Raw genomic sequence first — 288,358 nt, forward strand, 5'->3', positions numbered from 1 at the left:
AAACAGAACAGAGGGAGCATGTAAATGAACGTTTGTAGTGAAGTTTGAACTTTGTTTTCTAAATCTGAGTATGTGCTCGATGGTATTATGGTTGCAGAATTTGCAAATGTTTCCCCCGAGAATTGTGTAAGTGTGTCTCAGTCCAGGTGTCTGTAATGTGATTAGAAACTCTGGATGCACACTGAGATTTCTAAATGTGTTGCAAAATGTTTTCTCGGAATCTTGTTGCGTAATCATATTTTGACGTGTGTAGAAAAAGAAAAATCTCCCAATCCGTATTTCCAAGTATGTAGAGATTTTTCGGTGCGTAGAATGAATAAATATAAAGTACTGAGGCACAGTGCACACTAAGTGGGGTGGGGTCACAAATATGCGTAAACATTTGCAGCTCAACAAATGCATTTTGTCAGTGTATATTTTCAAATTTGTTCACACATTAGATTTTTTTCATGGACGTACATTTCTGCACCGACATATTCTGAAAATTTCCAAATTATTTCACAAAGATTATTAAGGACACAGTGGTTGAGACACAGTTTCACAGCTCTTCAGATACATTTGCAAATATCGCTAGAGTAATACTTCCTCATATAAGCTATTTATTTAAAAACAATTTTTACTGTCAATAAGACAGAGCAAATAAGTAAAAATGTGAATAAATAAATGCGAAGCCTAAAAAGTTCACTTTAATTGCTTATCTCTGTTACAAAATGTCATGCATAGCAGCTGTTTTATTAGCTTGGCCTGTGCACCCAGTACAGTATAGACCATATGAAATTTATAGTGATCAAAGTAAAACCCATATGACATAAGAGAGTCATGAATCTTAATTACAAAAAAGGAAAAAGAAAAAGGAAAGGTAATTCATGTCCTGGGCTAAATGTTGTATACAAGGTTGCCAGAGGTTGCCAAAGTCAAATATCTTGTAAAGTTCAGGTCAGTTTATTTCCTGGTCATGCTACACCAACACTTTTACCATGATTACTTAGATTTTGTCCATCTAAACTTTGTCTAAGCACCAAGTATTCACCAATGTCCCTCATCAAACTGTCATACTGTAGCTTTACTTACACAGGTAACACCCTGATTGTAATAACATGTAATAACATTTGTCTTGATGCATGCTCAATTATACAGGTAAGAAATACCAAAAGGTTGATTCTGTTCATCTGGACGTAGCGTTTTCAATGGGAGAAACGTTTCGTAACTCATCCAATGACTACTTCAGTCTCACCTGACCTTAACCTTATAAACAGTACATTTTCATAATAACTGAAGCCAACCCACTGAATGAACAATGGGCTGTGATGTCAGTTCTTTGATATTTAATATGAAATTGCTACTATCACTGATCAAAGACCACTGATCAATGATCAATACACCTACAGGCCAGTGGACACCCTTTCAATGATGAGGATGTACACATTCTAGACAGGGAGGAACGCTGCTTTGAGGGCGGAGTCGAGGAGGCCATTTACGTGAAAAGGGACAGACTATCTCTGAATCGAGGAGGGGGCCTAAGGGTACATCTTTTGCCATCTAACAGTGCTGTGATTGCAGTCATTCCCCAGCTCTCTGTGAATGGTACTCATGGCCATTAATCAACAGTCATGACAATTTGCATATTAATGATCAAGGAACTGACCTCACAGCCCATTGCTCATTCAGCTGTGCTAGTTTCAGTTATTGTGCAAATGTACTGTTTATAAGATTGGGGAAACCTGCAGTCAGCTGAGACTGAAGAAGTCACTCAGATGAGTGACGAAATGTTTCTCCCACTGAAAACGCTATGTCCAGATGAACAGAATCAGACCTTTGGGATGGAATAACATTACATCAAAAATCATGGCCCTAACATTATCAGATTTTGTTGTCATAAAGAAAAGCAAGAGAAATGTTAGTGCAATGTTGAGAGGAATTAGCTTCTATGTTTTGTATGTGTACCTGGTGCCAGGTATTGCAATTTTAAAAAGGAATATTAATAGATTAAAGGACAGCTTGTAATAATTCTGATGGCTACTCACAAATAGCTGAGTCCATGGCTGGTTTGTGTGTCCGTATTGTCATGTGCCACAATAACAAAAATCACGCTTGTGATTGCAAAATACCACAGGCACTTAGTCTTTAATAAATAGTAAACATTAACTTCTGTTTCATATATACATGTATTGTACAAGAAGACTTGTAGATGCAGTTGCCGCACATTAAATGCACAAACAAAACCTTTTATACAAAAAAAATAAAGATAACAAACTGGCCTTCAAAGTTTTTCTTTGGATAGAGATACCATAAAAAGCCTTGCATACTTTCCTTTTAAATTTTTGTAGTTTTCCTATAGAAATAAATGCATGAGGGACATCGCTTTTAGCAGCCGTGACAAACAAAGCACCCTTGAATGTAAAAATGTTTTAATAAAAATGTGTATTTTTTCTTTTTCTCTGGTTATTTTTTTGTACTGCTTACCTTAATGACATATTATAATTTACTATTTAAGCACCAAGTATTTGGCAATGTCCCTCATCAAACTGTCATACTGTAGCTTTACTTCCTGAGAGATAAGTAACTGCTCTGGAAATGACAACAGAATCCAACCAGTGTAAACTTTTGCAATTTAGTTTGCAGTTAAGTGAAATAGAAGCTAAATGTCTGCTTTGCGTATTGGCCACTCAACTGAAATGTATTCATATTTGTACTGTGCAAACTGCAGTCCTGGGCTGTAATCTGAAATGGGATGAAAATTTGGATTCTAGGTGGTAGATTTTGTTGCCGTGCGAGTGTCAGTACCACTGTCATTTTTTAAAATCTACATTATCACTGAATTCTTAAGCAAAACAAAGGGTGGTTTAGGGAAATAAAAGCCGAGCTTTGTAAAGTGCTGTAATCCTGGATGTACATTTTTTTTAATTCCTTCTGCTTCTCTTTATTGTGTGTGCACAGGCAAGGTGATTTGCAGCAATCGGTACCCTAAAGGGCTTTACTCAAAGCAACTGTGCAAACATTTGACTGATATGACAGCTTTTTTTTTTCTTTCTTTTTTTGGTGGAACTACCCATTAGAAAGCATTGCGGCAGATAAGCGGTGTTTTCAGACAAAGTGTTCATCTCTATAAGAGAAATGATAAGGCTTGGTTTATTGTACTGCGTGGCCTCTCTTCATCCTCAAGAGAAAGTTTCGCTTCTCCTCTAGGAGCTCCTGAATGCGTTTGTTCCTGGTTCTTTCTCTAAGGTTGATCCGATGCTTTGGGATCAAGTTGTTCTGAGAGATGTCGCTCTCCGAGTTGATGACCCTGCTGTAAAAAACATCGATCGAGTTGTCTTCACTGTTTTTCTCAGCACTTCGTGGAGGTCTTAGAGTGGAGATGGTGGTGGTGAGGGTTGTTGGGTTTGCATTTGTGGTGGGAGGTGAGGCAGTACCTGTGTTTGAAGATGTTGTGTCAACAGGTATATTCGCAGGGATGTACTCCGCCTGATCCAGCCAGGATGAAGAGCTTAGCTCTGTCATGTCATCTCCATTTATGATTGGGAATGCCATGGTGAGGCTGTCCTCTATCACCATGGTGTTACTGACCACGCCCACATTTCTGTAGGACACGGTGATGTCATCACCACTGGGATTGCTACCATTGTCTTCTGAAGAGGGAGGGAGAGTAGTTGTGTAATAACGTGTTTTCTTCTTTGGATAAGTCTTTACCACCTTAAATCTACTCTTATCAACTTTGGCTTTTAAGTTTACGCCACTTTTGCTATAGGACACTGTAATGGCATCACTACTGGGATTGTTATCACTGGGGACTGAAACATCGACGCTTTTAGTCACTGGCACAGTGATGTAAGGCATGGCTTCATTGGGCGTTGTGATATCCTCGACAAAACTGTTTTCAGTTGGTATTACGAGATCATCAAAAGTACTTAGTGTTGTTGTTCCAGCATTTGCACTGTCATCATACCACGATTGAGTTTGATCTGTAGCTTCCATGCTATTACTGACATATGGGGCATTGATTCTTGATTTAGGGAAAAGGGAGATCATTGCTGTACCAGTAATGCTTGAAGAAATAGTAGAAGAAAGATCCTCTATTGGGTGCTGCCCACTTGAATAGGGAGGGAAAGTAGTTATGTAATAATGTGTTTTCTTTTTTGGATAAGTCTTTACCACCTTAAATCTACTCTTGTTAACCTTGGGCTTTGTTAATACGTTTGTGCCGCTTTTAGTGTAAGACACTGTGATGTCACCACCATCGCGATTGTTGCTACTGGTAACTGAAACGTCAACGCTTTTAGTCACTGGGACATCTATGTAAGGCACGGCTTCCCTGGGCATTGTGACATCCTCGACCAAACTATTTTCAGTGGGTATTACGAGATCATCGAAAGTACTGAGTGTTGTTGGTCCAGTATTTGTGCTGTCATGGTACCAACATGGAGTTTCATTTGTAACTTCTACGTTATTAATGTTGTATGGCACATTGATTTTTGACTCAGGGAAAAGGAAGCTTATCGTTGTACAGGTAATGCTGGAAGAAATAGTAGAAAAAAAGTCCTCTGTTGGTGGTTGCTTGGTTGAAGGAGGAGTAGTTGTGTAATGATGTTTTTTCTTTTTTGGAAAAGTCTTTACCACCTTAAATATATTCTGATTAACTTTTGCCTGTGAGTTTAAGCCACTTTTGGGTGCTGGTTTTGGGTTCTTTGGTGGCTTGTGCTTTGTAACTTTTATCTTTGGTTCAGTTTTCTTTTGAGTATTGGAATTTGGTGGAGCATCTTTTTTAGGGGAAGGTTTAATTTTTTCCCCTGGAGTCTTTTTGGGGGGTTTATTTGCTGAAGTTGCCTTTTTGGGAGCAGTGCTTGATGAAGTAGTCTTTTTCACTGGAGTAGTGTTTGGTGGAGTAGTCTTTTTTGGAGACGTGATAGCAGGAATAATCTTTTTGAGGGTAGCGTTTGATGGAGTAGTCTTTTTGGGAGCATTGTTTGATGGGATAATCTTTTTGGGAGAAGATTTTGATGGAGTAGTCTTTTTTGGAGAAGTGGTCAATGGAGTATTCTTTTTAAGAGTAGTTTTTACTGGAGTAGTCTTTTTGGGAACATTCTTTGATGGAGTAGTCTTTTTCGGAGTAGTGCTCGATGGAGTAGTCTTTTTTGGAGTAGTGCTCGATGGAGTAGTCTTTTTCGGAGTAGTGCTCGATGGAGTAGTCTTTTTCGGAGAAGTGTTTCCTGAGGTAACCTTTTTTGGAGTACTGTATGACTTCTTCTTGGGATTGAGCTTTGGTATAGAGGGTTTTCCTGGAATGCTTTTCGGGGTCGTATTCTTTTTTGGATTCTGCTTTGTTGGACTCATCTTTTTCAAGGTTTTCTTTGGCGGAATAGTCTTCTTAGGCTTGGAGTTCTGTAGGATGTCTGTCTTTTTACTGTTTTCTGCTGGCTGGGTCATTGGCAGAGTGGTTGTTGTTGTGTCCGTTTTCAAACCAAATGTTACTGGTGTATTTGTAGATGTGTGCACCAGATTTTCAGTGCTGTTGTTTATGTCTGGAGGAGGCAAAGGTAGAGGATATGTAGTAACACTGCGAATGGTTGTGGACTCCCTGGTGATTGCTATGGAAGAAGTTGTAGGGTAAACAGGGGCCCTGGTGGTAGCCGGTGAATGAATGGTAATCATTTGTGCGGTACTCAGTGGGGTGGCATGAGGAGCTGTAGGGGAAGATGTAGGAGGATGAGCAGTAGACGGTGAACTAATGGTAGAAACTGATGTGATGACAGCTTTGGAGGGTTGTAAGGTGGTGAAGACAGAGCTTGGGATGCTTGTGGTTGGAGGAGATGTAACTGTGATGGATGTGGCTCTGGGGGTGGAGCTGGGGACAGGCACTATGTTAGGGACATTGCTGCAGGATTTGCAGCATATGCGCTGGTAGTCCGGTAGAGAGCAGTAGCGTTTCAGCACCTCCATGCGACAGAAGACAGACCGGTCTCCATGACAACGGCCTGTAAACAAAAAAACAGAAAGCTGAACAGAGAGGTAGAAGCTACGATAATATGTGTGTGTGAGATTGCTCTATGCTAAAGAACGTGAACAAAACTATATTGTTACAAATTGGCATTACTCTCAAGTTACGCAGACATAAATCCATGCACATGTGAGTGAAAGTACATGTTGGTTTCACGCTGTTAGAAGTACAGTAGTAAAGCCAGACCACTAGCAGAGGATGCAGGAAGGAGAAAAAAGGAGAAAAATCCACACATCAAGAGCATTGATGAGATTCATCCAGAGCAACTGAAATGGGAAAATAAGGGTCGCCAGTCTTGTGTTGCACCTATAAGAGATCAGGATTTTTCATCTAATTCTGCTTCTGCTCATGTGTTTCTTCATTTTTTTCAGACGTGCAACATTTTCAGTTCAATATTAAGTCTACCACTTGACTTGTACCCTTTTTGTACCATGCCAGTCAAAAATAACTACTTTCTTATTGCAGTATATACCAATCTGACAAAAAAAATCTAACCAGTGAACATTCCCATTAGGAGAAAGATCACACTTTTTAAAACGATTTTTATTGATACAACTTTGCTTTTGAGAATGACAGGAACTGAAACAATGAGATGTACGCCCCGCCCTCCCCTCTCAATATATAGATATATTTTTTTTCTTAAGAAAAATAATTCAACTGTATCGAAAGTTACAAGTTCACAGTCACTTTGGTAAAACACTTGATTACTTGGAAATCAACCAGTCAATCTGTTTATCGATTGAAGAAGAAAAAGAAAACAAAAGAAAACAAACAAAGATGAAATACATAAATGATATTTGCTGCTTAAATAAAACACATAATTTTCATGTTGATGTAAAAACTGGAATGGCACATTAAGTGTCATATGAAACATTTACAAAACATTAATAAAATTTCCCTGATAAATCAAAGTGCATATAGACGCAGTGCACGTAGTCCATCTGAATGTTTCTTCAACGTTAGCCAAACGTTAGCCAGCCCCACGCAGCAGGCCAGTGAAGCCACGAAACAGTTACCCATAGTATAGAATATTATAGAAGAAGATAACAGTCATGAACATTATTAAATACAGTCAACACCAATGTTATATACAGTATCGCACTGCTAGGTCTGGCTTGGTCTCATACAGTCCAACTCCAGCAGAAGGAAACCTTGGATAGCTCGCTACATAGTCACAACAGAAATATGTGTTCACAATACAATGACAAGTCTGAAGTGTTTTTTTCTTTCTTTTTTCTTTTTCTTTTTTCTAGATGCCACATGTGTCAATACCCTAGGCCCTTGGAAACCCTTCCCAGTAGTCGGACATTGGTCCAACATCATCTTGGTAGGTTTGATGGTTGGCGGGTGTGAGTTTGTTACGTTGGTTTGAAGCTGCCTCTATTCCGAGTGAAACTTTGAATGAGTAAAGCCATCTCTTTCACAGATAAATGCCATTACATTCAATCCAAGATAAGGCATTGTTCATGTTTTCAATGTTCACCAAAATAAAATGAGATCATCGGACGCTCTAAAATCAAAGTTTATGAGGTATTTCTGTATCTGATCGCAATGTGTAAAAGCCCAAATGATGAAGCACCCTCTCTCTCTCACACTCACACACACACACACACACACACACACACACACACACACACACACACACACACACACACACGCAACGATTAAGGACGCTCATTCATCTAACGCATACATCCTCCCAAACACACATGCACAAAGACGCGCACCCACACACACACCAGTGCACTCACGCACGGATTGATACAAACACACAGGTGATGGAGGCAAATGTGCATGACAAAACGTGATCCTGGCCGTAAAGAAAACGAGAAGCAACAGTAAACCACTGATCCATCTGAGAAAATGGAGAGGCAAATAACTGACCAAGTCCTGCATAATATAGGTCTAACCCTTTCCCCCAAAACACTTTACCTTTATTAAATATTCATCTGTATTCATGTAAAATCAATAAAAAAATACACATAACAGTCAAGGATCTAAGCGATCAATAGCAGTCCAAAGATTTTAGGCAAATAAGCTACAGCTTATTCATGGTAAAACATTATTAATATTATTGTTACTCATATAGATTTATATTTATAGTTATATATAAATACAAATATATTTATAGATGTATTTGTTTAAAGTCTGCAAGCACAAATAAGCTGCATTTATTGAACTTTTGTATAACAGTCAAAGAGAGGATGGCTGATGATGAGGTGAAATGGGAAGCAACCTCAATTGGTCAAACTACCCTGTTTTTTTTTTCTTTCTTCTTTTTTCTTTTCTTTTCTTTTTCTTTTTTTTTGTGTCGTCACCTCAGAAGACCCTCCCACAAAAATCAAAAGGTTTACTGACTTCACTTCCTGCTTCTGTGCTGAGTTCCTGTCAATCTGAGAATGGAACGTGGGATGAGACACCACTCTCATCCCCAAATGGAACCAATATGTCAGATGAGCACTTTAGCAAAGATGTCCTCAGATCACATTCACAGTAAAGCTTTCATATTATATATATATGTATATATATATATTTTTTCTATATAGATATTTATACCTTTTCTGTTTATTTTGACACCTGTTTCTCCCCCACATTGACAATGCGCTACAAAAAGAAAAAAGCGCAGCTGCATGATAGCACGCAGCTAGCTCGCGCAAATCACGGCCGCCGAATGCAGAGGGGGGGGGGGTCCCCTCGCACGTGAACGGCTCTTCGACACATCTCAGGAGATGCCAATGAAAACTTGTTCGCCTTGCCACTACGAAATCCTTTTCACATCAAATTTTTTGTTCATCTTTTGAGTTTTCGACTGGCCAGCGGTTACAACACAATGCTCCACAAAGGAGACAGAGAGAGAGAGAGTTAGAGAGAGAGAGAGAGCAAGAGAGAACCAACTAGCACACGCAGGAGCCAGAGACCTCCCCCAGTCAGAGCCGTCTCAGACACAGAGAGAGAGAGACAACATCCCCCCCACCCAAAAGAGAAGCGAAAGCTTTTGCCGCTCGCTCACGGGCGTGGCACAGGCACAAGGCTTGGGGCAGGGGGCGGGTCAGGGGGCCAGCCGGGGCCGGCCCTGCAGGGACAGGAGGACAGAAATGGGCAGGGCCCAGCAGAGGACAGACATGCAGCTGCAGCTGCTGCTGTGGAGGCCAGGCTGGGAACTATAGAGGGAGGTTTTACGTGAGGAGATCTTCGGGAAGTTGGGGTTGGGGCGTGACAGCCACTGGATCAAAATGTTGCCGTTCTTGTTGAGGTCTGGTGGGCCCTCTGCAGAGAAACATGGAGAGAGGCATGGAAACATTAAGAACGACTATAAGGGAACATGAGCAATATGTAACAATTTTTCATCCTTATCCTTTTAATTCTTTTAGCATCCATCACACCTAGCTTCTACACTGATGCCAGGGGCTAAATCTAGTTTAGTTTTATCTGTTTATTAAATATATTACGCCTCCAGAATGTGTCTCTGACATTTCAGCTGAAGCTACGACTAAAATCGGTTCAGTTTGAACTGACATATTTACATGCAATGACAGTGACCTTGTGACAATTTATTACATGGTCGCGACACATAATGTGTTGAAATTAAATGTGTATTATCATGCCAACAATACCAGCTGAAGGCCAATTTCAAGCTTTACCAAATTACCTGTTGGTGACATGAGCAGAATCTCCATACTCAGATTACATGGCGCTTGTGTAATGGTGGCTCAAAGCAAGGCAAGAACAGGACTCTCACACTGTGGACTATTGCCCCTGTTATGCTGCCACTTTGTTAGATATTTATGACTTTCTATTTATTTATTTATTACTTTTATAATCTTGATTTGGTTAGTCAAGCAGTTTTACTTCATCTTTAGTTACATATTTAGGCAAGTAGCTGGTTAGGAGGAGAATGCTGTCACAGAAATAACTGCATGTAAAACTTAAAAAAAGAAACATGGTGTTGTGGTAACCATAGGCACTATACAAAAGATGGACACAGCCCCTCACTGATTTGTGGAATACCCTTAGTGTTACCATCTTGGTTTTTTAAAAACTGAATGTAATCTATTTCCAATTCTGCATGTTCTACATGGAGAGAAACAAAATATATCTATAGCACCACTTCATTATGTACATCTTTTCAACTGCTCATTAATGCAAGTATCAGTTCAATGCATTTATGCGTGTACACATGGTCAAAACCAGTGAGCAGTAGTTCTCTGAGAGAAAATGCTTTGTTGATGCCTTTTGACTGCTTTAAAGTGATAGTAAGGTAACAGTAACTCCAATGAACACTTGTTACAACCAAGGTATGCAATGAATACCTCTCAATGCATAACACATTAAATCTAGCAAAAGGGCTACAGCAGCAGAAGACCACACTGGGTGCTTCCACAAGTCACACAGTCTCACCAAAACTGGACAACAGAAGACTGAAAAAACATCAAACATGGCTGGTTTGTTGAGTTTCAATTTTTGTTGAAGGATTCAGATGGTAGGGTCAAATGTTAGTGTAAACAACATGAAAGCATGGATCCATCCGTCTTATATCACTTTTCAGGTGTGGCGACACCACAGCCAGTTTGAGTATTATTACTGACCATGACCATCCCTTTATGACAGCAGTGTACCCATTCTCTGATGGCTGCTTCCAGCAAAATACCGTGCCATATTACAAAGCTAAAATAATCTCAAACTGGTTTCTTGGATATATTAATGAGTACACTGTGCTCAATAGTTCTCCACAGTTACCAGATATCAATCGAATACAGCACCTGTGGGATGTGGCGGAATGAGGAGATCACATCATGGAACTGTGTGATGCTGCCATGTCATTATGGCCCAAAATCCCTGAGAAATGTTTCCAGCAACTTGCTGAATCTGTGCCATGAAGAACTAAGACAGCTCTGAAAGCAAAAAGGGGCTCAAACCAAGTTCTAGCAAGGTGTACCTAATGAAGTGAGTACCCTGGACATTTTAAACCTATAAAAAATACTCACAGGGTGGGCTCGCACAACACTTACTGGAACACGGTGTCAGGCGACAAACTCTTATGGTGTCTGGCTTACTGTCGAGACACAGGCCGATGGTGTTGTCCCTGGTGTGACACAAAGCCTGTCTCTGCTGGGTCCCATTACCACATGTCACTGAGCACTAGGGATACAAAAAATAAACACACAATGCAAAAAAATCATCACAAACTACTTACAAAATGTGAATAAAGTGCAAGCATCTTGAAGGCTCTAGTTTAGCCCACATACCTGTGACCACGGTCCAACTCTCCACTGGGTGGGGCAGGGAAATCGGTTGCAGGATCTGCGCGACTCTGGTCGGTTGTCGTTGCAGTGTTTGTTGTGGATAGCACGTGTTGTGTTGTCATCCGAAAGCTGGACGCAGCTCACCGATCGGACTTGCATGCCCGTCTTTCCACATGGCTTGCTGCAGTTCTGCCACTCGCCCGTCACCCAGCTGGAGAATATATGACAGCAAAGAGAGGAAAGAGCATCGAGGGACATCAAAACATATCGACCACAAAGGAGAACAAAGGGCGACCTGAATGCAGAAAAAGTTGCTTTAATCCGAGTGTGGATTCCTACTGTAAGTCACATTTTCACAGATGTTGTGCTTCTCATGTGAATACATACATGGGAGGAGGGCAGGCCTTCTGGTTGCAGTCCCTCATGTCACCTCTCGGTTTCATGTTGGACTTGTTACAGAACCTTTTATGAACCATCTTGCTGTCGACTTTTCTTCTGCAGCCGTATCGCAGGTACTGCTTTCCTAAAAAAGGGTGGAAAATCGGACATCATATAAGTCAAAGAAACAACGGTTTCACTGTGAGAATTTTCTTTGTTCTACTGTACCTCCACCACAAGGCCTGGAGCAGTAAGACCATTTCTTTGGGGCCCATTCATAAGCGCTGTCCTCCACTAGCATGTTGTTCTGAATTCCAGAGTCAGAGTCTGTTCTCATCAAGTACTTGTACGACAAATTCACATCCTCATCCCCGTGTAATTTCATCTAAAATCCGACAGATCATCATAAAATTAATGAAGGAATCAAGATAATGCATAATTTCAACCACAAAATGTGATATTATGAGATTATTATGAAATTTAGGTAACTATAGATTCAATTTTAAAGTCATGTTGTTGCACACCATGATCAGAACTCCATGTCTGAGAGGCCCGGTTGACTGAAGGGTCTCCTTGTCATTGTCATTCTCATATTCCCACTCCACCCCCTTCTCTATGACCGAGTAGGATTCTGGCTTCTCCATGTCCCCGTTTATGAAGAACTGTCCTGATGCCACATTTTTCACCACTGCAGATGGGAGAAAAATTGACAACACTGCAACGAGCAAATCTACATTCCAGTATCTGGCACGGAAGAAAAAAGAAGCTCGAATTTAAAATACCTAGAGTGTGCGAGGTGGCTTTCAGCTCTTGGATCAGTAAGTGCCTCGTTCCTCGGGGGATTTCGAGAACTTTAAAGAACCCTGAAATAAAACAGACATCTGGTTTGTGCCAAAAAGTCAATTTTACTGTTTCATACCAAAGAACTGCACCAAAGCCAGTAAAGCTCCCTTTCTAATTTCAATTAAATACCCTTGCGCACTACTGAAAATCCCTTCAGTCGTGATTATTTTCATCCAGGGAAAACATCTGATTCTGAGAATTTCGCTGTTATAACATGTAACTCTCCCAACACCAAGGGTTAGATAATACTGTCATAAATATTAGGTTATGAAGTGATTGTTGACGTAACTTCTTGGCAATGCTCAAATGGAAACATGTGAGCTTGGATTTTTACTGAGGTTTGCGGCAATTTTAAAACCTTGCTCTAGAGGGCGATGTTTAACCAAAAGATAAAATAAAAACAGAGAGTCCAGTCAAATGTTTATACTATGCTTACCAGAATGACAGCTGGCTGCTAGACTGGTAGGACTGAGTCAAGTCTCCTCTATGAAACAAATTAAGGGTTATTCAGTGTGTTAGTGGGTTACCTTGTTTCTTGGCGTTACGTGAGATGGTGTCTTTGAAGATTTTGCAGCTGGAGTTGTCACCTCCACACACTCCACAGTTGTCCTCCTGCTCCGAGGAGCCGACCACTCCGTCGCATCCCACTTTCTGTTAATAAAGAAACTTAGAATTTGACACATGCTGATCTCAGCACGTGTGCGGCTGTCTTTCCACGCGCATGCCCCTCACCTTACACTCCGCACCCACGCAGACACTGTGTGGGTCCTTGTATGAGCACCGCGTACCATCCAGGACCACTGTCTCCGTGAAGACTGCGGTTCTGGTCTCCTTGGACTGACAATGCAGGTAGCAGCGTTTGCTAGCTGGAAAGCGGACAAAAATGAACATAGAGAATGAAAACCACTATCCAAGTGATTGTCACAGAGTCACCCCTGTGGTCTGACTAGAAGATTTCATGTTTACAACCGACATGCGATTATTTTTATGCTCTGAATAAGCTCTCTGTGAGTCAGCACGACACTTTGTCTCATTGTGTCTGTCTGAGTGAGTCATACTACAACTGCACGAGCCCCCAGAGATGAAGCCTGGCAGATAGTCCGAGTGCGAACGAACACTCCTACTTCATCACATTTATTACAGATGGCTACAATCCAGAGACCTTGTCTTTTGGACCGTTGACACTAATAAACAGGTGGGAGACACGCAACAAAACTGCTCAGTTCGATCACGTGGAGAAAACACAATCTTGTCAGGTTGGACTGAGAATGCACAAACAATGTACAAAATCCCTCCTCAGTGTTCTAAGTCTTTTGCTGCTCTGTGGCAGTTGACACATGCACACACCTTACAGTGGAGAAGAAGAACTACAGAGGCTAAACAACAAAATATATAACCTCTATTTTCTGGTTCTTATCTGAGGAATCACCAGTCTAAGCAGACATGCCTAGACCTAGGTCTCCCCAGCTACCTCCTTCACTTCTTCTGGGGGGACACTGAGCCAGCTGAGAGACATAATATGTCCAACATGTGGGGCCTGCTCCCAATTAGATATACCCACAACACTGCACCTAGGAGGCATCCCAGTCAGATGCTTGAACTACTTCAACTGCTTCCTTTGAATGTGGATGAGCAGTGGTGGCTTTACACTGAATCCCTATTTATGCACTGTGAAATGCACTACACACAGGTACACACACACACACACACACACAGGTCTTTATCACCAGCTTCCACATTTATTTATAGTTTTCCCAGGTTATGATATGAACACAGTCTGACAGCTGTCGGTCCCAGCTGATTTCCCTCGTACTCCGCTCCTCTCTGTCTCACTATAAAAAGGGAAGGAAACCATTATCAGTCCAAATCGCCATCAGCTGTTCTCACCGGCATCTCCAGCACCACCCCGTTGAGCCCACTGCACCACTCCTCCCCTGCAGCCGCGCCCGGGACCACACCTCCGCCACATGCACCAAACTCTTTACCCCATCTCTAAGAGTGAGCCCAGTCGCCCTTCACAGGAAGCACATTTCCACTGCTTGTATCCACAATCTCCCTCTTTTGTTCACTTCTAGCAGGTCATGGCCATAGATCAGGGATAGGCAACTCCAGGCCTCGAGTGCCGGTGTCCCTGCAGGTTTTAGATCTCACCCTGGGTCAACACACCTGAATCACATGATTAGTTCATTATCAGGCCTCTGGAGAACTTCAAGACATGTTGAGAAGGTAATTTATCCATTTAAATCAGCTGTGATGGATCAAGGACACATCTAAAACCTGCAGGGACACCGGCCCTCGTGGACTGGGATTGGGGACCCCTGATGTAGACTGATGTAATGGCCCACACCTCTTAATCCTTGAAATCAGGCGTTTGCCATTTCAGCAGTATAAAATGAAGCCCATAACTATGCAGTCTACCTTCACAAACATTTGAGAAAGAATCAGTTGTTGTAATGAACTAAATGGTATTGAGGATGGTACTGTAATAGGATGCCACCGTTGCAACAATTTAGTTCTTGAAATTTCTTCCTAACTTCAGACATACTGTTCAACTATGTACAATAATACATGCAAAAGCAAAAACACTCCGAATTATATATAGTGTTATATTTTAGATCATTTCAAAAGATATTTTGGATTCAGGTATTTTTTTCAGTTTGACATTGCAAGGATTAGAGTTAAGGTTAGCACATATGATGACTTAAACCTCAGAGGGTTAACACAAGAGATAAATATAGGTGAGGTTCTATGCATATAGACTGATAAACTATAGAAGAGAAACTAGAAGTTCACATTCAGAGCAGACACTGTACTTTGTCAGAGTCACAGTACACACACTTCTGGAGATGTCAAGCTATGAATTGAATTCAGTTAAACCTCAGTTTTTTTTCCCTCTCATAGAAGCATGTGTACATTAACACGCATGCAAACACGAGCGCACACATCGAAAAGTAATTTGAGATGGTAAAAGCTTTGCTGAAAAATTTGCCATTTGGAAATAATAAAAATGAAGAAAAACAATTTAGCAAAGCCTTCTTAGCTGATTTTGAGTAGCGTGACCTCTGTGTAGATAAAGAGACAGCTCAGCACTTTTCTCGAGGGCTGCCCTTTAGTTGGACGATAATTTAATATGTATCAGGAAGGCAGTGACATCTCAACTCAGAGGCAAGGGTGGAGCTTCACACTCACACAGTGTAGTGTCAAAGGTTTGGAATATTAATTGGATAAATTTAGGTTTGGGTTCTTTGTGAATATGAGAGTTTGTCCACATGTGCCAAATGTATGGATGCAGAAAAAGTTGGAGGAGGAGTTTAAATGACATCAGCAAAAGGGTGGAGAAAAAGAAGACACTGAGTTCATAGAAAAATGGTTTTAAAGTTGTGGCTTTTTACTTTTTTTTTGTGGGAGGGCGTAGCCATACTTCAAAGCTGCACCCACTGCCAGATGTCACTGATGATAGAAAAACACAACCTATATATATATATATAAACGCTCCACAACCCAACCACATTCAAGACTGTGCTTCCTTCTGTTGTTGGCTTTCATTTATATTTATGACTTCCACAGTATATCATCACTTAAGGTTTGTCTGGTTCATATCTCCACCCCAATACATTGTTTGCACGTGCATACTCACGGTCTGGGTGTTCATAAGGCAGCCAGTGGTGCTTGTTGGTGTAGATTTCAGACGGAAGGGCCCAAGCGTGGCACTGCTCTTCTCTTGGATCGCTGTAAATATCCTCACACTCGTTGGTGTTGCACATCTGGAATTGGGAATCCTCCCCCACGCATTTCCGGCCTCCGTTGTGCGGTCTGGGGGAGTGGCAGGTCAGAGAGGACGGGAATATTTTGCTCTAGATTATGTTTTACCTCTGAAACCTTAATCATTCACATTTTTTAATCATTTTTATAAGTGGCTCCTCTATCAGGAGTGACACAATACCTAAAAGTGATATTTGTTTTTATACATGCAGTGGTAAAGAGTTTCCTACCTTGGATTATTACAGCTGCGTGTGCGAAACTGTACTCCTCCACCACAGGTGCGCGAACACTGGCCAAACTCGCTCCATGCACCCCAGTTTCCATCTTGCCTCATGAGGTCGGGGGTCAGCCAGATGCAGTGACCTCTATAGCAATGCTGCAACAGTCCAAGCGCATAAGTTACCAATTGGAAATGTTGTACAATAAAACACATTTTCTTTGGCTTCCAGTAGCATTGCACTACACTTTATTGTACTAAAGCAGTGTATAAATACCTTCCCTTCCCCACACATGGTTCCATCAATGGGCGGCCCTTTCTTAGTCTTGCAGAAGAATGGATTGTCTGGGTGGCTACACCACAGCTGCTTGCATGGTTCAAATGTGCGATACTGTGGGACACAGAGAGAAACCCATTCTCATAGCTGAAAGCTCCAACTTCCAACACACGCTACTAGGATGAGATTAAACACTGAATAACGGAAGCACAAGTAGAGATGGGAGGAGAGATATCACAACAACAATAGCCACAACAATAGTATTATATCCAACACTAACAACACCAAACCTGTGCTGAGTCACTGCACTGTACATTATGCTCCACTGAGAGATACACAGCCATTCATGCAAACTAAACCAATGGATGTGTGTTTGCGTGAGAGAGACAAGACTCTCATAATGAGACAGCCTAGAGTTAAGAATGTCACCGCGGAGGGCAGAGGGCAAAAGGTTTCAAAAGCCATAGAGTGAGGTCTCAGTGACCTCTAAAAATGCCCCTGGACACAGATCAAGTCCAAATTCTCCTTCTTGTCTGATATGAGCCACAGATGAGGATATCAACCAACCAAACCGAAGTGAAGTCCAGTGTCTGAGGGGCGGTGCCCTCCTCCCTCCAAAGGCTTTTCTACCCACCATGACCCCAGTGGACCTTTACAGGTCTTAGTGTGAGTCACAGTCAGTGGGTAGACTGCGGTAGGTAATCAGCAGTAAGATCAGACTGGAGGATCCTAAAAGCTGAGGAGAAAACATGGAAAAACAGCCTCTGTTCTGGCTAGGCCCTTTCCCCTTGGATGGGAAAGGCATCTTTCCAACCTTTTCCGCTCGTTTAAGTCGCGAGAGTGCCAATATAATGAGGCTCTTCCTGCCAGGGCTGCAGTGATTTAACACAGATTTTGCAGAAGAGGACTCGGGATATGGTACTGTTCAACTGCTGGATTGCACCACAGCCAACCAATGAACCAGTAGCTTCACAGTTGTTTTGAAAGATTTTAGCGCCACTTTGAAGCATTTTAGAATCCTGCAGACTAACATCCAACGTTAACATCCAAACTATGACAATGGGTAGGACAGATAAACAAAGTACAGTAAAAAGAAAAAAAAATTGAAAATAAGGAGCAACATTACAAACAGTTACAACTTCAAATAGAAAAAGAAAGTCTGAGAAAATAAAAGACGAGGCCACATGTCTTCCAGGAGATGGGGTAACCTTACCTGCGTTCCTGCCTGCCCCGCCTTTTGTAGCTGAGGGGAATGAGTTTGACAAGAGAATAGAGGGTAATCTAGCAAGGTGTGCAAAGCCCCTGAACAAGCTGTCAGTCAATTAAGCAACAGCCTCCCAACAGCGTGCCACAGTGGCTTCACAGTCATAGAGCGGGTGAGGGTGACTGAGGTAAAAAGGCCTGGCAAGATGCTGCAGCTGGGTGAAGCTTTTCGTGTTTACAAAGAGCTGCTTGTGAGAGTTTCATGTAAAGGCACTGTGGTATCAAGGCATATGTAGTGTTATTATAAACAAATAAATAGTTGATTGCTATTTAACATTAACAACAGAAAAGAAGTATCTATCAAAACCAATTACCTGCTTTTAAGTAAGATGTCAATCCCACCAGAGGCCGGGAGAGGAAACAGAGGACATCAGAAGAACGTGAATAGCTGTGTATGAGTGACTCTCATTTCATTACAGTGTGGCCCTTGGTTAGTAAGGAAAACCTTCAGAGCTTAAGGGGTCACATAAAAAGTACATATGCCACAGTGAAATTCAGCAAACTGAACTGAATTAACTGATACAAGCAATTCAAAGCGAGCGAGAGGATAAAGCAATGCAAAGTTTGCAGAGGATGCCATTGTTGTGTTAGCGGAGTTTTCAGGTGTCCGTAAGCTAGCGACTGTATGCTAGTAAAGAGACTGTTTAGGACTACGCTGGTCTCTTACCGCGGTGCACGTCGTGTAGCCCACGCCAAAGTCAAAGCGGCACTGCTCGTTCATGGAGTAATGCAAACCAGGAAGTTGAGGCAGCGATGGCCAGTTGTGGTCAAAAGGGTCATCACGAAGACAGTCATAGGAACTGAAAGAAGAGTTTAAAAACGTGTTCATCTTTATTTTCTTTTTTCTTTTCTATGTACACTCTCGTCTGGCATTCTTTAGCTGTAAAACGAAGACTGGGACTAATATCATATTCTAGTATTAATAAATTAACAATTAAATGGTGTTATCACAATTTGGCAGACTTTAGTTTTCTCCCATTCTAATGACTTGAGCATGTACATCTGCTCACTGGATCACTTTCGCTCCACCAACCGGTTGCAGCAGATGGCACCCCTCCCTGAGGCTGGTTCTGCTGGAGGTTTCTTCCTGTTAAAAATGAGTTTTTCCTTCCCACTGTTGCCAAGCGCTTGCTCAAAGGGGGCCATTTGATTGTTTTGTCAATCAAAACGATCAAATGACGCTACAGCCATGGGGGTTTTCTCTCCACGATTGTAGTTTCTTTACAATATAAAGCACCTTGAGGTGACTGTTGTAGTGATTTGTTGCTATATAAATAAAATTGAATCGATAAAGTGGAATAAAACAGCAACTCTTCAATTTCAGTTTAATTTTGGGGAAGTAGAAAAATCTGGTGAGCAAAGACTGGTGTTGGCATGGCCCAACAATGTCTGCGGGTTTAAATGTGCTGTTGGGTGGCACGATGGCATGCGCCACATCGTATTCAAGCGATGTCTGAGGTGCTCTGTGCGTGACAGCTTCTTCCAATCCTCACCCGATGTGCTGCCTTCTCACTTGAACACTGGATTTTTCTACTAAAAGCTACTGTTTGATTTCTGAGGTGTGGCCAGAGTTCCAGCTCTCATCACCAGCAATGATCCCAAACATTAGAAGTGGATCAGTTTCACGCAGATGTTTCCTCTCTGTGTAATTTGAGGTCTACGATGAAAATCACAGAGCGCACATGCAAGTAATCAAAAAGGGACACTGAGGGAGTGAACTGGAAGAAGCAGCCACAGTGGAAGCAGTGAAGCTTTGCCCGAGAGAGAGGCATATAAAGGGAGATCAGTGATGAAACATTAGCAGAAACAAACAGTTTAATTGGTTCAGTGTGATTTTAGCACGACTTGTAGATTTCCATGCTGTCAAAGCACCTAAAAAGTGATGCAAAGAAGTAATCAAGTGCCTTTAGAAGTTTAGGATATCGCTAGTCTTTATATGTGTGAACATCATGGACGACATAATTTTATAGGATATTTGTACTTTGTAAAGTACAGAGTGTATCAAAAAGAATCATCTCATTCCAAAAGGCTATATCATTTAAAGCAGGGGTGGAGGAACTTCAGGCTTCAAGGGACGGTGTCCTACAGGTTTCAGATGTGTCCTTGATCCAACACAGCTGATTTAAATGGCTTGAAGTTCTCCAGAGGCCTGGTAATGAACCAATCATTTGATTCAGGTGTGTTGACCCAGGGTAGTATCTAAAACCCGCAGGACACTGGCCCTAGAGGCCTGGAGTTCCCCATCCTGACTTAAAGAAATGGAATTTTAAAACACATGAATGAATGCAAAGTTTTACATATAAAAAACTTACAATGTTTACAAGTGTTTAATATGCCCCCCTCCACACCCATAAGACAGTCAAACCTGTCCCATACATTTGTGAGCATGCAGCCGCTGATGTTGTTAGGCTACCTATCAGCAGGAAAGGAGGAAACTCACAAATCTGCTCTTTCTAGCAGTACATGTTTCCGTTGTTAACACTGAATGTTTGCAGAGTTAGAGCGCTTTGAAATCGGCTGATTCGGTTTGATACGCCCTGTATATTTTTTATTCAAACCTAATCTTAAAGACAGCACAGACTGGCAATATCCATGCATCAGCTGGATCCAAATCATACCGATGCCAGCACTGACCTTTAAAAGCCCATAAATCAAATACTTCTGTACGTGGGGTTGCATGTGTATGTGTCTGTGTCTCACTGAAGGTATCGTCCCAGCTCCTGCATGCTACATTTGGACCACTGAAAGCGGTGGAAAGCAGCTTGCACCAGAGGAGCCATGATGCTGCCCAAGTGCACCTCGTCTCCGCAGCGGTTTCCCTGGCCATCATGCTCCATCCCCAGCCTACACAAGAGCGAGAGAAAGAAAAAAAATGAGACATCAAGAGAGAAGTAAAGGGAAAAAAGATGAACCAGTGGAGACAGATTGGGAACGTGTGGGAGTTAAAGAACATGAAACAAAGGCGGGAGGCAGTGTTAATTCACTCAACAGATATTTACTGAAGTGGACCAGCGATCTAAAGCTGTAATGCATCAATCCAGTTCTTCAAGTGACTGCTTTGTTTTCTTTTGTTGTGCCAAGTTAGCAGGCTCGAACCATCATCACGGCAACGCACTTACACATGTCCGGTCTCGTGTGCCACCACAAAGGCGGAGGAGAAACCGTCCTCGTGGTTCAGGGTGCAGCTCCTAACCGGGTGGCACATGCCTGTCACCGGAGCATAACCTTAGCGACAAGGAAGAGAGAGAAAAACTTGAAAGATTTATAGACACACTAAAAGATTTATAGACGCTCAAACAATGATAGAGACAAAGCGTTACAATTTTGGACAGTCAAAAGACAATCTGTGACACCGCTCAGTCAGTCAAAAGTAGTGTTTAACCTCACACTAATCTATTACATTACATGAATTTTCACAAGAATTTTACTTATCAAGCTCATAATCACACTGGAACATTTCTGGTCAGTCACCAAAGTCATACTGAAATACACTGATTGGTGAGATGAAACCAAAGACACACTTACCTCTCACCCCAATGTCTGACTGCTATATAAAGATATATATGATGCATGATCCACACACCCAGAAAGAAAACTGTGTCACCCACATAAGAACAAATGTGTTTGGATTTGTGTATCTGATCCTAACCCTAAACCGTCCCCTCCCACCTCTGCGTATGCTAATCTCTTGCTCCCTGTGAGCTTTTCTGTCCTGAAATGCCTTTAATTGTGACTCTGTGGCTGGCCCTTCTCTGTTTATTGATTTTCTGCTGCTTAAGGATGAGCCCAAGGGCAGCTGAAGGGCTTCTGGATAGCTAGGCCACTGCCTTTAGAGGCCTCTCCCCTGGGCCTGACTGTTAGCCTGTACTCTGCTGCACAGAAAAACCACCAACCACCAAAGCCACAGCAGCACTACGCAGCTATATGAGAGAAAGGCAGAAAGAGGAGAGATTTCTCTGAATGATGGATTTTATTTTGTCAGGGGAGCAAATGCATTTGATTTGGATACATGTACCATTATGCTAAACACATTATGAAAGCTGATTGTGTACATGTCTTTAAGTACCCTGCATTCCCGTGGGGCCAAATTCCTGCCGTGTGAGGAAGATGGCGTGGTCGTGATACTCGGCATCCCCTGTGTCTTGCTTCTGTTGCAGAAAGGCCCAGCGACACACGTTCTCCAGACTCTGGGATGGGTTTCCAAGTTCAATCAGGCTCATGGACTGGAAAGACATTCACACGCAAAGGTAAAATAAGAAGAGGGATCAAAAAAATCATACAAGAAACATCGTTTCTTGTTCTAGTTCTGAAACATTATCCTCCTCAGCCCTGTAGAGGGCAGTGTCACAATGTTATATATTGTCAGCATATCTTGTAAATTGCTGATGTGTACAACAAAAATACACACACACACACACACATACACTCAGGGGGAAGGACAGTACTTACAAAATAATAAATGAACTCTGAATTGATAATTTCAGTCATGAACATGAACTAGAACAAAAGCAGCCTGCTAACGAGCTATGCACTAGTAGTCAAAAACATGCCCAATTACAAAATATTTACTTACAGTTACTTGCATAATGCCAACACCCACACAAACATCCAGATGCTTGCAGTTGCTTCCACTCACCTTCACCTCACACGCTCTTTCTCATTAGGATCTCTGCTTATCTACACCCCGCCCCCTTCGAAGCTTTCCATCTCTGCCTTTGCCTCTTTTCTACATTCGCTCTCTGTTTTCACGCATGCACAATGCACAGCTGAGAGAGCGCGCGCGGTGTGAGTGAGTTGCACTGAAGACATATGGCCTGCCTCTGTACACATGATGAAGTGTGAAGCCTGCACGCTGCGTAAACGCCCCGTTAGACAACGCACGGTACACCTATGTGGTTCCTCATGTTCATCAGTTGCTCGTGAGTGTGTTTTGGGGGTATTTTTAATGATCTTTCAAAATGTGTTTGCAATGGTGTGTCGTGTGTAAATGTTGTGTTGGAGTGTGTGAAGTGTGGGAGTGTGAGTGTGCCCGCATTCAGGGTCACACAGCCAATCTGCAGGCTGTCTGGGTGCAGCTCTGTTGCCACGGTAATTGGGAATGATGGACAGCCGGAGCTTTGGCTGAAGCTGCATAGGGGCTGGCCCAGAATGACCAATGTAGTGCAGTGTGTGTGTGTGTGTTTGCACGCGTGTGTGGCGCTCGTGCGTGTGCGAGTGTGTGTTTCCAGAGTTCTACTGGGACTGTGGACATGTAGAGAGAAGAGAGGAAGAGATAAGGCTACAGCAGCGTAAGTATATCACAGAGCACCTATCCAGCAATAAAATCACTTGTATCATCTGTTGTGGTAATCCCTGCCCTACTCCATTTCTGCCATGTCTTGCTTTATCGCTCTTTTTCCTCTCTTCCACTTTTCTCTCTTCCTCTTTTCAGCACAGATGTGCAGATAGTGTTACAGTCAAGAAGAAAAGGATGCCCCCACCCCACCCCGCCACCCATTGTCCAGTCTCTCTCTCTTTATGAATGAGGGAGGGCTATCATTGATTGTTTATCTTTGCCTGGACTTCCCATGATTCTGTGCTGCAACCCACTGGGAAGGAGGCTGATTGCATAACGGGAAGAGCTTCTGTATGTGCTTTGGTGCTGAACTGTGAAGGCGTGCAACTTGAAAACACTCCCTTGGGATGCTGAATGCTTTTAGTTCCTCTTTTGCTCAGTCCACTGGAATAACAGGCTCTGGGCATCAGCGTGTGCTGATGAGTATGTGGGTGTGTCTGTGTGTTTGTTTATGACACTGTATGTATGACTTTGCCATGCTTTCTATAGGTACTTAAAGCGACTGTAGCAAAATAGAGAGACGAGGCGTTCACTTTCCAGGAACTGCATCCCAGTTGGTATTTCAGCAGAACTCGTGTAGTTTCAGGTCTTACCTTGCCGTAGCCCAGCATGATAATCCGCACCAGAACCACATTGATTTTTGCTCCTAAAGAACTGTCATGGTAGATGTCATTCACCTGGAATCATACACCGAAACACAAGGGAAAAAACAGCGTCAGTAGAAGAAATCAACCCTTTATAGAACACTTTAATATAACCTAAACAAACTCTGAGGTGTAACAAAGAACTTGGTTGATTGTAAAATAATTTGTCTGCGGTTGAAAATTTTAACAATTTTTCAAAGTTTCAAACAAGTTAACATTTTCATCAAAATGCTTATTTGCTGTCTTGGTAAGAATTGTCAGGGTGTCACTGAACAGTCACAACAGTTTTAAAGGTGTTGATGCTTTGGGATACACTCACTCGGTTCAGTGAATGCATCCCTACGGCTGTGCTGGATTCCCAACTGTGAGCTTATATTTGTATGAGTTTGGTACTAACACAGAAGGTCAAGTGGGATGTCCACCAATTAGAAGGTCGGTAGTTCAATTCTTTAATGTGCATGTCGAGTTATCCTGGGGCAACAGTATCCAAAGTATCCTTGGACACAGTACCCCAAGTGTCCCCGAGGACATCCATCAGATTGTCACAATGTGAATGGGTGAATGAGGCTTGTAATAAGAAAAATACTTCGAATTACTGCATTTGCAAAATATAAAACATCTTCATTCAGTGAGCGTCTCCTCACAGGTGATTCCCTTCTTTTCAAAACAGTAATGCATATTTATGTACACATGACCTGAAGCCCAATACTTGTCTTTATAAAACAAAGCTATATGTGAAAACACAAATCAGACATTAAACAGTGGATAACTTCCTAACTCCTTTGTGCAACATCCATACTGTATGTTGCACATCTGAGAATAGCACAGGTGGTGAAATAACAGCAAATGAGATGGCATCATGTGCCCTGCCTTGTGCTCGCTCTATACGGCTTCCTCTCCTATCCCAGGGTATTTCCAGTAATGCGAATGTAGACTAAATGTGGACTGCGAGCTTCTACTGTGTGTTACATGTGAAAAAAAGAACAACTTCAGAGAATTTTCCAACCTGATTCTTCCACCGTTTTCTGGAGGCTGTGTGTAAAAACAGCTATGCATACCTGCAATCCACGATTGGTCCATTCAGAACATGCATGCTTTAATCGAGGATTGCACTAGTCTAACTAATAAAGGATGTAAGAGTGAGCAATAATCGTATTTCGGATAAAAATTATTTCCTGTTACACTTTCAATACACTTCAGGCTGCTTGCGAACGGCTAAGATGCGCAGCTGCACTGGCCACCTGGCTGTCGGTTGGCTCCCCAAAGGCAGAAAACTTTATTCTATAGCGACATCTCGAAATATGGCATCTTCACAGGAAGCGTCCCTCAAGGTGCTCTCTCCCAGCTACAGCCATGTTCACTGGAACTCATGTGAAGCTGTTTTGGATGCTATTATTAGTAATGATCTGTCCCACTGCTGCTTTTTTACCCTTCATCTGTAAAAGGCTGATGGGGTATTGTTGATACATTGCCGGGCAGACGGGCAGCACTTACACCTACGTTTGTGAACGTGATAACTCGAGAACGGGATGACGTAGGGAGCTTTAAATCGATATTATAGATGCATCTACTAAAAATCTCGGACAAGTTCCAATCTCAGTGACCTTGACTTGAAGGTAAAGTTGTGCATGGGATAACTTGGGCACGTGGCAATGTAGGATTCTCAAATTAGTCTGTCTACCAGGAGGTAGGTAGCACTTTTTACACTGCAGTGTTTATGTCAAACCAAGAAACTGATAAAAGTTAAGTTTTCTTTTGGTCCATTTTACCATAAGGCAGACTGTTGTACTATTATGCTGCCTACAGATTGAGGTTTAGCACTATTTTGCTGAAATAAGCAAGATGCTGAAATCTACACTTTACACTCTACACTTTAATCACATCTTGACTGTTTTACTTTAAAGTCTGCTGTGGTGGTGTACAGAAGCAAAATTACATATAAATGCCATGTTTCACACAGCAGTGAAGCCCTCATCATCCTTAATTTGCAAGACTCTCCCTCTCTGGGATGGGAAGACTCTCTGCCTCTCTATCTCTCTTTTAACCCATCAAGTTGCTAAATAGTTGTGAGATGTTCCACCAGGTATTTTGCTGCCCATGCCCCAATTTTTCTAAACATGCTGCAGACATCAGTTCTGCGTTATTTACATTTTACTTACATTTGGAAAGTGGTTTGTGCCTCCAAAGAGCATATAGTGGCTTGCAAAAGTATTCGGCCCCCCTGAACTTTTCCACATTTTGTCACATTACAGCCACAAACATGAATCAATTTTATTGGAATTCCACGTGAAAGACCAACACAAAGTGGTGTACACGTGAGAAGTGGAACGAAAAACATCCATGATTCCAATTGCAGCAAAAGGTGGTTCTACAAAGTATTGACTCAGGGGGCTGAATAATTACGCACACCCCACTTTGCAGTTATTTATTTGTAAAAAATGTTTGAAATCATGTATGGTTTTTGTTCCGCTTCTCACGTGTACACCACTTTGTGTTGGTCTTTCACGTGGAATTCCAATAAAATGATTCATGTTTGTGGCTGTAATGTGACAAAATGTGGAAAAGTTCAAGGGGACCAAATACTTTTGCAAGCCACTGTATTTTTACCTTCTGCTTTATAACAGGGTTTTGATCTAGATGACCTGTAGATATTTTGGAAAAGTAGAAGTAAGTGAAAGAGAATTAACGCCTAAAATCTGTTGTTTTTAACCGCTACACATGCTTATGTTCTTATGCAGTCTTAATTAATTTATGAAGTCTCCTATGACCTACAAGTCATAAGCTACAAGTGACAATTATGTGACAGCACAGTGTTATAGTGGTCCTCAATGATGGCACACAACAAGAGGGGTTTTAGTTTAAACCTACTCTGGGGTTTGTACAGTCTCCCTCTTTCTCTGTGGTTTCTTTCCAGACTCTCCAGCTTTCACCCACAAAGACATGCATGTTAGGCTATGGTGTGAATGTGACCATGAATGGGTCTATGTCTTTTTATGTTGGGCCTACAATAGACCTACGACTCTGGGTGTATCCCGCCTCTTGCCCTGTGACAGATGGGATAGGCTCCAGCTCGCACTCGGATGGATGGGTAATTATAGATTACAAAGCTGATATAAAAAGTGCTTCATTAGAAAGTTGTAAAAAGGATATATTTATTAACTAAAGAGTGAAACAAACAAAATAAATAAATAACTAATAAAGATATGACTTTTTATAACAGGAGCTCAACAAAAAGATAGAGGAGAGTGAGTCGAAATTTAGAAGGGATGGGTAAAGCATGTAGAGGCTGGTTAGGGAACTCAGTATCCCATGACCATGGATGGACGACAGATGAGAAAGATGCAAAGGATGGGAAGAGCCATAATACAAGAAAACAAGGTAATCTGTGGCAAAGTAGATGCAGAAAGCTCTCTTCTGTCTCTCTCTCTCACACACACACATACACAAAGCCACCGAGAGGGAGGTAAATTGGCACTGGAGTTGAGACCTGCTGTCCTCAGTGGCTGTGCGTGGTGCCTAATGAGGCAAAGGGATGTAAAAACAGACAGCCATAATGAGATGGCTGATGGACATGCTGTGGAGAAGGAGAAACACACACAAATGCACGCACGCACGCACGCACGCACACACACACACACACACACACACACACGGAAAGAGAGAGAGACTAGGAACAAAACTGTAGACACATCCAGCGAGCGAAAGCTATGTGAAAGAGTTAAGGAATGCTATGAATAGAGACAGTGAGGCAGACGGAAAGAAGACCAGAAGCTGAGCGTAGAGGGGAGAAGCAGCAAAGGTTTAAGGGAAGAAAAGAGGAAAAGCTTGGAAAGCATTTTTACGTAGAGTTGTGTGAGAAGATTTTTTTATCTTTTTAAGGGAAAAAAAGAAGGAGAATCCATGAGTGAGCTAATGCTTTTCCTTTTTTTTTTTTTTTTTTTTTTTACATATGGAGAGTAAAGTTGGAAATTCCAGCATCTTGTTCGGAAAAATCCAGCGGCCTCATTCTTGAAGTCTGACTAGCAACTTGTTATCCACAAACTGTCTGGAATTTATTTACTTCATCACGTCAAAGCACAAGCATGTCTGCTACCTAAAGCAGTAAGAGCTTTACAACATGTTCTGAAACCTCAAAATAAAGTCATGTTTGGCTTTCACTGTTGCATTTATGTCATCTGGGACATCTGTTAGCTGCCAGCAGTCTGAAGTAACTTTCTAATGGAGGGAAATGTTATTATGGTAACATCAGCAGCTTTCAGTGCAAGAAGTATTTTGCATGAAGAAAATCACATGTTGAAAGCATCGGTGGTAAGTGAAAATAATGCAGGCTGTAATTAATCTGAGAAACTGACTGCAAATTTTTGTTTGACCTTTAAGTGGGAATGGAGACAGAGCATTGCTTATAGACAAGAAGGTAATACTTGGTGATTTGATCATAGGGGACTGAGCACTACTAAAAGTGCTGGATGTGTATTTTGTGAATTCACCTACCAGCAAAAATTGGCTTTCACTAGTAAAGTAGCAAGACCACCAACAGAGTGTAGCCCAGCTAGAAAAATAGTAAAAACTAATGTTTGATGTTCTAATAATCCAAATAAACATTTTTGGTTAACTGAGAGATACATGAATTAGATGACCTGTGTTGTTTTTCTATGAGTCCCTACTGCTGCCCCACTGCAGTCACCACTGTGTTCATGTTATAGCATCAAAAATACATAAGTAACTAAGGTTTATATAGAGAGAGAGCTTTTCAAGAACAAAAGTCACAAATTGCTTTTCAATACTGAACAAGATACAACAATTAAAAGGGTATAAAATGATAGAACTAAATAAAGGCTAGTCTGCACAAGTGGATCTTAAGTTTCTTTTTAAAGATATCAAAAGTGTCCACAGATCTTAGGTCAGCTTGATGGCCGGAATCTTACAGTCGCCTTTTGTTTTAAACCTAGATCTAGGTACAGCCAACAAGGACTGATCAGAAAACCTCAGAGATCTAGACGTTACGTATTGATGTATTACCTTATCTATATATCGAAGCACCTGACTGTGGAAGGATGTGAAATTGATCACCAAAAGTTTAAATTGAACCCTAAACTTTATGGCAGTAAGGAATACAGAATGAGTATTATATGGAACTTTTAGGGGACCTGGTGATAAGCCTCATAGCAGCATTAGGGTTCAGTTGTAAGCAATCCAGGGATGATTTGCTCAAGAAAAGATACAATGAATAATAATAATAAAGTCTTGACGAAATAAATGCATGTATAACTATCTATCTCTATTTCACATTAAATTACAATATATTTAAAATGGGCATTGCTCTGCAGATCATTGAAAACAAGCAAGCATAGGTGAGCCAACATGCTTTTCAAAGCTGAACATCATTCTTAGATATCTGCGCCATTTGTGTGAGTCGAGCACATGTGTTGAGGCTAAAAGTGATTGTGCTGTAGGGATGGGTATCGAAATCCGGTTCTTTTTTCCCACTGTTTCAATTCCTTAGAATTGTTTGGCATTTTTGATTCCCTGGCTGGCTCAGATGATGGCAGTTCTCGCTGCAGTCTACCGGTAGCGTCTCCTTTCAGGCCAAGTTTGTGGTAAAAGGCTTGCACCCATTTGCCACAGCAGATGCCCCCAATTTTCAGTAAGTGAATGTGTTTAATTGTAGGCAGGGACATTACTGGATATTCTTGTGTAATTGCTACAGAATAATTTATGTTATACTTTGTTATTGCTACAGAAGAATATTTATTTTATTATTTTACATTTACAATTTTTTTTCTTGTTCAAAGAGAAGATATAAAACAAAGTTCTAAGCTAATTAGTGTTCTCCTTTTTTAAAAATAAGAATCGATAAGAGAATCGATAAAGAATCGAATCGTTAAACAGAATCAAAAATGGAATCGGAATCGTGAGAATCTTATCAATACCCATCCCTATTGTTCTGTATTGTTTGTTGTCCAGAACGTGCTCAGTGGTGAGTGAGACAGTATATTTTTAGGAGTTGTGTAACAGAAAAATCAGCTAGCCATTAAGCTAACAGCCACAATATAAAATGCCATAGACTTATGCTAGCATCACTAGCATGTCGTGTGTGTGGGAAACATGGCTAGCAAGCAGCAGTTCTTGTACTTTGAAACTATGTGAGTCAATTCTGTTACTGTTAAAAGTTACTTTGGTTATGTAAGATTATCTTGATGCATTTCCAAGCATTTCCATATGCATTTCCAGAATTATTCCCTTCAGTTTCCGGCTTTAAAATAAAGTGATACATCTCAGGATGTTTATCGTGATATAATTACATTTATCCTTCAGCTAAACCAGTCGCCATGATTTACTCTGTGTTAGACTTAGTACCCAGCCAAGGAAATAGTGGAACCAGAGTGACAATATGGGAAAATACTGAATTACGACTAAAGGTAAGTAACAGAAGGAACAGAACATGCTTCAATATGAAAAACAGCACAGCAACTTGAGCTAAATCTCTCACCATTATAAGGTGATGCGTTGTTTAATTCAAAACAAGGCATCGTATGCTGTAAATGTGTTCTACCAGACAAATGTAATGATGGTATAAGGTCTAATTTAAGTACAAAATAGCATCCGATTTCAATAATACTAACGCGTAAGTAAATTCTCTCTCTATTTATTGCTGGATTCTGAATAGATGGAAAGAATGCAATGTGGGACACAGTGGGAAGACGAGGAAAAGTTCTCTTCGGGCGACCTTGAGTACGGTTACACTACACAGGTTTGTTGTTGTCTCTGCTTAACCCAGTCTCAGATGGTGTGTGAGTGTGTGTGTGTGTGTGTTTGTGTGAGAGAGAGGGTGACACAGAGAGACTAAATGTGTGCCACTGCAGTTTTCATCTTTCCTCCTTTCTGTTTTCCTGTGTGTGTTTACTTACTGGTAATTCTGCTCATTTGAGAATATATGTGTCAGTCCCTTGTTATCTTTGCAGGTTGAAGCATATGCCTGGGGGTGACATATGTACTCTGCAGGTTGTGCGCTGTGTTTGTTTAAGATGGACATAAACACTTTGGTCACTTTTCCCTGGGCCTGATCTCCAGCCTGTTTCCTTGACAACTGTTATGCCAATTAGGGGAAGTTGACTTCCAGGCGACCCTGATGCTCTAATGAGACATGCATGCACACATGCACAGGGGCAGTGTAGTGTCCTTTCGGTGCCAACTTTGGCTTTATGTGTCTTCTTACACACTTATCTCACAGATGGTAAAGGCTGGAGGACAGATATGGCACAGCAGACCGTAATCCAAAACACTCCCACATATTTGCCGAGATACGCTTATCCACTCACACGCACGGTCCCTGTGCCGCTCGCTGTCTTCTGACATTCTGAAAGGGCCACACTAGGTGTCATTCCTTATAACCAAGCCTATACATGCAAATCCAAGACAGCTTGTGTATTAACTACTACAGGCTCAGAGGTCAACAATGCACAAAGTCATCACTATCACATATTTACTGCAGCGAGAGATGACACTAAAATGAAAGGAGCACAAGAATAAGTGTGAAGGCATGACCAAACTTAATCATCAAAAATTACAGCAGTACATATTTCAAATTCAAATTAATTGTGTTGATTTGTTTGTTTGTGCTCATCATAATTGGGAATATAGGCCAGTTTTATTTATGTGTACAAACAACTCATGTAAAACAAAACCAAAACTTAACCCTAACCCTAACTTGCATGTTTGTTCAACTGCTGTCACCTCATTCACAGGTTCACACCTGCATTTAGTGTTACAATGACAGACTACGAATGCCTTCATAAGGACTTTAATACATTTAAGCCAGTATTTTTGCAGTGCTTCGTACTCGAATTTCATGTGTTTAAAGAAGCTCATCTTGGAAAATGGATTTCATTTATTAGGCGGTACGATTTTACAGAGATACATTTTGGAAATATGCCTTAAAAACATTCTCAGCTGCTGATGAGACAGAACTGAGTCATCAAATAAAATTTGGCTGAAGTGCTACATAAATTAGGCTTTAGACAGCTTCGCTACATCTTTTTTCATCGACACACATGGGAATATTTAAAAACTGAAACCCAGGATTTGAGTTCTCAGTCTCACAATGCTCCTTACACATTTGTGACACTTCTCGCTAACAAGGTGTCTATTATTACCTGGACTACATCTCCTTTCCCAGCTCTTCCTGCCACCTATTAATATGAGTTTTCACTGCCTCTAGGAGCTTTGGTAAAGACAAAAGTGAAAGATCTGCACCACTTTCCAGACAGCTCTTATAGACAGGATCTTTATCATAGTGGAGGCATAAAACTGTAGACGAAACGCGCATCAGCATCAGCGTGCCTCATCAAAATTATATATGCACATGCATGTTTGCACACACACACATACGCACCTCCATTAGCAGACTATTTTGGAGAGTGTAATTAAGACTTTGTAGCACCTCTGCAAAGGTCTCCCTTAATGGGTGAGCGGAAAAGGCATATAGACAAATCACCGTTGGCAACAAAGTGTATCACCACTGCCGCAAGAAGATTACCGTACCAGTGCCACAGCACAACACATTCATTGTGATATTAAGTAATTGCTTAATATTGCAATAAGCTCATTGATTCACCGCTCTGACTGTCATTATTTATGATTAGCGGATGTACTACCTTGAAGACTTGAAGTGCTGCATGGTTGATGATATGCACTGTCGAACAAAGCACTGGAGTGAAAGCTACACCACAGTCTGTGCTAGAGAAGCTAGCCATGTGTACTCTAAGGAGCTTGGAAAGAAAAGCGTCTGGACTTCTTTCCAAGCTCCTTAGACTACGATGACCTGGATGACTGAGAACCTTCACAGACATGTGTACCCTCATACTGTAGTTCTGCAGTCAGTATTGGGAATGTTTAACGTCCAATGCCCTATTTAAGTCTTGTCTGTGCATCGTCCTCACTGTTACAATTGTTACCCTCAGTGTCCTTATCTGAGCCCTCTACCCCATCTGCCTACTTTTACACTCACTTGTTCCCTGGACCTATTCTGGAACTGAATATTCCTCACTACACTACTTTGTTTGTCCCACAAAAAGCAATGTATGGGTGGGTTGATACAAAAAATGGTCCTCAGCTATAGTTTTGATACAAATACAAACAAATAACAGACTCTTGATACTTTTACTAAATAACAAAGGCAAAGCAGTTCCCAGCTTTCAACATTTGGCCATAACCCATCCATTCAACTATTTATTCATCCATTCTCGTAATTTTTTTAATGTATAGAGGATGAAAAGGGTGCAAGACTATCACAGCTAACACAGAGAGACTAGACTCCACATGTAAGACCAATTTAGAATTACCAGTTAACCCTCAGGCATGTCTGTGGACACCTAGAACCTTCCTTGTGTTAACCCTCTCAAGGCAGGCGTTGCAGATTTGCAACAGTTAAAAGCTAACAACCTGATTACCCCACATACATATTTTATGCAGTATAGTCTAATGTCCATCATACATGTATTCATTCACGCATACATGCATGCAAAAGTCTATATGAACGTTTGAAGGCTTTAATGAGCATATCGCTTCAGAATCTCATATTTTTATACCATCCAAAATGAACAAAAAAAGTCAGTATCAGCCGTACTGGCAACAAATGTGAAGCATTATATTGCATTCGAGCATCTAGCAGGTTTTAGATATCTGCGAGTGATTGATACAGTAATAAGAAGAAATCATTTCCAAAGTGTAAGCCAGCAGCTGCAAGTTCTTACAGAGTTGTATTGCATCTGTAAAACCATCCAAATGTCCTGGTAAAACATATACTTGTGTTACACTTTTAAAAGTAATGTGTGTGTTTTTCTAGGCGGCAATGATTGGGTGAATTTCATAGATGTTTCAAAATTTTAGTTGCTTAACCTTTACCTAACTGAGGAATGTGTAAGATTTAGGAGGATCTCTCAGTAGAAATTGATATTGCAGTATAGTAGTCTATACATAATTTTGTTTTAATTAGTGTCCTGTATAACCACTATAAGTTAATGTTTATTCTTTTAGCTTTAAATGATACATTTAAACAGACAAACCAAGCACTGGGTCAAAGAAGATCTCAGAAAGGTTTGGGGGAGTAAGGGGTATTTGCTAAGTTGCTGCCAGATGCCACAGAATCCCACAAATTGGTCTTTGAGATCATGCTCACACTAGGCGTGGTTGCCTTCCACTGTGCTTGTGTGTGACTGTCCTCTTGCTGACCAGCACTCAAATTAGTATTCTAGGCTTGATGTGCTTGAGTTTTTCAGTTTTGATCGGTTTTAACCCGTACTCTTGTGAAAGGAGCAACTCAACTGCTCTCCCCCTCTTGCTCACAAAACTGGATATCTGCGTTGAGGTTTCTCATGTGATGAGGGTAAAACATGTATTCCCTGACTGGTTGACAGTGGTTTTTGGACATTGTTGGCTGTGGTTGATTGAAACTGGTTGCAAAGAACGTGCTGCTCCTATTGACTGCTTTGGTTGCTAACAGACTGCTGCAGTTCCCTGTAGGTCTTTCTGTTTGTCTGCAAATACTTGCTAGCCCACAAATATAACTACTAGCCATTGGTTGCAAATGAAAATGGAGAAGGTTTGCCTGACATATAGCCAAAATCCCAACTTTTATTTTGAAGGCAAGCCTTCCATTTCTGGTTTGCGTTGCACTTTTCAGGGTTTCTTTATAAGTCAGAGAGCAGCTGCACCAATGTTTGTCCACCACTTCCATTTAAACTGCAAATGCAGCAATATACTAGCAACTAGTTGGGGAATACCACCTGGTAACAGGTCGTTCCCACTGGATCACTAACTGGTCTGTAGGCCTGCGTGACTGGGACTTTACCAAGCATTTTGCCAGTGACCATCAACCTCCAGCAATCACAACCAGTCATAGAATACTCATTTTTCTCTCTCAACTGGTGGTTTTCAGATGGTTGCAGACCAATCTCTAGGCCTATGTGACTGAGGCTTTAGCCACATGACCCTACACTGTTGCCATCGCCATCAAACCTTCAAAATGGCAGACAAGTTAACAGCACATGGTTAGGTCACATGTTTGCAAAACCTCAACTGAAGAAAAGCACTCTTGCATAGCATTCTCGATTATTTAATACCGAGATGTCGAGAAAGCACTCAGGTTTCATGCTTGGGCACAGTGTTGCCAGCATTTTAGATTGTGCATCTGTAAGAATGAGAGGGTCTGCTTGACTCGAATTGACGACCGTTTTGTTGTTAAGACACCTGTTCTTATGACCAGGGCATTGTCTCCTGAAACGTGCAGTGTATCTTCACACTAAAAACTAACAATTCAGATTTTATGAACTTGAAGTCCATCGCCTAAAATTTAAATGAGTTCCTACGAAAAAAGAAAGAAAAAATTAAGAGAAAATAAAGAAAGAAAACGCTGTTATTTTAAACAATAGCCTCTTGCACTAAAACACAAGCGAGCTGCTTATCGTTTAAAGGTGGCTGTACAACAGATGTTGTGAATAAATGTCTTTTGTTGGGTGAACTGAATGTTTTAAAGCGAACACGTGTTTAAGGAAAGTAGAGGTTTGCATAGTTTCAAAGCAGCTCTTAGTTTCAGCCTCTGTTTTAGCTCGAATATAAAGACAATATGGAGCTAATATTAATTTATGAAAACTCTCATCAAGTTGTTTTTACTAACTGCTCAGTATTAAGCACTACACTAATGCAATAACTCCCAATCCTACTTATAATTACCATTAGTTAGCATTTCTGGCAAGAAGTATCCTCTACATATCTCTGCTTATCATAAATTTACCTCCAGTATGTCTTCCAATAAACCCGTGCTTTCACTCCTATCATACTGAGATTTTTTTCCCCCACACCATTGAGGATTTTTTGCCATAAACTACCCAAGTCAGGGAGGAGTAAACCAAGGAGCAACACTGCTGGGAACCTGGGAGAGTGCGAGGAAGGAAAAATAGAGAAAGCAAGAAAGAGAGAGGGAGAATCAGACAGAGCACACCCATCCTGAAGTGAGCAAAGCAAACTTTCAAGAAGAAAGTCACCCAGATGCCACGCGTGGGAGGCAAAACCTTATTTATTTATTTCTGTTTATCTGGCTGTCAGTAATTTATTCTGAATGCGCTGTTTAAAATACTCCTTCTCCCTCTGTTTCTCTCTCTCTACCCCACAGATGAGAGGGGGGCTGTGACAGGGCTGCGCATTCCCTTCTCCTATATTGTCTAACAAATATCTAAAAGGGGAGGCAGAGAGCACAGCGGCACTTGTTCTTTCTCAAGCGCTGAACTTAGACAAAGAGGTGTGGAAGGATTTGTTGCACCTGCATAACAGTCGGAGATTGGTTCCTTGCGCGGTGGGTCGCGGTAAAACAAAAAGCAAACAGGAGCGCACACAGAAAACAGATGCGCACGCACGCACATCTACGAATGCATGCAAACGGCACGCTCAACGCAGGTTTCATTTGCAAAGATTAAAGTCTGCAGTGTGTTCAGTGTCGGACCAACACACAAAAACATGTGCACACAAACACACACACACACGTAACAACACCTGGGTGTGTAAATGCTAAGTGTTGTTGTGGCCTGAAGCATGCTACCTGCTGTTTTTGCATCTCTCTTTCTCCTTTTCTCTCTCTCTCTATTTCTTTTTCTCTCTTATGCACACACACACTCACAATGAGTGATGACATGACACAAAGCCTGATGAAACGATATGTAGGAGCTCCTTCAGCAGAGAGGGCTCACCTTACACACACACACTCATGCACAAATGAAATCTCATCATATTCAGATAGAGAAGACAGGATTACCCGCGGCTGATTGCTGGATGAGAACATGTAGGAAGGGAATTGAATCCCATTCAGTCGGTGGGTGTGTGCTACCCGTTTTCTTTGACCTCTGTGTGACTTACTTTCTATTCAGCTCAAATGAAACAATTTCCCCATTTGATGATTTCATTTTGGGGCATCTGGAAATCTCTGTATGACCTGTGTACATTAATGTGACGCTTGAAATATGTCCGATTTCAGTCCTTTAATTAACCCCAGATGATGTTCGTTTATGTGGGAAATGCCTAATTCAATCATGCATCATTTTACCTGACATATATTCATTCACTCCTCTGTCTGTCTGCTTTTGTTAGTGTGCTTACCCCTTTGTTAGCTATCGACTTACAATGTTCATAAGTGTGAGAAGGTACTTTTGAACATGCTCCTTCCCGTGAAACTGGACCACTGAGTCGTCTACGCCCAGCAGCACCTCGATGTTGTAGGCTCTGTCAGAGGTCTGTCTGCGCATTCGCCCTGCTCGCGTGTGGTTGATGCTCTGCTCCACACCACGGTACAGAGACTCCAGATCCATCAGGCCACCAAGATCTGCGCCTAGAAACAGAAGGCACATCAATACGGTGTTGTGAAAAACTAACATACATCATGGTTTGCTTTTTGGCTGATTTTGCTTACAGCCTTTTAAAGAAGCCTCTACTCCAGTCCTACAATAGCACTTTCAGTGTTTCAACATAAACAGCAATATTAGAGTTTGTACAATTCTAGTGAGCTTGAAAGTCAGTATTTGCAAAGACCACTTTATTCTTCAACATAGTCCGAACTCGCTTAGAAACGCTGTCTTGAAGATTTTTAAGTAGTATTAAAGTCTTCAACCTTCAGGCTCTGTGGAGGCCAATACATGACTGATAGTGGTCCATTGTGTGCTTTTCTATCCAGCTATGCTTTTACTGTGTTGGCAGTGTATTTGGGATTATTGTCATGCTGAAAAATGATGCAGTTGCCAATCACATCCTTTTTTGTATTTTATAATTCCATCAATTTTGACAAGATGTTCCCTTCCCAAGACTGTGAACATTTCTGATGAGTCTTCAGTGAACAGCAGCTGGATAAGGTGAAGAGCCAGATGGATCTCTCAGGTCTTGTGCAATGTCTTTGCTAAAAAATTTTTAGACACTTTTCATCTGCTGTAGATAGATTTTTATGCCTGCCACCTCTTCTTCACTTCGCCCAGTTTCCTTAAAATTTTGAATGGCACACTGCACACCATCCTGAGTTGAGTCAGGTTAACTTGTTTGCTTTTTTTTGCTCCAAAAATCCAATTTTATGCCCGTTAAACTGTCATGTCCAGCATTTTTTTAGGTTAAACTAAGAAACTGAATTAAATTCTTTTGCAGCAGGCTGCTTGTCACAAAGGGTCCAAAAATACAATTTAAAACAGGTTCTTGGCTAAGATGTCAGTTATGTGTAGACACTGATTCATCCCTTGAGTTAGTTGCGTTTTTTGTGCTATGTGTTATGCGACTAGAAAACAAACAAAGAAAAAAAAATCCCCTGAAAACGTCTTGATTCACGCTCAATCATCCAGATAAGGACATCCCATGAAGTCGATTCTGTTTATCTGGATGTCACATTTTCAGCGGGAGAAACGTTTCATGACTCATCCAAGTGACTTCTTCAGTCTTAGCTGACTGCAGGTTTCCCCAACATAAAAATGGTCAAGTACAAGGACTGGACTGAAAATGAGTGAAAAAGCAGCATTTGTCCTTCTTAAAGCCTGGAGAATTATTGGTCAAGACCACTTTTAAAAAATACAAGAAAGTCTGGCTCCTTGGAAGCAAAATATAAAGAAATGAGGGGGTGGTTCAAGACTTTTGCACAGTACTGTATGTACACTCCTTAAAATCTGCTCAGCTCAGCTGGTGTGTGCCTGCTTCTGCCTGCTACACTTTTGTAAACACAATATGCTTACTGTCTGTGTGCTGTTCGTGTTCACATCCATATGCACGTGTACTTATCTGTGCACTCGCATGTTGATGTCTGTATGTCTGTCTCTCATTTCCTTTCCAAGACACCAGTTGATAGACTCGAGCATGTGCGTCCCTTGTAGCTGGTGGTAACGGTGCAGCTATCCTTCACAGATCCTTTCCTAATCAACCAAATATTTCTACTCCCATCTGAATAAAAGGAACAGATGGTGCTTGCTAAACACATGGATTAAGACAGCTCCCTTACACAAGGGGTTGCCCACCCTGCACTCTTCTTGGCTTGCTATATGCTCGAAAAAAAATGCAAATCGCACCAGAAACTGAATTTAAGGTTATGCTGTCAAAGAAGATGCAACATAAAGCAGCCCTGATTTGTTCAGATCGCTAATTACATCCAGGTATGTCGGGCTAAGCGCTGTGTTTTGAGTCTTTTTGGATAAACTCCAATCCTGCCTCAAAAAAAAAAGAAGAAGAAGAAAGCTTTTATTAAGTTTGAAATGTCAGATCTGATCATCTTTCTTCCTCCATTTTAAGTGAGGCAGACTCAGTGAGGCTACAGAAGATAAACTGTCCTGTCTCCAGAGCCAAGGCCATCCTTCCCTAACGCGCTGTCCTTCTTCACACAACCCAACCCCGGTCTCCTTTTCTCTTTCATCCTCCTCGTATATGCGAGCATCGCGCGGCCTTGCTCGTAAGGAAGCCATGGAAGGCCAAGCCGTGCAGTCTGGAACATGTGGTCTCAGTGGATTCAACAAAGCGCTATTCTCACTGACTCCAGCCAAGGCCTCCCACAGCCAAGGATGACACATAGCACAACTCAAAGAGTGGCGTGTGTGCGTAAGAGAGAGTGTTTACAGGTGTTTGTTTGTGTGTGTGTGTGTGTGTGTGTGTGTGTGTGTGTGTGTGTGTGTGTGTGTGTGTGTGTGTGTGTGTGTGTGTGTGTGTGTGTGTGTGTGTGTGTGTGTGTGAGCGCTCTGTGGACAAACATTTCCAATTGGGCAATAAATCATTGTGCCAACAGGCACTTTAATTTAGTTGAAACTGGGCTGCATGGTTGAGAAACTGTAATAGCTGTACAGTTTGTGACTGTAGACACAGGCATAGACATCTTTATTCATATTCAGAACATGCATTTGTTACCATCAGTTAAAAAGGGGGGAAATGCAGATGTCTCCATAATGTTACCAATAGGGGCAGGTCTTATTTTTCCTTACAAACAAAATATAATGTGAATTTTGCACTCATATAGTTACTTTGAGACAAGTGTAAGCACCCCTGCCATACATGGTAAAGCTCTGGTTCTGTGTGCACGCCAGCAGCTTGATGAAACCAGAAGGGGAAAAGATGAAGACATTTTTCTTGTGTCAAAGCTAATTTCTAAACCACCAGGTTACATTTTTCCGTTTACTTGGAGAAGCGTACTTTGCTAACTTCTCCTTCTTTGGACAGCTAACTTCAGCAGTCGCCATCTGCCTCCATCTCCAGCATCCTCCTCTGTCACGCCATCCCTCTCTATGCCCTCCTTAACTACATCAATGAATCTCCTTTGTGGTCTTTTCTCTCCTGCCTGGCAGCTCCATATTCAGCATCCTTTGTCCAGTATACCCACTATTCCTCCTCTGCAAATGTCCAAACCATCTCATCCTCGCCTCTCTAAGTTTGTCTCCAAACCCCTCAACCTGAGCTGTCCCTCTTATATTCTCATTTCTAATCTTGTCCATTCTGCTCAATCAGGAAGCTTACTAACCAGTCTTAAGATAGCTTTCTGTCAGCTTCAGTAGCATACTTGAAACGTTTGCTGCATGAGTCCCAAAATATGTACCCAAAAACATACAAGTGGCATGTTTTGAATTTTCATTTTCGAGCAGAAATTAACAGAAGTCTTCATGATGCGAGCATAAGCTATTAAAGCTTAGGGATTGTCTAAATTAATCAAAATGCCTACATGATTAGATGCCATGTGCACACTTAGAGTAAAAAACAAACAAACAAAAACAAAACAAATAAACCGAAAAAACACCCACAAAAGAAAACAGAAAAGAAAAGCCTGCTTGTGTGCATCAGGAACGATAACATTAAACTGGAAAAGATCTACAGCGGTGCAGAACGCCTGAGAGCCTGCCTGCTTCATATTCCAATTATTGTCACCTGGTGCCTAATTTTGTTTTTTTTGTGTTTGTGTTGTCTTGTACATCACAATGCAGAAATAATGCTGATGCAGAAATAGCAAAAACGTGTGCATAAAAATCCCCCCGACTTGCAGGAAATGAAGTATTTGATGCTAAAAACATCCTGTGGGAGGACCCCTAGATTGCATTCAGCTTCATTGGGAGGTGCTGCATACGAATCTCCATTCAACATGTGCCACAAGGGGTGCAGCTGGACTGCCGCTGCTTGGACACATATGGTGCTGAGTAGAGGGGGGAAAAAAGAAAAAGGAAGCAAAACAAGACGGAGATAAAGGGAAGACGAGGCGAGAGAAAGAGAGATCTGCCACCTTGTCTCCCAATCAGCAAGGGGCATTCTGATTTCCCACTCCCTCTTATGCAACGTTTCCAAGACAACGGGCTCATGGGTAAAACAATAACCACGTGGTTAACATTGGCTCCTGAGTTGCTAACAGAATTAATCTGAAAGTCTGACTATTATCCCATATCTGCCCACATTCCAGTGAGTGACAGAATACAAGCAGAGAAACAGGAGGTGGGGGGCAAAGACAGGCAGCATTATCCGGAAAGAATTAAAAGATTTTTTTTTTGTCTTTCTACACATACTTTTGTTCTGTTTCATAGCACATTTCACACAGACACTGAGCATTTCTTCTCCTTGTTAGCAGTGGAAGCTGAACTTAAGGCGGTGTACTTTTCACAACAACCCTTGGCTCTTCCTCGTTATAGCTGCCTTTAACGAGGCTGATGTCACAACCACACCATCTGCTTCTAAAGACAGGTCCAGATATTTTTACCTTTTGCTTATGTAATGTTAAGGGAAAAAAGTACAGGAACAAAAAAAAAAGTATTGTGTTCTCACTTTTAGTTCTGTGTCGCCACAAAATTGCAGTACCTTGAAAACAGTGAGTACAACAGTGCAGGGACATTGCATAACACCGGACCACAACTGTACGGAGAGTGGATGAGAGAAATAACTCAAAGTGACAAAAGCAGAGTGGCGAACAATAAATGACTAAACCAAACAAGGTTGACTTTTTAAACCTGTTGTTTCATCCCACTTCTGTCCTTGCTTACTCTTGCTGCAACACTATGTTTCTCTCTCTTGCTTCAGCTGTTTAGGAGCAAGATTTTCAGAGAAAAGCGCGGAGGAATAAACTGCAGGAGAGATCAAGGGAGGTGGTAAGAGAGGTGAGATGTAGAGCTGAGGGGGTGTGATGGATGGATGAGAGGGAGAGCAAGAGAGAGATGAGACCAGAAGGACCTTGGCTGTTGTGAGTTCCGCTTCAAGTTCCTGCAGTGATGGAGAAATTCGCTCTCTTCAAGAGCAACAACCTGTCTTGAGTCTGTCTGTGTGACTGCAGGCGAAGCGTCGGGGTGCACTGCTGTGTTTCTCACAGCTTACAGCAGGCATTAGCCTCTGAAGCCAAACGGTTAACACTATCAACCTGTGTATAGGGATCTGATCGTAACAATGCTTTTACTGTCCTTTACACAGTGTCAGGCTGAACCCTAACTATCCTCCTCCTCCTACACGCACACAAACACACACACACTCCTTCATTTGTTTTCTACCTGCGGCTCTCCTCTTTCTGATGTGCCTACCCATTATTAGTGCTCATTTACATTCTCACACTACCGTCAGTGTTCCTGTACGCCATACCTCCATGCCCCCAACTGTCACATGCACACCTCTCAACCTAAACACAAGCTTCCCCACACACACACACACACACACACACACACACACACACACACACACACACACGCACCCACACAGAGCTCTTGCTCTCCCAGTGTTTTTATTCAGGTGGGGTATAGACCGTGGCCTTATTAGGAGACAAAGGTTCTTTGTCTTTCAACCTTTGCAAAATGTCAAGAATGTCTAGGTGCCCACTGCCCGGGGCTGGGGTGGGGAGTGGAGGGGGGGGGGGGGGGAGTGTTGGTGAGGGGAGGTGAGAGATCCAGTCCAGCGGTGACTACAAGCCACAACAAGAGAGGGCGTGAATGGTGATGATAATTCAGGTCAAGCCACATTTTACTACAGAGCAGCGGCCTTTGGTTTAAAAGCAGCTGGGTGTGACGCATCACTCTGATGGAACTGACCTATAATGGTCACTCTGGCCAGGTTAGAGATAGATGTGGATGACAGAGGGAGAGAAAGAGTGCATTTGGATTATATTGCATGTTATGGACCAGACAAAGAGCGATTCAGAAGACCCTTATGAAAAGGATATCGAGGGAACAGTTTACCCTGCCCGGGATAGGGTTACCGGGGCCCCGCCCTGGAGCCAGGCCCGGGGAGGGTGCCCGAGGGCGAGCGTCTGGTGGCCGGGCCTTAGTCCATGGGGCCCGGTCGGACACAGCCCGAAGAGGAGACATGGGCCCATCCTCCCGCAGGCCCACCACCCGCAGGAGGCGCCATAGGGGTCGGGTGCATTGTGTGCCAGGTGGCGGCCAGGAGCGGAGGCCCTGGCGGACTGACCCCCGGCTGCCAAGACTGGCAATAGGGACATGGAATGTCACCTCTCTGGTGGGGAAGGAGCCTGAGTTAGTGCGTGAGGTTGAGAGGTACCGGCTAGATATAGTCGGGCTCACCTCTACGCATGGCTTGGGCTCTGGAACCAGTCTCCTGGAGAGGGGCTGGACTCTGTCTCAGTCTGGAGTTGCCCCTGGTGAGAGGCGGCTGGCTGGAGTGGGTATTCTAATATCCCCTCGGCTTGCTGCCGGTACGTTGGGATTTTTCCCGGTGGACGAGAGGGTTTGTTCCCTGTGCCTTAGGGTCGGGGAACGGGTCCTGACTGTCATCTGCGCTTATGCGCCGAGTGGCAGTTCAGAGTACCCAGCCTTCTTAGAGTCCCTGGGGGGGGGAGTGGGGGGTGCTGGAAGGTGCTCCACCTTGAGACTCTGTTGTCCTGCTGGGAGACTTCAATGTTCAATGCTCATGTGGGTAACGACAGCGAGACCTGGAGGGGGGTGATTGGGAGGAACGGCCTCCCTGATCTGAACCCGAGCGGTGCTTTGTTATTGGACTTCTGTGCTAATCACAGTTTGGCCATAACGAACACCCTGTTCGAACATAAGAGTGTCCATAAGTGCACGTGGCACCAGGACGCTCTAGGCCGTAGGTCGATGATCGATTTTGTAATCGTATCACCAGACCTGCGACCATATGTTCTGGACACTCGGGTAAAGAGAGGGGCTGAGCTGTCAACTGATCACCACCTGGTGGTGAGTTGGATAAGGTGGCGGGGGAGGACGCTGGACAGACCTGGTGCACCTAAATGCGTAGTGAGGGTGTGCTGGGAACGTCTAGCACAGGCCCCAGTCCGCGAGATCTTCAACGCACACCTCCGGCAGAGCTTCAACAGCATTCCGAGAGAGACTGGGGACATTGAGTCCGAATGGACCATGTTCAGCGTCTCCATTGCCGAAGGTGCTGCATTGAGCTGCGGCCGCAAGGTGGTTGGTGCCTGCCGTGGTGGTAATCCCCGAACCAAATGGTGGACACCAGAGGTGAAGGGAGCCACCAGGCTGAAGAAGGAGTCCTATCGGGCTTGGTTAGCCTGTGGGACTCCGGAGGCAGCCGACAGGTATCGACAGGCCAAGTGGAATGCGGCTCGGGCAGTGGCTGAAGCAAAAACTCGGGTGTGGGAGGAGTTCGGAGAGGCCATGGAAAAAGACTTTCGGACTGCCTCGAAGAGATTCTGGCAAACCGTCAGGCGTCTCAGGAGGGGAAAGCGGTGCTCTACCTGCACTGTGTATAGTGCTGGCGGAGCGCTGCTGACGTCGACTGAGAAAATTGTCAGGCGGTGGAAGGAATACTTCGAGGACCTCCTTAATCCCACTGACACGTCTTCCGAGGAGGAAGCAGAGTCTGGGGATGAGGGGAATGACCCGCCAATTTCCGGGGGCGAGGTCACTGAGGCAGTTAAACAACTCCTTGGTGGCAGAGCCCCTGGTGTTGATGAGGTCCGCCCCCGAGTTCCTGAAGGCTCTGGACGTTGTAGGGCTGTCCTGGTTGACATGCCTCTGCAATGTTGTGTGGAGATCAGGGGCAGTACCTGTGGACTGGCAGACTGGGGTGGTGGTCCCCATCTTTAAGAAGGGGGACCGGAGGGTGTGTTCCAACTACAGGGGGATCACAGTCCTCAGCCTCCTTGGGAAAGTCTATGCCAGGGTGCTGGAAAGGAGAGTTCGTCCGCTCTTCGAACCTCGGATACAGGAGGAACAATGCGGTTTTCGTCCTGGTCGCGGAACACTGGACCAGCTCTTTATCCTCTCGAGGATACTTGAGGGTGCATGGGAGTTTGCCCAACCAGTCTACATGTGTTTTGTGGACTTGGAGAAGGCATTCGACCGTGTCCCTCGGGGTGTCCTGTGGGAGGTGTTGCGGGAGTATGGGGTGTCTGGCCCATTGCTACGGGCCATTCGATCCCTATACAACCATTGCAAGAGCTTGGTTCGCATTGCCGGCAATAAGTCGGACTCGTTCCCGGTGGGTGATGGGCTCCGCCAGGGCTGCCCTTTGTCTCCGGTTCTGTTCATAATTTTTATGGACAGGATTTCTAGGCGCAGCCAAGTGGCGGAGGGCTTTCGCTTTGGTGGCCTCAGAATCTCATCTCTGATTTTTTGCGGATGATGTGGTTCTGTTGGCTTCATCGGGTGAGGGTCTCCAGCTCGCACTGGAACGGTTCGCAGCCGAGTGTGAAGCAGCGGGAATGAGGATCAGCACCTCCAAATCTGAGGCCATGGTTCTCAGCCGGAAAAGGGTGGAGTGCCCACTCCGGGTCGGGGATGAGTTCCTGCCCCAAGTGGAGGAGTTCAAGTATCTCGGGGTCTTGTTCGAGAGTGATGGGAGAAGGGAGCCGGAGATCGACAGACGGATTGGGGCTGCAGCTGCAGTAATGCAGACGCTGCACCGGTCCGTCGTGGTGAAGAGGGAGCTGAGTGTAAAAGCAAAGCTCTCAATTTACCGGTCGATCTACGTCCCTACCCTCACCTACCCACGAGCTGTGGGTAGTGACCGAAAGAACGAGATCGCGGATACAAGCGGCAGAAATGAGCTTCCTCCGAAGGGTGGCTGGCCTCTCCGTTAGAGATAGGGTGAGAAGTTCGGCCATCCGGGAGGGGCTCAGAGTAGAGCAGCTGCTGCTCCACATCGAAAGGAGCCAGCTGAGGTGGTTCGGGCATCTGACAAGGATGCCCCCTGGGCGCCTCCTGGGTGAGGTGTTCCAGGCATGTCCCACCGGGAGGAGGCCCCGGGGCAGACCCAGGACAGGCTGGAGAGATTATATCTCTCGGCTGGCCTGGGAACGCCTTGGTATTCCCCCGGATAAGCTGGAGGAGGTGGCTGGGGAGAGGGAGGTCTGGGCCTCTTTGCTTAGGCTGCTGCCCCCGCGACCCGGCCTCGGATAAAGCGGATGAAGATGGATGGATGGGTTATGGATGTATTAGAGCTACGGCATGGTGGCTTTCTGAAACCAACACTTTTTCAGACCTGAGCTTGAGCACATTCCTCTGCCTCTTCATTCTATCTGAAGTTCCCAGGTGGAACACCTGGAGTGCCTCCAACCCTGACTTATAATCTAAGATGGTGCCAGTGCATCTAAACATTAATAAATAAACATTAATAAATAGTTCCTAACTTTTTCTCCCCCCATTGGCCAATTTACACATGCTCTTTAAATGACAGTAACTTTGTTATTTTTTGTGCTAGAGACAAAATTCAAAAGGTTTCAGAAAGAAGAAAAGGTCATCTTTACTGGGGATATTATTATCAATGTGTCATGGTAACAGAAAGCATTCGCAAGGTACTGCTGTCTGAACACAGGCAGAAAAATCAGGGCTAAGGCCAAAAAGTAAAATGGGAAGCAGCACCTTCAGATTTCAGGAACCAGCTCCCAGTTAGGAGGTGGGAGGCATACACCCTCTCTACTTTTAACCAGACGTGTTAACCTTAACCCTGTGTGATTCAGAGCATTTTTGAGTTTGTATGTATTATTTTACATTGCTTAGCAGTATCATTATCATATCATAAAATATCTCAAAAGCTTCTGTGCCATATACAGTAAGATGGGTCCACAGCATAGAGAACATAAGCTTGGTTATTTTGTTAGCTTTGATCTCTTTTTGTGGCGTAGGACTGCATCTAACTGTCAATAAAATCCACACATCTACACTGGTAAGATTATGTATTTGTGACTTGCTAAATAGGCCGTACGCAGAGCACCGACCAGGCTCTATCCATGAGCATGCTGCTGACTTTACTACTGGAACACATGCAAATTGGGAATCATGTCACTCCCAGCTCTTAACGCATCATCTGGGTCTCTTCTTTTTCATTTGGTTTGGCAAACAATCTTTAATCACAAAAACGTGAAACAGCATCAATACGTTTAAGGAGAGAGTGCTCGGTGTTTAAACAGCTATCACGTGTGTCCACTGAGAACAGCCACAAGCTTCCCAGTTCTTCTAAATTTCCCTCTAAGTCGAGTCTTACAGTCTTACTTTAAAGTCTTTCATGACTTTAAAGAAAAGCCTTAGAAAATAAGGTTGGTGTTAAGTGTCTATGGCTGCTAAATTACAAAAGATTATGCGACTTAAATCCACTCCCATTTTTTTCTTTATTAGGTATGGGGAGTCCTGGAGGATAGAAGCCATAGCTTTTAGGGAAACTGATTGTTTTATTGTTTCGCGGAGAACTCTTGATAATTTTGCTGCTTTGTTTCAGTTCTTAGAGTGAAAAAGTGCTCATATTAAACACGGAAGCGAGCATTATACCAACAACATGTGGCTCTGTCTACGCAAACAATTTGTCCCTCAGGAGTGGTTCAAATCTTTATGTGTGCTTTAGTTATTTTTCAAACACAGTGCTTATTTACGAGTAGCAAACAGCAGGAGGGGAGATGCTAAACTCATTAGTCCTTACCTGAGTTCAAGGCTGCTTGTCCAGAGGGAGGCACAGACATCCACACACACGTCAACTAATTTGCTTACAGACACGTCTTGGTTGCATAGCTCAGGGCACAAATATTTTGTCTCCTCAGTGACAGCTTTATGCGTTGTCAAGGTGATGAATCGCTCGGACAGTGGACTGTTAATACTGCTGCTAGCATCTGGGCAGGTAGCAACATGTCATGCTGTCCCAAACAATGTCCCTATACTGAATGCTCATTATACCTAAGCTGCCATATGACAGCTGCAAATGCTAGAGAGAGAGGATCACATAGTGAACCACAGTCCCCCGTAATTACACCGCTGTTAATTATTTAGGTTGGCAATCAGCAATCTAATTTTACATGGACAGTTCCCTGAAGATCATAATAATTATTCATACATCAAGTACTGAACTTGGCCTAGTAATTAATAACTGCTTTAGGTTAGGGCTGTTTATTTTCAACCGGGAATTTCGATCATGCTGATTAGATGTTTTGAGTGGTTGAGCCTTGGCTGTGATTCCCACATCCAAACACCCATAACATTCAGTTTGTTGAATTTCATTTATCCGTGTTCCACGAAGTGGACTAAAGGGTCTTTTTTTATTTAATTTTTTTTTATTATCATTGCACGAAGAAGCTTTTATTATTAGCAGGTGAGTGGGTTACCTATACTCGCTGCTGCTGTGTGGATTTCTGGTGGTTCAGGAGACAAAGCAACCTTTAGCTCTGCCTTCTTACATAACCGTCTGTCTGTCAGAAGCACACAGGGCCGCTGGCTGCCTGGGAGGTGCTGCGGTGCACGCCGATCCCCCCCGTGTCCTCCTGTACCGTGGTTTCATTAGTGGAGCTGAGCCTTTCCTTCATAAACTCTATAATGTATGCAGCACCTACACATTCATAAATCAGAGCATCCAAATGAAATAAGCCTCGCTGAGGTTTGAACCTGACATAATTCATAGTCAGAACGGTTCGATCGCAAATGTGCCAAAAACTTCAATGGCAGCATTTCAAGCCGTGAGGACGTCCATAATTGCGGGAAAGACGAGCAGTCCGCGTGAACATTGCAAACAGATCTCAAAACAAATTAATGCAATCACTGTCATCCACTGAAGAAATATTGCTGGCAAAGATAAATCATGTCCCCCAAACTCTTTCTCTTCGCTCTGTGGTTGGATGCATGGAGCTCAATGTAAACGGGAGAGCTTTAGTGTTCAATAAGAGAGTAAAGCCAAGCTTATATAGGGCTTACCGGTCTCTTTCGGTCTGAAACTGACCTGTTTGAGTGCCTGTCTGCCTGTCCTTCTCTGCGTCTGCCTACATCAGTCTCAGGACATTTATAAAGGTCTGTTATGAAATCACAAAAAAAAAAGGGAGGAAAACAACCACAACCACCACAGGCCGGCAATGATACACAACGGCGCCAGTATGTAGATGACAGCATTTGCAGACCAGTTGTTTAGCTTCATCTCTTATTACTGTTTTATCACGCGTCACTGCCTGAAAAGGTGTACAGCTATAGATCTGTCTTACTGGGAATCATGGTGCACAGCAAGAAGACAAAGAGAGAGAGAGACTGACAGTAAAGTGCAAGGTCCATCTAACAGAGTAACAATAAATCTCAGCATCCCTTCAAGCCAGCAGGAGGGTGTCTCCCGCTGGATGGTTGCCTATCTCACTATCTGCTAATCCCCATCATATATCCTCTTTATCAACCCTATAATTACCAAATGGAACTGCTAAATTATTTCAATGTGTTTAAATGCAACGAGTGGTAACAGCAGCTTATAGAACAAAAGGTTTAATGCAATTTAAAATGGCATGAATTGAAGTGAAACAACTTTTGAAAAAATGTACTTTTCCTGGTTATAATATTTGGTCACTTGTGGGTAGTTTAACAAGCTGTAAACAGAGAGTGACATTTTAACACCTTAAAATATGTAAATGTAGGGAACAGTGGCCCCATTTCCACATCGCAGCACAGGCATTAATTTGAAGAATCCGATATAAACACCAGCGAGTCGCTAACTTTGCCCTTCTGCTGTTTGGGCAGCTAGTGTAAAGCAGCTTTATCAAAGCTTTTGGGGTTTTTTTGTGTTTTTTTATTTTGCAGCTAAAAACTGCTGCCTGCTGTGGCTGAAAACAATGTGGTGGAAAGTGACGAAGGAGAACAAAACAGTGAAATTGTGGGCTTAAAAACAAAACAGTGAGTTAGGAACTGACAGCATCTGCAGAGTTGGGTCATAATTATCATTGAGAGCAAGTGTATATAAACAAAGTTACCCAAGGCTAAGTTTAAGCTCTGCGTTTGCAGTGATGCTGTGGCTTTCACTTGTGCTGTTGATTTTCCTTTACTGTCCTTTCACCTCTGCCTACTTTTAAATTGCATTCATCAAGGCTTTCAGTGGGTTGTTTGCTGCCTCCCTCATCCACGCAGTGTCTTGCCTTGTCCTGTCCTCAAAGAACAGCCAACACCAGCCACCTGAGACACAGCACCACTTACGAAAGGACAGCCAGGCAAAATCTGTCAGCCTGAGCACTGAAGGGATGGATGGAGTGGGGGAGGTCTTGGAGAGGGGGAGTGGAGACAAGGAGGAGGAAAAATTACTGAAATAAAGGCAAGAGAGACAAGAAGAAAAAGTAATATGATATCAGTGAACTGGGCTACCAGTAGTAGGAGTAGATACTAAATTCTCAAGATGAGAAATCAAACATGAAAGCTTGGCTTGCAGTTGTAACGTGCCTCCAAAGTCTGGAAACATTCTCTCAGTATTGCATCTGTAATGCTATCTCAACTCACTAGCCACTTCGTTAGGTACAGCTGTTCAATTGTTTGTCAATACAAATCACTAATCAGCAAACCACATAGCAACAACTCAGTCTATTTAGGTATTTACACACAGTCAAGATGACCTGCAGAAAACAGCATCTCCACACACACACACACACACACACACACACACACACACACACACACACACACACACACACACACACACACACACACACACAAGAAAAAGCAAAAATTAAAAAGAGTCAAATGTATGCATCTAACCTTACTCCACAACAAGATTACTTCTGATTGGATCACTTCCAAACTTAATTAGTTCTGATTGGATCTTGTCTCTCCAGAATATTTTCATCTCGCTTTTATTTGCTGACGAAAGTGTCAGTACATTTCATCATAGTTTTTGACATCATGCATTAGTTTTTACTTAGTGATGTTTTTGGTAGAAAAAGAAGGTCATTAACGAAAAATATGATGAAAACTACAGGTCACCTCCTGACACAAGTAAGGTGTTTCTAATAAAGTGTCCAGTAGGGGTGGGGGGAAAAATCGATACTGTGTAGTATCGTGATATTTTGTTTGCTAATAATGTATCGATACAGGGACAGCAGAAATCGATATTTTGTTACAAACAATTTTTTCTCTGAAGTCAACATGCTGTGGAGTCAGAGCATGTTGACTTCACAGCATGTTGATCCTTTTTCTGAGCAAGAATCCTGACATTCCTTCACTGTCCAAATGTGTTTAACTTTTTTTTTTTGGCAGCAATAAACATGACAGTTTACTTATTTTAATTTAAGACATGTTTAATTTTAATTAAGTTTAAAACTTTTTTATTTAATGTAAAATTATATTTTTTTAAATTTACTTTCAAATTCTTCAGTTGCTGAATGGGCTGCATAGTTTTCATAAATTGCATAGTTCAGAATAGCTATAATTGTACCAGATGGTTGCATTCAGTTAAGTTGGACTAGACTGTAATACAAACCGTTCAAGTTTGTCAACAATAAAACTGACTGAAATGAGAGAAAGACTGAGTGTGAGACTTTGATATTAGATGAAATGAATATTGATAAAGTTTACCTTTATGTGTAGAATTTAAATATCGCAAAATATTTTAAAAAATCGCAATAATATCGTATCGTGCGTTAAGTATTGTGATAATATCGTATTGCGAGTTGTATGGTGATTCCCACCTCTAGTGTCCAGTGAGTGTAGGCACTGGACGATATTACTGTATTGTCATTTTAAACTTCAGTTAGATATTCAGGCTTCATTCATGCTTTAAGAGGCAAAAGCAGAGGGCAGCATGACTGGTACACATATTCCCCAGAGCCACAGATTAAGAGGAAGAAAAAAAGTTTTTGTAGACTTTATTTTTTTCACATTTTCTTTAAATAGACAGATATATTTAAGAGACTTTACATCATTTGCTTTTTTTCAGCAGTTCTATGTTAGAATGCAGTATTTTCATTTAGTTAATTAGCACCATTTAGCACCTTTGGCAGCTTGTAAAGTCAGCTGGTTTGTAAAGGTTTTCTAAAACAGGCTGCTGTAAAGCAAACACAGTACCGTCTGTACACTGCAAATGCAGAGCTCACGACATGCTACGACACAAATGGACAAAGCATGCATGGCAAAGCATCAAACAAGATGCATGTAATGTGCGACGTATTTGTCCCCTTAATCTAAAGTTAATACGTCTCTGAGATTATCTCCGCATCTCTATAGCCTCATGTCCTTTTTGGTTTTTATCCGATTTATTGTCAGTTTTTATTTCTAGCGTCCTGTTTACACCTGGATGAACTGACGAGGTGATCACGGGTTGGAGCGGCGAACACCCGCAGGGAAAGTACGTGGAAACAGTAAACAAATACTAATGCAGCAGCTCACATGTGTGATTGGCCTCCATAAAAACCAAATGAGCAGACGGGTTACAGGTGTCATTAGGCCTGCTGACTGACGACCACCCCCGAGTGTTTCCTCTAGCTTTCTCTTCCTCTTTGCATTCTTTCTCTCTCCTGTTTCCTTAATTCCCTCATTTATTCATTAAATGTACCTTTGGAAGTGCTTCGAAAGGTTAGCTGTAGAGCGCGAATGGGTGAGAGAAAGGGAAAGTCTATCTAAAGGCGTGAGACAATATGTATGCAAATGTTCTCTCCGAGCAGCTCGCCAGCAGAGCGAGCGCATGCCTGCCACGGGGCAGCTGAATGAGAATTTATCATCCAATATATCCTCATCATAAATGATAAAAAAAACACATTTGCCAGGCTGTAAGATGGCTATAGACCATCTCTACGCCAGCTCCCTAAACAGAGTAGTAAATCAGCACAAATTACATTGTAATGTTTTGAAGAATTAAGGCATGAAGCCCTTGAATGCACCAAAGACTTGGACATAAGGAGGTGAACACACAAAAATAATAATTTAAAAAAAAAAACAGAAAGAAAAAAAAAGTCTTTTGGCATTTAAAAAAAACACACTAAGAAATATTACTGCCTAGTGGGCCTACAAACACACAGACGGAGTTCTTTTCAATTGCACAAGACTCGAGCCAGACGGGGGAGAATTAATAAGGCTCTACAGAGTATCGGTGTTACTAAATTGGCGGTGTTTCATAACAAAGTCTTTCAGAGCAGATATCAATTAGAAACAATTAAAAGAACCATTCATCATTTTAACAAAGCGGGCTCCATACAGGGAGCAGCGCTACAAGAGAAGCTGATCAAACATAATAAAGAATCCTGTTTCAACAGAGCTCCATAACGGAGATTTATGTTGATAGAACTGATGTGTTTTTTTTATTTATTTATTTTTATTTTTTTGCAAAGATCCCACCTCCGACTGGCTCCACTGGACAGAACTGTGCTTGTCTATCAAACAAACACATGGCTACTGAAGCAGATTCTGTGCAGAAATATTGACAACACACACGCACGCAAAAACAAATTTAAAATTCAAGCGGGGAAGGAACTTCCCAGTAAAACACACAAACATGTCCATCCTTAGGGCATGCCAGTGCAGCCCGCGTGTGGGTATGAAGCTTTTTACCAGTCTATCTGTGTGCGCTCGGTTGATTGACAAACAGTTTCCTTCTTTCCTGGAAAACCCTCACAAAGGCTTCCCATATCAATATCCAGATTATCTTTGCTTTGTTGGAAACCAAAGTAGATATGATCTTAATGCAAAGATGCACTGGGGGAAAGCAGGCCATACACAGTGGCACACAGTGCGACGACAACCCTCCGAGCCTCCAGGCTCACTAATCAGTGCAGTGTCTTCCGTGCAAATGTAACTCTATACCCAAGCAGGGAGGATAGAGGAGCTACCAGCATGGCCTCCTCTGCCTCTCTGTCCTAATGAAGCTCCAGGTAATCAAATCACTGCACACACAGGCTGATGGCCAATAAACGAACATTTGGGTGCTCCTAATGGGAGCATGACAACGTTTTTACATTTTCAAATGACTTCTTTCTTTTTTCTGAGTCTACTTATCTACTTATGACCATGATATTGCACATTAGCAAATTTGTTTAATATGCCCAATGTGTCATTTATCTCTGCATGCCCGTTAAAGCACTAAAATATTGCAATAAGCCTCGTCTGCTGGGGGGTTCCCATGATGCACTGTTTCTTCTTCACGCACCTCTTTTCACTCACTATATGTTTAATCATTAGTTACTATCTCTCTCTTTCACAGTGTGTCTTTAGCCCTGTCTCTGTCCCCTTAACCCCAACCTGTCATGACAGATAAGCCTAAGCCTTGTTATGCTGCAGATTTCTTAATTAATTGAGTTGTTCTGACTGGTTTCCAACTGGGTGGCCAGTATGCCATAACCCTAGATGCCCCTTTTCACTGTCTAAGTGATATGGACAGCTGCATGGCACAAACTGTTCTCCAGTTAAATACATGAATACAATGAAATCCAAAATCTTATAATGAAACCATCCAAACTTGGACCCCTTACATGCAAACAAGAAGCAAGCTGCCAGAAACTTTGGGGTGTTTTTCAACTCATCCCTAACCTTTTAACAATCACAAAAGTTAACAGTAAAAGGAGCAAAAATGAAACCAATATTTGCAGCCAGGCTTTTGTTTCCTTCAGCTAGAATACTGCAACTCTCTTCTTTCTGGTCACTCTCTCCTCTCCAGCTGGTTCAAAATGCAGCAGCTCAGCTTCTTACTGGTATTAGCAGACGGCATCATATTACCCCGATCCTGGCTCATCTCATTTGGCTCTCTGTACGCTTTAGAATTGATCTTTAAACTTTACTCGTCACTTTTAAAGCATGTTGCGGTCTGGCTCCAAGCAACATGGCAGATACGATGGCTCCACATGAGCCTTAGATCCTCAAATGCCTCCCTCCAAAATCAAGGCTCAAGTCTTGAGGTGACCATCGGGGCCTCTTGGAATTGGAAGAATCTGCCTGAGGAGGTAAAGCTCACAACATCTATCACGTCTTTCAAATCACTTGTAAAAGCACATTTTTATGAACTTTCTTTAGAGCAATGCCAGTTCTCTCTTTTTTCTCCTTCTTAATTGTTTGTGCCTCTCTTTTTTTAATTGTCTCATGTATTTTTATGCACTGTTTTCTTGCGTTTTAACTTCTCTTTAACTTTATTCAGTTTTATTTATGGCCATAAGCTCTGGCTCGTTATCTCATTATCAAGTGAAAAAATGTAAAGTCAAACTAAAGCTCAGTGAATCTTTTCAAATTGTCAAACACTAGTCAAACTGCTAAAATTAATGGCATTGGTTGCTGGGAAATATCCATCATTCTGCTCTTGTTCTTTCCTGCTGTGACAAGTCTAGGTTTAAATGTTAAAAAAAAAGTGGGGAAGAAAAGAATGAAAAAAAATGTGCTTTGGATACCATAGAATAGAACAACAAAGAAAATCTGTGTGCAGGTAAATATAGCTCTAAACCCACATGATATTTTAAATCATGGGTGTCAAACATAAGGCCCAGGTGCCAGAATCGGCCCAGTGCACACTTCAATGCAGCCCACTGGATTTGGAAAATGTAGAGTAGGGCATAAATATTAGAGAGTTTTGCAGCTTTTCCTACTGATAAAAGCCTTCCCCGTGGCCATTCATACTACACCAAAGTAATTACTATATTTTTCAGACTATAAGACCGAAAAATACGGCCTTATAATCCAAATCCTTTAATTTTCTTAAAAATCGATAGTGCACCGTATAATCCTTGTGTATTAATTCTGGTTGTGCTTACTGACCTCGAACTGATTTTATGTGCTACATGGCGCTCAAAAATCTGTCAAAATGTTTTAGTATGACTTTGGTAAGCTACAAAGTTACATCGCTTGATGGATTGTTGGAGCAGTACGGCTACTGTAGTCAGGAGCCTCGCGGAGGAAAGTAGTGACATGGACAATGACAAGAGGGATCCGGGCATGCTTGATGCCGAAATCGCCCTACCGTTAAACTCAGACACTGAACATGAAGAATTTGATGGATTTGTGGAAAAGGAATGAACTGAAAAAGTGAGTGTATTGTTCTGTTTTTTTGTGTTACAACTGAACAGTGTTGAGAATTATTGTGAATGAGTTGAATAAAGTTTGACTTATCTGACTGTTTTGCTTCGCTTAATGCGCCTTATAATCCAGTGCCTTATAATCTGAAAATTATGGTAAGTATTAGACAGTAAAATCCATTTTTTTTCACCATCTAATATAGAAATGTGTCTTTTTTTTATGGGTGCAAAATTTAAAAAAAAAGAAAAGTGCCTTTTCTGTGAATTAACAAAAATCTGCTTTTTAATGAATATATTACAAGACAGCCTAGGCAATAATCTACTTTAATTTTTTTAATGCAATTTTTCACATTTATATCTTATAATTTAAAGAGTCGTGCCGACAGATCTTTCTTTAATACAGCAACATTTCTATGTCACGTAATGCTGATATGTTATGACGATGTAAATATTTTTTTAAAAATGTAAACAGTTAAACTTCTTTACTTTGATAGAATGGGGAGTTTCACTGGTCCGGCCTATTTAAGATGAAATTGGGATATATGTGGCTGACAGTGTAAAATGAGTTTGACATCCCTCTTTTAAATGATCAAGGATACATCAATTAAGCCTGTTTGTAGTGGCTGAAGTGGATGTGTATCTCAGTTGTCAAGCAGCACTCTGTCATGCGCATTTACATAGCTCGCTCTCGTGCCTCCAAACACACTCTCTCAATTTGGGGATCTATTTAAGCTGGGAAATTTCCTCTCTCCTTCTGACATGTCAGTACTGCAGACCTGAATCCTTATTTCAAACTCTCTGACACTCGAGCATTCACCTGTAGGCTCCAGGAGGATGTTTTCTCATCACTCTAGTGATGGTGCCTATAGATGCCAAACTCTAACTAGATTGTGATCCTATAATAAATGAGAGCTGTGTGACTGAAAGTATAAGGTAATGTGGCAGATTGCTATTATGATGATGATTTGAAATGTTTTTGCAGACAAATGACTGCGTTTGATTAACAGGCTGTGAAGAATCACTAGAACCACATCAGCAGCTGGGATGATACCGTGCATGAGGTTTGCATAAAGTTTTGTCAAACTCCTTCTGACGAACAGATTGTGTGATAGCCAAGTGTAAATTTTAAAACATACTCTCGATTCTGTAAATATTTTGTGTGGTTAGGTTTCCAGAATGATGTTTCCTCAGGGCTGGGCAGTTGATTGAATTTTATTTTCAATAAAATATAAGCTATCCAAGCTAAAACACTTAGTGTGCCACAGCCCATTTCACAATGATCATCTAGCTTTGCTGTTGTTATAAATCCAGCACAGCCCTTCAGGGCACTGTGCTTTCGCCTGTCCCTAAATGGCCCGACTCTCTCCCTGCCTGGCCCTCGCCTGGTAAGATTAGCTCAAGCCAAGAGAGCAAAAAGAGAGCATTTGATCAGGAATTTTAACTTTAATTTTCACATTTATTAATTTGAGGAAAGTCACATCTGAATCACACACGCACCATATCATAAAGAATTCAAGATTAACTAATTACCTTTCAATCAGCGCGTTAACAGTGATTAAATCAGAAAAAAGCTCAGCGTTATCCGAGCACACGTGCTGGCAGGTGTACAGAAGCTGCTCAGCTGCTGTGTGTTCTCCAGCTTGATTAAATAATGAGAGATTATAATACGCACGCACACAAAAACAACGTTCCCTGTCCTCCCAATCTAGGAACTGGCAGTAAGACCTGTCTCATTCTCCTCGCTCAGCAGAGCAAGTAATATCAACTAATCCTAGACACAGAAAGACACTGTGGGGCTGAGAGCAGGACAGAGAATACATGATAAAGCTAATGTCATTATTTAGTTTTTGTACTGAAGCCCTTTCTTCAGCCATTCAAACTTTTAGCCTCAGACCCCAGGATTCTGCAAGCCTGTGGGTTTAAGGAAATGTGTGATTTTTCTGTATGTGTGTGAGTGCTTTGTTACCAGTGCATACCCAGTGTGACACCATGCAAAGAGTCGCAATCCCCAACAGTGTTCATTTAGAAGAGTTCACATTGGCAGCACAGACACACACACGTGCGCGCGCACACACACGCACAGAGGAAGCTCCCAGGCCTATCCTATCCACTGTGATGTAATGAGATATCTGCTGTTTCCCATTTGAGCCTCTTTATCCTCCACAGAACAGAAACAACTGATGGAGATGGGATGGGGATGGGAGAGGATAGAAACTAAAGTGAACGAAGCAAAATCAGATTCCTCTGCTTCTCTCTTTTCTCTCTCTCTCTGTTTAAGGCAGTAATATGTCTCCATCTATGTCTATAGTATTGTAATGGGTGGGTCTCACTACCCTGCCTGAGGAAATTGCTTTATAGTCCCTCTGCCCTCCTCTATATGTGGACACACACATGCACAAACAGACCCCACACACTCTCATGGCAGTAGCCCCAGTGACACTGCTTAAATATTAATGACCTGATTCTCTCTCATTAATAATAGCTGCAGTGCTGATTACTCTGTGAATACCACTGAGTGTGTGTGTGTGTGTGTATACACATGGAAGTATGCCTACTCACAGTGCGTGAGCCAAGTATTTGTTCTGCCTGTCACTGGCATATTATACTGTGAATGACTCCAAAATGATCACTGACATTGCATTACTGAGGTAAATTAAATATTATTAAATTACATAACACCGGGGATGTTAAAGGTTAATGTACGATGATAAATCCATTGTAATTTATGTCAGCGTTGGTGTTTGTGTTTTGCAAAGGACAAAAGAGCAGAAGTGTGGCCGGAGGATGCAGGGATGATATGAAGAGACGTGCACAGACACAAGGGAAAGAATTTAACGTGGTGAAACAACGTGCACACACACGCACACACAAATAAATACAATTGCAAATGCAAAGACATACAGAAACACTCACACAGACTAGCATTCGCTCAGTTAAGCCATGCATGAGTCGTGTGCGATGCAGCTGGCTTAAGCTAGCTTAGTACCAGACACAACACACACACACACACACACACACACACACACACACACACACACACACACACACACACACACACACACACACACACACACACACTAAGGCAAAGGGAAAGCAAGAGTAGACATCAGAATCCAGTGGGTTGTAATGGAGAGCTGTCCTATCCTCTGCTAAGAATAGCAAGGGCTAGCCATGAAAAGGAAGAGAAAGTAAGGCTGCAGATAAAAAGGGGAGTGTGACACCAGGAGCTGTGTGTCCTTTAGGAATGATGAGTCAGGGGAATTACAGTGGCACACATGTCAAATAAAAAGAAACCCAAAAATGACATATTCACTAACAAATGATTTTTTGCTTGTGATATGCTGGCTTAAGATAAAATACAACTACAGGCATCGCTTTTGCAAGAAAAGGGCAGCGTACTAATGCCTCAGCAGCATGAGGTGCGCGCACACACTCTCTCACACACATTGCGTGTGTTCGTACTTGAGAGTCTCAAACACCTGAAAAATTCACATTTCTCATTTCCCTGATGAATTACACTGAGCTGTATTTAGACAGGAGGAAAGAAAGTGCTAAACAACAAGAAGAAGGAAGGTACTGTGTGTTTGTTAGGGTTGTAACACAGTCACAGGTCAGCTGAATGTGGGTCTAGATTTAAAGGATCCACATGCAGTGTTGTCTCAACAATCCATGTAACAATTGTTCACCCCCTGCCGGTGACTGATGCCTTCAGGGGTCGGTGCATTGGTGGTTCTTGGTGTCCGGGGCTGGGCGCTCAGGTATTTACCAGCTCACTCCCGTTGGCTACTTGGCAGGGCCTGGCGCCTGTTGCTCGGTCAGCCCTCTTCTGGGGCGCGGGGGGCCCTCGGGCCTCCGGGCCTGCGGCTCTGTTCACTCTGGCACAGCTGGCTTCTGGCAGAGCCGGCGGGCACGCCGGTGCAGCCCCCTCTAGCTTCTGCTCGGTGGCTACTGGGTGACCCCTCGTCTGGGGATCCTCAGCCCTTCCCATGAGGGTGGCACGGATGCCCCTCCGGTGGTCCTCCTTGGGCTCTCGCACTCTGGGGCCTCTGGATGTCTGGGGCCTGGATCTCCTCCATGCCTGCTTCATGCCCTGGGGACAGGGCTATGGCTCTCTACATCCTCTTGCAGACCATTACATGTGGAAACCATTTGAATACAAGCGCGCTGATCCACACAGGTGTGCACACGGGTGTTCACTGCTCGTAGACTTAAATTACACCTTTCTTGGCTGCTACTTCAAAGCACATTGTGCGCTGTCTGTCCTGCGTGCTGCACAACAACATTGAATATTTAGTATTTACTGCTGTTTACACTTAGCTAGATTAATGCGATGGTGTTGTGTTTAGTATGTTGCTTTGTTTTGTTTTTTTTTTTGCTTGTTTTCTATTCTTTCTCTCTCAACAGGTGATCCAGGAGATTTTTTTCCCTTTCTCACTGTCCCTCTCCCCTTCTGTTTTTCTTTTCCTTCCTCTTTCTTTCTCCCTTTCCTATCCCTCACTCATGTCTGTCCCGTCTGTAACAACTGAAAATAAAATAAAATAAATAATAAAAACAAAAGTCGATCAAATGGACCAATACGGCATTGTCATGATGATCCATTTGGCAAAATAAATCCATTGGGTATCCTTGTTGGTCTTCAGACAACAATTCTGACGGCTAAAGAACCAAATGGGACAGGCAAAAAAAAACCCCAACCCCCCCCCCCCCCCCCCCCCCCCCAAAAAAAAAACCCCCAAAAACCCCCCCCAAAAAACAAAAAACCCCAAATTGTTTTAGTATCCTGCTCCTCTTCTTCTTCTTTTTTCTCCTCTCCTCCCACTTGACTGACATCTTCCTCACTACCCAGTGCAACCCTAACCCCCCCCCCCCCCCCAGGCACAAGTCAGACTTTAACACCCAACCTGCTGCCCACCCACCCCAGGACATTCTGGCCCTGGCTGTCGTTGCCTGCACTGTCTGTCTCTAGCTGATGGAAATCATCTTATTAGAGCTGTGCTAATGTCTGCTCTGGATTCCTGGGACACTCCGGCTGCCCCTATTTTAATTGGCTGCCTCTATTAATATTTCATTCGTTTAAATACAGCACGCCACCTTTCACTCTGCTGCCCGTGACCCCGCTGGTGGCTCCTCGCTATGTCAGACTGGGAATATTGATAGGGGAAAATTGTTTTAACAGTGACACACCGCATTATTGCTTTGGATATTTTGTGAGCTGCATAGTTTAAGTTTGCTTTGTGAACGCCTGAGTGAAATTAATTTGTTGTGGAACTGATTTGGAACTGGAATCGATCAGTTATGGCAAAAAGACACAGTAATTGAAAGCGGATGAGAAATGTTTGTGTAGCTTTCTACTTGATATGTCACAGAACTTCATACACTCGTTAAGTCTTGATTCCCTTGTTAGGGTTTGTAAGAGAGTCGACGTGTCATTTGGAGTCAGCTAATGAAACTACAGAGCAAAGAAATGCTATAAAGAAGGTATCAAAGTTCTTCCAGCTGCTGTTTTCTATCATCCATAATGTCACTATTAAAAAGCACTAAGAGGAGCTGTGGAAATCAAGGCAAAACCTGGAAGACCAAGAAAAGTTTAAAATAAAACTGTGGTTCTGGCAGAATGAAATGTTAAACCCCAGCACGACTGCAAAAGATCTGCAGGACCAGATGAAACTGAAATTTTGTTTTTTTTGGTGAAAAATGTGGAACTGATCTAAACTGTACTTCAAAATGTATTTATAGGGACATGTTAGACACACAGGCTTTGAGACTGGTCTGCAACCACGTGGCAACAACTGCTCACCAGGAAAAAAGTGTATCCTGTGACTGGTGGTGAGTGGTTGCTGGCAGTCGCTGTGAAACTGACTGGTAAAGTCACAGTCACACAGGCCTAGAGATCAGTGAGTGACCCCCCCCCTCCATTAGGGAGCGATCGCGAGGAAAAAGTGTGTTTTCTGCAACTGTTGCCGGTAGTTTGCATTAGAATGTGGACTTATCTGCAAACACTCGCAAACTATTCACCAAGTGTGAAAAACTGTTCACCTTCAAAGTAAAAGCTGCACATTTTGAAATGTGTTGGTTGCAGCAATAAGGCACAGCTTTTATTTTGAAGCTGAACATTTTCTGTGTCCGGTTTGTGTCACACTTTTCAAGTTTCAATGTAAAATAGAGGTGACCATGTCAATAATAAGGAGGTTTTCAGTGCAGTACCATATACTTGTGTGTATGATTTCACCTGGTAACAGCCACCAGCCGTCAGCAGCCGCTCACAAACTCGTTGGGGAATGTACATCTTTTTCATAGCAACTGTTTGTTTCCAGGGGCTCAGCGACCGGTCTCTAAACACTTCATTGGTGTGACTGAGGTTTTATTTATTTTCCAGTTTTCAGTTTCAGAAGCTACTCAATAAGTATGGTGAGAAGGAGTAACTGACATTTTAATTTTATGTGTGCTACAGAACGCAATCTTGCTTAATTTTATTTTTTGCAGAATAAGCCCAACAAATATCTAAGTGAGACGCATGCTCACTCTGTACTTGCTGAAAAAATGCAGGTGAGCACATTGCTCACTCAGGAATGCACAGATACACACACATACGTGCAAACACAAATGCACAAAGAGCCTGGGGCTACCACCAGGACAGAAGTGCAGCTGGAAGAAGGAAAGGAGGAAACACAACAAGTGGAATAAGTTAGGATTTGTGACATGAAAAGTGAAGAGAAAGAAGAGAAGAGGTAAAACAAATGAATGTAACTGTTGTTTTAGTTCACAATCCTTCATCGACTCGTTACATTTAACAATTATTTTCTCACCTTCTGTTGTTTTTCCGGTATTGTGGTTGATATTTTTTGACAACAGCAACTCTGGGCTTCCCTGGCGCTGAATCAGGAATCCTCCACACACCTTCTATAAGGATTAAGTACTCTATCTGTAGAGTGCCAGAGAGTCTGATGTGCATTCCCTGTGTAATTTTGCGGTTTATAGTTAAGCAGGTATTTTCTGCTCGAGGTGAAATTCAGTCAGCAGGGTCTTTACTGTAAATTGAGGTGGTTGCATTATTCACCATATATTTGTTGGTTTGTTTGTTTATAGAAAGAGTTCTAATACATTTATTATATAAAGCCATTCATGGCCCAGAAAATGTCTCATAAATTGATGTCACCTGAGTCAGGTTCAAAAAAACAGTCACCCTGTGGTGATAGTTAAGAAAGGAACAGACCTATGTAGAGATGCACCATACTGACTCCTTTGGCCCCAAATATTACAGTTTTCAGCTGATTCAGTCTGTGCCAGTTAAAAAAAACACCACACTTCAACAGTGCAATGCAAACTTAACGTCATATCCTGTTATTATCAGTGCAAAAAGTTTGAAAAACTGCTACTAATAACTTGGTTAAAGATTCTGCTGTAATGATTTTGCTTTATTCCAGTGCCATGATGATAAATGATAGTGTTTTTAGTATGAGTATTTAGTATTATTAGTATTAGTATCTAGTATTCTTCTCAAAGAGAAACTTGAGAAATCAATACTTAAATCACATAAATCCCACGATCCCATGTTCATTCATTATTTTAGTGTAACATCAGTGTTTTAATTTTATTTGATGCTATTGTAATGTTAGGTGTGTAATATTAGTTCAAGGCTATACTTCGCAGGCTCTAAGCAATTAGCAGCTAATTTAATTGCATTCAATTAAAAGCAAAACACTTTAGACACACTGGACCGGGTAAGCAAAAACAGCTGTAATGAATTTCAACTCTTCAACAAAGTAATAAACCAAGTAAAGTTATCAATACCAAACTACTGTCTGCTGTTCTTAGTCCATAAAAGTTCAGTATTTGGAAAAAGCTGAGGATTTCCCACATTACTTGGAGCCTATAAGAGCTAGCATTCAAACTTGCCATTGCATTAGATTTTATTTGACAGTCCTAAAAGTGAAAATGCAAGCACAGGTAGGATTATAATGTGACAGCCATGGCAGCAAGGAGTCAGTCCGCACATGTGTGTATGTGAATAATGGCAGCTCCTGCGGCCTTCAACACCCATCTGTCATACGTCAACTAAGCTCTGCACTGCTGCCATCTCAATCAGCTGACATAATGTTTCACACACACACTTTCTCTGTCTCTCCCTTTTACACGCATTATTTTGACAGCGTGCCACCGTGAGTGTGAGTGGCGAGAGAAACACACACTGTGTCCCCACAGCGTTCCCTGATTAACGAGATGGTTTGTTCTCTTCCTCAGACATCGGCCAATCAGGCACGATGACACAAATCTCTCCCCACTGGTGATACTGAAGGCCACCGGCCACTATTTATTGGCAATCTCAGCCCTAACTGCCCAGACAGAGAGAGCAACACGCTTGCACAGGCAGACACCACCAACGTGTCTGTCTGTGTGTGTTTTTCATGTGCTCCAAGTCAAATTTGCTACAGGAAATATGATGGCAGGCATATAATAAATATAAGTATTACAACGATGAAATAACAGCTTGAAAAACCCCCCACAAAAAAATACAAATACACAGCAACATACATGGAGGAATCTCCTCATTTTTGTTTGTGTTGGTGTTTGAATAGAGTGCAGGTATTAAAGCTGCAAATCACCACATCAAGGCTGTGATTAAAGCAGATTAGGCCTTATAATGGTGTTTAATTAGTCCCAAAACTCATGCACATCAAAATCAGGGGCATGCACATGATATGAGCACACACACCAGTATTTGTAAGCATTTGTGTTTTATGTAGATGTGATGTTGCAAGAATGCATGAGGCCAGCATAAGGACAAATGGACCTTCTACACTATGCATCTGCAATTCATTAAAAAAAAAACAATGGTTTATTTGAACTTAACAGTTTCCACAGTGATGGTTAGAGGCTGGCTAACATATTGGCTAATATTAGCTATTTGCTGTTAGCCACTGCACTATGAAACGGCTAACACATTAACCTAAAACGCAAAGGATCATTGGTTTGAGACCATGGAAAGATACAAATCCCTCAAAGGATGCATCAGGAAACATCCGCGGTGTGGTGACTCCTCTCCCTCACTGCCCAACCGGTCATGGCAGATGGCTGCCCCTCCCTGAGCTTGGTTCTGCCGGAGGTTTCATCCTGTTAAAAGGGAGTTTTTCCTTCCCACTGTCACAAAGTACTTGCTCATAAGTTGTAAAAGTTTTCTTCAGAATACTTATGCTTACAGTATAACTCACCTTGAGATGACTATGGTTGTGATCTGTCCCTATAATGAATAAACATGAATTGAAATTAAATAACTGTGCAACTGAAAGACACTATATGCTGACCAAATATTATCAACATCTATAAAGACCAATAAAGGATAAGTGAAAATGTAACAAATTAAGAAGAGATGAGAGAAAACAATGTTTGCAAGTGTTATGAGTTTTTACATTATACAGTTTGTCCACCAGAGGACAAACTTCGCTGTTTTAAAACCACATTCCACAATAAAGTTAAATTCGATTCAATTCAATTTTATTGATATAGCACCAAATCACAACAACAGTTGCTTCAAAGCGCTTTATACTCTAAGGTAAACCCTACAATAATACATACAGAGAAAAAAACCCCAACAATCATATGACCCCCTATGAGCAAGCACTTTGGCGACAGTGGGAAGGAAAAACTCCCTTTTAACAGGAAGAAACCTCCAGCAGAACCGAGCTCAGTGAGGGGCGGCCATCTGCTGCGACCTTGGGGTGAGAGAAGGAAAACAGGATAAAGACATGCTGTGGAAGAGAGAGACAGAGATTAATAACAAGTGTGATCCAGCAGAGAGGTCTATTAACACATAGTGAGTGAGAAAGATGACTGAAAAGGAAATACTCAATGCATCATGGGAATCCCCCAGCAGTCTACACTAGTGATGGGAATTCTGGCTCTTTTTAGAGAACCGGCTCTTTCGGCTCAACTCACTAAAAAGAGCCGGCTCTTTCAGCTCCCAACCGGCTCTTCAGGTTGTTTTGTTGCTTTAATTAATTTATTATCAACAACAATATACAAAAAGGAATTACTAATGTAAAAAAACATGGTTTTTAGTATATGTTTACATATAAATATATATGGTGGCCCCTAGAGACAAAGCACGTACAAACTCCAAAACACATTGCTAGCGTTAACTGAACTTCCAAAACAGAGCTACCTAGATCACTTAAATTATATAATTGAAAGCATGTGTGTATTGTTTGTGTATTTATACACAAGCACTCACATATATTCAAATAATTAAAAAAAATTTTCATTTACCTGTTACTACCACACACCAAATCCGGTCGTTGGTACTTCCTGGCTTGTGTAGCCACTAGGTAACAAAAGCTCAACACTGCCCATAGCATCCTGAAGCACTTCCGTTGTGTTTTGGAGTTTGTACTTGTTTTGGAGGTTTCACATGCTTTGGAATTTGTATGTGCTTCAGAATTTGTATGTGTTTTGGAATTTGCATTTATGTTGGAGTTTTTACGTACTTCTGAGTTTGTACGTGTTTTAGAGTTTGCACGTGCTGCTTCTAGGGGCCACTGTAAATATACTTTTATTTATTCACTCCACATAAAATGTAATAAATAAATCATATAATACAAAAACCAACTATTTCCATTTCAACTTTTAACTATTTCAATTTTCAGCTTTTTCCTTTTAAACAAATTTAAAGTGAAACAACACAAAACACTGCAAACCACAACACAATTAAATATAAATTAAAATATGAAAACAAAAAGAACATGCATATTCTCTGTCATATGGGCCTGCATGAATAAACTTTCTGAATCCTTTATCATCTGCAACTGAAAATAGTTGTGGATGATTACTATACCTTTCTAATGTGATGTTCTTGTCCCTGGCTCTATTTTCTCTCCCTTTCCCTCCGCTCTGTTCCTACCTACCGCCCCTCCCCCCTCTGCTCAGCGCAAGCACAAGGCTCGCGTGCGGAGTGAAGCGGAAAAAAAGTGCGAAAGAGAGGGTGAGAGAAAGAGAGAGAGAAAAAAACGCTTCCAATAAGGAGTTGGTTCGCGTCGTTCACAAAGATTCGGCTCTAAGAGCCATTTCGTTCGCAACCGACACTTCACTAGTCGACACCTATTGCAGCATAACTAAGGGAGGATTCAGGGTCACCTGGTCCAGCCCTAACTATATGCTTTAGCGAAAAGGAAAGTTTTAAGCCTAATCTTAAAAGTAGAGATAGTGCCTGTCTCTTGAATCCAAACTGGAAGCTGGTTGATGTAACATCACTGAAAAGTCTTTTAATGACAGGCGAACAGCTAGCTAGCTAGCTAACAACAAAGTAAGAGTAAATACATGCAATTGAAGTAAAATTAACCAAACAAATAAATAAAAAGTAAAAATCAGCTTGATGCAAGATGATTTCATGAATTATTAGATGAAATATTGCCTTTTTGTTAACCTCTGGGCTTAATTGGAAGGATTATTGAAAGGAAGGATTGGTGCTGTAGAACTTCAGCTAAACATTAGTAATTGCCTTGTTTATCTGTTTTCACAGTAAAAATAACCCATGTAGAGAGGTTGTGACAGTGTCACAGCTTTTGCCAAAGACATATTCCTGTTTTGTTTGCTGAAATCTGAAAACAGCTCCTCATGGCAGTCTTTTTCTTTTTTTTCTTTTCCTGAAAGCACTTGACAGCTTTGTTTGTGAAACATTTAATTGTGTTCCCATCAGTTATTTTAAGAAGATGTTGATTGTTTACAGCCTTTCTTTGTTTAATGGCCCCTAACATCATATCTCAGTGACTAAATTACAGATAATCCTGCCATGAACTACAGCTTTAGAACCCAGGCAATGTAGCATCTTTGCATCTCTCCTTCACTTCACTTATCTACTCATGATCCTGTTTCTATTTTAAAACCTTTGCAATCTAGTTCAAGTCAAAAAACAATAAACAGCATACGTAAGACATGTACACTGTAAGACAGATCCTAAATATACATAAGTGATAAACTACCAGAGGACTTATTAGAGAGGAAGTCTGCAAGCCACTGCACTCTTGTGATATTGACACCATATCACATGCATAGCGACACAGTGGGAAGAAATGTGGAAGAAAAGCGAGAAGTGAACTTGGCCCAAATTCTGAACTGTCGTGCATGTGAGTCATGCTGAATATTGCATAGTCAGAACTGCTGTGATGGCAAACATGGCTCAAAGTTATTTCGGCATGCAAGCTAGAGGACAATTATTATAAGGGAAGAGGGAGAAGCGGGGAAGGAGTGAGAACATTAATGAATAGATAAACTGCAAGATTTAAATCTGTAAGAGTTAAATCCGATTTTAAAAATCTTTATTTTGCTTGAAAATGTTAATAGCCATCAGATGCATTTATTTTAACTCTGAGTGGCATGCTGACTGTATAACACTAAGACTTAAGTAAATATTAATTAGGTAAATAGTTATGTTTTTAAAAAAACGCACTCCAATTATATACTCGGCCCCTGAAAGTCACATTCACCTGGCCATTTGCTACCCCAGCTCCATCTCCCCAAAAAACTAAAATCCTGAAGCCTCCCAACCCCAAAAACAAATTCAAATCCATACACTGTTTTCTATTGTCCAGGATGGACACTGCCTTTTGCTCTATGTCACCTGGGATAGACTGTCCTGCAACCCTGAATATAATACAGTAAGAGGTCAGAAAAATGGATGGATGGATGGATTTAAGCTTTTTGGATTTAGATCAGAAACCCAAACAAAATAATTCATTTGATTTTATTCATTATTTGTCTTTCAAATACAATTTTTCTTTCAATATAGTGTTGTATCCCTTTTGGGGGTCTTTAGAGGTGTGACGGCGCATAAGCTGGAAGGCTAAGAAACAGAAGACAGCAAAAGAGAGAGACAGATGGTTGAAAGTCAGGAAGAACATGCTGAGAAACAGAGGTCAAAAGGAGAATGCATGGGTACAGAAAAGTTAGCTGTGCTGAATGAGCAGAATAAGCACAGAAAATACATAGAAGCCTAAATAGTGCCAAAAAACTGGGGTTTATCAGACTGTCTGGGAATACTTTCAGAAATCTCCCAGAGTTCTGAGCAATGGTGAAGTCTGGAGAAAGTGAGGGATCACAGGGGGATTGTGGGTAATATGCCAAGGAAGCGAACTAACTTTTCTCTGGTGTCAGCACATCTTCTGTGGAGACTGATCTATCTCCCTCTCATTGCTACAGGATGACACATGGCAGGAGAGGTAGAGTCTACACATAAGCTGCTTTTTGACAACACACACCCATACGCACAAGCAAAGAGCGCCACACTCATGACATGCCAGCTCGCTCTGTAATTCTCTCAGTGTGATTGTGACCACAGCTGCAGAGGAGTATTACATAAAAGCAAAGACCTTCAGTAGTTCAACTGACTGCACAAACCACTGCTTTATTTATGGCCATTAAACACTCCGCAGTTGGAACAAACTGAAATGTTTTAACACATCAAACTGACCCTGATATGATTTTTAAAGGTTTTACTTATTGGTTATCATCATTGCTCCTACACAGAAAAGTCTGGATTGTCTGCACAATGAAGTACGTTTGATTTAATGTAATGCCCAATGACAAATGATCTCATTAGTTTTCTTCACCACAACAAGGAGACATTTATCTTGAACATATCTAAAAACGGAAAACAATATGCAGATTCAGTGTTATGTATTTCATGTCCAACTACATAAGTTTCTTATGACCTCTCCTTTTTGAATTGCCTGAAAAACATTTTTTCTTCTCTTCCTGACATATAATTTTTCATTTATATGTTTAAAGTAACAAGTCTTGCAGACTTCAAATTAAAGTGGACATCGCAAAATCAATTATTTTGCTTTTCAACAAAATATTATGCCCCATAAAACACGAGAAAACTTTCCAAAGAAAGTAAAAGCATGGCTGAATGTGCTTTTTTAAAAACTTTTTTTTCAGCTCACAATGACATCAGAAGAGCATCATACTACCACCTCCAGCTAGAACAGAACCTTTGCCAAAGCCTAAGACCTCACGAACACATTTTGCATGATATGGGACTGAGACCATTCAAGTAAAAGTTGCACCTTTTAAAATGAGTTACTTTTCAACAATAAGGCATTTCAGAAAGCATGAGTTTCCCGTAAAAGTAAATGTTTTCCATTTCTGGTTTGCACTGGACTTTTTCACGTGTATTACCACCCAATGTCTTCCATGCAAACTATAGGCAGCTGCAGCAATCAAAAACAATTTTTGGATGTGGCACCCTGTTTGCAACCAATTTCACCTTGCGACAACTAGAAACCTCCAGGAACCCTTTTCCGGGGTCGCTGTCCAATCTGTGGGCCTAATCTTAGATGATATTTGGTAACCATGATGCTAGCTAGAAAGGTACAGCCTCGTTCTGGAATGGGTGTGGCAAGCAGCAACTCATTTGCATTTAAAGCAACAGACGCTAGAGCGGACTTAAAAGCTAGGGATGTACAGATATCCTGGAAGTATTTGTATTATGAGCTGAGATTTCAATGATTCTCGGGAAATGTGAGTCTAAAATGAACCTGTTGTAAAATAACTGTGAAAAAGCCAGTCTTCATTGCAGAATACGTAATGCTGGTGTTTGAACACACGAACCACTAATGAAGGTAGCGCATTATTTATATTTTTGCAGTATTATGAAAAAAGTGTTTATAGCAACATTTTGCCAATGTAAACAGAACATTTTATACTGCTGCATCTTCTCATTAACAGACTAATTAACAAAGATATGTGTTCGCTTGTCTGTGTCTAATCTGCAGTTTTTGTCACTTCCTGTTTCCCACGCTGTCAAACCGAGTGCTCTTCTCATTATTCTGATAATCATCTTGCCAGACTAATGTAAGTCAATCAGTATCTTTAAAATGCAGCTCAGTTCTGTCATTCACGCACCTTATCCCAGACGCTCAGAAAGCCTCATCCAAGTTATCATCGTCCATTTGCTCCAATATCAGCGTCAAAACTCTGGAGGTCAGTGATCTCTCGTTATTGAAATAAAGTAGTCACAGGAAATGCAGTGTCCTAGTAAGTGAGCAGTCAGAAACTCTTTCTCAAAAAGTTATTTCTTAAAGACAACAATGTTAATAAGAGGAAAAACTGTAAAACTCAATCTTAAATTCATAATTTAAAACAGAAATTATGTTTTATCCGAATAGCAGATTAGTTCATTATCAATTTTTAACTTTTTAATTTCACATTTCTACTTAATTGTGACCAGTTGCATTATAGATAAATAACAATGCATTACTTGGCCTTTCATCCACCCTCATAGTGACTAAATTGTGATGCTGCAGTCCTATTACAAAAAGGGTTTGCAGAGCCTGAGTTGCAGAGTTTGTCTCCTACAGTACCACTACTGTATTACTGTAATTGCTCCACACAAGCACATATGATTAAAAGTCAGGGATCAGCGGTATATCAACCACAAAATGACCCATCTGGATTTGACGGTCACTCCGGGTCAGTGGGTGCAGTAAACGGAATAACAAAACGGGTATTTTCATCTCCTTCTAAGCTCTAATCGGGCCTTGTTTTCTCCTCCTTCTCTTCATCCTCTCATCTCTACGCACTCGCCGCTTTTGTTCGAGCTAAATCTGAACACATCAGACTAATGCTACAAGACGTATCAGCCGGCTCGGTGGAAGAAAAGACACAGGAAGAAAGGGATGATTGATGATTCCCCTTCCCCTCCCTCATCTTTCTTCATGACATTGAAAAAAAAAAAAGGCACTGATTACAAAAAAAAAAAAAGGAGACTTAAATACTATGTTAACCATCAGCGAGTTTTCCCAGAGTCATAACTGCATGCGTCTATCTTCGATACTTGCATTATAGCCTTTGTGGAATGAACAGGCACAGAGCTGCGCTTTATTCAATTAAAGTCCCTAGGGGGCGCAGCGGCAAATGAACTGCAGCCTAACAAACTCCCACCACTACACATCACCCTGCTAATCAGGCAAAGGCAACAAAGCACACACTCTCTGACATTTTCAATCTCGCTGCATTGATATCTGAGCTTTACTGCTATCGTGCAAACAGAAACACACAAACTCAAAAAAATAAAATGCTTAATTTACACAAGCCACAAACAGAAACAAAATATGTGGTTTGACTTTATTACCAGTAAATTAAGAAACTTAGTTGAAGGCAACTATATCAATAACACTAACCTTTCAGCGTTATCATATATCACCATGTGAGTTGGCTGTAATACCAGGTGAAGTACGCGCGCACACACACACACACACACACACACACACACACACACACACACACACACACACACACACACACACACACACACACACACACAGAATAAAGTCTAAAGAACTGTGTATTTTAAATATCACATGCTGCATATCTAAAAAAAAAAAAACTAAACAAAAGAACAAACCCCTTCTCTACACACTCACTAATAATTTTGCTTTTGAGGAACATGTTTACTCGTGCTTGTAAGCGCTACACACAGGATGGGGAATCTGCTGTAATAGCGCTGAATGCATCTCTGTCTCCACAGGGATGAAAGCCTCATTCACATGAGAGGCTCCATTAACCTCCGAATCAGCTGCTTTGGTATTACATCCTCTTCACACAAACATTCCTGCATTAACCTACACGGTTTTTCAATGAATGGTTTCTCATCCTGTGCGCCATTATATTGCAATTTGAAGTCCCCGTACACCCACACAGGCACTTTAAGTTATTTTGGCTGATTATAGTTAATCTCACACTTATGCTGGGTTGAACTGCAATGGAAGTCAGTAATAAACTTGGAGTAGTTATCCAGGTTATTTGGTTCCAAGCTGCCTTGCCATAACAGATTCAAGTGAATAGAAATTATCCTGGGAGGAACCATAATCAGGAAAAATAACTTTTTATTTATTTTATTTATTTATTTGTACCGGAGCCATGTAGAAGGTTTAACCCTTGGAAACAATGTCAAAATTCTGCCAAGGCGCAGAATTTTTAGGAATGGCAGCGGATCTGGCGCTTCTCTGAGGTGTGCCAGATTTAACACAGCGTGTGTGTGACTGTGTGTGTATGTGCATGTTTGCAGCACTGTGACAGTAGTGGGAGGAAGGAAGTCACACACCATCTCATCTTCCTTGAGCGTCTGTCCCTTAGGTTGGCTGGTTATATAACTGATGTCAAGACAGAACGCTGGCCACCTCTAGGGAGGTATGTGGCACGAAATTGTAGTTACACAGTACCTGCTGCCTTGTGCCAGCCCTGTGATGAAGCCTGCACAGGTAGAAATAATGTATCTTATTGTATTAGCCTTGCACACTTTCAGTCCAATTTATTACTTTCGTCAATTAGATCAATATTATACCAAATTTAAATCTGAAGCAATAAACCTATCTTTGTTTTTATTTATTTTGTCTTTAAGTATATTTTATACCTGACTAAGGCTTAACAGCTGTATGATGTACTTTCAATGCCTGAATAAGTTGTAAACATGCTATATAAATACACCAGATGTGGGTATGCGTCCTCAGTAAGGCTTTGCTCTGTCCTTCACACAGTTTCCCACCACAGTGGGAGAGTTTCTGTACAGGATGTGTTTTTAATATTCAGCGCTGTCTGACTTCCAGCCCTCCTCGTCTGCTCTGTGCTCTTGACGCAATTTCTGTATTTTTAGCATAATAGAGAGGAGATCCCTTTCTTGGACACTCGTTGGATACTTCGGAAACAGGATGGCGCACGTCTTCTAGAATCACAGCTAGAATGTCTATCTCTCTATCTATCTAAATCTAAGCTAAACATCTAAGCTGTGATCTTTTCAATATTGCACTTCATTTACAATTTAACTGACGGTGCTGAAAAAAACAAAAACCCAAAGAGAACCCTTTTGAAGAAAATCCAGTTAAAAGGCCGCACATTTAACTGTGCCGTCGAATTTCACCATCAAGGGCAAGGCTCTGAATATTTGAACACCACACCAGAGGCAGTGCAGAGGCTCAGAAAGGTGCTAATCTTGTCAGAGCACTATGATCACCATGATTATAGTGACACTCTCTCAATCACTAGGCCTGTAATAACGCTCTACCCCTTCATCCCTGTAAGGCTTCCCTTCTCTTCCACCTCACTCACTCTCTCTTTGTCTTGCAGGCAGACAGGCACCCACGCACAGACACATGCGCACACATGCACACAAACACACAAACACACAGACAGACTGTGTGTGCATGGGTCAGTGCGGCACCGGTGGCTGCAGACTGGAACAGAGGTCGGCCGCACCCTGCTATTATCCCCAGAGACCTGTTCAGTTTAAAGGCAGTGCTGTGGCGCACTGAGTGACAGCTCAATGGAAGGCCCGCTGGGAGCTTACAAGCAGGTGAGGAGTCAGACAAACCAGAGGGAGAACACACACAGAGGGACATAGTGCAGGCACACCGGCAAATACACACCTACACACCGGCAGACACATAAACATCAATGCTCCTAGTTGGCTGTGAGTTAAACAGGCAAGGGATAAAACTGTCAAATGCAGTGGGAAGCACACATACATGCAGGGACACATGACTACACAAACACACACATGCTGAGTATGGTAATAAGGCAGTCATGTTCTTCAGGGATGGAGCCAGTGGCCACAGAGAGAGAGAGAGAGGAAGCAGCTGGCTGTTAAAATACTTCCCCTCCTAGCACTGTAATTTCCTCCCAGAGGCACACCTGGCCAACACTCATTCACACATACGTACTGTATGCGCGTGTGTGCTTTGTGTATGTTTGCGCACAGTGCATGCATGCATGTGTGTTTTCGCATCTGCGTATGTGTTTCTTCTTTAGTTCTGCTTGACTGCGCGCGCCTGTGTGTGTGAGTGTGTGTTTATGCTGTCACTAATGTTCACGGCTGATTCAAAGTGGATCCCTGCTGCCCAATATAACACCCATATTATTATACAGCATTACAAGTTATTACAAACACGAGGCTCATGTTACAGAGGCAGCTATTGGCACAAAATCTGAGACTAGTATCTTTTTTGAAAAAAAAAAAAGAAAAGCCTGCAAAACTATTGTTAGAAAATTTGGGTATAAATAAAAAACTCTTAATTCAATGGTTTTCCATTTACAGCTCTCTATATTTATTTTGGACAGCTAGCTTTAGTTTTGCCCCTATTTAAAAACAGTGAGGTTTTTAAATTAATAATTTTTGCTGCCAACTTTGGGGTTTCCCTGCTTTAGATACCCAGCCTTGGAAAATGACTTTGTTTACACAGGTTACATATGGTAAAGGTTCTCCTCTAGAACCGCTTCTTCCAGAGCTAAAAACACCAGCCTTAAGACAAAGGTCAGACAGCTCAGTTTCATTCAGCTAAAGCTCAGAGAGCCATTTTATTCAAGGGTGAATGGAAAGACAGTGCTGGAATGGGATTATGTTGCTTCAGGGAACTGGGCCAGATAATGCAAATTGACAGAAGTATTAATCTGCCAGTTAAAAGTGAGATGGGCGATGTTTCGAGGGACCCGATTGTGCAAGTGCAATGTACTGTGTCTGTTAAGCTTTGATTGTAGGAAATTTGTTGTCTGTTAACATGCTGTGATTAGGCAATCAGAACAGTTGGAAATTAATCGCTATAAACAGATAGATGCATATGAATATGTAGAATCTGTAGGCAAGGGACACATGTTTGGTACTAGATGTTCTGGTTTATTTTGGTAGTTTGAGCAATTCTGGTTGTGAGCTGGTAGAGAGAGACTAAGGAAGAAAACGGTGGCTGTGGCTCAGGTGGTTGAGTGGGTCAACTATCAGTCGGTAGATCCATCCCTGATTCCTCCGTGTGCTAAAGTATCCTTGGCCAGTTGCCCCAGTTGTGACAGTGCAGGTACTTCAACTTCCTCCATCAGGTCAAAGACAACAATTAAGTTAAGCTGACTTAGGTTGATCCTAAACTGGCTGAAGGTAAGAATGTAAGCGTGAATGGTCTGACATCATTAACCATTTCTGTGTCCAAAGGTTCCTTTGGTTCCCCAAAATGAAACAAACACTGAAGCTCGAGAGTTAAGAATTCTCCAAATTCTTACAGCTCCAATAAAATGATCAGTGTGGCTGTTCTCCCAGATGTTGCAATAAAATCTAGCATTCAGGCACCCATAAAAGAGGCTTTACAAGGGTTTAGCAGAGTTAGAAATTAGCAGGAACTTAACTCATTAGTTTCCATCTAAAGGTGCTGACTTGTTCTAAAATAAATAAATACATAAAATGTACAGCTCTCCTATCACTTTGAACGCAAATAAAGACACAAAACTTAACAACAGGAATGCTTGGAGAGTTTTGAACTTGGGCTAGCTAACGTATAATAATGTGCTATCTGCTATGCTAGCTACAATGTTGCTACCTGCTATGCTAGCTACAATTCTATGCTTAGGCTAATATAAACACAATATAAGAACGATGTAAAACTAGGGTTACATTTTTCCTCAATAAAAGTTTAGGGTCATCAATGAACAGAGATAAAAAACCATCATACAGCAGGAAGAACTGAAATGGAGCAAATCTCACCAGATAACACCGGAGATCATCCCACAACATGAGATTAGTCATAAATTTCTCCATGGTTTGGATTACGCACTGTGAGAAAGTTGTGGTCTTAGCAAATTATCAACAGTGTTAAGTGTTCAAATATTTGGTGTTTCAGACACCGTCAGCCCTGTGGTTACACAATGAGTTTTTAAGGATTTAGCTTAAACACATGCTTCACAGGAACGGCTTCTGTTTTTAGGGGCTTGTTTTTATTAAATAAAATAAGACATAAATCATGACAACATGTTAAAAAGACAAAAGCCTTAATGAACTGAGTAATAGCTTGGAGCCAGAGGGTTGGTATGGACTTATACAAGCAGATGGGGAAAAGTTTAAAAATGGGACTTTGGTTGTGTGGAAGTCGTTTTTTTTTCTCTTCATGCATTTAAAGCTTGTGGTCTGAAACAAAGGGGTTAAAAATGACTCAAGCAAGAGAGAATGTGACCTTCCCAGCATTTCACGTAGCTATTTGGGATTTCCATCAAGAGGCACTCCATAATGCAAAGTGTCTGCTGGGGCCCCGGTTACACGCTGAAGATGAGTTCAGGCCATTTATGAGTTGCGTGTGCTCACATCTCTAAGTGCTTAGTCATGAGTCGCCTCTTAAAACCCTTGCACCATATGACTATCCATGTGTCACACCGGCAGACGGAGAGGTGGGGGCAACAGTGGTGGAGGGGATGCAGTTTAAGGAAATAAAAAAGGAGTAAAGTGAGAGAGTTAGGCAAAGAAAGATATACAGAGAGAGAGCGGGACCCGAGGGAGCCTCCTTCATTTTCTGGATGTGGGAGGCAGACATTAAGCTACAGTGACTAGCACTACTGGCCTCTGTCTGACCCTCTCCAACTTCCTCTTAGCTCAGGCCAAGACTGACACGTCATCGTATCGGCGCTGTGCAACGTGGCGCACACGAACAACACAACAGCACCAATCTAACAACAGCTCACATCAGCCCTGAACGTTAAAGCGGATTAGGGTACAGCACAAAACATGCGAGAACACAGAGAATATCACCGCCTGCGGGGTAAAACAAATGTAGGCTTTGTATGCATGTATAAAGCCCCGTGTAGCTGCCACAGCCCTTCGCCCGGTGTCAGCCCACCAGCTAATTGCAGGCATTTCCCCCCAAGGTTGCAGGGAGCCTTTCTGCCTTGAGAACAAAATATCAACCTTGGGAACGAAATGTCAGGGAAAACACAAGAGCTGCAATGAATTACATTTATATTATGTATATAAGTACAAAATAAAACCAAATGATACCACGCAAACAGAATGTTAGAGCAATGCATCATCTAAAGTAATAGATCCGATGTAATTAAGTAATAATGCAGGATACAGTAGCATTAATAAAGAATATTTATGTGAGATTCAGGCACATGTAAAAGAGTTTGTGAAGAGCGTTATGGGGAAAAAGCCCTCCAGTAGTCCATCTGTTTGGGCATGTCTCAGCGCCCTGGACAAACACTGCAGTAGCACTAAAACACATGCTTGCATGCATGCAGCTGGAGGAACACATGCACAGACAGTCCTGCCTCCAAAGACTAAACATTCAACTACAGCCTTATAGGCTGGCCTCTGGAATTTGTCTGGGGCATAAAGTAAGCAAAGCAAAGTCAAACTCTGTATAAGAGAGCAGACGATTAAGGAAAATTAGCTGAACAGAAGGGCACTGACCAAAAACCAGATAAAATGAGATAAAATGAAATTACTGGGGAGGAAGAAATGCCTTATTAAAAGATGGGGCTCTGCCCGCCCAGCAGTAAAAAAAAAAAAGAAGACAAATACGGCAATCCTTTGCTTTTTTATTGCCCCAGCAATTAATTGACAAATGTGTCACATTAATAATAAAGCTCGCTCTCTCCACTTTGGACATTGATTTACACCTTCCTCAGCTTATGGTGTAAGAAAGTGATCAATATCACTCCTTCTTCATCTCCCTCTCTCTTTCTTGAGCTCCACTATTACCTTGCTAAATATAACTTCCTTCCCTCTGTCTTTAGCCAGGAAATGAGTCCAGCATTCAATATCTGGCTGTGAATTACACAAGCCTGGCATAGGAGATCTTCAGAAATGATTGATCTATTATTAATTAATTTGCTAATGTCCTCGATTGATCTACAGGTGGGGAGTGATTGTCTGGGAAAGAGAATATGAGGGGGATACAAGAGGAAAGTAAAAAGAAGAAGAAGAAGAAAGAATTGATTTCTTTTTAACCTGAGGAAGGTGGAGAGAAGAAGAATCTGTGTGTAAGATCTATACTGCATTTCTTGTATAGCGCTGAGCGATATGATGCAACAACTGGAAGGTAAACCTTGTGTTTACATAATGTTGTGGTCTAGAATAGCTAGGACAAAAATGATAAAAAGGAAAAAAGAGAGAGAAACAAAGAGAGCGATCCACATCAAATGCTACTGGGAGCAGCACATGCCTGCTCGTCTGTCTGTCTGTCAGTCTGTCAGTCTGTCTGTCCGCTTAGCCTTGAAAATCCCAGCACTCAAAGCCAGACGACCACAGAACTCATGCCCACGCCACACACGCACACAGACACAAACGCGCACACACACACACAAACGGGCTCGCACAGTAGCCTGTTCTATCCTACGCTATTGATCTGCACCCCACTCTTCATTAGAAAGAAAGATTCAAAGGCAAGAAGGAGCAGTGAGACGTGTTGTGTGTGCCTATGTGTAAGGCTAAGTGTAAACGTATGATCAAGGGAGTTGTGTAAGCTGTGTGTGGTTGTATATGTATGTGATTCCATAAAGTTTTTCTTTCTTTCTTTCGTTTTTGTAAACCCATATGCATGTGTGCATGTATGTATGTGGATGTACTGCCAGGTATCAGTAACAGTGGGAGCAGATCTGTGTTACTCTAATGCAGTCTGTCCTCACTGGGTGTTCCTATGGAAACTCTCTCTCTCTCTCTCTCTGTATATTATTAGACATTCTTGAGTCAACTGCTCAGAATAGGAAGACACAGATCTCATCTATTGCAATGCACTCAGTATAAAGTCCTTCAGCTCACACCTGAACTGCGCGGCAGCTTAATTTCCTTGAAATTATTTTCACTTTTGCGATCGTGGGAGATACTGACTCTTGAACTGGTCAGTTTATTAACTTGTAGACATCAGATCAATGAGAGCAACTGGAGGGTCACGTCTACTGACTCGGGCCTGAGGCGTGCAGAGCAATAGCGGCGCTCTATTTTCTGGTAATTTTTCGATTTTTGTTTGATTAATTCTTTTAGTAATAGCACAAAACAAGAAGGCCTTGTGAAAAAAATACTCACATACCTCCAAACAAAACAAAAACAAACAAATTTAATACTAGTAGGTTTTTGTAACATGTAACAGACTAATTAGTCCAGTTCTTTTTTGCAGACTTTTTGCAGTTCCTTTGATTTAGATCTGCTAAATAACAAACAGTATTTCTCACACGACGTTAAAGAAAGAAGCTTTCCCAGCAGATTCTGACAATAATGCGTGCTTTACATTTGCTTTAGTCAGTATATGAATGACTAACTATAAACAGGTGTGTTTATTGAACCTTTTTACAATTAAAATAAAGAAATAAATAATCTGAATCAATTTGTATATTTGTTTCTATTTGTTTAGTTTATGTTAGCATATAAGGAGGTTAGGATTATGGCTTGATGATGTAGACCTTTCAAAAACTCATGTATCTAAAACCTTCAGCTCTTTTGAATAGTATTGTATCTGTGGTTGAGAGCAAACTCAGTGAGATTGGAAAAATTTCAAGCTAGATTCAAGGTCAACAACAACAGAGCACGACACGGCAGTGGAAAGAGTGAAGTTTCCACAACGATCTATGTAAATATGAGTTAACACAAGCTAGTTTACTCCAACTGCAGGTACCAAGCTGGGATCAGTGGGAAGGTTGCATCAGTAAAGGTTTTTTAAACCCAACCCCCACATGAACCATCATCTTTTTTGCATTATTTTATTGCTAAATAAGGTTGACCACTCATCAACCTTTAAAAAGAAACCTTTTTGCATCTAAATGTGTTTGAAAATTTAATATGGTTGAAGGTCATTGTCAAACAACATATTAATAGCATTCTTCTGAGTGGTCAAATGACCATGAACAAAGAGCAACACACTGCCAAGGTACACAGACTAGTATTACCAGAATAAACATGTTTATAGCATTTATGTACAGCTATGCGTAAATTATGTTTCTCATGTAATCACAGGGTTATTGTGTTGCACATTGAGCCTCCGGACAGCCAAAGCACCGCAGCTGTGCAATGTTCAACTCCACCGATTGATGGAGTTCAAACAATTTAAGACTAACTTCTTCTTTTAGTTGCTGCATTGTCTGGCAATAAATTTACATTTATATCATAATATTCAGAATATTGAGTATTTGACTATATACTCATCTTCCCTTCCTCTAATTCGTGAGCTGACACAACATGGGAAACTTTTATATTTTGCTCGCCAAAATGACATCCATACCTGTTGTTTCAGTTTATTGATTTCATCTGTAGAGTGGAAAATGGAGGCAATCGCGACGAGAAACAAAAGACTTAAGACGCAGCTGTCAATTATTAAGGGAGCCAAGGCAGTGCATAATTCTGTACAGGAACACAGAGGGTGGTACCTCACCAGTCACACATGTGTGTCTCCATATGTTACTCCTTCCTCACTGGAAAATTAGTGCAGTGACAAGATGTGTTTGAGGGTGTGTAGGTGTAATCTTTTTGACAGTGAGGCACGCTCGCACTGTGACTCACTGTCTTTGCACACAATAGTTTGATATGATTATATAACAAGGTGAGCGTTAGGGAAGAGTTTATTTAATGGGAGAACAGCTTGGGTTGTGCTTCAGCATATATTGTTGAGAACATAACCATGGCACAACTAACACTTGCACGACTTATCCAGGTTTAAAATTTAGTGTGAATGACCTGCACTTAAGTTGGAAGTCAGTGTTACTGAATAACTTCCACGTGTGGCTAGCTCCGATATAAAAAGAGAGGAGAGTGTAGAGCTGAATCGTGCCTAAAGAGCTTCAAAAGTAGAGGACAGTGCGATGAGAACTACAGACTAACCTCTGGAGTGGTAGTCGTTCGCTGCGCTGCTGATGGGCACTTTCTTAACGGCTGAAGAGCGATAGACGATGTGTGTCCTTCCTCCTCCCCCCTCCTCCTCCTCTTCTATCACTCCATCGCCCCTCTCGACTGGCTCGATAAAAAACTCCTCTCTCTCTGTCTTGATCATACCGGCCTGAAAAAGAAACATGACTCATTATATCATAGTAATACTTATCAGTCGCTAACATGACACCCAGCTTCTCCTCATCCAATATGTGCCTCCATCCCTCACCTCCCTGATAATTTAAAGAAAGAATCGAAGGAGAAGAGAAGGGGAGAGCGGTGATCCCTCCTGGGGCCCCCGCAGAGGTCCAGAGTGACACCTGGCATCTCAAATGGCCAACACAAGAGCAGGAGATGAGACTGTCCCACTCCCATCCTCCGCTAACACATCCTGTCAGGTAATTCCCCACATCCCTTGTGCACACACTCACACAACACACATCAGCCATGCTCACTGGGAATGTGCATGTGAACAGGGGTGAGGAAGAAGAGGTGGTGGCAAGTAAAGAAGAATACCCACAAAACACACACACAAAAGGGGGTTGCGTACACATACATGGGGAAAACAGGCACTGGGAAAATTGCCCGTCACTCTCTGTTATTCCATCTGTCTGTTTAAGACAACTGGTAATTACCAAGGCAACGCACTGCTGTAGAGGAAAGAGAACACACAGAGAGGATTGCGAGGCTTTTGAGAGGAAGAGAGCAAAAGAAAGAGGGTGATAAATGAAGGGAAAACATTGATACGATCAGTATGTGCCTGTCGGCTTTTCTCTCCGCTCTGACAGGAGAAGGAAAATATGACGAACAAGCTGAAGACAGGAAAGTGAGCTGATGATAGAAAAAAAACATGCGTTACAGATGAATGAGGAATAAATAGCTGCGTGTGTACTGTACTGCATAGAGATTAGCTGAAGCAGGTGGAGTCAGAAGCCTTACAATGATACCAACACCTCAAATAAAAACAGGCAGTCTATTAAGCTCTGATAATGTCTGGGGGCGTGGTCAACATGATCTCTTAAAAAGCAGACCCCAAATGCATGTCCCCCTGCAACACAGTGCCAAATTTAAATGCAAAGTATGCCAACAACTGTTACACAATAAAGGCTTATTGAGAAAAGAAGGCTTTTAATCCAATACAAGGGTTTTTAATATGAACAGTTTATATGAAGTGTATTGTAGCGAGTTCCAAGGTTTTTAGTGAAACTCCTGGACAAGCATGCTATCTCATAATAACCTATGTGTTTGTTCCATTGTAAAACTCAAGACTCAAGACACATTACAGTCCAACTGATATAGGATTTGATGATTTTATAATCTGATATATACCTGAGTGCCTAATATGGTAAATATGAAAGGTTACAAAGGTCGATCAAGATGTCATTAGATCAATGGAATGAGTACATGACTTAAATAATTAGGCTGGCTCTTCAATGAATGTGCCATGCTACCTTTAAAAAATGGTGCTAGTTTGGTTTTATATCCAATATAAGATACTGGACCTTTAGAGCAGCGGTCCCCAACCCCCGGGCCTCGGACCGGTATCGGTCCGTGAGTCGTTTGGTACCGGGCCGCGAGAGTTGAGGCTCAGGTGTGAAATGTATGGTTTTCAGGGTTTTTATCGGTTTTCAGTGTTATTTTGTTATCGTTTTTATCGTTAACTCGGTTTTCTTGGGTCTTTTCACGTGTGTTATGAATAAATCTTCTTTTTTTCGATACTGGTACTAGTTTTATTTTGTTGTATTTATCCGCGACACCTTAAAGGCCGGTCCGTGAAAATAATGTCGGGCATAAACCGGTCCGTGGCGCAAAAAAGGTTGGGGACCGCTGATGTAGAGGGACCTCGAAATCCCTCAGTCATAACCAAAAATTAAAATAAGCTTTGTCTGTTTATTTGCTTGGTGTGTTTATTTATGTATTTGGAGAAATTCAAAGCATTTCTGTTTTTGCTTGAGTTTTTCCAGGACATTAGATCATTTTCTTGTGATTTAGTGGACAAATACACACGAATGATGAATTTAGTTGATGCGATGTACAGTGTGTTTTTTGCCACTGCGCTGTATGAATACAACTGATTAGACTTCATGCTGTGTGAGAAAAAAGTTAAATAACACATGCACTACATTTGTCATTATTTCTTTTTCTTATTCAGTGCAGTCTTTAAAAAAATCCATTTTATTGGCTACATCTGTATCAGTAATGTCTCTATAGTAGAGTACAGGGAGTCTAAATGCATCAAATCTAAAGAAATATGCTTGGTGGAAAAAAGTATGCGTAGTACTTATTGACTTTTCTATCAGAAATGGAGAATATGAATTTGTATGCTCCTAGTATTCCTCAGAGAGGCTGATTTGAAAGGATATTAGCAAAAGTTGCCCCTTAGAAATTAAAAGGTGCTCTTATTCTTGCTCTCTTCGTTCCTTCCTCTGTCTGCCTCTCTCCTTCACCCTGCCAGTCTGATGCTTTAGTCCCAGAAGGATGTTGACAAGTCACTGACCTGCCTCCCCTTTTCTCTTTTTCTCTTTCTCTTTTCTCGGCTCTCTCTTCCCATCCCTCTATTTTTTCGAGCTATGGTGCAGCATTCTGATTGGATCTGATGGATCTGCGATGGTGCATGCCTTCCCACTCTAGAATACCAAGCAGATGTGAGAGGAGAGCCGTGTCAAAGAAAAAAAGATGACATGTAGGACTGGGAGACATGCTTAGATCAACCAGAGCCCGCATAGTGGGGGTGGAGGGTCAGAGAGAGGAAAATGAGTGTGATCATATAAGAACTGGAGAAAAGCTTTGAGAAAGTGATGTAAATAGACACTATAATAGAATGAACAGTGAAAAGCACCGTCTTTATCTCCTCTAAATCATGGACACCCAAGTCCAAGCCAAGGGGATTAAAGGGAGGCTTGTCCAAATGCTTTGTCCGGATGAAGCAAAAGTTCAGATACAGAGTCATCAAAGCAGAGTCATTCAAAGACACAACTGAAAATCATGTTTGCATGTAGGCAACCTGGACTCTGCTAGCTTTGCTACTCAATTAAGTCTCTCTTATGTCTACCCATATCACTCATGGGAAGGGTTGCCGCTATAAAAATGATGGTCTTACCAAAAATAAATTATTTATTCTCAATGGTCCCAACTAAACCGCCACAAGATTGGTTCAGATCTCTAGATTCATGTATGTCCAAATTCCTTTGGAAAAATAAACCCCCACGTATAAGCTTAAAAACACTACAAAAGACCAAGGATAAAGGAGGACTAGAACTGCCTAACTTTCAGCACTACTTCTTAGCCAACAGGCTTCAGTTTATCTCAGGATGGCTAAAACATACCCTCTTAGATGAACCTTGGCTAGATGTAGAACAAGCACTTGCAATAATCTAGAGATCTCAGACCTACCATTTATCAGCTCAAACATCCAACGACATGAATGCTTTAAAAGCATCAACATCAGCGCTTCTCTGACAGCATGGTGGGAGTTTCTAAAATTGACAGCGTCTTCATTAATCCCATGCAAACGTACACCTATCTGGAACAACCCTGACATACAGTGGGGCAAAAAAGTATTTAGTCAGCCACCGATTGTGCAAGTTCCCCCACTTAAAATGATGACAGAGGTCAGTAATTTGCACCAGAGGTACACTTCAACTGTGAGAGACAGAATGTGAAAAAAAAATCCATGAATCCACATGGTAGGATTTATAAAGAATTTATTCGTAATCAGGGTGGAAAATAAGTATTTGGTCAATAACAAAAATACAACTCAATACTTTGTAACATAACCTTTGTTGGCAATAACAGAGGTCAAACGTTTACTATAGGTCTTTACCAGGTTTGCACACACAGTAGCTGGTATTTTGGCCCATTCCTCCATGCAGATCTTCTCGAGAGCAGTGATGTTTTGGGGCTGTCGCCGAGCAACACGGACTTTCAACTCCCGCCACAGATTTTCTATGGGGTTGAGGTCTGGAGACTGGCTAGGCCACTCCAGGACTTTCAAATGCTTCTTACGGAGCCACTCCTTTGTTGCCCGGGCGGTGTGTTTTGGATCATTGTCATGTTGGAAGACCCAGCCTCGTTTCATCTTCAAAGTTCTCACTGATGGAAGGAGGTTTTGGCTCAAAATCTCACGATACATGGCCCCATTCATTCTGTCCTTAACACGGATCAGTCGTCCTGTCCCCTTGGCAGAAAAACAGCCCCATAGCATGATGTTTCCACCCCCATGCTTCACAGTAGGTATGGTGTTCTTGGGATGCAACTCAGTATTCTTCTTCCTCCAAACACGACGAGTTGAGTTTATACCAAAAAGTTCTACTTTGGTTTCATCTGACCACATGACATTCTCCCAATCCTCTGCTGTATCATCCATGTGCTCTCTGGCAAACTTCAGACGGGCCTGGACATGCACTGGCTTCAGCAGCAGAACACGTCTGGCACTGCGGGATTTGATTCCCTGCCGTTGTAGTATGTTACTGATGGTGACCTTTGTTACTTTGGTCCCAGCTCTCTGCAGGTCATTCACCAGGTCCCCCCGTGTGGTTCTGGGATCTTTGCTCACCGTTCTCATGATAATTTTGACCCCACGGGATGAGATCTTGCGTGGAGCCCCAGATCGAGGGAGATTATCAGTGGTCTTGTATGTCTTCCATTTTCTGATGATTGCTCCCACAGTTGATTTTTTCACACCAAGCTGCTTGCCTATTGTAGATTCACTCTTCCCAGTCTGGTGCAGGTCTACAATACTTTTCCTGGTGTCCTTCGAAAGCTCTTTGGTCTTGGCCATGGCGGAGTTTGGAGTCTGACTGTTTGAGGCTGTGGACAGGTGTCTTTTATACAGATGATGAGTTCAAACAGGTGCCATTCATACAGGTAACGAGTGGGGGACAGAAAAGCTTCTTACAGAAGACGTTACAGGTCTGTGAGAGCCAGAGATTTTCCTTGTTTGAGGTGACCAAATACTTATTTTCCACCCTGATTTGCGTATAAATTCTTTACAAATCCTACCATGTGAATTCATGGATTTTTTTTTCACATTCTGTCTCTCACAGTTGAAGTGTACCTCTGGTGCAAATTACTGACCTCTGTCATCATTTTAAGTGGGGGAACTTGCACAATCGGTGGCTGACTAAATACTTTTTTGCCCCACTGTATTACAAAACAATAATATGATAAACTTTTCAGATTGGAGTGGTAAAGGAATCAAATATTTAGAACATATACTAGAAGGAACAGAATTTATTTCATTTGACAGACTAGTTACACAATATGGGATCAACAAGAAAAGATTTTTAGAATATCAACAAATTAAATCCATAGTAAAAAAGAAATTTAAACCGGGTCAAGTTGAACTACAAACACCACCAAGTGTGGTTCAATTTCTTACTCTTAAAACCCCCAAATTACTATCCAAAATATACAGAATGCTTTCTAAAACAGATGAATCAATATCACTTCCTATTGTTAACTTAGACCTAAACTTCTGGTCTCAGATTTGCTTAAAAACCTTTCATCTAATTAGAAATCCCAGTCTTCAATTAATTCAATACAAAATATTACATAGAGTGCACTATACAGGTCATCGGATGTTCAAGATGGGCTTTACATCTTCCAACAACTGCTCACACTGCCAAACCAATTCACCGGACAATTATATCCACGCTCTTTGGTTCTGTCCACCAGTTCAGAAGTTTTGGCGCGAGATATGTGAAGACTTATCAAAGTGTCTGAAATGTAACATTCCAACTTCCCCCTTAGTGTGTTTGTTGGGCAGCTTAGATAATGTCACTTCAGAAAAGAATATCGCCCATATGGTTTTCACTGCCCTATGCATAGCCAAGAAAACAGTCCTCATGAACTGGAAAAATAAAAATAATCTTAATTCTAACCAATATAGAAATTATCTATTAGATTACATTAGTCTTGATACAGCCTCTGCCACCACATCAGATCAATTGCTCTGGACTCCTTTTATCAGCTCCATCACCTAGTGGGGGTGGGGGGTCATAGTTTGGTCCCGCCTTCACTGTTGTGATTGGTGTGGGGGTAGGGACAGGCTTAGGGCGTCGGGGGGTTCCCCGGAGGCATTTTCCTTGGGGGGCTCAACCCGGGGTAGCGGTCATGTCCGGTTAGGGGCTCTGTTGGCTCTCAGGTGACTGTTTCCTCGCAGCTGCGTGCAGCGGGACTAGGGGAGGGTCTGTGCTGACGGACGTGGGTTACTGACCTGGTAGCCTGGCTGCCCCTGGGTGGGTCCGGGATGGGCGTGGGGTTCTGGGGGCGCTCCGTCTCTGGGCTGGGGCCCGGGCCGGGCCTCGGGGGCTTGGGTCCTGGTTGGTGTGTTGCCGGGGTTGTGGGCGGGTGGGTGCATGGGGGCCCAGCCCTGGAGCAGGGTGCCGCCGGTGCATCGAGCCACCTGGGGGGCTCTTCAACTGGTGGGGAAGATTGTCACATCTTGCAGGAGCTTTCCTCTCCTCAGGGGCTCTCTCTACAGGAGGGGGAGATACAGGAGAGGTGGAGGAAGATCTCAGCCTGGGTGTTTATTGTCTTATGTAGTCTGGAAGAAGAGTGGATGGTGGGGTGGGTGCAGTTTTCTCTGTGGTGGGGTTGGGTGGACTGTCCTGGGCTCTGTGGGGCCGGGAGGCGCTGCTGCGCTGGGCCCCGGTCTGGATGGGCCTGGGCCCCCTTTCCCTGGTGGGTCGCGGAGTATGGGGGTGCCTACTGGGGTCAGCGGGGGAGCTGGCCCCAGGGAGGGGTCACTTGCCCCTCCCTTCCTTCCCTCCCCATCTCCAGCTGCCTCCCTCTTCCCGCTCCATCACAACCACCCACACATGCAGGACCTTGGAGTAGGGGTATGTCACCAGGGTGCAGAGGAGGCCACCCCCCCCCCCCCCCCCCGTCCCCTTCTGGCTGCCCCTGCCTCAATTTTATCCCACAACTTAGACATTCACATTACTCACACTCTCATTACACATACATATAGGATCTTGGGGGTGGGCACGATACACGGAATCCAAAGTACCATCAGGGTGTACACCCCACCCCTGGCGTCGTTGCCCACCTCTCAATGTTAAATACACGTAGACATTGAGGGCCAGCAGGAGGGACCATGCGCTTACCTGCTGCTCTCTGGCAGGTAGCTCCATGCCCTCCTGGGTTTTAAATGCACCTCAGAACACACATGCATCAACACTACAATGAGCGGGTGGAGGGAGGTTTGGAGTCTTCTCTCACCCCCATTCTCTGCGACCTGCTGGAGCGGGGGGGCTAGGAGGAGGAGTTGGCCGTCCGACTGCGGTCTGGAGTGTGGGGCCTCCCTGCTGCTGCGGAGTCGGGGCAGTCTGCCTCCCCCCACCGTGGGGAAAAGGGTAACACCACCTGGGTCTGGGTGCAGTTCCCCCCCCTCCAGGGGCAAGGGTACCTAGACCCGGGGCTTAGAGTACGCTTGGGGAGTGTGATCGTGTGTACAGCGTCTCTTTATGTCTGTCTCCACGTTGGTTGAGTGTGGAGTAAGTGTATATGAGAGCATGAGGGTGGGAATGGATGTTTGTATATGTGTGTGCCTGTATTTCTGTGTCTATATGTCAGGTTGGGTGTCAGGCGCCACCTCTCTGGGGACATCTTAGGCCCTCCAAGGTATGGAGGCCTATCTCCCCCTACCACCACTTCCCCTGCCAGTGGCGGACTCCCTCAGACGTCGGTGCATTGGTGGTTCTTTGTGTCCGGGGATGGGCGTCCAGGTACACACCGGCTCACTCCTTGGCGGCCGCTTATCGGGGCCTGGAGCCTGGGGCTTGCTCGGGCCACTTCGGAGGTGGGGTGCCCCCGGCCTCTCGGCCTGGGGCTCGGTCACTCAGGCACGGCTGGCTGCCGGCGGAGCTCACGGGCGTGTCACTGCAACTCCCCCTGGCTTCTGCTCCGTGGCTGCTGAGTGAGCCCTCATCTGGGACTCTCCTCAGCTCTTTCTGGGACAGTGGCGCGGCTGCCCCCCTGTTGGTCTTCCTTGGTCTCTTGTGTTCTGGGGGCCTCTGGATGTCTGGAGTTTTGATCTCCTCCATACCTGCTTCATGCCCTGGAGGACGGGGCTGTGGCCCCCCCACACCCTCTAGCAGATCATTACATGAAGGAACCTTTTAAAAAACAAAAAACAAGCGCGTCCATGCTCACAGGTGTACACACGGGTGATCACACCCACAAACTACACCCTTTTTGGCTCCTACCTCAAAGCACACTGTGTTCTGTTGATCTTATGTGCTGCACAATAATGTTTAATATTTAGTATTTACTGTCATATTCCCATATATCATTGTGTTGTTGTTTATTCTATTACTCTTGTTCTCTTCTGCTTGTTTTCTTTTTTCTTTCTCAGCAGGTGACCCAGGTGATTGATATATGTATTTTTTTTCTTTTTTTCTTCTTTTTTTTCCTTTTTCTGCTCATTCTGTTGGTTTTTGGTTTTTGCCCTTCTCCCCCGTCCCTCTTCTCAGCTGTTTCTCTTTCCCTCTTTCTTTCTCCCCTTCTTTCCCCCAGTCAAGTCTGTCCCATGTTCAGTAAGTGAAAATAAAATAAACAATTAAAAAAAATAAATAAAAATAAGTCTCTCTTATTTGAAATTTCCTTTATTGGTCTTCATGAAAAAATGAGGTGTGTTACTGTTTGTCTCCCTGTTGTGAGAAAAGCTTCAACTATAACACTTGCTATTAGAAACGGAAGCAGCGATTTTCATTTACACAGGGATCATTTTGTTTAACTCCCATGAAAGAAAACAGGAAGAGCATCAGCACATAATTCAGTTTTGTCAATTTCCATAAAACTCACAAATGCTCACAAGTGTAATTTTTAAAACTTTGTAGTCGTAACCTCTGAAGTCTAATGACTTCAAACCACGCTGCTTTGGCAGTCGTTGCTTTCACGTAAAATCTTTCCCGCTTGAATCACACCGATACGCTTAATGGTGAAAGCTGCAAAGAAACGTATCCTTGACTGACACTGCACTACTTTGACTAAGGAGAGTGATTTCTGCTAATTCGATGATCCTTGCAGTAAGTGTTGTGCAATCTGATGGCTCTGCATGACGTGTGGCATTTGGCTGATGGGTAACTTCAATAATAGTGCACAAAAATGTTGTCTCCATTTAAAGAACACTGTTTGCAAATGTCTGTATTCCTCTAAAATTATGTAACATCAGAAACACACATTAAAATGATGTCATCTGGTGATCCGTAAAATCTCAAGCTTCCTGCCAAGTGGATATTCAGCTGCTTTTATGAATTTTTTTCATTTCCTTTGTAATTGCTGTAGCTTAAAAAATCATCGCCCTATAACTAGTTTTGCCTGTTCGGGGACTGCTCTAGGCTCAGCTGCCTTGCTAGCTGCTGTTCTCTTATTACGGTAAATTCATTGTGCTCCTTTGGGTGATGAGCCTCACGTTTTATTAAGTTTGACATGTTAAAATTTAGCTTATTAGCTTCCCTCCCCTCATGAGGCACTTAACTCTAACAGAATCACTCTCTACATTTCATCATCATCTAAAAACCTTTTATAATCTGTATATTAGATCACACACATAAAGCAGCCTTGGGTTTGGGTGAAAAGGTTGGGAATGATCGTGAATTTCACAAGGAGGATTAATATCTTTTTCATCATATGAATGTAAATATATATTTATATATTCACTTTATGATAGCCGTATGTGATAGGGCTGTGTATAGCTGTAGTCCTGGTAGAGTGCCTGTTGGCTGGGGTTCTCTCAAGTGAACGAGATTAAGACTTCACTTTGGTTCTGATCAACAACCAGTGTAGAGCATTGGGACTTCTTAGGTTTCTTTGGTGGGGTATATATATTTTTTATCTGATATAAAAATGTCAAATTGCAAGAAGCAGCATTTACATCCCCTAGTGAACACAACAATGAGACGAGCCCAGGCATGTCTGAGAGCAAGAGCAGTGTGTCAGCTTTTGATGATGATTTAATACCTATAAAGGGAGCTACTCCACAAATTGAAGCGCACTATACTTCGCAAAATATGTACGAAATTTATTCTGACACAATTTTCACCACTTGAGGCAAAAAGATGCTTTCAAGTAAAAGTAGTCTACAAAGGAGGAGATATTAGCAGCTGGTGACGTGCAACCAAAATGCAAACATATGACTTTAAGTGTTGCTGGAGCACTCGTTAATTACATAGTGAGTGCTTATGCACAGTTGATAGATATAATGCGGTGTCACTAATATTATAGTGAGGGTGTGATGGGAGTGTCTGGCAAAGGCAAACCTTCACCTCCTGCAAAACTTCAGCAACATTCCAAGCGAGTCTGGATGCTTCATATTCCCCAATATAACTCGAAAAACTAGATCATGGACAACACAGGTAAAGTTGGCCACCATCCTTAAGAAGCCTTATCAAAATTGGTCAAACCTGTGGGACTCTTGAGAGAACTTACAAGTACTAATGGGCTAAGCAGAATGTGGTTTTGGTGGCTACCAAGGCAAGAACCAGTGTGATGGGATTTCAGTGTGGTTTGGAACAAGAGAAATTCTGTCAGAAAACTCAGAGGGGTGAAGCAGCTTTTAGGCAAAAATGTGTGTGGTGGGAGTGGAAGGAATATTTTGAGGATCTCCTGAATTCCAGTGGCATGCCGTACTTCCATAGAGGAAGCAGAGAACTATCTGAGTTATTCATTAGCTGTTCGGCGGCTGAGGACAGATGAGATCCACCCTGTTTGTCAAAGCTCTCGATTTTACGGCATTGTCTTGATTAGCATGTCTCTGCAATATTGTACTGTCTTATTCTGTCAATGTGTAATAGTTTAGATTGCCACATGTTAATGTGAGTTATCGTTTGCATACAGTGTTGTGAATTTAGTCTGCCATAATGGTTGATAGCTAACTGTCAAAAAAACAGGCAGGCTGCTGCCATGCTGTCCTTGCTGTTGTTTGACCTCTTTGCAAAGGTCATTGTGTGCACTGTAATTTATTTTAGATTTTTGCAAGAATCTGGATCTAGGGTCTGAGATAGATAGTAACTGATCATCCTGGAAAAATGGACCACATTGTCTTTAAAGGTGAGACATCTGAAATAAATTGCTATCATTTTGAAAAAAAAAATATAGAAACAAATAAAAAGTTAAATCCAAAAAAAGGAAAACTGCTTGTTTCTCCAGGTTCACATCTGGTTTAGAGATTAGTTATTACAGAGCCAAGTAAACGCTGTGTTCTCGGAACACAGTATTTTCTCAGGGAGAAAGTAAATTGAGAACAGGGTCCTCCAAAGGTTTCCTGCTGTTGTGACTACTTTTGCCAGGTTTGAGTAAGAGATAATCTGGATTCACGGTGGCAAACGTGTCTATTGTAGAGATTAGCACACCAGACATATAAACCTACGTAGTTCTAAACAACAAGTCCAGTAAAGAAAACCCCAATGAAAAATGGGTGCCATGTCTCCAAATGTGGGGAAGGAAAAACATGGAGACGGGGCTCTATTATTCATGTTTGGGTAAAACATGAGACAGCTAATGGAGCTGGAAGAAATAAAGATCAAATAAAAGAGGCAAAAGCCAAGAAAAAAAGAAAAATGAAACATTTTATTGAAATTGAAAAGTACCTGAAGGCATTAAATGTGTAGAAATCTGACACAGAGTCCAAGGACAGAAGGAAAATTAAGGGAAAGGGCTCAGCAGAACAGTAAAGGGGATACGAATGAAACAGTTAAATCTGACCCTTCCAGCCATTCTCTGACCACAGCCCACCACTGAAGGTTTCACATCAACAAGCCTGAGAAAGCACAACCACCTTCATGTCAGAGTTTTTTCCCGATATCCCACCAAACAGTGAGACCCTCCAATTCCGATTCATATGCATCAGTGGACAGCCCCTGCTCGACCTTTGACTCCTAACTAAGGAAAAAAAAATTCTAGTGAATATCCTACATGAGACATCAGCAGACAACATCATGACTCGGATGATGATGACAATAAGGCGTACAGGGAGGTCATTTCAGCCCCGTGTAAGGTCAGACATCATGTCATCTTGACAATCTCCTCAAAAAATGGACAAAGAGCTCTGCATAGCAGCTCTAACCATGTACCAGTCTAGCCAAGCTACAGCCTTTGTGCCAGAAGCCCTGACAGCAACCATGTACAAAGCTCCTGCTTGATGCGTGCTATCTTTAACAATTAAGCGATGGGACGATATGACCCAGACATGTGTTTCAAGTGCTATCAGAAAGGACATTGGGCTACAGACTGCCTTAGCAGGGACAACACTGAGAGACATGCAACTACTCTGACTCAGCTGATGGTTGCAGTAGACCAGGGGTGTCAAACTCAAATACACAGTGGGCCAAAGTTCAAAACTGGAACAAAGTCACGGGCTAACATTAATATTTATTGAAAAAAAAATCTTCCTCTAGATATAAGAATGAATCTTTTCTTATGGACTCAAACAAGTTTTGCTGAAAAACTGAATATGGAACAAGCAAAGCTTAATACTAAACGATATATATATATTAGCTGTATAATACCAGTAGGCCAGCTCTAATAGTAATTTGGCATGTCTTCGCGGGCCAAATGTAATTAGGCTGCGGGCCAAATTTGGCCCGCGGGCCAGAGTTTGACACCTATGCAGTAGACGGTGCTACACCTACAACACACATGGTGATAGCATACACACCCTATGCTCACGCTTCGTAACACACGCTATTCCCTACCAAACCAAAAGCTTCAAACTCCTCCACAGGTTAGTGGCACCTGTGTCTCGTCTGTTAGAGGGTGAAGAGAAGTGGTAAGAAAAAAACTTATGTGTAATGATGAATGAAGGAAATTGAAACTTCAAACATTTTTGCTGTCTTCCTGATGCCATGATATAATGTGTTGTTTGGGTATTTGAACCCCTGAAGGCCTCACTGTAATTAAACTTGAAGGGTTTGAGCCTGACCCCCACATTTTCAGGCCTGATCAGCTTTAATCAATAGAAGCTGTCAGGTGGTAACATAAGTGACCTACTTTTGGTAGATGCTGGGAAATGTACACCACACACACCAAGGTACTGTGGCTTTATTTTTAAAGCCACAGTACCTTGTATTATTTTAACACTTTATTTTTAAGGTGTTAAAATAATACAACAATAACAAAGACAAAAACATGATCAAACAAGGCAAAACATAATGAAAAAAATTAATTTAATAATGGGTCTTCCTTTTCCCCCCATTAATATAGTTAGCTAAAACCAAACTGAAAATGTAAAATCTCAATTTAGCTAATTAAAAGAAGAATAAAAAGCTTATATATATATATATATATATATATATATATATATATATATATATATATATATATATGTGTGTGTGTGTGTGTGTGTGTGTGTGTGTGTGTGTGTGTGTGTGTGTGTGTGTGTGTGTGTGTGTGTGTGTGTTTATAAGCAGCAAAAGCAAAACTGAAAAGAACAACCACTTCTAGAAAGTAATTGAAACTAAACTGAATCGTAAAATCTTGATCCTTTGCACTGAACCTCACGTGTCTCTATAGATATCGATAGTGACTTCAAGAAACAATGCCACAGAGAATTTATGACCACACACTTGTTCATGTCAAAACATAAATGTGCATTTAACAAACACATAGTTTAACATGTTTGATGTATCAAATCTGTTCCTCAAGAGACAGATAGGAAGATTTTGGCCCTCACTCTGTTTTGGTCAAATATAGTGAACTTTCACTTGGCGTGGCAGACATCGCTTTCAAGTGCTGCAGTGTTTTAAATGATGCTGTGTTGCTACCTGTTGCAGGGGAAGGGGAAAACAACTCAACCTGATATGTCAGTGTCTTGGATATCTTGTTTGGGAGGCCCCTTAGAGATGGATTGGGTCCCACCAACCGCTGTGAAAGTGGGATATTGCAAATCTTCATCTTCTGTGCTATCCCAAATTTACAGACAGATGAAGGATGGCCTAGCCACCTCAACCTGACAACCAACAAGTGCAGACAGTTTACTCCCTCTGGGTTAGGGTTACTGCAATACTACAGGAAGTTTAAAGACAGTGACTCTGAAATAGGCATCTGAGACTGTCGTCCTTGGTTTTACTTTTCAAGAAGAGAGTAGAGTCCACCCATGCTAAACTTTCAGTAAATGACCTAAGAGACAGCCAGTGACACTGAAGAATACAGTTACTTGAGATATGACCTTCTAGGAAATATATTAGAGGGTCACCCAGGCAACTGGAGCTTCAGCGTGTACATGGCTTTAGCCTTTGAGGTTATTTCGTGAGCTTATTCAAAGCTAAAGTCTTTCTTGGTTGGTTTGGGAACACTTTTAAGTCTCCCAGAAGGGCTGGAGGAGGTCCCTAAGGAAAAGGAGGTCTAGACTGCTATTGCAGTCTGGAACCTGGATCTCAGTAAGCAGGAGAGAAAGTAGATGAGGAGCCACAACCAAGATTTTTACATCTTCTTAGTATAATGATCGTAGCCTTAAGTATGTAAATATGCCTGTATATACCCAATCTCCTCCTTAACTGGTGGGCGAATCTCAAAGGAACTTTACACAAACATCGTCGTGCATACAGTGATCATGAACATGTATTATAAATCCCAGTTCTACTGATTTTCATATTTATCATCGCCCTGTGAATGCATCCATTTGCATTTGTTTGTCATGTCATGTTCAGTGTATGTCACCCATACGTAACTTCATGGTCACCAAAATTTGTATCCACACTCAAAACGATGCCAAAATTATATTTTTTTTTTTAAAAGAGTGAAACAAATGCAGCTTAAACTTAGCTTAAACAACCGCCAGTGAATTGCCATTCTAATCGACTATCAAGTATGAAAACATTAGCACATAGAATGCGCCACATATTCACTTCTGGCTCACACTCAAACAATCATTCATGTTCACAACTCAGCAAACTGTGCTGTATATAATGGGTTTTCATTACTCTCACGACAACTGAGACAGTGACACTAACCACAACCCTCCCTCTGAGACCCTGATGTCCATCTGAAGAATCCAAATGCGGATCCTAAACTGAGTCTCACTTTACATCTGGGGGATATTTGAAACCACACTGAGCTCTATTTGAAGATGTGAAGGTAGTAACTTGAGTCCAGGGTAAGTGTCATGAGGAGGACATGAGACAGAGTAGCAGAAAAGCCGTGTTGGAGTGGAGGAGTGGATGTTGTGGTGAGGATCAAAGTCACACCCGGTTGGGACCCTCCAGCTCAGTCCAGTGGCAGTCATTGTGTGTGTATGCGTATGTTTGATCTGGTGTCACTATATGTGTATGTGTGTGTTTAATCTGATTCATAACCCTGCTACTGCTGGCTTACTTCACACACAGTTGCACACATGCATCCACAGGCAGGCGGAGCAGGCACAGTCACACAAACCCAAACACACATCTTCGCACAAATATAGCTTTGATAGTGACTCACTCTCACTGTGTAACCCTCCATTCATTCACCCTTTGAGTCATGAGATAATCAGTGTCATACAATAGTAAAGCTGATTTGGAAAATTAGAGACACTTCAGAGAGACAGATTAAGAGGAGACGTCATCGCAAACATTAATACTGTTTTAATTACTCGCATCAGCAGCAAATTATAGCTTTTGGCTCAGCGAAAACAAGCTCTGAAAAAAAAAAAGATTTGTATTGTGGACTATAAATACGGCTCTGGAAATAATGTAAATTTATATAACTCAAACCCAGCCTTTAGTGACGGTAAATATAAAAGAAACTGGAAAAATGTACCGCTTGACTCTCACTGGGGAGAGATGGAGAGCAAAAGCAGCAGAAAACTTCAGATTAGGACAGATTCATTAAGTGAATTAAACTGTTTTCTTAATGTTGTCAGGAGTGAGGCATTTTCCCAATTATGTTAATCCGGGATATGGAAGCAGGATGAGGAGAATAAATCTGACACAGCAGAAAAAAACATGAATCTAAACACATTAAACGCATAAAGAGAGTCAGGCCTTGTTGTACTTAAACTTTCTGAAAGCTTTTCTACTTCAGCTCCCACACACTCATAGGATGACCGAGTGTTTGTGTGTGTGTTTGTGTGTGTGTGTGTGTGTGTGTGTGTGTGTGTGTGTGTGTGTGTGTGTGTGGTGTGAGCCAGATGCCAGTGTGATTTAAGCCAGAGAGGACTTAGTGACACTGCCTCATCCCTGTCACCCTGCTCAGCTCATTACATAGAGTGGTCTCTAAAAATGGCCACTAAAAACAGAAGAAAAAAACCTGCAAGCACTCACCTACACACTCTCTCTCTCTCTCACACACACACACACACACACACGCACGCACACACACACACACACGTCGCAGCTCTGTCCCAGTCGCCCTTATATGTCTTCTTTCTGCACCTCATTTCTAAATTGTGCATTTTTGACCTACATTTCAGATCACCCTATCTCTATGTTTCTCCCTTACACACACACACATGCACACACTAGGGGTCATTTCAGGTTTAAAATTTTCACTCAGGCCGACACAAATTAAAGATCTACAAACACAAATTGTATAAAACAAATTGAAAAAAAAGTAAAAAAAGCAAAAAACAAAGCAGTCAAAGGAAGATGAGACACGAGTATACAGGAAAAGCCCTCTGTGAGTCCCCTACAACACCACTCTGGGGCTTTACTCTTCCCCATTGATGCACATATGGAATTTTCTGTTTCTGGCCAATCAGCTCTCTTTCCTGTGTCCCCTTCCCCCCCCCTTTTTTTTTTTAACTTCTGCTATTGCATCTGCAATGATTTCAAACAGTTCTGTAAGCATTCCATTCTACTTTCCTCCATTTCTTTCCATTAAGTAAGTGGGGAAGGCCTCCGATGGGTGAGAGTGAAGACCCAGGTGCTGGAAAAGGACAAAAGCAGAGTGCAGCACGTATTATTTTAACAGACTAATAATAGCAGTAGTAAGCCAAACTTAGTTAGCCTGACAGCACGATCTGTGGAAATTTTGGTTCGGGGTCAAAGCTTTGACACAGACAGAAACACAGTTGCTGACAGTCTGGCAGTTAGACCTAGCCAGACAGACAGTTTGGAGCTGCCTCACTGTCCCGTTGTCTCTCTCCCTATTCCTGTTGTTATTCATTAGGACAGAAGCTCCCTCCCCCTGCTGTCTATCCAAACAGAGATTATGAATCAGCAGTACAGGCAAGAGGACAAGTGTAGACAGAATAAAAAGAGGAGCCAAAACAACAGAAATATGTGTTAACCAGCTGGGTAAAGGTGTTTCTTTCTGCTAAAAATGAGACAATTTAAAAGTGACAGGTGAGAATTAAGTGTGACATTGCGGATGGTCTAGAGAAAGACTTGAGGGAAATTATGGGTCAATGAATAGTCACTGAAGAACACATATAAGAGATAATTTAAAAACCTAATCACAATTAGCTCAAAACTGGAATAAATCAACTGATTCAATTATCAGAAGCAGCCATACTTGGTCTCTACTGTTGTCTGTGTGGCTCAGGTATTAGCAGAGGGCCTGTAATTCCTGAACAGAGTGTCAGGTTTGACTTGAAGAGCCAGAGGCTCCATAACATAAAGCTACTCTAATCTCACAGGAAGGTTTATTCTAATCATGAACAACTGTGTGGAGAGGAGCTGATTTACAACACTGTCCCAACAATGACAAAACAATGCTGTTAAGAAAAACTCAGAACTCCAAACAAACCCTGGGGCGCTGTAACAGAGATGGTCTCTGAGGAAATGCACGCCTATAGGGCTTCGTGTTTGTTTTCACCTTGGCAATTTTCATTATATCCAGTGTACATTAGGAGTTAAGTGAAAAACTATTAGAACAAATTCAAGAACTTTGCAGGGTGAAAATATTAAAGGTGTTGAGTTAATTTTGCAAGACACATGTGATGTGGATGCTGGAGGCTACGAACACAGACATATATAAACATATATATGACAAAATTAAATGATATGCAAATCTGTTACCTCATATTTTACTCAGAACAGAATACAGAAAACACATTGAATGTTTATGTGAGAAAATGCGCCATTTTAAAAATATATATATATTAGCTCTGAATTTAGTGGCAGCAATATTTCTCAAAAAAGTTGTAACAGACCAATAAAAAGCTGGGAAAGTATGTGATGCTAAAAAGATATTTTGCAGCTACGTTTTTTAATTGGCAACAGGTCCGTAAGATGAATAGACAGGCAGAGTTAACAGTGAAGATGGGCAGAGGTTCACTAATATAAAAAAATATGTTCCTATGAATTATGGAATTATTTGAATATCTTATGATATACAGTACACAATCATCAAAAGATTCAGAGAATCTGGAAAAATCTGGGCTGTCTGATGGAACTACATTCATAATTCCTCCAGAAATCACTTTGTTGGGGGGAATTTGGTTGTTGATAGGACATAGGTTTGAGTCCTTTATTTATAAGTGTACAACTGTATCAAAGTTAGGGATGGGTACCGATAAACGGTAGTAACCAGACCGAAAAGCAGCGCACATTTCGGTGCTTTATTTTTTTTTTCCTGAGATGTCATACACTTTGGATTCTAGCCAATCATTTTACCTTTCCAAGGATAGTAGGCGGGCCCAGGTACGTACGTTCTTTTAGAGCAGAGCTACAGATTAAAAATGCCCAAGGCGAAGCGGTCAAAAGCCTGGCTTTACTTCACAGCAAAAGATGCAAACTCAGCAGCCTGCAACAAGTGCTTTAAGCTGATACTGTGCAAAGGAGATAACGCCTCGAATCTGATGAAACCTGGCGATGCATAGCGTTTTTTTTAAAGCCGAGAAATGTACTGTATTTGATAGCTTGCTGCAAGACCGAGCACCGAGCACATCTACTGCCGGTGTAGTAAATCTCCATTAGCGAGTTAGCGTGGATCGCCCCGTGCGTGAGCTGGACAGTGCTTATCATTTTGCAGAAAAAAGAGACTGCTAAAAATAAAAACATAAGAGGTTTTTGGACAAAGTTTGTGTTCTCCATTCTTTAAGCACCGGTTCGAGCACCGTTTAAGCACCGGCACCATGTCAAAAGTACCAATTTGTCACCGGTATCAGATAAAACCTAAACGATACCCATCCCTAATCAAAGTATTGGCGACTTTCAAGCCTTTGAGTCGCCGAGCAGCTGAATAGGGGAATAATGTTGACGCGCCCGCTGTTTAAAACGTTAGTCAAAGTTCCAAGTTAAAACTGCTTTATTTGTTATCAAATCCTTAACATCCGTAGAAAAACAGTGATCAAAAACATTCCAAGCTTGAGCGGTCAGCAAAAGTCGACTACCCCCATCACCCACTCATTCACAAAATTTCCCTCGGGCCGTGAACAGGTGATATAGCAATCACTATTACCGACACCACGTGACCCAAAGCTACGCCTATCCATAACATTCCGGCTCCTAATTATTACAGTAATAATTACACATCCAACACCACAACTCACAACACACACTTCATCATATCACAAACACCCAGTGAGACAACATAACATACTCAAAAAGTCCACCAAAGTTATTTTCTCATGTCTTCTCTTCTTTTCTTCTGTCTGCACATGGTCAGTCAGTCATAGGCCAGAGGTTACCAGCACTTAGCCTAAATATAGTCAGTCTGTAATGTACATCTCATAACATTAAAGTCAATTCAAAGTTAGTTATGTCACACTGTGTCAAAATGTCATAGTCATGGGTCAGAAGCCTCCTGAAGAAGGCATATCTTTGTGATGGGTCTGCACACATGGCTGGTTGGGGTCTTAATCCAGACCTGACGCACAAGCCCCCTTTCATCTGGTGCAGCTCCGGTGACTCTCCCAATGATCCAGGAACCACGAGGTGCAGAATCATCCACTATAAGGACCACATCTCCGGGAACGAAGTTGCGTTTAATCCTTCCCCATTTCTGGCGCTCTAATTCTGTGACTGGGACTCTCTTTGCATATCCTCTAGATATAAGATCTGTCATGAAGGCAGTGTAGTCTTTGTGAAAGTCTTTATCTCTGATGAACCTTTTCTTCAAACCTAAGGCTCGTTGCTCAATTGCACGGTTGTCAGGCATTCTTATGTCTCGGTCTTTTAGTGGCAGGGCAATGCTGTAGTGCCAATCCCCCAAAGTCACCGTCTTGCTGGCCAATTCCAGGAACTTCAAGTCTTCCTTTGACAGCCCCATCTGTTCATCATTGCTGCTCTCAGGAAAATCCATCTTGAACTGCTGTTTCCATAGCTTGTCCAGTATGACAGCAGAAACTGTCTAGAGCTCTGGGCATATTCATGCCAATCAAAAGCTCAACATTGGCCTTAATTTCTGGCAAATGAACGTGCTTCAAATGTGGCCAGTCATCCAGGTCCTGTTGATTTGGGATGTTACCAGTATCTACAGGCATTTTATGCTGAGCGAAGAGGTTAGGCATATCACAGTACATGTCACTGTCCAATCCAGCAACTTCAAGTTCAGGTACAATGAAACTGTCCACCACTTTCTCCTGTCCCATGGTGCGCAGGAGAATCTTTGTCTTCCTCCCAGCAATATTCAGCTTGTCCATAAGACCCACTGTACAAAAGGATGCTGAACTCCCATGGTCCAGAAAGGCATACGTTTCCACTATTCTTTGACCTCTCTTTGATTTTACTTTAACTGGCACAATGGCAAGCTTACAGTCCTGTTCACCGGCCCCAGTAAGACCACTAGTCTGGATCGTAACAGGAATGTTATCTGCCTCATTATTAGGTTTGACTTCATTCTTCTCTTTGTGGTGGATATGGAGTATACTTGCATGTCGGAGGCCACAGATTTTACATGAAAGGCGTTTTCTGCATTCTTTGCTTATGTGCCCAGTACACAAACAGCCAAAACAAATGCGGTTCTTTTTAAGAAAAGAAATCTTCTCATCATGAGGTTTCTTATCAAGCAGAGCACATGACTCCAGTGTGTGTCCGCCTTTGCAGAAAAAACAAGCCTTCACAGTGCTGTGACGATCTTGAGCCTCTATCTGATTCTGTCTCTCGACGTCAGAGACTGTTGTGGCGAAGCTACTTCCTTTAGCTTTTAGATGTGGAGAACATTTCCCTCCATTGCTGCCCTTGGCTGCTAGATGTGTTGCTGGAACGTCACATAGATTTCCAAAGATGGGATCTGTTACAATTTTAACTTGACGCTCAAGGAAGGAAACAATGTCAATGAATGCGGCTCTGCGATGTTGCCTCTCCTGAATGTCATATGCTACTGTTCGCCATTTGTCTTTTAACTTATATGGCAGTCTTCTAATCACAGCAAGCATATTGGCAGGTGTATTTAATTCAGAGAGATCATCAATCTCTTCCATTGCATTGCAGCATCCACGTAAGAACAAACAATATGCCTGAAGAGCTTTTCCATCTTCCGATCTAATCAGTGGCCATGAGTGAACTTTGTTCAAATAGGCAGATGCAATCACATGTCCATTCCCAAAGTGCTCATACAGCAGAGTCTTTGCCTTTACATATCCAGCACTTCCAGACATATGTTGGCAGCTTTTAACAAGTTCATTGGGCTGCCCCTTGGTGTACTGTGCAAGATAATGCAGGCAGTCACCAGCATCGCCAGTCTTTGCTTCTATGACCTGTTCAAACGAGCGCATAAAGGCCTGAAAATGTAAAGGGTCACCATCAAAGGTTTGAATCTCCCTTTTGGGCAGTGAAGAAAGACCTTGCTGATGGACCAACATACAAGTTAATTCATTTTGTTTTTCCATAATGGACAACAGATTTTCATTGGCTACTGGAAGAGCAGCTTGTGGCTTAGGCAAAGGTGGAATTGATCCAAAAGCATCAGAAGGCCCCATAAAAGCTGGTGCAGGCCTTTCCCTTTTGATATTCTGTTGCACTGTTTTTACTTGAAGCTCTGCATTCCCAGTGATTGCATTTCCTTTTGTAAGCGTCTGAGGAACAAAAGTCTCTGCATCCGCATTAAGAATTTCAAGGCTGTTTCCCTTTGTTTTAAAATATGATTCCATTCCATTAGATTTCCGTGAAGCGACGCTCCGCATAGTGGATCCAGTTCTCAGCACGTTCACCTTTGCAACAGTTGCAGCTATATCTGCTTCAAGCTGAAGTTGTTCTTTCTTTCTCCTCAATTGTTCCTCTTGTTCTTCAAGAGAGTGTTTTTCTTTCAGCATATGTTGACGTGCGAGCAAGGCGGCCATTTCAGCTTCTGCCCTGAGACATGCAGATGAAGTAGATGATACTCTTGAGCTTGACCTACTGCCTTGATTTGACACACTGTCGGATGGCAACACGTCATCATTAACATCGTTCTGAGGATTAAGAGATAATTGTGGTTCTTTTCCAGTGTGCTCTCGAACCTCCACTTCTCCTCCCAGGGAAGTTTCCTGTGACTGTGCCTTGTCAGATGATGGCCTCCCTGAATGTTTATCAGTTTCAGAAAGCCATATGTTAACATCCTCCATAAACCCTTTATTGTATTTAGAGATGCTTGAGAACCATGTATTTTGTTTATCTTTCTCATCAAATGAGATTAGAGAAAGTAAAGATTCATGCAATGCACTGGCATCCTTAAACAGGTGTGTTAACTCATCAAACTGTTTTTTGACTTGTGAATGATTTTTATCATCTTTCATTAGCTCTTTAAGAGACATAATAACACTTTTCATTTTGTTTACATGCCTTTTCCGATCTGTTTGGATGGTTTCAATTTTGTTTGCAAGAGCTTTCTCAGTGAGGGAAGTTATTCTTTTATCCTTTTCAGTTTTTCCAACAACAGATGCAGCCTGTGATCCACTCATTTTAAGCATTCAACATAAGCAGCATGCCAAAATCCAAAACAAAGGCAACAGCAATTCCTTCAAACTCAGGTGAACGCCTGCAGAGCCACAGCACACACACACACCAAACCGAATAGCAAACGTAGCGGTGGGCGTGTCACAAAAACATCTTCGTATGGTCAGAATCCAAACTGCGTTCAAACAAACAATACGCAGCACAAAAACACAGTTTACATACCACCGTCGTCTTCTCCTTATCTGTCAGACTAGCCGATTTTATGGGTGTAGTGGTGGCGGTGTGTGGGCTCGCGTCGGCGTTTATTCAGCGCTGATTGCGGGACGCTCCATTGCCGTCGCGCTTTTTGCTGACAAATATTGGCGACTTTCAAGCCTTTGAGTCGCCGAGCAGCTGAATAGGGGAATAATGTTGACGCGCCCGCTGTTTAAAACGTTAGTCAAAGTTCCAAGTTAAAACTCTTTTATTTGTTATCAAATCCTTAAAATCCGTAGAAAAACAGTGATCAAAAACATTCCAAGCTTGAGCGGTCAGCAAAAGTCGACTTCCCCCATCACCCACTCATTCACAAAATTTCCCTCGGGCCGTGAACAGGTGATATAGCAATCACTATTACTGACACCACGTGACCCAAAGCTACGCCTATCCATAACACAAAGTATCTTGTTAACACTTAACTGTTAATTACACTCCCAAAAAGTTGATTCTTTTCATCTGGTCATAGCAGTTTCAGTGGGAGAAACGTTTTGTCATTCATCCAAGTGACTTCTTCAGTCTCAGCTGACTGCAGGTTTCCCCAACCTTATAAACAGAACATTTGCATAATGACTGAAACCAGCACCACTGAATGAACAATGGGCTGGGAAGTTACTTTTGGGGATTTACTTACCTGGATAATTGAGCGTGCATCAAGATGTTAATTACACTGTATTTACTGTTTATAAACCGTTTTAATGCAGTGTAAATCAGCTACAAGGGCATTTAAATGTTCATATGAGAAAAAAATGAAACTTTAAATCACTTCTTTCATAAAGAATTCAACAGATGTTTACAGTCTATTTATATACACTAACAAATTAATGCAAGGATAAAAGTAAATGCATTAACAAACCTATGGCGTGAGTTATGCATGTAACAGATTACACTTAAAGCATTGATGCTGGCAAACGAGTCGACAATGACCTCTGCAAGGTGAAAAAAGACTAAGATGTGAATAAAAAGCTGTGGAACAAGGTATTAAGTGACCTTGCTGAGATAATTTTATAAAGTGTCAATAAATCTGTCATTGTTCCAAAATTGTTTGTTTTTTTGGCATGAAAAACTGATCTGCGGAAATAATTTGAAACACAAAGTCCACAATTAATTGTGCAGTCCAGCTGATTTGTAGGGAACAGGGCTGACACACATTTTAATGGACTGAAGGTTAATCTTTACAGATCTTTAGCCTTTGTGTGCTCCCAGCCTTTCCTGTGCTCATGCCAGCAAACACTCTTAATGATACACACACACACACACACACACACACACACACACACACACACACACACACACACACACACACACACACACACACACACAAAGCTCCAGCCAAGTACCCATCAATCCTTCTCACTGCCCAAGCCCTGCCATCGATCAGTGAGTATGTGTGTGTGCGCGCGCGACTGTGTCTGCATTCTTCTTTTGGGGTGTTCACAGTTTTGTGCGTGGTCGTACAGATTGATAAATGACCCCGATTAGTGGCAACTGACCGCTCTATGATTGCAATTTAAGTGTAGCGGAACAGCTGTTCTCGGGGCAGTGTTGTCTAGAGCAGTCTGCGATTAATACAACAGCACTTTAATGAATTACAAATCAACCACAGGCCTCGGATCTGCTGGCCGGTAATACGTACACAGCTCCACCTGTGAATTTTGAGGTCTGTGGCAAAACCATGACATATTGTGTTATACAAGCATCCCAGAACCAACTAGAACCAACCAAATAAAACAGCAAGAAAATTCAGTTTTTTTCACATCTCTCCATATTCTGTCCGTATTACAGTTGTTTGTATAAGCTGTCAGCTGGGGTTGTTGGAATGTTTGTATGAAGACTTGAAGACTTCAAAGTGGCTTTTTTCCCACTCCTATCTTGTCTTTTCCAGGTAAGCGTTCTCACTATTTTTCTTTCAGTGTCACTGTTCTTTCCTGACCCATTGACCTCTCCCTGATGCCTAAAATCACCTACAAACACACACTGTGACACTTCCACACACGCACATAGACACTCCGATTAACGCCCATCCTCAACCTTATCTCTACTCTATCTCTTTATCTTCACATCTATTGGGTATACCTGTAACCTAGCAACAGAGCTGAGCAAAGACCCACCCCTACCTGCTCACTGCGCTGACTCCTAGCCCTAACAGCCAATCAAACCGTGTCAGGGCAGCAACAAGAGCCAATCAAATTTCTGCTATAACTGGGAGTTGCCCCTTGCTCTCCACCCTTTTGACCCCACATGCAGGAGTATGCATGTCCATGCAATGCATGCTTACGCATTACACAGAAGGAGAGGTCTATAAAGACCACAGAGACCACAGCATTGGGCTCTGTGTTGATTATGTGAACCAGTACTTTACTAAAGAGGAAAATAAAATGTGTGATTGCAGAATTCTTGATGAACGACTGCAAGAGTAGTCTTCCAGACTAAGACATATAAACTGCTCAGTACATGCACAGAATACACTGTGAATAAAATGTTAGGTAGACTGCTTTTCATACCGAATTTTCTCTGCAAGGTCTGCTCCTTTTCTACTCTTTTTTTTTCCGCCTCTCTTGGCTACTGACATTACAAACTAATAAAAAAATACCCTCTTTGCTGTCGTGTCTCTTTGACCACTGCTGAATACTTCTTGATTTATTTCTCTAGATGAATCAATGCGCGCTCCTGCTGTACTATTGTGGTGCAAAATCAACATCCAAAATCCAAAATCCAAAGCCATCGGTGTCGCTATGTGGCCAGAAAACATGAACACCTACTTTGGTCAAAGCACATTTTATTTTTCCACCCTAACACTGCGTTATTTCCTTCAGAACCCTTTTGTATTGACATGCCCATACTTCCTCTTTGTAGGATAGACTATAGTATTTTCTTTTTTGCAATAAAATCAATACCCAGATACAATACACCTGAAAGCTGAAACTAAAAGACACAAACTGCGGGCTTAAAAAACCTGACAAACAGCATCGACAGTGCAGGAACAAATGGTCTACAGATGTGTCCCACCCACATTATTCTACGGATCCCAAAGTACCCCTGGTATATAATCAATATTAAGTGCAAAACCTTAAAAATATGTAAGTTAAATTTTAACATTCAGAGCTTATAAAGCTTATTTATATGTACAGATCTATATTTACATTCCTTTTCCCCAGTTGCAGATAATGCTATAATGATCAATTGCTTTCTTAATGTCAATCAAGCACTCATCAACAGTAAACTTACACTCTGACTTGGTGCTCTTCTTTTGGAAGTTTTGCTTGAAATCCACCTTTATATCCGTCTTATCCTTTGGTCCTTATCTTTGAGTTTTAGCTCAGTTCTTGCTGTGTCACATCAAGCACTTTGTAAACAGTGTTTTAAATGAACATATTTAATGCATGCAGGGTTTTTTTTCCTTGGCTTATCTTTCCTTCTTTGATCTCTCTATCCGCCTGTCCTGTGTCATCGCCTCGTCGCCTCTCTCTTCTTGTATTTTTGCATTTCTGCTCCTTTCCTGGAATCTGTCACAACTAATGCGAGTGGATGGGAGGAAGGTGGCGTGCGAGGGAGAAGATCTACCTTTGAATCGTTACAGCACTCCCTTGCACTGTGTCAATGGGGAGGAAGGGGAGGGGGAATCAAAACTGAAAAATTTTAAATTTAATCAGCCTCTAGTCGGATAGATGGAAGATGGGAAAGTAGACAGGGGGAAACGAGATGCTGGTCCGAACAAATACACACAACTGCTATTGCAAATATTCCCTTTCACATGGGCCCAGACTTGATGCACATACTGGAAAGCTGATCTATTCACTCTACTCACAGACAAATGGTCTTCAACTAGCATTTCAAAAATTCCAGGTATGCCGTCCATCGTAGCTCTACCTGACCTATTGCTTGTTCGTGTGTGCCTATAGATTTGCATGTAAGTGTAGGAGGAAGGTATAAGGCAAAGCTGCCATATTGAGACCAGCTGTAGGGTTATTTATTAATGCAATTCAGTCTGTCATACCTTTTTTCCCATCCTAAATTTCCATATCTTATTTCAAGAATACCCTCATAGTTGATTATGTTGAAACAGTGAGCTACAGATGCTGTTGGTATACTTTATGTACAATCGAACAGTTTATGGCGCACCACTCATTTTAGATATTCAATGCCTATTACTGCACCTCAAGACTTATAGATAATTTCTCCCCCTGCATAAAAAAATCAGTTTTTGATTATTTAGACTGATGATTTTTCAAGTCCAACCTGGTATGAGTATGTTAGTGCTTCTTCTCCAGATGCAACTTTGGAATCTGAAAAGTGAACCTTATGTGGAAATGGCTTAAACCTGATTTTTTTTTTTTTTTTTTTTTTTACGATTATGTGTTTGCAAAAAGACATCAGTGGCTGGTTTCAAGTCTTGCTGTATACAACACAAGCTTTACTTTTGTAAATTATGGTCCCCATCAGTGTCCAGAAGAATGTTAAAGCAGGGCATTCATTAGGGTGGGGCCACCTTGTTATTGAGAAGTTGCCACTGTATGACTGGATTCACAGTCACCGTGCACCACCCGTGTTTGTGATGTGGTTTCACAAAGCTAAGACGGAGATGGTGAAAACAGCAAAAAAAATGCAAACCAGTAGGTGACATCATGGTGGCTATGCCCATCTATTTACAGTCTATGCATGTTTTTGTGTCCAGCATTCCTGTACTACAACAACTTCACGTTCAGCACATTTAAAATTTTACAGTTATGGTGGTGTCAAAACTGTTAAACTGTTTTAAATTTTACATTTTTGAAAAGGAAAAAAATTATAAAACACACTTCTCGCTAAGCAGAACTGCGTCTCAGTGATAGATGAAAAGTTACCATCAAGGTCTGGTTCTTACTTGATAAAGTGGTTGTGAACTGTCTTATTTTATTCATGCTAACGATCAGGTTTGCCTCCCTGCCAGACTGTGTTAGTACAATTTAAATTACTCATCACCAGTGATGCCGGTAACGCGTTGCTTAGTAACGCGTTACTCCGAATATGACCCCTTTTTCAGTAACGACTAATCTAACGCGTTACTATTTCCATAACAGTAGTCAGATTAAAGTTACTTGTCCAAACCACTGTGCGTTACTATTTTTTTTAAGCAAAAAGATTTGGTTTTTTCTTTTCGTCTCAGCGGATGACAAACGCATACGTGTCGTGAAACGTCACATAAGCGACAGGTCACGTTTCCCGCTCACAAGCAGCCAGCGACGTAAAAAAGTGTAAACAACAATGGAGGGAGAGAGATGTTCGTTCTTTAGCTGGAAATATGGTCACTATTTTGAGTTTCTGTCAACTAAAGATTTAAATATTAAGGTTCGTTGTACACTCTGTGTTGGCGAAAAAGTGTTATCTACCTTCAAAAACACTACGTCAAACTTAAAGAAACATTTGGAGTCGCAGCACAGCACAGTCAAACTCACAGAGAGAGTCCCACCAAGTGGTCCGAAGCAGAGAGCCGTGACTTCCGCAGAAGGTCCTACACCCCCCAAACAACAAAAGTTGGACTTTGGTGCAAAACCAGTAAGTGATGAAGAATTGAAGAAGTTGGTCGCGCAGTATATTGTAGAAGAAATGCTACCTATAAACACTGTTGACTCGCCCTCGTTTCGTGCCATAATAAAAAAGATCCCTACTTCTGTTAATGCCGAGCTGCCTCACCGAACGACTTTTACTTCTTACTTGGAGAAGGAGTTTACAGAAATGGAGAGAAATTTGAAGGCCACACTGAATGAGATTGACTTTGTTTCAACTACCGCGGATATTTGGACTGCTAACAACAGAAGCTATATGGGAGTAACGCTCCACTGGATCAGTAGAACCACATTAGAGCGTCACAAGGTTGCATTAGCATGTAGGCGAATTCGTGGTAGACACACGTATGATGTCATTGGTACAGAAATCGAAAACATCCACTCCTCTTATGGATTACTCAACAAAGTAGTTGCAACAGTTACTGATAATGGATCCAACTTTGTTAAGGCGTTTCAAGTTTATCATCCTGTCACGGAGTCCGATGATGAGACGGAGGAGGAAGAGTCCAGCCCCAAAGACGATGATGTCACTTTTTCTGATCTGTCAGAAATCCTCTCGGCTGAGAATGAAAGTGATGGTCAGCTGTCTCTTCCCCCGCACCGCAGGTGTGCTTCGCACACCATCAACATAATTTGCACACGTGATGTGGAGAAACATTTAACAACCAATGCAGAGAGCAGGGCTGTGTATAGGAGCAGCACAGCAAAATGCACAGCTCTTTGGACCAAATCGAGTAGATCTACACTTGCATCAGAAACAGTGGAAGAAATCAGCAAAAGAAAGCTCCTAATACCAACATCCACAAGGTGGAATTCCTTTTTTGATGCTGTAAAGAGAATTGCAGAAATCCCCATGGGTGAGCTGAATACTCTGTGCACAAAGCTAGGACTGAAGTGCTTCAAAGATCAAGAATACCAGTTCCTGCATGAGTACTGCATGGCCATGAAACCTCTGACTGCAGCACTGGACATTTTACAAGGCGACTGTCCATATGGAACTTTACTACCAACACTTGAAGTTCTGATGCAGAAGACCCAGGCTGTGAAAGATGACCTCTCCAGGATGACTGCAGGCCTTCCAGATGCCATTGTACAGGTACGCTCTATCTTGAAATTAGTCAGATTTTTTGCTTCATACAATTCACAAACATGGAACAGAATATTAATTATCATTGAAAAATAAGATTAAAACAATTAAAATGTTTACAAGTAACCTAAAACAAAATTAATCCATAATACTGATCTCATATTAGGCATGGTTTGCAAATAATTCAATAACATAATAAATTGTAGGCATAAAAATATCAATTATGTTTTTTAGGCTATTCAGACTCGTTTCGCCGGTGTGCTGGATGACAAAGATGCCCTTCTTGCAGCTGCCAGTTGTCCAAAATTCAAACTCCGATGGCTGAGAGATGCAGGAAGGAGGGAGCGAGTAAAACAGCTTCTGACAGCAGAGTGTTGCACCACTGCTCCTCTGGCAAAAAACCCTGCCAGTGTGCCCAGTGCTACTACATCTAGCAGCCAAGGTGAGATGGACTTTTTCACTTTTGAGGCAGAGCCAGAGGAGGAGACCTATTCTGCAGAAAAAGAAGTCATGGACTACCTGATGTCAGGCTACGACCTTCAGATTCTGCATAAATTTTCAAGCATAAAGACAATTTTTTTAAAGTATAACACTCCAACCCCATCAAGTGCTCCTGTGGAGCGACTTTTTAGTCTGGGAGGTTTGGTGCTCACGCCTAAAAGAAATCGACTTTCTGACAAAAGGTTTGAGAAGCTTCTGTTAATGAGGTACAACCACTGGTTTACTCGCTCCACTCTACTGTTTCCCCCATAACATGCGATGACAACATATACTGAAAAAACAGAGAATGGGGAATCCAATTTAAATAACTATTTACAAGTAATTGAATTAAGTTTATCAAAGTCACTTAATAAACTTATTAAAGTTTTCAAGTTGATTAACTTAAAACAATTACCTGCAAGGAAGTAAGGCAATTTAAGTTGGACCTGCAGTCTCTTTTTTTTTTTTTCATAAGATTAGTCCAAAGTTACAAAAGCGGACAATAGTGCTTACATGTGGATGGTATAAAAAGTATCTTAAGGGAAGTCAAGAAAGACTCTTTGTTTGTTTGTTTGTTTGTTTGTTTTTTTATAAAAAAGTATTTATGTTAAGTGAAGTAACAAGACTGTCTTTATTTTCATACAAACAAGTATTTCTGTCAGGAAAAAAGTTTTAAGTTCAACTTCAAATGTCAGGAGATATATTGTTGACATTACTGTTAAAATACACTTCCAATAAAGTGAGTATTGGCAAAATCGGTTGATGTTTTTATGTTGAGGCAGTGGGGAGTGTTATTGGCAGCTTCTGAAAGTAACTAATAAAGTAACTAGTAATCTAACTTAGTTACTTTAAAAATAAAGTAATCAGTAAAGTAACTAAGTTACTTTTGGAAGGAGTAATCAGTAGTCCGTAATATATTACTTTTTCAAAGTAACTGTGGCAACACTGCTCATCACATACTGCAGACTGGTCCAAAAAGCTTTCCCCCCCAGAGACACTCATCAGGAAAGAGTCTCTTGAAAATTTGATCAATTTTGTCTGGTAACATTAAAAAAACTGTAGAAGAGCTATATTATTTTTTTCGTTTTTATCCCTTTAATGTGTGTGAAGAGCCAACAAGAAATCAGACAGCTCGGCTGGAGTCTTATTCACGTATGCGCTCTACCAGCTCAACTGTGATGAATGCTAATGCTCGTCCTCACAGGCCTAAAACTGGGGAAGCAAAAAACAGAACATCCAGATACTTAAAAGTGGAAGTTTGGAAATTCTTTTGGCCATATGTGCCACAAGCAGCTTTCATTTGAATGAATAAGGCGACATCTTGTAATCCAGTATCCAGCTGTCCTTGTTAAATCCCTGAGATTTAAACATATTAAATCTGTTCCTTACATTTTATTTGTGTATTTGTTCTTGGACAGGCTAACCAAGTTGGAGCATCTCTCTTATTACAGCTCTACACACTATGACAAGCTTATAATATTATTATTACTAAGGGAAGAGAACAAAAACGGGAATTCTTAACTAAAAACTTTTCCCTGACTATCCATTGATCTAAAATGTAATCACTGAATTGCACCATACAGTGAAAGGCAGCGATGTGATTAATTTCTTAAGTCTGTGTATTATGTTTCTCAAACTGTTTTGACTTAATAATACATTTTTTGCATTTTTTTTTCCTGTAAAGTCCCTACTTCCTGTAAGCTGCCACACATCAAAGTCCACTACACCATATTTCATAAATTTCTCATCAAGTCTTCCAGGCATATGCCTCTGAGGTGTCAGTGCTACCACCAGAGGGCAACACTGTGGCGTTCTGGGTCCATAGGAACTCAGTGGGCAGCAAGGTCTGCGAGGTCTGTCTGGTGGGCAGAACAGAGAGAGCAAGACAGAGACGAGGGGAAGAGGCAGAATGTGTGTGGGAGAGAAAAAACACTAAACAGAAGGTGAGGCGAGACAACTGAGTGGGGGGCCATGAGACTGAGATGTACTCAGAAGGAGTGTGTGTGTGTTTATGTGTGTGAACATGAGGCTTATGTATGAGATCTTGCATAAGCTCAGGTGTCAGCAGGTGCGTGAAAGCACTAATACGAAGCCGTGCATTGGCATCTGTGTGCGCGGATGTGTATGCGTGTGCATTTGTGTGCCTAAAGACAATACCACTCCCTCATTACCCTGTTTCCTCCAGTCCAGCACTAATGAGGAGCCTCACCATCACTGTGGTAATCAAGGTCAAGCCTAGGCCAAAACACAGAATCAGACACACCAGGCAGACGCACACTTTGTGGAGCCAGTGAGGAAGTGATTGTGTATGCACAGCCACAATTAGCAACACATTTACAATAAATAGCCATTTTATATAGCTTTATTTCACAAACGAGAAAGGAAGGCAAAAGCAAGAGGCAAAAGGGTGGAGTTCTATAAGCCTCCCATGTGATCCCAACAGTTGCTAAGAAAGGATGTGGGTGTGATGTTATGTCCCCCCTGTCTTCGCTTCCTCCTTTTTTTTGTGAGTTGAAGACAGAGAGACAGGCAGAACATGAGGGAGAGGATGCATGATCGAACACAGGTGGAGTCAGGTAGAAAAAGTGGAAAAAGCAAAGCAGCATAAGGATGAGAAAGGGGGGGAAAGGGGGAGGAGGGAGGGAAAAGCAGGGTGATATACAGGGGTATAAGGCTTGGAGGGGGGGTTGGGGTGGAGGGAGTAATTAAATGAAAAGAGCAAGACTTAGCTCTTTAGTCTCATCCCTCAAGACCAGCCTGACACTGCTCCAGCTAGCTAATGTCATAGCAACAGGGAGAAGGAAAGTCTAATGGGTGCGGCACAGAGAAAACGAGTAAAAAGCAGGTACAGGCGAGAAAGAGGAGGTAAGGGAGGAGAAACTGAGTGATGAAGGATGTAATGTTTGGAGGAAGGTAGGAAAAAGAAGGAAAGGAAGACACCCTGGAACTAAGGAAGACACAAACACTGTACAGTCAAGGACAGAAACATTGGTCTGTTGGGAAGGATATGAAAAAGATGAAGACATGAAGAAAAAAGGAAGAAAAAACAACAGGAGTGGAGGAAGCCACAAAGAGTGAGAGGGGTGGCAAACAGCCAGAGGAATAAAAGCCATGCCGTCCCTTTTCTCGCTGTCCATATGAATTCCCCACTCACTTCTTCTGTTGTGCAGCTGTACCTGTGTTTTCCATTGTTTCTATATCTAATCTTCTCCTCTGAATAATTAACTAGACCATCAATAATTCAGCTTTAATTAGCAAAGAAACATCAGACAGATGTGAACTTCACTGCATCATAGTGCAAATAAAATACAAGCAAAACACACACGGTGGGGCTTCAGTCTAAAATAGGAGAGGCAGATATAAATTATAAGCAAGAGATGGGTTAAAACTAATACAGGTGTGAAACCTGAAATGAGAAAATGTTGTTTGAAAGTTGTCATATTTACAGGATCATGTGGTTCAGACTGCAGTACTGACTGGAATCCTATTCCAAGTTTTACTGCGCGAATATTTGAGAGAAATTAAAAGTTTTTCTTACAAAAGTTTAAAATAACAAAGTGCATTTCATACTTTGTAACAGGAAGTGCCTGTATACTGCATGGTCACTTAGACCAATTGTATTCCACATTGCCTTATCAGCAGTTATTGTTTCCTTTATGAGCACAGAACAGTTGAACTTATTAAGCTGTTCTAAACAAACAATCAAGCTGCCTGAAAAGGGAAGCGAATAATCATTTTAGTCCATTCTTGTTTTGGCTTTCCTTTAAAAGCTGCAAGGTAACCAGCCATAGCAGATCTGGAGTCTGGACCTGTGGGCCACTAAAGCAGCTGAGGCATCCCAAATGGATAGAATCACACACTATAAAAAAAAAAACTTTGTAAAAATATCAAGGGTTGCAGTTTCAATTCAACTTGGACCAATGGATGCCCACAAGTGACAGACCAGATCATAAAAATGTGCTTATCAATGCAGGGCTACTCTAAGCCAGAAAAACACAAAACGAAAATGTTAACACACACAACCTCAACCCTCCAGGAATGTGGCTTAGCAAAAAAAACAGCTGTTGGCATACTGGCCAAAATATTGGACATTTTAGATACAGAGTTAAAATTGTTCAAATCTTATCTCTTATATCACATCTAATTCACTATCTAATGCATCTAATTCTTTCCCACTGTCCTTTGGTGTCCCACAGGGCTCAGTTCTGGGTCTTCATTTCATGCCTGCTGTTAGTTTTAAAATAAATTGCAAATTACTTACTGTTGAAATGTTATTATTATTTTAAATATGAATGACTACAATAAAAGACTGCTAATAAGATATGATCCATTTGACTTTCCCTTGATGGCCTTTACATCATCTTATTTATCTCAACCAGCATCAACTCCAGTAAATCTGCCCTGGAGTGCTTGTAAGCAATGCAGAATGCAAACAACTGCTGGATCCCATGGTTCCATGCATGCCCAAGCTGGTGGTCAACTGACTAACAGCAATGTGGTAATGAGAGATCATCAAATTTTGAAGACATTCAGTTTCTTCAACCAACAATGGGCGAAATAACTGTTTTAAGGCAACCAATTGAAGTGACTGGCAATGAGAGTGAAGGGTATCACTAGCTGAATTATGAGGGAGTGTTAGATACATTACCTAGGCAACCAGATTCTTGACTGTGCAATAGCAAACAGCTGTCAACTAGAAAGAGTTCAAGACATGGGGTGATCAAGCTTTTAAGGCGGTGACGCCTGACCTGCGAAATTCTCTGCTTCCACTTTCAGGTTTGCTAGTTCCACTGACATTTAAAACAGCAAAGGACATGTTTGTTTATTTGGTGATTTGCCTACAACAAAAACCCTTTATTCATTGTTTTTTTTCTCCTAATTATGATACATTTAAATATTTGTATAAATTCGCTGTTCTTTTAATTTCATATTCTTTTCTCCTCTTGTACTTCTTTTTCTTTGTGTCATTACTACCTGTGAAAAGCACCATAAATTTTGATTGCTTACCTTAAAACATTTTTCTAATACACAAATTATATATATGTTAAAAGAAAGGTTTGTCATTCTACAGAATCTATGGTAATGGTTTGAACAGTGAGCCACACATTCAGAGACATCCCACAACAGCATCTATGTGGTACTGACAGACGACCAGCTATTGCCAAAACAACTTGTTTCCTGCCTGTATCTAACGCCTGTGTACATCTGTGAAGGATTTATGGTGTGTGTGTGTGTGTGTGTGTGTGTGTGTGTGTGTGTGTGTGTGTGTGTGTGTGTGTGTGTGTGTGTGTGTGTGTGTGTGTGTGTGTGTGTGTTGCAGCCCAAATAGAGAGTACACCAATAAGATCTGCCTCTGGATCGATCGGACTCAGACTGTGCATGAGTTGACAGGCCGGGCTTGTTGTTTTTTGATTGATCCAGACTCTGTGTTATGTGGGTGGGTGTTCTAAGTCTATGTGTGCCTACAAAATACTAAGAAAAGTATATAAAATGATCCCTCTATACCTTTATACAACTACGCAAATGATGCATCTTATTATTTACAAAAAATTGGAATGAACAAACTAGTGCTTAAGCATCAAACCCAGTGTTAAAATGTGCAACTTTAGACCAAAGATAAAGATGTAGCTATTGGCATAGCTAATTCCTCTACATCAACAACTGTGCATGTATTTTCTATAGTAACTCACTCATGGAAGTTGTACCGAGGCTTAGTAAGGACACTCTAATGTGGGGATTGTAATTTAAAGGTAGCTTTAAATTCTGCCTCGACCCCATATCATTTTTGCTATTTTTTTTTATGTTAAAAACATCAAATAATAGCTGATATCTCTATGATGGACGCCTGATATGAATAAAAAAATATAAATGTAGGCAGACTAGAGATGAGATTAAAGGGAAAAGGAGGGAAATAAAGTTGGGAAAAACAAAAGAGGTAACGGATAAAGCAGAGTGGCAGAAGCAGCAGGTTAGCACTAATGGTCAATGACATGTTAGCGCTGTGGCTGGGCTTAGCACAAGCGTGTGCACTGCTGAAATATTTACACGGCTTACAGAACCAGAGGCTCATTCACTTCAAATCAGCTGGAGCAGAGAGGGAGAGCAAGCCGGGACTCTTTCCTCCCTCTTTGCTGCACTGTAGCAGCACACGTAGTTCAAATGGATGGAGACTTTTTGTTTTACTTATTCATTTTTGCCCCTGTGTGTTGGACCTTTGCTTCAGTTTGATAACGGGCAAAAAGATGGTTTAAAGATGAGGAAGTAGAAAGACAAACTTGTTTCTTCCTGTTGGCTTCCCCACTGTTATCCTATTCTTTAGCTTGACCCTGTGTACACTGTGTGTCTTTCTTCCTTTTTTTATTTCCCTGTTAATTCTTTTGCAGTGTTCTGTGCTTTTGGACTTGGACTATTCTCTAGGACATCTTGTTCTCTACATCCCTCCCATCTCTCTTCCACACGCATATTTTTAATATCTCTCAGTCTATATTAAAAGAACTATGAGGATGACTGACAAGCTGCAATCAACTTTGATTTCAACATTTCATGCAGGCCTGCCTGCACCACAGTGTGTGTGTGTGTGTGTGTGTGTGTGTGTGTGTGTGTGTGTGTGTATGTTAATGTCCCTCTGCATGCGTATGTGATCCTACGACGGTGTGTGAAACGGAAAAATCCAAGCTCCTCGGTGTGTCTTTCGGGAGCTTGTCAGCTTCAAAGACAGGGGTCAAACCAACAGGCACCTGACACAGGCTAACTTCGCTTGCTGCTGCCATGACAACAGAAAACAAAACAAATTAAAACATACTGTATTTTCATAATGGCAGTTCTGTCTCTCTCCCTGTTCTCACTCATGTTCTCTCCCTCATGCTGTACAGATGACTGGAGAGGATTCAGGAAGAGAGAGACAAAAATCTGTCACTTGCATTCTCTCCTGTGAAATTTTCACTCTCCCTCTGTAGTAGTGTTTTTGCTTTCTGCTGTAAATGATTGAACTTATTCACCTTTTTCCTCTATGTTTTTTTTTTGTGCTTTCTGGAAGCCTGAGGTGGACATGCCTGGAAGCGAAATTCCTCCTGATCAACTCTGACAGCTCCAGTTTAATATTTCACCACTGGACGGGCACAGTTACGCATAGCCATATTGTACACATGCAGGGCATGCACAGAAGTGTTTAAATGCAAAGTCCGGTCACGCTGATGATAAAAAAGAGGCAGCGGGACTCCTCCAGGAGAACTTTCAGAGTCTTACCTAAGTGACGGCTTCTTGGCGGTACCCACAGGCTTTAACATGGTGGTTGCTGATGGCAGTGCTAATGACAAGTTATGTTTTCAGGCAAAGCTGCATGAGGTTGTCCATTATCCTTCTCCCTACTGGCCTCTTCTCTCATTCCCTCCCACTCTCCCCATCTCCCTCACTCCTGTTCTTTCTCTCACTTTTCTTTTTAATTACCTGATGTCTCCTCTTCTGGCCCAGACGCCAATAGAGATGTGAGCAGCACCGCCTGCACTGAACTGTCTGTGTACATCTGATCTCTGATCTTTCCTCTGTCTGACTGTGTATATGAGTGTGTGTGTGTTTCCCTAAGTGGGCCTATTTTGTGTGTATCTAGACACAACCTGTCTGCACTGTCTGTCTGTGAATATGATTGTTTTACAAGCTTTAATATAATGTGGACATACATCTTTTTGATGAAATGTATTGTTTTATCGCTCATTGATCTTTTGGCAGAAAGAAAATAAGCCCTATGAATGATTAACAAATATAAAAAAACAATGCATTTATTCATTTTTTAAATGTTTTAATTTAACCCTGCCTCTCGCCCTATGAGATTGGCCTTAGCCCCTCCATCACCCTGAAATGGATACGTGGAAGAGAATGGGCAGATGGTTTTAATTTACATTAAGGGTAAGAAATATGAAATAATATGAAACAATATATATATATATATATGTTCTTTTTATAATATTCAGATTCCTTGAGATGCACTAGTATGTGAGCATGATGTCAGGCTATTATCATAATTTAACTCAAAGTACCATCATGCCTAAATACTGCCACAAAGCTCCTAACATATACTTCTATGCTGAATGCACAAAGTAGGCACCCCATCACTCCACCACAGGTATGCCTTATTTGCTGACCATTGTATAGAGAGGCTATTATAATTACAAAATTAGGGTGGGAGGTCAAGGATGATGTCGAACTCTTAGAAACTCGCACAAACTCACCTATGATCCAATTGGCTTTGATGGGTTAAAGCCACTGACAGCCAAAGCGAATGACACTGAGGATTGTTTTAACGTGAAGGGACTCCTCGCATACATGTAGCACCCAAATAAATATTGTTGCAGACAAAAAAAACTGCTCAGGAGAGGGTCAAGGAGTATAAAAAAGGCCCCAAGAAGTTTAACTGTTCCTATTTAACATTGCATCCACTGGATCTGCTGAAACAAGCCCAATACATGGTGGTCCTAGACCACAATTTAAAGGACCAAAAGGATCTGCCATTATCCGAGTGTCACTCACCAAAGCTAGGACACTTGCTATTATACTGTGTCTGTGCTCCAAAGGGGACAGAACTGTGTGTGGAGGCCTACCTACTTATTAGACAGGTTATTGTTGTGGCTGATTGTCGTTTCTGAAAACGATGGTACGCGTTGTTTCCATAATCAATCTGTCTAACCTCATTATTGTTTAAGCTTTTGACCTACCAACATTTAGGAAATAGTGAAAAATGTCCTGCTCAATCTCCCAGGACCCAAGATGACATTTAAATATCTTTTTTTTTATTTTTTGTCAAGAAAGTCAACAAACTTGTTCTCATTAAACGAATGCATGCTTCAAATCACTCTTTTAAGATTTTGCACTTCAAATGCAAACAGACTGATCCGACATATTAGGCTCCCTGCTGGTGAGTAAATCTGCTTGCGCTCTCTGCACCAACAAGGGTTTACGTCACAAAAAATAGACAAAGTACAAGAGGGATTAGAATAAATAAAACAAAGTGGAAGCGACAAGGGGGAGACAAATGACAATGAGAACACAAAACATAGTTTGGAAGGTTCTGGGAAGATGATCATAAAGTGATTCAGTTAAGCTGTCGGGACAGCACTATAGAACCTACACAGGCGGGAATCAGAGGAAGTGACACTGAGGCACAAACGGATTTTGGTTATCTGTCAGTCCTTCTTCTCCACTCGGTAGATCAGAACAAGGCTTTCTGTGTGTGCCATACACTTTTCTTTTCTGAATATCCAGGTTTTTGTACACTTTTCTGTTTCCTGTGACTGATCTCTCCAGGATGTCCCTTCTCTCTCCTGAAGTCAAGCTCAGGTTTCCCATCTGCGACATGTGTGAGGACAGAGACGGCTTGTTGCACTTCAAACAAAACCGAAAGGCCCCCAGCACCCTTGGCGCTGCTGCAGAGACGACTGGATACCGAGATGGGAAGTCACCTGCCAATGGGGTCATCTGCATTCGTGTGTTTGTGTGTCTGTGTATGTGTTTGGCAAGGATATAAGAGCTTTCATTCCTCATGTCATGCTGGCACAAACAAGTCTACATGAGGAGGGCTTTACATTGTGGTTTTTGAAAGAAAGTTTTTCTTTTGGCACCAAATATTTACCCCCTGTAGGCCTGAAAGATTTTTTTCCAAGTCATTCTTCATTTAATCATTTTGTGATCATGTTTATTACAGAAAAGTGCCAAATATATGTTGTTTACAGCTTCACTAAAGCTAGAGATGTTTACAAGCAGATGTTTATAAGTGTAAGTTCTGCCAAGAGTACTTTAGTCAAAGTAGGACTGTTAATTTCATACGCAGCAATGGCTCTGCTGTGGGACATGTGAGTACACAGAAAGCTTAATGACAGGGAGAACAGCAGCAAGACCCCCTCACAGAGCAGGCAACAGTGCCAGCAGATCCTACACTGACTAAGCTGGATATAACGTGAATAGCCTGAAATGGTGCTGGCTAGGGTGGAGGTGTGTTTGCAAAGTGGCTTGCAGAGGCAGGAGCAATAGCATGCAGGCTTAAATAGCACGCTGCTTATGGAATATGACAATAGGATCCACAGAAACGTGTCATCAGCTGATATGAGCTGGCATCTAGAGCAGCTGAGATGGCTGGCTCAGCTTAACGCAGCGACCTGCCAGAATTAAAACTACGCTGAATTTCTGAACAAATCAAGGGTGTAGTCTGAAAATAGATAATAATTTAAACATGCTGCAGTCAAATAAAAGCAATTAAATACATTTTTTCTTCATCATTTCTGGATCAACAGGAGTTTTCCTCATTGCCCAATTCCTGATAAATTGGGCAATGAGTTCCATGGATAGAAAGTCCATCGTCTCAGTTTAATCCTAAAGCAAAGCTCAAGATTGTGTTCTGGTTTTATTTCTATATGAATAAAATTAGTGTCATACTGGATAACTAATACACTGAAGCATCATCTCAGCACTATATAAGATTATAAGTCCTCCACCAGCAATCCCCAAAAGGAGAAAGAAAGAAAAAGAAAACACAGACCCCTAAAACATGCCACATTGAGAGAAATTTCCACATCAGACCAAGTTTTAACAAGAAAAATAAATCCAGAGAAAAGGACGGGAGAAAATCAGATCTGGAGTTCCAAAGGGAGCATTTGAAAATTGAACTATTTAGCCCTCTGACAAAGTCAAACAGAATCCGTGTTTACAGTGTGGAGGTTAGACAAGATCCTCTGAGGTCTTAAAGCTTTGAAAGCACATCTATGAGCTCTGTTTTTTAAAACATTCTAGGTGTGTAACGGGCAGGGATAAATGGCACTATAGGGACAGCCAAACTACATTTCTCGGTAAGAGGATGGTTACCTTTAAAGTAAGCACTAAAATCAGTAAATAGCACAGAAAACTACTGCACTGGGTGAAAAGCCAAACTAAGGCTGCACATTCTAAACTGTGTATGTCTATAGGATTGCCCTTTGTTTTGTGGTCCAACCTTAAAGTCAGAACAGCTTTTTTTTTAACAGTTATGTTAGATAGTCAGAGACTTCAGTAAGGGAACGTTTTCAACCACTAAATATGAAACTCAATTCATTTAGGCATGTAGCCATAGTACAGATGACCTTCTCGAGTCCAGAACTGAGCATCAGAATATAGAAAAAAGGTGATGTGATTTGAATGTGGCATGGCTATTGGTGCCAGATAGGCAAGGATTTTCCCACAAACCAACCTGTTGGGTTTACAGAGAAAATATACAATGAGTGGTAGTTCCTTGGGCAAAAATACCTGGGCATTCTCTTCCGACCGCACGAGGAGAATGGCCAGAATGCAAGAAGACTGCACCAGGTGCCATTCCTGCCAGCTATGAACAATGAGTCCAAACAAAATTAGGCAACAATTGGCCCAAGGACACCAATATTGAACGAAAAAACCATTACCTGCTCTGATGAGTCTTTAACTCTGCTACAACATTAAGATGGTCACAATTTAGCAAAAACCACATGGAAGCAATGGATCCATCCTTCTTGGTATCAGTGGCTGCTGGCAGTGGTACAACAATCTGAGCATTGTTTAAAATGCCACAACTTATTTGAAAATTGTTGCTGACCATGTTCCCTCTTTATGACTACAGTTTACCTGCTTGCAGCATGATACCGTGTCATGTTGCAAAGCTCAGATCATCTCTCACTGGTTTCTTGAACATAACAATGAGTTCACTGTATTCAAATGGCCTCCACAGTCAACAGATCTCAATCCAATAGAGCGCCTTTGGGATGTGGTGAAACAGGAAATCCATATCTTGGATGTGCAGCCAACAAATCTGCAGGAACTGCGTAATACTATCATGTCAGTGTAGACTAAAATCTCTCAGGAATGTTTCCATCACTTTGTTGAATCTATGCCACGAACAATTGAGACAGTTCTGAAGGAAAAAGAGGGCCCAACTCAAAATCAAAGCATCCAGTGAGTACAGCGTTCAAATTAATGAGAAGATAATCACGCAAACTGGGTATCCTCTCTTACCTTAGGCTAAAACTCAAACAGCTTAATATTACAAGATGTTGTATTGAGTGGCTAGACTTGATACAGTCTGATGACTGATGGCTGCACTGATTAAAATAGAACGCTTGTGATTATCAAGAACATGAGGGAAAATGAAAGCGACAGATAGAATGAAAGACTGAGTGAGATGAGAGAATAAAATACTCCATTACTGTCAGCATATTATGCACCACACCAGAGTAATGATTATGAATGGGCCAATAAAAAACATGGCTAAAATACTTTTTTATTGCTCCTCAATAGGGATTAGAAACTTGATATTTTGAGTTAGTTTTACAACACGGAAGCTCTGATGACATAAGTTGTTCGAATAGTAACTTCTGTAAATACAGTAGGTAGATGCAAACACAAAACTGCTTTACTGAATTTTCGCTTGACCCTTTGCCTCAATGTTCCTGTGTTCGTCACGCAAAAAACCCCAAATGCACATTGAAGGTCAACTCGTCTTTATGTCACAAACCTTGTGCCACTCGGTGAATAGAAGCCATAAGAACTGTGCACAGCAGGCAAGATCCTAGAGAGAACAGAGTACAGAGATGTCTTTTGAAAAGCATAACATCATCTATCAGCTGGAATCTTGTTCAATCTGTATGGAGGAGATGCTTCAAGACGTGTCAAGGAAAGCTTAGTGGTAATGCTATTGATATTTCTGCAAGCTGTAAGGTTACAGAGAGCTGCTTTCAAATGAAACCGCCCGCTTTGAAGAGACACGACTATTTAGACACTGAGAAGGGCGGCATAAACACAAAGCTCTGCTCACAGATACACAGTGAAAACATAAGCTGTGTAGCAGTTTTCATGGTTAATTTTCAATGGTTTACAAGGGTCCACAGATCATACACCTAATGTTTCAGTGAATTATAACAACATCGGTGCACTCAGAACATAACCACTCCTCGTTGTCATGGTAACACACAGGGTCAGTAGGTCAGGAATATGTGCGGTTTTGCATTTTTGTGATTTCAGGCATTTATGTCACACACACATAACGCGCACACAGACTGCATGTCGGCATTTATCCAGCAGTCACCATGACCTCTCTCATTAGCCGGAATTAGCCTAATAATTCCTGGACAGGCGAGGGAAAGCTACTAAAACTGGGAAAACTGCCACATCCCCTCAAATTTCCTCACACTTCTTTAACCCTCACTGGGTCAGGAGAAGGCCTAGCGAGACAGACTAGGCCTCAGGGGACTGATGTGAAGAGTGGAGATGGGAGCTGCCACAGGAACCACAGGAAAAAATTCTGTGTATGGTGAAGAAGTAGAGCATAACTTGATCTTTCCACTCTCATTCCCTCTTTTCATATGCATGCACTGCACCTTATCTGCAGCACACACAAGTAGCTGAGGATTCAACTCTTTAACAAAGATGATCATGGCTTTCCTGTGTGTTAGCTGGGATCCATTAAACTGGAAAATATATATTGTGTTTATTGTATTTGTAAAGGTGGGACTGATACTTATTGTGTCTGCTTGAGCAAATGAAACATACAGTAAATCAATGACAACTTTAAAAAGTCATTTAAAGCACTGTACACTGATATGAAGGGTCAGGATATTCAATAAGAGAAACCTGAGAATGTCTAACTTTAATCTAACACCAGGATCAACATTTCTGATATGACACATTTGAAACTAGGACAAAAATTATGGTTCAAAAGCTGCTCTATGGTTCACAGTAGAGCTGTCTGTCTCTGCTCATATTCCTCTGTTACACTGGACTCACTGGATAGAAGCCTCACCAAATTATATTTCACCTCCATGGGATGAAAGTGCAGGGTTGATTCCTACCTAAGCAAAGCAAAGCCTCAGTATTTGGTGAAATCCAAAGCAAAGCAATGATAAACAGCATTTTATTTGGAAGAGATGGGTGGAAAATTATATTCTTATTCAGAGATTTGTTCTGTGCTGCTGTACTTAAATTATAGTAAATGGTAAAATGGTAAATGGCCTGCATTTGTATAGCGCTTTTCTAGTCCCTAAGGACCCCAAAGCGCTTTACACTACATTCAGTCATTCACCCATTCACACACACATTCACACACTGGCGATGGCAAGCTACATTGTAGCCACAGCTGCCCTGGGGCGCACTGACAGAGGCGAGGCTGCCGGACACTGGCGCCACCGGGCCCTCTGACCACCACCAGTAGGCAAACACGGGGTTAGTATCTTGCCCAAGGATATTTGGCATGCAGCGAGGAGGCAGCCTGGGATCGAACCACCGACCTTCTGATTAGTGGCTGATTATACAGTGTATAATCATTGACTTGGTTGAAAAGATTCTGCTTCCTGCTGTAAATGGAGTTCATAAATGGTTCAAGGCTCACTTTCATACTTTGATAATATAATATGTGTGCAGTTTGTGTTCTAGCTGAAGCTACAGTGGGGGGAATATTTATCTGATCTCCTGCTGAATTTGTAAGTTCGCACACTTACAAAGAAATGTAATTTTCCATGGTAGTTTCATTTTAATGGACAGAAACAGAATATCAACCAAAAATGAAAGTTGTGACTTGATTTGCATGCATTGAGTCATATAAGTATTTAATACCTTACAACCCATCCAGAATTATGACTCCCACTATACCCATGTGGCACACAGATTACAATCAATCAATCAATTACAGATACTTTTTTTTATCTCAACCCATTATGTATATAAAACACACCTGTCCACAGAATCAGTTCCTTCCACTTCAACCTCTCCACCACCCAGACACAACCAAAGAGCTGTCAAAGGACATCACAGTCAAGACTGTAGACCTGCACATCACTGGAATAGGCTGACAAAAGCTGACACCTATTGGTGTAATTATTTGGAAATAGAAGAAACATAAAATCCCCTTCAGTCCTGAGCGCCATGTGAGATCTTGCATTATGGGGTGGGGGGAGTGACCATGAAGTGGTGGATCACCCCAAAACTACATGTGAGGAGCTTGTTAATGATCTTTAGGCAGTTGGGACCACAGTCACCAAGAGCACCAATGGTAACACACTACGCTGTAATGAATTGAAATCTTGCTCTGGCCGCAAGGTCCCTCTGCTCAAAAAGGCACATGCACAGACCCATCTCCCAGCGAACATGTAAATGATTTAGAGAAGGCTTGGGTGAAAGTGCTGTGGCCAGATGAAACCAAAATTGAGCTCTTTGGCATCAACTCATCCCGCTGTGTTTGGAGGAAGAGAAATGCTGAGTATGACCCAAAGACACCAACCCTACATCAAACATGCAGGTGGAAACATTATGCTTTGGGGTTGTTTTTTGGCTAAGAGTAGAAGATGACTTCCGCATTGTATTGTAAAATATTGGATGAGAAGCTCCTTACCTCATCCAAAATCATTGGTAGGTCCTCAAGCATGACAGTGACACAAAACATACTACATCTCAACCCCTCCTGAGATGTGTGCAAACCCATCTTACATGCTTTCCAACAAGTGTTTCTCCACCAATTACTAAGTCATCTTACACTTATCAAAATGTGGACATTAGGACATTAGGATTTTGTTGTTATGCACATGTGAGCCGATATATAATTCAAAATAAAAATTGCACATCATTAAAAACAGAGAAAAAAGAAAAAACTTGCACTTAAAATCACTTAAAAGCCAGAAATGTTCCCATGCAAACTTACATCTGACAAACAGCACAGAAAAAACATGTTGTCTGGCAAACATTTATGCTTGTATCAATATAGATTTTATGACTCAAAACAACAAGTTTGTAGTGTAACCCAGAAAGTCTGAAGAGAAGAATGAATCATGTTCAATAGTAAACAGCAGTTAAAGAAGGTGGGTAGCAGCTGTCCTCTATGACAAATGCCTCATGTTAAGCCCTGCCTGCCAACTATATTCATTACAGTCTTGTCAAAATCACAGAGCAGTTGGTTAATTTAAATTAACCAGCAATCCAGAGACTTCATTGGCAACAGCAAATTAGGTAACTATGTTTGATACACCCCCTGAGCTTCAAGTCTTTCTTGCAGTGTTGGGATTCTGTAAGATTATTCATTTTGTATAACCTAAATGGATTTGGTAGGTTGTACTATTGTGTGTGTGTGTGTGTGTGTGTGTGTGTGTGTGTGTGTGTGTGTGTGTGTGTGTGTGTGTGTGTGTGTGTGTGTCCTGGATCCAGTCACATCTAGCAAACACATATGAGTGTAAAAATGTGCTTTTTTTTGTATATACAAGTCAGCCACAACATAAAAAGCACTGACAGGTGTGTACAAAACTAATCATCAGTTGATCATCTCACTACAATGCATGTTCTGGTGGGACACCCTTGGCTTCTAGTACCCATTTGACACATACCTCATTGTTATGAGTGGCTTTGAACCAACCCCCTCATATAGACGGCCCTTCCCAGTGGAAGGGCATCTAAAAGTGCACAAGGAATACAATAAAGAGCCTAAGCTTTTCACCCAACTCTGTCCTGGATTTTAGCACTGCTGTGTCACTCACTAATGTTGGAAGTAGGGGATGAAAGAATACACTGCTCAGGTTTCCCGAGACTGGGTGTAACACATTTATACTTCCAAGATCCCAACTTGGATCTGTGGAGACCCACCCCAAATTAACCAATGTATCCACTATCAACTTCTCACAGGACACAGGACAAATACAGAGGTCAAATGTCCATGTCCCTATACAAAGCAGAGCTGTTCCAGAGACTCAAGGGGCCTGTACAATATTGGACACGTGGTTATGTTGTGTGTGTACTGGCACCCATAGTAATTTTGGTGCATTAGCATAAAAAATTCAAGGTTGTATGACATTCTCAACAACAAAAAAAGAAGCAGCACATAGCTATGATCACCATGTTTTGCTTGGACCTGGAGAAATAATGTGCAAGCGCAGCTGTGCTTTTGCAGAAAAAAACCCAAACTATTAGCATAGTTTAGATGCCATTTCCAACAAGCCATTCTGCTAGCACGGTCTCAAGTGGCCAACTAACTACAAATTTGCACACAGGTCCACACTCACTCCTTCACCATGCTGCGTCAAAGAATATTTTCACCCGCACTAATGCAGTGCAGACACATAGCTGCACATGCATACACACCTTGCAGTCAGAATGGTGATAAATCGTTAAGAAAATGAAAAGGGGAAGGAGTAATCTGACACCTCCAGTGCTGGGCAACCAGTAATTAAAACCCTTCATTATGTCAAATATTTGATTATGAAGAACTGGGGATGTTGGGCGGGTGGGCCTAGTAATGACCGCTTTCTCTTAGGGGAGGGTGATAAGAGATGGAAGGAGTAGTGGCGGTAGTGGAGAAGGAAAATGTAAATAAAGCACGACTGTCATAATACACAGAACTTTGTAACCGGTGACTGTTCTTCACACCTCCTCCCCACTTTTCCCCGTGTCTCTGGAAAGTGTCTTTGTGTTGTTGTAGTGAGTCAAAAACGCTGGCCGCAGCACATTGCTAATGTGTTGATGAAGGCAGTCCAGGCCAAGGGAGTCTCTCTCCTGTGGAAGACAGACAGTGTGCGTGTTCGACAGACGAGTGAACATCACTGGCCTCCGCCTCAACCCTCTCTGGGAAGCTGCTAGCTTGAGCCTGCAACTGCATCCCCTCCACTCTGCTATTCCTTGTACGTTAGCCTGTGATAACATGGAAGGGAGGGATTTATGCACATTAAAAGGCAAGAACATGTAGGAGCGTGCAGGATTAGCACAAAGTAGGAAAAGCAAAAGCGACTTAATTTCATTCTTTACTTTCACACGCTGTCTTAACAGCACTGAAAAAGCAAATGGTTTCGGCTTTAGGAGCTAAAATTGTGCTAAACATTACACTAAATTACATTAAAATTCCTATTAATTTACTGTGCATCAGAGGGGTACTATTTTCAACTTGAATCTGCAGTTTGCACTACATAGTTGCAAATGCTAATTTTTTTCTCTATTGATTATCTTATTATCCACTCCTTATAGCCTAGCAATTCCAGAATTAGTGGCCACGCTGAGGATGTCCAGCTGTACTTCTCTGGAGATACAATGTACAAAACTGTTGATTAAGCACAGCTATTCAACCATAAATCACATACAAAGGGACCACAGCGTTCTCACAGGCAGGCCCACAGGGAGAGACACGAGCACACTACAGTTTATACAGCAGAAGTACTATAAAGAAACACTTAACATCTTCTCTCATGAGCTGCAAGCTTCCACAATTAATTAATAAGATGTTTATGCAATGGTGTACCTGAACTTAGATGCTCCTGTTTCATATTTCACAGCTTTCCCTCGATCTCTCCCCCTTCCCCTTTCGTGTGCGTGTGTGTGTGTGTGTGTGTGTGTGTGGCTGCTCGAATGCCAGTGCCATCATCAAAGGATATGTCAAAATGAAGGCACTGGCAGGGGCTGCTATCAGGATCTCAGACAAGCACACACATAAACATGCATACGCACACACACTGCTCCAGCTATGCTTTCATATCACGCCCTGGCAACGCCCACTGACTGCAGCATATCTCCACCGGTATCACCAAGGTTACCAGCGGTAGCCAGGGATACCATCGGAGCCGCCTGTGAAAATGTAGAATATGGGTGTGGCCAAAGTCTAGTTTGTCAACGCTCACATGTACGTGTCAATAAAAAAATAAAAAATAAAAAAACTGCCACTATGAAGGACACAATTTTATGCTCCTTGAAACCTTATAAACTGTGTGGTTTCAAAGTTGGATAGTTAACGTTTCATGTTCTTAGTCTTAAACAAAAAAAAACAGGCTGGACATAAAATAACTTACATCTAAAGTGCATCCAATATGCAAACCTTGTGTTTGCTGAGCCATCCAGAATCAATCACAGTCTCGTTTTGTTTTGTTTTTTTTCTTTTTCCTTATGCAGAGAAGAAGCTGATTCCTTTCCAAATCTCACTTAGCACTTTACCCTTAACAGTTCTCAGCTTGCCATCTTTGCCGCAATCTTAATACAGCAACATGTTATTAAGAACCCAGGTGCTGTTTGATCCGTCGGACCTCAGCTTGTTATATTCCACCTCTTTGCACACCTCTGCATCCATAATAACGCGTGCATGCTCAGATCTGACAAACATTTCGCATGCATCACTTACACTGGGGTGAATGTATTAGTCAGTGAGTTAGTTAGCTGATGTGATATCTTCAAGGACCCGCGATTAAAAATTGGTGTTTCCATGACAAAGGAGGGCCTCCGCCAGCACCCGTGCATTCATGGCACTCACACACAAATTGAGAAACAATATTCCCAGACATGCTCCGAGCTTCACTTTCTTTGCCTGGAGAGGTGTGTTTGCATGTGTGTGCGTTTGTGTCAGTGCAAGAGAGAGAGAGAGAAAATTTGTGTCCATTTATATTAAAAAAAATGGAGGGTTTTTTTAAAGGTATAATTTTAAGTATACAGTTATACGCAATTGAATATAAATCTGTGTGTACTTGTCATTTTAGTAAAAAGTGATCCTGGAGACATCAACTGGAGCTCGCACTATGACAGAGGCAAATTCTGGCAAATGTTTATATGACTGTCTGTCTCTTTTGTCAGTCTGAGGCCAAACAAAGCAACGGCATTGCAACTGTGAAGTTTAGTTTGACAAGACCAGACTTGAAAAAGACACACAATAACAGAAACAGTAGTGTGGACTCACAAAACTAACTAAAATTAAATAAACACAAGCAACATGTCCTAAGTTTTTGTCAGTTTGGTCAGATTTATTATACCAACCTGCCTGATGAGGATTTGGTGTTTCTGTTTATTGTGACTGTGATGTATAAATGATTAATTTGTTGCAAGTGAAAAATCCTGTCAGAATCTCAGAGCTCTCTCTTTATTTCCATATTTTGTGTGGTGTGAAGTAACAAAAACAGAAGACACCAGCGGCAGAGCGAGATCATTTTTGTAGGGCTGATCTGGCTCAGACCATTCTCCTAGCAGCCAAAGCCATCATAAGGAGATTTTTGGTGCAGTACTGTATATATTTCATCTTGTGACCACCAGCAACCGTTCCCCACCTGCATTTTTCACTAGCAACCAGAAGTTGCTGTAGGGGTTACTATCTAAAGATATTCAACAAGAATTAATGAGACACTGAAACTTCATTGTGTCATCTATTTGCTTAAACCAGGGGTGTCAAACACAAGGCCGGGGCGCCAGAATCAGCTCAGCAAAGACCCCAAACCGACCCACAAGATGGAAAATGTGAAGGAGAAGATTGTTTCCTACTGATAAACACTAAAAATAATTTAATTATAGATAAACAATGACAATTAAAACACAAAAAAAGGTGTTTTTTTATCTACTTTCTACTATAAAAATTTCAATTTCTTGCATTTACTGCAGCAAAGTTTCTTTATTGCGTAGAAAAAGTGAGATGTGCTGTTAAAATTGAATTTCCTTTTCTTATATTAAATAGGATAAAATGTGTTGTGAAACATCTTAAAACTGACAGAGACGGGAGGTTTGCTGGTTCAGCCCACTGCAGTATGAAGTGGCCTGTATGCATGCGGCCCTCAATGTAAAATGAGCTTGACATCCTTGATTTAAAGCATATTATGATATTTGCAGTTTGTTGGGGATAAATAACTGCAGCCATTGTATAGTTTATCTGAGTTTGTGCATTCATATCTTGACTTTAAAGACTGCATCTTCAGCTATGAACGACAATATCTGGTGGCAAAACACGTGCAAATTATGAGTGTGGACGAGCCCTGATTATGGTGGTCGTGCTGCTCAATTTATACGATTTTTGAAAGGACAACAAGTAAGAACAGTGTTTTCATATTAGCCTAAAGATTCATGAAGATCCCTCTTATGCGTAGTACTAGTAGTAACATCTCAATTTTTAATACACTGCCCTACAAAACTGGTGTTTAATTAGATAATAACTTTTCCAGTTATTATTTAGTTATTATTTCCAGGTATTGCCTTATTAAACACCGTAATGTTATCGAGTAATTAAAACTTGCCTACCAGCTAAATCTCCTCAGTAAATTTTTCTCAGTAAAAGAACAGGTAGAGTCACACCCTCCACTACATAAAGAGTGTCTATGCAAGCACACAATAGGAGCAAGGGAAAGGAGCTAAGGACATTCAGCGCGCATACATTATACTATATGTTGTATCACATATAATGTGGTGTGAAGAAGTGTTTGCCCCCTTCCTGATTTCCCATTGTTTTTTGTTTCAAATCATCAAAGAAATTTAAATATTAGACAAAGATAACAGAACTAAACACAAACTGCAGTTTCTAAATTAAAGTGTTTACTATTACAAGGGAAAAAAACTTTGACTTATCTACATAGGATTCCAAAATCTGCTCTACAGGCTCAGGGTAATATAACAGATAATCCCAAATCTATAAACAGCACACATGCACTGACACATACAGAAAGGGGGAAAAAAGGAAAAACATTTATACAGCATCTCCTCAGAGAAAACTCCAGCAAAATAAAAGATGTGGCAAGCTATCAAACTGACAATCACTGGGGAATCCCACCACTTTCAAACAAATAAATATGTGCTTGTGCACCAGTAAACCCTCCGACGTGTACTATCTCACAAAAACACACACACAATTTCACAGGCGCATTGACATACATGTGAAACACTGTTTTCCTGAGCAGCTGGGTACAGTAGACACAGTAAATTTGCCCCATTTGAGCTAAAACTGAGATTTCATCTAAAGGGGAAGCACCACGCTCCTCTATTGCCCGCAATTACTGGGGTCTGGAAGCAGAGTCAACAGCCACAGTTTTATAGAATCGCATTGTCTAGGAGGGAATCAGCCCCTTTTCACTTCTGGTTTGAGCTAAGCGCTGCTGGTCTGGGCTTCAGCAAAAGACACTTAAAGCTATCATATTCTGAAAGAGAGCAAAAAATGACTTGAGCTCCTTTTGGAAAAGGTTTTTATGCAATTTGCTGAGAGACATCCTCTGCGTTCTTTTTCATGTAATACTTTCTCAGAGATCAAACAGACACCTTAATCCTAAGAACACACACAGGCTCGTGCTTGCTACTTCACATGGTAGGGAGAAAGCCTATACGTTCAGTTTGTTTGCAATTTTCTTGTGTGTTTGTGTGGTTCATGCGGGCCATTTTTGTTCTCTGCAAGCTCCCTCGTATTGCCATTATACATCACAGCAGAGCACCAGCGAATGGTTGTGTCAAAAAGGCTGCCTTCCTCTCCGCCATATCTCATAGTTACCTCCTCTAACCAAATTACCCCCAACCCCTGCTTCACCCGCCCCCTCATCCGTTAGACACTGAGAGATGAGTTTCAGAAAACAGCTGCCTAAAAAAAGACAGCAGCCATGTCCAGTCGCATCTCAGAAGAAATGAGAATAAATGAATAAATTCCACAAAGAAAGATCCCAGCTTTTCTGCAGAAGCTCAAAACCCATTTAGAAGAAGAGTGATATTTTCCTGTTGCTTATCAATTTTACTACCATTTACTATAACATTTATAGCCAGTTTGTGAATGCTTTTACGATCACTGAAAATCCTCCTGCACACAGGGAAGCATGAAGCAGCGCCTTTGTTCAAAGTAAACAGAGAAATGCAAGCAAAGTTTCCCACTGTAACGCAGAGGAAAAGCCTGCCTGTTCATTCATGAACGCTTTAAGAATCAACAATCTGTTGAGAAAACAGGTGGAGACCACAATGCATTTTGATCTCTGCGCCATCTGATGTCAATGTGAATATCGTAATATATCACTTTAGTGAATCTTCCTTTAATTCAATCCAAAATGCTGCAAATTCTTACTGGATCAAATGCTATATGGGACATCAGAATGTGAACATCTGGGGCCAATCATACATCTGATTGATACAATACATCGGTTAAAATAAAAACAGAAAATACACTTGAATGCACTGTTTTCAAAATATTCTTGGAAATAATTCATGGAGACTGACCATTATATTTGCAGAAGCACATATTTGCCAAAAATATCAGTATCAGGATTTATTTTGGCCGATAAAACCAATTTAAAAAGTAAAGAAGAGATAAGAAACACCCTTCAATAATATAATAAATGCTGATGTTGCATAGGTTGGCCACCAGAGGGAGCTTTGCAACACCTGTTTGCACCACAGAGTAATCCACGATGATTTTGAAACTATATAGTCATTTTATCATAGTAAAGACGTGTAAATAACTACATATATCACATGTTATTGAAATCTATGTTATATATGTCTGAAAGGAAAAATAATTGGCTAATATATCGGATTTATAACTCACTAAATACCGTTATTGATACCGGCCTTAAAATTCTGGGTTTACTAAATAGTTTTTTCACCTTTATCCAAAAATGACGAATGTCATACCAGGTTTCTGTCCTAACTGTCTTTAAGTGAACAATGCAACTTTAAAGCTGACAGTGTACTATATTTCTCATGCAGAGCTTGAGAGTGACATGATAAACTGGGCTCACTGGTAACATTAGCAGGTAGAGTACTCAGTGTAAGGCAACAACAGCTTGTGGCTCAGCCGGGGCTATGACCTCTACACACTGTAGTGGGAGGGAGGGAGGAAGACGTGAAGAGGCCAAAAGAGAGATAATGATGGATGGCCAGGGGAGAAAAGAGAAACAGCAAGAAAAAGAAAAGTGCATCAGACAAAGCAGGCTTCAGTTCAAAACATCAGCCTTATCTGAACACCTTTACCTGCCTTTGTCATGCTCTAAACACCTCAGCATATCCTCACACACATGATTAGTTAGAGGTTATTTAGTTGAATTAACGCTTTTAACTGTGAGACTGCACTTTCAAAGACATGAGCACAGCTGCCAATAATTGTGCTGATATATTAAATACAGAAAAAGCAAAAGGAAAGAAAACAAACAAAAAAAAAAAGACTTACAAAGCCGCCATCAAGCTCTGAAACACTGACAACATGAAAACACACTTGTTTTGCATCCTTTTTCTGCCCCAGTGTCAAACTTCTAAAGGTCTACACAAAAATTTGGCCACTTTAATTCGTAAAGACTATTTTTTTTTTTATCTTTAACTAGACCGATACGGTGGAAAACACTTGGAAATGACACACAGTAGCTTATCTTACAAAGACATGTAGTAAATACAAAATTTACAACTATGGTGCAACATTTTCAACCCTTTAAGCAGTTTAGAAGAAGTCTTTTTGAGCTATGCCAAGACTTTGTTATACAAAAAAATGAAAAATTTACCTTAATGTTAGCACTTACAACGAGCCAGATCATATAAAAAAAAAAAATGCAGGATTTCAGTGTAATTTTGAATAGGATTCATTCCAAAGCACAGATTTTAGCTTTTTAAATCACAAAGATCAGCTCACTAGGTACTTCGAACTTTATATTAGCTCAGCAACTAAACAAGCAGCGCAAATACAGTCTACACATGCTGCATTTTTACCTGCAAATGATCCCAGTGCATCTGACAACTGACCGCGGAGCTCACTCCTACAGGAAAGCGTTCGGCTCAGTTGGCACAAAGCCAACACGCCCAAACAACAAAAGGCACAAAAAATATGAGTGGCTTTAGGAAATTACATTTGGCCAAAAATATATGACACACAGTGGAAAACTCCATGGCGATTATGATTGATTCCAAACTCTTGACCAGAAAAAAACTCAGCTGACAGAAGAACTGTACTGCAAATACAGCCGAAATATGAGGAAGCATGTTTCCCAAAATTACTGAATAAATGTAATCTCAAGCACTTTATCTGCAGCACCGCTATTTGCTCGAACAGTAAATCTAGTGTGTGCAGCCCTCTGTTTTACTATTTATTGATCAAATCTTATTCGTGGGATTTGTAACTGAATAGATGTTAATCCTTATTCATTCTTCCTCAGCGGGTACTTCACAAATACTCGTATGTATTTTTTTTTCTTTTTCTTTTTTCAGCTGGTGATAAATAAAGAGCTAGGTTGGGGGAATAAAAACACAGGGGTGAATGATGGCTTCATGCTGTCACACGCCAGCAAAAAGGACAGAGAAGAGGGTCCTATCACATCGCATCACAGTCAGCTGCAGCCACACCCGCCCTCAGAGCATAAACCCTGCTGCTGAGCAAGGACAGGAGAGGTGAGGAGGGTGGTATCCCCTTCTGTTATCCTCCTTCTTCTATTAGTCTCAACTCTCCAAAATGTCTTATTTCAGCTGTATCTCATTGCTCATCCAGCTTGCCTGTCATCCAGCCATTTCCCTCCCCTCTTCGCATGCTGCAAGTCTCCCAGATTTGGCCATGACAGGGATTTGTGGGGTGGATCCCAGTCTCAGGACAGCGCTTGCAGAGTATAGTTTGGTTGGCGGTTTGTGTGTGAGTAGGAGTGGGTGAAATGGAAAGATAGAAAGAGGATTAGAAATGAACTGTGGAGATAGAGCACAACCTGACAATAAGTCCCTTCTCCCCAGTGTGTCTGTAGTTGAGTGTCAGCTTGTGTGAAAGAGAGAGGCGAAGGATTAGCTTGTGAGAAAGGAATCATTTCCCTTTGTATTCCAAGTGATGCTGTCAATCACTGCACTGTAAAAAGGAGCACTCACTGTGTGTGTGTGTGTGTGTGTGTGTGTGTGTGTGTGTGTGTGTGTGTGTGTGTGTGTGTGTGTGTGTGTGTGTGCGTGCGTGTGTGCGTGTGTGAGAGAGAGAAAGCGAGAGAGGGAATAGGTTGGTAGCTAAAAGAATGTTTTGGATATGGCCATAAAAAAAACCAATAGTCATAGTCTGACAGCAGAGCTATTTTAGCATTTATCTTTTGCTCCTTCATTTCCATTTGATATAGTTAATACACCTTGTGACTAAATGGCACCATGCATTTCAAAAATAAATAGCGACATCGCAGTAAAGGAGACCTGTGCAGCACTTACACAAATGCAAACATAAATGGTGGACTAGGAAATTGTTTAACCTCATTCTTTATTGATCACTGATGGGATTTTCTTTCCCCTTTCCACAGAGGCCAGGGGTAAGGGCTGGCTATGAAAGGAGCTTGACGTGTGGGGGTTGACGGACACTTCAGCCGAGCAGATTTGTTTTAATCTGATGATCATATTCAATATACTGACAATCGTTTAAATTTAAAGTAACTGATCGGGATATAAGCTTTCTAGCTGTAAACATTTCAAAAAAGCAGAATTTAATTGATTTATGATGACAGGGTTTTTAAAAATATACTATCTGCTTGCAGTTTAACCAGTTCTTTTATCTAGTGCTCAAAAAAATTAAGGGAAGTTATTTTTTGGTGTAATTTTAAATCCAGCCTTCATGAGTTTTTCCTGGTAGTTTGAAGGTTCTGCACTGTATCTTAGCTGTTTCTAGGACTGTGCTCTTCTGGACAGAGGCCTCTAATGTTGTGGCTGGAATCTGCTGAAGCCAGTCTTCCAGTATTTGGGTTAAAGATCCTAATGCTCCTTTACCACTGGGACCACCTTGGACGTTAACTTCCACATTCACTCCAGTTGTTCCTTGAGCCCCTGGTACGTCTCTGTTGTCTTGTGCTCCTTATTCCTGATGTTGCTGTCTGCTGGGATTGCCACAGTTACAGATGTGGTTTCACCACTATGTCTGCTTGGTTGGCCAGTAGCTACTTGGCTGTCTGGAGCTTGAAGTCTCACGGGACTTCAGTGCTTGTCACATTTAGCCCCCTTTGATGGTGTCTCCCATCATAAATTGGGGAATTCTAGTCTGTATGCAGCACAGATGTTTGTGTACACTGTCCCAGCGACTTGATTGTGCCTTTCAGTGTTTGTGGTCCCAGTCTGCATCATATATCTTGCTACTGTATGCAGGACTGTCTCTGGGGCCCCGTTACATAGTCTGCAATTTGGGTCCTGTTGGTTGTTGGTAGACTTCTGCCTCTGTGGATTTGGTGTTTAGGCGCTGTTCTTTCTCTGCCATGAAATGAGCCTCTGTGCTGTCCTTTAGGCCGACATTTTCTATCCACTGGCAGGATATCTTGATGTCAGCCACTGACCTTTGTACATCTTTAGCATGGTTCCCACTTGTTTGTGGGATACCCAGATACTTGAAGCTCTCCTGTATACCTGCTACTCTGCCTTCTGGTAACTCCACACCCTCAGTCCAGATTACATTTTCTCTCTTTGCAACCCTTAGGCTACACTTATCCAGTTCAAATCACATTCCAAAGTCCTGGTGAGATGGATCAGTGACTTAGTGCCTCAATCATTCCTTTGCATATAGCTTGATGTTATCTACTGTATGTACAGGAGACCACTTATGGTCACTTTACTCCTGAATCTATATCTATATTCACATTTGGGCTTACGAGGCTGAGGCCTAAATATCAGGGACAGTGCATCACGTTGGTATATTCCATACTTGATGGCAACTTGTGCACTTGCCTTGTAATTGTCCTCTAGTGATGTCCCACTGAGTTTCTGATAAATATTATTAGTGCACTATTAACCTTGTACAGTGCCAAGGACTCCAATATTCATGTGTGAGGCATTCAGTTGTAGGCGTTCTTGAGGTCAGTCTAGGCGGTGCTCAGGTGGACTGCCTGGTTTTAAAGTCCTTGCATATGCTTTATCGACCAGGACCTTGTGGTTTGGCCTTCTGGCACTTTAGACCCCATGCCTTTCTGAGCTATGCCTATGTCTTGACTCATGTCTACTCAGCTTGGTTGCTGCAATTGCTGAGGGGAACTTCCATCTTGTGGAGAGGCAGATAATTGGCCAGTAGTTTGATGGTGTCGTACCCTGGATCAAGATTGTTCTACTCTGTGTTAGCCAGTATAGATAACTACCTACTGTTAGCAGCCCTGTTATTTGTGCTGCCAGGTAATCATGGAGTGCTTCTTTAAGATTCTTTAGCCAGTAGGTGTGGAGCTTGTCAGGTGCTGTCCAGCTCTTCAAAGATTTATTGTTGGATGTCTGGCTTTGTGATGTTGACTGGCTCTTGCTCTAGGAGGTTGCTGTGGTCTGCTCTGTGTGATGCATCTTTCTGTCAGATGTTTTTCTAGTAATGCCTGGTTTCAGCTCTGGGTACGTCTGTTCTTGTGCTATTTTTCCCTTGTAGCTGAGCGATGGATGATCGGAAAACAGGCAATTTACTCTTTTGGCCTCTGCTTCTCTGGTCTATCACTTTAGCCAAGTGGCCAGAGCTGCAAATCTTTCTTTTTTTAGAGCCTCAGTTATGAACATCTTCTTGCACCTCCTTTTCATCCAGGACCTACTTCTCAGGACACCTTTCTGCACGTCATTTACCCAAGTAATATCCTTGATTTTGGATTCCAGCCCTATATTCTTAATGGGGGGCTTCCTCTATGCATAATCATATACTATTATTAATGTGTCAGTGGCATATACAGTTCAGTAAATAATTCTTTGATCTCCTGCAGAATTTGTAAGCTTGCGCTTACAAAGAAATGATCAATCACTATCTTTTATGGCAGTCTAATTTTAATGGGGAGCACCAACCAAAAATCCAGAAAAAAAAGCACATCAGATTTTGGCCAAGATCTTCATCCTCAGCTTATGCCAAACATCAGAATTCTTTGAGTCAAAGAGCGTGACTCAAATAACCACTCATTGCAGTCAAGGTTTGTGTGTTTGAGAAGAGCATCTCTTATCTCTTCATGTTGAACCTTGAAGTAGATGGCCTACAGCAGCAGAGCACCACGCTGGGTGCCACTCCTGTCAGCTAGAAACAGGAAACTGAGGTTACATTTCTCATGGACTTGCCAAAACCGGACAACAGACTCTGCCTTATGTCAGTGCTTCGGGGTGCTAGTGGTGGTGTAATGGTGTGGAGGGATATTTTATTGGCCCACTCTGGGCCTCATTGTACCAACTTAGCATTGTTTACATGATGTGTTATCTAACAAGATAACACATCATGTCACAAAGCTAAGATTCACTCTAATTGGTTTCTTAAACATGACAGTGAGTTCACTGAACTCACATGGCCTTCACAGCTTCCAGATCTCAATCCAACAGAGCACCTTTGAGATGTGGCAGTTTTATAATATAATGCAAGTAAAAAAATAAACTAATAATAATAATAATAATAATAGTAAATAAAAATAAACAATAGGGCGTTGGGGGAGAATTTTTCTGAGATTAGAGTCAGAAACTTATGAGAAGAAAGAAAACAATGAATGGGTGGAAGGATTTTGCTTGATACACAATCCATAAAAAATGCACTCTACCTCATCAACAGTGACTCCATTTGTCATTCCCTGTTTGAATTAGTGGGTTTAATTTCACTGAATCATTTATATTATTTTTCTTGGAAATGTTAAATATGAGAGTACATTTGACTTTTCTTTCCTTGGTAATTTTTTAATTTTGTTTTTAGCCATGAACTTACTTGTTTAAGCTCGAATAATACTCATGAGTAATGACAAAGTATTGCTTTTCTCTCACATTCTCTGCCTTGCTCTGTATTATCTGTATTGATAATAATAATAATAACAATAATAATAATGATGATGACGCTTTTGTTGTTATTCCATCTCAGATGTTGTTTAAACTTCTTTTTAATCCTATTAAAACCTACAGCAGCTGTTGATAAGGTGCATGACCCTGTCCCTGATTCAGAGGATGCATTCAGCCTAACAATGCAGTTGCCAAATCTCACACAGTGCTTTACATGGTCAAGGTCATCTCAAAGTCTCCATTACATCTTGGCAAACAGATTACATAATTGTAAGGCAGTATCCAAAGCTTTCCCTGTACATGTTGGCAGATGATCAGTCACAGTGATCAAAGCACTAGATGTGTTTCTTTGTTTTTGCTGCTCCACTCCAGCCCCCACAGAGTCAGTTATTAGAATACAATATATTATTATATAATATATTACATATGCTGGTACTGTAACAATTCCCGAGATCCTCATACACTGGCAAAAAACCCCAAACCTAACATGCTGGGAGAGAAAAAGTGATTATTTTTCTCTTGCAGAAAACAAAAACAGGAAGCCTTAGTAAGATGAGGAGGGTGTGAGTTTCTGTTTTGAGGTGCGATTCTTGCCGCTTAGCTGCCTGCTGCACCAAGCAAAATGTTTTTTGAACTGTAGATACTGTATGCCGACAGAGATGCAGACAGATAGACAAGATCTGTTTCGTTAAGGAACATGCAAACTGAAAACCAAAATGAGAAGGCACAATCCAACTAATACAAGCAGGCTGGCAGAAAACACACACGCACGGACAGGAACTGTAAACATATATTATCTATGCTCGGTCAGAGTGTGTGAGCTTCTGGATGCAAGTAAGTGACCTCGGATTAGTCGAAACAATAAAAAGCCACAATTGTTCAAGTTAATTAAGACAGCCCCATTCTCTATTCCTTCTTTCAGAGCACTGAGCAGGTGGTGATGGTTATGTCGTCGCTGTTGTTCTTGTTCAGGTTTGCGCACATTAAGATTCTGTTGAGCTGTGCTTCCCCCCCACCCCCGAGTTACTCTCATTTTCCTCCCTCCCCCACACTCCCTCCTGTCTGTCTCTTTCTCGCTCGCTCTCTCCCTCTCTCTCATGTTGTGTTTTGTTTGTGAGGATTATGTGGGGAAAACTTCCAGACAAGTGGAAGCTTTAAGACTACAAAGCCACCTGTGTGGTGGCTGGGAGGTAAAACAGTGTGGCCGCTGGAGACTTGGGTCAGGTCAATCAGGGGAGGCAGGCAGAAGGCTTATTAAGATGCTGAAACAAGTAAAGGATGTCTCGTCCTGTTTCCAAGATCCTCCTCGGAGGCTGCTGGGACCTACAGAACTGCCGATGTGGCCAACATCGATCAGCTTCCTGCAGCCTGTGGGGCTGGCTGGCTAACTGAATGTCTGTCAAGCTGATGGTGGCTGTCCAGCAGGCAAGAAAACATTTCCAAAAATGCTCATTTCTTCTGAATTGCATTTTTTATTATTCATTTTTATTGTGCTTTCACTTAGCTCGTCTTAACTTGATGGTCAGAATTCAATTTAGTTTTATCCCTGCATTTTTCTCCTCGTTGTAAGAAACTGGGCGTGACAGGCTTAATTTGTTTATCTTGATCCTGAAATGCTCTTTGTCCAGTCAAGTGGTACAACTCTGGATCATTGTCACTGCCTGAAATGACATGCCTGATTGCTGACAGCCTATCCCAGCTGTCATAAGGTGAGAGAAGCGGTCACCCTGGACAGGTCGCCAGCCCAGGGCACATAATGGAAACAGGAAATCCCAATACCATTAGCCATATTGGTTCTGGCTCCAGGAGGCTTCACTCTTGCACTGCAGCCCTGAACTTCACCTGGACTTACCTGGCGGCGGCGCATGTGAGAACACAAATGTCTGAGGCAATTTCTAACTGGCAAACTCACTAATGCAAAGTCCAGATCATGTTGTATTGCTTCAAAGAGGGAATAGCACAGCAAATTTTTCAGAGACACAAAACTCTATGTATAGAGTTTGCAGAACAATATGATAATAAAAGTTAGAAAACAGGTTTCACCAGAGCAACTAATGAACTTATGCTATGATAATATATATTATGGATACACTTGTGATTTTTATTATGATAACTCCTGTTTTGGGTCTGTGAACATCTACCTTGTGAATCAGTGGAACAGTTCTGCTTCGGCTGTTGAGTTATGGCAGCTAAACTTTACCCTTAAAAAAATTCTCCCATAGATTTCCACTCGGGATTCACTGAGTGCCTCGTCTCTCTCTTAAAATGTCTCCAACGAAGTGCCTTATTTCATCCCCACTGCCACGTCATTTGAGCTTATTTTACCAGGTTTCGGCATATAAAAATAACTCTCTGTAATCATGACATCACAGAGGTGATTCCCTTAAAAATCACCTGGGGTTCCACTGCGTTATTTTCCTCGGTGAATCCTGTTATTTCAACCACTCGAACAAACCTAGAGCTCCGAGGCAGCCAGCGCTCTGTGAATGACAGAGAGTGAGGGGAAAGGACGGCAAGGGGGCTGGTTAAGTGCACTGAGTGAGTGGCAGTAATCACAGCTCTGGTAAAAGCACTCATTTGCTCTGTGTTGCATTCCTCAGAATGGGCCTCCTCTCCATCTGATTCTAGCTCTCTTTCCCTCTGCTTCTCTCTCGATCTGATAATAGCTCTAGATTGAGTAATTGTGTGTTTGAGTAGCGCTACACTGTAGGGTGGAAACCTGCAATCAGATACTGAGAACACAGTTCTCTCTCTCTCTGTCTCTTCATTCATACCATGCCTCAGCAGTCTGGCCTCTCCACACCCAGCCCTCCCTTCAGCCCTGCAGTTCCTGCAGGGCTCACCCCTATGCTTCGTTTTTTTTCTCCCTCTCTTTCTACACACAGCTTAGTCTACACAGCCAGCGAGGGCCGGGGTCAATAACAGCTGTGCGCCGTGCTGTAATTGATGTCATCATTTCAATTTGAGCTGATTACAGTTGAGAGCTGCTTATCGTGTGACCCGGGGTGGAATAACATGCTGTAGGGCCCAGCGAGCTGTCACGCCTGACCAAGCTTAACTGCTGGACTGGATGGATGGATGAGTTGGCTCAGCCCAGGGCTTCCTTCTCTATTGACTTCTAATGCAGAGGTAATGACTGAGTGCATTACAGGGGCATGGCTGGCGCAAGTGTCTGTGTCGCTGGCATTTAATAGTTCTGGGGCTATTATTGTGATAGGCCTTCCCCTCTGTCAACACTCTCTCACATGATTACCCCTCAGTTGGCACAGAGCTGGGTGCATGTGAGTGTGTACTCCCATACTGTATGCATGTGTGTGTGTGTGTGTGTGTGTGTGTGTGTGTGTGTGTGTGTGTTTAGAAGCTAAAACTTTACCATCTTTAATACTTAAGGTAGAACAGTAACAACGTCAGTTGCATTGAATTAATACAATGATGTATTTTTTCATAGTATGTAGTATTTGCAAGGAATGTGCCAACTCCAAGCATCCACCCACAGAAAATAAATAAATAAAACACCTGTCAGTGCTTTGGCATTTCTCCTTGCAGTTCATATCTGAGTCTTTTCAATGAAAACACCAAAATAACACTGCCGCCTTCCGGCATTCCTGCTGTGTACTAATAACACACATGAACAGACTGCGGCACACAGCCACGCATAAATACGGCACATTAGAATCTAGAAAGGGCTACGCCTTCAGGACTAATTATCTGCTAATATAATTATAGCCACTTTATGAAAATACTACACATAAAATATCTTCTAGTTAGTAAGATCTTGAGCTTGCTGTTAACACAAACAGCGGGCACTGCCCTTAACCCCCAACACCACTTGTGCGATCAACACTTAGGAGCAGAGCTGCTGCTAAAAACAGACAAAGCCCGCTCACTAAAGGAACACTGCCTCTTACTGTCTCCTTCCTTTTTGCCGGAGCTCTGAATCTGTGGGTGTTGGGGAGCCACATTCTTTTTCTTTCTCTTTCTCTGTCATTTCCCTGACTCTTTTAATACCTTCATTAGGAGGGCTCTCCTGTTTGCTGCTACCGCTGCTGGCCAAAAAACACGAGACAGAGAGAGAAGTGAGGGGTGGAGACAATAAGAGAAATGTGTGCAGTAGTTTTTGTCATGCAAAGAGGTAAAGATGGTTCAGATTAAAAAAAAATTTTTTTTTCATTTTACCATTTGCTTGAGCATTTGACTGAATTGCAAAGGTGTGTTTTCTGTTGTGTTTATGAGGACCGACAAGGTATGCAACATATATCCTATCTGTGGAAATGTGGGTTCTGTTATCCAGGTGTGTATCCACCTTGATTTTAGGAGAAAAAGCCAAGATGACAGGTAACTCACTTCCTCTGTTAAAGCCTTTAGGATCGCTTCTCATACTCCCAGATTTTTGGCCTACCCAGACCCTCTGTTCCCACAGTAGACTATAGCTGACACCCCATTTGTCACAACATGCTGATTACCTGAAGCAGAAAGCCTCAAACTGGAGATAAATATCTGCATTTGCCACGCTGCAGTCGCAGATTATATTTGTCTGCTAGTAGGACAAAGCATTCATCTCTCAATCTACCACAGTTTAAACATTATTCAAGCATTATCTGCTTTGTGACACGATTTGCTGCACAGTCTTGACATTACGGTTGGAGCTCTACCTGTAAACGGCTGTCTAAATATTCCACCGGGAATACTGACATATTTCTGATGGAATATGTCGATATTCCAGGTGGGGTATGTGGATATTTCACACTTTCAGTCATTTTACTCCATCATCTCCTGTCTGTCCATAATTTTTTTTTCTCTCTCCCTTCTTTTTATAAGATTCTTCTTGTCTTTACAAGCTTTCTCTTTAGTTGTTGTGTGTTCGCATTTATGCGTGCCAAACTTTAAAGTTTAGAATGAACTGCTGCAGTGTAATCCTTGACCATTTCAGCCTGTGTGGCCACTTGAAAGACAGGGCCACTTCAAACTTAATAGTGTGCATAGAGCGCTCGCTCTGATTATTTGGTCTCATAAGCGGAGCTCATCGAAAGCAGAATTTTATAAAAACTTAAAGAAAAGCATTACTAGGAAAGAAAAATTAATTTATATGATGTACAAGCCTCCCAAGTGGAAATTACTGCATCTCTGGCTGACAGTTTACAAAGCTACCCTGTGTCAGTCCTCAGAATCTCAAGGTGAGAACGTTTTAATGGATAATTTTGTAATCCTCGATGTCCTATAACTGCAGGGGAAAAGGAGGTCCTCTGACCCTTGACCTTCCACAATCAGGCCAACACAGTCACAAACACGGCAGGAAAGCCACAAGTATGGCCAATCACTCTCACACATACACATAGACATTAACATGTCTCTATATGGAGTTCCAGTTTCTCACAGTTCATTTGTGTCTCAGAAAGTGTAAGAAAACTCCAGATTTTTGTTGTACAGTTTTTCATAAAACCGCTTTTATCTAAGCAAGTGTTTCTTCCTATTAAGGTCAAAGCTGAACCGTAAGCTCAGAGTGAGAGAGTTTTGTTTTTTGTTAAATAATGATGACAAAATCTTAAATATCCATTTAGCACTTTCTTAACCACTTATCCAAATAAAGCGGAGCGGGCTGAAGCCTATCCCAGCTGTGCTAACACTGGACAGATTGCCAGACAATCACAAAGCTACTATGAAAGCATAGACACACCATTCACAACTACAGCCAATTTAGAATTGCCAGCTAACCTCATTGAGGCAACCAGAGCACCCGGAGAAAACCCGCATAGGCAGAGAGAGAAGATGCACCTCCTGCTCCGAGTGCCAACCACGGCACCACCTCGCCTTCAAATTTGAAATGTAAAGTAAGCAGCAGTCCCCAATATGTCCCTCTATCTTTGCAACAGCACAGCCAAAAAAAATCCTGGAAAAATTCTTCTGAACCTCCAAACTCAAATACCGAATAAAGCCTTTCTGACATGGCTGCAGTCGGAGGGTTTTCCACTCATGCTGCTGCATACGTTAATCAGATAAAATCAAGACTGTGATTCTCTGAATTGTCAGATTTTCCTCCTCTAACAGGGATTATATTTGAAGACACAACATTTTCAAAGTCAAACAGGTAAACCAATAACCTGGCGCTTACATAGCCAGCATACACAAAAGCATGACCCTGAAACCACAACAATTATGAAGGGAATTATTTTATAAACCTTTTGCTTTTTTTTTTTTACATGAAAAAATAAATATATATATATATATATATATATATTTGAGAATTTCAAAGTTAAAAGAGCATTGTGCAAAGAAATGAAGAAATGAAGCTTGATGTTTTTACAGCACCATAGTTGTATTTAAATTTCATTTAGAATGACAAATGCATGCATGCACACACACACACACTGCTCAGTTCTCACCATCTATGGTATTCTGCCCCATTTTTGCCTTTAAAAGAATTTAAGAGGTTATTATTATTATTATTGTTAGCTTTGGTTTAAGTTGTATTTTTTCATTTAAACACTACCTTTTCCTTTTTGTAATCGCTCTTCCCTTACCACACTCCTGGGTCATAGCCAGCTAAAGGTTCTTGGTTGTGAATGACAACAGAGGGCAGAAGACACTCTAACCAGGTGTCTGGGTCAATAAAAAAAGAAAGCGGAGGTATTATTTGGTATTTATTTATTTATTGTCATTGTCAAGAACAATGAAATAGCTGGGCAAAGATGTCCTGCGCGGCTCTTCTGGCTTTAAAAAAGACGGATGTGGGCACAGCTAGGCAGAACTTGGCTGTATTTCTTGGCATGGGAGATAGGTTGTAAGAATTGATTAGTAATGATGTGAGTTGTTCAAGGGCAGAGAGAAACAAATTAAATCTAAGCAGACAGCCTCACGTGATTATTAAAAAGGCTTTTTCTTCTCTTTTTCTTTTGACTCTTTCACGTGTTACCTACAACGCTGACGTCAATACTGCAAAAGAAGATACGATTTTTAAACGATTCTTAAGCCTGTCTTGAGAAGTCTTTTCATTTAGTTTTATACTCCAAAACACTTTGTGTCATTACTTGAGGGCTAAAATATATTTTAGTGCATTTCAAATCTATGTATGTTTTATATTTTATGTATACTGCTTACATTCTTGAGTTAATGTGTAACTGAAAAGCAACAGGACATAAAAGTGGACGGATATTATTTTTTAGTGAGGAGACTGACAGACAGATATGTGGATACTGAACATATCACAGACAATGCGTATGAAATACTGCAATATAATATCCACTTTTGGTGACAAAAAATATTATTCAACTTATTTATGATTATGCTGAGTCTCTCATATCACTTGATTATGATAAGAGAAAGTTCTTGGGCTGGTTTAATACCTAAAAGGTCCACACAGACGTGAGGGGCAGCACACAAATGCTCTAGTCTTTCCTTACATGCTGAAGAAGAAGAAGGATGCCCACAAGCACAGGAAAAAGTACACATGGCACAGCAGAAACTACATGAGGAAGATGGTGACTAGTGCTGATGCCCCAATTCACTGGCAAGAAAAGGCAGTAAGAGTCAGCTATGTAAGTATTTTGCATTGTTACCCTGAAATAGACATTAGAAAAGATGTTCATGCAGGATAATTAGATATAATGGCTTAAACTAATGTAATGAAATAAGGTTGGTTTAACGTTAGCGGGCTACTCAGCAACAATCCCAGCATTTCTGTCTGTGTCCTGTTAACAAAATGTAACGTTAAGCTGTCGAATAAGCAGTCTGCCACCACAATGTCGGTGATGTAAGATGAATAATCAAATTAGTGTTCATCTAAAATCACCAAAATTAGTAAATTGGTGTGAAACTGGATATTCAGAATTGTGTACTTCTTCTGGTATCTGTACCAACGACTAAATTTCTGGTATGATGACGTCCCTGTGAGTTACTACTGTTTATAATACCAGTGGAGTGTTCAGGAATTCATCCATGCAGATTAGGGATTTTTCTAGTGACTAATTTATTAGTCGTTTAAACAATAGAAAAAAATGTGACTAGTTGACTAGTCTAAAAGACAGAAAACTGTCAGACTGAGCAAACTTTAAATGGAGGTAGTTGCACACTAAAGGAACCTGTGTAGTTTGTATTTAGGATATATAGATATATATATACGATTAAAGATGTTCCTCGTGAATCAGATCATGTTTAAAATGTTACTGAAACGTGCTAACTCACTATAGCAGTGCTAGCAGCAGTAGCTGTGGTTTATTTCATGTTAGCAGCCACACGTTGGTACGGAATATGGTTACATGCCCCTTTAGCTGCTTGATTATATCCCGGTTTATCCTGATACACCATACAGCTGATCCTATTTTACATCGAACACTGCAAAGAGCCCAAACAACAGCACTGTTAGTACAGATGTCGCCTTTTTCCTTTCCTTTCCTCTAACTTCACTTCAGACAAAGTGAGTGAGAGATGCTTGTTTTATGCAGGTGTAGCGCAAAGGCAGTCCACCTATACCTGCAGAGAGTGTTTTCTGTCAATGTGGGCAGTGTCACAAGTATGTGGTACAACCAGTTTGTGGTCCACTCTTGGTCTGTTCACCAGCCGCGAAGAAGAGCGACGTTATAACATGCAAAGATCTGAAACCGAGTGTTCAAAACACTTAAAAGTGTCCACTGCAGCCACTCTCTGTGCTTTTCATGCTGTATTTTTGATTTTTTCATCACTCCCTTCACTTTTCTGCTCCACTTTTTAACCACTCAGCATTCCACCAACACATAGGTTATCCATGCCCAGCAACATGCAACTGGTATTTTGAAGGACTACAAGGAAGTACGTTTGCAGAAACCCATCTCCATGTCCACACAGAGACACGTATGCAAACAGACACATTTGTGGGACCATAAATTGCACTAGACGGACCTGCCATGGTCTAGTTGACTATCACATCCTGAATGTGGATAACATGGGATTTTGTTCCCCATTTCTTACTATGGACAGATCAAGATTATATCAAAAAAAAAAATCAAAATCCATGCACACAAGTAGCATGTTTAAATAAAAGAAAGCAGTGCGCTCAACAAACCAATGATCAGCACTGGCTGATCTGTTATGTGTAACCAGCTACACTGCGACAGTAATCTTTATTAGAAATTGCCAAAAGGCTCTGAAATGACAGTCTGGAGCAAGCAGCAACAGCAGTGAGTTGCCACTGGCTGGTGTCAAGCTAAGTGGGCATGTCAGGCCTATGCTGTCCTGGCACCTTGCCTGCTCTCTCAGTTGCTCGCTCAGTCCCTAGTGTCCCCAACCCTAAACGGATCCAGTTGCTGTTGCTCAGCTCCAGCGGGGGGCAGATCTGGCTGACTAACAAACCCTTTTTTCTAATGAGGAAAACTCCTCCCCAAATCTCATCAGCGCCTGTGCAAACCCCCATGTGCATATTTCCTCATATTTGCTTGCCTATTTTCTTCCGCCCCGAGGCATATCTTTCACACTTGTCCATTCCACCTCTTCCCCGAGCACCGGTCTCCATCTTTCTGCGTCGTCTCATTTCGGTTCCTGTGCACAGTTTTCACACCGTCTATATCTCACTTCTCTCCCTTACTGACAGCCATTCACCAACTGTTTGCCGTCTCCTTTCTTTTTTCTCTATTCATCATCAGCTCTATTAAAAGCATTTACAATTTGAGCTCTTTGAGCAACTGTTGTGCAACCAAAATATTTTGTGGTGGCTATTTAAATTTGAATGCTGTTGTAGTGTTAGCGACTTGTCCACACCTTCTGTATCTATGTATTACAAGCCTGCTAAATGCTATTTTAATAGCTGAAGTAGTGATAAATAAAGAGGTTATCTTTGAAACATCAGTAATCCCTCCTTTTCCTCTTTGCATGACTAAACTAAAAGAGGCAAGAGGACAGAGGGATGAAAACATGACTCAGGCTTTTCTCAGGGCAGACCTAGTGTTGAAGCTTGTTTAGAGGACACCAGGCAGAGCAGGATGGTTGACCCCACGAGTGCTTGTGAGGATCAAATCTTTTATGATCAGCTCTATCCATTCCCTTGTGTCTCCTTGTGTCATTTTGTCCACAGACAACTTTTCAGTCACGAGAGAAGAGCACAGGTCACACACTTACCAGGCCATCACAATTGCTGATCGCCACAGTGGCTCCTGGCCTGTCTGTGATGTCACCCACATACAAGCATTCATCGTGCAATGGCTCAGAGTACCGGATGCTGTCGTTGTCATCATGCCACTCCATCTTGGCTCCGGGTGCAACCAGCCTGGCATTGTGGCGCAGACGTAAGTGGAACTCCCGGCCGAAGATGGTGACGTTGTAGTAAAGCCTCTCCTGAGGGGGCACAGCTCCTCTTGGTCCTTCCCACTCATCATTGCCTTCTCCTACCTCCCTCCTCCGGCGCCTACGGGACTGCCCTCCTGCCATGCTGCCAGCCGAGACGGCGTGTGACAAGAAGCGGCCCTCTGCGTCCACACTGATCGGCCTAACCAGTCCATACTCCCCCAGGATGTGCTGCAGGGAGTCTAGGAAAAGGACAGGTAAGTTGGGTGGGAGGGAGGAAGGGAATGAGACAAGAGAAGGTGAAAGATGGTAAAATGCACAAATGTGGGAGGCAGTCAAGAGGGAGAAGTAGAAAATTAAAAAAAACAGCACAAAGAGGAGGGTACGTCATGGGTGAATAATGGGGGATAAATAGTGGGGAAAATCAGGAGTCATGGGAATGGAAAAAAAGAGGTGGGGGGAGGAAAAAAGGGATTAGGAAAATGTCAAGTTTGGCAAGGAATTATTTATTCCTTATTCCAAGCTGCGGTAAGGGTAGCACAGTGATAAATAAAAAGTGAAATCAGTAACCTTTCACACACACACACACACACACACACACACACACACACACACACACACACACACACACACACACACACACAGCCCCACCCATGAACCTAGAGGCGACCCCCGTGCTCGGCAGTTTGCGTTTGGAAACGGCAGCCTCAGCAGTGCACGCTGCGCTCCTGACACCTTCTGTTGCCCTTCCACCATCAACGGGAAAGTCAGTACAAGATCAAGGTGCTAATTGCTGCTTTATCACGCTGTTATATCACCCACAACCTGCTCAAACCGAGAATAAACAGAAAACCTCTATTAAAAACAACAACAACAAAACTGATCCAGTGGCTCAGATCCCCCCCCCCCCCCTCAGCCGCTTCTTATCAATATGAACTGAAATGCATCTGTAACCACTGTTCTCATGATCATCAATATCTATGATTAAGTGATTATATTTAAACTGTTCGTACAGATAAGTATAAGACACACGTTTTTAACTGATATCAAATGACGATTTCTAAGATTAGAAAGCTCTTTCTCTTTTAGTGACATGTGACACTGACGTTACAGGTGCAACCTCGCAGCGCTCATACACTAACACATAGCCTGCACACACTGAGCCAAGGCCACTTTATGGTGTCAATGCCATTACACAGTCAAACAGTATGTTGCTGTCACCTTGTATATGGTCCCCGGATGCAGATCCACTTCTTTCTTTCTTTATTTTAATATTTAAGTATCCACCTATAACATCTAATTCATAAAGTTTGCAAACCGATAAAAGCCAAACACACAGTGTAAACATTTCTTCATCCTCCATGTTGGAGGAATGATTTGATAATAGTGTGATCAATAGGCTGACATCCGACTCCAGCGTCCTGTGACAGATCGATAGATGCGACAGCGGCCGAATCAGATAATGTTAGGCTACTTCCCTGCGAAATCCGACAGTAAACCGGTGCATCAGATGCCCTCTTACACCCCAGATAAAATTATACCCTGGACAGGGGGGGCAAATCACAACACTGCTTGCACCGCTGAGGGACCTTCGGAAAGTCCCTTTAAGCACCACAGCAGGACACGGGCTACAGAAGTTGCAAATGCGCACCACAATATCATTTGCAACAAAACTGCAAAAGCGTGGCAAAAATGAAACACAAGCAAGAAGCAGGACAGTGCCTCCCCGCTACGATGAGCTTCCACACTTCCAGTGAGCGCGCGAGAGCCCCCGCGCAGCCCAGCTGATAAGATATGATCAGATAAGAAGAACAACGTAAACACTGACCACGCTCAAGTGGACTCCACTCACCAACGCTACTGGCGATGTAAAGGCCGCTGGTGTGCAGCAGAAAGGCCGGTAGAATAATTAGGACAGTATATCCTGTTGAGAAACCCATGGCAGCTCCGAACTGCGCAGGTGAGAGAGTGGGACTCCGGGCTCCAGTGTGGTGAAGTTCCCCGCCTGGCGCGACCAGCCACGCCACGACAGCAACAGCACAGCAGCCCGCAACTAGACTGCCAAGTGCACCGGGAGAGACGGAGCTCTCCTCCCCTCTCTCTCTCTCTCTCTTTCTCTCTCTCTCCTCCTCCTCTCCGTCGAGGTCTCTCACTCTCGCTCGCTCACTCTTCTTCGCTCCCTCTCTCACTCAACTCTTCTCTTTCCGCTCTGTCTCTCCTTCTTTCTCCCAACTTCTCTCTTGAATTCTGCGTGCTCCCACTTTTTTTCTATTTCTCTTACCTCTGACAACTCTCTGAAACTACACACACACGCACACACAGAGACCGGCCGCCGGGAGTGTCTCCTCTGTGTGATAAGTGAGTGAGCGGTGGCTGTGCTGCGGCTGCACTGATGGACCGACAGACAGCTTCTTTTTTTTTTTTAAAGAAAAGAAAAGAAAGAAAGAAATGCGCTTCATGGTACATCAAGCGCATGTCACAAACCCGAAGCATTGATTCTTATTTTTTATTTTTTACACTTAGACACCCTTTCCGGGACCATAACTGCTGTTAAACCCTGCACTCCACCGCACTCCGACGAGCTGCGAACCTCTTTGTAAACTTTGAATATTCCGTTAAGCTTTCTTGTTTTCAGTACGCAGCAGCGCCCCGCGTGGTGTGCTGGTAGAAATGCACTGAGTTTTGCAGGGCCCAAGGGTCCAATTTACAGCCAGCGAAAAAAAGAAGAAGAAGAAAAAAGAAAAGAGAGAAAAGAGAAGCCTTATAGCCATAACCTGCATTGCCCTCATTTAGCACATCATTTACCCTCGTTGACCACTAATCTTCAACTGTTGTAAACAGAAATAAGATGCATGACGTGAACTACAGAAACGAGGCAAACCATTTTTATTTCAAATTCCTTTTTTTCCCTTTTAAGAATAACATTAAGGAGAGGTAAATAAATAAATCTTTAAAATAACATCAAAATCAATTAATTTAATCTGCTGAGTCGCAAAATAAGCTTTTTTTTAAAAAAATTTTTAAGGCAGCAGATTTATTTATAGTCTTTAGTTTCTATTCATTTTTATTCTTGTGCCAAGATTTTCAAAGCAACAAAAAGCGATCAAAGAGTTCCAAAGATGCAAAACACTGTTTACTTAGTTCCAAATACTGCAAAACACATCAGATTGAAGTGCAAAACAATCAGCGTAATTATAATTGACCGTTCCTCCATGACATCATTAGTTTTAAAATATGATCATCTGACTAATATATGTCCTCCTCAATGCGGTCAAACAGCTTCTAACCTCAAGGGCATGGATTTTGGGGTGTGCTGTGGTGTCCTGCACTGGGATGTTGGCAGCAGATCCTTTGGGTCTTGTGGGACGGCTTCCCGCAGATGCTCGATCAAATTGGGATCTGGGGAGTTTGGAGTCTGGATCAATGCCTCGGGCTCTTTGTCATTTTCCTCAAGCTGTGCATGCCTGGGCTTTTTTTCCCCATATTCCAGCTTCACGCTGCACTTGAACGAGATGGCACAAGTTATTCATTTCACCTTTCAGCGCTTTTGCTGTTGTGGATGATCGTCTAGGTGTGTGTTTTGAGGAGGCTACAGTGATCCTGAGCAGGTGTTAAAAAATGGAATAATTGTGAAAAAAAGAATTACACCAAAGATCAACCAATAAATAAATAATACATCCTAGTTCTTAACTGACTTAACAGACAGTTACTTGTGGGACTCTCAGTACACACAGCTGATTTTTCTTTGTGGAACAGAAAAACATATAGAGGAAAACAGATTTTTACAGAGGTAAAATAATCGGCCTGGATTGCTCTTGGAGTTAAGCCTGTACAGCTGCTTAAAGGTTACACATAACTTCAAATGACAGTATTAATCGTGCAATAGCAGAGATTTCCCACCTGTCTAACAGTAACCCTGTCAGTTGAGAAGGTGCTACTTGCTAGTTTGGAACAGATCTACTGTCCAACAATAAAATACCCCAAACAATCCTAACAATCAGTAGCCTAACCACCAGTTACAGTAGAGGCTTTCTTTCGCTGAGCCCCTCAGGCTGATCCAATAAAGCATCGTGCATAATTAGATGATGGTATTAATTACTCTTTCTGCAGAAGCTCAGTCAGTGTAGTGCTGCTTGGTTGCAACCTAGAGGCAGACAGTTTATGTCAGGTAAATAATGGGAAGCCACAGGCAACTGAAAATTGTACATTTTTAACTTTTAAAAAAGTTAATTGTCTGAGTGGCCTTGCTATTAGCGTCTAAAAATGTAGGTTAATTAAAATAGCTGTTTTCCTGTTGTAACATTTTTTTTATTATAATATTTCAGATAAAAGGTTCTGTTTAAAACTGCTGTGAATCTGCTGCAGCTCTGCTCTAAATATATTGTTACCAAGGTTTTCTTAAATGCGCTTCATTGAGGAAATATACTCAGTATAAAGTAAGTCGACTTATATGATTTTGTGCCTTACCACAAATCTGAAATACGAATGATTCGTCTTCAGCTTTCTTTTTATACTTAACACATATATCACTGAGCCTCTGGCACTGGAGTGAAGTTCACTCTTGATGATTAATAAGTGCTGAACACAGAGCTGTATGGGTCAAATTCTATTAATGATACTGTAATTTCCAATCATTACAAATCGTGATATGAATTGACTTATACGCTTTTTCAGTTTTCCTTGGAGACACTTTGTTCGCTGTAAATTTCGGATGACTACAACATTCGAAAAAGTCACAGCTGCCTGACAAAACTGTCAGCTTCACAAATAAAGTTGCTTACTGTGAGCATTTTAGCATTCTAATTAGTATTTAGATCAAAGCAGTGCTGTGCAAATAGCCTCACAGATCTGCTACAGTGGCTTTTAGACTCTGATTTCTACAAAGATCTGGTAGCTAATTCCACACGCCACTGTGTGTGTCTGTGTGTGCTTATGTGTGTCAGCTTTAAACAAAAAGGCTTAAAGAAAGGAATTTGTTTACGTATCTCCAAGCTTATCAGAGGAATCTTGTTACCGATTAGTACGATGTACCGTGTCAGTCATAATTTGCCCAAATTTGGCTTTTCCCAGTATAGTAAAGGTGGTAATATACACTCACCAGACACTTTGAAACGTGCACTTTGCTAGTACTGGACTGTACTGGACCTATTTTTGCCTTCAGAACTGCTTTAATTCTTCATGGCACAGATTTAAGAAGATTGTGGAAGTATTCCTCAAAGATTTTGGTTCATATTGATATGATGGCATCACACAGTTGCTGCAAATCTGTCGGCTGCACATCCGTGATGCAAGTCTCCTGCTCCAACACATCTCAAAGTTACTCTATTGGATCCTGTTGGGGTTTTAGTGATCATGGAGGCCAATGAAATACTCAATGGTACGTTCAAGAAACTAATCTGAGATGATTTGAGCAGCATTTTCCAATCTTCTGTTGCTCAATTTTAGTGAGGCTGTTTGAACTGTATCCTCAGTTTCCTGTTCTCAGCTGACAGAAGTGGCACACTATGTGGTCTTCTGCTGCTGTTGCTCTGCTCCAGTGCTGGATGTGCTGTGCATTCAGAGATGCTTTTCCGCATACCTTGGTTGTAAAGAATGATAATTTGAGTTACTGTTTCCTTATGAGCTCAAAGCAGTCTAGCCGTTCTCCTCTGACCTATGAGATCAACAAGGCATCAGAGCACTTCCACTCACTGGATATTTTTATCTCTTTCAGACCATTTTCTGTAAACCCCAGAGATGGTTTTGTGGGAAAAACCCAGTATGAGCAGTTTGTGAAATACTCAGACCAGCCTATCTGGCACCAACAATCATACCACAGTCACAGTCGCATAAATCACCTTTTTCTCAATTCTGATGCTCGGTTTGAACTTGTTAACTATGTCTACATATCTAAACTCAATATGTTGCTATTATGTGATTGTCTGATTTAATATTTGCATTAAGCAGCAGTTGAACGGGTGCATCTAACAAAATGTCCAGTGAGTGAAGACCCAAGACGATTCTTTGGTTTGTTCCTTTGGAATCATGAGAAACAGAATTCTTTATTAATCCCAGGAAATTATGTGGTCACAGTTGCCCTATGATAGTAAATAACTAAACTAAAATAAATTATACAATATATTAAAAAGTTTCAAAATATAACAAAATAGTTCTAATTAAAATATCCCACCATTTTACACAAATTAAATATATCTAGAAATCTGGAAGACTGCTGATGAATGTCCACATAGTCACTGCCTTTGGTTCTGTTTGTGGTTTCCATGCTGTCTGAACTAGATTTTCTTATATTCCGTGTCTTTAGTTACACTGTAAAGAAGCAACTTCAAAATGATTATTCTAAAAAATAAAAATAAGAATAAAAAAGCTGAGCTAAACCAAAATGAATCTAAGGCCACCTCATATGTGTAAATGTTATTTTCTGAGCCTGAGAAATAGTGATGTAGGAAGAAACAGAAAAAGTAATGTTAACATTTCAGTGTCTTGCCGACATAGTCATGCAGTGCACTGCTTGAAATAATTAGGAAATAGTTTACTTTTGGCAGGACTGCTCACCCTGTCAACAGGATCAGTTAATGAGCAAAATTCATTGGGTAAGTTATTGTTATATGTAACATTGAAATGGTGTGTGTTTCAGATATGTTTCCTTATTATAATTACATCACAATATTAAAGATTTTTGTACGAGTATTCTGTACTGTTTCTATGTGAATAAAACATAATAAAGTGATGGCCATAAATGTACAGAAACGCCACTGAGGGTAGGAGAAAGGGCGGAGAGCAAGGATGAACAGGAGAGACAAAAAACAAATAACAAAACAAAACAAAAAATATGAAAAGGATTTTAAAGAAAACATCAAGGACACACGCACAAAAACAAAAAAAACCTTGTTACATCAAAAAGAAAAGCCAACAAAAAGTAACATGAGACATGTTAAGGTCAAAAAAGAGAAAGGATAGAGTAAGAGAAGAATAATGCAGACAGGGGGACGTATCTGGGCCAGCATGAAAGCACGCACATGTAAACACAGTCCAATTATACCTGGAGGTCTTCGCCATACAAACACACAGTGACCCTCTGCTGAGAGAGAAAGAGTGCGACTGTGTCAGTGTGTGTGTGTATTGCGCAGTGAGAGGTCATCTTTCACCAAGCATCACGGTTACACCTTGGTTCGCAGTGCCTGGATCTTCACAAGCCTGTTTGGGTACAGGGGAACACAGATGCACACACACAAAAATACCTCTTTTTCAGGAAAAAGCCACGCCCTGCTTTGCCTCGAGTTCCCACCATAACAACGCACATGTAAGCGTTCCCGATCTACACACCCTGCATGCCAGTCTGTGACCAGTGGACACCCTGCCTCCATATGAACACTTATGCCGTTACCCGCATATACCCACCACCCTTCACACCATCTCCTCCCACCCCTCGCTCCTGGTTACTTTGCTGTTGCCATGGAGATACCAAGCCCTGCACCTTGAAAAGTGCACTTCGAAGGAGTCGAGGAGAGACAGACAATAATATCCCTATTTCCAGACAAACAGACACACACACGAGCGCACAAACTCTTGTGTTTGTGGAGGTTATTATAACTAGGTTTGGCGGTGCCGGGGTTTGTGTGTGTGTGTGTGTGTGCAGGCCTATGTTTGTGTGTTTTTATGGGAGGTGGGTGTTCAGATGTCCATTGCCTGTGCATGTGCAAACAGATTGCGAGTGGAGAAATAGAGCTACATGGTCAGACGAGACAAGTGGAGAAAATCTGTTGTGTTCTCAACATGTTGCACTGTTTCAGGGCTTCATGCGTTTAATATAGATTTTAATTACAAATTGTTATATTAGATTACCCCTTCAAGTGTCTATCCCCCACTTTAATGAATTATGGTTATCCCCGGGTACTGGCATTCAAGTGAATCCTTACTAGATTATTAATACTACATAAAATCATTTAAAAATATATTCTGGTTTTTGCTCAAATTTGTGTTTTAGCAACTTGATTATGCTGCATGTGTTAAGGGCTATACTGAGTGAGCATATGCTGAAAAGTGTCCTGCAGGGCCACCATTGCCAGTCTCTCCAATGACTCCTGCTGTCCTAGCAAGGTCAGGCAGCAGGCCACCATGTGTCAGCATTTATTAGCATATCTTATGAATGCAAGGACAGGTGTTTCCAGCATCTCAAAGAGGTTACATGATGAGACATCAAAGCCCCATGACAGCACATCAAGTCAAAGCCATGAACTCGGACACAGGTGTCTCCTGAAAGTCGATTGTCATAACTCTACATGGAAATTAATGTGTGATTGTATGCATTTGTGTATAAAAAGGCAGGTGTTAACAATGTATTGCACGTGTAAATACACTGGCTATCATATAAGTTCTCATAGCTTATAGTTGCATTTCATGTGTAGACTATGAGGAATATAATGGGTTATTGATGAACCCCAAAAGCCCAGAAGAAAATGAAAACTCACATCAATGATTTGATTTGCTTTGGTGCCACAGTTTGTCTGTACAAATACGCAGTGGAAGTAAAAAGGAAGTAAAAAAAAAAGACTGCACAGTCCTGTGGAAAACTAGCTACAGCCTTACTGCTTCCGCAGGATTTGAGAGGATAAGTAGGATCCAGGTGCTGCCCATCAAAACCGCTTGATTAACTGATTCTCAGCAAGTGTGACCAGCTTTTAAAAGCACAAGTTCTGACAGGTTGCTGGTCTCAAAAATTGAACTCTTCACAGGTGTGGCTGTCCTAGAAAATTCTCGCCAAGGTCACACCAGGCAATGCTCAGAGAAACTGCAAAAAACCCAATGACGGCCATTGTTTTTTGGACCACAGTGGAGATGTACACACATGATGTGTATTTTCTTTACATGACTGCATAGATCATCACAGCTGAGGCGCCGATCAAAGCTGTAATATAGCTTGTGCATTTATCATCAATAGTGTTTTTATCAGTCATGGCACCAATTATGCCAGATACAACATAAAAGCATGAGCTTGGGTTTGAGGCTGGATTCTCCATCACCATGATAGACATCTCAAAATGGGCCTGTGCCAAGCTTGACTTCATTGCCTACCTGAAATAACCCTTTGCACAGCTCAGCCAATGAGGGTGTCTACATTCAACACACAACAAAAAACCTATGGTATAGTAGGATTAAATGCAAAATATTTAGAGAACACTAAAGTGGTCAGTGGTGGATACACCAATACAGCTCATACTCTTTCCTAAGATTTTTTCCTTCAAATTTTTATGCTTCAACACTAAAGCAAACTGACTGATTTTGTCAATACCTTTCACAATGCCAATCCACTGCAGGACCTTCTTCAGGTGTGTGTTTAGTTTGGCAAATACACACAAGGGCATGCACGCACAAACACACACATGCAAGCCTTTGCTATCATGCACCATATGTTATCTAAGCTCTCAGTGGGTGCCTGTGGCCTATTTCCCTTTACTGCCCTTAACTGATCAGATAACTGATCGCTGTGGAACTGGAGCATGGAGGTACCTTTTGTTTTTCAACTAATATCCAGCTCCTATCTCTGTGTGTGTTTTACTAACATTACAGCATTGTTACGTAAAAAAAGAAAAGTTTGTTTTTTTTATTTAAATATGCAAAAAAAAAAAACTAAAGAAAATAATTCTTAATAGCTGATGGGGAAATGTTTTGTTTTGTTTTCAGTACTTTATCAGCCCTAAATTAATATTTCTTAATCTTCATCCCACATAAGAAGATTAGGAGGATTTTTTTTTCTGGATAATTTTAATCTTTGCCTAGACCTGGCTTGTGCCAGTGACCAGGGCAATAGGAAACTCGAAATGGGCCTGGATGATCGAGGGCAGTCTGGCTTTTAATTCCAACAGTGCCTCATCCCACACAGAGGGAGCCATGCCAGAAGAGACAGATTCTGCTCCCTGACCTCAGTGGCACAGTGGTCACTGATTTTATCCTGACCACAGGAAGCTCAATGTCCTGCCCAAGAATGAGTACTATTGTAGTACTATAATTATCCATGGGAGTTTGTATGTGTTTGTGAGATTTAGGAAAGAAAGAAAGGGGGGGGGGGGGGGGAGTCAAGAAAGAAGGAAAAAGAAAGAAAAATCCATGGCATGGAAAAAAAAGGCATTGAAATGTCTGGATTGGGTTCTTTTTTTAAGGCTCCTATGACAGGATCAGGTCATCGAGTAGACAAGGGTGATATGCTGGAAGACAAAGGCTGAAAATCTTCCCCTGTTCTGTAGCTCGAAGTCTGACAGCTGTGGAATCTTTGTTACTCAGTAAATCACTAACTGTTTAACTGCTTGCCTGTTTTCTCAGTTACTGTTTGTCCTTCCCTTTTAGCAACAGGCACTCCACCTGCTTTACCGCCTGTCAGAACATTTGATCATCCCCACCCCTTCACTCAGCTCCCCTGTATAGAAATATCAATATTCAGAATTCACTCTGCAGCCAGATTGCCATTGTGTGTTTACTTTAACACTGCAAGCTTATTTCCTACCTCTGTGCCTGTCTGATTACCTGATCTGACATTTTATTTGCCTCTGTCTCGGTTTCAGTTCCCTGTCTATAAGTAAGAACTTAGCTGATTGCCAGTCTGAGCCTTTTCGTGTCTTTGCTTAAGCTGTGATAGTAAATGGAGGCTAAAAAGTGTACTTTGTATGAATTTTATAACCGACAATAGCAGCCCTAAATGGCAAATCCAGCGGAAGATGGTAATTAAGTCACCCAATATAGCCAATAGCACTTTAATTTATGCTGTTTTACCCATTTCTGTACAAGAAAGAAGAAAATGCCAATTTCCAGCACCATAAACAGTCTTTTTTTCAAAACTGTGCCAAACAAATTATTTGGATAAAATTGATCTTTTTTTTTAACTTATAAAATCTATTTCCAACTTGCCACAAGAGTTATTTTCTCCCCATGGTTAATTATATTTATTATATTTCAATATTCAAAAACATATCTGCAACCCAACTAACGCCTGTGCTTAGAGAGCCCTGTAGGCCTCACAAATTTATCTGCAATTTGCAGGGCAGTCATTTATGTAAATTTGTGCTTGTAGCATTTTTTCTCTGCAATTAAGCCATGCTTGCAAATCCCCTCTGTAGAACAGGCCAGTGTGATCATTCTGGACTCAAAAGCTCGGGTTCAGAGTTTGATGGGAAAATAGTTAATTGTTATTGGTCTCTTCAAACAGTAGTTTGAGGTTTAAAGTATTCCTTCAGAGGATTTAAAGAAAATAACGTTGACACGAGCTGCATTTAGTTACCTGTTTCAGTGTGAAGGAGTGTTTATAGAAAGAATGTCTTGGCTAGCATTTCTGTAAAGTGGACAAAGCAATTTTTGGCCACAATGCTGCTGCTAAGATGGGATATTCCCTCAGAGGAACATCTAGCTCTCTAAAAAATAAGAGTTATGATTGCATGGTCACACATGTACACACACACACACACACACACACACACACACACACACACACACACACACAGGCATGCATGCGTACTGTAGGTACATTATCAGATCTGCAGAAAGCAAGAGGCCAAGAAGGCCTTTCTTCTCCTCTTGTGCATAGTGTGAGTTCGGGGTCGAGGCTGGTGCAGTCACATCCTGCTCTAATGGTGCAACATTGGCATTACAGTCTCATGAGAATAGGATGATGCAGTATTGTTCCATTATTGTGGTGGATTTTTTCAGTGATGCTGTGGACTCTATTACTTCTTACTTCCTGTTAATCAAATGCTTAGTTTATATCAACATATAGGGTGTCAGCCAGTTTTAATCATAATCCAGATAATGGAGTGTGTGAAGGTGTTAACAAACGAGATGCTTTGGAAGTTGTATTGAAGGAGTCTGCTGATCCTGCTTGAATCCACGATTTGTTTAGTGTTTAACAGAGGTGTGGACTCGAGTCACATGACTTGGACTCGAGTCAGACTCGAGTCATTAATTTTATGACTTTAGACTTGACTTGAAAAAATGTTCTAAGACTTGTGACTTGACTTGGACTTTTACACCAATGACTTGGGACTTGAATTGGACTTGAACCGGTTTACTTGAAAAGACTTGATATTTTACCCCAAATATAAAATTTAACATGCATATTATATAGAGATTGAAAATGTGACGTCATTCACGGGTAGAACCGCAAAGGATTCTGGGAACTCGTGGCAAGCGGTACTAGGCTTTCAATTAAAATCAGTTATACAGCGATAAAAAGAAACACAAAAATGTCAAGAAGCTGTTGTATTATTAACTGCAATAGCCGGTCGCATGACAGCCACGGGAAGCCGACGGGTAAAGAGATCGGTTGTTATCGGATTACGTCGTTGAAGAGAAATTGTTCGAGCCATGTTTCCGAAGTAACAAAGAGGCGACGGGTGTCCTGGATTGCAGCCATTCAAAGGTCAAATATAACGTCCCAGAACCCTCCAGCTCACAGGTTAGTCTGCTCCAAGCATTTACACGAAGGTCAGTCTGCTGTTGTAGTTAATGCGTCATTTTTCTTAACATAATTGGTGATATAGGTTACAAGCAAGTCTGGCGCTGAACAGAAATGGTCGCGCTATGCTCCTTTGTTTATTGTGCATAAATAGTGAATTGTCCTGACACAATATTGCGTTTCGCTTCTGTTATTATGGTACATTGACAAAAACATATACTTTTATTCACAGGATAAAACAGTTGTTTTGTATCACTAATTGCCCAGTACGATTACAGCATACAATATTATTGTCACTGCTACATTTCTGTGATGCTACCAGAAATTATTTCCACTACTAATTAATTACCGTTGAGCTCAAAGGTCCTATTAATAAACGGTTAAGGAATGTGTATTTATGACGACAATTTGTGAGACTGGTAAACTTATGATATGTACGATGGTCTTTCGTTCTACACGGTGCATTTCAAGGTCCTGCACCCATCCGTCGGTAAACTGTACCTGGGCTTGTTGCAGTGACCTGAAGTTACTAAACTTCATGAGTGTATGCACTCACTCCAAGAACCGTATGATTATAAATATGCATATAAATATGCTACGATGAGATAGCTGACTTCATCTAACTAGCAAATGTTGTCCAGGCTACGTTGGTGATGCAGTTTTTTTTAATATGTATGATATTTTTGTCATGCGATTTTAAAGCTGGTCCTACAACCGCATCCAAGAATGACATGCAGCTTATCTCAGAACCGTCGGTGAAAATTATTCTTGGAGCTAGGTTTAATTGAGCTGCATTTTAAAGAGGTGCAATTTCACAATTTGTGTATATTTTCTAAGTTCACTATTTTGTCATGTGTTGAGAAAAACACAGATTTTAAAATTACATGGTCTAATATTTACATTTAGCATATAACTGCAACATGCTTTTTTTTTTTTTTTTTTTAAAGACTCGAAAGGACTTGAAATTCAAAGTTTCAGACTTGTGACTTGACTCGGACTTTTACACCAGTGACTTGAGACTCGACTCTGACTTGCCTGACATTACTTGAGACTTGACTTGAGACTTGAGGATAAAGACTTGAGACTTACTTGAGACTTGCAAAACAATGACTTGGTCCCACCTCTGGTGTTTAAAAATAAAATGCAGAGAGGAGTCACAGAATGATCCGCATTAACCATTGTTTTCTTTCTTAATGAAAATTACTAAAAAAAAAATAAAAAAAGGTCATTTCAATTCTTGATAAAGTCTGAACGCTCTGTGACACATGCAAATATAGACAATAGTTATGCATTAGAGTGTGAGCTGTGTGTAAAACAAGCAGGACTGGTGGGTGTTCCCTGTTGTCTTAACTCCAGTTGCAGTTTCAGCAGGGCCAGCGGTCCGAGATCAAAGGATAAACGATTTAGGGTGTCAGGGTGAGCACTGGAAGTGGCTGGCTGACAAATTAGGGCATCGGTAAGGAGAAAAAGACAGAGAAAAGGCGACTATCTATGTAATGACAGAAAGAGCAAGAGATGTGGAGGAAAAAGGAAAAAAAAACAATATAGGGGAGGCAGAGTGGCCAGTTGAAATATGTGAGGGTGGTGCAGGACATGTATAAGGGCAGTGAGACAGTGGTGAGCTGTGCACCAGGAGACAGATGGGTTCAAGGTGGAGATGGGATTATATCAGGGATCATATCTGAGCTCCTTCTTTTTTTGATGTTGGACAGGTTGGCAGAAGAGATCAGACAGGACTCTCCTTGGACTATGGTGTTTGCAGATGACACTGATCTGTAGTGAGAGTACGAAACAGGTGGAAGAGAGCCTGGGGAGGTGGAGGTATGCTGTGGAGAGAAGAGGAATAAAAGTCAATAGAAGCAAGACAGAATACATGTCTGTGAATCAGAGGGCGACGTGCAAGGAGAAGAGGCAGTGAAAGTGGATGATTTTTAATACCTGGATAAACCATTCAAAGCAATGGACAGTGCACAAGGGAGCACAGGTAGGATGATGTGAGCGAAAGTGTCAGGGGTGATTTGTAACACATTTTGTAAGCATAGCTGCAAGAGCAAAACGCAAGGTTTAAAAGATGGTAGTGAGACCTTATGTATGGTTTGAGACAGTGTTACTGAGAAAAAGACAGGAGGCCAAGGTTGAGATGGAATAGTTGGAAACGATAACAAATTGGGAATGCCGACGATGAGCAAGATTAGAAATCAGTACATCAGAGGGACAGCCCAGGTTGAGAGAGTTTGGAGGCAATGTTAAAGAAGCAAAGAGATGGTTTGGACACGCGCAGAGAAGGGATCGTGGATATAGTGGGCAAAAGATGTTGAATACCGAGTTGCCAGGCAGGAGGACAAGAGGAAGACCTCAGAGGAGATTTTAATGATGTAGTGAAGGAGGATGTGCAGAGAGTTGGTGTGACAGAGAATGGCAGAAGGCAGATGATTTGCTGTGGGGACCCCTAAAGGAGGCAACTGAAAGACAGTTAGTACCTTTCATTTGAGCAGATTATGAAAAAAAAATGTTTCTAGAAAAGGTTTGTTCACTTTATTATGAATGATCGCGAATGAAAAGTAAGCTGTGTTATTCTGATGTTTCCAATCACGTTTAACTCAAAATATTATGTATTTAGATTATTCACTTGTTTGGCCAAGAGTTAGCTTCCATGCTTTATCCACGTGAGTACATTAGAGCTTTACTGATGAAGTGCCTATCAAACCATAAGAGTAAGCGCACATTCGTATTTTGGTTCTCTTAGCATCACGAGCCACATTTTTAAAGTGAAGTCATAAAAGAAGAATGACCACTCTCTTCTTCCAGCGGATATTTATAGTGTCTCAAAAGACTAATAACTTCCACCAGGACCAGACACCCACCACATGGAATACATCAGAACGGATTCCGATCTCCACAATTATTATATTCTGACAAACACACGCACTCACTACAACAAACACAATTGTACAGAAACCAACTATCTGTTCTTTTCTGCTATTTTAAGTATGCAAAACATGGCAAGAGTGGGAAGAAAAAGACCTTAAAAGAGGAAGAAGACAAGTCATATCAAGTCCAACCACAATTAAAAAAATTGGAAGACAGCAAGCTATCAGAGCGTGGTGAACAACTCGATGTTCCAATCCATATTTGTCTCCGTATTATAAATACTTATCCCTGGATTAACACAGCTAAATGTAAAATGTGTCATACTATTATTGCTTTGATAGTAAAACATAATCACTGCTCTAATCCTAATTAAGCTTGTGGCATGTTTTGATAGCATTTCAAAATAGTAGGACACTCACATTACACATTGAGCCATATTTTGAATACCAGAGAAGAACATTTCATAAGGACAATCAAACACAGTGATGCTGGTGTTCACCACACAGAGCCACAAGAGAGGAGGACCAGAGCTGAAAAGTTCCTTAGAGTTGATTAAATGTGTTTTTCAGTCATTACATATATTCGGTTTTAACTACAATATCTTACATTAAACTCGAACAAAGTTCCACCAACAAGCAAACAACAACAAATAAAAATAAACAAGTGTTATAGGTGCATGATTCATACAGGACTGATGGATAAACACTACGCCAAAGTAAAGCAGAGCTTATCCTCATTGCGCAGTGGTGTCCAAATCAAGGCATCTGGGCCTTTTTCCATTCATACCAATGCTACTAATATTTACGCTTCACTTTTGTTTTTCATAGCTCTTTTCATTTATTTTGAGTGTGCTGTTTAATATTTTCACATTAACACTGGATTGAGTATTAATTTCATGTGAATAGAGTAGCTCCCAACAATAATAACAGAGCAAATTACCAGCCAATTCTGCAGCTCCCCTCAGATCTGCGTTCCAACACCCAGACTACAAAACTATTTAGTATGCCAGAATAAGATTTAGTATGCCTTCAGTAGGCCACACCTGGCCTCTTGCTCTGAAGTCTGTTTCTTATCTTACTAAACCGACTGAGTCGGACTACAAGTGCTGCTGTTTGATGTTTGCAATACAACAGAGAGATGATTCTGATGTGTAAGAAACATCAGGTATTTACATTAAAAACACGCTTTTATACAGCATTCTGATTCAAAGTTATTTATTAGATGAATTAGCTGTTACGCTCTTTTTTAAAAAGGGGAGAAGAAGGAAGAAGGAGTGCAGTTTTTCCTGCCATACTGTCCCAATGCAAGTTTTTAAATGACGAAATAATGTAGGTCTTGATTGATGGGTTTATATATCTAGAAAGAAGTTTACAGCAGAAATTTTCTTTTAAATTACTGAGAATCATAGTTTTATTAAATAGCTCTATATAGCATTAGTATCACTTTAACCTTCAGATCAATCTATCAACCCTGAAAAGAGGTCAGAGGTCAAATGTGACATGATATTTTACTACGACGATACACAGGACAATTGTAAAAATCACTGTTTTCGAATTATAAGGGTTTTTGTCCATTTTCAATCAATAAATCATTAAGCTGACCTTGATGACTCAATTATTAATGGACTGTTAACATGACCCCTACAAAGTTTTATTAGAATTCATTCACTTTAACTGACATAATGAAAGAATGACACGCACACAGGTGAACACTGCCAAAAAAAGAATCCTTCAGAGGTAAGAATATTCATCAAAGGATTTACTTTAACAGAGCGGTGAAACAGTCCCTGTCTTTACTCTTTAAGTTGCCCTTTTAATACACAGAGCTACTAATTAAACTCAGATGTTGTACCAGGTGCGTGGGTTTTCTTTTTCTTTTTTTTTTAGCATTACTCAACCTTTCCAATCTTTTTTTGGTGAGGTCTTTTTTCCACATCCTTTGAACACATTAAATTCCAACTGAGCATGAAGTTAAAAAACAACAAAAAAAACACATTTAAATGACTGTTTTGATTAATTAAAAAAAAAAGTATCTATTATCCCCTCATTTTGTAAACTCGGTTGTACAAACAGCTAAAAACACTATCATACAATCATATGAGTTGTACATTTTCTTTCACAAGTCGGTAACTTTGTGTGATTGACATAAAACTTCACTTCAAAAAAATCACTACCACAACCATTTTCTTCACTTTATATAAATCATTTCTAAAAACAATGCGATGCTTTATATCCCTTTTGCAGCGTGGCGTGTTTCCTGAGTGTGTGCATATCCTCTGCAGCACAGAAACGCACCCCAACACAATTTAATTTGGTTTAATCTCAGCCCTTCCACTGGGAACGCAACATATAATTAAACTTTATGGAACTGCCCCGCAGCTCATGCGGAGAAGCAGATTGTCTCACATACACCGACTCACTGAGGATGCAAAATAATTTGTGTCGATGCATAATCAAATCATTATATAACTTACGATTTCAAATTCAACACCTAAAATAAATATTGGTAAATCCTGAGGACACGCGGTTCATAAATGAACAAACTGCATGACTAATCGTATAAACCTATAATACATCTTTCCATTACATCAAAGTGCATGGATTTCATTGATTTGATTCTGCGCTTCATTATTTTTCAATGTATGTGGGAAACCACTGAGGATGCAATAACACCAGTTATTAGAACAGTACACAGAAATTGGTTCTGAATAGTTTTTATCTAACTCTCATCCTGTCTGTGCATAGCGCTTGAGTGTTACATTGCACTTTTTTTTTTTTAGTATATAACATGGTGATCTGTCTTGCTGGATCAGGCTTAGCAAGGTAGATTTTTATTGGACTTTCCATGGAAAAGGAGAGGTAATGCCCCAGTGAAACTGGGCTCTGGGTCTTAAGGCATCACCTCTGAGATGGAGAACGATCAACTGTGCACAGACATGTGGATCAAATGTTGTGTAACCTGTAGATGCACATGTGCTGCACCACGAGCAGATTCCAAACACATGAGAGAAAAAGCTGCTTTATACATTTCATCCACCACTTGGAGACTCGTACCGAGTAGCTGGTGTGTTTTCTGCAGCTTAGGGGAAAGCCAGGGGTGTTTTGTTGATGCATCTTTCTGTATCTACCTTGTATGTGGAACAAAGGCCTGCTCCCCCGAGACCTCCCACATATCCCACTCCTCTTCTTCCCTGACCTAATTTACCTGATTGATTTCCACCCAGCTGGCCACTTGTGTAACAAGAACAATTCTGAGGCGTTTTCCTGCACATGTGTACGGTCAAGCTGATTTAGGTTAAGGTTTAAAGTTCCTCTTTTACCCGAGCCTTGTAAAGTATAAAGTACATCACGAGGTAAGACGTGTGTTCCTCTCTTTTTCCCACTTCTCTTCTATTTTGACTGATTTTTTGTCGAATGTTTTGCTACTTTCTTGAAAATCCAGCCAGCATAAATTACCTTTGACAGCTGACAGTGCAGTACAACAACATCTTCTGCAGAGATGTTACGAATTCAACAGATTTTGTAGACAAGTCAATTTCCCAAGCAACATGACTCTTTCTCTTCTTCTCCAAGTAAAATTAGTGCAGTTCATCTGGGTCCCACATACACATGCATACACACACAATAACAGAGTGTACTGCCAGTACTTCTTCTAACACTCCCTCCATGTCCCCCTGGCCTTGCAAAGTCTGTTTCTCACACGACCACACTATTAATAAATTCTCTTTTCCTTGCCTTCTCTGTCACTCCTATTTGCTCCACCCCTGGCTTTCAGGCAATTCCCAAATAATACCGACACATTTTTAACATAATGTTAATTTATTGCTTTTGCTTCAGGCAGAATTTGGAAGTCACACATGAAGTTTAAGCTGCACTGCACTGACTAGGTGAGAAAAGCATAGAGACATAAAGATTTTGAGTAATCGCATTTTAGGTTTAGGAACTGATTGAACTTTTGACCTCCGCGAGAAAGTCTGAGACATATGAGCACATCTGCTGTGTGAGGACTCAAAACATTACTTCATTGCAGGTAAAGTGAAAGCAAGGCAATCAGCACTGTTTCTGTGTTTGACAAAGCATAATAAGTGATTCAAAAGAAAGAGTTATCACTGAGGTTTTTCAATTGTGGGAGAAGAGGAACCTGCCCAACAGTGTGGCCTGAAATACTGCATGCAAGATGAATTTAAGTAAGTGTCTGCACTATACTCACCAAAAAGTTTTACGATCCCGGATTTCTCTAATATACGTCTAATGGTGCAAGAAAACCTGGAAATTGAAGTAAAAATACACATTTTACAAGAGGTTAAACCTTTCACATAAAAAGGGGGAAATCCAGATAAGGAGTATTTGTAACGTCGTCCTGTGTGGGGTGTTTGCACAACTACAGCAAGTAAGGTCAAGTTTAAGGCCAAAAGTCTATCTGTGTAAAACGCTCACAAAGGATCATTTCCGTGTTGGTTTGTTCTTCCCCAAAGGTTTGTTGATGTGGTGATCTGTTTAAACCGTGTATGTTTGTTTGACCGTTCATGTTTCTTACCAAGTAATAATGTTTTATAGCAAAGTCAGTTTTCAGATTTCAGCAATAAAATGTTTTGAATGTTTCAGTTTTTCTCATGCATTTTCTGAAAGCATTGCTCAGTTTGTTAAAACTTCAAATACAAATGTGAACACTCAGAGACATGAACCTCAGAAATTTCCATTAAAGACTTCATTCAAAACATGGTGCTTTAAATTTAAATTTCTGAATAACACACACACATAAAACAACAATTACTTAACAGACATTTGTAAAACAAAAACAAAAAAACAGTACAGAAAATGGGTTTTTTGTTTGTTTGTGTTACACTATGCTTTACACATCGTAATCTGATGTATAGCGAGTATATTGAGACCAAATACAAAGCAAATAGGGGAGAATTTCAGCTTCTGTGAAAGCCTGCGCAGAGATTGTCACATGAACTGTGGGTTCATGTGACACAAATGATAATCAGAAGTGGAAGGCTAGCTTACTGTTGCTGTTTGTGGGCAGCTGGAGCTATTTAATTTAACTTCACTTTTAAATAAAGACAACAAAAACAAAGAGTTCTTGGAGAAAAATAAGTTAACTTTTCAATGATCTGAAAAATCTCATTATAAATGTAGTTCTTTTATTGGCTCTTGTGGGACAATATTTTAATATTTGTCCATATTTACATATTTACAGTCTGAGCACATCAGAAGGTTTGATAGTTACAAAGTAAACAAACAAGAACATGAGAATATATTTTATATTTTACAATATAGCTCTAGAAACACAGCTGGATTTGTTAAGTGTGAACACTTCAACACAACCAATAACAGAAGATGATTACTTACACTTTCTTATTTCTGTATGCTACAGTGTTACTTAAATGGAGACTGGCTGAAATCCATCCAACCATCAATCCATTTCCTTGCACTTATCCAGTTCCCAGACATTGCAGTTAAAAGGCAAGGTAAACCCTTGACAGGCGGCCAATCCCTTACAGGGTCATCACAGAGAGGCGGACAACTATTCACACTCGCACCTACCATCAATTTGGAATCACCAGTTAACCTAGCAAGCATGTCATTGGACTGTTGGGGGAAGCTGGATTACCTGGAGAGAACTCATGAGCTGAAAGTCATTGGAGACAGTTGTTTGACTAGCTCATACACTTGGATCATCCTCACCCTTCTCCTGACTCACTCCTACTTTCTGTATCTGCAAATACAGTGGAGTCAGTAAAGTCATAACATAAAATGATGACGTTGAAATGTTTGCTTACTGAAGCACATGTCTATGTCTTTCTGTCCAAAGGCTTTAGCCACATCAGAGTTTTGCAGGGCAATCAGTGGTACTAAAAAGAAACTAATTAGTTTAACTGGCAACAGGTCAACAACATGAGCATCTTAGACAGATGAAGATGGCCACAGGTACACCAATCTGCAAAAAACAAACAACTGGATCTACAAATTGAGGAACAATTTCAAAACAAAATTGTGAAAACCCTATTTTCCACAGTACATAATAAAATCAAAAGATTCCTAGAATTTGGAGAAATCTTGTAAGGGGAGTAGGCAGAAAGTCAATATTGGATTCCTGTGATCGTTGTGCCCTCAGGCAGCAGGATTCATGAGTCAGGAACACTCCCAGAAATCACTGTCTGCAAACACAGTTCATAAATGCAGGTTCGAACTCTGCAACCTGCAAAGAAGAAGTCCTTTTGGGAACATGATCTAGAAACTCCACGGTCTTCTCTGAGCGAAAGCTCATTTAAAATAGACTGATATTACTGAAAACTGTTCTGTGGTCAGACAAATTGAAATTTGAAATTATTTTCTAAAAACACGGCCACCACTCGGGATTAAAGAGGAGGGGAACCGGGGTTTATTATGAGCACTCAGTTTTAAAGCCTGCATTTCACTAGTTGGGCCCGTGTCCTCATTTGAGGTTTGACAGCGTTTTAGTAGATAAAGGTGAATGGCTTGGACGTGAATTGAGCTGCGGTATGGGCAAGGCCTCGAAGGGGACTAGCGGCGGCTCCCTGGCCTGGCAGATCCCCATGTACTAAATAGAAGTGAAGAAGTTAAAGAATTGAAAATGGGAGAGAGAGAGAGGGGCACATAAACGAAAACCAACAGCTTGTAGAGCTGGGGGAACATATATAGATGAGAACCAAAAGGAGCGTGTTGGGAGACGTGGTCCCTCTCCTGAAATTCAGACAGTTTATCTCGAACTCTGATGGTATGGGGTGCATTGGTGCCTATTGAATTAGCAGCTTGGACATCTAGAAAGGCATAGTCAGTACTGAAGGATACATGCAGGTATTTGTGCAACATATGCCTTTGTCTTGCATATTTCTGCAAGACAATGCTAAACCACATCTATTACATCTATTACAATAGCATGGCCTCATAGTAGAAGTTTCAGCAAGTGAAAACTTCTCTTGTTAAAAGCAGAGGGGATGCTTATTTACATTTTACACAGCATCCCAACCTTTTGTAAATTGGGTTTTCGGGTTAGACTGCAAGTATTAGATGATAGTTCTTGGCTGCCCAAAGAAACCAAAACTGCAGTGTCTTTGAATTCAGTTGACTCAAATGGCAGGATATAGTTGTTTAATCTTTGTAAGACATGGGCGCAGTTAATTTACAGAAGCGAATCACACTTTATAACAATTTGCTCCATGTCTTGATGATCAGAGTCATAGTGGGATGATACTATTTTAAAGGGCCATGTGGCTTTACCTGTCCTTTTAAAAGCTTACCATCATTTTCTTTTATTTATTTGTTGTGATTTTGTGGCAATATCTTTGCAAGTCCTAAGTTGATGTCATCAAGTTTCAAAAAGGGAAATGTTATATCATTGTTCTGGATCACTTACTGGCCATACATGGTTAAAAATGAACAAGCTCAATGTTCAGTGCCCTTCCATTTAAAGTTAAATGACTTCAAACTAATTTTAACTTGCCATTAATGAACTGTTTTACTCCGTTTTGTATTGCAGCTGGACATTGATTAAATGTAATATAGTAATAGTGATACAATGATATTGGCCCCATGTGCTCCAGATGAATGTTTTCTGGGCACACAAACCAGAGCGTTCTCACTCCCGAGGCGTAACATGTGGACGTTTTGTCACGTCCCGCGGCGTTCCTGAGGAACGCGAAAGGAGACCTTCGGCGTTCTTATGGTACGCGGCGGGTTATGGCTGGAATCCAGTGCAATGACGCTCCCGCGGTAGTAGACGTTCCAGACCTGTATTCCAGCCCTAAACCTAACCTTATCCCTAGCCCTGACCATAACCTTATTCCTGACCTTAACCAGGACTTTAATGATGTTAAATAGCGTGTTTCTAAGCGATTTGAAGAAAAAGAGCGAACATGTGTAGGTTCAGTCCAGACGGTTCTCATATTTCCTCTTTTTCCGAGGTCGTCATTTAGGAACGTGGTGGGTAGCCGAAAACGTAATATGGTGACGATTTGTCACCTAGCGTAAAATGTTACGCTTTGGGAGTGAGAACGGGTTGCACAAACAGGCTGTGAGTCAGGTTGGGAGGAAGAATTCACAGCTAAACAAACGTAGGCCACCAGCCAGGCCAACCCACTCTACTGGCAGTCATGCATGGACATGAGATCACACACACACACCTTAGCACACACAGACTATAAACTTGGAGCATGCACATACTTAATAGTTTAAGACCGTGGTGCTCAATCACTACACACATATCACCGCTGCTCTTCCCCATGTCTACTGATACTCGGGTAATACTTTCTTTTTCACTCTCAATCTTCCTGATTCACCATTTGATAAATCTGGCCCTGACGCTGTTGTTATCTTCATCTCTTTGAATGGCTTTTTCTCCAGCTACTGCACTTATCGTGTTAGGCGAGAAATCAACAGCATTTCCACCAAGATATAATCCTTTTTACAGTGTGAACATACTGCTTAAAGTCAGAAGTACCTCACAAGAAGAACAAACAGAATAATGGAGGGTCATAGAGTTCCCTAGCTATCATTTCACCACCCCCAACATCATCAGTAAAGAAGGGCAAAGAACACATTTATCTCACAGGCTATTATAGATCTTATTACTCTCTCCTTTTTTATTCCAGCCTACTTACAACATAAATACAGGCCATCTATTTAACAGGATTAGGGGATACGGCTGCTTTCCACATGACCAGGCCAAAAGCTCCACACAGAAATCCTTGGTTATCTCATAGCCTTAGGCTAATACTTGTGCTAACTGCTAACACCTTCATCTACAGAAAGAAAAGACGAGGGCTGCTCAGATAGAAGTGATCCAAGCCAGTGGGCCTCTAGCCTGGGTGATTTATCTCATCCTCTGCCTGCTGCTTGGGGAAAGTGGGAAAGGAGCATGTGGCCTGCACAGAGTGTGGCAGAAGTGCCTCATAGCACTGTTGTTGTCTCAAACCGGGTTCATTTAAAGAGCACAAAAACAAGCCAATGAGCTGTTTTTCCATGCAAACAACATTTGATTCATTTTTACATGAAGTGTTTTTTTAAAACACCTCCTCCAAATATAACATTAAATAAATCTGTGTTTAAATCAAACTTTGGCTTCAGATCATGCACTCTGCCAGAACAGTTAAAAACATATTCACAGTAAAAACTGCACTGAAGTTGTCACGCTGGCAGCCTCAAAAAAACTCTACTTGTTTGTGGGTTTAATGTTGCAAATCACAACTGACAATAACCACATTCACAGACAAGACTGGAACTCCAGTATGCTCACTGAACGTCTGCCATTTCTCATCCTGCATGTTTTTTCAATGGAGTGGGATCCATTTTAGCTTTGCTGTTGTTGCCACTGTGAAAGGACTGTAACCCTGGTAATAAAGCTTAACCTTGCATTGTATAATTAGCGCTGGGAAAATGTTTATTCTAACCCAAACACTGTTCTTTTCCATATCCTAACTGACAAATTTCTCCCCAAACCAAAGTAAACACTTTGTTTGCTTTGCTTGTCAGCTGTTCTGTCTAACTAGAGCCTTTTAAAGGGATACTGAGAGGTCCTGAGGGGTGCTAGGATCATGATGGTTATGATGACACAGAGAATGTGCCGATTTCCACCAACTGTTGGTATTAACCTTCAACTCAACAAACCAACCTCTTAAATATCTTATATTAGTCTCACCAGACCAGTAGCAACAAGTGTGAGCAATTCTGGGCTACTGGTTGGCTTAACTCTACCTGCAAAAGGTTTTGTTTAAGGGATGGAAATTAGAAAATACTCTTACAAGGATGCAAATTAGTCCATGGCCATTATGACATATGACCTAATCTGAACAGGACTGGTGACAACCCCTAAAAAGTCTAACGATATAGTGTCAGGTTTCAGACTTGTTGAGATCAGTCCCACGCTCGACGCCATCTGACTATTTTACGAAAACTCCATATGAAACATAGTCATGCTTGTTACTAGTCTGCAGTTCTCTATATTTTCATGTAGGGGGTGTGGAAGAGGGCATAGTCTCACAGCAGAAAAGAACGAGATGCTCCATCCCTGACATTATAAAAGATCAAGGAGCTCTAAAAGGTCGCCGTTGCCATATTCTCATTCTCAGTGGTATTGACACTTGGTATTTCTCTGATCTTTTGTTCTAATTAAAAAAAAGAAAGAAAGAAAAACAGTTGCCACGGCTGCAATTGAAGCGTGTTTGTGAGCTGTGAGTTGGTCGTTGTCTACGTTGCATTTTTTTTTAATGCGTGTATACAGTATGTGTGTGTTTGCATGCGTACACTTACACTAGGGCAACAAGACATTGGAATGGACTATTTCAATTTGTATCATGAAATCAATTCCAAGAAAATCTATTTTTGCTCTCAGTTCAGAAGGTAATAATGCAGACTAGAGAAAAATACACTTTGTGATTAACAGTCAGAGATCGGCGAGGCACTGACAGCAGCAGCAGCTTTGTTCTGATGTGCAGCCTTGTCCCACTTTTAGAGTTAATTGACAAAGACAACAAGTAAACAAATAGAGGCATGGCAGGAGATGGCCTTGTCAACTTTAAATTCACACATCTTTTAATAATACCTTGCTAGCATTAATGTGCGTCTTTGTGGTATAATGCCTTCCATGTTACTGTTTACTGTCCGCCCACTAGTCACAGTTGGTTTACCATGTCTGATGACGACGTTTTTGTGCAGCCACAGGTGCTGGCAACTCTTTGAACACCATGCAACAACTCAAAATCCACCTTAAAATAACTGTCAGTGAAGAAATCGATACTTAGGAGCACGCAAGGAGTTTCGGGAGAAAAAAAATCAGAATGAACACAAAATCTAATGTAAGCTGGGTCCTTCTGTCCGCAGCACAGCTTTAGAGAGATGAGACAGTGTAGACATGTTTAGCTCATGATGCAGCATGCCAGTGAGACAAACCCATGTAAACTGGAACTCTTTTTATTATTAGCTTGTTTTTAAAGAGAGGATGTTACATCCTGAAAATATTACAATCCCGGTGAGAGGATGAGGTAAGATGTAAGCACCAGCATGTCCTGGCACAAGTTCTTCCCATGTGTGTGGAATCGAAAGGGCACTGAGTTTTGATGGACCAGTGTTTGCTTTATAGCAAGTTTGGGCAGAGTGAATCAATTTTAAATCATGCTTTTTATTTGTTTTTAATGTCTCTGTAAAGCACTTTGAATCACCTTGTTGTTGAATTGTGCTATATAAATAAACTTGCCTTGCCTTGCCTTGAAGACACGGTGAATATCCCAACAGTGACTTACCACTGTAGGGGAAACGACTTTGAATTGATAGTTACTTAAAAAAAACACTTTGCAGTGTGATACGAAATGGCTGGAAAATCCTACCACTCACTTGACTTTATTGCAAAAAGTGCAAAATTCACATATAAACGATAGAATAAAGAAAATCGACCCTACTATTCAGTGTGAAGTGCAGGAATGTCAGGTTTGATTTTGTATACAGTGTCCATCAGTCAGGCATCTGCCTTCCAGGTGGCCCAAGCAGGATTACTCAATCAGCCACGTATGCAAGAATTTCTCTCAGCGTGTGTCGATAAATAGCAATAATCAATACACTGATCATGTTGTTGCTATGTGAGCACAGATCAATGAAGGCAGCCACCCCTACACATAGGTGCTCCGTGGCGGTGGCGGTGCCTTCACAGCACTCAAGATGAGAAACAGACTGGAGCTTTTCAGAGATGGAGAAGCAAATTTGTGTGTAGTGTCAACATTTAAACAAAACAAAAAAAAATGGAGACAAAGTAGATCAACCATGTGAATCACTGATAGCCACTGCCCAACATAAACCACTGTGTTAATCACGTGTGGTTCAGTACTCCCAAACACGGGAAAGCATCCGCTACATACACACTGATAACTGGCGAGTTCAATTCAAGTTCAGTGAGAACTTCTGAAAACAAAAAACCCACACCAGCAGACATGTCTTTCACTCTGAAGGAGTAACGTTAAATCAACATAATCACTTAAACACCGCAAGCATCAACAACATATTCTCCATAAGTTAGATCTTTGACAGGTAACACATAAATCCACGAGGAACCCCTTTACTTCTTGAGAGGATGTATCATGGAAACAAATGGAGAAAAATGAGATGGAGACAGAAGGATGGATATTCAAACAAATGAGCTGGTAAATCCTCCATTATTTCCTATATAGGTTCCATATCCCTAAAAACTGGGGTAGATCCAGAGTTTTTTACCAGTTCAGTGCCCTTATGTTAGCACTCTCTCGAACATATGTACTCATCACTAGACAGATCACGACTGTCTTGTGGCATCAAAGCACGAAAGTACTTGGCAGCTGGAAGTGTCAAGAAAAATACACAAACACACCACACATGGCCTACTGTATACTTTAACATCTGTCTCGCCATACAGCTGCTGTCTTTCTGTGGCTTCAGTAGTTTTTAAATAAATGAATTTTCCAAATGGAAAAATGTTTCCAATGTTAAACGCTCCACCTTCACGTACTATGTTTAGATTGCATCCATCTAACCATAAATCTATATGATATGACACATTCTCTGAACCTTTTTTTTTAAGTATAATTTATAATAGTCACAGTGACTTTCAACCAAAATCACCATGGTTCTGTTTACACTGAAATAGGTAGTTACAAGATTAGATTTTTATTTATCTTAGAACTTTAACACAGTTTTTTATTGTTACTGTTAATGTTACAAAAATTTAACCATGGGTACATAAAGAAAATTCAGCAGTGCTATATAATATGGCACACAACTAATGGTGAGATCCTACCAGATTTAAAGTGGAATTTCTTAAAATTAGACTGTAATTAGATTTATGTACCAAATAAATGCACTATTCAAGTGTCCTCTTTTATTACACATAAAAATGTAATAAGGATAGTTCTCCTTTTTCTGCTTACTCAACAAGTACCATCAAATTGTGCAGGACGTAGGCCCATGTGATCTTCTAATGATGGATCCAAGCCTAACTTGATTTTCGCTTTCACAAACACTGTTCAGCTAACAAGCAGAACTTCAAAGGACTGTAAGAAAACTACAAAAAACTGAATTGATATAAATTAAGAATAATTGGTTTTGTATTAATATGTAAACCCAAAATTGAACATGACAGAAATAACCAAAAATTATTCTTGCTACCTACGAACAATTTTACTTATATAGTTTTTTATTTGGAAAGTTTGTGATTTTTTTGTAATTTACATTTTTTTTGCTTATTTGCTCTCTTTTTTTCTGTTATTCTTTATTTTCTTTTATGATGAAAGTGAATGTGAGCAGGAGGAGGAAAATTCCCTGTCACTATTGTATCTACATAAAAAAAAAAAGAAGTGAAAATTTTTAAACATACATCCCTGTAAAAACATATTCATTTTACTCTTCTATTGGTAAGTATTTATTGTGAATTATAGGTAAATTAAATTCAGAGGAGTTACACCCTCAGTCACAGTCAGTATTATACAGTGCTACCCAAAATTAGATTGATCTTGACAGAATGCTGACATACTTAAAAGTAACACTTAAAAGAGATTTAAAAGCCTTTGTTTGTGTAAGCTAAGCTTGCTCAGGAATTTGGTGACCAAAGAAAATGCACTTACCTTTGATGTGTTTATCCCAAGCAGAGAGTATAATAATGAAGCATCCACATCAAATGCTGTGGGATTTAATTACACATCAGCTTCACCTTCTCTGACATCCCACTGTGCACTCATTTCTAAATATCAAGAAACATGAAAAATGGGTAATAAAAACTAATAGATCGGAACTGATAGAGTTGTGTCTGTTGCTGTAATTTTCACAGCATGAGGCGGCAAGTATTAAATTATTGTTACTGGCTGACATCCATATGCCAATAACAGATTGGCAGGCTAGAATTAGAGATGGGGCCCATCCCAGTGAGAGGCAGGTTGCCTGCCAGACACACCTAACTCTAACGCCAAATGACCCCTGGCCCATTATACTGCTGCAAAATGAAAAAGGTTAAAAAAAAGTGAAAAGTATTTAAGAATAGAACCACCAAAGGTGAGTGTAGGGGTTCGCTACTGTGTATGTGCGTATATACATAGATACTACAGTGCAGGTGTAGATTTGACAGTTCCTTGATAACTCACTGTCTGTGCAATCGCTGATATCCGTTTGGATTATAAAGACAAACTAGGGTTGAGTGTTTTTGTAAATACTTCTCATTCTCAATGTAATACTCTCCAGCTGTAAAAACACTGGCTCAGTGCTGATGCTCGTTCATCACAGCTCAACTGCTGCCAAGATACACTGGGAAGAGCTCAAAACCCATGCAGTACATGAGTACATAAAAGTCCATACGCAGTGTTCACATGACTGCATGCACCCTTACAGTTATTGTATGAAATCACCACAAAATGGATTGAGATCTTAAAAACAGCTTAAGCTTCACATCAGCCTCTGGTAAGTCTTTAATCTCACTAACACTGTTATCTACCAGACTACTGTATCTATCTGGAGAAGAAAAGAAAAGTTAGAGTTTATTAAATTTTTGTTCTTAATTTCATGAACTTTGTTGAATGTGTAACTTTCTTGAATTGCTGCCATCGAAAGCAGTGTGACAATGATTCAGGGGGTATAATGGCTAAAGGTGAGATCAAAAAGGTCTTTATGGTCATAGTTCCCCCCCCCCCAAAAGTTTACATTAAATACTGCATGTCAAGGTCTGCAGACCATGTGGAGTGGAAAGTAGCAGACCTAAATGCAGATGAACGAAACGTGGAAACGGAACTGGCCAAAAAACAGAATATGACCCAAACATGAAAAACTAGATAAATGAGAAACTAATCACAATAAAGCTAAACTGGAAAAACTAAATACACAAAAACCAGGAACAATGGGAAATACATGAATACCTGAGACACAGGAGGAGAGCACAGCTGGGAGTAATCACACACAACGAGACCGGGAGAAAGCAAAACTGAAAACACTAACATAGGACATGAGACCTTCAAAGTAAAACAGGAAACATGAGAACATGAGAAGCACAGACATGAAAACACAACTTGACTAGATGTAACACAAGGAAGACAGCGGCGGCGCAGAGACAGAAACCTAAAGACCAGGAACTATAAACAACAGTGAGAATCAAAATGATGAAAAACAATAAATCCAAGAATATAACTTAATCAAAAAACACAAAACACTGGGTGCCAGACCCAGTACGTGACACTGTAGCTATTGTAACCAGATTAGATGCTACTAGCATATTCGCTGATCTTCTCAGTGACAACGTCCTTTCAACCATTACATTAGAGTGGTGAGATTCATCTGCCTGACAATTCAACAAAGCAGACATATGACATTTAAAGGCTTAAAATGCCAAAAAAATAAATAATAATAATAACTGTAATGGTCAATGGCCATTATACAAATATATGTACACTCCAAGGACTAATTATCCACACAAACACAGTGTACACAAGTACTTATTTAGTATACAATCTCACACACACACACAAAGCAAATGAAAATTCCTGGCTGTCTGTGTCGGCTGCCAATAATGTATTCGACAGCACACCCCCAATATTTACCAAGCTCTCTGTGTCTGCCGTCTCCTTAAAGGTGAAGACACCTCAAAATGTCTCTGAAGATCACCAGCTGGAGTAGACTTTTAATGTACAATGGGGAACACAGCATCACAACGCACACAATGTGACACGATTAATGAACATATCGCTATATAAACCGTAAGGGAAAACAGAAAAGGCAAACAAATGATGTAGCCGGATGCTGGATGATCTTTCAGTAATAGCAGTGGCCTATCCAGGACTCCCTCAGCCAACAGGGAAACATCAAGGATTGAAAGAAATGGGCAGAGTGATGCAGAGACACCTGAGGCCTGCACTACTAAGCAGGATTAGGTAACTTCAGGTTTAACTCCGTGCTTTCAAGAGGTTACAAAAGGCAGTTTATGTCATTCTTCAGCACATTGCCATGGTAACTTATGCTGTGGACCTAACCTGCAGCTTATATTTCGAAAAGGAGATCATCCTGTACAAAACTACCTTCTGATGACCAATCTGCTCACTGGAAAATAGATTCATCATTCCTGGTAAAACCCTTATTTTGCAGATTATAAAAATAGGAGAGTATGTTTTAGAGGCCATCTTTTACTGATGACCATCAATAGAACCTAGAAACCTTATTCATTGCATTTTGCCCTGCTGGCTACAAAACATTTCGAAACTATGAGACTAACGGGATTTATTGTTGTAATGTTACCTTAAATCTAGCAACTGCGGATCTTATATATAATTTGCAAGTCACACAGTTTGAGAAAGAAAGAAGGAGGCAAAAGCTTTCATGCATTTATGCAATATAATGCTTTCAACTGCCGTGAGCTTCCGTTGCTTTAGCATGGTGATACTGATAGGTTTACTAGCTTTACAGCAGGCATAGTTTTTGCCCAAATTTCCATTCTGGTTTTAAATAGACCTTATTTGGGCCATATTTGCACTTCTGCACTTTAAAGAACCCATTTTATTACAGGACATCTCCTATAAATCACACTCACACACTACGGATGTGGCTACAGCAGCACTGTTGAATTCGCCCAGTGTGCAGGTGCTGATCACTAAATTGTGCATTACATGAAACCAGATAACAAAATTGTTATTATTATGGGCATGTTAAACGTCCCCTACAATTCAGGAGTTTTTCATAGCTTTTGAATGTGGAATGTTCACAGTAATATTGACACTATTTTTAAAATGTTTTAAATGTGTAGCAGAAGTCCATTCATATGTGTTGATTTGGGGAAATTCCTGATTAAGCAAGGTCTAGCTGTGGGGATGATTAAAATCAAATCAAATCAAATTCAAATTTTATTTGTCACGTACACAGTCATACACAGTACGATATGTAGTGAAATGCTTGGACAACTGCTCGTGACCTAAAGAAAACAAAAAAGGAAAAGGCTATGAATAAGATAGGAAATAAATATGAAAAATTAAAAAGGGTAAATTTAACTAGGAAGGAATAAAATATAAATTAAGGTTAAAAATGAAATAACTGTACAACACAAATTAGAATGAAGGGTAAATTTAACAATTAACAACATTATCCAAGTTCAAATTTTATTCGGCACATGCAGTGGCAGGTTGCCCTGCAGTGGAATGAACCCGTCCCCCGACTTTACACACACAACACAGACATCACATGGGGATACAAGTCAGAGAACGGTTGCATTACAGAAAAAACACTGAAATGTACACTACAATGGGAAAGTACAAGAGGAAAAAAAGAGACCTCTACTCATGCTGGGCGATAGGAGGACAGCATGAGAACAGGAAACAAAAAAAACTCCTCTGCACAGAAAGCACATAAATGTCCACAGTACAACATTATAGAGCACGTGACCAGCAACAGGGTTGGATAGGGGATAAGAAGTAATCCCAGGCAACACAGCAGCCATCCTGCCACTGCGACGTCTCTCCAGCGCGGGCACAGACCCACCTCGTGCTCCCAGGAGGCAACAAGCATCGAAGGCGTTGGAAGGGGATGGGGGATGTGTGAATGCTTATCAGTGTAAATGTATGTGTGTGCGTGTCCATAGTTAAGCTGAGACAGTGTCCTTCGCCCTACCAGGCTAAGTAAACAGTCTGCCAGCCAACCCAGGTGGCCTTGCATAGAGTGGGAAGAACAGTCAAAACACAGTCGTTATCAGGGAGTTTTTGTTTGGCTCCAGCCTTGAGTCCACAGCTGGCGCCGAAGAGATATCCGCATTATGATGTTGATTTTTCTTTTATGCGAACAACTCATGAGAATTTCAAAGCTGTTCTTTAACACTCCGACACTGGTCTCTCAATCTCCCGTTTGAGAGCCGCGAGCTTCTCCATGATGTTATCAAACTTGCACTCCGTGGTCTTGTCATTCTTGTGCTCAGAGAACTCACGACTGCAGTGAGCTGCTCCACGATGTGATCCAACTTTCGCTCAGAGGTGTTATTCTGAGTATTCACGGCAGCCGTAAGCTTCTCCAAGATCTTAACCATGCTGCACTCAGTGAGCCCATTCTGAGAAGTTGCGCCTCGTCCCATCATTTCAATCCCAGCGGGCAGCCTCGTGGGGGTTTGAACAGCCGGTTCCATTTTCTTAATTCTCCGACAAGCCAGGGCCAAGCCAGCTCCGATCAGCAAGAACCCTGTTATCATGGTTCCGAATAGGTAGATACAGTGGGGCAAAAAAGTATTTAGTCAGCCATCGATTGTGCAAGTTCCCCCACTTAAAACGATGACAGAGGTCAGTAATTTGCACCAGAGGTACACTTCAACTGTGAGAGACAGAATGTGAAAAAAAAATCCATGAATCCACATGGTAGGATTTGTAAAGAATTTATTCGTAAATCAGGGTGGAAAATAAGTATTTGGTCAATAACAAAAATACAACTCAATACTTTGTAACATAACCTTTGTTGGCAATAACAGAGGTCAAACGTTTACTATAGGTCTTTACCAGGTTTGCACACACAGTAGCTGGTATTTTGGCCCATTCCTCCATGCAGATCTTCTCGAGAGCAGTGATGTTTTGGGGCTGTCGCCGAGCAACACGGACTTTCAACTCCCGCCACAGATTTTCTATGGGGTTGAGGTCTGGAGACTGGCTAGGCCACTCCAGGACTTTCAAATGCTTCTTACGGAGCCACTCCTTTGTTGCCCGGGCGGTGTGTTTTGGATCATTGTCATGTTGGAAGACCCAGCCTCGTTTCATCTTCAAAGTTCTCACTGATGGAAGGAGGTTTTGGCTCAAAATCTCACGATACATGGCCCCATTCATTCTGTCCTTAACACGGATCAGTCGTCCTGTCCCCTTGGCAGAAAAACAGCCCCATAGCATGATGTTTCCACCCCCATGCTTCACAGTAGGTATGGTGTTCTTGGGATGCAACTCAGTATTCTTCTTCCTCCAAACACGACGAGTTGAGTTTATACCAAAAAGTTCTACTTTGGTTTCATCTGACCACATGACATTCTCCCAATCCTCTGCTGTATCATCCATGTGCTCTCTGGCAAACTTCAGACGGGCCTGGACATGCACTGGCTTCAGCAGCGGAACACGTCTGGCACTGCGGGACTTGATTCCCTGCCGTTGTAGTGTGTTACTGACGGTGACCTTTGTTACTTTGGTCCCAGCTCTCTGCAGGTCATTCACCAGGTCCCCCCGTGTGGTTCTGGGATCTTTGCTCACCGTTCTCATGATCATTTTGACCCCACGGGATGAGATCTTGCGTGGAGCCCCAGATCGAGGGAGATTATCAGTGGTCTTGTATGTCTTCCATTTTCTGATGATTGCTCACACAGTTGGTTTTTCCACACCAAGCTGCTTGCCTATTGTAGATTCACTCTTCCCAGTCTGGTGCAGGTCTATAATACTTTTCCTGGTGTCCTTCGAAAGCTCTTTGGTCTTGGCCATGGCGGAGTTTGGAGTCTGACTGTTTGAGGCTGTGGACAGGTGTCTTTTATACAGATGATGAGTTCAAACAGGTGCCATTCATACAGGTAACGAGTGGGGGACAGAAAAGCTTCTTACAGAAGACGTTACAGGTCTGTGAGAGCCAGAGATTTTCCTTGTTTGAGGTGACCAAATACTTATTTTCCACCCTAATTTACGAATAAATTCTTTACAAATCCTACCATGTGAATTCATGGATTTTTTTTTCACATTCTGTCTCTCACAGTTGAAGTGTACCTCTGGTGCAAATTACTGACCTCTGTCATCATTTTAAGTGGGGGAACTTGCACAATCGGTGGCTGACTAAATACTTTTTTGCCCCACTGTATATCTTCAGCGTCCTCGATCGACAGTCCCGCCAGGCACACGACCCTCCATTTCTGCCACCCGTCCATCGTGTATCCGGCAGGGAAAGTCCCTCCAGGGTACTCGGGCTCTCCCGAGCCCAGACTTCTCGTTGAGAAAAGGGTGTCAAGAGAGACCATTCAGAGACCAGTTGATCAAATCCCTAATTCTCTTTTAGGTTTTAGAGAACGGACTGTGAGAGAGTGTTCCAGGGAAAGTAATACACACGAGACAAGACAAGGACACAAGAGGCTAAGCAGGGAAGATAAGGGGAAGGAGGAGAGGAGAAAAGTGCGACTGCCTTCGCCGAGAGCCAAACGATTTATTTGAATTGATTTCCTTACATTAGTAATTTGAATTTTAAAATATTCACTTCAGTTTTTGAGTCCTACAAATATATATATATATATATATATATATATATATATATATATATATATATATATATATATATATATATGTCCAAATATGTTGCAGTAGTAACATATTTGGATATAGCAAGTATTTTTACTTCTTTTAAAAATTAATTAATCAGTTGATTAATTTTATTGTTGCAGGAAACTTTAGACTGAGGGTTTTGTAATAAAAAAAGTAATGTCATTACATAGGTTCCAATCCCGCAGAAGGCCTCTAGTACAAATTTATATTATAACTGGGAAGCAGAACATGTCTTGTAATGCTCCACTTGACACAGCAGGAAAAATCTTTAGATATTCCAGAAGAAGGGATATTTGGACTTTTGCCCAAAATAACAGCTCTGATGGTGCTAGACTCATCCACTCTGTGGCTGCTTTATTCCCACCGACTTCAATTTAGAAACTGTGAATCTAGCAGTATTCACTGCTGGGCCATGTGCGAAAATTACACACAGCCCCTTTCTCAATTTGATGACACATGTATCGGTCCCGCTGCTAGCTGTTTAATAAAGTCATTGACAAAGAGCCAGCATGAGACAGTGTCTGAAAGCAGTTTCAAGAGTTGTGTGAGAGTTGGCAGCAGTCTGATACTGAAGGAGATAGAGATGCTCTCCCGCAGGGTGTGATTTAGACAGGAGGCGGAACTGAGCTCTGGTGGGCTGCGACCCATTTAACCCCTGGAAGTGACGCTGCTGTTCTTTCACAGTTAATATCAGGGGTCTATTTAATAGGCATTAATTATACAGGTTTGAAACTTTTTACATACACTATATTGCCAAAAGAAGTCACTCACTCATCCAAACCATCAAATTCAGGTGTTTTAGTCACTTCCATGGCCGCAGGTGTATAAAATCAAGCACCTGAGCAAGAAGACTGCTTCTACAAACATCTGTGAAAGAATGCGTCGCGCTCAGCAGCTCAGTGAATTCTAGCGTGGTGCCGTGATACAGTGCGATATCACCTGTGCAACAAGAGACAATTTTCTTAATGCTAAATATTCCACAGTCAAATGTTAGTGGTATTATAACAAAGTGGAAGCTATTGGGATGGAAACTCAATCATGAAGCAGCATCACAGAGTGGTGTAAATGGATGCTGAGATGCATAGTGTGCACAGGTCACCAACTTTCTGCAGAGTCAATAAATGGACTGGCTCTTATGTAGTGCTTTTCTACTCTACACAACTTGCCTCAATCACCTAAGCACTTTTTTCAATGCTCTAAGGGCTTTCTATTTAACATTCATACTCTGTTGGATGCATGGAGTGCAACTTGGGGCTAGTACCTTCCCAAGGATATTTAGTATTCAGATTGGGGATTGAACCACAAACCTTCCTGTTAGTAGGTGACCTGCTCAACCACCTGAGCTACAGCCACCCAGAATAAACAGTCAGTCTCTACAAACATCCAAACTGCATGTGGCCTTCAGATTAGTGCAAGAACAGTGTGTACAGAGCTTCATGGAATGAGTTCCCATGACTGATCAGCTGCATGGCAGCCTTAAATCACCAAACACAAAGCAAAGTGTCAGATGCAGTGGTATAAAGCTCACCGCTACTGGACTCTGAGCAGTGGAGACATTCAATGGAGTGACGAATCATGCTTCTTTGTCTGGCAATCCAATGGACAACTCTGGGTTTGGTGGTTATCAGGGAGACAGTACTTGTCTGACTGCATTGTGTAAAGTGTAAAATTTGGTGGAGGGGGATTATGGTATTTCAGGAGTTGGGCTCGGCCCCTTAGGCTACGTTCACACTGCAGGCGAAAGCGCGTCAAATCCGATTTTTTTGACCCTATGCGACCCATTTCCGATCATGCTATGACAGTGTGAACGGCGCAAATCCGATATTTTCAAATCCGATCTGGGTCACTTTCGTATGTGGTACTGAATCCAATACATATCCGATGTTTTAGAAAGCGACTGCTGTTTGAACGGTCAAGTCGCATTAAATCCGCCTTTTACGTCACCGACACAAGACTGAAGCCAATTATCAGCGCCAGAGAAGCGCCCGAGAAGACATCGCGAACGCTTCCTGGCCATCCAGTGTAGATGTCAGTGAAACTGTTGGGAAGACAACGTAAACATTTTATTTGTACTGTATAATCTGCAGATTCTGACAGAAATCTACAGCTATCCTTTGAAGCACCGCTCCTCTCTTAAACGGCAATAAGGATCATTATTAGGTTATCTACATTATTATGTAAATAACAAAATAACTTAAAGCAAAAATTGGGAAACGTGAAGTCCGAAGTCTTTATATTAAGGGCCATCAGTCAAACAATACTGTTTGCTCTGGGTCTAAACAGAGCGCGTTGTGTGTGACATCTTCTTTTGCGCATGCGGGCCGCTTTGAGCATTCACACTAGAGAGCGTTTGCTGTCGCATTTTATTTGTAGTGTGAACGAGCAGATAAAAAAATCGGATTTGATCAAAAAATCGGAATTGAGCATTAAGACCTGCAGTGTGAACGTAGCCTTAGTTTCAATGAAAATAAGGCTACATTCATGCTCCCAACTTTGTGGGAACAGTTTGTGGATGGCTCCTTCCTGGTCCACCATTACCGTGCACCAGGTCCATAAAGGTCCACAAAGACATGGATGAGCGGGTTTGGTGCAGACGAACTTGCCTGGCCTGCACAAGGTCCTGACCTAAACCTGATAGAAATATTTTTCGGAATTCAGAGACTGCAAGCCAGGCCACATCCAACATCACTGTCTGCACTCACAAATGTGTTTCTGAAAAAAACACTCCCATAAACTCACCAAAACTTTGTGGAAAGCCAAAAGAGTTGAAGCTTTTATAGCTGTTATTGTTGTGAAGGCATATTCAACCCTATCGATTAGGAATAGGCTGTCAGCAAGTTCATATGCATGTGAAAGCAGACGAGCAAATACTTTTGGTAATATGTGTATATCACCTATAATGAATTTAGGTCACTAGGACCACTATAGTAGAGAGATTGTTATAATGTTATCTGTGGATGTTTGTGTTTGGTGTTATGGCTCAGTGAGTATTATATAAGATTTGCAAACTCGTTGTATAAAGGGAGCTGTGAAAGCTGAGCTATCAGCTGATGTGGACTGGCATTGATATGATTTCAACTGAGAACTGAGATTGTGGCTCCTGTGGACTGACATTATTATCAATTAAATGAACTTAAGCATAATTTCAGCAAAGGTTATTATCAACTGTTTGTTCTCATATTAGGTCATTATGGCTATCATGGGGAAAATCTGCATGGATGTGCAAACCTGTCTCAGGATGGGTTCTGATAAAATTCACTGGCTACAGTAAAAATGCATAAAGAAAAATCACACTGGGGCCTTTGTTGAAACGAAAATATCATTCTATGAAGCTGAAGATCCGGATCACTTCTCTTCTCTCCTTTCAATAATTCAATTGCAGCTAATTAGATACCACTGTGGTCCACTTGTTGTCTCAGCTGCCAATTAGGGAGCAGCCCATGCGTAAATGAGGGAACAGTGTGGTGAGGTCACAGCTCCCCTCGATTAGGTGGCTTTCCTTACAGATGAAGGGGCAGTGCCTTAGAAGGGAACGAGGGGGGAAGAAACAAGCAGTTTGGTGACTGTCCAACCAAAAGTTATGCAACACTCATTGATTGAGGACTGTAAACATACAGCAGAAGTCACTTACCCTACCTGAAGTAAGTGTTCTCCCCGTCTGGAGACGAAAAGCTAGGTGTGTGTGGGGTCTCCTCTCCAGACATCCCTAACGATTTAGAGAGTAAATGATCCGCAGTGAAGACGGCTCACACAGTTGGACTTGGCTTCTGCAGGATGCATTTGCTGCACAACAGATGCAGAGAAGCTTCTGTCAGTTTCACTAGATTTACTTCAAAGGGCAAATACAGTTCTTTTAGCATCTGTTTGAGGCGGTTCGACTGTAGTTCGGGACATTATGTACTAAGTCAACATGAAAGGACTGCAGGTGTCATCAGGTGGGGAGAAATCTTCCAAGTATTAACCCTCTCAGGCTCAAATTAAACTTTTTGTTGCTAATGCACAACCAAGTCCTGCAACCAAGTTTTTTCTTTACTTCTGAGTAAAAAAAAAAACTCATAAAATATGTATGTGGGGTAATCAGGTTGTTAGTTTTTAACTGTTGCAAATCGGCAACGCCTGCCTCGAGAGGGTTAAGACTGTGTTAGCCAGCAGTGGTCATTAATGTTCGATGAGAACCATTTTCCCTTTATCCAGTACTTTGGGTTGATTTACTCTATTACTAATTTATAATAATAACTGAATATCAGCTTACAATTAAAGGAGCAACAAAATTCTTTAATTCAAGATGCACAAAAAAAATACTGGCAGGAAACATAGGAAAATCCATTCTGCTCACTGGACAGTATTTATCTTACTTATCAACAGAGGAATGCTATGATTATGCAAGTTTAGGTGAGTAGCAGGAAATGTTATACATATTATTCTTTCCTTTTCATTTCTTTTTCTAGAGTGTGCCGGGTAAATACAAACAGATTTTCTTCCCCTTTGTGAAACAGTAGATGCTGCTACTGAGAACAAGGTGAATCTACCCCCAAGCAAAAAACACAACCTGATACACATGCATATTAATCAACTCTTTGTACTTCTATCTTTCTAAGGCATTTCCAGACACAATGTGTTCCCTTTTCCATTACCCAAATGTTAACTATCCCAGTTAACATAAACTAATTATACCATGCGTCTTAAAGCTTTGGGAAAGCTTTTTGAAGGCGTATGAGTAGAGAAAGACAAGACGAAATGTCCTCACATTTATGTAACGCCTTCATTTCATATGTCAAGAACTCTAAAAGTCATAAAGATAGTCATAAAAATGTATACATAAAGACACATGCACATTTTAGTTATAGAACAAAACTGTTGCCTAATATGCCAACAGACTCCAACAGAAACAAAATGATACTGGTGATATTAATATTATTTTGATATATTATTATATTTTTATTAATATTATTATTTTTACAGGATTTTGAGGCAAAGTGGCTTCCTAAAGATGTCCAACATGACAAGATAAAAAGAATATACCGGTAAGCCTTCCAAGCACTCCTCGTTATCGTCCCTGACCACGAAACACTGCATGACTTTTAATTTCACAACTTTTCCACCTCTTCCATCATAACATTTTTTCTTGTCTGCATACTGACTTCTTTATAAGAACCTGTAAGTATTCCAAGCTCCTTGATTTGTGGTTCAAAAAACACCAACTCTTGTAGTTAAGCTTTGAGGTTCTGTTTTTTATTCAGAAACTGTGGCTTCATATTGACATTCAGGTGCACACATGCATGTGTGTGTGTACATTATTAATATGTAAACACACTAACTCACTTTGGCCCCAGGCCATTATCTGAGGCAGGTCCAAGCAAAGGTCTCAGGGTTATTAGAATGTCATTTCTCTGTTTTTGGAAGGGGATCAGATTTCCAATTTCTCTCGACCTCACTCCTCTGTACCTCCCCTTGGGCTCAACAGCAAATGAACAAGGTCGCCATGGTAAAACAGGCCCCGCCCACTGTCTGATCTGCCTCAGGCATCCCAGTGGTAGAGTTTATCCAATCTATGTGGAGCTAAAGTGCAATAAACAGCGCATCACGGTGTGATTAGTTTTATGTCTGTTACCATAAAATAACAGTGAGGATTTAGAACATTTTGCCACATGCTGGAACTTTTTCAGCAACAGCTGGAGAGCTGTGCTGCTTCATTTGAGGTTTCGGCGAGAGAAAGTGAGAGACATGTTTGTGGTAAATGGAGAGTCTCTCACCTTCATGTTTTGTGTGAAATAGTCTCGGTTTTTTAGCACCCCCTCATAGCACCTCAATTCACACATTGACCCCTTTTTCAAACCACTGTTGACAACCACATAACCCTGTAATAGAGGGTGTCAGGAGCAATCTGGAGACATTGCTCTCTGGGAGGGCCCCCTCTGATATGTCCCACTCAGGACATATTCTGTTTTACAACAGATGAAAAACTTGCTGCCACTGTCTCGTCTTGCTGTTACAGGATTTATTTTATTCTCTCCTTCTTTACCCTCTTTCAGTTTAATAATCATATCTAGGTAGTTATGAGGAAGTATCCAATATCAGATAGATATATCAAGTTCATTAGGTCTGAAGTGCAACACCAAACTAATGTTTGGATGCTTTCAGGGTTTTTAATATTATTATTATTTATGCTGCTGCTTATATGCTTTTGGAACTGTTATTAGTACATGTTTAATATTCAATATGACAGATAAACTATAGCACACAGAGACAGGGTAGACTGATTCAAGATCACAAATGTTATTTGTGATAAATTTCAGTAAATGTTATGGCTCATCAGACAACTGCAAATGTGCAAATTACACAGGGTCTACATAAATATTGTAGCGGGAGCAGATAGTAAGCATGGTAGCAGCTAAAATGCTCTCTATATCTACACAGAAGAAATTCAGGCATTGAAATAAGCTGCTGGTTACTTATAGAAGCACCCAGAGCCCAATATACAATCTCTCTAGTTAAATGAGCGACACACTGGAAAACAAACTTGAAGCACTGAACTGTTGCACTGTGACTGCTGACAGCTGGATTGACAGATGGATCTCCAAGATGACGGTTTGGATCACCATCCACAGGTCCCTTCCTGCAGGATGTTTTGTGGGACAATATTGGGGTCATTTACAGGCCCAACTTTAGCAACATCTGAAGAGATCTGGCTTTTTTTTTTTTTTTTGGCTTTTGCTGTGTGTAAAATGTGTTTGGGCAGCTAGCAAGTTTATTGATTTTTATCTCATAAGTTGTTGATTTGTAGTCCTATTATCAGTCTTTCTGTCCTGCCATAACACAGCAGCAAGTAGACCCAAGACAATCTTTTTATGGACTGTAAATGCAGATATGGGGACATTCTTTTTACACTCACTAGCCCAGGGGTGGGCAATCTCAGTCCACAAGGGCCGGTGTCCCTGCAGGTTTTAGATGTGTCCTTGAACCAACACAGCTGATTTAAATGGCTAAATTAGCTCCTCAACATGTCCTGAAGTTCTCCAGAGGCCTGGTAACAAACTAATCATGTGATTCAGGTGTGTTGACCCAAGGTGAGATCTAAAACCTGCAGGGACACCAGCCCTCGTGGACTGAGATTGCCCACCCCTGCTCTAGCCTCTTCATTTGGTGCACCTGTTCAACTGAACATTAAAACAAATATGCAATCAGCCAGTCACAGAACAGCAAATTAAAGTAGAAGATGTTGATGTTCTAACTGAACAAGAAATTGAAACTGACCATCAGAATGGCTGGACTATTTTGACCTGACAGGAAGTTAATAGAAACTCAAGTAACCGCTCGTTACAACAAAGGCATGCAGAAGAGCATCTCTGAACAGATGGGCTACTACAGCAGCAGAAAACAACACCAGGTGTAATTCTCAGCTAAGTGGATGCTGAGGCTATAATTCACACAGGCCAAAGTTAGAAAACAGAAGATTACAAAAATGTTGGTCGGTCAAATGAATCTAAAATTCTGTTGCAACATTCAGACAGAATGTGGCACAGACAAAAAGGTCTCAAGCTGCTGGTGGTGTAATAGTGTGGTGGATCATTTTTTGCACATTTTGGGTCCATTAGTGCCAACTTGTTTTTTCTGACCATTGTCATTTTTTCAGTGTACCCATCTTCTTCCAACAGGATAACATGCCATGTCAGAGAGCTCAAACCATCTCAAACTGGTTTGTTTTTGATGTGGTTAAAGGTAATTGGACACATGCAGAGTGTTCTCATTCTAAACTCCATATTCCTCCAACTCTGTTCACCATCCTTGCCCAAACTGGTTCCGTCTTTAAAATTAACAACGCTGATTTGTAAAAGACTTCGGCTATTAATTTTCAAATAGCACATTTAGTTTTCACTGTTATCCCACATTCTCTTTTAGCATAATCATCTTATTATTTCATTCAACGTTGCTTGAATTTGTGTCTTTAATCCTGAATAATATTTATTTTCATAGAGTAAATAAGTCTGTGTAACCATTTGTGAAGCATGGACACGTGGTGTTTTGATTTGTGGTTTTACATATATTTTGGCATGACATATAGTCTGGTTGGTATTAAATATATAGCCCACCTTTTCCCACATTAGCAAGATATGACAAATCTGAAATGAACCCCATAAAAAACTAAACTCAAAGAAGCCTGCACTCTTTACAAAGGACAGGGAAGTGGTGTGCTTCATAAATGCATCCCTTTTTATACATGGATTTGATTTAATTTGAGGCTTTGAAATTAGGGTTTAGGTTTAATAGCCTTTTATCCCATCTGCTGCCAGTATAATCCTCTTTTAAATTGAATCCAGAGTTTTTGTTGACAGTGAAAAGTTTGGAGTGCAGCTGAAGGTAATTTATTGATTGCTGCACTTATCACCTGAAATATAATTCAGCCCAAGACTTTATTTGCCTATAATGTCTCTATGCACTGAAAAACATTATCATTTAGTTTGTAATATAAAATGTATTTCTAATTTGTTTTATAGCACAAAAATAATCAAATAATAGTATAAATGCTTGAAGCATGAATATCAGTTTGCAGCAAATATGCTATGTAACTAATATCTGGTCACATAAACAAGATGATACTGACTGTCTGTCTGTCTGTCTGTTAGTCGGTCGGTCAGGCATGCAGCAAAAGAATAAACAGCATGAGCACAGACAGTTTAAGTACACTGCTGCTGAGATGAGATTAGTACATAATGCAAGTGTAGCACATGGGTGGCCTGAAGTCACCCATGGCTTTATATTTGTGGCCAGCATCGGTTACTTCTGATTGTTTTCTAGTACCTTAAAAAGTGTTAGAGCAGTGTAAACACAAATAATGAAGTGGTTGTCATAATGATCAGCTTGCTTAACTCTTGGTTAGATTATACACCAGATGATTCATATATTTCTTTATCACAACACTCATGAATATTGTGATGCTTTGGATGTCAGACTTAGCAAAAAGTCAGTTGCACATCTTCAGCTTGCAAAGTTACCTCAGTATGTTTTCAAGCAACTGAGAAAAAAAGTTTTTTACAGCAATCAAGTTCCAAAGCGGCAGATGGATGCTAATCTGGTATAAAGGGACGAGAATTCATATCACAGCCACTGGGTTGCATTGATTCTTTGAAAAGACTGCAGAAAGCTGCGGTAGGCAGAAATGTAGAGAAAAGATAATTAAAAAAGAAATTAGTAGAAAGAAAAGTTTTCCCATATATGCTCAGAACCCTTCCCACCGGATGAATATGGGTCTATATATACATATCCACAAAAAAGGAACACTTTGAAAACACAGCACATCTCAATAAAACATCATGCTGGATGTCTATACTGATATGGACTGGTTAATGTGTTAGGAATGAAAGGATGTCACATTGTTTAATGGAACTGAAAATTATCAACTGAAATCAAAAATACCCCAAAAATCAAAGTGAAAAAATGATGCAGCAGTCTAGTTTGTTTTGCTGAAATGTCATTGCAGCAACTCAGAATGGTACTAGTTTGTGTGGCCTCCACGTGCTTGTGTGCATGTCTGGCAGCATCAGGGGATGCTGAGACAACAGGGCAGGGGGATCTCATTCCAGATGAGGACCAGGGTATCACCGAGCTCCTAGAGAGTTTGAGGTGACACCTGGTGACATCAGATGGACCAAAACATAATGTCCCAGAGGTATTCTGCTGGATTTCAGTCAGGTGACTGTGGATGCTAGTCAGTGGTATCAATTCGCTTATCCTCCAGGAACTGCCTGCATACTCTTGCAACACGAGGCCGGGCATTGTCACCTCTTACAGCCTTCACACAGCATAGCTGCATATATGGTCTCATACACACACACACACACACACACACACACACACACACACACACACACACACACACACACACACACACACACACACTGCTTGCACACTTCTCTTTGGAACATTTCATTGTGGTTAATCGACCTCTGGCCCACTAAGAGGATGATGGCAGGCATTAGAGGAAAGCAGAGAAATACCTGGGCGGGCCAGGTCATTAGAACACCACCACTCATATTGGAAGTTTGTAATACCTCATCCACATGAATTAGAATGGACTTGCATAAGCCAAGCTGTCTCTAAGAGGTGCCAGAGGGTCACACACCACGTTGCATTTGTGCACAGATCCTACGAATGCACAGACTGAAGGGTGCATGCAGAAACATACAAGCAATGCCTCTCTACAAGTTCCTGCAGCCTTTAAGGATTAAGAATCCTTTCTTTCCACTATCCCAAAATGTGCCTCAAGTGTGGCAGCTGGAACACAGATGTGTATGCCATCGCTTGTTTGAACTCAGTTTAATTCAATTAAAATGTATTGTCATGATATTTTAATTGAATAAATATGTTACTGAATACATGAAAAACTGAAAAGTATTAAATGTGTATTTGAAGTATTTGGACAAAATGTCTGTATAATTTTGTGTGCTTTGAAGCTGTGATTATTTTTTTTAGACTTTTAGTTTAGTTTAAAGAAAATTTCAGCAGTGCCATGTTGTCCAATGTTACTCTATTTCATTGTTTCAATGGTGATGTTATGCACAGTATGGAGGGTACTGTGACAGTAAACACAGTTCTTGGTTTTGAAATAAGGGAAGGCACAAAGCTGATGTGTTATTGTGTTATACATACTTACGTAAACACTAAAGCGGAAATTTAAGTACATTCGATGGAAATTATATTTTTGCAACTTTTTTTTAGTATGTGAATCTCATCTTATTCAAATATTGAAGCAATAAAGATAATATACTTATGTGGGGCAGGCAGGTTTACAGTACTTTTGCTCCCTAAGGCTAAGATTGCCCCCTTTAGCAGAGACACACTACTGTCCACCACTCTCTGTGCATGGCTTTCTAGCACCCCTTTGCCTAAAAACCCATTTAGCTACAAAATACTGCAATTAATGTCTACCTCAGACATTGTTGTATCTACAAAATGACATTTGCATCTTTTGTTTGAGTAAATACCCTTTATAAACTGGGATTCTTTTAAAGAGAATGATAGATGTTTAGTTGCTCATGTATGAAATATGTTCAATAGATTCATTTAATAGTTATTTGTAACTGATCAAATATATTAAAAAGATTTACAAAAAATGAAAAAAAGTACTCATCATGCAATACTTACACAGGTAATAATGGCACGTAGATATAACATGGAAAGTAAGAAAGAAAGAAATCCTTTTTAAAAAAAACAATGTTTTCTGTCTGTTCTTTCCCTTTTTACCTGATTACTGTTCTAGTTTTAGATCTTTGATAAAGTAGTTTAAATTTTTGTTCCACTGTGTACAGAGAAAACAACATTCACTGTACTTTAGCATAAGTAGATCTCTTTCTCTCCTATGGCAGAAATCAAGTCTCACCGCACCACTTGTCTTACAGATGAGTGAGATATAGCCCAACAGCCCTTTAATCTGCATTCCAAAACTCACCCCAACTATTTTATTGCCAAGATACCGCTCCGTATACCTGGAACGTATCTTCTGCATAGTAAGACATGCATTATAAAGGCCCATAAAATCCTATTTTTGCCTCTTTGTTTTCCCAGAAGAAGCTGTAATAAAAGTCAAAGCTTTTCTGTCTTCTGTAAAACAGGAAAAAAGGAAGTGTAGAGTATCCCCAGCGGCACAGAGGTTGTGACCAAGTGTTGTATGATGGCTGTCCCCTTTCTGTGCCTGTCCTCTTCACAAGCTTTACCTAAAGCTTCTACTGACAGACATCAGCTATGTTGTGTATATGTCGTGTGTGTGTGTTCCCCCAAGTGGAAATTTACAGATCACTATATTATGCAAAATGTGCTACACATCCTGAACCACTGCTGGCAGATGGATTATTATTTACAACACAGTTAATGTACCCTCATGGTGAAAATAAATGTGTGTGGTGGTGTTAAGTGTTAAGGTGGTACAGCTTATAGCTTATGCAACATAAATGAATAAAGCATGCTTAAAAACTCACCTGCTAAATTCTGGGCTTTTAGCTAGCATGGATAACTGCCCCTTCTAAAGTTCATGAACTCAAACAAGAAACCTAAAGTTAATGTTTCACTACTGTTGATTGCATATGCATAAAAAGTCATTAAAGATATAAATTAATTTGGGGTGTGAAATCCTGACAAGCTGGTGTCTTCTATGCAAACTATGTGTAACTGTGGCAATCTGCTAGTGACCAAAGCAACTGAAAAGAGGTTAGCACTGCATTCCTCTGTGTGACAACTTTACCTGGTCTGCAACCTCCAAGACCCATTGCCAACTACTGTGGGAATATACAATCTCTAGTAACCAGAGGTTATCAGACACCCTAGATCTATGTGGTAGAGATGTCAGGCTGAAGGATATTGAAAGTGTGCAACTTGTGTTACAGTTTAATTAAGCTGGATGATTCAGAAAGCTTTTGAGTAATATGTGAACTTCTGACCACAATGGTAAAAGCTGAAGTACTGATACAATTTCCTACTCAAGTAAAAGCAAAAACAGCACAGGCTATGAAATGTATTATAACAAGTGAAAAGTAGCTCTTTGGAGGAAATTTCTGCCAGTTATTTTGTGCAAAGCTAACTAATCGTTTTTATTAACATAATAATGAAATAAAATTAAGGGAATATCAACTCTATTTTAAACTAAATTCAAATTATAATGAATGTTCTCGGCTTGAACATCTGTTGCGTAGAACAGGAGCAGAGAAAACAGAGGGAATTTTTAAAAAAAATGACTTTATTTGCTGTTGCCTGCATTGTAACTGTAGCTCATTGTAACTAGAGTTAGGGGTTAAAGTGGGGTTTGGCATATGTGTCTCTAGTGTATTAAAAAAACAACAACACTAATTTCTATTGTGAGCTTCAGTGTATTTTTTGTGAGCTAAGCTGTGCTGCTGCTCTGAGGTTTACTGTTCTCCACTCATCAAGATATAAGCAGATATTGTATGAGCTTCCACAGAAACAGTTTGCATGTTTGATGATAAATGTTTAGCTGTTATAAATGCTGAACTTTAAATTATCTGCCACTTAAAAAAAATGTTGGCCTCTTTATGTTCACTCCTCATTGATATCGCCAGCTAATGCAGGTGCTGAAATACTGTGAGTACAATTTGACATCTGCACAAAAACACAACTCTAGAGGAGTCTAACTCATTTTAACCCGGATGTAATTCTATAAATGATGAATAAATTACATGTTTTTTCTTTTCTTCTTCTTCTTGTTGTCTACCATAAAAACCAGTAATCCCAGCAATGCACCACTAGGATAACATTTCATGTGTTATTGTTCCCTCCATTTAGCTTCAAATCAGCTTGACGTTTAAAGGCGTGCAGCGACAGGATACAGTAACTGCCTCCAGATGTGTTAAGCCTAAAATAACAAGCCTGCTTTGAAAAAACATAAGAAGTGGAAAGTAGGGATGTTTGTGTAAAATACAGACGGTAAAAGTAAAAGAACGTTGACTCAAAAATAAATGCTAAATAAAATATGACTTAAGTTCTACTTAAGTACAGTAAGTACATTTTTCTACTTCAAAACTCACAGTGCTGGAGTGTTTATCTATTTGTAAACACAAACTCACACATAGTTAGATATTAAGTTAATCAATTAAACAAAACCTAATATCTAATTATATAAATTAAAAAGACATAGTTGCTTTAATAAGGACATAGATACAATTCCATTAAGACGACATGCTGAAAAAAATGTAGTAGGCATGCACATACATGCGCGCACGTATATTTTCCACATCTCAACCTCTTGTGGCGTGATGGTGAATTAAAGGGGGGAGCTATGAGTCAGTTTCCCTTTAATTAATAACTGTGTCTGTTATTATAAAAAACCACACTCATCTTTAGCAGGGAGGAGAGAGGACGTGCTTCTTTTATATATCATAAAACCAGGGAGGGTGGCAAAGGAGAAGTTTGACATGCGAACTGTAACGGCAGCCAGCTGTCGGTTAGCAGCCGTTTAATAGTAGCAGAGGTTATATATCTTTTTATGCGGTTGTGTGTTTCTAGCAAGTCTACACACTTCCGATGCATTTTGCATGTATCTGTGTGTATGGGGTTATCGGGACTCAAGTCTAATAACAACCTTGATACTGTTCTCACAGAGGCCTCTGAAGTTGCTTCCACTCCATCAAGTCAGTGTGTGGTTGCCTGGCAACCGAGGGTCCGGTGTTCCCGAGCGACGTTGTTTGTTCCCTGCGAATGATCCGCCAGAGAGAGGGAAGATGGGCGGAGGTGAGGATGAGAGTAGGAAAGACACAAATTGGTAAATGGAAGACGCAGCCTCGAGGGGCCCTGAATCAATGCCTGAGCAAACAAGCTCCGTCTGTCTCTCTCAGCCAGACGCCATCTTTCTCCCCGGTTGTTCAGCTTCACTGCCTTGTCTTGCTCACGCTGACCCTTTTTCTTACAGATACTCTTTTATTCAGTTTTGACTGTTTTACATACACTTTGTCAACTAATTAAATCCGATTTTTACTTTAAAATGTTCCTAATTTCCTTTGAATTATTCAGCATTTTGTCTTACCCCACAGGCTATTGTCTCTTTTTCTCTTCTTCCCCACTTCCAACCACATCTTTTCTATTCCTGACCCATTAATTAAACTACATTAAAAAAAAGGGTATTTTTGTATTTTGACTTGATAAGGCAAATGGTTTTAATGCTCTTAAAAGACACACTCATCTATTGGCTGATCTTTCTAGTTAGGTAGAACCAACTAGATTTTTATAACAGCAACATTTTTTGAGAATGCTGACTGAGTTTTTTGTTTGTTTGTTTTTAATCCAAAAAGCATCAGTATAACTTCAATGGTTTTCTGCTTTCTTGTTTACTTTTTCCTCACAGAAAGAAATTTGAGATTATAAAAAACTGGGACATTTTGCAACCTAGTTTTTATTTTGTTCCTTCAGACATCTGTGCCACTTTTGCTTAGCAGTATATATAAATGCAAAAACCGCAGGCAGCCCACAGACTGATGCTTGTCATCAGCTCAAGCTGGTGGCTGAGCAGCAGAGAGACCTGTCAGTCTGCTGACTTGTGTCTTCAAAGACAAGGCAAACCATTTTCTATATTTTTATTATTATCTAATCATAAAATGGTCCAAAAATACTCCAGCAACTGCATTTGCATGAGTAATTTGGGTAAAACTTACACCATTAGAGGAACTATTCTAGTTGGATTTTACGGTACACGGCCCTGTTCATTGGCTCTTCAATGCAGTGAAGTCATCCTGTATCCTTAGCAGAAAAACAGCCCCATAGCATAATGATTCCACCCTCGTGCTTGACTGTTGAGATGCTTTTCTTTGGGCTCCACTTAATCAGACCACAGCAGCATTTAGATGTTCACTGGCAAAGTTAAGATAGACCTGTACATGTGCCTCCTTGAGCAGGTTGACATTGAGGGTGCTGCAAGATTTCAGTCCATTACAGCATAGTGTGCTACTAATGTTGTCCCTGGTGACGGTGGTCCCAGTTGCCTTCAGATCATTAACAAGCATAATCACACCAATAGCTGTCAGCACTTCACCAATGTTTTTTGCGGATGGTCTTCCAGCCCTTTCTAGTGTTGTGTAGGTCTACAGTCTTGTCTCTGACATCCTTTGACTGCTTGACTGTAATCTGTGTGCCACATAGAAAAACATAGAGCCGTGGCTGGGTTTTAGTGGACAAAATACTGAATATATACTGTATATAAATGTTATATTTCACTTAACAAATAAATGCAATGAATGCAAATCAACGTCCAACTTTTATGCCATGTGTTTTTGTGGAGTTTTGATTGATATTTCGTCTTTCTCCATTAAGTTAAAATACCGTAAAACTTAATGAAAATGTAATTTCTTTGGAAGTGAGCAAACTTACAAATTCAGCAGTGGATGAAGAAAAATCTTCCCTCCAATATATGATATGGCCAAGATGGACACCATCACATTTCATGCATGTTACTAGTAGAGATGGGCGATCCGATATTACGTATCGGTATCGGTCCGATACTGACCTAAATTACTGGATCAGATATCGGAGAAAAAAAAATGTAATCCGATCAATTAAATATCAAAAAAAGCTCCTCACAAAACTTGCAACATGGCATAACTCGGCTCATAACCGTAGCACGTTGGAGCAGTATGCATCATGTGATAGAGCGGCTGTGTGTATTTGTAGCCTTGCTACCAAACCAGCATTTCATCTCCGATGAAGTTATCCCAGAGAGAAGTAAAGCAAGTGTGTAAGCTCATCTCTGAATGTTTGTAAAGCATTCCCACATTAAACTTAAAAACCGATATATGGAGCGACTGCCTCTTCTCTCTCTCTCCCTCTCCTGCTGCTACTTCAATCCTGAAACTGATTAATGATCAGCTGATCGGCTTTTCTGTCGCGACTCCGTCTCTCTTGTTTGTTTTTGGCCCACTTCTCGCCAGAAAGAGGAAACCAGCGGCTAAACAACAGCAGCACATTTAAGCTTGATAATCTGTTGTTAGAATTTATTTAATATTACTTTCTACACCAGGATCTTTTTCTACATAGCTGACGGCTGGTAACTGTGCAGGGGCGGATCTAGCAAAGTTTAGCCAGGGGGGCCGATAGGGCATTAACAGGGAAAAGGGGGCACAAAGACATACTTTTCTTTCCCTATTAGTTAGGCTGCTTAATATTTCTGCTAAGTACTCTTTAAAATACCAAAATAGGGAGGATTGAGTAGGTTTAAGTTTATCAGATTGATCAGTATTGCTGAACTATGAAATATTTTGGGTGCAGTGTATTTTTTACATACAGGTATAACAGAATAGCTTTAGTGTTGTTGTTTATTTAAACTTGAGTATGAACTTATACAAAATGCAGCAATATATTAAAAAAACAGTTTTATTGATTAAAAAACACTATATCGGATTCATATCGGTATCGGCAGATATCCAAATTTATGATATCGGTATTGGTATCGGACATAAAAAAGTGGTATCGTGCCATCTCTAGTTACTAGAGACCGGCCACATATGTAGTGCGCCTTATAAATTACCCTTAAATTAAAATCACAAATAGCTCATGCGATCGTCTTGTCTCCAGACAGCTTACAACAAGCTGGCTAAACAACAACAACAGCAACAATTAGCTATAACCTAACATTAGTGTCCTAAAACAGTCATACGTTTTCCTCTGATAAACATTTTGATTACATTCTTACTTATGAGACTCATATGAGTTTTTCCACTAAGTGTTTGAGTCCAACAGAATTACATCCACTTCAAAAAAAGGTTTAATTCATGCCAGCTAACATCAGCAAAAAAAAAACCCCAGCTTTTACCGCCAGAAAAGTTCAGGATCTCCTCAGCAACTCACCTCAGTCTCACTGTCATTGGACAGATGTGAGCTTCACCCACTCATATCAAACTCATTTGGAATGGAAACATATTGACAGCTGAGGTAAACATCCTACACTCAGGCGGAGTTGGTTGTCCTACGGCGGCCACTGTATTTAGGCTCATGCACTTGAACTGACAGGGTTAAGAAAGCAAATTTGATTGACTGCAATCTGCAATCTACTGACATCTGGTGGTGAGATTGTAACCACTGTAACTTTAAGCAATGTTTGTGTAGCCTCTCTAAATATCTTTTCCTATTCCGTTGTGTATATACAACATTTCTAAGAGATTAGCAGGAATGTCTGAAAGTATGTTTATGTAGGTTATAGTTATAGTGTGTGTGCATGTATGCCTTTGTTTGTGTGTGTGGTGAACCACGGGAAGAACAGCAGAAGTAGAAATATGCTGTTAACTGGAATCCTAGCAAAGAAAATAAAACCACTAGATGGTAATGTGGGCTACTGCACTGCACATATTAAAGCTAAAAATGAAGGTCGCTTTAAAGGAAATTGCTTACAATTGACTGGAGTAAGACATTACATTACTTATAGATCACTTTCTTCTCTTATGGGGTGAATATTGTTGACAGAACCTTGTGAAAAATTATAAGCACTAAATGAGTAAGTACAACACATTTATATTCTATTTGTTTGGAAGTTTATCATCAACTTTGATTTATTTTTTTATATTTTTAAATATTACTTTAAATATAATATTTACTTTAAACCACACATCCAACAAGATCAGCTCATACTTCTTATGAGTGTCCCTTGTGGCGCTGCACTGCAGTGAATTTGCTTAACATGAGCAATATTTCTCATACAGTGTGCAATGTAAAGGAATAAAGTTAGGCTCTGCTGACTTTCACAAGCTGAACCAAAATAACTGTGGCTTGACCAAATCCTTCCACAGGCCAGCCTGTGACAACAACAATCCAAACAGATTCGTTCTGTGTGAAGCATTATGTGGAAAATTTGAAGATCAAGTCTTGGTTTTCATTTTGAGGTCTGGAAGCGCTATGACATCAGTGCATATCTTTGTAACTTGGTGGAATCTTGGATTTATTGTTTAGCAAGCTGACATTTGGGTAAATGTTATGAAAGCCTCATATTTAACTAAGTAGTCTTTCTCTACGGGATTGTGCATTAATGGTTCCTGACAGATTTTGCTACACAAAGGTTGAGAGAAAATCAATTTACTGAAGTTTGTCCCAAAAGACTCAGGTTCAAAGCAAACACTGAATGCACACTGAAGCGTGAGAGTCTACCTGGCCTTTTCTGCTTCAGTTCAGCTTACTACATCACTGGGACCTAACCATCTAGGTGGCCAGAACACACAGCTAGGCAGGCATTAAGCTTCACAAAGGACATGATGTACTCAGCACCATTTCTTGTTCTTTTCCTCCTTTTTTGCCCTTTCCCCCTTCGTTAACCTAATTATATCTGTCCTTCTTTCCCCTCCCTTGCACTGCAGTGCTGGCGTTCTCGCCGCAGTAATGACACGGTGTGATCTCCACAGAGTCCCTAGCCAGCGAACTGGGGTCACATATGTTGTATATCATCTCCTGAACACTTCCATATGGAAGCATGCCACCCATGCCAAGATCTGACACAAACAAAGTGCCTCTGCTGGAGCAGGGAAAGAAAATAAGATGGAGATACTGAGCGAAATAGCTGGGTGAAACAGAATAAGCAATAAGAAAAACACAGTGAGAAGGGTGGACAAAGAAGAAGAAAGGAAGAGTGAAGAAATAAATAAAGAAGCACTGAGTGTGAGGGAAAGGAGAAAGCAGAGGAACAGCTTATTAAAACTAAAACAGGGAGAGTGTGAGTATGATGGAAAAGAATGCATACCAGAACTACTTTTTCCCTGTCTGGCTGTTGACTTAGGCAGACAGAGGCAGTCATAAACAGGAAAGCTTTCAATGATGAAGCACCATGCTGCTACTGCAGGTCTCTATCTCCCCATCACTCTTTTAGAAATATATTTTTTCTCTTTTTTAAAAAAAATCTCAGGCCTTACTGGTTACAATAGAAACTGAAAACCAAAGCTGTCACAAAAAAGTCATGCTTCTCACCTTCTTATGTAAGTGGACCCGCACTGAATGACTTTGCCGATAAAAGGCTCAAAACACAGTTTTTAAATTTGACTTCAAGGTTGTCTCCTCATGAATTCCTGCACAAATCTCAGCTCTCCTGGAAATCCTCTTCTGATCTCTTTGCACTGAACAATGAAGTCCCAAGAAAGTAAAATCCAGCAAGCCGGTGATATGTTGAGTGACACAGAGTTATTGTACCTCAAAAAAACTTTTTGATTTGCACTACAAACATGCTCCTGATTACCCTCCTGATCCTGACCTGATGACCTTTCTTTGGTATAACTAGTGATAATCTTCAACAGGAAAGGGGGTCCATTTGACACAAAAGTTGATATTATTCGTGATATTGATATATAAGGTGTCAGAAAATGATTTCTAGGGAAATGGAGCAGTAACCCTGGAAAGTAACTCAATAGGATACCTTGAAGGGACATATTTATTTTGCATTTTATGGACAGAGATGTGAAGTATTTATATATATAATACAGAATAATATATACATATATAAATATTAATATTAGACTCAAATGCTTTCTGTCGCTAAATGCTCACCAGCTATGTGCCATCTTCCTGTTTATCATTTAGTAGTTGGCTGGTAGCAGGAGACCTTTATGTTAGCTGCTTTAGTTAATGAGTTAAGAATAGAGTTGGATGAAGTAAGAACTGAAAGACATTGAAATACACGGTAACCCTAGTGAAGTGCAGTGTTGGGTCATCATCTCCTTCCATTTTATCCACTGTTAAGAAAAAAATCTGGATTTCTAAAGTAAATTAAGAAACTGGAGAAGACTGTTAATTAAGTTAACCCGAGTAATTTACTAAATAAAATCTGTCTGAAAAAGGGAAGTAACCTAAAGGACTCAAAAAGCAATACATGTTGCCATGATCGAAAGAAACTCAAGAAAATATGACAAACAAAGTCATTGACATCGATCGGTCAGAAAACGGAGAGCCATTATCCACAAATGGAAAAAAAAATCCATTGCGTCCTGGAGGTGCACTGATGACTCTTCCAGGAGGTCACAAAAGAATCAAGAACCACATCTAAACAACTGCAGGCCTCACTTGCTTCAGTTAAGGTCAGAGTTCATGTTTAATAAGAAGAATCTGTTCAAAAATGGCCTCCATGGGAGAGTTCCAAGGAGAAAACTGCAGATGACCAGAAAGAACACAAAGACTCATTTTACATTTGCCAAAAAAACGTCTTGATCCTCAAGGGGAAATAATCTGTGGACTGGTGATGCAAATGTTGAACTCTGTGTAAAGTTTGAACCCCTTTACACCTGGTCTAAAACTAACCCAGGGTCTAATACAATGAACATTATACCAACAGTTAACATGGTCGGGGTAGTGTGATGGTCTGGAGATTCTTTGTTGCTTCAGGTCCTGGACAACTTGTTGTAATTGATGGAACCATGAAACCCATCCACATGTCAAAGCATTGACCATATGACTGATGTCAGCAGTGTTGATAGAAAGGCCCAAACACACCTTCCTAATGTGACAACTATAGGACCTCTCCTTCCATGATCAGGATATAAGAAGTGTGCAACATCTGGGGGAAAGTGATAGTTCAAGCTAGCGTTTGGTAGAATACGCTATGTGCAAGTTTCATTAAAATTTAACGAATACCAAAAATCTATGAGGAGCAGCAATATTGTGGACAGTGAGTCCTTTGCCTGGATGAGCTAATGAAAGCAAAACAGTTTTAGTAAAAGTATGTGAGTAAGTCCCTTAAGAAAATACAACCATGCATAGTGATTCAAAAAAGGTGGAATTTAATGAATGCAACTTTTTGTGAGACATACATTATATAACATACACACGAAAGCATGCACATCATACACATCCTCTAACAATGCACTAATAGTTTGGTATACCCTGAGCTAAAGACAAATGAAGGAAGGACAAGACCGAAGGAGACAAACAAGTTGGTTGCCATGCAGACATGTGTGGAGGTTGTGAGGACGCTGTTCTCCCACTAATCAGCCTATCGCCCAGACAACATCAAGTTATATTCACTTTTTATGGCAACAGCCTGACAACAGTTAGCTGCTCCTTTAGGGGTAACATATGGCATGGAGTGTTATTGGGGAGGGGGGGGGGCAGCCTGTGCATAGTGTGTAAACTTAGAGGGCATGCAAAGGAGACCTGCACACAATACATGGACTCATTTCCAAATAAACACAACTGTGGCAACTCTTTGTAAGGGAAACCCTGAGCAAATACATTAATGAACTGCACAAACAGAAGCTTATACTGTTGTAATTTTTTTAATACATGCCAAACATAAATACATCAACTGAGTATTTTACAGCTGCAATATATTAGGTTTTGGTCACTTAGGATGTGGAACAAGAAGAAGTATTTATTCACAAAAATGTAGAAAATGCAATTTTTATTCAAATGTAACGCTGGATTGAGCAAATATGACAAGTTGTACCACAAAAACAAAAATATCAGCAGACAGTCTAATCCAAATAGAACAAAATTCCAGATGGTATTCTAATTATATCTCAGAAAATTGTTTCTTTTTCATTTTTGAGACCCACTTTGTTGGCAAGCACATTGCCCTGGAGGAGTTTTAGCATCTTACAGGTTAAGTTTAAAATATACTAAGAGGTATTAAAAACAAATTACAATTATTGCAGCATTCATTCTGGTGGTCAGCATGCCAACTGCCTGAGCACTGCTTGTATTAGGGTTAGAGTCTTATATCAGAGTACCAATCGAGCCATGTGAAATTAGCTTAGTTGTTATTCCTAATGAACTTTTGCCACATTTATTTGTATATATGAAAAATTTAATGTCTGTACTTTTGACAGATTCGGGTTCTTTTCTATGGCAAAACAAAAAGAACAGTGAAATCTTCATCAACAGACCATTTAAAAAATCATCCTAAAAAGTAAACGATATTAATCTAAAATGTCACAGCAATCGTTTTATATGTCCAACATACGATTTTTAGGCAAATCAGAGGTAATTGAGTCCAAAAGGTTCTAAAAATGTAATTATTTGTGATGGAGTGACTATGTCATTCTTATTTCCCATCTGGTTAGGTTTGGATGAACATGCATGTCTTTGCACTGCTGATTTCTGCTTAAAAATAAGTACATAATATTCAATGGGATTTTGAATGTAACCTACCAGAGTCTGACGCCCACATGTCTGTGAGGGACAGCAGACGAGTGATCACAGAGAGATGTGATCCTCCTCACACTCCACAAGACAAAAACAGCACAGTCAGACAGTGCTAAAAATGAGATATCGTGTTGCCATTACCCATTATGAAGTGATGAAGACGTACTGTGAAAAACTGCAAATATATCCCTTTTTTTTAACTTTTCCAGTCTAATTTTCCTCTGGAATATCAGGTTGGTAAACACTGTTCGCATCACTCTTGGTATTTAGATAGAGTTGTTCATGTTTTGTGATGAGGCTGAAGTCAGGACAGTCTGGTGTCCTAATCAGGGACCATATTGAAGTATGTCTGTGTTTGTGTCTGTTCTGGTATGCGAGGCAGCCAAACACGTGGTGCACACGCGCTCTCACACACACAAGCAAACGTACAAACACAGCATGCTCTGCAGATGTAATCCGCAGCCGGCAAACAGGCAAATGCCGTCATGTGCCATGTTTTGTCTCGTATACTTCAAGTTTTATTAAAAAAAATTATATGAAAAACAAAATGCTTGTGATTGCGTGACACCCTGTTAGTGTCAAAGAACAAGAATCCGTGTTGGAGGAGGATAATGGGAGCACAGTGGACGATCCAAGGAACACTCAGTTGCACACATACCTGTCCTTGAATTCTCTGTTCCTTCACCACAGGTTTCCATGGAAACCAGGGAAAAGCAAGGTGTGTGTGTGTGTGTGTGTGTGTGTGCGTGTGTGTGTGTGTGTGTGTGTGTGTGTGTGTGTGTGTGTGTGTGTGTGTGTGTGTGTGTGTATGCGCATGTACGAGAAACAGAGAACAAGAGAGGGAGTTTGCAGGTAAGAAACTGCTCGCACCTTACAGAGCTCACTCCATTTTTAACACCTGGTTGTTCCCATTAAAATTTAAGCATGGAGTGATTTTTAATGATAAAAGAACGCTTGAGGTAAAAGGCTGCAACTATAGTGGTGTAAAATTCAGAGGGAAATTAATGTGAGGACATATAGCTATGCAACAGCCGAATGTATTATGAAAAGTTGCTAAACAGTAAACACCTCTGGGGAAGACCTCGTGTGATCCAAGTCAACAGCTTTACCCTTGACACCAAAGTCAAAGATCAAGCACATACTCATCGGGCTCATTCTCAGGCAGCACTCATCAGCCGCAGCAATACCAATGATGTATTTACAAGTGGCAGACAGAGAAGTCCCAGTGAATTTTTAATGATAGTTCTGTTTGAAATTTCGAACAAGCTCAAATTGATTCATGATTTTTTAATGGGGCCTGTGGAAGCTTCCGAGATTGCTGATTGTTTCTCTCCCCATGAGCAAACATCCACGTCGTGAGGAAAAAAGGAGGACATGACACAGACAAATTTCCTGCATTTTCCTCCCCACGCGCTCAACACAGATTTTAAAAAGGCCACCTCTTGTCTTGATATTATTGCATGTAACTTGACGGGAGAGAGTTAAGGCTTCTGGAGAGCTTTTTGTCGCTCATTTAAAACTCTGTGTGCCTGAGCTTGGCTTTGGAGTTGGAGGACTGGAAAAAAATAATCTTGAAGAGGTCAAACTAAAAGTGTTTTGGGGAAAAAAAACAAGATTCCCAGGCCTTCAGCTAAATGAATGTCCCGTTAGTGATCTCGCATTTAGAAGGGTTACAGTCTGGCACCATTAATGTCTTATACATATGGTGCTATTGTTGGATCAATTAGCTTAACTTGGGAAACAGCTATTCAGGGATTTTAAATACACAAATAAGCTCATGACTCAATATGCAAACCAATGGGGTTCCACACCCCCTTCATCTGATAGGCAGGTACTGTCAGATGAGTTCATTTTTCCTGTGTTACAGCCTAGCATTGCTTCCAGTGACAGCATGGAGATACTTGCTCAGTAATAAGAAAATAATGACATCCCACAGCTGCTTACACCTTCACCACATCCTTTTTTCCTTCTCATGCCTGCGACACCTTCACAGTGCAGATGTCAAAGTGGCGTTCGTGGTACTTCAGCATCCAGCTAGCACTACAGAAGCAGAGCGAGCATGTACGGGGTAGCATTTTGGGGTTGTTTTTAAGTGGCAGGTAATTTCAAATGCAGCTTTTTAAACAGTGCAACAAATATCAGCAGACATATAAACGGTTTTTGCAGAGTTTGTCACAAAATTTGTCTGTGAGCTGTGTTTCCCAGGGCAGAAAAAATAAAAGATGATTGTGCAACACTGAGAGAAAGTATGGAAGACAGCCAGGAGAGGAAGGTCAGAGATGCTCCACAAGTGACATGATAAACTGGAAGTCTTACATGTCACGTATTAACTAATTTTACAGTTTTACAATGAACTATGGGATCTTTGTTTGATGTTTTGCGGAATTATGTTTTTGTGAAACATCTTGCTACGCTAATGTTGTGTTATTCAAAGGTTGCATGAAAATGCCAGGACATTTAGTGCAGGCTACGCTGGTCAGTTTGCAGTATTGTGGAAAAATTTACAGCAATACACTATGTGGTGTTCATGTTAGTTTACTCAGCGGTAGCACACATCAATTTAAATTCAAAGTGATGATGCTGATTTGCTTCACTCACAGCATTCTTGCTTTCATGCCGGCTTCAGTATTGTCTAGTTTTCAGATATCCAAGCGTATCCAAGTGGATACTGCAGAGGTGGTCTCCACTCTGGTGGCCTCGGGATTTTATCTTTGCTTTTTGCAGGTGATGTGGTTCAGTTGGTTTCATAAGTTGACCTCGAGGAGTGAGATTTAACATCTCCAAGTCCAAGACAATGCATCTCAACTGGAAAAGGGTGGAGTACCCACTACAAGTTTGGGACAAATTGATGCCCTTAGTGGGGGAGTTTAAGTATCTAATGGGCATGACAGAAGTATTAGGTTAAATCTGTTGTGGTAATTAGAGAGCTGAACATAAAAGCAAATTTGGCAATTTACTGGCCTGTCTATGTTCCTACTCTGACTTATGGTCACAAATGTCAGTAGTGACTGAAAGAACAATGTTGTGGATACAAGTGGCAGATATTAATTTCCTTTGAAGAGTGGCTGGCCTCTCCCTTAGAGATAGGGTGAGGAGCTTGGTCAGTTGAGAGGGACGTGGAGTAGAACCGCTACTGCTCCACATCGAAAGGAGCCAGTTAAGGTGGTTCTGGCATTTCCTACCTGAAGGAGGACCGGGTGCAGACCAAGGACTCGTTGGAGAGATTCTATCCCTCGGCTGGCTTAAGCATAAAGTTGTTGAATCCCTGGATGAGCTAGAAGAGGTGGCAGGGGTGAGGGAAGTCTGGGGTTCTCTGTTTAGACCGCTCTTCCACAACCTGAATCTAGATAAGTGGTAGAAAATGGATAGATGGCTAATTATAATTTATGTTTTTGATGCTTTATTGATTCCACAAGAAATGTTTGTGATACAGCTGCATGATAAAAAGTAAGAATATTACAGTGTACAATAAATTTAAAAAAAATAACACAGTTAAAATCAAAGTGCCACAGCTATCTGGTAAAGGCCTTATACTATGAGATAGTGCAGGAATGTAAATATTTACAGTGATTTAAAAAAAACAAAACAGAGAAAATAAGAAGTTAGTTAAAAACAGTAAGACTGACATTTTATTTGGTTTGTTTTTTTAAATTTGGTGTTATTTCCAATCACTTCTGTTCTGAGAATTACGTTTGCTTTAAAACTTATAGTTGGAATTTATAGCTTACAGACAGAGCACTGTTTGGCTCACACAATGCTTAGCCTTTTACCCTACAAGGTAGCTATGAGAAGTACTAGCTGGAATTTTTAATTTACTATTAATAGCTTAATGGTGGCTGATGTTGTGAGGTAGCTCTTTCTAAAGCATAATATATAAAAATTCAAACTAAAATTCTATTGGAAGCTGGAGTGGGTTGTTGTATTGCTCAAGGTCTCACTATTTTATGGGTGCCAGGTAAAGTTCAGGCTCAGCGGATTCTCAAGTAGCATGATGACCTGCTGAACAACCGGCTGTATAAAGAAAGCTGTATGTTAAAGTTCAGAACTGGATCATTATATCTGCTGTAACACGTGTGTTTTAACGTGTCTTTTCCTTTGTTTTGTTTTTTGTTTTTTTGTTTTTTCATTAAACCTATATAGAGACTGATCCATGTGACAATTACACGTTTATGTTGATTACTCTAGCTTTTACTTACAATGTCGGATAGAAAGTTACATAAAATTTGTTACTGTAACAGATGCAACATATTTTTGCCTGTGTGTTTTGGGAGCTCGGTTCTGTTGCCAGTATCTCAGTAGAACATCTGTGCATGCCTGTCAGCACAGGGAAGCTTTCACATCTTTTCTGTTTCGGGTCCCATGGCAGAGAATTTTCACTGCTTTCCAAGTTTCGCTGCTTATTTAGGTGAAAGATTCAGATTAGATTAATCTGGAATAAAAGTCTTTAGCCAGTTAGCAAAGTAATATTGTTATTTTATGAAAAATATTAACATTTTATTTCATCCCACTAAGGTAGAATTCGTTGCTTACTGTGGGTCATGCTAATTCCATACTCTTCAGCTGTGTTGAAAAGAAAACACAGAAATTAACCAATTAAAAAAAGACTTTTTGATTAATGCAACAGGGATATCCAGTTTGGGACAACAAACATAAAGTGATCTGGCCAAACTGTTAAACTGTCTTCCATGTTCAGTGTGCATTATTCTCTTACACTGAATAAGAAAAAGAAATATTTCTCTAAATGAGGTAACACTATTTTACAGAGTATTACAAACTTAGCCTTTTTAGTTTCTTATCATTGGTTGCATTTGTTGAAATTGAATGCAGAAAGCCTAAAGAAGCCAAACGATAATTCTATTTAAGCTGATTAATTTGATTCATCAGAAAGTCAGACCGATGCTGTAAATCTCAGTTGTGCGTTCTCTCCATGGTCTTGACATCTGGGTACAACATGGAAGAAAACTGGAGTTATATTTTTTTTGGGGTATGCATCACTGACCAGCTTCCATTCAGTGCATGAGCCATCAGACAAATTTTCTGGAGTACTGTCTGGAGCTTGTGCTCCATATGCATTGCTTCGTGTGACTCTTGCGTTCCCTGATAGTTTTAGTTGTAGAGCCATATTAGTGCGAAGCATCCCAAGATGAAATAAAAAGTAATTATCCTTTCAACCTACTTTTTTCTTTTTTTTAATGAACACATAATGGCAGAGACATATTCAGCAGAAATCGAAATATAATCCTCACAGATCCCTTGCTGCCAACCTCATTACCTTATTTAAATATCGGAGCTTCTCTGTAAAGAGAAGGAATGCAATGCAAGATAATCTTCAGAAATTGTCAGGTCAGATTTCCTGATGCTATTTCGCCTAGAAACTAACCGTTTGTTTGTTTGTTTAAAAAATGCCCATAAGGTCACCGGAGAAGGACTTTACCATTCAGGTCTTAGCCTTGCTCTATCCGGCGCTAATAAATCATGAGCTGGTAAAGTGAGGCTGCAGCTACTGCTTTGTGGATAAGGTTCAGGTGTCCATCCCTTCCCCTCCCCTGCCCACACTTAATTTATATTATAGGTGTAAAGCAGTGTCTGCTCAGCTAAAGGTCTCCTCCAAAACCCTCACGGCCACAGTTCTCCCTGGCATGAAATAATTTATGAACAAAGTTGCCAGGTTTTATGAGACAAGAGTGTCAAGTTTGTGATAGCTTTATCTATTCTGGACACGGACTCTGACTGTCTAAAATATAGATCAAAGACTGTGCTGTGGGTATAGATTAAGAGAATGTGGTGTAGAAAAATAATTTACAAAAACAATATTGCCTCAGTAGTTCGGCTCTGTGTTTGTGCAGGAATAAAATCTTGGCGCATATAAAACACAAAACAAAAATATCTGTTAACAACAGAACAGCGCTATTGTGAAAGTCTGACATTCGGGAGGGGTGTTACCTCTTTTCACGTAAAGAAGACGTAAAGAAGACACCGAGCCTGGGGGGTGATCATTAGACCGGAAAAGAGCCACGATCCATCTATCTGTGCCGTTTGAAGCAGCCTGACAGAGCTGAGATCTCTCTTCTCTGCCTCTCAATGTCACACTAACCCTCTGTCCCTGATGCATTTTCTTTTCTTTTTGTCTCATCCCATTCTCCCACTCATGCCTCCTCATCCCTTTTCAGTCAGGCTATTTGTCCACATGGCTTTTTATTTTTCCACATCTCTATTTCTACAGTATATCTGAAGGCAAGCCACATAAAAGGCCTCCCTAAATTGGATTGGAGATGAATATTGGTGAGGTTTTATTGATAACAATAACAGTATGGATTCTACTTGTAGGACATATTCTTTATTGACCTTCATTGACTTCTGTAAGGGTGCAGAGTAACAGAGTAAATAAAGGTGCAAGTATGCCTGCATTGATAGGAAAACTGGTAAGCTTGGAGGCTTGCAATTCCTATAGAATGGACAATTTGGATCTTAACTTGAACCAATTCCCAGTTCTCAGACCTATACAGTGTGGGTTAGCAGAGGCCGCATACAATATACAATCCTGGCAGATATTTGTTGTCTTTCTGTAGAGGAGGTCAATACCATTACGCTGCTTAGAGATTTCCATCATCCTCCACTCTGACTCTGAGCTCTGCATCGTCTCTCTTTCAACTTCTTGGAGGTCAGAGGGACGGAGATACAGAGAGAGCCCTCTCAGTGTTCGCTGGCATTTCTGCTCCATGGATGAGCGGCGACAGGAAGGAAGGCTGCCATTTCTGCAAGAACAGGCGCGGGGGTCAAACTGATAGACTGGATTCTGACAACAAACACTCACCAGGTGCCGGTTAAAGAGATGGCAGGGCAGCGAGTACAGGTGCCCTCACTGGTTGTGTAACAGGAGAAGGTATAGTTCAAAGTCTCCCACCGCTTACACAACAGACTCTGACCACCTCTCTGCCGTCTGCCACTGTGTTACACAGGCTCTGTGGACTGCTGCGTGGCCATGTTCCTTTTCTATAGAAAATTTGCTTCTTTCACCAGTTTCTGCCTTCCGCTTTAATAATTTGTCTGCGACCACTCAGTGTCACCAAAATAATATTTTACTGGCTGAAAATCTAATCAGAATAGAGTACAACACTACAAAATTCCAAATTTCTCCATATTACCTATAACAAATTGTGACACAAGAGACTGTATTGAGAAATTAAAAAGACTTGCATCACATCCACAAAGCATCTATTTTTGTGTCTGCTGGAAAGAATTCCAAACAGGTCCACGCTCATAGCTTTGCCACATGAGTGACAACAGGTTGATGGATGGTTTGAAAGGTGAATCAAGGTGACTACCAAATGAGTATGAAATCAGAGTAAGATGCCCGCATGTTTCTGCTGTTGAAATCCTTTACCTGGTTTTGTGACAACAAAGCTATCATGTGATCTCTGGCACGGGACACAAAACCGCCTTTCCCAGAACTCTCAGGGGCTCACACACCAGCTGCATCATTATCTCTTCTCAACTCTGTTCTTCTACTCCGTTTGTCTTTCGCAGTAATTCCTTCTCTCAGCAAATTCTTGACAAACATGGTTTAACGCATTGATAATGTTCTCTGCTTCAACAAAAATTGCTAATCTTTACCTCAGCATCAGAAATGGAGTGGAGGGAAGGTTAAACATAGTCTTTTCTGACTGTAACGACCAACCTTTCCTTGCATGGAGAGTGGTTTTGTAATGAAACAGTTGTGGCTTAACACACACTCTTTCTGGTGGTAGGAGCTTGAACAGTGCTGTGGACAGTAGTGCTCGTGTTCCAGCAGTTTTCCAGCAGTTTTCCAATTCGATCTTTGGAATTTCCCATTGGCAGCCAGAGCTTTGGTGGTTCCTGGTTCCTGGGTTCTTCTCTCATGGTTCTTCTCTCATGGTTCTCAAGCTGGTCAGGTCTCGTGTTTGTATGCATCTTTTCCACTCATCTTTTGTCTCCTGAAGCAGTTGATTAAGGCCCACCAAACGGGGTGGAGCATCCTGTTCCTGCACTGCTTAGCACACACCTGTTTCACATGTACTCATCGTCGTGGCAGTACTTAAGGACCAGCTCCAGCCACTAATCACCACCAGATTGCCATCTTCGATTTTGGTAATTCAGCTCTCAGTGTTACCTCTGTGTTTCTCTAGTTACTCCAAAAATTTCCCCGAATATTCCCAAGTGTGCTCGCCCTCTGAAAGAAGCTTCTCCTTTGATTCCTTACTGGTACCATTAGCCTTCAGAATCAATCACCATTAACCTATATTACCTGCCTGCAAGTCCACCCTCTAGTGTAATTACCTACCTTTGAAACCATGACCTGTGCTCCCTTTACAGCATTCTGTTTGGATCTCTCAAATTTCCCCCCCTGCTGTGTTAACTGATCATTGCTTCAAGACTTCTGGTTTGTAAATACAAATTTTAAAAGAACAGCACCATTGGTGTTTAGTTTGAGCTTTGAGCTGGCCTCACTTGCCATGACATTTTCCTAAACATAACCAATTAACACAAGTTTGTGTCTTCTTATTGACCTTGCTAAAGTACTGACACATCCAAATAACTTGCAAGTTATTTGGATGTGTCTACAGTGCAAGTACAGAATCAGAATCAGAATCAGAAAGGGTTTTATTGCCAAATGTTGAGCGGGTTTACAACATTAGGAAAATGCTGAAAATACAGTTGTTTAAAGAATGATCTTGGGATCTGCAGTTCTAGAAATGGCTCCAAGAGACCCTCCCAGCATCTACAAATCTCCAATTATCCATTTTAATCTGGCAAAGAGAAACTACCAGTTGTAGTCAACTAGGATCACTGCTAACAAGAAGTCAATCGGCCTTGTACTCATCAAGTTAAAAGACATTGTATCAGTGTATGCAAACTTTTGAACAGAACTGTAGCATACTGGAATAAGGTTTGGCTGTACGTAAATTTTAGAGTTTTTAGTAAAGAAGGTGAGGACTAATTGGAAGCATCCTTTGCTAGCATGCTATACACACACAAGTCCCAACACCAGCATGGGAAATCCAGATTTCATGCTTGCGGCTTGAAACCTATGCACCGTTAAAGAGAATAATTATGATGAAAAGAGTGATTTAATCTGACCTGTTGGTGGAAACATTATTTATAATTCAACCGCCTCATTGCTGGCTCTGTGTTTGAGTTGTTATGGTATATGCAAGCATTCTCATTCCCATACAGGCAGCAGACATGAACTCATTGGCATATTTGCCTTGAGGACTGCTGCAAGACATAATGAGCCAAGTGAGTTAAGTACATGATAAAGCTAAAATGACTGCTTATAATGAAATGAAGAGATGACAGCAGCAACTGGCCACAGAGGAAGCTGGCAGTACCTCGGCTCTCAGATGTTGCTCTGCTCAATAGCGATCGATATTCAGACACAAATGCCCTCCAACTAAACATACACACAGACACACAGCAGCTGCTGAAAGTCTCTATCTCCCATAATCAACTCATTTGTCTCTTGACTTCCCATTCCTTGCCAAAGCTGTCATCAAATAACAGTCCCTAATGCCTTTTTTTTGTTTCATATGCACATTTAGTTTAATCCTAGAATCTAACTGACACACTGGCTGGAAGATATTTTTAGTTTAACATACCCAAAACTGCAACGTAGGAATGAGCCTTGAGTTTACAATCTTATGTAGAAATTATACAGAGCTGCATATCTAATTCAGACATACATCAAAATGTAATCTGTAATTTATTATCAATAATTAGTTACACTATTTAGGACAAACTCTAAGTTGTGACCATTTTTCACTTTGTATGTCACTCTAAGCTCTTGTCCTACATTTCCCTTTACATTTTTAATCAGTTTCTAACCTTCCATTAGGTCCAGTTTTAAGTGTATACATGTACACACTGGCACTGTGGTCGGTATTCTGATATTTTTTCCATAAGAAATCTCTAGCTCGTTTTTTAAGATTGTTTGATCAGCCTGAGGAATATAAAGTACTTGCTCATAAATAAAAACGATAAATAATAAAGATACAGTACTGTGCAAAAGTCTTGAGCCACCCCTCATTCTTTACATCTTGCTAGGAAAACAGGAAATAGGTACAACAATGGTTTTGAAATGTGTTTCTGAAAGGGACCACTAAGCCAGGTGGAGGATTCAAACTGAGGATCTTCTTGCTTTGAGGCAGTGTTTTTGCACCATTGCACCTTCATGCATACATTAGTTTTCTAATATTGTTACTCTTAAAAATCATGTATTAATGTGAGTTTGTCTGGCTGGATTACAGCGTAAGAGCTGCTTATTTCCACATTTTCACAAATGCAATTTTCAGGTAAATTCATGAAATAGTTTCAACCCAGATGCCCGTGTGTAAACAAGCAGTCTTTTGCACTTGTGAGTTCACGGACGGACAAGATGAGATGTGGATTTTCAGCACACACCAGGCTGTTTTTCTCCTGTCAAACTTTACTGACCCATCCAGCACACTTTCAACCCAGCACACGATGTTTTGAAAATGTGTCAGACGTACTTCCAAACTATGCCGATAACATCCGCACTCCACATGTGTGTTTGACTGGATCTGGGCTGAATTATTTTTACGCTTTACCGAACAAGTTCCACTTATTCCTCTGAGTGGGACTGGATCAGAAATCTTTCTTGTTTACATGTGAGTGTGAGGCAGATGGGTAAACAACACAGACAGCAGCCTCTCTTAGAGATGTGCAAATTCAGCTTACCAACGGTACCTGCCACGCTCTGCATTCTCTTTATGCAGCTGCAAACCAGCTACACCACAAAAACATAAAACTAAATGCCAGGGATGTTCAGAATTTTAATAGTTCGACTGAGGCACGGCACAGAAACACGGTTCAACATAGATCCTCATTATCATCAGCGTGTGCAGGCATTTATATGTAGGTGCACAGCTGAAGACATAATAGTGAATGTGAGCTGCGTGGGTGTTTTAAGTTGTTTAGTATTTGCCAGAAAGTGTTTAGGGGCCCTCACTGTCTGAACAAACGACACTCCGAACTTTTGAACCCAAAGCCTGGATTAACAGCTGACCTGGGAGCAGCGGAGTCTGGGAAAGTATAATTAAGGTTGATTAAGGAACATTCCTGGGGTCTGTTTCTGCATGTTAAGTGAGCTGTGGAGGTTGCAGAAGACCCGGGTCCCTATCAAAGTTCATAGCTGAGAAGGAAATCTGAATCTTCATCACGAAAAATGCGACATGGCGCCACCTAGATGCAATCACGCACTGAAAAAGCATGCAGAGATATGTGAAAACTTACAGCCACACACACACACACATACACAAACTCCCTTATTGTGTAGTTGCACAGCAAAGTGAATGGAGAGGAAAACAGCTACGAATGTTCTAGAAAGCCAACCAGTCATTACAGCAATTATCCCTATGGCGTCCACAGTATAATTAGATGAACCATGCAGCACTGTACCTATAAATACTAGACTAAACAACAGTAAACAAAGGGACAACCGCAGCCAGCAACCTCTCACATTAGACTTCAGCTCCCTCCCACAAACCCTAACAGCAGCGGCATCAACAATAACCGTGGCAGCGCTGACAACAGCAGCAGCAGCAGCATAAATCAGCAATAGGATGCTCACAATTAAACATTGCTCAAGTCATTTATTACAGAAGCAGTCACAAAGGCACAAAGAAATGTTTTCTTGATTGAAACCACTGCCTTTTACAACATCATCAGCCCGCAGCTCTGCTCCCTTTCATTACAGTTTTCTCCATACCCTCATTGTTTCCCCTTTCCTGTACTCTCTCCATCTTAAAGCAAATGTGTGTCACTTTCGATCAGTCTGGTTTGGCAAAAGTACTGAAACGGGCCTGGAGATAAACTACGCCTGTGTTTCTGAGAGCTCAGGAAAGATCGCTGGTGAGCGAGCCGAGAGGGCAAAGTAGGTCAGAGAAAACAGGAGCGTCACGTCATGCGGGGTGGACCTATAACCGAACAGGTGTTTACCAGGCTAGTAAATAGCTCTGCGGTGTGACTACAACTATATTTACAACTTACTAACAAATAGCAATTTGAAAAACACCCAATTACCTGCCTTAGTCAGTCACATAAGCTACAATTCTGTTAACAGTATTTTGAGCACTCCTCCATCTTTACCTGCTGCACCAATAGTAGCTTTCAGGTGAAGTTCAGGCCAAGAGTGAAGAAAATTAAAGTCTAGGATTGTTGTGCGGGGTGAATGCCAGTTACTCTCGCAGGCCAACATAAAGTCACACAGATATCTTTGTAGAAGTGTTGCTTTTTCCTCAAAACAAATAAGATTTCTCTCTCTCTTTGTGTTTTTGTGTGAGGAGGCAATGTACTGTGAATCACTACTAGCTTATACTACTTATTTGTTTAACCACGGTTCAGTAGCCTGCTCAGTGACGGACCCCTACTGTTAAGGTGTTTACTTCTGTCCCTGTTTTTTTTTTTTTTTTTTTCTTATTTCATGGAAGCTTTAAAAGTTGTACATTCTACTCTGCTGTACTTCATAAGTTTTTTCCCCCTTTTTCAGAGTCCAAGATGCAAAACAGCATATTAATTTTAGATTTTACACATTTTACTTCCTGAATGTTTTTAAATTTCAAGCATATTTTTTCTTTATAAGCAGTCCTATTGTTTGTTTGGGGTTTTTTGTTTAGGGTAGGGGTGGCCAACACCAGGCCTCAAGAGCCGGAGTCCTGCAGGTCTTAGGCTACGTTTACGCTGCAGGTCTTAATGCTCAATTCAGATTTTTTGATCAAATCCGATTTTTTTTGTCTGCTTGTTCACACTACAAATAAAATGCGACAGCAAACGTGCTCTATGAACCCTCAAAGTGGCCCGCATGCGCAAAAGAAGACGTCACACACAACGTGCTCTGTGTAGACCCAGACCAAACAGTATTGTTTGACTGATGGCCCTTAATATAAAGACTTGTTTCAGACTTTACGTTTCCCAATTTTGCTTTAAGTTATAAAGTTATTTTGTTATCTACATATGGCCTAATAATGATCCTTATTGCTGTTTTAGAGAAGAGCGGTGCTCCAAAGGATAGTTGCAGATTTCTGTCAGAATCTGCAGGTTATACAGTACAAATAAAATGTTCACGTTTCTCCAACATTGTCTTCCCAACAGTTTCACTGGATGGCCAGGAAGTGTTCACGATGTCTTCTCTGGCGCTGATAATTGGCGTCTGTCTTGTGTCAGTGACGTAAAAGATGAATTTAATGCAACTTGACCATTCAAACAGCAGTCGCTTTCTAAAACATCAGATATGCATTGCATTCAGTATCACATACGAAAGTGACCCAGGTCGGATTTGAAAATATAGGTGTGTTTTTCACACTGTCAAACCATGATCGGATATGGGTCGCACGGGGTCAAAAAAGATTTGATGCGCTTTCACCTGCAGTGTGAATGTATCCTTAGATGTGTCCATCACAGCTGCATTTCTTGACGTTGTCCAGAATCACAGCTGATTTTAATGACTAAATTACCTCCTTAACATTTCTTGAAGTTGTCCAGAGGCCTGGTAGTGAACTAATCATTTGATTCAGGTGTGTTATCTAAAACCTGCAGGACACCGGCTCTCGAGCCTGGAGTTGGCCACCCCTGGTTTAGGGGTCCATTAATGGTAAAGTTGGTTGATGTTAAATTCCTTTTTTTCAGTTTCTCTTTACTTTTTTGAAAGTCTAACTTCTTCTTTTTTTAATTACAGCTTCACAATCCTTTGGTAAATTTCAGCCATATTTTTTCCACACATGTCAGTGGATTCCTTTATAAAGGTACATTACATTGGCAGAGGTCTGCCCTGTTGTTCAGGTTAAAGTGCATATTTACAGAAACAATAACGTCTAAACGCTTCTTTAGACGACATTTTGAAGACTTAAAAACAAATACAGGGTACGGTCACAGAGACCCAAGGAAGTCAAGTGGAAAAGCTAGAACAATCAACTACTGGCGTTCCCACATTCTTGGAAGCAGAGAGAAGTTATTACCACTTTTAACACTTGCCAAAGAAGATTAAAAAAAATTCCCATGAGTAATTGCAATTTAACCATAATACACAACTGTTAAAGCAGTGATAATGAGCAGATCATTTCATATTTGACCTAATGTAACATCAACTATAAACAAACTAAGGAAACAACACATCACTCTGTATTGTTTTGAGAAAAGTCAGGGCATAAATTGCACTTTTATTTTGTTTCTCTTTTGTTTTTTGTTTGTTTCTTCGTAAAATGCATGCTGTGAATTCCTGGCATGACTTCTCAGATGACAGCCTTGTGCTTTGGCTGTGTTCTTTGTGGATAATATATGTTGGTGGCAGGTTTGCTGCTGCTGAAGGGAATGCTCATGTGTGCGTTTTCAAGCAGGTGTGCTTGTTGGTTGGCGCATCCTCCATCTTAATTAGGTCTGTTCCACTTCTTAATGTCAGTGCTAATATTAATTTATTTAAACACTTTACCCACCATGTTACCTAATTTTACATTAGCACAGTGCAAACTAAGGTTGCATTATTTACCTGCCCACATCAGCGTTTAAATCGTAACATTTTAATCAAGTCATGTGGAGGTTTTGGGTTTTGCAGATAATAACTTCAATAAGGAGCCCAATAATGCTTGAAACAGTAAATTCAGCAGAACAGTATTATTTACATTGCAGCTGATTGCTGACGGTGTAAATTTCATAAATACTGTGCGGCAGAGCAAGCCTGCAGGAAGCATGCCTGAGCCGAGTGTCTGCCTTGTGCAGACATTTTATGATACCTTTTTATTGCCAATGACATAAACAGCACATGACATCTTAAAATATGTTTAAAAAAGGCTCGTCCCAAATCCTAACAATAAAACTCAGCAATGAGAAACAGCTGTTGGATGAGTCAAAATAAAAAAAAAAACTGGCAAAAGGAGGTGAACAAAACATAAAATATCATATTTGAACACAACTGTGTCTAACTAAGCTGCAGCAGGAGATGATGCTTACGTCTCTTGTCGGGTGAGTTTAACCCCATCGCACACTGACAGCAGGTGACTTTGGTTAATGCATTTCACATCTGCTCGACATGCCACCTGGCTACCCTCTAAAATGCCTTAAAACACACACGCACAAACACACAGAGAGAGCGAAGGAAAGAGAGAGTGTGTAAAACATTAGACAGAAATCTACTGAAAATTTCATTGGCATCCACTAATCTTTCATCATTCAACCCAGTCTCGGGGCAAGTCATGAAATAGTCAAGAAATGCAATCCATTTGTTAATGTACATGGACACAGATTGTCCTTTGTTTTTTTTAAGAGTCAGATTAACTTTGAAACTCATACATTTCAAATGGAAGTGTGTTTCACGTCATAACACTTTTTTTTTTTTCCTCGATTCTTCTAATGAGCATTCTCATCCATGCAACCTGGAAAAAAGGGGGATTGTAAAGAAATGATGAAAGTTCAGTTCTAACCCAAACCTGTAAAGAATGAAAACACAATTAAAACTGTGAATAAAATAATGGTTAAAAAAAAACAACAACACAAAAGAAAGTTAAAAGTCCCACGTGTCATATATGCCAACAGCTCCTACCTGCCAACTACTACAGACAACTGGAAGCATTCCAAGTGGTTTCCATGGTCACAAATAGGAAAAAAAATCCATGACTGTTTCACAAATTGATTTTTAGACTGGACATGTTTGCCCGTGCCCATGAACACAAATCAGTAGATTCAATTTTGTGAGTATTTCACAAGCTGATGTGAGACATGTAATGAAATGTATTTCAATTCAATTTCATGATGAGTTTGTAACAACTATTATCTCATGGGCACTTTATGTTATGAGGTCAGGTCACCTTATACTTTTCCACAATGCACTTTCAGACCTGCTGCAGCTGCTGATAGGCTTAAACAAGGTTCACTACCAGTACATTACAGTACAGTGATTTTCTCAGTAAAGTGATTGGGTAAAGTTCAGAAAATTGAATGGCAGCAAGTCATGCGGTCTGTATCAAGCTATAAAATATATCTTACTGTGCAGCAGCTAAAGCCAAAAAAGGCTTAATAAAATGTTTTTTTATGAAAAATGTTGGGTACTACTAAAAGTGCATCGGCAATGTTAAAGAAAATATTCACTTTTATAAGCAGAAATTTTGGTTTTGGAGATTTTAGGTTCAGTATTTAATATATAACAGTAAGATTCCAGCTAAAATCTTCAAAGATGCACCTTGCGTAATCTCCTTGTCTTCATACATATATCATTAACTAAAGTTGCTTCAACTGATTTCAAAACTGGCAGAGCTGTACTGTTGTTTAAAAAGGAGACAGCAATTTTGAAGTTCACTCTAGACTTGTATATTGCCAGTTGCATCCAAAATACTTAAGAACTTTTTCATGATCAGTGGCAAGATGCTATTATATAAATTTCAGACCAGGGTATTCAACTGATACTGCTCTCATATACTAAGATTTAATATGGATAGTGGTTTGATGTTGTATTGACTGACCTTCAAAAGGCTTTTGATCGGATCTTTCTATTGTAGAAGCAAAATTAAAAGCAATAGGGTTAGGTAATGTTTCTGTAACTTGCCTGAAATCCTATCTGTCAGAAAGAAACCGTATGTAGACTCAAACAATGGCTCCTGTAGGTCCCCTCTTGGAAATGTTAATTGTGGTGTACCACAAGGCTCTATTTTATGCCCATTGCTTTTTTCCCCCCATCTATGCTAATGCCACGTCTCAGGCTGTGTAATCAGTGAAAAAAATCCCAAGAATAATAAAATTGTGTCAGAAATTACAATATGTTAGCCTCTGGCTGGTATTAAAAGTAAACTACAACATTTAGATTCTTACGCTGGGGGGACGAAAGCATCCTTTTCATTAAAAGAAATGTAAAGGTTATGCTCTGCACTGATCTAACCAAACTGCATGTGAGTCATGGTTTAGCAACCTTCAGGAAAGAACCAATACCTAATCACAGACAGCTCAAAATAAATTTGTACCTTATATTCTTAATTATCCAAATCAGTAAAGTCTGGTGTTTAATAACTTCTGTAGACTAAAGTGGTCAAGTGTTCCAGTAGTGGTGGATCACTTATCTTTAAACCTCATGTATAATATTCATAGCAATACTTCTATCGTGGTTTGGAGACCTCTTTGCAGTCCCTCAGTTATTTTCCATATGTTACTCTTAGTGTTAAAACATAGAGACAAAAAGAAACTATGGAACGAATCATGCTTCTGTGTAAACATTCTGAATTTAGGCAAAATGTTAATTTTTTTTTCTTTTTTTTGCCTGTCCCATTTGGTTCTTTAGCCGTCAGAATTGTTGTCTGAAGACCAACAAGGATACCCAATGGATTTACTTTGCCAAATGGATCATCATGGCATTGGTCCATTTGATCGACCTTTGTTTTTATTATTTATTATATTTTATTTTCAGATGTTACAGATGGGACAGACGTGAGTGAGGGATAGGAAAGGGAGAGAGAAATGTTAATATTTTTGTTAATCACAATGAAGAGTGTTGCACAATCAACTCAGTATGTACTTTGTTACAGGCATAATGATGGTAATGGTTGTTATTTTAATGTTATGGTTAAATAATGTCTTTGAATTCTAGTTAGCCAGCTTGTGATTGTTTTTTTTTTTGTTTTTTTTTGTTTGTTTGTTTGTTTGTTTGTTTGTTTGTTTGTTTGTTTGTTTGTTTGTTTGTTTGTTTGTTTGTTTGTTTGTTTGTTTGTTTGTTTGTTTGTTTGTTTTAAACGTGCACTTTTTCTGTTGGGTTTTCTGTCATGTAAATCTTCCAAAAGATCCACAATGGAAATAAGCTGACCTTTATGATTAGTTTTTGACGATCCTTATTGTGGTATATTATTACATCCACAGTATCATGGTCTTTATTCATATATGTTTTAGTCTGTGATATTGTTTGGTTTGTGATATGCACTGGAAGTAAATAAAATTAATTAATCAGTCATTTAAAAAAATCCAAAATTCCTTCAATTACAACTTACTACCCACAGTGTGTTGGTGAATTTGTCTGCAGAAACTCTGCCCTCCGCCTGTGCTTTCTAATTTTCTTCCTGTTTTTCTGCTGTGGGCAGAGTGGGTGAGTATCCCCCACAATGTCTATTTGCATGAACCCTATTATAAAGTGGCAACCATATTCCATTCTTTTAGCACCTCCTTCTTCCGTGCTTTCTGTCATGGATGAATAAAATGCAGATCAGTGTGCCTATTTGACCAGTGGAAAAGCTGAGGACACATAAAAACACAAAGAAAGGAGGCAACAGAGAACAAGATGTAGTGTGTATGCACTGAGCCACTTTACCACAGGTTTGTGTGAAAGCGTTTATTTGTTCTTTAAAATGTTGCCTCCATGAAACAGTTCACTGCTTTGTTCATGCTAATGCCTCTTTCTCGTCATTAACTCTCCAGGTAGCTCAACCATAGCTGTTATCACTCTCTTGCGCTTGGTTATCCTGGAACACTGCACAAAGTTTAAATGTCTACACAGAAGTACAATTGTTTTATTATACCTTTAGGTTAGGTTATGATACAAGGCTTTTTTCACTTTAAAGTACAGATTTTTATCCAACGCTACTGCTGGTAACTCCCATCCCAGCATCCCTTCGAAAATAACTAAGTCACACCCTGTAGTTAAACAGGGTATTAAACACACACAGACACACACGCATGTGCTTTTTACACAGAAACAAATGAGCAGGTGTCATTACCTCCACAATAAAATGTTTTGGTCAAACATTTTCTCCAGATTATTTCATTTTCCTTGGTTTTCATTCAGCAACCATAGAACTCCTTTGTGATTTCCACTCACGCAAACTCTCAGGTCCAAGCACTGGCCAGGCTCTGTTAGGCCTGCGTCTGGTCTGGCACGCCAATGCTCAGCTGGACTCACGCAGATATACTTCATGTACTCATTTCTGGAGCTTTAAAACTCGAATCCACAACCATTCAACCCAAAGAAGTATTCTGAGAAAATGTTAGGAGGAGCTGGCTGCACATCACACGGCAACTGGCCCAGTAGTCATTCGTGAGCGTGTAAGTACACACACACACACACACAGACTTAGACGCACCAGCAGGAATTTCAGAGGGAAAGGGAAACAGTGGGGGGGGGGAGTAAGAACAACAGGGGCGAGACAGAAAGAGAGAGTACATGTGTAAGAAAGTGCAGAGCCTTTGAAATCATGCTGCCACGTCAACAACTTGAACTAATGTCCTCCTTCTGATGCACTAACACAGAAGAACACATTTGGCTAGCTGTCACTACCACGAATTCCACTTCTAACAAAAACTAGTTCATGACCTCGAGAACAAAAATTACCTCTTGGACAACCCTTAATGTTTTCTTCCAACTTCCTGACACCCATTTTAAACCGATTAAATCGACTGAATTAAGGCAACATGTTTAGAAAGCCTCTGGTTTCCATATGATAAGCAAGGTGAGAATGTTTTTTACTCTCACAGAGCATTTTGGGCTAAAAAAAATGATCCGTGTGGCTTTTTGCACACAACTTTTGCTGCATTAAAAGCATTTTATTAACTGTATAGAAGTGGGCATCTACTAACAACGCAACAAAAATACATTTACACTTATTTTATATTGTTTTGAGTGCAGGTTTGCCTGCATTTGTTAGTGGCTTTCTCAGATTTATTCTGCAACCATTTCATCATGTCCTCACCATTAAAAAGGGCTCAGACTCTTGAAGGTCTGTTAACTACAACTAATATAATGAACAACAAGTGAAGCAGACACAAGCGCAGTACTGAAAGTCCACAAAGTTCTGCAAAATCGAATTTCCCTGTGCAACCACAACAGTTTGAAAGAAAATGTTAATTTGTTTTTACAGTCAGTAAAGAAGCAAAACAGAAGCAGTGGATGTCACACTGATTACAGACTGGTTATGCTGCATTCTCAGCAACATTGCGGACTGTTCAAGGCATGCATGGAGTCATGAGGAAAGTTGCAATTATTGGAGTGTTGGACTGATTAATAACCCTGTTGTTTAAGAGTCAAAAACTAAATAAATGGCTTTAAACTTTAAATCCACAAGCCAATCAGGGGCCTTTCTGTGCAGGATTTCTCCAGGCACCCTTTCACACCTGGGAGGACTTCAATCCTCAATGCAACCCTGAATTGTATGAGAACTTAAGAAAATGAAATGCTGAAAAATCCAAATTAAAACAAAATTTGAAAAAATAACATACGATTTATAAATCAAGTGTAATTACAGAATTTATAACAATTACAAAGTTTAGCAGGTTAAAATCGATATTGTGTTTGCTTGTCCTTGAGAAAATATCTACTTATACAGGGTGCATCATCAAGAATCATCTGATTTCAAAAGGCTTTTTAAAAAAATAAAGTAATGGACATAGAAGCTTAAAATGTGAGGCTAAACATAAAGTTTTACATGTGTCCACCTGTGGACACAGAACATATACCCACGATGACACCCCTCATTAATAGTAAGTTTTGCATTCCCTTGGAGAAATGCTTCAGATGAAGGTAAAATAGTTATTTACAGCTGTGTTTTAATATTGTATTCCTGAACTCCCACTGTCTGGTAGGAACACACTCAATTGTATTTATTTATGGGGAGTGAAACCTGTAATCCACATTTCCTAGCTCATCTCCTCAAGTGGAACAACATAACTGAAGTCACTTTAAGCGGAGCGGTTCACAGATTTGTTGCCTTGTGTGCTGTGACTGTTTACTCAGCCTGTTCAATAATGGCCGGAAAGGTACCCCTGTTTGTGTGTTATTAGTTTAGCTGGATTGTGTTTGTCTTTGAAAGTGAATCCCGGTAATAGCACAAACATTTTCTTTCGACTTTATTTAATAGAAACACCACAGGTAGAAATCCTGTATGGATTAACAGCGCCATCTTAGCTGATGCTAATAGCGGTAAAGACTAATTCAATGGCTTTTAATGTCTAGTACAGCTAAACTATGCTAGCACAGTGATAACTTAACCTAGGACCTTCAGAAAACTGCAGCCCTGTTCACAGATAGCAGTTGGATACTCTTGCAGCCAGTTCTTCTCAAACAGTAACACATCTGTAGCATTTTCATAGTGTTTCCCTAATCTAGCCATGTGTTATAAACAGATCATCTGTTTATGTGGATCAAAGTTTGGAAAAAGCTCCAAAGGTTAATATCAGGAGGGTTTGTGTGTCAGTTATGTCACACAATTTGCCCCCAGCTTGAGTACACCTTTGCTTCAGTTGCCAACATTTAGCTGCAATTCAATTCAATTGAACAACAGTTGCTTCAAAGTGCTTTATATTGTAAGATAAGGACCCCACAATAATATCGCAACAAGAGAAAAAAGCCAACAATCAGATCGCCTCCCTATGAGCAAGCACTGTGGTGACAGTGGGAAGGAAAAACTCCCTTTTAACAGGAAGAAACCTCTGGCAGAATCAGGCTCAGGGAGGGCTGTAATCTCGATTTGACACTATATAAACTGATGTTAGCCTTAATGCATCAGCTAATACTTAACATTCATTTGAACAACCTTTTCTCTGCATACTGTTTGAGATAAGAACCAGCTGTGCTCTCAGTATGTTCTCAAGAAGAAGGACCTCTGTGGAGGTGAAAGTGTAACAAGAAAAGACTTTAGCCAAAGATCTTCACACTCCACACTGACCTCAGATGGCCAGAAATCCAGTCATAATGTAAGTAGATGAAGGGATTTAAAAAAAAAAAGCAAGGGGCAGGTGCACACATACACACAGAGAGACTCCTTCATTCATATTTAGATGCCGAACGGAGGAAAAACTGCTAGTTATTTTCCTTTTTTCTATATGTGAATAACAATAAGTGGCAGTACTTAATAATCAGTCAAGGAATCACTCAGTTTTAATTACTATTTTTAGCATGTGATCAACATACTGTATAGAATGTAACTACTAAGTACTTGTACTTGCAGCTTGTAAAACCACCATCTGCAATAACTTGAAATAATTGTTTTCTGTATGACTTTTTCAGTCACTCACATTATTGCGGAACAGCTTTGGCCCCCCTTCCTCCTTACGGCAATGCTTGTCTTCAGGTCCTGACACACAATTTCAAACAGTCTTTGACCGAGGCATAGCAACACTTGGATACTTTCTTTTTAATACATTCTGCTGTCAATTTGGTGGCCGACACTGGATCATTGTGCTGTTGCATGATCCAGTGTCGGCCAGGCCTTAGCTTTTGACTCTGGAATCCGGTGGTCCACAGAGGAGTTCATGGTTGACTCAGTGACTGCAAACAAGTCCAAACCATCACACATTCACCACCGTGCTTGACAGCTGGTAGGAGGTATCTGTGCTGATACGCTGTGTTTGGTTTTCACCACTTGTGATGCTGCACTCTATGACATCTCAGCATTAGTACACACCTGAATGCCCCAGACCAACAAATTGTCAAGACTTTTGCACAGAGTCCTGCAAATTAAAAAATTATGTACATGTTTTCAAGATTATTTAAGATAACTTATGAAAGAACAACATTTGTTTAGAGTTCTGATATTATTCTTTTTTAAATGCACACACTGCTATTCTGGCTAACAGTTTGGAGTGGAGTTTGATTTATTGGTCAGCATCAGAATAATCAGGAAAAAATCTGATTTTCCTTGTTTAAAATTTTATGTGGCACATCTGAGATGTTTTTCATTCTTCACATTGCTGTCAGGATCAGATCAGTGCGCTGTGCTTGTCCAGAGGTAATCCTCTGGCTCCATCATGTGCCCGTGAATGTTAATGCAAAAAACTGTCATCCTCAACCTACTTAAGGTACTAAATGTTAATGTTAAACTTTATTGATCCCCAATGGGAAATTCTAGTTTCATTTGCTGTTCTGGAGGAAAACCAAAGGTCAGTCTCAGCTAGATAACAGCACCCGTGGCGCTGTTAACGGTTTAGTGTCTTACTAAAGGACACTTCAGGGGGTGAGTGCGCTTACTGAGACAGGTGCTTCAACCGAGACAGTCCTCCTCGGCCCACAGTCTGGAAAAAGTGTGTCACAGAGAGCCGTGAGTGCGCAGGTTTTAATTTTGAGCAGATATTCACATATTCTAATGAAGCTGGAGGAAGGCTTGGCTGGAACAAAAACCTGCAAACTTGCATACCCTTGGGTCTCATAATCCAGCCTTCGCCAGCTGTGTGACACACTTACTGCTACGGCAACAACTGCCACACGATGCTCCTGAATCTAGTTTAAAAATGTTGAATTATCACCTCACCGTTGCAAGCCTGTGCTGCTCAATTTTACAGTTTTAAAAACCCACGCCTATCTATAGAGAGCCACAAACCGAAGATAGATAGATAGAAGATAGATTTCTTTTACAGTATCTCACAAAAGTGAGTACACCTCTCACATTTTTGTAAATATTTTATTTTATCTTTTCATGGGACAACACTGAAGATATGACACATTGATACAATGTAAAGTAGTCAGTGTACAGCTTGTATAACAGTGTAAATTTGCTGTCACCTCAAAATAACTTAACATAGAGCCATTAATGTCTAAACCGCTGGCAACAAACGTGAGTACACTCCTAAGTGAAAATGTCCAAACTGTGCCCAAAGTGTCAATAATTTGTGTGGCCACCAGAGATGGGCAGTAATCCAATTACTTTTTTCAAGTAACGAGTAAAGTAAGGGATTATTATTGCAAAAAAGGTAATTAGATTACTGTTACTTTCCCGTAAGCACGCTGCGTTACTGCGTTACTAAAACTGTGATTTTATTTGGGAGAATGTCTCATGACAATGACGTAAGCGAGTGCGACGCAACAGCTGTGTACAGAATAACAATAATATAATAATAATAATATAACGAGTGCGGGAGAGAGTATGAGCGTGCAGCGTTTAAAGCGTGGAAGTACTGACCTTACTTTGAGTTTGATTCTGTAAAAAGTGACAAAAACATTAGCCTCCGCTGCTCACTGCGTTGGAAGAAAACTTCTTTTTACAGCAAAAAAACCCCTAAACTTCCGAGCAAGCACCGAGTACAGTGCCATGTAATGGGAAATTCACAGAGAAATTCGCGGATTCCTGCACCAGGGCAAACATCCGCCTGGCCCACTCCCGCTATACAGGTGAAAATAAAGCAACAGGACCACTAGTCTTTGGCTTTATTTATTTTCTGCTGTGTTTCACTTGCATTTATTTGAAAGACTGAGTGTAAACACAAAAACCTATTTTATTTTATGTGCTGGAATGTGCAGAAAATAGGTTTAAATGTTAAACAAATTTCTTCCAGCCAGTGAATGTTGCATATAATTTAATGTTTGCTTGATGCATAAAGTTAAAAGATTAAAACTAATAAAACAAATTTTAAAAAGAGACTTTTTCCATTTGATTAAAGTTTATATGGTGGATTATGCAGAAAAAGTAGAATTGGGCTGAAAGATCTATTGCTTTCTTATCTATTGTCTATTATCTATTTAGGTTGTAAATCATGTTTTTAAAAAGTAACTAAGTAACCAATTACTTTTGAAAATAAGTAATCAGTAAAGTAACGGGATTACTTTTTGGGGGAAGTAATCAGTAATTAGTGATTACTTTTTTCAAGTAACTTGACCAACACTGGTGGCCACCATTATTTTCCAACACTGCCTTAACTCTGTTGGGCACGGAGTTCACTAGAGCTTCACAGGCTGCCACTGGAATCCTCTTCCAGTCCTCCATGATGACATAATGGAGCTGGTGGATGTAAGAGACCTTGCGCTCCTCCACCTTCCATCTGAGGATGCTCAATTGGGTTTAAGTCTGTATGGTCTTTTTGGAGGCGTGTCAGGGTTGTTATCATGTTGGAATACTGTCCTGTGGCCCAGTTTCTGAAGAGAAGTGATCATGCTGTGCTTGAGTATGTCACAGTACATGTTGGCATTCATGATTACCTCAGTTAACTGTAGCTCCCAAGTGCGAGCAGCATTCATGCAGCCCCCAAACAATGACATCCCATCACCATACTTGACTGTAGGGAAGACACACTTGCCTTTGTACTCGTCACCTGGTTGCTGCCACACACGACTGACACCATCTGAACCAAATACATTTATCTTGGTCTCATCAGACCACAGGTAATCCATGTCCTTAGTCTGCTTGTCTTCAGCAAACTGATTGTGCGGTTTCTTGTGCATTATCTTTAAAATAAGCTTCTTTCTGGGATGACAGCCATTTGATGCAGTGTATGGCATATTGTCTGAGCACTGACAGGCTGACCCCCCCCCCCCCATGCATTCAACCTGCACTCATACATCCATTTTCGAAAGACAATCTCTGGATAATTCGCTGAGAATGTGCACTCAACTTTGTTGGTCAACCATGGTGAGGCCTGTCCTGAGTGGAACCTGTCCTACTAAACTGCTGTATGGTCTTGCCTACCTTGCTGCAGCTCAGTTTCAGGGTGTTGGTAATATTCTTATAGCCATCTTTATGTAGAGTAGCATTTTATTTTCCAGATCCTCAGAGAATTCTTTGCCATGATGTGCAATGTTGAACTTCCTGTGACCAAATTCAACATACCTGTTCCCCATTTGCATCTGAGACCTTGTAACACTAACGAGTCACCAGGAAGGGAAAACAGCTGATTGAAAATGTCTAAATTGTGCCCAATTAGGGGTGTACTCACTTTTATTGCCAGCGGTTGAGGCAATAACGGCTGCATGCTGAGGTATTTAGAGGCGACAGCAAATTTAATTCAGTTCAGCTCAATTCAATTTATACAGCACCAAATCACAACAACAATTGCCTCAGGGCACTTTATATTGTAAGGTCCTACAATAATACATACAGAGAAAAACCCAACAATCACATGACCCCCTATGAGCAAGCACTTTGGCAACAGTGGGAAAGAAAAACTCCCTTTTAATGGGAAGAAACCTCCAGCAGAGCTGTGCATCATCACTTTGTTGAACCAGGCTCAGAGCCCCCCCCTGAGCCTGGTTCAACAAAGTGATGATGCACAGCTCATCATCAGTGAGGTGGTGGTCTAGAGGAATTTGAGAAAAATGAATGACGGGGGTCTCTTACAAGTTAAAAAAAAAAAAAAGAAAAAAAATCATCAGGATGGGCAGACCGCACTTTCACTTTTCAGAAGACAAAATTGCTTCATTTTCTCCCAAGTTATATACATAACTGACAAATTGCTTATAACATTAAGCTATAATATAAAATATCTCTGACTTTCTTCCTTCAAAATTAAACCTTTGAATTATATTTAGCATATAGAGCCTCAACACAAGAGGTCAAAGTGCCCTTCACCCTCAGCGTTTCTGAGATCATATTCACAAGAACGGTACAGATGGAAACCACAGAATGACTCCGACTGTGTGGAGCCGTGAGAAAACTATATAATCTGAGCCAGTGATCTCCTGTTGGCAACATCTGATGAAGTCACCAACCGAGGAAGAGGAACAGAAATACGCACGTGTTAACCCAAACCTGAGAAAGGCCGGGAGGAGGGAGGAGGAAAAAAAAAAAAAAAAAAAAAAAAAGCAGGCACGACAAGGAGAACAGATATAGAATTTATTTTCCAATATCCATTGCAAAGAATAAGAGGTGACACGGCTTGAAACAGATAATACAGAATTTATTTTCAACCAGAAGTAGGAAAATACATAGCTAGGTGTAAAGGAAACGAGCAGAACCTGTAGTCAAAGAAAAAAATAATATAAGAAACCAAAAATAATAAAAACTAGACCAAAGAGAATTGAGAGGACGGCTAAGGGGGTACAACGGAAAGCATTGTTTACCATTCAGTTTCATTTTAAAACAGTATGTGTTGATTTGAAAACAGCTGCCTTGATTTCTCATCTGGGTTAATGGACATTCTACAACATTGTGCAAGTGTTTTTGTCTTCTTCTTTTCTCCTTTTTTTTGCTGGTATTTCATGAATGGTAAACAATAGTTGGTCCAGTGCATAAACACAGTGACACAGATCAATATATGTACTCAGCTGACTACAGATAGACAATCCTGATCATTGAACAACTACCACTAAATTGGCAGGGAGAAGGAGATGAGTAAATATACAAGATGGATGATAGGAGGAAGAAAAAAAAAAAAATGCTGTTCAGGTAACCTGGAAGGGTAAAGATGGGAGTTTTAAAAATAATTAAACAATCACACTGAAAGATGAAATAGCTACATATTCCAGGTAAACATCTAAAGAAAATCTGAATGTGTGAATGTTTCTGGGTATTATTGCCAAGTTTTTAGGACCAAAAAAAAAAAAAAAAAAAAAAAAGGGGATGCATCTGAAAAGAGCCGTCAGGTTGAGAACTCAAACTGAAAACGGGTGAATATGCGGTTCAGGAAAAGGACAAAAGTGCTTCGTTTTCCTTACAGCCCTACATTTCATGAAAACTATGAGCTGGATTTAATATAAAAAAAAAAACAAAAAAAAAAAAAAACACCATAACAAAACCCTGAACTGGACTGGAGAACTGAACTACGAGCAGCTTTGGTGTGCACCCATGCAAAGAGACGCAGCCTGGGGAGAAGGTTAGAAAAAGAAAAAAAAAAAAAAAAAAAAAAATTACAACTTAAAACCTCTTTACACCTAAAAATGAAACAATGTAAGGAAGAAAAAGGAAAAGCCAAAAAAGTGATTAGTCACTGGGGCTTACAGGTTGTCACAACTCAGCTTTGATTTGACAAGATTCAGTCCGACGCCATCTGTGGTTTAACGAGAAATGATGAAGAGGAGGTTTTTGTCAATAGTAGCTAACTAGTTTGACAGATTTAACCACTGTGATGCACGAGAACAGAATGAGATTGACTAGTAGTACTCAAATCATCACAGTACCAGTCTAGCGGCACATCATTTTACACCTCTCACAAAATAACCGAAAGACACAGAAAGAAAAATAAAAAATAAAATGTTTTTTTGTACTGAACTGCAGCCACTAGAAGACAGCTCTGCTGCCCTAACCTACAAGCACTAGCACTCTCCTGCTAGTGCCATGCAAGATCCAAAATAAAGCTGAAATGTAAAATAATAAGAAGAAAAAATTAAAACTGCATATCCCTGTGCTCAAAGTCGTGCTGTTACCAATGATGCAGGGATTTGTTTTTCCTTTTACCCCCACCAGTAAGCTCTCCATCCTTCACTGTGGGAGGTATTATCCAGAACATTCAACTTCTGATCAACCCATCAAAGACTACGTCTCATGATTTCTACAGAGGATTTGGTTTGTGATGGGATGAGCCGAACGGGGAAAGAATTGAGTTTAAGTAAAAACAACGTAGCAAACATAACACCATCGTAGAATTCATGATTTACACATCAACAAACACAATTCAATCTGTTTAGAAAGGAAACATGAGATACATCTTTTATTCACACTTTACAAAAAAAAGAATATTTAAAAAAAAAAAAAAAAAAAAAAAAAAAAAAGCTACCCCTTGAACAACTACAATACTAATGCCATTCAGGAAAGAAGAAAAAAAAAAAAAAAAAAAAAACATGCATTAAAAAAAAAATTAAAAAGAAAAAAAGATGGGGACCAAATTTATTCTTCTTATTTAGGTGCTTCCCTCTCACTTTAAAACCTGAATTTCAATGCATTTAAAGTAATGAGATCTTTACTACAAATACAACAGGGAAGGGAGTGAGGGAAGCTGCATATGACCCTACTAAGTGCTTCTCATCTGTATAAAAGCATGACTGTTTAAGTAGCCATCTTGCTTGTGACAGATTTAATTCATTTTTTAAAAAGATGTATCAAATTCATAAGCAACAGGTTAGCCCATCCTAAGTCTGCTGACCCTCATCCCTTGTTTATCCAATCGCAGAGAAAGGAGGACCTTCAACCCTTTCCAAATTATAGAGGGAGGGGCAGGTCCACAAATGGCACTATAGCTGCAGTAACAAGGGTAGGAAAACTATACAAAGTGGTTGAGCAAAGGGGATTAAAAGATGCAGCTTGTGTAAGATAGTCGAGAGGTTAAAGTCCAAGATGGGCAGTTTAGGGTGAGAGGTGTTAGGTTGATGGACAGGCTTAGGGAGGTTTAAATCTGTGGCCGGGCAGGGGAAAGCTAGGGGCTGTGCGTTTCTGGGGGCATGGAGCTGTGTAAAAAGAGAGCAAAACATGAGTGGATTTATAAAGACAGGAAACCCTACTCATGTTCCTAAGAAAAGGAGAAAGGGTTGGTAGTGAAAGCATACCTGATTACTAGAGAGCTTAATGAATAGCAAGGATATACACATCATCATAACATTGTCACAGCTCATAAAAAAAGGAAAATAAACATTAACAAAAACCAAAAAGGACATAAAATCTTCACAAATGTCTCAACAGTATTTAAAAATAAAAGGAGAAAAGGTTGTTCAGGCGTTCGTCGCATGTAAATAGTGCAAGACAACGTCAACTGCTACAGTGAGGCACAATGTACATATATGTGGGGTTTATATAGGTTTTGCCAGTTACATCACTATTGAGCAAGTTATAGAAATGAACAGATGTAACTCATACTTGCGCGTCCTTTTGTCAGAAGTGATGGCAGCGGTGTGGATCAATGGCTTTGTTAATGGGCAAGAAGCAACAGTTTACTCAGTGTCTATTTACATATCAGCAAATGCCAGCAAATCATTAAAAAAAACTGCAGCGAGAAAGGGGAAAAAATATACTGATGCATTAATTACAGTTAATCTCAAGGAAGTGCAAAGTTGTGACAGCGAACGCCTTGAACAATCTCTTCTTACGTCTTTTGTACAAGCTGGTAATATCAATTCATCTCAACATTAACTGGATAAAAATTTAGCCTTAGTTTACAATACAATCTTTTTTTTCTGATCATAATTTACTGATCATAATTTACTCTTCGTACAAAAAACGCCAGAAAACAGGTCTTTTGTGGTTCATATACAATCATGTAAAGACTGAGTCTAGATTTCTATTCTGTACAAACACTTGTGAAAAAAAAACCCACGGCTTTGTGTATGGAATTTATGGCTGGGGAAAGTCACTACTGGCCTCAGTGCTACAGATCTGCCTGCAAATTACATGTGGTGTGTGTGTGTGTGTGTGTGTGTGTGTGTGTGTGTGTGTGTGTGGGGAGCTGGATGGCAACTCCTGACAGTGAGAGGAATGCTGGTTTTATTCCTGTGTATCGGCCATTACTCGCTGTCCCTGCCCTAAAAGCAATCAAGACAAATACTGGTAATAGCCCCCCCACTCCCCAATCGCTTTGCCCATCAGCCTAAATCCCCTCACCGCTTGGTCAAAAAAAACAAAACAAAAACAAAAAAGGTGACGCATGGGCCACATGAGCTCCTAAGCACAAGACTAACCTAACAGCTATACAGGCTGGGGTGAAATTGTCAGCAAACAGGATGGTAGCATCTATCAAATTTTCACATCGTGGCTTTTCAGCACTACACACCATCTGTGTGAAACATCAAATCTAAGCTCGGGATTCTTGTTTTCTAGGCATCTGTGGATTTTGGTAGCAGTACCAGGTCCAGGGTCAGAGGTGTAGACTATCTTGTAGCACCACGGGAGGCCATGACTACACAAAAGGCCTCAGCACCACAGTATGACAGCAGGAAATCTCACCTCATACGAGCTGCGCTACATCCGCCTCCTGGGATACTTAAACTACCAGCAAAAAGCTGCTCTAATCCCAACACATCTGCCTCAACAAATGTGTGTATCCTAGAAAACCAATCATGTAAGCTGGCTGCCCAAACTGTAGGGGATAACTAGCACAAGCAAAGGATGGAGTATTGAGACTGACAAGTCTGCTGTCTTTGCTGGTTTCAGGTTTATACAGGACAGACAGACATGCAGACCATCAGCCATGGAGCTCTTCAGTGGAAAGTCATTTCCTTCAGCCAAAATAAAAAAAAAAGTATCCCCCCTCACTCTTAAACCAAACAGTGCCCTAAGTGACAAATATGAATGAGCTACCATCCCTTCTCATTTTAAAAGACAGAAGCAAAGTGTGTAGGGTTGGTGGATCTTGAGAACAAAGGGGAGTCCAAAAACAAAATATGGTACACAAACAGGACTGAATTGAGCAGTTAAAAACAAAACAAACAAAAAAAAAGAAAAATATAGAATATCTATAACATTATACGAAATCCCTGTCAGCCAGACCTCACTGTATGAATATTTTACAGGTTGTGTTTTTATGTCTTCCTCCTTCAGTTTGGTGGAGGGAAGAGCTGGTAGTGGGAGGAAGGAGGAGGGTTGAGAGGGAGAGGCTCCCCCTGGTGGTTAGGCAGGGTCTCACTACCTGCGTGTCGGCAGATGGAGCCCATTCACCTGGGGGGGCAGGTTGGGCAGGAGCAACTCCAGCTGAGCAAAGAGGGAGAAGTGGTCAGAGGGGATGTGTGGATGTGGGCAACCGCTGACATTGTTCTCTACAAGCCAGTGGTGGTCCAAAGGGCCCAAGATACCCAGCACGTTCAGGTGAGGCTTCGAGTAGAAAATATAGTCGATGACACCCTGAGAAGAGAAATAGAGAAGTGACTTTTGCATAGTTTTGTGTAAGAACAGACTGGTCCTCAATATAGTTTAAAAAACAAACAAAAACAAACAAACAACAAAACAAAAAAAACAAATACATTTAATATAAAAAAAAAAACAAAACACCACATATGTGTAATTACCTTAAAATCGAAGGTGTAGTTGGTATAAGGCATCAGGCCGTTCTCATAGGCGGTCTTTAACTTGAAGCCATGGGTGATCCTGCCATTAGACGTGCTGTTCTTGCCATTGCAATTGAATTTGGTCAGACAGTCGCTGTAACGGAGCTCCTTGAAGTCCTTGTGTGTGCAGTCCACTCCACCAGTACTCAGGTACTCCACTACGCCTGAACAGAGAAGAACTGAACCATCAGCATTTAAAAACAAAAAAAACAGATGATGATGACGTCAACGACAACAACTTATCCCACTAAAATATTGTTAAAAATAAAACAGGTGGAACATGGACCATTTTTTATTAGTTAAGAAAAAATACACCGTTTGCAAAGGAATTTGTGAGACTCCATTATTATTTCAACTCAAATTTGACTATAGTAAAAAACTTATAGCAAAAATATATTGCACTACTGTATGCAGTGAGCAGGCTAACAATTCTGTTCACCACCACAAAAAGGCAAATACTGATGTAATTTATGTTTTTATGAATGCCAAACAATTATTTTCATCTATTTATCCAATTATAATCAAACCCATTCTCAATTGCAAGGCAAGAGAAAATTAGGCAAAACAAGGTTGTCAGCATCTTTAAAACATGCCAGATTTAACCATCCTTTACTCGCTTCACTGAGATATGTTCGGCAGCAACAACATTAATCAGCTGTTAACATAAACTCAGCACTTCACTGGAGGCACCTCAAACACTTTTTTCAAATTTATTTTAAAAAAAATTTTTAAATTGTATTTTATGAACAATCGGTGCACTCGAAGTAAAACATTTTCTTAAGAGCAGGTCGAGTACAGCCTACTTACCCGAGTCAGGCAAGGAGTTGAGGTCAGCGCACAGCACCAGTGGAATGGCATTAGTCTCGCCAGAAACAGAGGACAACTTGAGGCTGCGTGTGGCCTTATCCACTATGCTTTTCACCTCTGACAGGAACATCATGGTCTGGACCAGCTTGACATCAGAATACTCTGGGTCCCAGTGCATGTGAGCATTGGCTACAAGGAGCAGCTGCTTTTCCATGCCATGGAGAGACTTACCAGCTGAAATGAGTGGCAGAGAAAGAAGGGTGGGGTGGGGCATTTATTAACAGGCATGTTTAACAGGGCAAAGGGGTACTAAGAGCATTAGGACAAACTGAACACATTGCCCTTGGCATAATCATCACCAAAATCCTCTGCAATACCTCTCGAATAAAATTCAGCGAGAAGATGAATTTGTAGTACAAAGGGCTGATCTTAACTGTCTACTCACAGGAGAGCTCCATCATCTCTTTGCGGACCTCAAGCAGTACAGCTACCCCAATGTTATCCTTTGTCATCACCCTGTTCAGCATAGCCTCTGAGCCCTCGGAGTTAGCCATGGCCAGCTGGTTAAACTCCACTGTGTGCTTCTGCACTGCACTGAACCTAAAGGCAAACGGGGAAAAAGAACTACTTAAAGCACTTTCTAAGCAGAGATGAGCAGAAATAATAAATAGAAAAGTCATAATAAGTTGGAAATACAAAGTATTAAGAGGTCCATAGAAATCAAAACCTGACATATTTGGCATTTCTCACATTCAGGGTTATGACTTTGCTATTGTGGACCATATTTTGTGCGATACTGGCAGTCTTGCCTTGGGGGGTCCAGTTCAAAATGCACAGCTGAATAGAGCCTACCCACCAACATATTGTTTGCAATCAAACTAAAATAAAATTAAAAACAAAATCCATAAATATTGTATCGGTCTGAATGCTACAAAGAAATAAGAATACTTTTCCTCTGACTCTACACAAAACTGGATGGCTTTAGACTTGGGAACTAACTGAAAAGCGCTCAGCCTTGTTTGGGAACCCACGTTTCATAACTATGAGGATTCACACAAAAATTTAGGTCATTGTGAAAGCACAAGAGTGCAAGTGGTTAGAAGAACCAAGATGATGATCTGGATGTGAGAGCAGCCAAATATCAATTAGGTAAGGTTTCTCATTTCATGGTCCTGCTATCAGAAGCTTTTGATCACCTTACTAAAGGAGTTCAGATAAGATAAGATGACCTTTATTAGTCCCACAGGTGGGAAATTTGTTTTGTTACAGCAAAAGTGCAAAGTTATGTAGCAGAAATTAGAAAACACTGGAATGCAATAAAATAAAATATAATACTATATACAATAGAATAAAATATAATACTATATACAATAGAATAAAATATAATACTATATACAATAGAATAAAATAGAATAATATATACAATAGAATAAAATAGAAATACTATATACAACTGAGTAGGAAAATACAAAAATACAACTTCGTGAGTACAAGAATTGCACATATAGCAGTCTTATTGCACATGTGTGGGTTTGTGTGTTTGACCTCAAACAGGACCTCAAACCTGAGAGGTTGGGGTTAAAATTATACATGAATGGTGTGTATTATATAATTATTTATTCTTTTAAACTTCACTGACTGTGTGCATTCTCTGGTAAATCACAACTTCTCTAAAAGAGACAACTGGAGGTGAGCAACAACTATTTGAATGCTAATAAAAGCTACATGTAAAGCTTTTCTTGTCTCTAGAACAGTTTTAACAAAATGTTAAAAGGTTTATCGTTTCAGTTTAACCGTTTGTTGCACATATTGTCTTTATGATGGAACTTTTTGACAGTGATAAAAACATTACTACTATTAGGTGCTATATGAATAAACCTTTTAGCTTTAACGCAAGCATTACTAAAGACAAACTACATTAACCACTAAAGAGTGAAACAAAACTACACATACCAAAAGAATAGTTTCACTTCAAGTTGAAAACAACAGTTAAACTTTAAGTTAAGCTAAAGCTAGATTAGCCTTTTTGGTAATTGCATTATACGGCTGATGGCATCACTGTCTGGAGACTACAATAAAAACTTAATAGACTTTCTCCTTTGAAGTGAAGTTAAACTGATAAGATATGCATAGCAATACTTAAGCATAGGTTACAGTGTCCCAGTGTAATAGACTGGATTTTGAGTGAAAGGTTTACAACATGATATTTCATTTCTTTCTGAGAACTACTGCATCCACTTTGTGGACACTAGAGACAACCCAAAAGGAACATCGGTCACTCAGACAACAGCAGTAGGTGACGTCAGGTTTAATTGAGATTGTTTTATCACTAAGCTAAGCACTGGCTAACAAGTATTAGTGAATATAGTGAAGCAGTTTCAATCTAATTCACCACAGGAACTCAAATCACTGCGAGCTATTCTTAAACCAAGAAATAGTTGCCACAGGACAAAAACTATAGACACATACTTTTCTGTCCTGTAAAAAATTGCACATCCATCCACGTGCTTTCGATCCGACTCAGACATAGTTCTGGCTCGTGACTTTGGACTGAAGAACCCGTCATATCCTTGCTCCTTCAGCTCTGGCAAGAAGAAATTGTAGTACTGCTCTGTCTCAACTTCCTGCAATTAACAGCAAAAAACAAGTTCCAGGGTGAACAGGAAAGGCTGTTATTCATGGAAGTACATCAGTTAACCCCCTCTAAATATAAGGCCATCTGGCTACATTAGCCATCTATTAACAGGATGGGTAAGAGACAGCGTGTGATAAAATAGCCATGAAAATCTGCATAATATAATAACTAATGGTGATCTTTGGGGATGACACTGATGAATAGGAGAAACATCTTTGTGCAAGACATAATTTAAAGAGCTCCCAATTAACACTTCTTGGGGTATGTACACATTTGAAATGCAATACTATTCCCACCTTTTTATTCTTTTATATCTAAAATTTCCAAAACTCAGTTTGTATGTTTTATCGGGGTTTTTTGGGGGGGTTTCTTTCTTCTTCTTCTCACAAAAAAAGTATAACATTTTAATTTGACGCAGACTAGAGTTTACATATTAAAGTCTTTTCTGTTTTAAAATCTGGTTTTGAGCTTACACATTTTTACAAATGTAAAAACTAAATTACAACATTAATAATAAAACTGAAAGTGATACCAGAAGATTCAGGTTCAAGGAAAGTAAGACAATAATTTAACCTACATGTCCATTGAATAAGTATCATCTGAAAACATCACAAATCTCTGATTATTAGAACTGGTAGTCAATTCAGTATGGATGATCATGCACTAAATTAAATGGGCCAGGCTTGGAAGAGATTCGCAGAAACCAATACAAGTCTCTCCAGCTTGTATAGTTTTGCCTTTTAGCCGACATGACCCCTCCCAAGAATAGCTGCTACATCCATAACAAAACAGTGCAAAACTAGTTTTGCTTCACTCAGTATATGTGCTTGTCTTTACCCCTCGGCGGTCCTAAGGGCTGACAGATTGCAAAGCAAATAAAAACCCATCTAGTGGTGTCTTTATAATGAACAGGTGGCGTCTGAGCTAACGTGGTGCATTTAAAAAAAATAAAAAATTAAAATAAAATGGATAACAAACAAATGGATAAAAACATAATGAATTAGGCCTCTAACAAACACAAAGATCACTAGTTCCAATAGAAGCACCTGAATATTTAGCTGCAAACAAAGGTCTAATCTAAGCACTCAACCACAAAAGAAAAGTTTGCAATTTGTTGACACTGTCCATTAGACTGAACACATCACAATTTTCAAAACTGTCAACTGAACATAGTACTCTAATAAGAGTGTTAGCATAACAGTTTAAATGTGATATTGTTAAAATAATGAGTGACAGAATTTTGTGTTTGTGTGTGGTCATGAGAAAATTTTAGACCAATTTCTTGGATCCATTTGATAGAAAACAAAATGGAAACAATTAAGAGCCAGTGAAAGAAACTATGACATCTCTCACCTGCAAGCTGATGATGTCTGCATTGCAGCCCATGATCTCCTGCATTATGGATTTTTTCCTGTACTCCCAGTTTAGAGCCCAAGTGGGACAATAGCCATATAGCTGACGTGTGGCATACTTATCACACAGCACATTGTAGCACATCACAGAGAACAATGCTGAGGAGACAAACAGGAGAAAAACGAACAAAAACATCTTAACTGTGCACACAGTTACAATTAAAAATTCATTAAAAACAAAACAACAACAACAAAAGAACCACAAATCTGCAGTTGCTTGCAACAGTAAAAGAAAATAAAATGCTGAGTAAATCTCATCATTACGGAAAGCACCAAAATCAACTACCAATACTTCTTCAAACCAGGAATCAGATCAGCCGTTCTTTTTGACTCATTTGTTTTGCTTTGCTTCAGCAACCGAAACAATGCTTATACACTAGACTAAACACAAGTGGCAGAGCTTCTGCTCTAGAAAGAGGGGCGACACTAAATTTCACACCAAACAGATTATAAATTTGTGCACCTTTCAGATCATAGGAAACATTCAGCATGTTTGTGTCAAACTGGGCATTTTCTTGATGATCAGATACATGCGAATGGCAGTCAGTTTATGTGGGTGCAAGCTGGATCCATACTAAACTACATCAAACTTTGGTTTGCAAACTTTGTACTTTACATAACTGTAGCTTCCAGACTTGATGTCATAGTTTACAAATCCACTACCAAATGTTGTAACCTGATGACGCAGTCTTCTCTGGACTGTATACTACTATGAGGACACTTGTGCGCAGTGTACATCTTTAACAGGTCTGAGCTGTCTAAATGAGTTGCAGTCTGAACCGCTCTTTTAGGATCTACCAAATATTTGTGGTTTAAAGCCACAGTGCTCAACTGATCACTGCATTGCATACCATCCTGAAACTCACAACCACACAAGACAAAAACCATACAGGTACTTCTGTTCAAAGTCATGTTGTGTGTATTTTGTTCTTACCCGAGGGCCGTGCTCGATCAGTTTCCTGGAGTGTAATCCACGACCGGGGTGGGGGTTGTTCTGTTGGCACTGAGTTTATGGAAAATGGTTCAGCATAGGTATCAACATATTGTCAAACAGGGATTTATTTAAAGAAAACAAACAAACAAACAAAAACAAAACCACACACACTACATGATCTGTTGAGCCTGCTTACTGATTTACCTTTTCAGTAAAAATGACAACATATGCTGAAACTTCTCACAAAAGCAAGAGAGAGAACACTCACTGCGCTTTATAGCCCCCGCCAGATTGTCTAACAAGTAGCTCAGCAGCCTCCGCGTGCCATCAGGTTCCTGGTAGAGGCTCAGAATTTCTTGTGCAAGTGGGTTTCCTGTTGAAGGAAAAGCAAATCAAAGCTAAATCATCAGTGTTTCCCCTACCCGAGACCTCCTGGGCCCCCAAATAAACATAGGAGGAAAAAAATAAATAAAAAATGTAGACAGAAAAAAAAGAAAAAAGAAAAAAGGATACATTTATTTTGTACATGTCATTACCAATGAGCATTTGTTCACTTCCGCTTGAGTCTGAACTGTACACGTGTTTAACCATGTACTTCACTGAAATTGTACAACCCCTAACCACCCACCCACACGAGGGAATCAGGATAATGTTACTCAAGTGGAACACTTGTTAGGTTACTGTACATGCAATGAAATGTTGCCAACAGCAGTTACTCTGTCTAAAACAACAGCATGTATGACCCCATTTCAAGTTTGTCTTTAATAACAGAAGAAAATGATAACATAAACATCAGTTGCCACCACTGCCAATTCACCCTCTACTGTTGCTGCATCCTTAGAGAAATAAAAATACACCTTATAATATCGAGGGATTTCCAGTCCAGAATGGCTACAAAAACATTGAAGAGCCACTCACCTTTCAACCCCAGTGTTTGTAACTGAAAGAGTTTCCCCAATTCAAATGGCAGAACCCGCAACTGGTTGTTATTTAAAAGCAGTTCCCTGTGGAGGGCAGATGGGAAGTGGATCATTAGAAACTAAACTTCTAAGATTAAAAATAAATACATAAAACTCTTTGTCTTTCAAAAACATTTTCCGAAAGTCGTCATTTAAAAATACAAGCATTACTTGACAGTGTTAAAATGATTATGAATGCAGCCTTTTAAATTAAAGTGAGACATTTCAACAGATGGGACAAGAGTGACAACAGTGGTAAAAATCAGCAGCTGGTCATTGCAGAGAGAGAGAGAGAGAGAGAGAGAGAGAGAGAGAGTGTGTGTGTGTGTGTGTGTGTATGTGTATATATATATATATATATATATATATATATATATATTTTTTTTTTTTTTTTTTTTTTTAATTAAAGTAAGGTATGAAGAAAATAGTCCTTTATAACCCAATTTAGGATACAGGTTTATCACTTACCTGAGAGACACCATGTTGCCGAGCTCTGCCGGCAGGCTCCTGATCTTATTGGATGAGAGATCCAGGTACACCAGGTTGTGTAGTTTGGCAATGTCTGGCGGGATGCGTGACAGTGAGTTGTCACTGAGGTGCAGGGCAGTGAGGTGGGTCAGAGACCACAGGGCTGTGCTGAGACTCCTTACTCTGCCTGTGGCGAAAATGGGGAAAAGGCCAAACAGGACAATAAGTCCAAGAATCCAACGCCATTTTCACAAAGATAAATGTGAAAGAAAACTGTCCCCCATTGATATGAATAAGTCAAAACAGGTGAGCTGATTTCACAGTGGAAAAACAAAAAAACAAACAAACATGTTTGCAATATTTCTCTTTGATAGTGAGGATTTAGTAATTACTTGTGTGCAGCTGTGCAAAGCAATGGAAAAAAATATGTGAGAGGAAAATAAATTTAAAAACCCCCAAATGATTTATCTACACAAGCAGAAGATACTCACCACTGATTTCCAGCTCAGCCCAGTATGACTTCTTCCCATTTGCTGCCTCCTCACTGGACATAATTGTGTACATCCGCCTGGGATCCGGCGGGTCATATTTTTCCTTGGGCATTCCTATAACACTAGAGAAATAATTTATATTTTAATTAACCAACAACTAAAAGTATACTAAAAATGAAGTTCATGCTCATAAATGTAGCCTGAAATAATCCAAAGTAAGTTTGAAGTGATGTGTCTCGCTCATCAGGTTAGCCCAGGTGACTGTAGCGACCACCAAGATGTGATTAAAGTCATAAGTTTCCATTTACTGATTATAAAGCAATGAGTTTCCTTCATATGGAGCTGTTAAAATGTCAACAGCTCCCTATAAAGACCGTGATTTCGCTTGAGTTACATAATTTAACAGCGTAAAATAATTACAACTGTAGAGCCATATTTTCCACGCCAACTTGAAAAACTAGGCTCTTAACAGTGTGAAGCTTTAATTTGTGCAATAATTAAACCACATTTGTAAAAATTAGGTTAGCACATTTTTCCTCTCAGTGACGCTAACTGATTAGTCTAGCTTAACCTAATTAGGCAGCTATCGAACTACACATAACAGACGCTAGTTAACAAACTAGCTCGCTTGCTAACTAGCACGACGGAAAACAGACAAACAAAATTTACCAGTTAGCCGACGCTAACGCCCTTTTCAAGTGGGTAAATGGATAATACACTAAATAATATTAAAAGATACCATGCAGTCTCGCTTTATATAATACCAAAGCACTGAGTTGCGCATAAACACTAGGCCACGCAACAACGCATTAGTTAGCTGTCATTAGCTAGCTTCCACTAGCAAGAAGCACTATCACGGAGATAAACAGAGAGGAACCCAATGCACACAAAGCGACAAAGCTGGACTTGAAAGCAATTTTGAGCTATTTAGCTTAGCTTGTGTTAGCTTATTGGCTAAAAGCTAACATCCTAATTATGTGAAGCTGACCACTTCCTATTAAATAAGTGTTATTTCGGAAAATTACGGCAGCACTTCTAACATTCCGCATAAGATTTTGGTCAATTGGGTGAAAATGGGTGAGTTAAAACAGAAAGGATTCAATTTTTACCTGCAAGAGCATACCAAATCGCGAGGACGACTGCGTGTTCTCTTTTGTTTTCTAGCTACTTCTCACCCGTTTCCGCTGCTGTATCATGGCGACTGTAAGGATTTTTTTTCCTGTGCCGATAACGGCGCCTGATCTTATTGGTCAGCGTGTGGAAGGTCCAACCAGCTGTTGAACCACAATAAATATCAAGTGAGGAATGATGGACCTTGAGATGGAGCGACAAAATGCCATTATTCACTTTACTGTGGCTTATCTAGAAATCATGCTCAATCAAGCACAATGATTATCACGTATTGTGTACTCTATCGGCATAATGATGTAATGCTTGCATCTGTGTGGAAGTAAATTACACACAATGACAAAACTTTTCATAGAAAAAGGCAATATAATTTATTGAGAAAAGTGAGTTCTTCAATTAGTTTGACTTAATTAGGCCAAACAAAGAGAGCCACATTTTTATACAAAAAAATAAAATAAAAATAAAGGTCACCAACATGTAGCCACACATCTGAAAGCACATTGATTTGCTCTCCTGATATGTAGACTGTAGTATTGATATTTTAACCTTTATATATATATATATATATATATATATATATATATATATATATATATATATATATATATATATATATATATATATATATATATATATATATATATATATATAGTTTATTAGTTTACCTACAAAATAAGCACCAATATGAAACGTGAAACACAGACTCTTTTATTTAACACTGACAGACATCTAGGAGATGATCCTGTAGATAAGTTAAGGACTCTTCCACATGGAGAGGTAAAGCTTGGTCGAGGTCAGCCTGAGATCTGGACAGAAAGGCTTCAACGGCTTCCTGAACGGCAGGTCGTGATACCCTGTCATCAGGCTTATAGACTGACATGCCAACTCTGCCTCTGGGCTCTGTTAATGAGTTGCAGAGATAGCCTGTGGATAACAGATAACATAAATTAGGAGGACACACAAACAAACATTGTAGAGTTAGACAGTTGATTGACTTATTGTTACAGTGGAGGATGTGGTACACTGGGTACAAAAAAGTGACTGTAACCTATGTTTTAGAGGCATTCACCAGGAAATGCAATGACAGTGATTTAAAAAAAAACATCACAGGGCAATAATGCCACAAACAACAGTGCAAACAAGACTCCTGTCAGCAGGAAATGTGCAAGCTCATCCAATAGGCACATATTACAATTTTTAATCTATTTATTTACCTGCCTCTATAATTTGCTAAATACTGAAAAAGCTGATAACGCTGTGTACAACAAACATTTATTGTATCAATGCAAAATTGCCCTCATTGTCGCCATCAACAATCATCTTGTCTTCAATATTATATACTTCATAGGAGACCATTTATCTACCACAGCTGCAGATACTGCGAAGCAATTTCCAGCTGTTTACCAAAATCTCACCTTTCATTGCTTTGTTATAGCTGAGCAGCAACATCCAGAGGAGATGCACCAACTCCTCCCACTTGAGCCACTTTTCAGTGCCATCCTAGAGATTACAGACATTAATCAGTGGCATTGAATCATCGTTTATGGTCACTTGTTTTGTTTTGTTTTATTTCTCTCAAAAAAATTAAATAGAACAAGAAACAAGAATCACAAATTTGTGACTTGAAAACATCAACAAGAAGCTGTCTGCGTCTCTAAAGTGAAGATCACGATGATATAAATCATTCCCATAGTATACTCAATTACAGGCTCACAATTATGTTTATTTTGAGGCTTTATTAATATACAGATGTTAACAGTAGCTGATGCTTTTTTCATTGTCCAATAATAGAATTTGGAAAAAACATGCAAATGAGGACACAGCACACTTTATTTGGTTGTATTAAATGCAGTATACTGGTACACAAAAAGTAGGCCTGAATTAAAGACTTGGTCATGTTAGCCACATTAGCCATGCACTGTTCTGTGGGAACAGTACTATTGAGATAATGATGGCAGACTGTGAGGCAACTAGATTTAGCTGGCTAAATGTTGTTTAATCCTAAGCCAAAGCTGCCACTATAAATAAGAAACACAAGTCTAGTGTTTCAGGCAGTGTATCAACAGTTTCCTTTCAAGAGAAGACAACATAACGTTGCAAACTTTGGGAAAATCTACACAAGGTAAATAGCACACACTAAAGAACAGTGGAAACCCCTCCCCCAAAAACATATTCTGGGAACTAAAGTACTGTAAAGAAGTTGGCCAATGACATAAAAATGAAGATAACAATCAGGAATGTAATATTCACCATAGGGTCTGGTGCTACAGTGCAGTGTTTTAGAAAGTGAAGCAGCAGACTGAGCGACATGGGCAGTGAGATTTTCACTGGGCATGCATAGTCCAGCAGATGTTCCAACAGCTTACATCTCAGCAGCTTACTCTGTAGGCTCTCCAACAACAACATCCTGGGAGTCAAAAACAGATCAGTCAAAGGCAGCTTGAAAAACTGGTGGGAAAAAAGGGTCAACCTTGCTATTAGAATAAATATATGTTTGCTTATATAATTTACTTAATTGATGTACTTACAAGATTTAAATATATTTCCATTAAAGCAATGCAATGAAAACACAATTATTTATTTTTCCATACAAACAGCCCTTTATTTAGTTTAAGTGAGGAGTTTCTATAATACAGACAGGTAAATTTTGTTTGTGATGATATTACCACTCATTACCACAAACAAGCAATATTTGGGCTGCAAAGGCAAGTACCCAGCAACATAGGCAAAGTAATAGGATAGGACAACAGGAAGCACTGTTGAGCCTACAGTGGAAAAACGCCAAAAAAAAAAAAAAGCCTGGAGACTTTTCAAATAAGGATTATAATGTTTTTAAAAAAGTGCCCTACAGGGAGGATAACTACAGAAATACTTAAAAAAAGAAAAATTGATTTCTGGCTTCTTGTATTTCCACTTTCCACTTCACATTTTAGTAAGCTCCTTTTCTGTTTTGCTAAGAGTTCAAATGATTCAAGGTAAAAATGTAAAAATGTTCGCGTAAAAATTAAAAATAAAGTACTCATCATTCCATAAATTCTGATAGAAAATGGAATGAAAAACATTTACAGACTACTGAGCAAAAATAACGTGATTTAGTCTAGTAGATTTTTCCCTACACCATTAAATATTCTGAACACACGTCTCCTCCTCACCTGTGAGCTCGTAGGGGCACGTTACTGATGAGCATATGGAAGAGCTCTTGGGACAGCTTGGCAGAGGTTAGAGCAGGAGAACAATCCACCTCCAGAGCCAGAGAAAGCATCCTTTGCAAGCAAGACACCATTCTGTAGGAGACAGAGACATACACTTTAAAAAGCAGACAGAAATTGGAATTGTTAAAACCTTTCATAGTTTTAGCTCTGTATGCCAACACAGCAGATTTTAAATCAAACAGTCGAGATGCATTTTCAGTCCTGACTTTAAGGGGTTGAAAAAATAAATAAAATACATAAACTGTAGTCCTGGAAAATTACAGCTGAGAATATAAACTTCAAATGCATATATAATGTTTTGTTACAAATTTTTTGTGGTGGTGTAAAAAGCCAAAATCACACCACTAAATCACTGTCTAAACATTTCTATAGCTAACTGTGACATACATGCAAATCAGTTGTTTATTCTGCTCAAACTACCACTTCTTTATTTAAGAACAATTTATTCTAATTCACCTCATATATTCTCTTTCTTGGGTCGTTTCTCTACCCTTTCCATGCTCTGTTGATTTCATAATGGCAGAAAACAGCCATTTGATGACCTCCCTGTAAAAAAAAAAAAAAAAAAAAATTAAAAAAAAGATATCAAAAATGACTTTAAATATGATACTTATAAAGAAAATGGCAAAATAATTAAAACAATCTGGTTTGTCACTGGGTGTATGTGATAATTATTTGTTGTCAATTGTATGAGTATTATACTTGATGAAAGATGTCATCATTAAAACTGTGAATGACCATTTGTGTCAACTAAACCTGAGTATTTTTGTTTGTTTTTGTATAAATGACGGTAGGTTAAAAATGAAAAAAACACCTCTCTTCTTAACAAAACATTTGCTTCCATACTGTTAAAACAAACCCAGCAGAATATCTTCACAGAAGAAAGTTTTACCCAGGCCTCCATCATAAACTCGCCAAGTAAGGGTATCCAACCTCAATGATATACAATCAAACTCAAGTGCTTATGTCCAAAGTTACCCATGTTTATAATACAGGTTGGCTATCATGCTCACCTAACCCGGGGAAACTGCTGATCACACGACAATGTTGCCTTTGCTATCGAATGGTGCAAGGAGGATGTAGAGCATTTGGCCCGAAAGTCGTCCTCCAAAGTCTGCACAATGTACTCCAGGAACATGCGCACCACATCACACCGATGCCTTTGTGTGTGCTCCTAAGGAGGCAAAAGGTTAGCAAGTAGGGAAATGATATTGGGCTGCAAATGTCTGCATTTTAGAGCAGATTGAAAACAAAAACAGCCTGACAAACAAGGTGAAACAAGCAAGCAAACTCAAAATGTTTGACTAGTAATGGGACTGCAAATGTTTTTCACCATTGCAACTAAATTATTTTCAATATGCTCTTGTTCATAGAGTTTTTGGATAAACTTCGTAAATCAGTACCTCATCGGTCATGACTGAGGTCAGTAACTCCCAATCCCACGGAACTGTGTTTTTATCAACCATGTGGTGCCTGCAATCACACAACATTCTTAGTCTAAGACATTCAAAGACCAAAAAGCAAGTGACAATTTGTAAGATATAGACTATGCAATTTAAACATACTCATCAAACTCATATTGCTACAGTCTCTTTACCTTTGTGACCTCATCAGGAGCTTAAAAGCCTGCACGCAGAGGTGATGAGGAGACTGTAGGTCGAGCAGAATGCCGTGGAGTAGGTGTGAGGTGATATCTCTGGGGGGATAGTAACCAGGCTGTAGTAGGTCAGACAAAAGCTGCAAAGTACCTTCTGGATAGTTCTCGTCAATCGTACTGTAAACCAGACTCAGACTCTGGCGACATAGCACCTCGGGAGTTACAAAATCTTCATCATCCTCTTCAAACTATGGAAAGAAAATGCACTTGCTTCAGCATTTGATCAGTTAATGAGGGTACCAGGAAATACAAATATAGATATCTGGGCAGCAGTCTCTCACCATTGCTTTTTGAGATGTTCCAGCTAGTAATTTCCTGAGTGTAGATGGGCACACAAAATGTCTATCCTCTCTACTGACCGCCCTGCAGTCCATGGTCTCTTCATTCATGTCTTCTCCATCACTTTCATCTTCCCATGGGAAAGACCCTGGACTGTAAAGTCCAAGATCTCCCTTGTACGTCTCAGTCTCCAACTGCCATTCAGGCGTATCTTCAGCTGATTCGGATCTAGGAGATGACTCAGCAGGGCTCTTTCGACTATGAGATATAGGACTTGTATTGGAGGGAGGGTCAGGCTCAAAAGGCTCAGAAGAGTTTGATGCAGTAGTAGGAGAGAAGGGGGATGAGTTACCAGAGCTGCAGGGTTGTCTAGATTTTTCTAATTTTGGCTGATTCAGGTCAGAACAGGGGGATTCCATTTGAGCTTCGTCCTGTGATGACGATGCCAAATCTATGGATGTAATAGGTAGAGCTGAACTAACTCCATCGCTCGGACCATCGTGTATGTCCTGTGATGAAGATGCCAAATCTATGGATGTAATGGGTAGAGCTGAACTAACTCCATCGCTCGGACCATCGTGTATGCTATGCTCTTTTGAACTTGCAACAGAGTTTTCTCCCACTGAGCGAGGAGAATCTGCAGGGCTATGTAGGTGCTGTGGTTCATCATCTTGTACCTGTGTGTTTGTACATTCCTCACTGTTGTTTTCTTGTCCATCCTTAGGAGGAGACACATCAAACAAAGGCCCAACGTTAGAAACGTTTGGAGTCGTAGTTGTACTTAAATTACTATTGCAACAAGGTGCTTCACCATGACTGTTCAGAGACATTTGAGTACAATCTTTGGTCACATAGACAGAACACTTTGAGGTTTTCAGTTCTGCAACATGTGTTTCTAGAAAAGGCAATCGTTTCAACTTTACAGCTGGTGTGTTAGGACAGGGGGCTGCTTTATTGTCTTTTTTTGGATGTTGTGTTTCAGGTATTTGAGGATTTAGACGTCTCTGCTTTGGTTTTGGGTCATCACAGTCCTGCTGTGGAGCACAAACAACGGAGTCCGTCAAAGGCGTTTTTTGGTTATTAAAATCTTGACTTTGTGAGATGTGATTTAAATTTGTATTTGTGTTTTTTGATTGACAGTCATCTGGTGGTAAATTCTCTGTCTCCTGCTCTGTTTCATTTTCAGTCAAGTCTACTAATGCTGTGCCAGTGCCATTTTGCCTTCTCCGTAGCTCTGGAAGAGTCCATCTTGGATCTGTGAGGTCAATATAATTCTAAAAAAAAAAAGGAAAAGATAATTATTAAAAAATTAATATTAAATCAAATATAACCTTTGATTGGTTTTTTTTTTTTTTTTCATTTCTGAAAGAAATAGGGGGAAGAAGGAAAATCATCCTTACCTTACTTCTAAAAGATTATTTAGCTTTTGTAACTATGTACCACTTTATCTTATTATAACAGGTCTTATTAATATTGAATTATTCCTGAAGAAAACTACAGAAATTACAAGAAAACTTGCTCAGAGAATTTAGGATACACTGAAGGTGGTCATACCAAATAGTGTCTGTAATTATTCAGACTTTATTTTACCTGACTTACCTTTAAGCTTTCTCACCAGTCCCTCAACATAAGCTTAAAAAATACTCTCTCCATTTAATTACATATTCATCTTCTGTGAGCTTCAGTTACAGTTATAATAGTAATATTTCAAATGCATAATATCTAACCACCTCCACAAATGTCAGCCAATGGTTTTGGTAGCGGTTTCAATCAACTCCATCAAAGGCAAGAAAAGTTTAACTGGTGACTTCCAGTCACCAGCAGTTTATTTAGCTGTTGTGAAGTCTCTGAATGCCACTGACAATCTATGGTCTCTGGTTATCAACTTGCTGCTTGTCAGTTTGTGTGTGGTTGCACCTCCCCTAATCAGTTATCAGGATCTGCCCAAGTACTGACTAACCAAACTGATTACCATCTGCAACTAAATCTTCAGTTTTCTTTCTTCTTGCTATGTCAAATGCTTTAGAAAAATTGATCAACAATCCAATGCAACACTCCTTGACTAGAGATGCGATCATATAATTTACTGACTCTTATGATGCTGTCAAGGTACTACACTATATTGCCAAAAGTATTCACTTGTCTGCCCTCACACATATGAACCTGAGTGGTGGTCCTTTCTTAATCCATAGAGTTTATTATGATGTTGGTTAACCGCTTGCAGCTATAACAGCTTCAACTCTTCCGGGAAAAATTTTCCAGGAAGTTTTATAAGTGTGTTTATAGCCATTTTTGATTATTCTCCACAACTACATTTGTGAGGTCAGACACTGAAGTTGGACAAGAAGGCCTGGCTCAAACTCTCCACTCTTATTTCCCCCAAAGGTGTTCTATCAGGTTGAGGTCAGGACTCTGTGCAGTCAAGTTCTTCCACACCAAACTAACTCATCCATGTCTTTATGGTCCTTGCTTTGTGCACTGGTGCACAGTCATGTTGGAACAGGAAGGGGCCATCCCCAAACCTTTCCCACAAAATTAGGAATATGAAATTGTTCAAAATTATTTGGTATGCTGAAGAATTAAGAATACTTTGCACTGGAACTAAGAGACCGAGCCAAAGTCCTGAAGAATGATCCCACATGATAATCCCCCCTCCCCCAACCTTTACACTTGGCAAAATACAGTCAGACAAGTACATAACACGTCTCCACGGCTGTACAGTCCAGTGGTGGCATGCTTTACAACACTGCATCCAGTGCTTTGCATTGAGCTTGGTGATTTTTTTAAGGCTTGGACAAAGCTGCTCAGCCATGGAAACCTATTCCATGAAGCTCCCTTTGCACTGTTCTTGAGCTAATTGTCTAAACTGACTGCAGAAAGTTGGTGATCTCTGCCCACTACGCACCTCAGCATCCGCTGACCGCTCTGCAATTTTACGTGGTCTACCACTTCCTGGCTGAGTTGTTGTCATTCCCAATCATTTCCACTTTGTTATAATACCACTAACAGTTGACTGTGGAATATTTAGTAGCAAGGAAATTTCACAAATGGACATGTTGCACAGGTGGCATCCTATCACAGCACCACGCTGGAATTCAGATAGCTCCTGAGAGAGACCTATTCTTTCACCAGTGTTTGTACAAAAAGTCTGCATGCCATGCTTGATTTTATACACCTGTGGCCATGGAAGTGACTGAAACACCCGAATTCAATTATTTCAATTATTTGGTATAACATAACAAAGAGCTCCTTTACATAAAATATACAACAAAGATTTTGGTAGACACATTTTACTACGCAATTTAATCCGCATTAATGTTAACTATCATTCCCAGTTTCATGCACTATGAAAAAATTAAAACTATTTAGCAGCGCATTTACAGTACAGTAGTACAGTAGCAATACATTTATAAACAATAAAGACATACAGCACATACTAATGACACCATTTAAACATAAATGCTTGTTTGAGCAACAAAATTATTTTACAATAACAAAGTTATAAACAAAGCGCCAAATAACTTATTTACCTTTAAGCTAGGTTATAGCGTCTTTCACCAGTAATGTCGCTACATTTGACTTGTGCTGCTACTTGACCGCAGAGCGTTAATAAGCAGGCCGTATCTTTTAACTTTTGTTTGTTTTTTCTCTATCCAGGTGACGAGCAACAGTCTGAGAATACCTACTGAAATGTACCCTAGTTTCTACAGCAACCGAGTTTCAGTCCGCTTACCGGTGGGAGGGCGAGCTTCACGGCATCGACTTCAACCCGCACAGCGGAGAGAGGCATCGGGTCAGGCTTGGCAGTGAATGTACAGTAGGACCCGACGATCTCCACGTCGGAGTCGTCTGAGCTGAGACTGATCACATCATCCATTTCTCTTCAGTCATTCAAATTCAGCAGCCAATGCACAAAAGCATCACCTAAAGCAGACCCGTGACGGCCAGGGCAGTCCTAAACAGCCATGAGCTTCCGCCGTAGATGTCTAATTCCAATCATGTTTTGTAGAAAACACAAAATAATGCTTCCAATGAGGCGTGCAACCTTCGGCATTTCCTTGTTCAGATCGTAGATTACATGCGTCGTGTTCGGCAGGTGGGTTAAAACGTGGGTGTATCGCTACAATTCCTGGGTTGCTGTGAATTAACTACATAGAAGCTAGACGCCAAATTTGAAATCCAAACGCTTAAAATTTATTGATAATTGCAATGCAACATATGAAGTTTATGAACGCTTCCTGTTTTTTCTCCCCATAGCTTTTCTTCTATGACTGTGGCGGGTCACAACAAGCGCCATACTTGAAATGATCTCCACCTGCTGTACTGGAGTGCAACCTGCCAGCGCAGATTCTGCCTGTCCTCAAAGAAAATTAAGGACAGACAGAGATACTAAAGACAGACGAACACATCCAAAATACACCTTAATTCCTAAAGTGTGACTGGTTACAGCCAAAGGCAACGGAAACGAGAGGCCACACGTGTCTTTGGACTATCCACCTCACACGATCTTTTTCTAATTTATATTTAAATTACACTTTAAATGTGTTTTCCTCCTCGCCTCATAATGACTATCGATGCTAAATTTTAAACTAATGATCTATTTAGAATATATAAATAGCTTGTCTTACATCAATAAATAAATGATTAATTCTTAATTAGTGGTTCAGAGTGCACATTGAGTATATTTTCTAGGATGTACTACTTTTTTTTTTTTAAATTTATTTATTTATTTATTTATTTATTTATTTATTTATTTTTTCGCCTGTCCCATTTGGTTCTTTAGCCATCAGAATTGTTGTCTGAAGACCAACAAGGATACCCAATGGATTTACTTTGCCAAATGGATCATCGTGGCATTGCCGTATTGGTCCATTTGGTCGATCTTTGTTTTTATTATTTATTATATTTTATTTTCAGATGTTACAGACGGGACAGACATGAGTGAGAGATAGGAAAGGGAGAAAGAAAGAGGAAGGAAAGGAAAAACAGAAGGGGAGAGGGACAGTGAGAAAGGGGGGGAGAAAAAAAATAAAAATCTCCTGGATCACCTGTTGAGAGAAGAATAGAAAACAAGCAAAAAAAGACAAAAAAAAAAGAAACAAAGCAACATACTAAACACAACACCATCGCATTAATCTAGCTAAGTGTAAACAGCAGTAAATACTAAATATTCAATGTTGTTGTGCAGCACGCAGGACAGATGTGCTTCGAAGTAGCAGCCAAGAAAGGTGTAATTTGGGTCTACGAGCAGTGAACACCCGTGTGCATACCTGTGTGGATCAGCGCGCTTGTATTCCAAAGGTTTCTCCATGTAACGATCTGCTAGGGATTGTGGGGGGGCCACAGCCCCGTCCTCCAGGGTGTGAAGCAGGTATGGAGGAGATCAAAACTCCAGACATCCAGAGGCCCCCAGAACACAAGAAACCATGGAAGACCAACAGAGGGGCAGCCGCGCCACTGTTCCAGTAATAGCTGAGGAGAGTCCCAGATGAGGGTTCACTCAGCAGCCGCGGAGCAGAAGCCAGGGGGAGTTGCAGTGACGCGCCCGTGAGCTCCGCCGGCCGCCAGCTGTGCCTGAGTGACCGAGCCCCAGGCCGAGAGGCCGGGGGCACCCCACCCCCGAAGGGGCCCGAGCGAGCCCCAGGCTCCAGGCCCCGATAAGCGGCCGCCAAGGAGTGAGCCGGTGTGTACCTGGACGCCCACCCCCAGACACAAAGAACCACCAACGCACCGACACCTGAGGGAGTCCGCCACCGGCAGGGGAAGTGGTGGTAGGTGGAGATAGGCCTCCAAACCTTGGAGGGCCTGAGGTGTCCCCAGAGAGGTGGCGTCTGATACCCAACCTGACATATAGACACAGACATACAGGCACACACAGACACAAACATCCATTCCCCCCCTCATGCTCTCATATGCACTCACTCCACACTCAACCAACGTGGAGACAGACATAAAGAGACGCTGTACACACGATCACACTCCCCAAGCGTACTCTACAAACCGGGTCTAGGTACCCTTGCCCCTGGAGGGGGGAACTGCACCCAGACCCAGGTGGTGTTACCCTTTTCCCTGCGGTGGGGAGAGGCAGACCACCCCGACTCCGTAGCAGCAGGGAGGCCCCACACTCCAGACCGCAGTCGGACGGCCAACTCCACCTAGCCCTCCCGCTCCAGCAGGCCGCAGAGAATGGGGGTGGGAGAAGACTCCAAACCTCCCTCCACCCGCTCATTGTAGTGTTGATGCATGTGTGTTCTAAGGTGCAATTAAAACCCAGGAGGGCATGGAGCTACCTGCCAAGGAGCAGCAGCTAAGCGCATAGTCCCTCCTGATAGCCCTCAATGTCTAAGTGTATTTAAAATTGAGAGGTGGGCAACGACGCCAGGGGTGAGGTGTACACCCTGATGGTAATTTGGACTCCGTGATTGTGCCCACCCCCAAGATCCTATATGTATGTGTAATGAGAGTGTGAATAATGTGAATGTCTAAATTGTGGAATAAAATTGAGGCAGAGGCAGCCAGAAGGGGACAGAGGGGGGGTAGCCTCCTCTGCACCCTGGTGACATACCCCTACTCCAAGGCCCTGCATGTGTGGGTGGTTGTGGTGGAGCGGGAAGAGAGAGGCAGCTGGAGATGGGGAGGGAAGGAAGGGAGGGGCAGGTAACCCCTCCCTGGGGCCAGCTCCCCCGCTGACCCCAGTAGGCACTCCCACACTCCGCGACCCGCCAGGGAAAGGGGGCCCAGGCCCATCCAGACCGGGGCCCAGTGCAGCAGCGCCTCCCGGCCCCACAGAGCCCGGGACAGTCCACCCAACCCCACCACAGAGAAAACTGCACCCACCCCACCATCCACTCATCTTCCAGACTACATAAGACAATAAACGCCCAGGCTGAGATCTTCCTCCACCTCTCCTGTATCTCCCCCTCCTGCAGAGAGAGTTCCTGAAGAGAGGAAAGCTCCTGCAAGATGTGACCATCTCCCCCACCAGTTGAAGAGCCCCCCAGGTGGTTCGACGCACCGGCGGCACCCTGCTCCAGGGCCGGGCCCCCATGCACCCACCCGCCCACAACCCCGGCAACACACCAACCAGGATCCAAGCCCCCGAGGCCCGGCCCGGGCCCCAGCCCAGAGACGGAGCGCCCCCAGAACCTCACGCCCATCCCGGACCCACCCAGGGCCAGCCAGGCTACCAGGTCAGTAACCCACGTCCGTCAGCACAGACCCTCCCCTAGCCCCGCTGCACGCAGCCGCGAGGAAACAGTCACCTGAGAGCCAACAGAGCCCCCAACCGGACATGACCGCTACCCCGGGTTGAGCCCCCCAAGGAAGATGCCTCCGGGGAACCCCCCGACGCCCTAAGCCTGTCCCTACCCCCACACCAATCACAACAGTGAAGGTGGGACCAAATTATGACCCCCCCACCCCCACTAGGTGATGGAGCTGATAAAAGGAGTCCAGAGCAATTGATCTGATGTGGTGGCAGAGGCTGTATCAAGACTAATGTAATCTAATAGATAATTTCTATATTGGTTAGAATTAAGATTATTTTTATTTTTCCAGTTCATGAGGACTGTTTTCTTGGCTATGCATAGGGCAGTGAAAATCATATGGGCTATATTCTTTTCTGAAGTGACATTATCTAAGCTGCCCAGTAAACACACTAAGGGGGAAGTTGGAATGTTACATTTCAGACACTTTGATAAGTCTTCACATATCTCGCGCCAAAACTTTTGCACTGGTGGACAGAACCAAAGAGCGTGGATGTAATTGTCTGGTGTATTGCCTTGACAGTGTGAGCAGTTGTTGGAAGATGTAAAGCCCATCTTGAACATCCGATGACCTGTATAGTGCACTCTATGTAGAATTTTGTATTGTATTAATTGCAGACTGGGATTTTTAATTAATTTAAAGGTTTTTAAGCAAATCTGAGACCAGAAGTTTTGGTCTAAGCTGACTGATAAATCTGCTTCCCACTTTGCAATAGGAAGGGATATTGATTCATCTAATTTAGAAAGTGTTCTGTATATTTTAGATAATAATTTGGGGGATTTAAGAGTAAGAAAATGTGTCGCACTTAGTGGTGTTTGTAATTCAACTTGACTGAGGTTAAATTTCTTTTTTACTATGGATTTAATTTGTTGATATTCTAAAAATCTTGTCTTGTTGATCCCATATTGTGCAACTAGTCTGTCAAATGGAATAAATTCTGTTCCCTCTAATATATGTTCTAAGTATTTAATTCCTTTACAACTCCATTCTGGGAAATTAATCATATTATTGTTTTGTAATATGTCAGGGTTATTCCCAGTGGCGTGTCTAGAAAATTTTTGTTGGGGGGGCCAGGTAGGGGCACAGATTTGGAGAAGGGTGGCAGATTTAATTGGCAGATAATGTTTTAAAAAAAAATTCTACCAACCCTTAACCATAATTCAATAATCCTATAAACCTAATAACCAAATGCACTTTTAACTCTTATTAGAATGAGATTTTAACCACTACGGTGCAAAGTTTTTAGATACTGCGTTGATAAAGTACAAGAGATACAATCAGTGCTTTGTCAGTGTTTACTCAGCATTCAAGGACAGCAATATTTGCATAGTATTTTTACTGACATATACTGCACATATGTTTTGGGCAAAAACATTTTTGAATATTAAAATACGAACATTTGTAGCAAACAATTGACAAATTAGCCATTCCAATGCAAAACTTTCTCTGCCTGTTAAAAAAAGAAGATAATCTTCTCACAAACTGGTGTTTGATTTTGAAACAGGAAAAAAGTGGAGAAACAACTGAAAAGACTAATATTTGAATAAAACCTGAAAGCAAGTAAATACTTTCTATGCTGCCTTATGGTAAACTTTGGTAATATTGATAAAGAACAACACTGGCTGATGATGAAATACATTCAGCTGGCATGGTGACACTGCCAGTATAACCTGCAGGGCTGGACTGGGACAGAAAATCGGGCATTTTGACTACAGACCGACCCACCAGGTATTAAAGCCATAAAGCCTTTGAATGAAAACAAACCCTGTTGTGACAGTGATGTACAGTCTTTTTGGTATATGTATGATTTCTATACATTTTACGTCAGATAAAAACTTTGGTTGTAAGATTTAGATAATTATTTAATAAAAGCTAGATATTTTAAATGAGAATAGGAAAGAAAAGTATTTCTTTGTGCCCCCTTTCCCTGTTAATGCCCTACCTGGCCCCCTGGCAAAACTTTGCTAGACCCGCCCCTGCACAGTTACCAGCTGTCAGCTACATAAAAAAGGATCCTGGTGGGTGGTCTTCACGTTTCCCTCTCACCAGATATCCAAACCGACATCATGACCAGCAGCTTTACAGCTGTGGCTCCAGCAAACATCAGCTGATACTAGAAATTAATATTAAATAAATTCTAACAACAGCCGATCAAGCTTAAACGTGCTGCTGTTGTTTAGCGCGACATCTGCTGGTTTCGTCTTTCTGGCGCAAAGTGGGCGATAAACAAACAAGAGAGAAAAGCCGATCAGCTGATCATCGATCAGTTTCATGATTGAAGTAGCAACAGGAGAGGGAGGATGAGAGAAGAGGCAGCTGTGCAGCGTAAAGACAGAATAAATCCAGCTTTGTGTCTTTTTCCATTCTAGCTGAAGTTCGGGACAAACTGCGTCTCTTCTCAGCTCAATACGAAACGTGTAATATTTTCTCTGATTGAGGGACCATTCCATTTTTTTAAGGAGCCGTTGGCAACTCTACTAACTAACCTTATGAATAAAATAAAGTTCACTATCAGTAACATCATAGCAACCGAACAGCTGTATAAAAACTCCAAGCTGGCTAGAACGCAGTATGAGTTATTGCAACTGACAGTAAAAAGTCAGCACAACGAAAATAAACTCCACCTAAACTTAGTTCATATCTGACCCAGATAGACTGCAGGTCATAACTTCTTACCTGAAGTTCAGTTCACCTGACACTCGGACTGGCGGCTGCCTCGGGGCTCTCCTCCTGCCTCCCCTTCCCTCATCCACCTGCTGCCTCTGTGGAAGCCCCGCCATAGCCACCACCAAACAACGGAGTTATTTCTACACATCGACCTGCATCTGGCCAATCCACCACCTCTCATTGTTCATGCCCTTACAAAAATAAATAAAAAAATAAGTCAAATAAGCCCGATGGCCAGTCCAGCTATGTTAACCTGCAACCAAATCTGCAGCTCCATACAGCAATGTTACGACTTAGATTACATCTTATAACTCATAACTCTTATGTTAGCTGCCCTCAGTAGCATACTGTCTGAAATATTCCACGGCTGCAATAATTCTTTAAGTGTTATTTTTTCCTTGGTATTCTAATTTCGCCGAAGTTTACTAAACTCAACAAACTTAATATTACTTACCGGGACATTTATTCTGTCCTCATTTTCTTTCACCGAAAAATTGTTTCCTGCAGTGACGTCTTTCGTGCTTGGCTCTCCTACCTTTGCTAACGTGATGCACATAGCGCAGAAGCCGATGCTGCATTCACTTACACTCGGATATCTGAGCGTCACCGTGAAAACATAATCGGACATTTGATATTTGATTGAATTTTATTGTTTTGCCTTTGGGGTGGCACCTGGGGTGGCCAGTCTGGTTGGGGGGGTGGCCTGTGCCCCCCCAGGCCACCCCGCTGGACACGCCATTGGTTATTCCAGATAGGTGTACGTTTGCATGGGATTAATGAAGACTCCGTTATTTTTAGAAACTCCCACCATGCTGTCAGAGAAAAGCTGATGTTGATACTTTTAAAGCATTCATGTCTTTTGATGTTTGAGCTAATAAATGGTAGGTCTGAAATCTCTAGATCCTTGCATAGTGCCTGTTCAACATCTAGCCAGGGCTCAACTAAGAAGGTATGTTTTAACCATTCTGAGATGAACTGAAGCCTGTTGGATAAGAAGTATTGGTGAAAATTAGGCAGATCTAATCCTCCTCTATCCTTGGTTCTTTGTAGCGTTTTTAAGCTGATACGCGGGGGTTTATCTTTCCAAAGGAATTTGGAAATATATGAATCCAGAGATCTGAACCAATCTTGTGATGGTTTGTTAGGGATCATCAAAAATAAGTAATTTATTTTTGGCAAGATCATCATTTTTATAGTGGCGACCCTTCCCATGAGTGATATGGGTAAAGATTTCCATCTAGTCAGATCGCCTTCTACTTTCTTTAGAAGTGGGATATGGTTTAATTTAGTTAAGTCTGAAAGCTTAGGAGAGACATTAATACCTAAATATTTAATATTTCCGGATTGCAGTGGGGCAGAGGAAGAATTATGGAAGGAGCAGTTAATGGGGAGAACTGTAGATTTTGGCCAGTTAATTGAATAATCTGAAACTCTTGAAAACCAGTTTATTAGAGTAATTACCTCAGAGAGGTTGGTTTGTGTGTTTTGCAGAAAAAGCAACACATCATCTGCATAGAGACTGATTTTATGTTCTATGTTCTTACATTTTATGCCCTTAATTGTTGTAGCCTGTCTAAATGCTGCTGCTAGAGGTTCGATAAAAATTGCAAAAAGTGAAGGGGAGAGTGGGCATCCCTGTCTGGTGCCCCTCAGGAGATAGAAGCTGGAGGATGTCTGGTCATTTGTTCTGATACGAGCTGTTGGGGAATTGTATAATATTCTTATCCAGTTTATGAAAGAGTTTCCAAAACCAAATTTGTGTAAAGTTGCGAATAAAAATTTCCAGTTAACTCTGTCAAATGCTTTTTCTGCATCTAGAGATAATATTATGGTTTCGATGTTTTTATCGTATGAGTAGTCTATGAAATTAAGTAATCTACGAGTGTTTGTTGAGGAGTGCCGACCTTTTATGAAACCAGTTTGGTCAGGATGAATTAAGAGGGGGGTCATTTTCTCTAATCTCTTTGAGAGAGCTTTGCAGATTATTTTAAGGTCTACATTTAAAAGAGAAATTGGACGATAGCTTGAGGGAAATAAAGGGTCTTTGCCTGGTTTTAGCAGGAGACTAATGTTGGCAGAATTCATATTTGGTGGTAGTCTGCCATTTTCCTCGATTTCCTGCAACATGCCGTGGAATACTGGTGCCAAAATTATCCAGAATTCTTTGTAGAATTCTGCAGGGAAGCCGTCTGGACCTGGAGCCTTATTATTGGGCATACTTATCAGGGCTTCCTGGAGTTCACTTGGCGTCAGTGGCGAATCCAGTTCCATTGCTTGACTATCTAGTAATTTTGGAAGAGTTACGTTGTCAAGAAACAGATCAATTTCATTTTTAGATGGGTTTATTTGTGGTGAGTATAAAGTTTCATAGAAATCCCTAAAAATGTTGTTTATTCTTCCAGGATCATATATTATGTTCCCCGATAAATCTTTAGCAGCACATATAGTTGTTTTTTCTTTATTTATTTTTAGCTGGTTAGCTAGAAATCGACCTGATTTGTTACTGTGTTCAAAATTCTGCAAGCGAAGTCTTTGTATAAGGAATTGTGTTTTTTTATTAATAATTTCATTTAATTCTAGTTTTGTTTTGCATATTTTGTTCAATGTTTCCTGATCTTGGTCGCACGCGTAGGCTTCTTCTAGTGATTTGATGTTTTTTTCTAATTCCTGAATGTTTTTGTTTTCTTCTTTCTTTTTGTGTGATGAGAAAGAAATTATTTTACCTCTCATCACAGCTTTCCCTGCTTCCCATAGAACAGAAGCAGATATTCCGGGAGTGTCATTAAAGTCTAAATATGAAGTCCATTCCTTTTTAAAATATTTAATAAAGTCTTCATCTTTAAGTAGTGATATATTAAATCTACAGTTTTTTCTTGGCGTAGTGTTATTCTTGTGCATTAGTGTTAAAGATACAGGAGCATGATCGCTGACAGCTATAGGATGAATCTCAGTGTCTGAAATGTCACACAGCAGTGAGCTGCTGACCAAAAAATAATCCAGACGAGAGTAAGTGTGATGAACATGCGAGAAAAAAGTATATTCCTTACTGGTGGGGTGAAGAGAGCGCCATGCATCGCAAAGACCAAAGTCGCTCATATACTGTTTGATTATATTTGTGGACTGCCAATTGCGCTGTGTTCCTGTTGTGTTGAGCCTATCCATGTCTTCATTTAGTCCAAGGTTGAGGTCACCGCCAAGAATGAGTGTGCAATCAAGGTGTTCAGAGAGTGCACTAAAAAATCCGTGGAAGAATGAGGGTTCATCAACATTTGGACCGTATATACTTACAATACATAGTTTTTTGTTCAATATTGATAGTTTAATAATTAGAAATCTACCCTCTGGATCTTTAACTGTATCGAGTACTGTAAAATTAACATTTTTACTACATTTATTTTGAGTGAAAAGCATCAATTATCACACAATGCAATATCCCGTGTTATCTAAAACATGTAAACATAACATAAATACTTATTTAAATATATTTTACTGAAAGAACTTTCCAGAGCCATAGCACCCTTCTTCCTATAAGGTGACAGGGCAAACCACTGCACCGCCATGTCAACCTATTTTATTATTACGTGTCAAGGTACTTTCTGACCTCTGTATGACCTCTTTTTCTCATGTGCACCATATACAGTCCCTATCAAAAGTTTAAGAATACTTAAAAAATGGCAAAATATCATATTTTGCATGGTTGGATCATAACAGGGTAACCTTGATGACAACCAAGTGGGATGACAAGCAGATCCCACTTGAAATGTTTTCTACGTGACACAGTGGAGGGGGCGCCATAATGGTCTGGGGTGCTTTTTCCTTCAGTTGAACAATGGAGCTTCAGGAGGTGCAGGGCGTCAAACAGCCGCTGGCTATGTGCACATGTTGCAGAAAGCATCCCTTATGACTGAAGGCCCTTGTCAGTGTGGTAACGACTGGGTTTTTCAACAGCATAATGCTACAGTACACACTGCCCACAGGACAAGGAGCTTCTTCCGGGAGAATAACATCACTCTTTTGGGCCATCCTGCGTGTTCGCCTGATCTAAATCCAATTGAGAAACTTTGGGGATGGATGGGAAGGGAAGTTTTTACAAAAATGGACAACAGTTGCAGACAGTAGATGCCTTTTATGTGGCCATCTTCACCACTTGGAGAAATGTTCCCACTCTCATCGTGGAAACGCTTGCATCAACCATGCCGCGATGAATTTTTGAAGTAATCAACAATAACAGTAGAGCTACTCATTACTGAGTTTATCTTTGGAACTTTGTTTTCTGTTTTGGTAGGATTTACTGGGCTTTTTTTTGGAAGTGCGGTCCTAAACCTTTGATCAGCTGTAGAAAAAGCCTGTTTCAGTTCAATAAATTGCATGCTCTAAAATGCTTTGTCTCATTTCTATTTCCTCTTGTTGCATGTTGAAGCTCTACTTGGAACCTTGTTAAGATCCAACCATGCAAAATAGGATTTTTTGCCATTTTTCAAGTGGTCTTAAAGTTTTGATGGGGACTGTATGATCAGTCCTATGCTGTTTTAGTAATCGAAGAGTCCCCCATGACCTCTGAAATACCATCAGATGCCTGTCTCTATGGAAACCTGGGCAAATGTGGTGGGATCACAGACAGTTCTCATGACTGAATCAAGCTCCCCCTTCGACTCTGTCACCACTGGTCCATAGAAAAAAATAAAAACACACAGAGAAATAGCATGTACAGTTTCACACTTTCAATTCTCCTCAACAATCAACATTTTCCATGATTTGACTGGTGAATCGAAATTCCATCTGAACAGATAGGGGTCAGATTTGTCCTGGAACAGCCTTAATGTATTTGTAGCACCTGAACAAAAGCAGAAAACATTTAAATTAGTGTAATGTTGTGTATTTTGGGGTCACTTCAGAAAAAATAAACTTCAGGCTAAAAGAATGACATGCAGAGTATTTATGCTGCTCTGCTGTATTACAAAAATTGAAGTATAAATAACATATACTGTACTTGATTTATATTTATTTATACAATAACTAAAATTAGGTTTAACGCAATTAATGTATAATAAATATGTTAAATAAGCAGCTTTAAGTAAACAACTTGAGCCTTTCCTGACAACTCTGAGATATTTTTACACTTTTTACAATTTGTATTTATTCATTTATGTAGTTATTAAAAAAAATCACAATAAAAGATAGAGACATCAAACCTTTTAAAACCATCAATGCACTGAGCATCTTTGATAGTGTGCAATCTCATACATCACCACTGGAGTGCACTCACACAGTGGGAAAGAGCCACCACAGGATGTTTGCAGCAATCAAAGGTGTTTTCTTGAGTTACAAAAAAAGAAAAAAAGAATCACCAGACGTGAAATGTGAACTGAACTGATCAGAGTAAGATCTGACCCATCAATGATGCATTGAGGCCTCTGCACAATAATATTTTACAGTTTACGTTCCTGATATAGTTTTAGGGTCCTTCCTTTTGTTGAGCAGAATATCCAATACTACTGGGTTTACTTACCTGTACTTCTGAGCACACTGCTTAGAAAATGGGCACACTAAATGGTCATGTTGTTCCTGTTTGTAATATTACGTTATGATGCAAAATCTATGTGATTTAACACGTAAACACATTTAAGTATGCACTGTTTTCGTCAAAGCCATATGCTGTGAATGCACATGCATTTTCAAGAAAAATTAGAAAATATCACTATCTAAGCTGTGCTTGTTTTTCTCTGAAAATCTTTTTTTTATTTTTATTTTTTTATTATCCTAGTCTCATGTAATTCGATGAAAAGGGATATTAACCTCAGAGGGCTTCAACTATCTCTTTATACGGTCTGTGCATCCCACTCTGAGAGAAGTATCAGGCAGGATGAGTCATAGCAGTCAGACATATACAACCCCCTGACATCTATTCAGCAATGGGAGGACATTATTAGGGTGATTAATGCGTGCATAGCAAAGTATATGTATGTACGTGTCTACAGCAGTTTCTTCTGTGCCTTGGAAATCGTCCTTATCTTTTGTTAGATTAGAGACTATCCTAAAAATGTCTCGCAAATACAATATATTATATAATAATGTCCAACACACAGGATTAATTAATTCCAGACTGCTTTGTTCACTTTATTACTTCTGAGAGGACAAATATTTCCCAAAGCTCATTCAGCTAGAAAAGGTGGTCCAAGTTCAGTTAGACAATGAGCAAGAGCTACAAAGACATCTGAAATCCCAAATGAACCTCCAAACATTCTGATGCCCGTACATGGACACAAATTAAGCAGGCAACACTTTATCAGCATCAGAACACATAGTTTCTGTTTTAGAAAGGTGAACAACAGCATGCCTCTGCTCATTATTAGTTACTTACACTGGGAATCATTATTTGAGGCCCACTGTGGTTTTAATGTTTATAGAGATCTGAGCAATGGACTTAAACTATAAAAGACACCAGTTCCTGTGTTTTCCAAGTCGCAAAATCAAACTTGTACTTGTACAGATTGAGGTGGCGAGTGAGTGCAGTGGTTGTGAATTTGAACCCACTTGTTTGCCTGTTATCCCTGTTCTTGTGTGGGTTTTCTGTGGGTGCTAAATTGGCCAAAGGTGTGAAGAATTACCTGGCTCTCTGTGTCAGTGTTTCTGTGGTCCACTGGACTGTCCTGCCTCTTACCCAGTTTCCTGGGATAGTCTGCAGCCAATCCTATAAGCCTGAATTTTGTAAAAAGTTAAGACATTAATAATACAGATTCTTTTCTTTGAACAAACCTGATGGAAAAAATATCATTGCTTGGGTTTGCGATAGGTTTTATTTTAAACTAACTTTAGTACAATATAACATAGGCAATATTTATGTTAACATTTTATTATTTTTTTTATATTGTCAGTTCCATTTTCAAATAAAACAAATAAAAGAGAAAAAATAACAATGAGCTACTTGTTTTATTATCTTATGACAGAGCTGTGGCAGCTGCTGCATTAAATGTCTCCTTTTCATTTATCCGAGCAAAATTTCTCAAATCAAATTGCCAAAATGAGGAAATAGGACCAGGAACTCCTATTGCATTTTATAGTAGAGCATTCTCAAGAGAGAAATCTCAGGATGTTGCTCGAAGATTTCATGCATCTGCTACTGATTTACTTTGCTTTCTCTCTGTGAGTCAACACAAAAGGATAGACTCAGTCTGAGTATGGTCAAGTCCATTCACTGCTGAATACTGAGTATAATGACACCTGGCAACATCCTCAGGCAGTCAAGGTTTCCGTCTTTATCAGGGGCATCAAAAAACATTCGTTCCATCTAATCTGACCATAATGTCCCTCACATTATATTAATAATACAGAAACCAGTAACATTGTTATTGTTTTCTTTTGCCTTGGGCTGTATTAATAAATATTTTCAAAAGATGTAGAGGCTCACAAGTCAGTTCTCCGAGGACACTGAGTACTTAGTATCATGAACATCACAAGAATTTCTGACAGAAATTCTAGCTTAGCTTTTCAAGGTAAATGACAAATTTAATCAGTGAGTGAACTGAGTTCACAAGCATGTATATTTAGTTTCGTAAAAGAATGTAGCACTATGTGCTAAATAATTGGCGTGTGAAGGTTTTTTGTGACAGTACAGAAATATCACTGGTCAGCTACATGCCAGAGTAGGCTGAACATTAGTCAGTGAAGAATACTGAGAAATACCTTCAAACTTCAAACAGTTTAGATATAAACTGAGGCAATCAGAGGGCCTGATCAGGTACAGTTGTCACAAAATTAGTGACAGCTGTTTTATCCCATCCTGTCCCAGCCTGTGAGTCGAGGCTCTTTGTGACACTGGCAGAATTAGCTGCTGTAAGACTGAGGTCATATCTGCTGTCTTGATACATTTGACAGAGAATGAATAACAGTTAAACAAATATTTGATGCTCCACAAAACACTGTTGAGTGTTCAATCAGTGTCATTAATACTGTGAAAGGATTTGCATAACTCTTCAAAAATCTATAATTAAAAATCTGATATTCCAGATCCTGCCCAATCGTGCCACAGAGCACCACAGTGTTTTAAACAAGGGAAAGATGTCCCCCCCCCCCCCCCCCCCCCCCAAAAAAAAAAAAAATGATTCAGTGACAGTTTAGTCATAATTCACACAAAGGTCATTGGGTTTTTCAAAAATAACAGATGAGTTGGAAGCAATAAATAAATAAATAATAAAAGAAAACTAAATAAAATAAAGAAAAAACCCACCATACTATAAAGATAATGTTTGATTGACTAAAGAAAAAAACATAGATATCATCTGCGCTTTTACTTACATACTGTAGTACCAGTACATGCCCCATGTTCAAAATTCAGCCAAGGTAAAACTATGTTATTATTATCATTGAAATAAAGAGACGTTTGAAAAGCAAAAGTATTCCAACGAAAAAGACCCTCTGTAAGTGATGTAATTGATTTTTAACACAGATGCTGTAAGTACCCATTCTCACATATACAATTTTACTATTGGTTTCAAACTAGCAGTTGACCAAAGGCTGACTAGTTCAAGCTTTGTAACTCTTAGCTGATGGTTGTTGAAGAAGATTAGAAATCATTTGGGACTTTTTTGTGTTAGATCTTTGTGTATTATACCCATCAGAATATATTAACATCTGCCAGGTCACCGGCAACCTGTTTAGATTTAGGCTTGCTTTAGCTACATGCTTAAAAAAGTCCTATACATTCTGCTCACAATTTTTCTGTTAAAAGTGTCAGATATACAAAAACATGATAAAAAAGATCTGGACATTACCAACCCAAACCCTGGACTTGCTGTTCATTAGGACTTTAAAGGGAATTTTTAGAGTATCTACTGACAACTACCTAAAAACACAGACCCACACACCCAGTTTATTTTGGAGGATCAAAAACCAAAAATATTGGAAAGCACCGCTTTAATCTCAGTAATACATTGCATTTTATAGACTTAGTAGTTGAAAAATTAAACTCTGAAGAGTAAACACACAGTAGCTGACACACACTATTATGAAATCAAATATCATAAGCAAGGGATGGAACTGGAAAAAAAAACATGAACTCCATTAGTTACCCATGTCCCAACTATGACCTTTTACATGCAACCTCATTTGTGTTTAATTATTTTAATATAATAATAATTAATAATATAATAATAATTTTAATCATTTGGAGCTATTCCTCAGGCTTGTTTGTGAGGGTCACAGTGATCACTGGATGCTGACATGCACTCCTGTAGGGCTGTACTACTGAAAAGTGGTGGTTGTAAGCACTGTGCTGGCCACATTTTCATTTTCACAGAGCAGCATGGAGAAGGACTGAGCTGAACACCCAGCATATGGTTGAGACAGATAGTACTGTCTCATGGAAATGTTCAGCCACAATAAGAGGGAAACAGAACTGCAGGTAGAGGAAAATAGATGATTGAAGTGAAATAACAGTTTACTGAATCAACAGGTGTCAGCTGCCACATCAAGGACATGAAAGTGTGAGCAAGAGATCGAGGTCTGACAAAGCTGGAAGGTGACAGGCAACACAAGCATGCTGCCTGAAATCAGCATCCACCTTAGGGTGTTGCTTCTCGCTCTTAAGTCCTGTAGGGCATGGCTGCCACATACCCTGCTTCGCACTGCCATCAGATTTCGGAGGGTGACTTTTTTTTTTTTTACCATGCCTGTGTAGCAGCACAGTATCCCTAACAAGGTTCATTTGACTGGCAGAGTGTGCCAGATCTAGAGACAGTGGAGCCTGATGGACCAGAGCCCAATGACTCACTCTGCAATCTGTGACCCCAGGGGCTGATGAGTGTCACAACAGGATCCTTTACCAGGCAGATATATGCTGTAGCAATGAAGAACTGGGTGCTGTTTCAGAATTCAATGGTCATTTGATGTAGGATCTTTTGTAAATACAGCAACAATTTAAAGCACTGTTATGAGATTTCTCACTCCGCTACTATACAGCATGGATCTCATGGATGGAAACACCTGTGTTCTATAAATTTGTCATGCAAAAAAGTTCCTTGAGTCAAATTTAGCCACATCCAAGTTAAAATCAATAGTTTAAAGAAAATTAAAAGAAAATACCAGCAAAGCTCCTCAACAAATTTTGCATATGGGTTGTCATCAGTCTGGAATCTTTTAGATTATTTATACAGAAAATGATTTTAATTTACATGAAAGATAATATACTTTTTAAAAAATCTACACAAAAGGTATAAGAAATGTAATATTATTCTGTAACATTTTAAATTCCAATGCAAATTTAAGACATTTATTTGACCACTCATCATAAAAACTTATGTTATGAAACATATATATAAATATTTTAGAAGTCTGTCAAAATTTGTTTAAAAAAAAGCAAAAACATCATTTTGATTCAAGAGTTGATGGATTAACCATTACAGAAAAATAATAAAATGATTTTGGTTGATTTGGGCATAAACCTTACATTGAGTGGTGGTCTAATAAATTTGTTAAGAACTGTATATGTGTGTTGTATTTGAGAGAGAAGCATGTCTGCCCAAAATGCTTGCACTTAATAAAGAGAGATATTTTCTGTATCACTAAAAAAAACAACACAATACACCGTGCAAGCTGAAAGAAAAACAGGCAAGGAGCCAAAAGTCAAATCCATAATGAATGCTCTGATGAGTTCTTGGACCGGTGGCAGGATAAACAGGGATACATTTCATGCTAGCTGTTTAATTTTAATGGTTGGAATGTGCACACGGTAGACACAGATTATTTTGGAGACTTTAAAAAAAAGAAAAGCATATGCAAGCAAATTACTTCATTTTCATAGCCCACAGGGGGTGCCATAGCCTGATTATAAGACACCTGTTGTGAAGGCAGTTTTCTTTTTCAAGTGTGAAAATGCTCAAATTTGACATGAGACTACATGCAGTTAGTGGTGAATTTGCATTGGTGCTTGAATGATAAGCAAGTAACCATTTGAATGAATGTTTAGTAGGTTAATTAGTTGTTCACAGTTGTTAGCGTGCTAATACACATAATAGTGAAACTGTATTGTATATATGTACATATGACCTGGGTCCTGCGGTCAAATCCTGAATGTCCAAAGATAGAAGAAAGATCTCATAATCATACTGCATATAGACCAGATGCATATTTTGCCAGAGGAAAGCACAAATTAGATCATTTTCACTTAAACAGATGCAGGGTGAACCCATAGACTGATCTTTCCATCATATTAGCCTCATAAAAAAACAACTTTTCAAGGTCCTTTAGGTCTGCTGAGGCTAATTTGTTGTTTCTGCATTTTTCTATATGAATAATAGTGATGCCAAATTTGCTTGACTAATAACAGGCCCCCCTCCCCAGCATTTCATGAGAGAATTTGATACTTTTTCTCAATAGGGTTCAGCTGGAGCTCAAGACATTTTGGAGCAATTTCCTAGCTTTGCTTATAAAATCTGGCGGATTCCTCCGTCTCGGATGTTAAGTCTACATGATCGCCACACATTTTCTTCAATATTTGTCGGAAAGCTTTTCTGCAAGTCAAATATAAATGTTGATGCTTTCTAGTCATAGTAAATATTCCACTGCAGGCTTTCATGTTGCTCTGTCAACTACATATCTTATTGTAAGATAAGGTTATTTGTAAAGTACCCACGAAGTGTTTTCTATTTTCCACACAATTACTTTCTCAGATGTAATGGATGCAATACTTCTTCGAGAAACATTACTACAATTAAAAATAAAATAAAATAAAATAAAAGAAGAATAAGATCTCATAATAGAGTACCTGAGAGCCCACTACTTGTCTGATAGTGATAGTTTGTTATACATGTTATGTAAGTCCTGTGAGTTCTGAGTCATTCCTCCCTTTTTCTCAGTGTCTCCAAATGAAGACAAAATTGGGACTTTCTGTGAAGTTTTCGGAGAAAAGACTATTGGATGCAAAAACTTTCACACTTCTTATGGCACAGGAAATTGATCCCACTGCTGAAGATAAAATGAGGCTTAATGTGCTTAAGACCCTTATTCCACACCCATTCTTTTTCATTTTCAGCCCAGGGCAAAGGGCCACCATGGCGTTAACTAAATTACTACAAATGCTCTGAAAGTGAGCGACTTCTAACCAGCTACAAATGTGTTCTTTCTCTTAAAATGAGAAGGGCGATAATTCCCTGATGTGTTTTTGCAGGAAGCCTATTCTCTACGGCCCTGGAAGTGACTTTTAAAAGCGCCTTCCTCTACTGTGCACACAACCATTAAAGCTCTTTATCAAAGATGTAGCCCTTTATGCCTCGTTTCGATTCACAGAGCAGCTGATGAAACAAGCTGATCAGTTGCTAATCTGAATATATTCAAAGTAAGTTTAATGATCTGCAAAAAATATGCCATGCCTGCTTAATTATTTGAATTAATTTTATTTTTTTTAAAGAGCCAATTCTATTTTTTCTTGCAGTGAAATTGATGTAATTTGTGATATTTTTATTGCCGTTTTGGCATCAACAGCTTTCTTAACAAAAAGCCATCCTGAATTTCAGCTGATTGCTTATAATTCAAGGTGAAACTTCTTTCAGGGAATGTGGTGACATGCATGACCTTCAAGGATTCATTAATCTGGTCACGCTTTCGCATTCCAGGGCGGTTTTGTCCAAAGCTGTGGAAAAATGTGAGGGAGATCTTGTTTGTTTGGGACACAACAAAGGTCAGCAGTCATGTATTTTTTGCTGACCTGCCGGGGCTCCCGACAGCAAAAGCGACAGTGGAAGAAGGTGGGAGATGTGGAAGATGTGCAATCTGTGGAAAAAAACAAAAAGACATGTGAATCACAGTGTAGCTGTGACACACATAGTCCTTCCCACACCCGAGCTATCTCCTACAAGCAGACACATCCAAAAGAGCCAAGGATCCTGTAATCACACATGGAAATTAAGATGGATAGACTGTACAGTATTTAAGTAATCATACCGGGTCATGGCTGATTTTTTTGCAGACTGAATTCCCCAAAGAAAGTGTTTACTATCACAAATCACCTGCAGCCTGAGATGAGTTTTTCACACGCCACCTCGGGCCATTTATTCCTGGAACGTTACATAACGCAGTAGTGGGTTCTGCTTGCATTCAGCCAAAAAGCCTCTTTATAAGAAAACAGGAAGGTAAGAGGATTGAGGCAGCAAGGAAAACACAGTCATCAGCTGCAACCTCTATAAGGTGCCCTCCCAGGGATCTCTCTGTTTTATCAACATAAAAGGGCATCCCAGGGGGGATAGGTGGGGAATAGTGGAGGTAAATAATCACAGCCTCATCATATATCCAGAAAAAAAAGCACTTTTATTGGTAATTCTGAAATGTAACATTATTAGGCACAGTAAACAAACGATTAGCTTATTGAATGAATACTTTGATTTACTCTTTATTGTATCTCCAGCAGTATTGGAGCTTCTGATGTATCTCCTACCCACTGAAAGGTGCTAATGGTTTAGTCCAAAAGAGAAAAAAATAGTTTAGCTTTAAAGAAAAAAACCACATGATGCTAACTGTGACAAGTTCTGGCGGAAACACACTACAGCTTTCCAGTAATGTTTTTTGCCTGAATTCTAATTGATGTCTGAGCTATTGCACATGTCAAATATAGCTCATAAGGCTATTATGCTCTTTTAAGGCGCTTGTGATCCAGAGCTTTCTCCAGTAATAACTTAGTCTGACAAAAGCTTAATAACTTGGACTCAGTTAAATATGTTGATACTGGTCAGTACTGAGAATTTTACAGCGTGTTTTTTTTTTTTTTGGCTTTCCCTTTCAAAAGTTTGATTTTAATGCATCTATGTTTCTACAGACTGCAGTAATGGAGTCTTATTGTGAAATACAGTGCAGTCTCAGTATGGGGTGCACACAGTGCTTACCAGGTTTTTTCTAATGCTTAACATGAGTGTAAAATCTGTCACACATATGGAAAACCTCACAGTGACTCACAATATTTACATAATGCACTCGCTGCAGATGCATCGGCTCACATATATTTGTTAAGTTACTTATTCCTGTGACAATAGATACAATGTTTATGCCCTACAAGCCTGCATATGTACTGAGCCCTGACTGTTCACACAGTCTTGTATTTCCCATAAACAATGTTATCTACGTTACTGTATGTCATAATAACATGCTTCTGCACTGCTTTTCATCATGTTGGTTTCCTGTGAGCTTGGACACACATCAGACCAGTGTGGTGGTCCAGTTCCTTGATTGCTAAATTTCCTTAGCGATTACCTTGGAAAGCGCCCACGAAACTGATAAGTGTACACACAGCAGCTATTCAGCAGTGAAATTATGGTCAGCAAGCATGTTAATAATCACTGCTAAGCTAATGAATATTTTCTGTGGGCAGTATTTATCACTAAAAACACATTACTCAAAGTATTACCTGCTGGCAAGGACAGAAGTTGTTGAATCATGGTGCACACCCAATGATTGATGAGCTGATGAGATTAAAGTCGGTACGGATGCTGGAACATGATGTGAACACTTTTCCAAACTTCAGCAGAGATTGATGCATCAGAATTACAGCTAGGGTGGACAGGATAGTCTTAAACACACTGCTGCAAGAGCACCTCGACCCAGAAAACCTTCTCGAGGCTTCTGATGTGCAAGCACACACATCGAATGTGCCTGAAGTGCCGTGCTATTTCTCCCATGGGAACACACTGGCTCCTAACACCTCTGCAGCTCCGGAGACCAGCTAAAATTTCATACCATGACAGTAAATGAATCTGGCATCTGCATTACAGAGTTGTCATGTGTGTCACCGAGATGTCAAGCATGTAACATTTTAAGCAGCTTATTAGTTTTGCCTCCTTGGTAATGGATTTTACTTTGAATTGGAAAGTGAAATTGTCTGAATAGCCAGTTGGTAAGATTTGTGTCAAATTTGGGGAGAAACCTTCAGGACTTCAGGATAGCTTTGCATTTATATGCACACCTCACTATGTCCGATGACTGCAGCATAACAGGAAGCTGTATCCAAAGAGACAGGATGTTGGGTATTGTTGCACTGCTTGGAATAGAAATTACGGAAGGCTTGAAGGAACATGTCTGTAAGTGTTTTTTATATATAGATTTCCCAAGTTCACCCGATAATGTTCTGATTAGGTTTTTTTTTTAGCTTGTTATGTCATGCTATTGTATAGAAGAGTGAGTGAATTGTGTTATCTCATAGCACAAAAGAATATATTGACAAGCTTGTTCAGTGACTTTCAGCTTTAGACAGAATTTAAAATTATATAATTGTTCATTTTGAAACCAGCAAAGTGCAGAAATGGGAAGACAAAACTGTTGTCATGAGAATTTGTTCTCTTTTGAAAAATTGTCTGCAATGTTCTCTGCAGAGAGCAAAGATAGTTCACAAGCATCGGTGCTGATTAGACTAGATTTTATCAACATCTGCAAGAAGAAGATGTCAAAACAGTTACATCATTTCTTTTCACCCTGTGGTTTAAAGATGCAGAAACAATAGTAGCATTTGGTTATACATTGCAAAACCACTGTATGAATATGCAACATATTGTTGGAATATTAATGCAAACACCTCGTAAATAAGATGTCTAATCTAACCTGAACAGCTTGTCTTTGTGTTTTTGTCTTTGCAAACTTAATATGAATTCATTATTGTCCCTTTAGTGTTTAGAAAGCTGAGAAAGAAAGATATTTAATTGCATCTTCCATCACAGAATTGCAAAACCAATAATGCTCATTTATAATAATGGTAATTTGTAGGCAGTTCTCTTTTAAAGAAAAAAAATGAGGTGCAATAAAGACTGTTTTTTCTGCTTGTAAAGGCTGTTTGAGGGTGCTGGTGACTGAGGTCAGTGTTTTTCCTGTTTTTTTTTAGCAGGTAGACCCTTTAGGGTACATCTACCACTGACCACTGATATGTGGTGACAGTTGCCCTGCTCTTTAAAGCTTTTTTTTTTAATTTTCATACTGTGGAGAGAGGTTACAGAGAGTGAGCGGGAAAAGAGTCAGGGAAACAAACATGTTCATGTTCTTGAGCCTTCAAGCGTGGACACAAACGTACACCTAAAAGCAGCTTTTATGTTGGCATCCGTGTAGGTTTACCTGCACTGGAAATCCAATAATGACAGGCTTCTGCCACATGGTATTTACTCATATACTTTAAAATCCCAAATAAGTGAAGCACTTATGTGTTGGGCAAAGCTACAGTCTGTACATCAGAGTACTTCAAAGTGACCCCTCTTCTGGCCTTGTGTGCACCTTTCTGTTTGGCTGGTACATTTTTCATAAACATCCCCTGGCTGTATGTCTGGTTGCCTAACATAGCTGCATATGTGTTATATAACTGAACCTCCAGAGCAAACAGATGGAAGCACCGCAGCAACAGGTATTACCTTCACTGTGCCAGCATAGAACAATTCCAGATTATGATTCATGAATAATGGATGAGTGCAATTGCACATAAACAAGTTAGGCCTTCACAAAAGTAGTTTACAATGATAGATGGGCATCTATGCTTCACTGACAAAATTCATGCACTGATCAGTGATCACTGCTTCCATTAAAGCTATTTTAATTTGAACACTTTGCCCTCCTAACTCATCACCTGCAGGGTTGATAAAGTTCAGAGAAACCTCCACCTGTGCTGTTTTACCTCTTGTTCCATCAGGGACTCTTAATGATGGTGCCATCACAAATTATTCAGGTTTTTCAAAGAAAAATTATTTCTGATGCAACATACAGTGCTTAACAAATGTATTCACCCAATCCTATACCCAGAATAATGTTTCACCCACATCTGGTTGAATGTTATGCTTGATTCATTTCTGACTTCTCAGAGTAGTCCCTTGTGCCAGCTCAAAAAATGTGAATTTAGCATTTTTTTTTTTTAGTTCTGAAGTTTTTGATAGATTTCTAAAATATTTGCGTGTCCTTGTTTTTTTTATAATAATACATTGATCAAGCAGTGTACTTATATATTGATAAACAGCGTGGTAGGAAACCTCATTTTAAAGGATGAAGGAAAAACTCGCACGTGTCTATTTTTTCCTACTGGCGATTTGGTTTGAACATGTAAAGCAGAGACATTAAATATGAAGAAAGAAAAAAATATTAAGGACAAAAAGCAAACTTACATGTAGAGAAACACTTTAAAGTTTTAAAGATATCTCTTCTCTCTCTCTCTCTCTCTCTCTCTCTCTCTCTCAGTTTAGAAATGGGCTGGTTCTCTCGGTGATGTCACCTCGCTCCTGTGTGGACATTTATTCCACACAGTGTGCATCTCCCGTTCGTCTCCATAGAGAAGCGGTTCACCCTAACGCAACTAGCATTACGCATGACATGGATGCCGCAGGAGCGAGTTTATTCTCGGAGTCTTTGCGGATTGTGAACTCTGCTCCTCTCGCAGTTTTCTCACACAGTCGACATCTGATGTGCGTGTCGGATCTCCCCAAAGGACGTGTGTTAAACAGTTTGCTGTTTCAGGAGATCACGTCTGCAGCCCCCGTGTCTTATGTGGGCTGCACTCGATAGTGACCCGGAGCTTTACGCGCAGCCGATCCCCATGCTTTAGCAACACAGCTCAGCGCACTCAACCTTAGATGTTTCGAAAAAGAACAGGGTGAAATAACAAAGATGATACAAACGGACATTTTGCAGACAGAATGGATTTAACCCAGCTAAGCCTCTTGTTGGAAAATGTTTCCAACGTTGAAAACACCACCGACGCACCGTTCGCTCTGCCACACACAGAGGCAGCCACCGCACTCATCATCCTCGTGGTTACAGTGATCATTTCGGTCACAATTGTTGGTAATGTGTTGGTGATTGTAGCGGTTCTTACTAGCAGGGCTCTCCGTGCCCCTCAGAACCTTTTCCTGGTCTCTCTTGCATCGGCGGACATCCTGGTGGCCACACTAGTGATCCCCTTCTCCCTCGTCAACGAGGTAATGGGCTACTGGTACTTTGGAAGTACTTGGTGCGCCTTCTATCTCGCTCTGGATGTGTTGTTCTGCACCTCATCCATCGTTCACCTGTGCGCCATCAGCCTGGACCGATACTGGTCAGTAACAAAGGCGGTTAGCTACAACCTGAAACGGACACCTAAGCGCATCAAGTCCATGATTGCTGTAGTGTGGATAATATCTGCTATCATCTCCTTCCCTCCTCTCCTCATGACCAAACACGATGAACGGGAGTGTCTGCTAAATGATGAAACCTGGTACATCCTCTCATCCTGCCTGGTCTCCTTTTTCGCTCCCGGTCTCATTATGATTCTGGTATATTGTAAAATTTATAAAGTTGCCAAGCAGCGCTCCTCCACCGTGTTCGTGGCTAAGAATGGCCTGGAGAGGCAGCCCTCTCAGTCAGAGACCTGTTTTGTCAGGAAGGACCGGTTCGAAATGGAGAGCCCTAGCAGTCAAAGCTCCGGCAGCCATCCGCAAAAGCAAGGGGAGCTGGACGACATCGACCTGGAGGAGAGCTGCTGTGCATCGGATACGAAACCCCGACACCATCGCTTCACCAAGCGAAGGAAAGTAGAGGGATCGGACAGTTGTCCACCCCAGAACTGCCGACTTTCCTGGGCTTCAGCCCGGGCGTTACAACTTTACCCGGAGCAGAAGAACCCAGCTGGGCGACAACAGCTGGCCGCAGCCAACAAGACCAAAGTGGCCCAGATGCGGGAGAAGCGCTTCACCTTCGTCTTGGCGGTAGTGATGGGGGTGTTTGTGCTCTGCTGGTTCCCCTTCTTCTTTACTTACAGCCTGCATGCTATCTGCAGAGAGAGCTGCTACATCCCCGCCGCACTTTTCAACCTTTTCTTTTGGATTGGCTACTGCAACAGTTCTGTGAACCCCATAATCTACACCATTTTCAACAGGGATTTCAGAAAAGCTTTTAAGAAAATCATATGCAGGACATCAAAACGCACATGAAAGGTTGAAAAATAATTTTCTGGCTCTCAGAAACATTGGGAAGAAATCATAGTATTATAACTTATTGATCTTGGCTGACTATTCTGCTACTCCATCATTTAAATGTAATGTTTAGCATATTAAAAATATCCAGTGTTGTGTACACATTAAATTGTCTATAATTGAAATAAATCATTATATATACTTGACCATTCCTGCAGCAAGCTCAGATATTTCAGGGCAAGGGGAAGTCATGGTCACGTCTGTTGCTGGACTCTGAGTGTTGGCAGCTGGTCACTGTGGGTGCCGAGATAAATAGAAGATTAATCTCCAGCATGGAGATTTTGACTTTTTTTGTGATATTGAAGAGGAAAAAAAGTGCTGAATTCTGCATGGATGAAATGTTTGGCATTATTTCAGGTAATTCGTGTAGCTTTCTGTGCTTGCTGCAGTTAAAGGTACAGCAAGGTTATCAGCTGTTTCTTATCAGTGAACCGCTAAACTTATGTAAGAGTGTAATCTCACACCTCCGCCATGCTATCACACCACCTCAGGACCAGAACAATGGCCGAGCTGAGGCCTGCATTTGCAGAATTGATTGCACACGTCTCTGTATTTCATTTCCCTGCAACTGCTTAACATTTTGTCATTAAATATTTTAAGATGCTGTTAAACATGCAGTGCCAACTTACTATACATATCGTTTTTAAGTCTTAGACAAAAGCCTCCTGATGGATTTGACATATTCTTGAATAAACAGAAGAAGAACACTCAAAATAACAAAAGTAAAAACATTTCTGATAAGATCTCAGGACTGGTTTAATCCACTGTGAGCTCTCTTTGGTTAAAAAAAGAGTTTACTATCTATAAGTCAGGCCTCACACTGTGATGCTAAGCTTTATAAAGCTGTTAGATTACCACTTTCTTAATATAGTGAAAAATCTGCAGAAGAAATCATTCATAAGGGACAATTCTTCAGTATGTGATTAAAAAATGATTAATGCATTGGTACAACTCGCATACATAGGATGGGAGTGTTATTAGAAGACTGTATTTGAACTTCCCAACACTGTTTTCCATACAACATCAGACTGTGGTCGGTTGTTGATGCATGTGGGATACAACGTGTATGTCATACGGTGAATATATCATGAAGGACCGCGCTGAGTATAAATACACTATTTATATCCTCTTAGGAATGTCTTCAAAGCACTCCTACTGCTCACTGGCCCCTCGCCAAAGATAATCACCCTGTCTGAGGGATGTCATGCTGAAAAAGAGAAAAAAAAATGAAAGCAGTTTTTGTGAAGTATGCTCACATTCACAAGGGTATTGTTAAAATACTGTCAGGAGAAACAAGGGTGAAGATGGCTGCATATTTTCTTTTCTTTTAATGTGAAATACCATTTTATTTATGAAGGGAATCAGAAAGTCCGAGAGGAGTGTTGTTAGCGCGAGGAAACTTTATCTCAGAGGGATTCACAAACTCTCGAAAGAAATTAAACGTCTGGGTCAAGTCGCACTTGTAAGAGTCGGTGTAATTAGCTTTGTTCCTTCATCACATTTAGCAGGATGGGATTGATGCTTATTTATCTGTGACTTAATGGGATGTTGCTGTACACATGTTACATGTAACCTGATTTCTCCAGAGAACAAAATTACAAGTGCATTTTTCATTACCTCAAAATGAAACACTCATATTTAAATTATTTGCTGATAGTAAACTGATTCGTGGCTGACAAGACACCCAACTCCCTTGTTAAATCACACTTCCGAATTCAATTGTCTTTTGTAATCAGCTGCTCAACTGCAGCAGGATTGGGGCACAATACTTTTAATTAGCTGTAGTGTTTTCTGACGCTTTCATGTGCACTTCCTCCAGGCAAGTCTCTTCAAATGTCAGCGCAGCTCTGTTAAATCTTTTGAAAGCGAGCGCTTGCAATATTACATTACAGTGCTGTTATTTTCCTTTGGTGACCCGGGAGGAAAGTATGACAAAGCAAAACATGGAGAATTTTCATAGTCCTTCACCAGTCGTCGCATAAACGCTCTGATAGCTCAACTTTTATTCAAAACCAAGCCTGTGGTGGCTTTTTGTGTTTTGCAGATTTGAAGCTCTACAGTCTGCACAACAATCCACAAACTTTTTTCCTTATCCCAGAATGTAAACAAAGTTGGCGACTGGCTCAGGAAGGGAAGCAGAGCTGCAGTGACCCTTGACCTCCTAAACTCTCTTCTAAAGACTTAATGAGAGCAACAGAACAACTGGACAGAGCCAAAACATTTCCTGATGTGGACTGTTGACAAAAAAAGCCCCACTCGAGCCTCTTAATAGGGGAAGAAGAGTGAAGATTTGGAGTTAAAAAAACAACAACATTTTTTTAGAGCCAGAAAATTTTGCAAGGTTATTTGCAGTCCTAATAGTCAGAAAAGAGACAGTAATGAATATTTCAAGATAGGTGCGCCGCAGAGAAAAGTGAGCGTCTTAGGAAAAGGGAGAGAGTGGAGAAGGGAGCAGTTGCTTCTTGTCGTCTGCTACATTACCTTGTTTATCACACAACGGAGCATCTGCAGGTAATTGCTTTTTTTAATTGTCTCTAACAAGATAAGGATTGGAGGCAAGTGAGGCCAAATTTCGACTCAATCTCAGGAAGCTGTGTATCCAGAGAAGGAGACCTCAGTATGTCATTAGTGTAAATCAGCTGGTTTCATGTCTGAGCGAGGGTGGAACTGGGCTCATGTCTCCAGGGTGTTCTGATATATCGCCCTGCTAAACGCAACCACTATGTGACTTGAGTCGACAATATAAATCACACCGTACTAATTTAAAGATGATAGTGGTATTATCTGTGTTTGAGAGCAGATTTTACTAACTGAATCCCAGTGACGTTCATATTGCATTTTAAGATATTTACTATTTACTATACTATGTTTTGTATTTTCCGTAGAGATTTGGAAATTAAAATATTATTGTGCATTTCCCTTCACTGTGGTGAACATGGGCACTGTTTAGATAGAGCCAGTCCAGCAAACACTTTCCCCGCTGCTGTGGAAAATCTGTAGCACGGCGAGTTTGCTGCTAAATCTGCATAAATTATCCTCAAATGACACAATCTACTCCAATTTGAATAACAATACAGTGGCCGGAAGTTTAAGAAAGTGGACTGGATCACTGGTTTTAAAATTGTCTTATGATTCATCGTCTGCTTTATTCCTTTGATTCTCAACAAATAAAGAATGTGTATAAACAAAGAGAAATATGTAAGCCATGTAATTAGTCATAACTGATACAATGTCGCTCATTTGGACTGAACGTTTACATCATGCTCGGTGGCTGTAACTCCTTAAAACAAAACTATTTCCCCCCTTGTATGTTCTCATACAGAAAAAAAAACATGTCTGAGGGGTGACTAATGACTTGGACTGTGCTGGAAATGTTTTAGTCCCCAAAGACCCAACTAGGACACGTAATCTGAGTTATCTCTGCTCTGGTACCTGCCTTATTATTTGTTATCCAGGATTAGGTACAAAGATAGTTCAAAAAGTAATGAGTAGTCATTCTAGGAGACAACTTAAGTTTACCTCCATTTAACTCCAAACTATCTCTGATTTAAATGTTTGGTAGTGATGAGGTAATGATGTAATAATGATGCAATAAGGTGGAAAAAAGGTAATAATATTTATTGCCCATTTATATAAATTTCAGTGAAATATCACTCAGGTATGATGATAGTTGACACATTACTTGGTTATTTGACATTACTTTTGTAGAGTGGTAATAACTTGTTATTACCATATTATTACCCCCACACAGCTGTAATACAAGGTGATACTTAAGTAACGGACTCTTCATCACTACATTCAGAACATTCAGGGACATTTGCACCTCTCTGAGTTTATATTCATGAATTCCTCCAGAACTACAGGTCTAAAGTATTGCACCATCCAGATAGAAAGTGGACAACAAGGCCTTCTGAATGCTGTGTTGCTGCTAACTGGCTTTACACATCAGTGAGTGAGAGACACTGCATCCATCCATGCACAGTGTCTCATAAATTGCACACAATTCATGAGAGACCAAATCTTTTTATCCTCAGACAATATTTAAACTCAAACAAAACATTTGTGCAGCTGCTTCATTTGGGGAAATCTCTGCTACATTTCTCTCACAATCTGGACTGTTGTTAACACGCTCCAGTGCTTTCC

The 288,358-nt window shown here is 40.6% G+C and overlaps 5 protein-coding genes across 6 annotated transcripts; 2 read left to right on the top strand and 3 right to left on the bottom strand.

Annotated features, from left to right (window-relative positions):
- Nucleotides 1-1,806: 1,806 nt before the first annotated feature.
- LOC146677551 (A disintegrin and metalloproteinase with thrombospondin motifs 2-like) lies at nucleotides 1,807-153,866 on the bottom strand. 2 transcript variants are annotated; one of them, XM_085423829.1, is made up of 23 exons: nucleotides 153,368-153,866; nucleotides 151,351-151,757; nucleotides 81,716-81,890; nucleotides 37,127-37,332; nucleotides 23,907-23,990; nucleotides 22,045-22,201; nucleotides 21,098-21,203; nucleotides 20,679-20,822; nucleotides 18,646-18,778; nucleotides 17,929-17,958; nucleotides 16,716-16,829; nucleotides 16,452-16,597; nucleotides 16,097-16,272; nucleotides 13,192-13,325; nucleotides 12,987-13,110; nucleotides 12,399-12,479; nucleotides 12,141-12,304; nucleotides 11,845-12,001; nucleotides 11,626-11,761; nucleotides 11,242-11,449; nucleotides 11,005-11,134; nucleotides 9,176-9,262; nucleotides 1,807-5,972 (listed from the first exon to the last, which is right to left on the bottom strand). In XM_085423829.1, the coding sequence occupies exons 1-23, from the start codon at nucleotides 153,453-153,455 to the stop codon at nucleotides 3,130-3,132; spliced, it is 6,030 nt and encodes a 2,009-aa protein (XP_085279955.1). In that variant the 5' UTR covers nucleotides 153,456-153,866; the 3' UTR covers nucleotides 1,807-3,129. The 2 variants fall into 2 exon arrangements, with proteins under 2 accessions (XP_085279955.1, XP_085279963.1); XM_085423837.1 differs by lacking the exon at nucleotides 17,929-17,958.
- Nucleotides 109,730-112,395, top strand: LOC146677552 (uncharacterized). Its single transcript, XM_085423850.1, has 2 exons — nucleotides 109,730-111,396; nucleotides 111,622-112,395. Exons 1-2 carry the CDS (start codon nucleotides 109,999-110,001, stop codon nucleotides 112,138-112,140), a joined length of 1,917 nt encoding a protein of 638 aa, XP_085279976.1. The 5' UTR covers nucleotides 109,730-109,998; the 3' UTR covers nucleotides 112,141-112,395.
- An 85,876-nt stretch (nucleotides 153,867-239,742) lies between the features above and the next one.
- On the bottom strand, nucleotides 239,743-250,241 carry cnot6a (CCR4-NOT transcription complex, subunit 6a). Its single transcript, XM_085423806.1, has 12 exons — nucleotides 250,163-250,241; nucleotides 249,054-249,175; nucleotides 248,563-248,749; nucleotides 248,054-248,139; nucleotides 247,404-247,508; nucleotides 247,136-247,204; nucleotides 246,143-246,300; nucleotides 244,624-244,778; nucleotides 242,600-242,754; nucleotides 242,155-242,388; nucleotides 241,309-241,511; nucleotides 239,743-241,144 (listed from the first exon to the last, which is right to left on the bottom strand). Exons 2-12 carry the CDS (start codon nucleotides 249,163-249,165, stop codon nucleotides 240,929-240,931), a joined length of 1,680 nt encoding a protein of 559 aa, XP_085279932.1. The 5' UTR covers nucleotides 249,166-249,175; nucleotides 250,163-250,241; the 3' UTR covers nucleotides 239,743-240,928.
- Nucleotides 250,242-250,802: 561 nt separating this feature from the next.
- On the bottom strand, nucleotides 250,803-259,621 carry simc1 (SUMO interacting motifs containing 1). The gene is made up of 10 exons (XM_085423815.1): nucleotides 259,063-259,621; nucleotides 255,332-256,603; nucleotides 254,991-255,238; nucleotides 254,797-254,866; nucleotides 254,407-254,567; nucleotides 253,850-253,939; nucleotides 253,334-253,465; nucleotides 252,432-252,588; nucleotides 251,597-251,681; nucleotides 250,803-251,105 (listed from the first exon to the last, which is right to left on the bottom strand). Exons 1-10 carry the CDS (start codon nucleotides 259,204-259,206, stop codon nucleotides 250,894-250,896), a joined length of 2,571 nt encoding a protein of 856 aa, XP_085279941.1. The 5' UTR covers nucleotides 259,207-259,621; the 3' UTR covers nucleotides 250,803-250,893.
- A 22,904-nt stretch (nucleotides 259,622-282,525) lies between these two features.
- Nucleotides 282,526-284,815, top strand: adra2db (adrenergic, alpha-2D-, receptor b). The gene has a single exon (XM_085382297.1). The coding sequence runs from the start codon at nucleotides 282,902-282,904 to the stop codon at nucleotides 284,171-284,173; it is 1,272 nt and encodes a 423-aa protein (XP_085238423.1). The 5' UTR covers nucleotides 282,526-282,901; the 3' UTR covers nucleotides 284,174-284,815.
- Nucleotides 284,816-288,358: the final 3,543 nt, after the last annotated feature.

This window comes from Rhamphochromis longiceps, linkage group LG2 (assembly GCF_057381845.1).
Source record: "Rhamphochromis longiceps isolate RC_006_pf linkage group LG2, R_longiceps_female_GT1.1, whole genome shotgun sequence".
NCBI classification, from domain to species: Eukaryota; Metazoa; Chordata; class Actinopteri; order Cichliformes; family Cichlidae; genus Rhamphochromis; species Rhamphochromis longiceps.

Excerpts from the sequence above, each read along its gene's own strand:
- LOC146677551 (XM_085423829.1), bottom strand. The coding sequence starts at position 153,455 with ATGGGTTTCTCAACAGGATATACTGTCCTAATTATTCTACCGGCCTTT. Across the intron at positions 151,758-153,367 it reads TTACATCGCCAGTAGCGTTG|ACTCCCTGCAGCACATCCTG; the intron begins GTGAGTGGAGTC and ends TCCTTTTCCTAG. Across the intron at positions 12,002-12,140 it reads GACATGGAGTTCTGATCATG|ATGAAATTACACGGGGATGA; the intron begins GTGTGCAACAAC and ends GTCGGATTTTAG.
- simc1 (XM_085423815.1), bottom strand. The coding sequence starts at position 259,206 with ATGGATGATGTGATCAGTCTCAGCTCAGACGACTCCGACGTGGAGATC. Across the intron at positions 254,867-254,990 it reads CTCCTGATGAGGTCACAAAG|GCACCACATGGTTGATAAAA; the intron begins GTAAAGAGACTG and ends GTGTGATTGCAG. Across the intron at positions 253,466-253,849 it reads CAAGAAAGAGAATATATGAG|AATGGTGTCTTGCTTGCAAA; the intron begins GTGAATTAGAAT and ends TGTCTCCTACAG.
- adra2db (XM_085382297.1), top strand. The coding sequence starts at position 282,902 with ATGGATTTAACCCAGCTAAGCCTCTTGTTGGAAAATGTTTCCAACGTT.
- cnot6a (XM_085423806.1), bottom strand. The coding sequence starts at position 249,165 with ATGCCCAAGGAAAAATATGACCCGCCGGATCCCAGGCGGATGTACACA. Across the intron at positions 248,750-249,053 it reads GGCTGAGCTGGAAATCAGTG|GCAGAGTAAGGAGTCTCAGC; the intron begins GTGAGTATCTTC and ends TTTTCGCCACAG. Across the intron at positions 244,779-246,142 it reads CAGACATCATCAGCTTGCAG|GAAGTTGAGACAGAGCAGTA; the intron begins GTGAGAGATGTC and ends TGTTAATTGCAG.
- LOC146677552 (XM_085423850.1), top strand. The coding sequence starts at position 109,999 with ATGGAGGGAGAGAGATGTTCGTTCTTTAGCTGGAAATATGGTCACTAT. Across the intron at positions 111,397-111,621 it reads TTCCAGATGCCATTGTACAG|GCTATTCAGACTCGTTTCGC; the intron begins GTACGCTCTATC and ends TATGTTTTTTAG.